General features: G+C 39.8%; 1 protein-coding gene, 1 long non-coding RNA gene and 1 pseudogene across 7 annotated transcripts; 1 reads left to right on the plus strand and 2 right to left on the minus strand.

Moving 5' to 3' along the window:
• Positions 1-21,886: 21,886 nt before the first annotated feature.
• PAK1 (p21 (RAC1) activated kinase 1) lies at positions 21,887-167,449 on the minus strand. Of its 6 annotated transcripts, none has more exons than XM_036073005.2 (16): positions 105,149-105,341; positions 99,196-99,260; positions 88,995-89,205; positions 71,284-71,384; positions 70,636-70,783; positions 66,910-66,947; positions 54,100-54,216; positions 52,312-52,486; positions 50,193-50,256; positions 46,584-46,632; positions 40,771-40,883; positions 37,039-37,156; positions 31,540-31,639; positions 29,249-29,445; positions 26,044-26,181; positions 21,887-23,233 (listed from the first exon to the last, which is right to left on the minus strand). In XM_036073005.2, the coding sequence occupies exons 3-16, from the start codon at positions 89,182-89,184 to the stop codon at positions 23,147-23,149; spliced, it is 1,635 nt and encodes a 544-aa protein (XP_035928898.1). In that variant the 5' UTR covers positions 89,185-89,205; positions 99,196-99,260; positions 105,149-105,341; the 3' UTR covers positions 21,887-23,146. The 6 variants fall into 6 exon arrangements, with proteins under 6 accessions (XP_035928898.1, XP_035928897.1, XP_035928900.1 ...); XM_036073004.2 differs by having other exon boundaries at positions 99,143-99,260; XM_036073007.2 differs by lacking the exons at positions 99,196-99,260; positions 105,149-105,341 and adding an exon at positions 167,301-167,449.
• On the plus strand, positions 145,052-145,546 carry LOC118523424 (small ribosomal subunit protein eS10 pseudogene; annotated as a pseudogene).
• Positions 167,450-204,090: 36,641 nt separating the features above from the next.
• Positions 204,091-211,413, minus strand: LOC118523429 (uncharacterized). The gene is made up of 4 exons (XR_013442481.1): positions 211,242-211,413; positions 209,182-209,401; positions 208,060-208,181; positions 204,091-206,115 (listed from the first exon to the last, which is right to left on the minus strand). It is a non-coding gene; the product is annotated as an uncharacterized LOC118523429 (long non-coding RNA).
• Positions 211,414-225,758: the final 14,345 nt, after the last annotated feature.

A 225,758-nucleotide genomic window follows, 5' to 3' on the forward strand; every position in this document is an offset into this window, starting at 1 on the left:
AGCATCCAATTAGATAATATATACATACTATAGAAATGATACAAATGTGTTTTTTCAACTGTAATATGCTCTTGAAATAATTTGAGATCTTAAGAGGCATGGGTGAGATATGTGAAAAATATAATCATTGACTAATAAGTGACTCAGATATATAGCTGCCTGCCCCATCCCTTTCATTCCTCTCCCATCTGGAATTAGTTAGGGTTAGCCTCAATTTAAATGATGGAATTTTCAGGGTGCCTGGGTGGCTTAGTCGGTTGGGCGACTGCCTTCAGCTCAGGTCATGGTCTCAGGGTCCTGGGATCGAGCCCCGCATCGGGCTCCCTGCTCGGCAGGAAGCCTGCTTCTTCTTTTCCCACTCCCGCTGCTTGTGTTCCCTCTCTCGCTGTCTCTCTCTGTGTCAAATAAATAAATAAAATCTTTAAAAAAAAAAATAAATAAATGATGGAATTTTCAAAATAGCAATGGCTGAAAAAAGACAAGTTTGTTTTTTCTTTTGCTAACAAAAATATTTCAAAAATGTGGTAAGGGGGCACCTGGGTGGCTCAGTCGTTAAGCATCTGCCTTCGGCTCGGGTCATGATCCCAGGGTCCTGGGATCAAGCCCCACATCGGGCTCCCTGCTTAGTGGGAAGCCTGCTTCTCCCTCTCCCACTCCCCCTGCTTGTGTTCCTGCTCTCACTATCTCTCTGTCAAATAAATAAATAAAATCTTAAAAAAAAAAAAAAAATGTAGTATGTGGCTTCACAATGTCATTAAGAACCCAGACATCTTCCATCTTGCTGTTCCTCTGCAGCACAGGGCTTCCTTCTCAGGGTCCAAAATGGCTCCTCGAGCTACATCTATCATTCTAAATTCCAACCAGGAGAAAGGAAGAAGAACTAAGAAGGATGTTCCCCTTACTTTAAGGATACTTACAGAAGTTGAACATGACATTTCACTGACAGGGGTTTTTCTTACTAGAGAAGGAAGGAAGGAAAGAAGGAAGCAAGCAGGAGAGAGAAAGAAAGAAAGAGAGAGAGAAAGGAAGATACAGAGCTATGTCTAGCTGCCACTACTGAATTTTCTCGCCCTACTGTGATAGGACACTTCCAGATAATGTATGGAATTAGGGGCAAAAAAAAAAAAAAGATAACCAAGAACCGAAATTATTTAAAAATAAACAAACAAGAAGTCTTAAAGGGCCTGATCCCAGGCAACAGTCTCTGCCCCTAAAAACTTTCTGTTGTACTCCACTCTGTTTTTCTGTGAAAGGCAGTGTTGTAGTTCAGAGTGCATAGTCTCAATGTACACTTCTGGCAAAAAATGGGAGTAACAGGGACTGGAGTAACCTTCCCAGCTTAAGTGACTAAAAAACTGGGGAAAATATGAAAGAAAAGTTTTCATACAGTGGACAATAGGCAGTGAAGGACAGCAATCCTTGAAAGAGAAGAAACAAAGGAAGTGAGTATTTGTAAAAGCAAATACTTTTATGGTATATGGTATCCCCAATGAAACCCTGGGATTGAGAATGTAGGTGGATCCTGGCAGTATCCCTGAACTGAGCAGACAGAAATGTAAGTTTGGGGAAGGAAAAATACCTCCCTCTGTGTCTTCCCAAGTCTCCAATTGAATAATAATCGGTACATGCTTATGAAGAAATTACCAGATGCTAGAAAAAGAATCACATAAAATAAGGTGGTTAGACAATCTTTAGAGCTCATAAAAGGCTGGGAATAGTTGGTGTTTCCTCCAAAGCAGAAAAACCTTATAATACATGAGGCACTAGGAAGCATACTCAGAAGGGTATTGCTTCAATAGTGGAAAAAAAATTAGGCCTACATTAAAGGTTACTAAGGACTACAGCCTGGCCAAACAAAGCTTAAAAATGAGTTTCAAATTAGTCAAAATGTTTCCAAATAACTTGGCTCTGTTCTGAAACAAAGATCAGAATAAAAAAAAAAAAAATACAAGAAGTAGCCAACAAAACAAAATTCTCAATGCCTAGCATCCAATCAAAAATTACCAGGAACATAAAAAAGTAAGAGAGTGCACCCATATGGAAGAAAAAACTATCAATCAACAACTCAGAAATGTCTCAGATGATAGAATTAGTAGGGAAGGACACCAAACATTTTTACAACTGTATTCAATATGTTGAAGATAGTAGAAGAAAATAAGCATGTTAAGGAGAGACATGGAAGGTATTTTTAAAAGATGTAAACTGAACTTTTAGAGATGAAGGACATAAATGTCTTAGATGAAAAATACACTGCAAGGATTAATAGCAGATTAGACACTACAAAAGAAAGGATTAGAGAACTTGAGAATTTTTTTTTTAAATAAAGAGATCAACTGTGAGCTGCAGAACAACTATAAGCAGTTTAATATAAACATGCCTGGAGTCCCTAAAAGAGGGAGAGAGAGAAAGGGATAAACACAATATTTGAAAAATTAATGGCCAAAATGTTTCCAAATATGATGAAAACTATAAACCTAGAGACCCAAAAAGCACAACAAGCCCCAAGGAAAAGGCACATACAGCAAACTACAAGACACATCATAATCAAGATGCTTAAAAACACTAGTAAAGAGAAAATCTCACCACCAGCCAGAGGAAAGGCATATTACATGTAGAGAAACAAAGATGACTTCTTGACATTTTTTCAACAAAAATAATTTGTTGAAAACAATACAAGCCAAAAGACAGTGGAGCAACATCTTTAAAGAACTGAACAAAACATGTTAAGCTCACCATAAACTGTCTTAAAAAATGAAAGTTCATCAGGGAAACTGGCCTATAGTTTTCTTTTTTACTGGTGTCTGTATCTGGTTTTGGTATCAGGGTCATGCTGGACTCATAGAATGAATTTGGGAGTTTTCATTTTTCTTCTATTTTTTGGAATAGTTTGAGAAGAATAGGTATTAAGTCTTCTCTAAATGTTTGGTAGAGGGAAGCCTGGGTGGCTCAGTCGGTTAGCGTCTGCCTTCGGCTCAGGTCATGATCCCACAGTCTGGGGATTGAGTCTCAAGTCAGTCTCCTTGCTCAGCAGGGAGTCTGCTTCTCCCTCTCCCTCTCTGCCCCTCCCCCTGCTCGTGTTTTCTCTTTCTCTCTCTCTCTCTCACTCACTCTCTCAAATAAAAAATTGGTTTTATTTATTCGAGAGAGAGAGCGAGCATACAAGCAAGGCAGATTAAGCAGACGCTCAATCAACTGAGCCACACAGGTGCCCCAATAAAAATCTTAAAAAAAAATTTTTTTTTAATGAAAGTGAAATAAAGACCTTTCAGATATTCAAAACTAGAAGAATTAATCACCAGCTGACTTACACTACAAGAAATGTTAAGATCATTCAATATGAAGGAAAAAGGTACCAGGTGGAAATGCACATTTACATAAAGAAATGAGGTGCACCAGAAATATTAAATATATGGGTGGATATAAAATAATGTTTTTCTTATTTATAAAATTATTTCAGAAGATAATTGACTGAAGCAAAAACAGTAACAATGAATACTGCAGCCTATAACAATTATAAAAGTAAAATGTATGACAACAATAGTTCAAAGGCCAGGAGCAGGAAAATGAAAGTGTAGTGTTATTCAGTTCTCATATGATATATTAAGTGGTATAATATAACTTGAAAGTAGACTCTGATAAGTTAAAGATGTATACTGTACACCACAAAGTAACCTCTGGGAAAACGTGTATGTATATAATAAGCCAACAAAGAAAATAAAATGAAATCATAAATATTATTCAATCAAAAAGAAAGCAAGAAAAAAGTGAAAAAGGAACACAGGAGAACAAATAGAAAGCAAATAGTAAATCAAATTTAAACTTAAATATACCAGTAATTCCTTTAAATATAAACAGTCTAAATGTTCCAAGTTTAAAAACACATTAAAAATTGTCTAAGTGGATTAAAATAACAAAGCCCAACAATATGCTCTTTACAAGAATTTGGTTTGTTGTTACAGAAGGTAAAAGAATGGAAAAATTAGTGTCCGTTACCAGGACAATGCCATATACCAATCAAAGATGAAACCTGAGTCACATGTAACAATAAGCATTTACTGCTCATACTCTGCTGATCTAGACTGGCCTCAGCTAGTAAGACTGGGGTGACCTGGCTCTGCTCCATGGGTGGCTCAACCAGGTTGGCCTGAGTATATTCTCATGGTGGTGGAAGTTGTCCAAAAGAGTAAGTCATAACATGCAAATCCATCTCAAGGCTCTGCTTCAAAGGATGTCTTCAAGTCTAAGTCAGAAGCAGAGTAAGTCAACTCATGATAGGAGGGCAATAAAAGTTACAAGGCAGAAAGAGTGTGAAGCCAAATGATACAATCTACCTCACTAGTTACCAGCAGATCAAAAGACCTTGCTTTGTGCTTGAGGCAAAAAGCATTAGTAAAGACAAAGAAGGACATTTCATAATGATGCAAAATGACTCAAAAAATAATTTTCGATTTATAGGCACCCAATCACATGGCTTCTACAGAAGAAACAGACAAATCCACAATCATGGTGGGAGATTCAGCATACTTCTCTCAATAAATGATATAATAAGCAGACAAAAAAGTCTAAAAGGATACAGAAGATTTTAACAACTCGATTAACAAACTAATCTTAATTAACATTTATAGAACACTCTATTCAATGATTGCAGAATGTACATTCTTTTCAATTGCAACATTTATCGAAAGTTATATATTGAACCACGCAACTGGTTTTAATAAACTTATAAGAATTGAAATCTTAAGAGTATATTTTCTGACTACAGTGCCGTTCAGCTAGAAATCAGTAAGAAAAAGGTAACTACAAAAATACACATTGGGAACTATATAAAAACTATATAAAAACCCATGGGTCTAAGGAAAATAATCACAATGGAAATGTGAAAACGTCTGAATTGGCTGATGAGGAAACTGTGATGAAACTACATGAATTTGGTGTGAGCAGCTGCAAATATTGGTACATCCAAGAACAAAAACTTTGTGACTGGAATGGTGGTAAACTACTTGAATACTGAATAAAAGGCCGCATTTTAACGAGAATCATTACCACAACAATTTCCCACGTACCTACACATCCTTGAAGTTCAATAATATTTAGGGAAAGATAATAAACAGAGTTTCCCTTCCAAACCTCCAGCAGCCTGCCGAAATCTCCACCTGGATTTCTCACAGACATCTCAAAATTAATATATCCCAAACTGAACCCCTGCCTTCCCCTCCCAAACCTACTCCTTCTGAAGTCTGTCGCATCTCAGCAAAGGGCACCACCGTGCACCCGGTGCTTGAGTCAAACACCAGGGTGTGCTTGCCAGGATTGAGAAACTAGAGCAAGAATTACGCTCCGTCCATGAATAACTCGGAAACTGGGCAAGAAGCAACATTTTCACACGCTCAACACAGGCAGCGTTGGGCTGTGACCGCCGAGAGGGGAGAAACCAACGAGCCGAGCCCTTCACACCTGTAGGGACGTACGGACCAGACGACCGCAGGCCAGCCCTGGACGCCAGCCAAGCCACTGGGCCTGCCCGGCTTGATGCCCCTGTCGCCCACCGACCGGCAAAGGGACAGGCGGAAGCGCTTCGGTCTCAGCTTCCTCGCCTGAGCACAGGGTTAATGGCAGCTCCCGGTTCACCACACCTAGTGAGCCGCCTGGGTACACGTGCCTCAGGTCTGGCTGCCAACTTGATAATATTTATGCAGCCTCCTACTCCTGGAGATGCTTAAGCGGGGGAAGCAGAGAGCTGGACACGTTACTTACGACGACTTCAAGGCCTCAAAGGCAAACGCGAATTCCCCACTGGAGAAGACCAGCGTCTCTCAAGATGGTCGCCTGGTCCAACGAGGCGGCGGCGGCGGCCGCCGCGCGGGGGGCGTGGCCAGGGGCGTGGCCTGCGGCGCTCCATCCGGCCGCGAGGCTGAGTTGCAGGTGGACCCTCAAGCTTAGCTCAGGGCACCGCGTCTTAAATGTGTATTTTAAGGTGTACTCTCTTTAGTTTGCTTCTTATAAAAGTAATTTCAGCATAAGCTTAGTTCTCGCTAATCATTTAGTTCGGGCATTAGCTTTTTTGTAGCCGAGTTATTTATAGATTATCTCATTTTTTACTATTTTTTTCTTGTCTTTTTTTTGCCCCCCCCCAACCTACTTCAACAATGGGCCTTAGTTTTGTTTGTTTAATCTTTGATTCCTCCGGCTATTTCTGTAGCTCTGACCTCACTTCTGAGCTCTTAGACCATTATATCCAGTTGCCTGCTCGTCCTCTTTATCTGAATTGTCCCGCTGTTCAGACACCTCAAACTCAGTATACCCTACGCTGAATTATTTCCCGTCAAAACGGCTCCACTTCCTGTGGCTCCAAATTGTCAAATGGCAAGACCTCAAACCAAAGCTCCATTCTTGACTCCTCCCTTTCCTTTGCAGCGTCCCTCCCCGCTCCTGGCCTCACACTTCCTGTCCATTTCTGCTAGTGCTTCCCTTGTGGTATCTCAATGCCCACTAGGCCCCTAACCATCTCAGTAGGTACCAGCGGCTTAGTACTGCTGTGGTAACGGCTAAGATAGTTACTTCAATAGGCTCCCAAAGAATCTCGCTACTTCCACTTTACCGTTTCCCAAATTTACCTTTTTTTTTTTTTTCCCCAAAGATGTTATTTGTCAGAGAGAGAAAGCACGCGCACACAGCGCAGGGGCACAAAGCAGGGGGAGCGGCAGGCAGAGGGAGAAGCCGGCTCCCCGCTGAGCAAGGAGCCCCATGCGGGGCTCCATCCCAGAACCTGGGGATCATGACCTGAGCAGAAGGCAGATGCTAAACCGACTGAGCTGCTCCCCAAATTTACCTTTCAAAGAGCAGCTAGTGATCTTTTAAAAATGCAAGTCTCACCATGTTTAAAATTCATTCCTAAGGTAAAGCTCAAGACCCTTAAATTGGATCCTGCCTTTCTCTCCAGCTTCTTTCCCCCTGTTCTCCTTCACCCCTGCTCATATTGAAACTCCTGCAAAACCAAACCTCTTGTACTACTGCCCTACACCATTATGTATCTTTATTCATGATGTCCCTACAGTCAGGCTTTCCCACTTCCCACCCCTAACTTTTACCTGACTTACTCTTTTTGTTGGTGTAAGACTCAGGTCAGGAAGCCTTCTTTGATCATCACAACCTGTTCCTTACCACCAGGCTCAGTTAAGTACTTCCTCCTCTTGTCCTATATGTCTGTCCAAGTTAACTTCTTACTACTATATTAGCCGCATTGATTATAATTACTTATTTTGTTTTGCTGAGGTTTCAATTTCTGCTTCCCTCTTCTAATTTTAATCTACTTGAAGGTGAGACCATACCTCATACCTCATCACTTATTCCCAGTGCTTACTATAAAGCTTGGCACAGTTGGTCACATAAATAGAAGCTACAGATCCATCAACCTTTAAGCTGAGTAAGACAGGCTGCATTTTTTTTTTTTTTGCCCTGACCTAGCTGATGTCCCTAGAGTATACCTCCAATAACAAGTTGGGAGGGCTTGACCAGAATAAAGAATGGTAGCTTGGATCAGGATGGTAATAGTGTAGAGTAGAAAAGTAGTTTGATCCTTTAATGTTTACCCTCTTCCTCCTAAGTTCCATTCTGGGACCCTAGCTTAATCCTTGACATAGCACTACTAAACTGGTTGGCACCCACTGAGATTAGGTAACAATCAAGGGATTAAGCAATTTTTTTGTGTGATCTGAAGATTTTCTGAAACTCCATTCTGACTTCTTTAGAGACCTTTTTCTTTTATCAATAGAGAATGAACAAAGCTGTGGAGGTTGGACCCATGTTTGAGCAAATACAGGCCTGATTCTGTCACTGGTTTTAAAGCAGAAGTGAGACAAAACTAAAGCATGCAAAACAGAGTATAAAAAGGGTACCAAACAACTTATCAAATAAGTTACAACATTCTTATTTCAAAGAACAAAAGTATTCAATTAATCTCTGTGGGGGGCTTCAAATTTACCAGTTAAAAATCAGAAATGATAGTAAACTGAGGGATATGATGTGGCTTTAAGAAACCACAGATTCCCATCAATATCTGAGGGACATTTTTTTCCTGGCTTTGTTATCCCAACAGAACGGACTCAATTTTATAGACTCATTTTTCATCTAATTAAATTGTTCTTTTGCAATGAATATTGTTCAAAGTCTGGTAGCCTTGTCTGATCTTAGACAAAAAGTGTGAACTCAAAAGAGATTGTGTTGGAGGAACTCAATTCTGTTTTTTTAAGATTTTCAAAACTGCAAACTGAAGGTTTGCTCATCATTTTTTCAGAACTCTACCTTTTCTTCGTAGTGTAGTGGCTCTTAGTCCAATAGTTTCCATAAGGAATAAGCTGACCTGAGATAAAGTTCTTTCTCATGATTGTTGTCACACTATGGTTTTACAGAGATTGCTGCTAAAAACAATGTAAGAGAGTTTGCAGATTGCTGTAGTCCATAAAGCCAACTTCATATATTTTGCAAACATGCATTCACACACACACACACACACACACACACACACGTGCATGTGCATTTAAAACATCCAGCAATAGCTATTCCAGCATTTTTGTAGCTTTCCTATTATTGTAAGAGCAATTTTATCACTCACTGTTTGGACTAAAGAATGAGTAAACAATCAAATGTTGTTTTGAGTACTCATTATATAAATCAGCAAAATGATAAAACTGACACAAATAAAAGGATAAACTGGAGACCTGTGGCAACATACACCTAAGTGGTCTAATGCAGCCTCCGATTTCTCTCTTGGCAGCATGCCAGGGCTTGAGTCCAGACTCTGGTCAACTGTACAACAGTGTATCAAGCCCAAAGCTTGGACATTATCTTTGCTAAATGCATATAGCACTCCTGTTTTAACAAGTGTCCTTTTTATTAAAAGTAATGAATCTCCTCTTAAGTAAAAGATCATTGAAATTAGTACTTTTGCTTTTAATACACCTATAATGAAGAAATATTGAACTACAAATCTGAAAGAGATATTAAATACTAATATTAGGGCTTAGCAATTTGTAAGGGAAATTAGCAATTCGGTAGGGAAAAAAGGGGGGCCCTGGGCTTTTAAACAGGGCATCCTCAAGCAGCTTCAAATGGACAAAAGTTTTTATCAATGTTTGATTTATCTTTTGGTTCTATAACCAGAAACCAGTTATTGGCTAAGATGCTTAAGCAAACCTAGACTCCTAGTTATTATAAAACCTTCATTTTGGTGCCAGTAAAAGAGTCTCCTGACAAACCAGGTAATTTCAAACATTGTAAAACGGGACTGAATGTGCTGGGTGTCAGGGATTGTGTTAAATGCTTTATATACATTATTTTGTTTGCTTGGAATCTTAAGGTAGATACTATTTTTTTAAATTTCAAGTTTCTATTTAAATTCTAGTTGGTTAACGTATATGGTAAAATTGGTTTCAGGTGTAGAATTTAGTGATTCATCACGTACATATAACACCTAGTGCTCTTCATAACAAGTGCCTTCCTTAATACCCATCACCCATTTAGCCCATCCTCTGCCCACCTCCCTCCATCAACCCTCTGTTTGTTCTCTATAGTTAAGAGTCTCTTATGGTTTACTTCCCTCTCCTTTTATTTTCCTTTCCCATATGTTCATCTGTTTTGTTTCTTAAATTCCACATATGAGTGAAATCGTATGATATTTGTCTTTCTCTGATTGACTTATTTTGTTTAGCATAATACTCTCTAGCTCCAGCCACGTCAGTGCAAATGGCAAGATTTCATTCTTTTTGATGGCTGAAAAATGTTCCATTGTGTATATATACCACATCTTCTTTATCCATTCATCTGTCTGTGGACATCTGGGCTCTTTCCATATTTTGGCTATTGTAGATGCTGCTGCTATAAATATTGGGGTGCATGTGCCCCTTTGAATCAGTATTTTTGTATCCTTTGGGTAAATACCTAGTAATGCGATTGCTGGGTCATAGGGTAATTCTATTTTTAACTATTTGAGGAAACTCCATACTGTTTTCCAGGGTGGCTGTACCACTTTGCATTCCCACCAACAGTATAAGAGGGTTCCCCTTTCTCCACATCCTCACCAACATCTGTTGTTTCCTGTGTTTTTAATTTTAGCCATTCTGATAGGGATGAGATGGTATCTCATCATGATTTTGACTTGTATTTCCCTGATGATAAGTGATGTTGAGCATCTTTTCATGTGTCTATTAACCATTTGGATGTCTTCTTTGGAGAAATGTCTGTTCATGTCTTGTGTCCATTTCTTAACTGGATTATTTATTTTGGGGATGTTGAGTTTGATAAGTTCTTTATAGATTTTGGATACTAACCCTTTATCAGATATATCATTTGCAAATATCTTCTCCCATTCTGAAGTGTTAGTTTTGTTGATTGTTTCCTTTGCTGTGCAGAAGCTTTTTATCTTGATGAAGTCCCAGGCGATGTGTCTAGTAAGAAGTTGCTGTGGCCAAGGTCAAAAAGGTTGCTGCCTGTGTTCTCCTCTAGGATTTTGATGGATTCCTGTCTCACATTTAGGTCTTTCATCCATTTTAATTTATTTTTGTGTGTGGTGTGAGAAAGTAGTTCAGTTTCATTCTTCTGCATGTGGCTGCCCAGTTTTCCCAACACCATTTTTTTCCATTGGATATTCTTTCCTGCTTTGTTGAAGATTAGTTAATTATATAGTTGTGGGTCCATTTCTGGATTTTCTGTTCTGTTCCATTGATCTATATGTCTGTTTTTGTGCCAGTACCATACTGTCTTGATTACTACAACTTTGTAATATAGCTTGAAGTCTGGAATTGTGATACCTCCAGCTTTGGTTTTCTGTTTCAGGATTGCTTTGGCTATTCAGGATCTTTTCTGGTTCCATACAAATTTTAGGATTGTTTGTTCTAGCTCTGTGAAAAATGCTGTTGATGTTTTGATAGGGATTGCATTGAATGTGTAGATTGCTTTGGGTAGTATAATATTTTAACAATATTTGTTCTTCCACTCCATGAGCATGGCATATTTTTCCATTTCATTGTGTCCTCTTCAACTTCTTTTATAAGTGTTCTATAGTTTTCAGAGTATAGATCTTTCACCTCTTTGGTTAGGTTTATTCCTAGGTATCTTATAGTTTTTGGTGCAATTGTAAATGGGATCGATCCCTTGATTTCTCTTTCTGCTGCTTTATTATTGGTGTATAGAAATACAACAGATTTCTCTATGTTGATTTTATATTATCCTACAACTTTGCTGAATTCATGTATCAGTTCTAGCAATTTTTTGGTGGAGTCTTTCACGTTTTCTACATAGAGTATCATGTCTTCTGCAAATAGTGAAAGAGTCACTTCTTCTTTGCCAATTTGGATGCCTTTTATTTCTTTTTGTTGTTCTGATTGCTGAGGCTGGGACTTCCAGTACTATGTTAAATAACAGTGGTGAGAGTGGACACCTCTGTCTTGTTCCTGACCATAGAGGAAAAGCTCAGTTTTTCCCCATTGAGGATGATATTGGCTGTGGGTCTTTCATATATGGCCTTTATGATGTGGAGGTATTTTCCATCTATCCCTACTTTGTTGAGGGTTTTTATCAAGAAGGGCTGCTGTATTTTGTCAAATGCTTTTTCTGCATCTACTGATAAGATCTCATGGTTCTTGTCCTTTCTTTTATTAACGTGGCGTATCACATTGATTGATTTGTGACTATTGAACCACCCCTGCAGCCCAGGAATAAATCCCACTTGATCGTGGTGAATAATTCTTTTAATGTACTGTTGGATTTGGTTTGTTAGTATCTTGTTGAAAATTTTTACATCCGTGTTGATCAGGAATATTGGCCTGTAATTCTCTTTTTTAGTGGGGTTTTTGGTTTTGGAATCAAGGTAATGCTGGCTTCATAGAATGAGTTTGGAAGTTTTCCTTCCATTTCTATTTTTTTGGAACAGTTTGAGAAGAACAGGTATTAACTCTCCTTTAAATGTCTGGTAGAATTCCCCTGGAAAGCCATCTGGCCTGGACTTCTGTTTGTCCAGGGAGATTTTTGATTACCGATCCAATTTCTTTGCTGTTTATAGGTCTGTTCAAATTTCCTATTTCTTCCTGTTTCAATTTTGGTAGTTTGTATGTTTCTAGGAATTTATCCACTTCTTCCAGATTGCCCAATTTGTTGGCATATAATTTTTCATAATAGTCTCTTATAATTATTTGTATTGCTGTGGTGTTGGTTGTGATCTTTCCTCTTTCATTTGTGATTTTATTTATTTGGGTCCTTACTCTTTTCTTTTTTATAAGTCTGGCTAGGGGTTTATCAATTTTATTAATTCTTTCAAAGAGCCAGCTCTTAGTTTCGTTGATCTGTTCTACTGGGGGTTTGTTTGTTTGTTTGTTTCTATATCATTTATTTCTGCTCTAATCTTTATTATTTTCTTTCTTCTGCTGACTTTAGGCTTTTTTTGGCTTTATTTCCTTTTCTAACTCCTTTAGGTGTAAGGTTAGGTTGTGTATTTGAGACTTTTCTTGCTTCTTGAGATAGGCCTGTATTACTATATACTTCCCTCTTAGGACCGCCTTTGCTGCATCATAAAGGCTTTGGACTGTCGTGTTTTCATTTTCATTTGCTTCCATGTATTTTTTTAAAATTTCTTCTTTAATTTCCTGGTTAACCCATTCATTGTTTAGGAGGATGTTCTTTAGCCTCCATGTATTTGTGCTCTTTCCAAATCTTTAATTGTGGAAATTTGAGGAAAAAATTTTTTTGTTTTTTATTATGACTTCAAGTTTCATAGTGTTGTGGTCTGAAAATATGCATGGTATGATCTCAGTCTTTTTGTACTTGTTAAGGGATGATTTGTGACCCAGGATGGTATCTGTTCTGAAGAATGTCCCATGTACACTTGAAAAGAATGTGTATTCTGCTCTTTAGGATGAAATGCTCGGAATATATCTGTTAAATCCATCTGGGCCAGTGTGTCATTCAAAGCCATTGTTTCCTTGTCGATCTTCTGTTTAGATGATCTATCCATTGCTATGAGTGGGGTATTAAAGTCCCCTACTATTATTGTATTATTATCAATGAGTTTCTTTAAGTTTGTTATTAATCGATCTATATATTTGGCTGCTCCCACACAGGTGGCTTAAATATTTACAATTGTTAGCTCTTCTTATTGGATAGACCCCTTAATTATAATATAGTGCCCTTCTTCATCTCTTGTTACAATCTTTGGCTTAAAATCAGTTTGTCTGGGGTGCCTGGGTGGCTCAGTCGTTTAAGTGTCTCCCTTCGGATCAGGTCATGATCCCGGGGTCCTGGGATCAAGTCCCACATTGGGCTCCCTGATCAGAGGGACCCTGCTTCTCCCTCTCCCTCTGCCTCCCACTCCCCCTACTTATGCACTCTCTCTCTATCAAATAAATGAATAAAATATAAAAAAAAATCTAGTTTGTCTGGAAAAAGTATGGCCACTCTGTTTTTCTTTTGATGTCTATTAGCATGATAAATTGTCCTCCATCCCCTCACTTTCAACCTGGAGGTGTCTTTAGGTCTAAAATGAGTCTCTTGTAAGCAGCATATAGTTATGTCTTGGTTTTTTTTGTTTTTTTTTTTTTAGTCCGTTCTGTCTTTTGATTGGAGCATTTAGTCCATTTACATTCAGAGTAATTATTGATAGATAAGAATTTAGTGCCATTGTATTACCTGTAAAGTTGCTGTCTGGAGATTTTCTCTGTTCCTTTCTAGTCTTTGTTGCTTTTGGTGTTTCTTTCTCACTCAAAGGGTCCCCTTTAATATTTTTGGCGGGGCTGGTTTAGTGGTCATGAACTCCTTTAATTTTTGTTTGTCTGGGAAACTCTTCATCTTTCCTTCCATTCTGAATGACAGCCTTGCTGGATAAAGTATTCTTGGCTGCATATTTCTCCCCTTCAGCACATTGAATAAATCATGTCATTGCCTTCTGGCCTGCCAGGTCTCTGTGGAGAGATCTACTGCTCACCTGATTTGTCTTTCCTTATAGGTTAGGGAAGGTAGATACCTTATTGTACTCACTTTACAGATCTAGAAACTGAGGCTCAGACAGGCTAAGTAGCTTTTCCAAGGTCATGCGTACCAGTGACAGAGCCAAAAATTAAATACAGCCCATTTGACTCCAATTACACTATTTTGTTTCCCCTAGACCTCTGCTGTCCAATAAGATAGCTACTAACCATATATGGCTATTTGGAATTAAATTAATAAAAATTAAAATGTGAAGTCAGTTCCTCAGTCACTAACCACATTTCAAGTGCTTAACAGCTACATGTAGCTAGTGGCCACCATACTGGACAATGCAAGTATAGAATCCATTATTGTAGGAAGTTTATTGGATAATGCTGGTCTAGAGCCCCCAGTAACTGGCATGCCTTCTGCCTTTCTGATAATGGAAATTATACACATTACCTTGTTACTTTAACTTCCAAGAAGTTCAATTCAAAATTTTAAGCTCAAGTATAGCAATACTTTAGCCCTGGTAACCAACGTGTTTGTGCTCACCTTTTCCTGGGTCCTGATTTTCTATCTGTATTTATTAATTTTTGTTTCATTGAAAATGTTATTGTTGCAAGTATTCTTAAATCATTTGTTGAAAAGGCAGAATATAAATATAAATAAACAAAAAAAAGGACATATGCTCTGATTTTTCATGACCTCCATGTGTATAAGGTGCAGAATAGGATTCATGAACCAGCTATATGCTGTCTGTAAGAAACTCACTTCCAATAAAACAATGTAGGCAGGATGAAGGTAAACGGATGGAAAAAGTTCTATCATGCAAACATTAATCAAAGGAATGCAGAAGAGGCTGCATTGATATCAGATAAATTAAATTTCAGAGCAAAGATAATTACTAGAAACACAGAAAGACATTATACAATGATAAAAGGGTCAGTCCACCAAAAAGAGATAGCAGTCCTAAATATGTATGCAGGAGACAACAGAATTGCAACATATGTGAATGAAAAACTAATAGAAATGAAAGGAGAAATAAACCCACAATAAAAGTTCAAGTCTTCAACACCTATCCTTCCACAATTCATAGGAAAATTAGACTGAAAATCAGCAGGTATTTAGAAGATTTCAACAACATCGAGCAACAGGATCTAATTGATATTTATAGAACATTCTGCCCAACAACATCATTATACATTATACATTCTGAATTTCAAATGCTTATTTCCATAACATATACAAAATAGACCATATTCTGGGCATTAAAACAAACCTCAGCAAATTTTAAAGGATTTAAATCATACAGAGTATGTTCTGTGATACACTAGAATCAAACCAGAAATCATAACTGAAAGATAACATGAAAATCTACACATATTTGGAAACTAAACAACCCCCTTCTAAATAATCTATGGGTCAAAGAGCAAGTCTCCAGGTAAATTTTAAAAATACACTGCAAGTGTATAAATACATTAAAAAAATACATGTAAAATTTTTGGGTCAGACCTAAGGCTGTGCTGAAAGGGAAATTTACAGCACTAAATATATAAATTAGAAAAGAGGAAGTCTCAAATCAGAGCATATAAGTTCCTACCTCGGGAACTTAGAAAAAGAAGGGCAAAATGAACCCAAAGCCAGCAGAGAGAAGGAAATTATTATAAAGAGGAAGTGGGAGCAGGAGGGAAGTGGGTGTGATTGTCAAAGAGCAGCATAAGGAATCATTGTGGGGATGGAAATGTTCTGCATCTTTATTAATGTCAATATTCTGGTTGTGATAGTGTACTATGGTTTTGCGAGGGGGTACCATTGGAGGAACCTGGGTAAAGAGTATGTGGGCTATCTCTCTATTATTTCTCACTTTGCATGTATATCTACAATGATCTCAGAATAGAAAGTTAAAATTTTTTTAATTTTTTAAAATTTAAATTCAATTTATTAACATATAATGTATTATTGGTTTCAGAGGTAGAGGTCAGTGATTCATCAATCTTTTATAATACCCAGTGCTTACATCAGGTATCCTCCTTAATGCCCATCACCCAGTTACCCCATCCCCTGAACACCTCTCCCCTCCAGCAACCCTGTTTGTTTTCTATGGTTAAGAGTCTCTTATGGTTTGTCTCCCTTTCTGTTTTCCTCGTTTCATTTTTTTCTTCTCTTCCCCTATGATCCTCTGTTTTGTTTCTTAAATTCCACATATGAGTGGGATCATATGATAATTGTCTTTCTCTGATGACTTATTTCGCTTAGTATAATACCCTCTAGTTCCATTCATGTCGTTGCAAATGGCAAGATTTCATTTTTTTGATGGCTGAGTATTCCAGTGTGTGTGTGTGTGTGTATGTGTGTGTGTGTATTTGTGTGTGTATGTGTGTATATTTATATACACATACATACATACCACATCTTCTTTATCCATTCATCTGTTGATGGACATCTGGGCTCTTTCCATAGTTTGGCTACTGTGGACATTGCTGCTATAAACATCGGGGTGCATGTACCCCTTCGGATCACTACATTTGTATCTTTGCGGTAAATACCCAGTAGTGCAATTGCTGGGTCGTAGGGTAGCTCTATTTTCAACTTTTTGAGAAACCTCCATACTGTTTTCCAGAGTGGCTGCACCAGCTTGCATTCCCACCAACAGTGTAAGAAGGTTCCCAGAAAGTTTAATTTTAAAAAGACAACCAACGAAAAGATTTTATAACACAAAAATGAGAAAGAAAAATTATCCAGCACACACAAAGAATTTCAACAGAAAATATTTAAAAGATGACAAAAAAGAAAAAAATGAGGGAAAGATTTGAAAAAACACTTCACAAAAGACTAAAAACACAATGAAATGCACTATACACACAGACTGGTTACAATGAAGTAGTTGACAATATTAAATGTTAGCAAGGATTGGCTGGGCAATGTGAGCAAGGTTGAGCAATGTGTATGAACTCCCACATTAGTGGGGGATGTCAATTTGTATAACTCCTTTGGAAAACTTGTAGGTATTAAAAAGTTGAAGATATATATGCCCTGTGATCCAACAATTCCACACCTAGGATATCTAGTAGATAAATTTGTGCTTATGCAGCATTGCTTGCCATTGTCCCAAACAGCAAATAACCCAAATGCTTAGCAACAGAAGAATGAATAAATAATGTCAGCATACTCATACAGCTGAATAACATGGAGCAAAGCCAAATGACCACACAGAACACATACCAGGCCTTTAGAATAGCATTTATTGGAGGAAACCAGTAAGTATAGAAGCAGCAGCAGGTTTGGAAGTCCCCTGTTGCTCATTCCATTTGAAGTCAGCACACAGGAATGAGACCCTGATCCTTGCATGAATGTGACTGTGTAGTATCTCCTACTCATCTCCCTTCCTCATGACTACCAGTGAGGAAGATTGTTTCTTCACAGAGGTAGAGGTCTGAAAAGCCATAGAATAGCTGGCCTGATGAGGGTTATGATCCAATAGCTGCATGACATGGCAGAACCATGGCTTCCAGCTCTGTTCCACCACTTCATTCATACATACATATCAAACATACAGAAGAGAATGCACAGGCTGTCTTCTGTCAAGACCAGGGACAAAAAACCATGTCTTGGTATGGCAGAGAAGTGATCTGATCAGCATTCTTCTAGAATGATTTCTCTAAGCATTTGGCTGTAGCTAGTTTCCATGGAGCTCAAAGGCCAACTCCTTTCCTGGGAGGCCAGCCAGTAGAGAATATTGGGCAAGTTAACCCTTATTTCTCAACCACAATAGTTCTTCACCTCCACTCTCTATGTGGCCTCTATACATCATACCCCATTACATCAGTAATATATGCCATTACAATCCATAGGCAACTCTGGAGAATGGTTAATACAACAACTAGGCAGTAGTTCTCAAACTTGAGCGTTTCAGAATCATCTGGAGGACTTATCTGCAGATTTCAGATCCATGAAGGACCCTGAGAACTTGCATTTCTGAAGAGTTCTCCTATCATGCTAACGCTGCTTGTATAGGAACCACACTTTGAAAATCACTGGAATAGGGCAAGCCTATTGAATAGCTGTTCCCTAAACCAGGGGCTGAAGGAGCTCAGACTCAGACAAGAAAAAGGGGTACCAGATTGGGATACACTAAATAACCCTACTGCCTTTTCCCATATGCAGAATTCTGATTATTCTACTTGCCACTAATCATGATCCATAAACAATAGGAATTGTTGATTAGGGCACAGAAAGCCCTTTGGCTATAGGATTATGAAGATCAGTTTTGTAGTCTAAATCCACTTTGGTTAAAATAACAACAATAATAAATGAAAATAAAACTACCCCGGCTAAGGAGTCCAGGCTAATCTGCTGGACAGTTAGAGTGATCTCATTAGCTATTTAGCCTAGCTTAACTGCTAGATTTCCTATTGTTGTCTTCAGCTTCAATTATCCCCACTCAGGAATAAGACTACAGTGTCCTCTCTCCTCACTACCTGCTGGCAGGTTTTCTCCTCTACATCTAGGCCAGGTGGTGGCTATGGGGGGGCCTGAGAATCCCAGAAAACATCAAATAGCTGGATTATCACCTCAGGGTTATAGGTCATGGTTACTGGAGGCAAACAGGTGAAGGCCATTTGACCACACAGGAAAACAGCCTAGGCAGAACATATTCTCCAGTCCAGAGTTGTGTGTGTATGTGTGTGTGCTCGCCCACACATTGTATTGGAGTTAAGGCCAATATTCATAGTCACAGGGCTTGAATAAAGCCTAACCAAGGCCTATAGGATTACTCCCAAGCCTTTTCCAATGACCAAGAATTCTGTGTCATCCCAACAAGTAGAGGAAGAGCTAGACATGGAACCTAAGAGTCCATTATGGATAGTTTTATAGGCAGGTAGTGGGTAGTGTGATTCAGTGGAGTAGGATAGGAAACTCATAGTAGGTAAATGTTAGAAAACACTGGAGTGCTTCCAGCTGTCCCTTGCTGCATCTGGTAACTGATGACTGATCCAGCATTGTGACAGATTAGCCAAGGACCCATGGTAAGACATGCCTAGAAGAACGGGATAGCCTGGGTGATGGTTCTCTTGAAGGGACCCAAGTAGAAGAAGATAGGATGTACTTCCTCCAAATGTCTCCCGTGGTGTTGGGTATACCCTTATTTCTGGTGAAAGGCTTCTTCTGAAAAGATCTATAACATCTGACCCAGCACAATTACCTTACCCCATCACCACCGATCTCCTTCCTCCATGGTTCCACAGTAGCTGCACTGCACTTACTTATACCCAAGGGTGAGGACACCTTGCATGGTGCCTACGTAGCACTTATACAGTAACATCAAATGCAGGATAAAGGTATTAGTGTGACTTCAGTTGAATTGGTCACCACCAGCCAGCCTCATGGCTCTAGCAGTGCCTTCAGGTTGGTATCTGCCTAGTCTTGATACAGTGTATTGTTCAGACTTCCAACTGCCAAAGAGAATCAGGATAGGAGAAAAGGTACAGAGGTATGGAAAGGAATGCCTGGGTTCAGGTCCCTGCACTACAATTATACTACTCCAGTTATTTCCCCATCCCCTAATTCCTGTGTCCTTAACAGATGGCTGAGAGCAGATAGCCCCTTCCAGAATATGCTGGGCAGAACTCTAAGATGATCCCTGCTATGATCTGAATATATTTCCCCCTCCTTCAAATTCATATGTTGAAATCCTAATGCTCAAAGTGATGGTATAAAGATGGGGAGGTTTGGAGGTACTTAGGTCATGAAAGTGGAGCCCTCATGAATTGGATTAGTGCTTTTAGAAAAGAGAGCCCATAGAACCCCCTAATCCTTTCTGCCATGTGAGGACACAGCAAGAAATTAGCAGTCTGCAACCTGGAAGAGGGCCTTCACCAGGACCTGACCACGCTGACACCATGATTTTGGACATCACAGCCTCTAGAACTGTGGGAAATAAATTTCTGTTGTTTATAAGCCATCCAGTCTATTGTATTTTGTTAATAGCAGCCCAAATGGACTGAGCCCTCCAAGATGCCCAGGCTTTGGTGTACGTAACTTCTCCATTTTTCCAAAAAAACAGTTATCTAAGTACTGGGGTGAAGGGGTTTTGCAGATGTAATTAAGTTCCCAATTAGTTGACCTTAAGACAGGTTGATTATCTAACTAAGCCTGACCTAATCACAGGAGCCCTTCAAGAGCAGAGTTTTCTCTGGCTGTTGCCAAAGTGAAAGAGAGATGTGCTCTGGCTAATCTGGAATAAAGCAAACATTCATTTTGTGAATTGCCTGTGAGGGCCGGGGTGGGGTGGGGCAAAAAACCATTGGCAGCCTCTAGTTGCTGAGAGTGGTCCTTGGCTGACAGCTGGAAAGAAAATGAGGACCTCAGTCCTACAACCACAAGGAAATGAATTCTGCCAACAACTAGTGAGCCTGAAAGAGGACTTCAAGGCCCTGATGAACTATAGCCCTGGCCAATATCTTAATTTCAGCCTCATGAGACTCTGAGCAGAATATCCAGCCATGCTGTGCTCAGACATTTGACCTATAGAAACTGTGAGATAATTTATGTTGTGTTAAGCCACACTTGTGGTAATTTGTGATGTAGCAATAGGTAACTAACACATGGGATAGATATGTACAGTACTCATAGAATAAGTAAGCAGCAATTGTCTATGAGTAGAGAGTTTCAGAGTTCTCTTGCCTCCACACTCCGCAGACAATAAAAGGCATGGAAATATGCTGCGTTAGGCTGGCTGGGCAGGAAAAATGTTCCGATATCTGAGTAGATGCATAGATATCCCAGTAGTAAACAGTCATCCCTATAATGCTTAAACAGACTGTTGGAAAGTTCACAGGAGAGGCAATGCTTCTGTTTTAATGCCCACCTATCAGAAAATTCCAAGATTCTAAGATTCCAGAGGGATAGGCAGCTAAGAATTCCTCAGGCCTCATCAGACCAACCAGTTTACCACTGCAATCTAAAGTGAGGACGTGTAACATTCCTGTCTTCTGATGGGCTATACCATCATCTAACATTCCTTCTATGTTACATGTAAGCAATGCCGTTGTCCTTGTCCTTTCAGTAACTGCATGCAAGATCTCCTGTACCTTTGTATTTTTTTTCCGTAAGACAAGATTGGGGGTCACCAACCTTTTCACTTTTGCCCCCTGGATCTAAAGGTCATAACCACATAGCACTGTAAAAGGTGTCAGCTCACTTAGTCCCTGCTGGAGTTATCTCCTTCACCTGGAGGTGGGGATGGAGTGTGTGATGGTTAACTTTCTGTGTCAATTTCACCGGGCCATGGGATGCCCAGTATCTGGTTAAACATTCTTTCTGGGTGTGGGTGGGGGGCGGGGGTAGGGGGGAAATGCGTGTTTCCAGAAGAGATTAGCATATGAATTGGTGGACAGAGTAAAGCAGATGACCCTGCTTGGGTGGGCATCATCAAATTAACTGAAGGCCTGAATAGAACAAAAAGGTGGAGTGCGTTGCTGGCCCATCAATCTTCTGCCCTGGGTGCTCCTGGTTCTTACACATCAGACTTTGACTGGAATCTACACCACTGGCCCTCTGGCTCTCAGGCCTTTGAACTACACCGCTGGCCTTCCTGGGCTCCAACCTGTAGATGTAGATCATGGGACTTCTCAGTTTCCATACTCGCCTGAGCCAATACCTTATAATATATAACCATTTTTGGCCCTTTTCTCTTAGTTTATAATTAAAAGTGTTAAGAAAAAGAATACACACTGAAGTACATAGTGGTAAAGGGGCATCTCACTGCAACTTAATCTCAAATCGTTCAGGAAGAAAAAATTATATATATATTTTTATTTTATATATATGTGTGTATATATATATATTTAAGTTTCCTTAAGTTTGAAATTATTTCAAAATGAAAAATTAGAAAAGAAAGGGGAGAAGGAAAAGAAGAGAGGCATACTCCAAGTAGAATATTTTCATCTCCTTTTATTGAAGGAAATAAAACTTGTGCTGCAAGAGGCAGTGGTACCTCAGAGCATGACAAGGTAGCCAATGGGACTGACATGACAAGCCACAATGCTGGCCAGGGGTCCTATTGTAGAGGGAGGACCAAAACCACAAAGACAGCAGGAGGTAGCAAACATCCCCAACACCCAGTGCAAGCATTTCCATTTGCAGAGAGCTTGGCCATGCATTGTAAAAACAGGGTCCCCTCACAGCTGGCAGAGTATCTTATCAGGTCGCCGAATCCATTCAAAGCTAACACGTAGTTTCAGAGTTGGGAGATCCTTCCCTCTGACCCAAAGACTCAGGCCATCAGAAGATCTTTCAGCTCCTTATCCCAGATGGAAAAAGAGGCTGAGTTCTTGAAACAACACATAGGTACAGTTGGACACATGCTGATACCCAACTTTGTTCTAAAAGCAGCTAAATTTTTTTCCCTGACTTCTCACACTGCTCTTACCCAGCATGTGCCCTAGGAAACCTCTCAAAAAGTTCTAAACAAAGACAGAATTGGGGCAGCAGCCTAGGGGATGTAGGGAGTCAAAAGCTGCTACATAGCCAAGACCATTTCACAAGAAATAGCATGGGGAACACTACTGGGTGAAGATCCTCCCAAATAGCTGCTAGAAGCACACACAAAGAAAAAACATGGTAGCTTTCTCTCCCATATCAAGATCAGCTGCGCCAAAGCCATGGTCCAGGAAGATGAGCCATTTCATGTCCCTGGCAAATTATCAACGCTCACAGCACTCCTCATGCTGTTCCAATTTTCAAGTACAATAGGAGTTTGGGCAGTTCAGCCTCGGAAAAGCAAGCTCTAAAGAAATCTCAACTGATTACAAATTGATAATGTTATAAAGCCAAAAATTTATAGAGTCAAGAACTGACTGGCAGGTGTAAGATTGGGGTAGAGGGAGAAGATTTTGCTGTGTAGAAATAGGAGTCCAAGGGTTTATTCCTATAAGCCCTTGATCATAAACTACCCTCACAACCACAAATTGGGAGGAAATTCCTTATTTAGAAATGGCCATCATCTGATTAGTCAGTTGCAGTTCTCTTCAATGCTGGACACATGGTTTTCAAGGATCAAAGTCAGGAGAGCGCTAGACCAGGAAATGGGAGGACCAAGGCAAGGAAGAGAGGGCATCAGGGGTTGGAATTTCTAAAATAAGCATTTATTTCACAGAAGTCTTGGCACAATGAGGCTGGGGTAAGCATGGTTTTAGTGATTGTTCTTGGTTGCCTCCTTTGCTGCAGCAATCAGTGGAGTGAGGCTGGAGAGGGGCTTGGCAATCTTCAGGAACTGATGCTAGAAAGGAAAAAAAGCAAAGACACATGACTATTTACCATTCTTCCTCAGTAACCATCATAAGATGTTAAGGGCATCCATATTTGCACAAGGTGCTGCCTGGAAAGCTTCAGATCATCCCCAAGTTGAAGAACATCTTTAAAAGATAACCATTTTGGAAAACTGTTTGGCACTATCTACTTACAACTTAAACACACATCTATGCTATATCCCAGCATTTCCACTTGTAGGTATATTTCCAAGAGAAGTAAGTTTGTGTATCCACCAAAAGACACAAACAAGAACGTTCATAGCAGTTTTACTTAACAATAGTCATAACTAAAAGAACCCAAATGTCTAAGAGAATGAAAGAATGAATAATGTTATATTTTATAATACTATACAGAAAATTACACAGCAATTTAAAAGAATGAATGATTGATACACTGACAACAGGATGAATCCCACAGACATTATGTTGAGTGAAAGAAGCCAGACACAGGGGATTTCATATCGTATGATTCCACTTTATATTAGGTAAAACTAAACTATGGTGATAATCAGAATAATAATTATCTCTGAGGGAAAGTATTGACTGATCATGACCCAGTGGTATATTGCAATACTGCAGTTCAGGAGCACTGACCTAGGAATTTATTGTTCTATCTTTGAATTCAATAAAGCCTTCAATAGCTTGGTCCTTTCCCAAATCACTGTCACTGGGCTATACTTTGGGCCACACCCACAACTATTAAAGAAGATCATTTTGGAGAAAACACTGTATGAAAACTGCATCTACATTTTCAGCAAGACTGTTATGGAGAACAATTCTTTATGTAACTCAGAGCCTCTTAACTAAAAATGATTTTTCTTACATTTAGTAGTAAAAAGGCTTTGTGTCTTGAGGATGTGATGTTTTTCCATTTGATAAGAAATATAGGAACTATCACATTTCTTTTTCTGTCCTGGCCACCAGGAAACTGAGAACCAAATTTGATGTTTAAACAAAACTAACTCAGATGATTAGCATATTTGATCCTTCTGCCATCCTTAATGAGTCCTTTTTACTAATCATATTGTATACTGTATAGGCACATACACATTTAGGCATATATACACCTTTTCATTGCTGGAAGTTGCTTCATCTTCTTTTTGGACAGAGATAGGATATAAAAAGGCACTGAAGACAAGAAGTTACCATGAAAAAAATAAAAGACCTTGGCTAAATCATGAAGATACAAATTTCAACATAATACCCCATGTATTTTTATCCATGTATGTGTTCTCACAGGAGAAAGAGATGTGAAGCTTTTGTGATTTAAGATTCCAAAAGTCATAGTTTTGAATATTTACAATGTACAGTAAAAGTTAAAGAGCCATTGTTATAAAATCACAGGTTTTTACAACTCCCCTCTGAGTTGAGAAAGCAGCATGATCCAATACCGATCTGGGAGGCTTCAGTTTCCTTCTCTGTATAATGAACAAAGTATAATAGATAAGCCCTAAAGCCCTTCCAGTTTTAGCACTCTCTGAGACAAAAGAGCAGTAGCCAAGAGCATACACACTTGAGAGCCAAGCAGACATAGGTTAAAACCCTGGGTCTACCACATATTAGCTATATAATCATGGAAAAGTTACTAAACACTTGAAACCTCACTTGCTCACCTATAAAAATGGGAATAATAGAACCTATAAATCACAGGGTTGTTATAAAGAATAGACGAAAAGAACATATAAAGCACTTAGTGCCTATAGTGTGGCAAAGATTCAATATAATGCATTTATTGTTTCTTATGGTATCAGGAAGAAAACTCTAGAGGGCACTAATCTTTCAATAATTATAATTTGGTACCTAATTAACAATATCTTCACCAATCACAGGCTTAAAGTAGAATTTGAACATTTTTCCATGTCTAGGGTTTCCAGAGCAAACCTCATATGGAAGGCAAAAGGATCCTATATGGTACTGCCTGTTATAAGGGGTTTTCAGTTGCAAAGGATCCGAGATACTAATGGGTTCCATTTGGGAGAGCCGAAATCTCATATCTAACAGACCAGTGCTCTGTAAATCCATAACCCTGGTTACAAAGAGATGCTAAATATGTTCTAGAGGGTAGCATTTCAAGGAAGGTAAATACTTTAAGCAATTTCATTCAATTCAATGAATATTTTCCGAATACCTTTTCCAAGTCAGGTCCTAGGTATAAGAGGAGACCAAGAAATTAAAAAGATAGAAGTTACAATTTAGTGGGAAAGAGAGGGTTGTTCATAACTAACTTTAACGCAGGAGGTCTGGCCTGCCTTGCTCAGTTGCTCTTGGTCCTCATAATAAAGAAGTAACTGTGCATGCCTACAGATTAATCACCACCATAAAGTTTAATGTGATACTTATGTGGTAGCCTGCTAAAAGCAGTTTTTGCAACCATATGAAATAATTATGTAATTTCAGGATTAAACAGGTGGAAGTATAAAAGCTTGGCAAACCTTCCACTCCAGGCTTCCCCACAATTGGCAGAATCTCACTCTAATTCAGGCAAAACAAAAGAAGTGCTGATGAAAGTTACAGGCAAAGTTCAGCAGAAGCTCAGAAAGTAGATTTTTAAGCTGAGCCTATGAATGTGTACAGAGTTTTAACAGACTGAGGAATAGCCTCAGGGAATAACATGAACAAAGGCCCAGAGATGAAGGAGGTTAGGGAACTAGGAATATAAATTGAGTGTGGGAAGTTGTAGGTGAGAAGCCTAGTAGTGCTTCACAGACAAAAATGAAGCAAAAAAGGCTTGGTTTAGTTATCCCTTGAATTCAGAGCTTCCCTGCATAGGGACAATTACCTGCAGCAGCTCTTTAGCTGAACCTCTCTTCTCCACATCCATCTCAAGACAGCGGTTCAGAAAGTCCCGGAAGAAAGCTGACAGCTTCTCTGGGTTCTGAAGCTCTGGGGTCCCATTGGTGGCAATGAGGTACAAGGCCTGGCAATACAAATGGAGAATCACCTTAGGCTCTAGCTGGAGTTCTCTCTTAGTGCCCAGACCTGCCCTCTAGAAATATGGTTAGCTGCTTTATGCCTCCAGGACACAAAGAGGCAGCTTTGGTATACTGGAAAGAATATGACCTAAGGATCAGATTTAACATTTAAAGGCCATGTGACCATGTGCAAGCCAGTGACCTCCCAAATTCCTCATCTGGAAAATAGGGATGACAAGGGTGCCTATCTCACATGTCTGTAAAAACCAAGATAGTATATTGGAAAGCACTTTATAAACTTATGAAATGTGTTCCAGACCCATGGGTTGATTATTATTCTTGATTATGTATCTAAAGGGTTTATTACTCACTTAGCCTGATGATGAGTTAAACATCTATCTGCCCATTTGCTGGAGGAAATTACTCCTGATGCCCTCACCTTAATCACCTAAGAACTGATTTCTTCTAGCAAGAGAGGAATATAAAAAGCAAGTGTTCTGTAAAGCAACAATCTGTTTCCTTGTTGCCTCCCCTGGTCCCCTAACATGAGCCATCTTATGGGATAGGTTAAAAAAAAAAAAAGTCCTGGGGCGCCTGGGTGGCTCAGTCATTAAGCGTCTGCCTTGGGCTTGGGTCATGATCCTGGGGTCCTTGGATCGAGCCCCCACATTGGGCTCCCTGCTCAGTGGGAAGCCTGCTTCTCCCTCTCCCACTCCCCCTGCTTGTGTTCCCTCTCTCACTGTGTCTCTCTCTGTCAAATAAAGAAAATCTTTTTAAAAAAAAAAAGTTATTTTCAAGCACTCAGAACTTTAATTCACAAAGTATTAAAGTATTTACACAAATACTATCTCATTTAATGACCACAATAAATCTGGATAATAGGCTAGGCAAGAATTATCATCCCCATTTCACAGATAAAGTCCAGAAACATAAAGACATATGCCTGGGATCAAGCTATGCATGTGAATTTATGTCCTCTGACTCTAATCCCAGTCTTATTTCCATCCACACCATACTGATCATCATCTTCAAGGCCACTGTAAGATGGGGGAAGATGAGTGGTATGTGGAATCAGAGGGCAAAGCTGGGACCTTCAGGCAGTTTCGGCTGGTACACTGAAGCACTTTCCAGTAATCAGCTATCCAGGAGGTAACCAGTTAAGATGAGATGACCACCTATCAACGACAACACACACATATTTCCTGCACTGGATGGGAGGTTGAGAAATGAGAAAATAAAAGCAATCAGACTAATTCTCTTATTTGCCCATGACCAAAATTACCAACCTACTTGCATTTGTATTCATACACTCTGCTTTTCCTCTTTTTTTACAATGGATAAATTGTCCATCTTCTAATCTAATACTCTTTCAATACTTGATCCAACCCCTCTCATCTACTTAAGGACAGCACTCCAACAGATGTCACTTCTCTCTTGTACATGACCACATTCCTCCTTTCCACTACATCATTCCTATCAGCACACAAACATGCTAAAATAATATCTTAAAAAAAAAAAAAACAACCAAAGTCCTCCCTCAACTCCACTTCAGGTTCCTACTCCATTTTTCTGTTCCCTTAAGAGCAAAACTGCTTAAAGAACAACAACTCCTTTCACATGCCATCTCAACTTCTTCTCCCATTCTGGTAGATTTCCTCTAATCAGGCTTTCATTTCATTACCATAAACTCCACATTGGCAAATCTAATGTTTATTTCTCAATCTTATCTCATACGATCTATCAGTGACATCTGACACAGTGGTCCATCCTCCTTCTCCAAACACTTTGTTGTCTTGGCCTCCAGGACACACTTCTCTCAGTTCTCCTCCTACTTGGAAGGCCACTCCTTGGTCTAATTTGCTAGTTCCTCCAACCTGTAAGCGTGAGAGTACCCCAGGGCTCAGTACTCAAACCTTACTCCCTAGGTGAGTGATCACATCAACCATCTAGTTCCAATGCTTTAAATAAACCAACTATATACTACCTCCTGATAAATTCATATTTATAGCCCTGACCTCTTACCCTTGAACTCCAGACTCATACGCCCAACTCTATTCAGTATCTCCACTTGGATATCTAATAAACATTTCAAATCACCACATTCAAAACCAACTCTATTATCCCATTTTACTTGCCCTTCAACCTTCTCAGTAAATGGCAAATGAACTTTTTCAGCAATTAGGGCCCAAAATCTTATAGGTATTGTTGATTCATCTTTCTCTGATATCCATTTCATCTTGTCAGCAGTATGTTCAAGGTATTTCCTGAGTCTAACCACTCTTCATTACTACTGCCACCAATATAGTCCAAGCCACCACTCTTACCTGAACAATTTTAACAGTATTTCAATCTGTTTTCTATAACAGCAGTCAAAATGGTTGGTTAATATTTATAACATAAATTAAGTCATACTACTACTCAGCTCAAAATCCTCTGATGGCTTCCAATCTCTTACAGAATAAAAGCCAAGTTCTCACAATGGTCACAAGGTCTTACCTGATTCGGCTCCCTGCTAGTTCTCTGACCTTGTCTACTCATCTCCACCCTGCTCACTCACTTAGTGACACTGATCTCTTTGGTCTTCTCAGGATACAACGAGTTGTGTTCTCAAATCAAGTCCTTTGTATACTTGATACCTGGGAAACTCTTGCATCAGATTAATCTCATGGCTTGCTCCTTTCTTCAGATTTCTGCTCAAATAACTTAGAACAGAGGACTTCCTTCTCTACTCTAAATAAAAGAGCACACTTCTCCCTCCTTCCCCATTGCTCTCTTAAGCCCCTTACTCAGCTTTTTCTCACAGCACTTACCTTCTGTTACTATATATTAATTTTTTTCATCACCATTAGAATAGTTTCTTTTACATTAGAGGAACTCAAAAAATTGTTGAATAAATGATTGAGTGACTGCTAATATCTTTTTTTGAGCATTTATACTTTAAACCCAACAGTGCCAAGTTTTATCCAGAAAAGACAAATCCAGGTTGGAAACTGTAGGGAACCGCCTGAGTCCCATTTCCTGGGACTAAAGACAATAGCCCGAACATCTTAAAATGGGACTAGTAACACTCACTCTCAGAGGATTTTCATTGAGGTATGGGGGCTCCCCTTCAATCATTTCGATGGCCATGATGCCCAGGGACCAGATGTCAACCTTGGGTCCATAGGCCTTCCGCGTCACAACCTCTGGTGCCATCCAGTATGGAGTTCCCACCATGGTGCTCCGTTTGCTCTGCTCTGGGGTGATCTGGGCACAGAATCCAAAATCGGCTAGAAAAAGAAAAGAAAAGAAGGAATGGACTTATATTCAGGGTATTCCCTCCATATGTACTGACTATGGTGCCTATCCCCAGGTGTCAAGCTCTGCCTGGCTCCCAGCCACTGCAATCCCTTGTCATTCCACAGCTAGAATCACATGACTGCTACTTTCACGACTGGCTCTTAGCCTGTCCTCTATTTAACCTTTTGAAAAGAAGCAGGAGGCCAAAAGAAACATCATTTCTGGCCCCCTACCGCTCCTCAAACCAGAAGAACTAGGCATTAAAGTCCAAGCTGCCCATTTTGGCCTTGACTACTTGCCCCGCTTCTGCTTTCTTCTTAAAAACCATTCCCATGCCTCAGAATCTGGCAGTCTAGGTCCTTGCTTTATTTCCTGGGCATGAGTCCCTGACTTAAACCCTAATCACCTACGAGTAGGCATGGCCCTGCTTTTATCAGTTTCTTACCCTGTGTCCCCAGACAAAGACTGCTAACAATCTTCCCACAGCTGCCCGTCTACCTGTAACACACCTGTTTGTCTGGACTACTGGTCCTTACACTTTTGAACAAGATGTTCTGCTTACAGGTCATTCACATTAAATTGCAATTATATGTTTATTTAAATTATGAGGCCTTTGATAGGAAGGACTATGTCTTCTTACTCATTTTTTTTAATCCCAGACGGCCCAAGTATAATACACATTTGATAAAAGTTTGCTGAATGAATCAAAGAAATTACACTAAACTCTATTTTCTAATTATGTATTTTATGACTCCACTACTAGACTGAGAGCTACTTGAAGAATGGCAAAAGTATCCTTGTGCCCATCATAGCACATAGGAGGCATTCAGTAAATTCTTTTTGGCTAAACGTATAAATGAATGGAAAAAAAAAGAAATGAAACCTTGTATAGTGCTGAGTAATATAAAGAGCCTGCATATCCCAGGAAATACAGATATACCTCATTTTATCACACTTTGCTTTGTCGCACATCACAGATATTACGATTTTTACAAATTGAAGGTTTGTGGCAACTCTGTGATGAGCAAGTCTATCAGTGCCATTTTTCCAACAGCTTCCACTTCATGTCTCTGTGTTACATTTTGGTAATTCTCGTAATATTTCTAAATTTTTATTATTATTATATTTGTAATGGTGATCTGTGACCAGTGATCTTTGATGTTACTAATGTAATTGTTTTGGGACACCACGAACTGTACCCATATAGGATGGTGAATTTAAGTTGAAAAATGTGTATGTTCTGACTGCAGACATGGTGAAAATAACATAAGAACTAGAATTACAAGTGGAGCTTGAAGACATGACTGAACTGCCGTAATCTCATGATAAAACTTGAATAGACGAGGAGTGGGTTCTTATGGATGAGCAAAGAAAGTGGTTTCTTGAGAAGGAATCTACTCCTGGTGAAGGAGAAGGAATCTACTCCTGGTGAAGATGCTGTGAAAATGGTTGAAATGACACAGAGGATTTAAAATATTACATAAACTTAGTTGATAAAGCAGTAGCAGAGTTTGAGAGGATTGACCCCCATTTTGAAAGCAGTTCTCCTGTGGGTAAAATGTTATCAAACAGCATTGCATACTACAGAGAAATCATTTGTGAAATGGAAGACAGGTGATGCAGCAAGCCTCATTACTGTTTTATTTTAAGAAATTGCCACAGCCACCAAAGCCTTCCGCAACCACTACCTGATGAGTCAGCAGCCATCAACACTGAGGCAAGACCCTCCACCAGCACAAAGATTATGACTCACTGAAAGCTCAGATAATGATTAGCATTTTTTAGCAATAAAGTATTTTTTAATTAAGGTACGTACATTTTTTTAGACATAATGCTATTACACACTTAATCGACTATAGTACAGTGTAAACATAACTTTTATATGCACTGGGAAAAATTCATTTGATTTGCTTTATTGCAATGTTTGTTTTACTGCAGTGGCCTGGAACCGAACCCACAGTATCTCCAAGGTGAGCCTGTAAGTAAAGACCCTATGCTGAGTCTTGTAGCTACTATTATGTGATTAACCTCCCCCTAGGAGACAGGGTCCCAACAGGAAGAGAAGTATCATCACTCCTACTCACTTAGCTTGACAGAGCCATCCATTCCCAACAGGATGTTGTCGCTCTTGATGTCTCTGTGAATGACCTGGTTCGAATGCAGAAACTCCAAAGCCTGCAGGCACTATTGAAATGGATGGGCAAAGAGAGAGAGAAAGGACTTATAATATGAAGACTTACAGAAAATCAACTAATCCGACCTCCTCATTTTGTGACAAAGAAAATGAGGTCCCAGTGAGTGAAAGAACTAGTTCCAAATCTGTGGCAGAGGCAGGTCTACTGACTAGTCTCCTATCTCCTGGCTAAGCACTCTTCTAACTTGGTGCTGCTTTATGCCTTTCATATAATAAACCTTATTATAATACACCTTACAGTAGTTTTCTTACAGGAGTTCCTCCTATGTATTTTGGAGTTTTTTACCAAACATCAGATCCTTAACAAAGAACCTGAGGCCCAAGCAAAACTACTGAGGAGAAATGGAAATGATTTTATAAAGATAAAACTGGAGGAAAGTGACAAAGAGTCATATCTGAGACATATGGAAGTGATATTAGAAACAGTGAAGTTAGGAGAAATATTTTTGGTGAGGAGATAATTTGTACTGTTTTGGGTATGTTCAATTTTATATACCTACAAACATTTGCAGACAAATGTTCAGTAGAGTCTTAAGTTCTATACAGAGATCTGGACTTAAGTATTTATGAATCATTTTTGATTGGTGATTTTCTTTAAGTTATCGGAATGGTTGGAACTGGCAAATGTTATAGAAGAGGAGAAAGAAAAGTACCTTGGAAAACACCTATAATTAGCAGGCAGAATGAGTAACATAGAGACTGAATGGAACAATGAAGATGCTTGGTTCTTCCACTACCTAACTAACAATATCATTCTAAACAAATCACTTACTCTCTCTAGGCTACTGTTTTCCCATCTGTAAAATGTGGGGATTAGAAAAGATAATCTCAGGTTTGCTACTAAATCTACTAGTTTAAGTCCATAACCCAAAGCTAAAATTTTAGAAGCTTCTACCAACTAAAAAACACAAAAGATGCAAACCAACTGGAAAATACTATTTAAATGTTCTCAAATTAATACTCCACTTTTTAAGAACATTCCAATGGCTAAATTAAGAACAAACCAATATTCAAAAGCAGCTTTTCCCTGAAAAAGTAAGAGTTGCTTTCCTTAGGAAGCTGGAGAGACCCTGGCCTCTGGGTGCCAAAAATTATGATAAAAAAATGATTTTAAGAAATTAGAACCCTCATACATTGTTTGTGGGAATATAAAATGGTACAGCCACTTTGGAAAACAGTTTGGTCATTTCTCAAACAAGCACAGAGTTTCTATATGACCAGAAGTTCCACTCCTAGGCATATACCCAAGAGAAATGAAAACAGATACCCAACTAAAAATTTGTACAAGTACATAGCATTGTTCATAATAACCAAAAAGTAGAAATGACCCAAATGTCCATCAACTGATGAATGATAAATAAATGCAATATTATCTGTTAATAAAAAGAATGAAATACTAATGTATACTTTAACATGGATGAACTTTCAAAACATTATACTAAGGAAAAGAAGCCAGTCACAAACAAGCATATATCATATGATTCCACTTATCAGAAATGTCCAGAACAAGTAAATCTATAGAGACAGAAAATAGGTTAGTGGTTGCACAGGGTTGAAAAGGCCAAGAAGTGAGGTGGGTGGGGCAGTGCCTACTAATGGGTAAGGAGTTTTTTGGGGGGGTGATGAAAATGTTCTAAAACTGATTATGGTGATGGTTGTACAACTCAATATACCAAAAAACCATTAAATTATATACCTTAAATGGGTGAATTATATGATTTGCCTAAGTACACATATGCAAGTATCCTCAACCAGTGAAAGCCAGATCCTGGAGTGAGTGAAAAATATTTTAGATATTACTGCCGTTTGTGGCTTTCCAAAGGGCCACAGTACATAAAGAGATATGCAGTATATCTATGGTATTAATACTTCATGGGGGGAATGTGATTAGGAAAAAATGTGTTAAAAGCCTCCTTAGGGGAGAGATAATAAAAAAAAAAATTGAAAAACACTGCATTAGCAGTACAGCAAAGTAGACATAGCTCCTAAGAGTCCTGGGCCTGTGTTAATTCCATTAACCTATGTGGGTATGTTCTAGATCCCAGGGGTTTTTTGTTTTGTTTTGTTTAAGATTTTATTTATTTATTTGACAGAGAGAGACACAGCAAGAGAGGGAACACAAGCAGGGAGAGTGGGAGAGGAAGAAGCAGGCTTCCTACCGAGCAGGGAGCCTGATGCGGGGCTCGATCCCAGAACCCTGGGATCATGACCTGAGCCGAAGGCAGTGGCTTAATGACTGAGCCTCCCAGGGACCCTGATCCCAGGGTTTTTAATGCAAAGGTGATCATATTTTCTAGGATGAAATTGACTTCATATGATTTTATTTTTTCTAATATTGATTAAATACACAACTCCATTATTTCATCTGAATGCCTCCAGATCTTACATCATCAAACCCCAATCATACTATCAAACTTAACCCCATAATATTCTGAACCTAATCTACTCTTTCTCTAACTCTCAGACTTTTCTATTATTGGGCTATTGGAAAGTTCCAGTCTCTTACCAGCAAAACACCCAATATTCTCAACTGCCCTGAATCATCCCTTCATCTTCTTGTTCTAATAAAAATAGGGCTGGGGTGCCTGGGTGGCTCAGTTGGTTGAGCATCTGACTCCGGATCTCAGGATCCCAATGGGTGTGGAGCCTACTTAAAAAAATATATATGGCTATCCACAGCAGTCAGATAACAAAAAGAAATAAAAGGAATCCAAATCAGCAAGGAAGAGATCAAACTTTCACTATTTGCAGATGACATGATACTCTATAAAGAAAACCCAAAGACCCCACCAAAAGTTGTTAGAACTGATACATGAATTCAATAAAGTTGCAGGATACAAAATCAACATACAGAAATCTGTTGCATTTCTATCTACTAAAAATGAAGCAGAAAGAGAAATTAAGGAATCCCATTTACAATTCCACCAAAATCCCTAAGATACCTAGGAATAAACTTAACCAAGAGGTGAAAGACCTGAACTCTGAAAACTATAATACACTGATGAAAGAAATTGAAGATGACACAAAGAAATGGAAATATATTCTATGCTCATGGATTGGAATCATAAATACTGTTAAAATGTCTGTACTACCCAAAGCAATCTACACATTCAATGCAATCCCTATCAAAATACTGATAGCATTTTTCACAGAGCTAGAACAAACAACCCTAAAATTTGTATGGAACCACAAAAGACTCCTAATAGCCAAAGCAACCTTGAAAAAGAAAAGCAAAGCTGAAGGCATCACAATTCCAGATTTCAAGTTATATAACAAACATGTAGTAATCAAAACAGTATGGTACTGGCACAAAAAACAGATACATAGATCATGGAACAGAACAGAAAATCCAGAAATGAACCCACAACTATATGGTCAATTGATCTTCAATAAAGTAGGAAAGAATATCCAAAGGAAAAAAAGACAGTCTCTTCAAAAAATGGTGTTGGGAAAACTGGACAACATGCAGATGGATGAAAGTGGACCACTTTCTTACACCTTACATAATAAATTCAAAATTGATTAAAGACCTAAATGTGAGACATGAATCCTAAAAATCCTAGAGGAGAACATAGGCAGTAACCTCTTTGGTATCAGCCATAGCAACTTCTTACTAGATATGTCTCCTGAGGCAAGGGAAACAAAAGCAAAAATAAACCCTGGGACTTCATCAAAATCAGAAGCTCTGCACAGCGAAAGAAACAATCAACAAAACTAAAAGAGAACCTATGAAATGGGAGAAGATATTTGCAAATGACATATTTGACAGTATCCAAAATATATAAAGAACTTCTAAAACTCAACACCCAAAAAACAATCCAACTAAAACACGGACAGAAGACATGAGTAGACATTTTTCCCAAGAAGACAAAAGGATGGCCAACAGACACATGAAAAGATGTTCAACATCATTGATCATAAAGGAATTACAAATCAAAACTACAATGAGATATCACCCCACCCCTATTAGAATGGCTAAAATCAACAACACAAGAAATAACAGGTATTGACGAGGATGTGGAGAAAGGGAAACCCTCTTGCACTGTTGGTGAGAATGCAAACTGGCCTGGCTACTCTGGAAAACAGTATGGAGTTTCCTCAAAAAGTTAAAAATAGAACTACCCTACGATCCAGCAATTGCACTACTAGATATTTACCCAAAGGATACAAAAATACTAATTCAAAGGGATACATGCACCCTGATGTTTTTAGCAGCATTATCTACAATAGTCAAATTATGGAAAGAGCCCAAGTGTCCACCAACTAATGAATGGACAGAGAAGAGGTGGTATGTATAATGTATATACATACATACACACAATGGAATACTACTCAGCTATAAAAAACAATGAAACTTCACCATTTGCAACGACGTGGATTGAGCTAGAGAATATTATGCTAAGCGAAATAAATCAGTCAGAGAAAGACAAATACCATATGATTTCAATCCTTTGTGGAATTTAAGAAACAAAACAGACAAGAAAAGGGAAAAAAAAGAAAGAGACCAACCATGAAATAGACTCTTAACTATAGAGAATGAACTGATGGTTACCAGAGGGGAGGTGGGTGGGAGAATGGGTTAAACAGGGGATGGGGATTAAGGAATGCACTTGCTGTGATGAGCATTGAGTGATGTATGGAAATACTGAATCATTATATTGAACACCTGAAACTAATATTACACTGTATGTTAACTGACTGGAATTTAGTTTAAAACTTTTTAAAAATGTGGCTATCCCCTGAGGACATTACTTCTCACAGAGGCTTTGTAAAGAGGTTTTTTTCCCATTATACCAGCATATTACAGACCTTAGACATTCAATAGCAATGAGGAGAAAAGAGCATACCTACTTGTGTTTAATTTTCTATTTCTTTTGCCTGAAAATATTTTACCCTAGATTTTTGCATGACTTGCTTTTATGTATATTCAGATCTTTATTCAAACCTATGGCAAAACCATCCCTGACTACTCTAAAATAGTACCTCCTCTGTCACTACTTTCTTACTGTTTTATTTCCTTCACAGCACATGAAGAAAATAGAAAAGTAAAATAAAATTATGATTAAAATATATATCCATATAAAAGAGAAAAATATTACAAAGTATTTATAGCAGTCACCTTTAAGATTGAAAGAGTGACTTTACATATACATGTAATATCTGATTTTTCTACAATGGGTATATCCTTTTATAATCAGAATAAAGTTATCTTTAAAGAACAGATCATAGTGATAGAAATTTCAAAACAGATAAACAGAATAATGGGAGAGTTCAGCTACTTTCTTCCACCTCCAATGCCCAGGCTGAGATCCCATCAGGTGCAGAACTTTTGAGAGACATTGATATGAAGGCCACTTCCTGCTCAAGGCTAGTTGGCCATTGGCCTTACCTCACGGCAGACAGCTGCAATCTGGCCTTCATCCATGCAAGTTTCTGTCACGACATCTGTCAAAGAACCTCCAGCCAGGTATTCCATGACAACCCACAGCTCATCTCCCACGAGGTAACTGTAGGAGTACAGATAAAGGGTAAGAAGGAACAGAGTACATTGAGCCATAGCACTGGGTTTCAAAGGCTAGGCATATACACAGAGTGAACCTGCATCTCCAACAGCTGTGGAAAAGTCTAGGGTTCTTTACTCTGGGGAGAAGCAGAATCTGGGGGACAGAAATACTAACTTGATTACCTCTTAAGGATTCTCCTGGAGAAAACAAAGTAGACTGTTCTGTGAAGCCCCAAATGGCAGAACTAAGATCACTAGGTTGAAGATATAATAAAATTATATTTCATCACAACACAAAGTAATGCTTCTCAAAATTAGGCACAATTCCCACACCTCTAGAAGCATCAAGGCAGAGAGCACACAAACATTTGACAAAGGTGGGATTTGGAATCCATGTTTCCAACATTAGGGAAAGGCACTAAACGTCCTTGAGAGTTCTACTAAATCTGAGCTCCATGAGAGCAAATACTGGGTCTTGTTCAAGACTCTCTATATGTTAAAAAAAAAAAAAAGAAGAAGAAGATAGCAGGAGGGGAAGAATGAAGGGGGGGAAATCGGAGGGGGAGACGAACCATGAGAGACTATGAACTCTGAAAAACAAACTGAGGGTTCTAGAGGGGAGGGGGTTGGGGGGATGGGTTAGCCTGGTGATGGGTATTAAGGAGGGCACGTTCTGCATGGAGCACTGGGTGTTATATGCAAACAATGAATCATGGAACACTACATCAAAAACTAATGATGTAATGTATGGTGATTAACATAATAATAAAAAAATTTTTTAAAAGAATAAGTAAAAAATAAAAGGAAAACTGAAAAAAAAAAAAAGACTCTATCCCCAGAGTCCAACATAATAGATGCCAATATTCACTGAGTAAATCAATGAGGAAAATAAAAGATAATTGATTGTAAATATTAAATGAAATAATGGCTGTAAAAGCCATTTAAAAGCTATAAAGTATTATACACATAGTCATTATGCTGGCAAGATCTCCATTTTGAGCGTCTCTGATTCTAGGAATGAAATGAATTCAAGCTGCAGAGCCAAAGCCTCTTCTGGTAAGCCAAGGACTGACATTTAGTACAGTCTCCCTGCAGAGATTAGGGAGACATGAGTTAGAACCAATTGTATCACTCAGGGACTGGATCACTCAGTCCTATTGTGTGATAAATAAAAAAATCACTTAGCCTGTCTGGTCAGTTTCTTTAGCTACAGAGTAAGAAATGAAAAGAAGAATAGCCCAGAGCCCTACAGACTCTTCTGCTAGCTTCAGACAAAGAACTTATAATGGACTGGCTTGAGCTGTGTGGTATGGCATCTTATTGTCATCCTGATATTGGGACTACTGTTGGGCAGATGGAGAGACTGTTAAAAAAAAATGGCCTCCAGCGAAGGGTAAGATTTGAATCCTATTCTCTTGATTCTGAACCTAGTACTCTTTCAGTCGATTCTATATTCTTTGTAACTAAAAGTCTTGTAGTTTTTTTAATTTCCAGGAAGAATATATATGACAGATTAGGGTGTTCTTCAACAATCTCTTTTGAGAGATTATAAGGACTTGGACCAAAAGATAATTTAGGACTGGGTAAAAAGCCCTCCAATGGCATGAGCCTATTTCTTCCCTGACAAAGAATGCACATTATGTCTTCTTACCCAGCACATCAAGGAGATATCTGTGAGCTTGGACTGATCGGGGGAAGAAATATGAGGGTCCAAGAGACTATCTCCGGACACTGACAAAGCAGAGCCTCTTTACCTGGGCCCAACATGTCACTGTCAAAGCTAAGACAATGCACAACCAGATTCAGGTTGTCCCAAAAACTCGGTGGCTCTACACTGTGCCAAGGTACCTTCAAAAATCGTATCTCAAGTTAAAGCCTCAGAGCATCACATATTTGGAGAAGAACAAATATGGATGGAGTTCTCTTCTGGGACAACTCACAAAAAACAAAGATTCTAAATTACAATACCTTCATTTAATGCTCAGGGTAAGGGTACCCACTTCTGCCCCCCCACAGGAGCTCCTAGATATTTTTTTTTTCCCATACCAGACTAGGAGTTATTTGAGGGCAGGGACTGAGCCTTATTTTCTTCTGGTTTCACAGTACAAGCCTCTGGAAACACCAGCAAAGATTCGATTGATAAACAAATTTATAAATCTAATTTTATTCCCAGAACACAAATTCCTTCAACAACATGGTCATGCATTTTGTTTAGACACCTCCAGTGATAAGAGACTCATTTTTTTAATGAGACTCATATTTTTTTAATGCCCATACCCTTATTGTGCAGCTTTCATTTTTCCTTATCCTGAGCCAAAAACTGGTACCCTTATAGCCTTCAGTAGTTTGTCCAAGCTATCTTCTCTATATAGTAAGTTCTTCAAAGAGATGGGAAGGTGAATAATAACTTCCAGAGGATTTTTCAGAGCCAGTCATGATCCCGGTCATAGAGAGACAATCATCCCCCAGGAAGGAAGAAGGCTGTATTCGCTATACTTATCAACATTGTGTGTTGGGAAGGTCAAAGTCCAACTCCTTTCCTCTTTAAAGAAACTGAAGCTTACCAATGTTTTAGATGCAAAACAAGAAATCTGGCAGAATCTGGCAGAAACGAAATATAGTTGGCAATGCAGCGTAGATAATAAAGGAATTAAGAGTCCAAGACTTAGTCCAATATCACCTCCACTGGTGATGTCTCTGAAACAGGCAAGAAGCTCACTTTCTTTTTTCATATATAGGAGAAAAGAACATGATATGATGGAAAGGGCATGGATGCTGGTGCTAGGAATATTCAAATCCAAAACCCTCATTTGCTACTTACTGGCTTACTGGTCTTGGACGAGTTATTAACTTCTATGAACCTCAGTTTCTTCATCAGTAAAATACAGATAATAAACCCTACCTCACAATGAGATACTGTTCATGAAAGTGTTTGGTGCAAAGTAAAGCATAACACAAATGTTAGCTGCAACCACTATTATGTTGAAGAACAGAATTCTCATGAGCTGGAATAATGGATGGAAATAATCAAAATGGGATTTAATGATGGTTACTAAAAAGTTCTACATTACCAGTTTAAGGCAAAAATAAAAAAAGGGATCAGAGATTTTAATTGACTACAAACTTACTAGGGGTCAACAATGAAACAGGCTTCCTAAAAATAAAACAGTGAATGAAATCATTAGGTTGTGTAGAGTTTAGAACAAAAGAGAAGTCTTACTCTTTCCATACTGGCCAAACCTCAAATGAAACTACTGACTGTCAAATTTTAAGAGATTAAGACAAACTAGAAGTTATTCAGGAGGGTTAGCAGGAAAAGGAAAGACCTGAGATGTAAAATGATTTAAAGACCTACATGTCGGACTCTGGCAGATGGGCTGAAGGGCCTCTCCAAGGCAGAACAAACAGTTCTAGGATCAGCTGTTAGAAGCTACAGGGTGGTAGGGTTCACCTAACTCAGAAGGACTGCACAGCAATCAGAAGTGTCCAACAGGAATCAGGGTTGGAGGCAGAGAGCCAAGCATCATAGAAGATTCTCAAGTGGAGGCAGTTCAGCCTAGCGCCACCATCCATCAGTTCCAAAGGCTGATCTCTGTGACAGGACCTATCACTCCATACCTGTCCAAGTAGTTCACAATATTTGGGTTCTTGTTTTCCCTCATGACCAGGATCTCATTAATAATTAGCTCTTTCTTCGGCTGCTGCTGAAGGTTCATCTGCTTAATGGCCACCTGAAATCAGAGTATATTCAGTGTGCAACCAGTCACTCAACATTTACTGAGCAACAACTTAGTACCAGACCTTAAACACCAAGGAGACAGAGATGAATAAAATACAGTCTTAGCCCTTGCAGAATTCACATTAAACCAATATACTCAGTATGAGGTTCCCAGACCAGCAGCATCAACATCATTTAGCAACTAGCTGGAAATTAAAATTTTTAAGTCCCATCCAGACATACTGGATCAGAAACTATTTTAATAAACGATTCAGATGATTCTGACATGCATCAAAGTTTGAGGATCAAACTTTCTACTAATAAAATATTTATATGTGAAAAATACCTTTAAAAAATCACAATATAAAAGAGGTATGCTGTTGGGGGGGACCTGGGTGGCTCGGTCTGTTAAGTGTCTGACTCTGGATTTCGGCTCAGGTCATGATCTCAGGGTCGTGAGATCAAGCCCTGCATCAGGCTCCACACTCATTCATAGCTATTGAAAAGGACTCCTGGTATCCAGCCACCACCTCTATGTTATCCTCTGCCTGCCAGTCATCTCTCTTGCTGCTTCCAACAGTGACCTCTTTGAGGTTCATAAACCCTTTCCCATCCTCTAGGATGGCCAGACGTGTGGAGCCTGCTTAAGGTTCTCTCTCTCTCCCTCTCCCTCTCTGCCCCTCTGCTCCCCTGCTAGTGCTCTCTCTCTCAAAAAAAAAAAAAAAAAAAGAAAAGAAAAGAAAAAAAGTGGTATGTTATAACAAAAGTCCATACAAAGCGCTGTAGAAACACAAAACAGAGCAAGAATTCTTTCAATCTGGCAAGGGTTAGAGAGGCTTCAAAAAGGGGGAGAGGACTTTTTGATCTTGCTGTGGAAAGATGAGTCAGAATTGACCACATTGAGAGAGAAGAGAAAAGGGGGACGAGATCCCTAATACTTACGTATCAAAAAGAACTTTATAGGCTTTTTGTCTATAGAAATAAATGAATTCCCAAAGCACTTTTGCATCCATTTCTTCTATGTGTCATGTACTAGGTAAGGTATTCTCAGATTTATTTTATTTAATCCTCAGAGACACCCCATGAGTTAACTATTACTATTGACTCCTTTTGACAGAGAAGGAAAGCATGGTTCAGAGAGGATATGTGACTTGCATACACAGCTATTCAGTAGCAAAGTTATGATTAGAACCCTCAAAAGTGATGTCAATTTATTCTGTACACATGGCCAGATTAATCTTCCCCACAGTACACATCTGATAACACTCTCCCCTGCTCAAAATCATAAATGGCTTCTGTTTGCCTAGAGATGCTCCTCAGCCCAACATTCAAAGTTCTCATGATTTTCCTTCCCACTGTATTCCTTCACATACTCTGTGATCTGATCTCTCCACTTGGAGGACCTTGCATCCTTTTCACATGTTCAAAACCTATTTATATTTTGTGTCAGGCCAAAAGAAACCTCATTCTCTAAACCAGATAGGCTTTTTCTCTTCTTTAAGGCCTCATAAGATCATACTTATACCTCTCTTAGGGAACTTACCACATACTACCTCCATGATGATTAGTTAGAGTGTTTATCTCTAGAAGCTTGAGAGCTCATTTGAAAACTCAGAACCCCTGGTGCCAAGCACAGGACCTGACACACAGTGGTTGCTGAACAAATGTTTGTGGAAATGAAGAGAGAAAGAGAGAATTCAGTGGGTTGATAAGTACCTTGTTTTTAAATCATAAATAGTATCAGCAAGAGGCTACTCTATTCCATAGGAGAACTTCTATTATTTGTTAAACATTTATTCCCTAGAGATATTTTCTTTTTCCTGCTTAACAGAAAAGAACATGAACACCTAACAGAATAAGTAAATCAGTCTTTCCAGAAGCAGCAAGAAGTGTTAAAAAAATGAATAACCCACATTTTTATGGGGAAAAAAACCCATGGCTCTTATTTCTTAAGTATAGGCAGTCTTCTGCAGAGATCCAGTTCATCAGTAAGAATAGAAATGATTCTTTTAAACACTTTTACTACTTCTATTCCTTATCTCAAGTTAGAAAAATTTGCTTTGGAGGGGTGTCTCCTATCAGGTTAGGCTTCTGGTCTGGCTGTAGCTTTCTATAATGTTTGGTTATTAGCTTTTTCTTTTTTTTTTTTTTTTAATGTTTTTTATTTATTTATTCATGAAAGTCAGAGAGAGAGAGAGAGGCAGAGGCAGAGGGAGAAGCAGGCTCCCCGCCTAGCAGGGAGCCCGATGTGGGACTCGATCCCAGAACCCTGGGATCATCACCTGAGCCAAAGGCAGACACTTAACCATCTAAGCCACCCAGGCGCCCCAATTATTAGCTTTTTCTAATGTCTGAAGAGTAACACATTGATCTAAAGATATATTACATTAAGTATAGTGAGCCCTTATAACATATATTAAGATCTGGAGGCAAAGGAATGCCTTTGGAGTTCGTCTGGCCATCCTAGAGGATGGGAAAGGGTTTATGAACCTCAAAGAGGTCACTGTTGGAAGCAGCAAGAGAGATGACTGGCAGGCAGAGGATAACACAGAGGTGGTGGCTGGATACCAGGAGTCCTTTTCAATAGCTATCCACTAACCATGGGCTAGGCTAAATGTCCTTCACCCAATCAGTCCCTTTTAGGCCAGCAGATAGCATTCCTATAACAGAAAAAGAACTGGGTTTGAGTGCTGAGGACCTAAGCTCTGGGGCTATCACTTACTGACCTTGACCAATCAAAAGCTCTCTGTGCCTTGGTCTCTCCATCAATACACCAAGGATAATAATCCCAACCCTGGTTCCCCTCTTTGCAGGATTGTTTTGAGGACTAAATAGGAGATAGTGGCCAATGTGTTACTCAAATATAAGTAAAAATTTTAAATAATAAAGGAAGACAACAATAAAAATGCAAATTGTAGTAATAACTGCATTTGAGGAATATCCGGTACTGAGCAGCAAGAATGACAACATCAACAGGAACAACAACAAAAACTAACCACCATTCCACCAATACTGTTTATTCAATGCTTACCCTGTGCCAGGTGCTATGTTAGGTACTCTAGTTATGTTATCTCAGTAAAAAGCTAACAACAACCCTCCAAGTAAAAATCATTACCTGTATTTTCAGGTAAGGGAATTGAAACTAAGACTTACAAGAAAATTGCCCAACATCATAATCAATGCCCTCAGGTCCATATGACTCCAAAGTCTCTTCCACTCTATTCTTTCTATTAAACACATTCCCTCTAAAAATGGGTTTGAAAAGTAATTGTGTAACTGGGAGACTTCCTGGCACTAACATGCTAAGCTTCCTATATGTGACAGACAATAGTTCTGCTCTTCCCAGTGGATACCCCCCAATAAGCACTCACTCACAAAGACTGAGAGCATCTCGCCAGCTCCACTAAATATTTATACTCCCTGGGGCAGGAAATGAGGCCTTCCTGACCACACTGCATTAGCCACACTAATGGACTTGCTTCCATTCATAGTTTTGTAACCACAAGGCAGGCATATAGTGAAGTCAAGTTTTTGTTTCCTATGGCCAAGTTCTCACACATGCAGGCTCCAGGCCTTTCCAGGAACTGCCCATCACCAGCGTGTCTCCCATCAAGGGCTGTAGGGCCCCAGAGGCCAGAAACATGACAAAGGACCTAGAACCTAGTCTCAGCTCTGCTGTGGACTTGCAGTCTGGAGAGTGCAGGTTTAGGCTTTAGAATCAAGATTCTAACCCAGTCCTTGCTAACTGCTGGTAGCATAAACCTGCAAAAGTTATTTAAACTCCCTGAGCCTCAAATTTCTAATCAGTAAAAAGGAAATAATATTACCTACCTCCCAGGGTTCTTCTTAGGATCGGTATAACCACCTCTTTTCTATCTCTAGATAGAAAAGCCTCCAATTCACCATGTTTAAAACTGGCACAACGATACCATCCTTCCTTACTCACCATTACTTTAATGCAGGTTCCCATCCTCCAATCTGTTCTCCACACTACAAGACTTTTACATGTACCCAATGGAAAGTGTGGTCTCTAACACTTATATATGATTTTATTGTCTGCGTGCCTGCACAGGACTCAGTATTTCACATAGTTCTTAGCACAAAGTGTGGCATAAGACATATCTTCAGCAATTGCTTTATGGAACAAATAAAAACTAATAAATATGTTATTTTCTATGTAATAAAAACTTTAATTCTTAAAGTTTACGATGTATTTTCACATGCATTTCTTTACTGAATTCTTTCAACACTTTCAGTAGGTAGATGTTATCATGCACATTTTATAAATAAATAAAATTCAGGCTCAGAGAAGTCAAATGACTTGCTCAAAATTACTTAAACATCTACCAAACAGTAAACATCTAGGTTGCTGAATTCTCATCTCAAAGCACAATGCAGAAATCTTTAATCACAATAATTACCCTCAACAGAGCCTCAATATTTGGTTTAGATGCTTGTAAAAGACTCACAAGAGCAAGGTGAAATATGTGCTATCCCTATTAACCATGCCTTCTCCAGTATACCAGGAGGTTTCAACCACCAAACATATACAAGCAGGTCCTAGCAGCCTCGCTCCGAGGAGCCCGACTCTAAGACTGGAACAGAAGGTCTCTCTCACAACCTCTGAGTCCCAGTATTCTATGAACTAAGAACTTCCTTAGGCAGCTCCCATCCACAGCACACCCGCCAACAATCCTGCTCTGCAACCAAGAGTAGAATGCAAGAAAACCTCAAGTACTCTATATTCCCTTTACGGCTTCCTTTTGCTGAAGATCTTGGGTCAGCAGGCCTTAGCAAAGAAGTCAGAGCTCTCTCAGCTTAATGAAATGAAAGAGACAAAGAGGTGCCTCCAAATGAGGACTTCAATGTCAACTGGAATCCTGGGCACAGAGTAATGGAAGGACCACTAGATTAGGAGTCAAGAGACATGTGTTTAAATCTCTTCTACATCAGGAGTGCCTGGGTGGCTCAGTCAATTGAACGTCCAACTCTTGATTTCAGCTCAGGTCATGATCTCAGGGTTGTGGGATTGAGCCCTGCATAGGGTTCCACACTTGGTGCAGAGTCTACTTGGGATTCTCTCTCTTCCTCTCCCTCCACCCCTCCCCCCTGCTCACTTGCTCACTCTAAATAAATAAATCTTTAAAGACAAAAAAGTTAAATCTCTTCCACATCAGATTTCTCTAACAAATACCAAACTTATATACACAATAGCCCACTAGGCAGTTCCACAAGAAGGTCTCTCAGGCAGTATCCAACTTCTTTAAACCTACACCTCCACCTTTTTACTTTCTCCTTGACCAGGATCACTCAATTGTGAGTCATTCTCACATTCAGTCACTCACCAAAAAATCTCAAATCTATCTAAGTACCTCTCAAATCCAGCCACTTCCCCCCATTCATACTATGCTACCACCTTAGTCCAAACCATCATCTCTCACCTAGAATTACACAATAACCTCCTGACTCACCTGTTCCAAGCTTATCTCCTCCAATCTGTTCTCCACACTGTAGCCACAGAGACTTTTTCCAAAATCTGTAAATCTCATCATGTTACTACTCTGTTTAGTTCTAGTCTGCTATAGTAAGAAACTAGAAGTATTCCTATTGAGCTAAGAAGGACTAAAAATTAACCAAAAATAAATAAATAAATAATAATAATAATAATAAAACGGTAGGACTGAAGGAGCAATAGTTGGTGGTTAATACTCACCTCCTGTCCTGTGGCCACATCCATTGCAGTGTACACAGTGCCTGAAGCACTGAACAACAGGTGAGAGAGAGAGAAAGACAAAAAACATAGGTATTAAATGAAGTGACATCTGTCAAATGCAGCTTTACATACAATCTGGCAATGCAAGTGTTAATAACAACAGCAGCAAAAATAATCCTCCCCAACACCCCCTCCTCTATTCTCATGTGTGAGAGGCAGTATGTGGTAGAAAGAGAATGCAGGCTCTAGTGGCCAACACCCAAGTTCCAATCTGAAACATCTGCCTAGTACCGACTAGCTATATGACCTTGAACAAGTTAATTTCTCTGAGCTTCACTTTCCTCATCGGTAAAGATAAGAGATAAGACAATTTAAATCAATTAGTTCATAAAGCACTTAGCCAAGTGCCTAGAATATAAAATAGGTCTTCAATATATGCTAGTTTCCTGCTCTTGCTTCCTCTCCTCTTCTCCATCACCCTTGACAGGTTCCTTTACCCCTTATGGCCTCAAACTTCATCTGTAAACCTCGGTAAGATAAGATCTATAGTTTTCAACCAGGGGTGAGGAGTGAGGGAAAAGGGGCCCAAGGGAAATTTGCAGAATGAGGTGAGGGGATGGCTTATATTTTTAGCAAAAAGAGGTATGGACTTCTGGGGTAACAGTAATGATCTGTTTCTTAATGTAGGTACTGGTTACATGGGTGTGTTCATTTTCTAAAAATTCACTGAGTTGTACACTTATGTGTGTTATAGTCAACTATATTTTACATTAAAAAACTATAACTAAAAAACTAGAAAAATAATCTCATGGTGCCTTTCCTGCTTTTATACTATGGACCTTTAGAACAGTATTTTCAAACATTTATCATATAAGAGGATATGAGTTTTATTTTGCAGTTTATATTGTAAAATAGGTTATTTTTCATTTTTTCAAACACAAAATATTAAATGTTTTTTCCAACACATATGCTCCCAGAAAATCTGATATAATTTTTATCCCATCTCCAAGGTAAAAACAATCTCACTATACATATATGTGTATATGTATAATATACATACATACACACACATATACACACTCACACATACAAACAGAGAGAAAGAGAGTAAGAGGAAGGGAGGCAGAGAAATACTATGAATAATGGCAGGAAAGCAATCATGTCCATTCTAAATATCTGAAAACTTCACTTTATAATCATGAACCCTGTATATTTGTAGGTGAGTGATATACAACAATATTTGTAATTGTACATGTCATACATCAGATATATTATGTACAATTTGAAGAAATTTTAAAGTCTACGTTATTACCAAAATGCATTCTAGGCAAGCCCTGAGATTATGCTATCCAGAGAAGTCAGGTCAATTTAGGGAGAAAAGTCACTTGTAAGTATGCCTTGAGGCTAGAAATTATGGTCACCAGCTTCCACACCACCACTCTTTAGTTGGAAGCCTACCTACCACGCCAGGAAATTGTGATCATAATATATGGGCTATAAGAATTGGATTATTTGTATTGGCAGTTACCTTCCCATTGCCTGTCATTCTATCTTTAGCCATTTTCTGTCATAAAGCTGGTGTCTATCTTCCTACACCCATCCTCCCCCATCCTACCAGAAGCATCATTCTTAAAGGGCAAATATGCCCAGGCCCCAGGGGACTGGACATTTTGGGACTATGTCTCCATGATTACAGAGGTCTAGAAGTCAGGCCCACTAGTTAATACTTGATTATTTCTACCTTGAAAAGACATATGAATTCCAGGTCCAAAAAAAAAAAAGAAACTTCAGGTCTTAAAGGGGGAAAAAAGCAAACAAAAATTATAATAGTACCAATTCCTCATATTTGTGTGGCATTTCTTTAACTTGTTTTTTAAGTAGGCTCCATGCCCAACATGGGGCCTGAACTCACGACCCTGAGATCAAAACTTGCATGCTCTACTGACTGAGCCAGCCAGATACCCTGGCATTTATATTTTAAAATCATGGAAAGGGGAAACATCAGCATAGGTGCTTAATAAATATTTCATTCCTCCCTTAGCACTAACAGAACTGTCAAGTAAGCAAGGAAAAAAACATTTTGCAGATGTTGCTTATTTATGGGCCACATACATCTGAATGAAAAAAAAAAAGGTCAGAAGTTCTGGAGGTGAAAGGCTCTGAGTCCACAACCTCTCCCTGAAATTTATGGATGAAGAAACTGAAGTCCAGAAATGGGACCTGACGTGCCCATACTTGTCTGTGTACCTTTCTGCTACATTCTTAGTATCTCAATGTAATTACTAAAGGAAATGCCATCCCAGATTATTTTGAGGCAAGCAAAATAATTTCTCTTCAAGGTGTTAACTACCTTATACCAGTTCAGACTCACAAAAGCATGTCTAGTAGGAAAAGTACTGGACCAGGAAAAGATAAGATCCACTCATGTCCAGGGTGATTTCAAGGATTAAATTAAACAACAGATGCAAATAACAGATGTAAGCTGTAGAATGCTGTACAAATATATCATTATATAATGCAATGCTTTATCTTATTTTTGAATATTCTTGGATGCACAAGAAAGAAAACTGAAACAGAAAACTTCAAAGACTTCATTAGCAACAATGCTTTCATGAAATTAACACTGAGAGCTTTCTACAAATCAGGTACTTTTTTTCCAGTTTCTTTTTAATTTTAGCTACTTGGGTAGGTCTGCAGAAATCTTATTATTTTGCTTTTTTATACAGAGGTATAACTTAACTAAAGTAATCTGCACAAATCTTAAAGTGTACAACTTGATGATTTTTCAATATGTACACACCCATGTGTTCACCACTAAGATCACCCCCAAAGGTTCCTTATGCTCCTTCCCAATTCACATGCCCTTCCCAGACATGACCATTATTCTGCATAAATTAGTTTTGCCTATTCTTGAACTTCATATAAACAAAATCATACAGTTTCTGCTCTTTTATATCTGGCTTCTTTTGCTCAAAATAATGGCCAGTTTTAAGACTTATCAAAGTATATTATAATTTTGTGTTTGACAGTCTCTTTCCATAAACATGAGGTCTTTGAAGACAAAGTTTGTGTCAGATTCATAGCTGTATTCATACTGCCTAGCACATAAACAGGAACTCGGTTAAGATCTGCTGAGTTCAGTACACTGAGGGCAGCATGCAAGATGCAGAGAAGAAATCAGAGAACAGACATGAATCCTGGCATCCACCTAGAAAAACAGGTCCCATTACACTAGGAGAAGGGTCTGCAGTTTGGAGCCTTCCATCTCATATTAGTGCTGGTACGTCTCAGTGCCAGGTAAACAGGGTTAATCTGAAAAAGCAGAGCTGTAATTTGGGAAGCAGGTTTTGTGCTAAGAAAATAAATGGTTTTTGCATTCTCACTGAAGGGTTATTTTTAGCAACATGACCAGCTAATGGCACATCTCTCATACTAAGCATAATTCTGCCAAACCTGAAGTCAGCCTAACATAACACCTTCAAATGGGTGAGGGATGAGGTAGAGAAAGAACAAGGTTTATGAGAGGCAATACAAAAGCAAAATCATATATACAAACATACACAATTTTTAAGTCATTTCTCTAGGGAAAGAAAATGCCCCCCTACTAACCCTTGTCCAATCTTCTCAAACCGCGTATATTTCTTCTTAGGATCGCCCACACTCACTATGCTCCCTTTGAAAGAAACAGAGACCATGAATCATTTTTTCCCAGATCAAGATACAAAATAGGCCCCATATTCCCCCAAATCCTGCAGCTGGCAAGGATTAAAGAACTACCTCCAATGCCCAAAGCCATACTAAGCAGGTCCTTAGCTTTTACCTGTAAGTTCCAACCAAAAGTTTCAACTCCTTACTGCTTTTATTCACAGTTCATTCATTTTTAAATTCATTCACTCAATAAACACTTAATCATTTAATATGCTCGCTTACTATGTACAAGCCCTATGTTGAATACTAAGAATAAAGGGATAGATGAGACACAGTTAAAATAGTCCCTGCTCTCAAGAAGCTCAGTCTCATGGAGGAGACATGAAAGTTCCATGAAAATACAATTGCTGCAATACAGAAAGAGGCATAAAATACAGACTGGAAAGGCTTCAGAAAGGAAGTGATATCTGGACTGATTTTTATAGGTAAGTAGGAGTTAGCCAGAAAGTCAGAGAAGAGGTTACAGCAGGCAGTAATTCAAGTGCAAAGATAGAGAGGTGTGAGGGAGGTTGGGTTTCACAACTTATATTGTAGAAATGGTGAAACTGAGGCCCACAGAAGAAAATACTTCCCCCCAAGGTCACACATCAAACTGGTGTCAGAGCTAAGATTAGGAGTTTGGTTTTCAGTCTCCCAGTCCAGTGTGCTCTCCCTAACACCAATTACTAAGATTTGATACTTTTCACATATATCTCATCTGATTTATAAGTAAGAGAGGTATTAACATCCCTATTTAAAAGATAAGCAAAAGGAGGCCTAGAGAACAGTACAAAATTGCCCAAGACCCGTCAGTGGCAGGGCTGGGGTTTCAACCCAAGTGCCCTTAACTCTCAGGCCAGTCTGCTTTTCATAATTCTATGTTCTAAGTATGATTGCTTTAAAACAAATCTGGTTCAGAGAAAAATACTATATATAGGAGTAAACAGATGGCTAGGTAAGTGGCTTTTACTTCATCATTTCATAAGGGCTCTGGGCAAGGGCAACTTTTAAAAGAGTGAAATTTTCTAAAAAATCAAACAAGAATCATCAGGAAGAAATTGAGAGCTGCTAAGCTAAAGAACCAGAAACCTAGGCTTTTGAGAGCAGTGCTAGTTTGTGGATTTGGCCAAAACAGTCACATCAAATCTCCTTTAGAAGTAAATAGGTACAAAGGATAAATGAAAGGTCACATCAAATTTTTCCAAGCCCAAAGGTCAATGTAGTCCCTCCTTCTAATATGAATTCTCTTGCAGTTTACTGAAACACAGAAACAAGGTACTCTAATATACCCCACTTCTGGCCACTAAAGAAAGCAAAATGGAAGTTTCCACCTGAGAGCAAGAGGCAGCATGCTCTAATTACAGGAGCACAAGTTGGGCTCTGACCCCAGCCCTGTCACTTTCTGGCTGTGTGATCTTGGGCAGGGTATTTAGCATTCCTGAGCCTCAAATACCTTAACTGCAAGAAATGAAGATTATAATGTCTGTCTTCACAGGGTTAATATGAGCAATAAAGGAACCAAAAAAAAAAAAATCAAGAAAATACCCTGCTTGTCATTTGGTACACAGTACAGGCTCACAAAATGTTAGTTTCTCTTCCCTCTTTCCCTACAACCAAGATGGCAGACCAGTCTTTTCCTAAGTCAATGGCAAGCATCAGTAATCACAGCAATCTTTCCTACCAGGTATGGGCAAGGCCTCAGTCTTTCTCAACACAACATTCCAGACTATTCACTAGATAAAAGCTATTTTTCATCTCCATAACCCATGCCTAAGGTTGAGCGATGCCTAGCCCTCGAAGTATGCTATCCACTCTCCTCAATTCCCATCCTAACGTGATATCCAATCGTGGCTGCTGAGACAGAGGAGGTGGGTGCAGGGGTAAGGTGAGAAGCACACCTTATGTGGCTAGGGTATCAAGCATAGTCAGCCAGCCACATAGACCAAGCCTAGGGTCAGGATCCTTTTAGCAATGTTTTTCCATTTTTGTGCTCATTCAGTCACATACAAAAGGAAAGTTCAGAAAGCTACAAAGTGCTTACGTAATTTCTCCAAGATCTCCTCATCAGACATTTTAGGCTTCTTCTTCTGCTTCTCAGTATTCCGGGTCAGAGCATCTGGTGGAGTGGTATTATTCTCAGTAGGTGAAATAGGAGATGTAGCCGCATCCCGAGTTGGAGTAACAGGAAGCGGTTCTATCACAGACCGTGTGTATACCTGTATTGTTGGTGCAAGAATTTGGCAAGGCCAATCTTTGTTAGCACACGAGACACTCGGGAGCCTCTTACACATGTATGTGTTAGAATATCCACAGAAGAACAAATCCCAATAAACTCATCCCTTCTCCTAGGTCAAAATCTATGTTCCTCCTCCTCTGTGCCCAGGCCCATTCTCTGTGGGTGGAATGGCCTTCCTTGTTCTCACTATACACAACATAAATTAGGAATTAACAAGGTCTTTTTAGGGCATCTGGGTGGCTCAGTTGTTAAGTGTCTGCCTTCGGCTCAGGTCATGATCCCAGGGTCCTGGGATCGGGTCCCATGTCGGGCTCCCTGCTCCGCGGGAAGCCTGCTTCCTCTCCCACTCCCCCTGCTTGTGTTCCCTCTCTCGCTGTGTCTCTCTCTGTCAAATAAATGAAATCTTAATAAATAAATAAATAAATAAATAAAACAAAATGCAAAACAATGTCTTTTTAGAAAGGAATGCCATGAAGATCAAATTTATTAATTCATTTTTCACTCAGTATTTATTGTCTTTCTGATACCTGCCAAGAACTAAGCACTACCAATTCATGTATATTTCTTCTATTTTTGAGAAGTTCATGGTTTAAAAGAACATGCTTGCAAACTGAAAAAAGGCCGTATCAATGTGAGCTATCTTGGCAACTCCCCAATTTTGAAGCTCATTTTCGTTAAGGTGACTTTGTGACCTATAGAAAGGGTGATTCCACAGATCCTGTTTGTAAGTTCTCATCCTAAACGGTCATCTAAACCCCTTGAATTTCCCCACAGTATCTCCTATAGTCAGTCAACCAACTTCTGCTTGAATACCTCCCTGAATGCTCTACTCCAAAGGCACCTTTTTTTGTATTATCACAGAGTTTAAGCCCTAAATCATTCTTCCATTATAAAGCTCTTGTCATATAAAAAGTCCAAACAGAGAAACACTAATATAGTATCATTTGATGATAGGTCAGTGTTCAGTGATGCTAAATCAAGTAAAAGCCATGAGGACCAGACTGTACAAAGTGAGGACAGAAGGACTGTGGCTATTCTGAGATGCAAAAACCTCAGAGGAAGTTAAATAAAAATCACTGCCAATACCCAGCATCAAAACGCACTCCTGATGTCCAGCATATTAATAGCACTAATGTATTTATAAATTCCTTTGGGTCTTTCAGTATCATCAATGATTTTCTAAGAGGTAGAATGCTACACATTTAACAGGGAAGAAAAGATCCGCAGCAGGCTAATTTGTCGCTTCCCAGGAGACCAGAATAATTTATGTTAGTCCTGCACTAAGTAACATTAATTCTGTATATCTTCCTGTCTTTGGAGAACAGGCTAAGTAAACTAGGGCCGAGTTAGCAGAAACACCAATTATCTAGGATACTTCGGGACTATCTGCAAACCAGTGACAAATATACCATTTCTTGTCTTTAATCACACAGAAAGTACTTTTCAGTCAAGGTGGTTCCGTGATTTCACCAGCTCCAAAATCCAAGGATCCCTACCAGAGTATTAAATAAACCTCTAGGCCTCAGCACCAACCCCTCCCACCCCTGCAAGCTCTAATAAATCCCAAAGCTATCCACATCCCCACAGACTCACAGATTTTGTGTGCTCTGGGCGTGGAGCAATCACTGGAGGTGGGGTAGCATCATCATCATCATCTTCATCTTCCGAAACTGGTGGCACTGCAGGGGTCTCAGACACCGTCTTCACATTCTGTACAGCAGAGAAAAGCCAGTTTCATCAGGTCCAGCTTGACATGACGCTTAAGCTACCAGGATCGCCAATCCCCAGAAGAAATCTCATCCTGACACCCCTCCTCAAACCCACATCATCCTCTAAACTCTCCACCTTTGTGTACCAGTCCCAGGAACTTGGTCAGCTTCCCTCTCTTCTTTTAGCCTCTACTATCCACTCAGTCCCTTGGGGGCTTCCTTCTCCTACCAACAGCCTAGTTGTGAACTGGGAAGCAAGCTTACAGATTCTCTATTTGCCTTCCCTAGTCCAAACTCTGAAGACAAACTCACAGTTCTTTCTTATTCATTGAATTTCACTCTCCACACTTAACAGGTAATAAAGTACAAAATGTGGTAAAGTGATTAAAAGTTCGAAATTTTACAAAGTTTATCATTATAATTCCTTACTTCTTTCCGATATGGTAAATGGAGTCCAGACAGGCTTTTGCCTCTCCTTTTCCTTTCCTTACCAAAACCTACTGGACCCATTATGTCATCAGGTACCCTTGCCTCAACCTGAAGATACAGAATATCAGGAGCCCCTTGCCTCAAGAGGACAGTGAGTTTCTCCCCAGACTGGATGCTATACATTTCACTAAGCTTTTGCCCTGAGAATGAACCTACCACTACTAATTGAATCCGCTATAATCTCAGCAACTTGATTTCTCTATGCAAACTGTAACAAACCTGGGCCAAGAGCGGCAGGTTTTAGGGCAGGTCCACTCAAAAAAATATCATACCATTACTGTTTACCACACAGATTCAAGAGCCAGAGTAGCTCCAAAACATGAGATTTCTGACAGAGATTAAATGATTACAGCATAGGACGAGAGAGGCAATAGGAATCTTTTAATATATATTGGCATAATTCAACTGTTTTAGATATTTTCAGAGCACCCATTTTTGTGCTCAGTAAGATACTGTGATGGATACTGTTGACAGAGGTACAAAGATGAAAAAGATGGTCCTTGTCCTAAAGCAGCTCATTGTCTGGTATGGGAGACAGAGAGAGGGTGAACTCCCCTCCTGCCTGCCTTTGGGGGCCTCTGGAGAGAGGAAAGTCAGAAGTCAGAATGACAGTAGCTTAGTGAGGGAACTTACCTAGTGGAATACTAGACAAGAACTCCCGTTGGGGAGACTGGTATTTACCACATTTGACATACTAAGAAAAGGAAAACTGGCAATCTTATAGATTCTAACAGGATCACTGGTGCAGGGCATAACTTAAAAACTGCCAGTGCCAGCTGTATGTAAGCAACTAGCTTTGGTGACCACGGGCACTTAGTCTATCCTCTTGGTCTCAAGTTCCATCAGTTGAGGAATGTGGAGGAAGAGGAGTGGTATAATTTGAGGGGTGACCTTAATTAAGTCACTTCCAGTTCTAAAATCCAGTAGAGGTCTTTCCCTGTCAAAGTACATATTTTGGTATTTTTCTGCTCTAATTTCTTTTCTCCCCACTATTCCACCCAACAAAATTTAACTAAAAAACCCAAAATGGGAACAAAGTTACTCAGCAGCCTCTTCATAATCAGGTGGCCCTGGGGCTCCCCAATGTACACTGTAAACAGTTTAACAGGTATGTTTGCTTCCTAAAACTCTGCAGAAAAGGGGATTTCATCACTTTCCACTGCAACACCTTTTGTTTTCCACAGGTGAGGGCTTTGAGTGGTAATATTAACAACTACTAGAATCAAGAGATATAAGATTTTATCCCATATTTTTACTTCTTATCCTTGTGTCCTTAGGCAAAGCTGTCCTACCCTAAGCCACAAGTTTCTCATCTATAAAATGGGGATAATGACACCTCAGAGGGCCAATGAAGGATGAAATGAAGTGATGTGGGCATAAATACACTTTGTAAATAAGTGCTAAGGAGCTAGAAAGATGCAAGGAATCAATTAAGTTATCATTATGTCTAATAACCATAAACCTCTTTTTAAAAGCCAGTGACTTCAACTCATGTATTCATTCACTGTGTACCAGGCTCTATTCTAGCCTCTGAGGCTATACTAAAGAACAAAATAGATACAGTCCCTGATCCTGTGCTTGCATTTTAGAAGAAAATACAGTCAAAATTAATTACCAAAGTGCCAGGTAGTAATAAGATTTACACATGAGAGTAGTAATTGGTTAGGAGTGGGTAAATATTACTTTAGATAGAGTAGTCATGGAAAAGGGCTCTCTAATGAGAAGTCATATAAGCAGTGGCCTGAAGGAATTGAGAGAGCAAGCCATGGGACTCTCTGAGAAAAGAATATTCATGGCAGGTGGAAGAAGTACAAAGATCCTGAGATGCAAACATGCTTGGTGTGTTCCAATACTTCTGGGAGGCCTACTTATGTTGCTAAGAAACACTGATGATATAAAAACTGCTGAACTCTGGATAAAAGCAGTAGGAACCTCTGACTTCTGGCCCAGAGCTGCTTCCGTCCATCCCACCCCAGCTCTGTCAGAGTGCGGGTTCTTCCAGGATAAGGCAGGCTCTAACGACATCATCCAAGAGGGCTCACTTTCATCTGGAGCAGTGGGCAATGCCCAGGTCTAGTGGTGCTGTCAGTGGAAATGACCTCCCAGAGGGGTTTGCAAAAGAGGCCAACTGCTCAGATCTGCTAGCCTGAGAATGTAGTTCTGGATAGGGCAAACAAATTTCTGGCTGGGGCTGTTCAAAGGCACAGCAGACACAAGAGAGGCCTCTCACTAGTCTTACAAGCTTAGCTGTGTGCATATACATTAAAGATTCAAAAGAGCCAAGCAGAAAGTAAAAGCCAAAACAGACCTCAAAGAGATCTCAATAATTAACAGAATTAGAATAAAAATTAGCAAAGTCACAGAAAATTTGAACAATACTATCAATCAATTCAACCTAACTGACATATACAGGACATTCTACCCAAGATCTGCAGAAGACACATTCTTTTTAACCACATACAGATCATTCTTCAGGACGGACCATATGCTAGGCCACAAAATACATCATAATAAATTTAAAAGGATTAAAAACACATAAAATGTATTCTTTGACACCATGGAATTAAATTAGAGGTCAACAACAGGAAAGACATTTCTACAAAGACATAAACAAATGGCCAATAAACACATGAAAAGACGCTCAACATCATTACCCATTGAGAAACGCAAACCAAAACCACAATGAGATACCACTTCACGCCCACTAAAATGGCTATAATCAAACAACAGAGAATAACAAATGTGGGGGAAGATACAGAGAAATTGGAACCCTCCAAATAGCTTGTAGGAGTGCAAAATGGTGCAGCCACGGTGGAAAACAGCCTGGCAGTTCCTCAAAAGGTTAAACACAGAGCTACCATATGACCTGGCAATTCCACTCCTGGGTATATACCCAAGAGAAGTGAAAATATACAGCCACACAAAATTCATACATGAATGAGCATTATTTATAGCCAAAAAGTAGAAACAACCGAAATGCCCATCAACTGATGAATGGATTAAAAACATAGTATATCAGGAGTGCCTGGGTGGTTCAGACAGTTAAGCATCTGACTTCAGCTCAGGTCATGATCCCGGGGTCCTGGGATTAAGCCCTGTGCTGGGCTCCCTGCTCAGCAGGGAGTCTGCTTCTCCCTCTCCCTCTACCTGCCCCCCAACCCCCACTCATGCTCTTGCTTTTTCTCTGTCTCAAATGAATAAATTAAAAATCTTTTTTAAAAATGTAGTATATCGGGTGCCTGGGTGGCTCAGTCGTTAAGCGTCTGCCTTCGGCTCAGGTCATGATCCCAGGGTCCTGGGATCGAGCCCCACATCGGGCTCCCTGCTCAGCCAGGAGCCTGCTTCTCCCTCTCCCACTCCCCTGCTTGTGTTCCCTCTCTTGTGGTGTCTCTCTCTGTCAAATAAATAAATAAAATCTTTAAAAAAAAAATGTAGTATATCGATACAATGGAATATTATTAGGATATAAAAAGGAATCAAGTACTGATACATGTTACAACATGGATGAACCTTGCAAACTTTATGCTAAGCAAAAAACTAGACACATGTTGCATGAACATTTATATAAAATGTCTAGAAGGACAAATTTGAACAGACAGAAAGAAGATGCAGTGGTTTTCTAGGGCTGGGCATGGGAGTTTGAATGAACTGTTAAAGGAAACAAGGGAACTTTTCAAGGTGATGAGAATGCTCTAAAAGTAGACTGTGGTGATGGCTGAACAAGTCTAAACATTTAATAAAACCACTGCATTGTATCCTTTGGATAAATATGTAGGTATACAAACATCGTGATGTACATGTACACCAAAGTTTACAGCAGCACATGTACACCAAAGTTTATAGCAGCAATGTCCAAAATATGAAAGAGCCCAGATGTCCACTGACGGATGGGTAAAGAAGATGTGGTATACATATACAATGGAATATTACTCAGCCATCAAAAAGAATGAAATCTTGCAGTTTGCAACGACAGCAAGATGGAACTAGAGAGTATTATGCTAAGTGAAATAAGTCAGCCAGAGAAAGAAATATACTGTATAATTTCATTCATACATGGAATTTAAGAAACAAAACAGATGAACATAGGAGAAGGGAAGGAAAAATAAAATAAGATGAAAACAGAAAGGGATACAAACCATGAGAGATTCTTAACTATAGGAAACAAACTGAGGGTTGCTGGAGGGGAGATGGGCGGGGGGCTGGGGTGACCGGCATTAAGGAGGGCACGTGAGGTAATGAGCACTGGGTACTCTAGGCAACTTATGAATCACGAAATTCTACCCCTGAAACTAATAAAATACAGTATATGTTAACTAAATTGAATTTAATTAAAAAAAAAACCCACTGCATTGTATAATCAGTATGGGTGAATTTCATGGTATGTAAATAATGCCTCAATAAAGCTGCTTATAAAAATTTTAAATTATATGTAAAATAAGTAGGTTCTCATTATAAATTTTAAATAATCTAGAAATATAAGGAGTTAAAAGTGAACAGTCCACAGGAACAAATGCTTGGTAAAGATGGCAAATTGAACATAGGCATCTACATCTTGAAATCTCACTAGAACTATAATAAAGAAACGGTCTTTTCAAGGAATTAAACCCCAAAGAATGCGGAGAACAGCAGAGAAGGCAAGAGCAGTAAAAAAAAAAAAAAAAAAAGAGCCAATGACGGATGAGCAGTAACTGATTCAAGGAGGCTTAATTCAAAGCTGAAAACCAATCCATTTATCTATGCAGCAGAATCCTCAAAAGGCACAGGAACTGGTAGCACCATATACTTCTGAAACTGGAGATGAAGTGCAGGGGAAAGGGAGAGTCCTAAAGGCAGATTCAGTGACAGTTATGTAAGATGCAGTTAGATCCCTAAATCTCTTCCCCTACTCTACACCACCGTGCGGTTGCCCTCCCCATCCCTAGCAGAAAACTGGAGGTCTAGTCTCTGGAAGGTAAAACACATCATTTCTGGATTAGGGATGTTAGGCACAGTAAAATATAAGAGTATCATATTAAAAACAGGGTAATTAAGAGAATATACTGAATGCTGAGACACCCACCCTTCTTCCCTTCCTAGGCTCCTAGAATACTAGGAGTCAAACTCTTATTCTCAATGCAGAAGATTAGAAGATCCTTCTCTGGATCTCACCAGCCTAAGTTCTAAAGATAAAATACAGGAGGTTTCACCAAATGGTCCAAGCTGAATTATTCTATAGTGATACAAACAAAATACTAGATTATAGCAATGACTGCACAACTCTAAAAATTTATTAAATTACTTTTAAAAGCATACATTTTACAACTGTATACTTACAATTCAATGCCACAACCAATGAGCTTAAACTTCTATTAAGGACTTTAGTAACCCAATCATAAATATGGGCATGTCCCCAAGGATTACCAAATATCCATGGGATACCTCTAATATAAAAGGAGGAAACCAAAATGAATGGGGAAAAAGGACACCTGGAAAAAACAAACTAGACAGGGAGAAGAAAACATTAAAAAAAAAAAAAAGCCTATCATTCATTGCAGGGATATGCACAGATACCAATTCTGGAAACAAGAATAGGATACCCTAATTTTTTAAAAAGTGAAAATAAAAGAGCTCTTGGAAATTCAGCATGAAAACAGAAATTAAAAATTCAATAGACAGGGGCGCCTGGGTGGCTCAGTCGTTAAGCATCTGCCTTCGGCTCAGGTCATGATCCCAGGGTCCTGGATTGAGCCCTGCATCAGGCTCCCTGCTCAGCGGGAAGCCTGCTTCTCCCTCTCCCAATCCCCCTGCTTGTGTTCCCTCTCGTGCTGGGTCTCTCTCTGTCAAAATAAATAAATAAAATCTTTAAAAAAAAAATTCAATAGACAGATTGAAAGATGAAGTTGGGGAAGTCTCCCAAAAGCAGAACAAAAATCAAGGCAAGAGAAATAGTGAAAATATAAGAAAAATGGAGAAATCAGCCCAGGAGGTCCAAAATCTAAATAACAGGAGTTCCAGAAAGAGGAAGCAAAGAAATCATCAGAGAAATAAGTCAAGCAAATTTCCTAGAACTGAAGGCTTGAATTTCCAAGGTTTAAAGAGTCCACAAATCCCCTTGCAAAATAAATAGATGAATATAAGGATATAAATATGAAATTTCAAAGCCATGGTGACAAAAGATGCCACAAGCTTTTCAGGTGAAAAAAAAAATAGGTCAGATACAAAGAAGCAGGAATAAAATAACTTCAGACATCAATAGCCAAAGCTGAATGCTAGATGACAAAAGTGCAATATTTTCCAAATACTGATGGAAAATTGTTTTCAATCTAGAACTCCAGACTCAGCCAAAGAATCAATCAAATCTGAGGGCAGAACAGACATGCTCCATTTCAAGACTTGGAAGGCATTAAAATATTTACTCCCCATTTACTTTCTCAAAGCTACTGGAAGATGAGCTCCACCAAACTGCAAAACTAAACCAAAAATGAGGAAGGCACAACACAAAGAAAACAGCAGCGCCAACACAGAAATGCAAAGGGATCGGCAAGACAATGGTTAAGAGAGATCCCAGAACAACAACTGTTAATTACAAGCATTCTAATCCTATTTGACTTTTTCATCTAATACTTGGGTAAAAATAATTTTAAGGGAATATTTTTAATCACCATCAACTCGCCTAATGGATAATTACTGCTATTATTTGTTAGCCTGTCAGAGATTATCTGTGGGTGGTCCATCTGTATCTTTGTATGTCTTCATTTTGACCTCATGCATTCTTGAATGTTAGTTTGATGAGGCACAGAATTCTTGGTTCTAAATAATTTTTCTCATACCTCTGAAGATACTGCTCCTTTGCCCACTATTGCTAATGAGGAACATTAGGTGTATATTCTCTTTGAAAGGTCTGAAGATCTTTCTCTTTATCTTTGGGTCTCTGCAGTTACCTGACTTGATAACCGGTATGCCCTTTCATCTGAAGAGTCATGCTTTTCTTTAACTGAGGGATTTTTCTTCTATTATTCCTTTGATTATTTTTTCCACTTTAGTGCCCCAGTTCTCTAATTCTTTTTGAATCTCCTTAAGTAAACCCCTGTGTCCCTTATTCCCCTATTTTCCCACTGTTTTTATATTTTGTGTCATATTATTCACTCTTACATGCATTTTTTAATCCTTCCGAATTTATTTCTTTAATCACATTTTTCATTTCTAAGAAATCTTTTTCATCCTCTGGTCTAATTGCAGTTTTGTTTTTGTGGATGCAACATCACATAAAGCCACTGTGAATATATCATATATTTTTAAAGGGGTGCCTGGGTGGCTCAGTCGTTAAGCATCTGCCTTTGGCTTGGGTCATGATCCCAGGGTCCTGGGAACGAGCCTGGCGTCAGGCTCCCTGCTCAGCAGGAAGCCTGCTTCTCCCTCTCCCACTCCCCCTGCTTGTACTCCCTCGCTGTCTCTCTGTGTCAAATAAATAAATAAAATCTTTAAAAAAAAATTCTTTGAATTATCTATTTGCTCTGGGGTCAATTTTACTTTTTTTATCTGATTCTTCTCTTTAATGCTTATCTAAATACTTGAGGATCCTGGGCTATCCATTCATACTTCTAAGTGAAGAACTAGATTCATTAGTAGTATATAAGTAGCATGAGCTTCTTCTGCAGTTGTGTCTGTTTCTCCACTGTCCCCTCTTTGAATGGGAGGTCTAATGAAGTCTATATGTGAGTTATGGAGTCTGTATGTGGTTGATTGCAGGCATCACTTTAGGGCGTGTTGACATAGAAGAACATGTAGGGTTGAGATTCCTTTCCTTCCAGTTATCAAAAGTATGAGAAATTTACTCTTGGGATGGAGAAATTTAATGTATTTTCTTCCACTGCAGACCTACTCTTCCTTTTCTCTTTCTTCATACCTGTTGTAGAGATCTGTAGTTAACTCAGGTTCTGCTCTGCTTCTCTCTCAAGCACCTATACCCACAGCACGAGTTCTCAAGTAGGCAGTTTACTTTCTTTAGAAAATTATCTAGCTTAAGCTTAGAATCAAAATTCTGCTACCTTTTGCTCACTGTAAGATGAAGACTGCCCTTGCTGTCTCAAATGCAAAATTTTAAATAATTCACCCCTGAAGATGATCCAGGACTCCTTTCTGCTTATTACATACTCTCTCAGCTACTCTCATCTTCCCAGGAGTTTTCTCTTCCACATATTTTAAGCTGTGGTTTCTTCTGTTCTCATCAATCTGATCTTTGCTTTATATCTTCTATGAATTTCTGACAATGGTTTATTTATGTCCTGTTTTTGTTTCGGACCACTGCTTTGTATTTTTTTTAATAGATCTTTTCTGAAATTAAGAAATTTGGGATAGCAAGAGAGATAGAGACATGAATTCATTCTAGTACCCTGATCCAATTTCCAGAGGAATCTTTCTAAAATGTGAGTTTAGACTAAAATGTGTGAGTTTGTTTCTCCACTGTTCCCTCTCCTGAGCTGTATCAATCTCCTATATAAAAGATTTCCTTAGCTCCAGCACACAGTTCTAGGTCTTTGGCTTGACATGATGGATCCTTAACTTGGCTTTTATTCATGGTATCTCAGACAAGAAAGCATTTCCCTTTTATCTGCCTGGTATCATTACCTGTGTTTACCTGACAAGATATTATGAATCCCTGTTTACATGTTCTGATTCCTCACTAAATTGTTAAATCAAGAGCAAAGACCTTACCAGTCCCTGACTCCCCAACACTCAAAGAACCTATCACATAACAGCTGTTCGTTTTATAAATGAGAATTCAGGCACTAAAATCCTGTAGAATCTGAGAGCCAGACCTCAAACCAATAAGCCATAAGTAACAGAATTTTAGTGCTAGAAGGAATCTTAAAGACCATGTTTTTTAAATGAACAAATCATTAGGACTAACAACTCTGAAAACTTCCCTGCACTACCAGGCAGAATAAATCACTCTATCAAATATGACCCCCATCACACATTATTCATACCTCTCTTGCAGCCCTCATTCCTCTAGTCTGCTGTTAATTTTTTTCCTCAAGGACTAAGATAGTGCATATTCATTTTTGTTTCACCAACACCTGGGTACAAAGAAGGTGCTAGGTAAGTATTTATAGTATGAATCAATAAATGAATGCTTAGGAATATGGAATTTTGTACTAGTTTCTACTCCTAATTTATTCAAGGGTAGAGAGCAAGTCACTTAATCTCTGAATCTCAATTTCTTAATCTGTGTTATGGGAATAACAATCCCATCCAATTATTTCACAAATCAAGTACGATGATCTGTACGAAAGCAATATGGAAAATAATGATATGCTACCACAATGCAAACCATAATCCCCCAGGTAAAACTAGTAAGGAAATATAGAATACTGAACCACAGGGGAAAATGTTATGAATTAGGGGATAAAATGTCCTTGATAGCCTGAGTGGTTTTAACTGTAGATACTAAACCAGGTTTTTACCAAGCAGGTGTTATCCTCTCTGCCATATGGCATGAGCCCCAGGGCTCCTCCTCCTCATGAACGAACAACATAGCTATGGCTTTACTGTAGTCTCCTTTATAACACCTCTCTAACATCATCTTTCTCAGTTCCCTGCCACAGTGAAAAGTATCCTGGACTGGGCTCAGAAGACCCTAGTTCTAATCTGGTTCTGCCACCATCACTAATTATGAGTCTTCAAGAAAGTCTGTTTTCTACCTGTGAAATGGGAATGGATAATGCTTTCTTCACAAGGTAACTATGAGGACTAACCATACTAACCATAAATAGTTATTAGCATGGTGCCTGGCATACACTGACACCTCAATAAATGATAGCTGTCACTCCTGTAAAAGCATAAACACATTGAGCCACAAAGCACAGCTCAGCTTTGTTTAGACTCCTTCTTCAATAATTTACTGTTCAATAATGGGGAGAAACTCCCAAAGATCGGAACACTTACAAATTCTTTTCCCTCCTTTAATTACATCTCTTTCATTTGATGAAAGAATGAACCAGGGGAAAGCAATGCAGACTGGGAACCAGATACCTATTGCCATTAACCCATCTCTATTTCAGTGTTATTATCCCTAAAACAAGGATAATAACCCACCTCATTAAACTCCTGTGAGGATTAAAAGACATAGCGAATAAGAAAGGACTCAGTATGTTACAAAGGCCCTGGACATGTGAACATTTTTTATGATTGATAGGATGTAAATGACTCAAAGTAAACCAATCCCTATGGCTGGAAGCATGGATTAAAGTATTCTGATGGCGACTCAGTATTGTGTTAGAACTTACCATTCCCCTGTTTAAAATTCTTTAATAGCTTCTCATTACCTTTAAGATAAGGATAAAACTTCTACATGATCTGACCTGCCACCATTCCTCCTCATCACCCACCTCTCGTCCATTCACACTTCACATTCCAATCATAACAAGCTACTTGCAGTTCCCTATAAAAGCATACCTTGTGAACCTCCTTGTCTTTGCACATGCTATTTATTTTCTCTTTGTCTCGAATATCCTCATTTCTCCTTAATTCTTGCCCTAGATAACAAACTCCTCAACTCAGACTCTACCATCAAGAAGTTTTCTCTTATACATCCAACCTTTTATTCAGTAAATGGTTATCTGCCAGATGCCATGGATACAGCAATTAACAAATCAGACATAGCCCCTGGCTTCATGAAGCTTTAGCACACTCTACTGTAACCGCCTGTGCCTTCATGTTGCTCATAAGACTGGGAGACTCTTAGGAGTTGGGACAATGTCTGATTCATTTCTATATTGTCATTTCTCCATACAGGACCTGGCATAGAGTGGGGGTTCTGTAAAAATTTAATAAATCAATATGACAAAACCACGTTTGTACAAGAGAAAGCATCAGGTGTAAAGAAAGAATTGCAGTATTCTCTTATACATATCAGAACTTACTATTTAAAAGACCCTTTCAAACACCAACATCTCATTTTATCTGCTCTGAAAAAGGGAATTTGTAAGTTGAGAGGGCAGAGACCTTTGCGGTCATCTAGCTTTTTAAATTTTAATTCCAGTATAGGTAACATACAGTGTTCTATTAGTTCTAGGTGTACAATACAGTGATGGAGCAACGCTATGCATCACACAGTGCTCATCACAAGTGCCCTCCTTAATCCCCATCCCCTGTTTCACCCATCCTCCACCCACCTCCCCTCTGGTAACCATCAGTTTGTTCTCTATAGTTAAGAGACCTTGGTTTCTCTCTTTTTTTCCTTTGTTCATTTGTTTTGTTTCTTAAATGCCACACACAAGTGAAATCATATGGTATTTGTCTTTGTCTGACTTATTTCACTTAGCATGATACTTTCTAGCACCACCCATGTTGTGGCAAGTGGCAAGATTTTATTCTTTTTTATAGCTGAATAATATTCCATTATATATAAATATAGAACATATATTTAAAAAAATATATACACACACACACACACACCCCCCACTTCTTTATCAATTCATCTATCAATGGACCCTTGGGCGGCTTCCATAATTTGGCTATTGTAAATAATGCTGCTATAAACATAGGGGTGCATATATCCTTTTGAATTCATGTTTTTGTATTCTTTGGGTAAATACCCAGCAATGGAATTACTGGATCGTAGGGCAGTTCTATTTTTAAAGTTTTGAGGATGGGGTAATCTAGCTTTACTTTCCAGCCAATTCATCAGTGATTCCTATACTACGCGTTCAAGTGACAGGGCATTCACTACAGTGTCATAGAACAGAATGAATGACCTTAAATGAACAGAATCTGCTCCCTTCAACAACTAGTCCTAATTCTGGTTTTGTAGACCCTACCAACAAAAAAGAGGGAATTCTCTTCTAAATTCGGGTATTTGAAGACATGTCCAGGTAAGGGAAAGTGTATCATCCTATTTTATTGATAAAAAAACTAAAGTTCAGAAAAGCAAATTGGCTTGCCCAAGGTTCAAAGCTACAAATGAAAACCTGAGTCTAGATGTCAGTTCTGGTTCCAAGGTTAGGATATCTGGAACACTAAAAAATTAAATCCAGAAGGGATACCTACTGTTTATTAAGTCCAATTCCTTTACTGTATAGATAAGAACTATGAGGGCCGGCGGGTGGGGGGCATGAAGTGACCAAGATGAGTGTCTCCCAGTCCAGGCTCTCCATCTACCACACTGTCCTGATCCCTAACTACCTGGCCTGCCTGTATCAAAATAAAGAAAATAAAGACTTACCAAAGTGTTAGAAGAATTATAATCCTCAGCTGATTTATCTGCAAAGGGAAAAAGACATGGGACTCAGTCAGTAAATAATTACAATTAATCCATTCTTGAGAGCTAAGGAAGCCTATCCAGTCAAGCACTTGCCAGGCTCAAAGAATAATAGTAATATTACTGGTACTATGGGCCTGACACCACACTAAAGCACATTATACACATTACCTCCTTTAATCCTCACTACAGCTCTGAATACTATTATTATGTCTACTTTTATAGATTTGGAAACTGAGGTTCAGAAAAGTTAAGTAATTTGCCCAGGGTACACACAGGTTAAACAGGGGTCAACATTTGAATCCTAGTCTAATCCTAAATACTATGATAGAACTGTATCCACATCATCAACTACATCATCATCAGGTCTCAATGGTCAAGGAAATTTCTTCTCCCTAAGAGAAAGGGAAAGAATTCATGTCGTGAGCTATCCATGACAAATCATGACCAGCTTGTGGCTTCAGCTTTTAAAAAAGGATCCACGTCTATTTCCTACAGGGAAAGAAAATTTCAGGTTTAGGAAAAGAGAAGCATTAATCATGTCAAGTCTAACTTAAGGCAGGGTCTTATTTCTTTTTTTTTTTTTTTTTAAAGATTTTATTTATTTATTTATTTGAGAGAGAGAGAGAGAGAGAGAGAGAAACAGCATGAGAGGGGATAGGGTCAGAGGGAGAAGCAGGCTCCCTGCCGAGCTGGGAGCCCGATGTGGGACTCGATCCTAGGACTCCGGGATCATGACCTGAGCCGAAGGCAGTCGCTTAACCAACTGAGCCACCCAGGCGCCCCCAGGCAGGGTCTTATTTCTAAGAATAGATTCAAACTTCCTCAATGAGGCAATTATCACATTTCATTGATTTTGAAATATAAATTTTTTCACATTAACATCTCTGAAAGAGAGATGTGTCCTACAATCAAAGGCATTTCATGGTTTAATTGGCAACTTTTTCTTCTTTAGTGGTATATAAAATAATGGTGCAGCTTACAATTAATGATATATTTAATAAAATATGAAACACAGACTCAATGGAGATCTTAGCAAGAAAATAAGTTTAAAAGCCAAATACCATGTTTGGTTTTACACTTTAATTTTACAGACCTAAGAAGAAGCTGACTTCAACACCAATGGAATTAAGGAGGAGAAATGTATTCTACCAAATCCAACATATTCCTCCCCAAGAACCAAGTCCAGAGAATGTCCAAGATCCCAATTCCATCATATAAGAAAGTGTCAGGTACAGCTTCTTTGATCCTATGACAAATCATGAACCCACAAGCTGTGACAATATATTCTTTAAAAAAACCCTGAGGGGCGCCTGGGTGGCTCAGTTGGTTAAGCGACTGCCTTCGGCTCGGGTCATGATCCTGGAGTCCCGGGATCGAGTCTGCTTCTCCCTCTGATCCTTCCCCCTCTCATGCTCTCTCTCTCTCTGTCTCATTCTCTCTCAAATAAATAAATAAAATCTTTAAAAAAATTAAAAAAAAATAAAAAAAAATAAAAAAAATAAAAAAACCCTGAATCGCCAACTGTACCCTGGAGAAATTAATTCAGGATATACTTTAAACATAATTCCATCACATATCAGTTGATTCACCCTGAGTAAGTCACTCAGTTTCTCTAAGCCTAATTAATTTCTCCAAGTCTGTGAAATGGGGATAATAGTCCTTGCTATACCAACCCCCCAACGCTGTCATGAGGATCAATGAGATAATTCATGTGCAAGCATACAAACTGAGGTAGTATTCTCAGAATCAATAGTATGAGAAGAAGGGAAACAGGAAAAGGAGAGAGATGGCATGAAAAATAAACTGTGCCAGGGGTGCCTGGGTGGCTCAGTCGGTTAAGCGTCTGCCTTCGGCTCAGGTCCTGATACCAGGATCCTGCAATTGAGCCCCGTGTCAGATGACTCCCTGCTCAGAGGGAAGTCTGCTTCTCCCTCTCCCTCTGCTTCCCTCTCCCTCTGCCTCCCTCTCCTTCTGTCTGCCGCTCCCCTTGCTTGTGCACACTCTTGCTCTCTCTCTGTCAAATAAATAACATCTTTTTAAAAAATAAATTAAATAAAAATAAATTGTGCCAAATATACAATTTTGCCTGGAATTAGCCCTGGACTTCAACTTCTAAAAAACTAAAAATTCTGCACTTGCGTGTGCACACACACACATATACACATGTGCACAGCTTTATACACACAGAAGGAGATGTATAAACACACATCTATACATTCTACACATATACAGTGTTATTCATATATGCATGCACAGATGATCATATATACCTTTATCTTAATGTGTGTATCTATACACAGGTTAATTCATGAATACTTAAGTGGACTTTAATTCCAAACATATGCAAACCCACAGAGCTGTGCTTCCATATACATATCTGGTACTTGTACACATCTACACACATGTACACATAAACAGAGATTCTTCCAAAGACTTCGCTGCTGAGGTTTTCAAAGCCAGCTTCTAATCGGACGTCCATGACAAATGTCTTAAAACACAAGCTCTAATCTCCTGACTAGAAAACTCTCCCACCCAACACCCCTCAACCCCAATTCCTCCTTGGCACCCAGTCTCTCAATGGGAGAAGTGAGGCAGAGCCAGAGGGGCCAGGCGTGAGGAAGGAAATACTGCTGGGAACATGCATGACCCTCTCCTGGGTACCACCACAGCAGCATGGGCTAAGCTGCAGTTTGTCATTCTCACCATCTGTGCCCTTTGATACAAGCCAGATACTTGCTGGGGAAAGCATCCTTCAAAATTAGCTAATTCATCCTGGTTCTCACCTTCTCCAACAATATTGCTCTTTGAAAGAGACAGCATGAATACTGGAAAGAGCACCAGACTTGGAGTTAAGAGACCAGCTCTGCCACCAATTAAGCCATATTAGAAAGGCCTTTTTTGGCTTTAGTGTTTGTAAAACAAGGGGGAATGGGAGCAGTATATACTGAGGATATGTCTTGCTCTAACATTCTAAGATGCCACTATAAAAGGCAAGTTTCTAGAAATGTAGGCCTTCTGATTACTTATCTTGGAAAAGAAAAATCTCCCTGCTATGGAAGGAGGTGCTCCAAATAGAGTTACTAGAAGCAAGTAGTAAACTCAAAAGGTGCTGGTCTGGGAATTAGGAGACATGGATTCTAATCCCAATTCTGCCATTAAAAGCAGTCTGAAAAACACAGCCCATTACAGAGAGGGTACATCTAAAGTACATTTATTATTAGTGGCTTGTTTTACATTTGACTGATAAAAATTAATTCCTTGAGGAAGAACTTAGGCTTACCTACTTAAAAGATACACATCAAATGTGTTATTAAATAACTTAATGATATTAAAATTAAAAATGATAATGATAGCTACATTTCCATGGTGCTGTTTTACAACCTATAAAGAACTTTCATATCAATGAGTTCATTTATTCTTCACTACAATCTCTTGAGACAGGAATTATTATCCCCATTTTGAGGCTCAATATGTATGTGTCATGCTACTTTTTAAAAATGTGCAGTTTCAGAGCAAAGACCCATCACTTTGGCTCTCAAATTCCAAAATCCCACCTTAAAGTACCATCCCCACTCTTTCCAATACTTTTCTTCCCTTACCCCACACCAACAGGCACGTGGAGCTTTTCCACCCAGACTAAAACCCCCCCTTTTTTCCCCTAGACTGCTCTGAATTCAATCCCCATACCTGTAAAGCTCATGTACTTCTGGCTGTTGGAGGTCTTCTTTGAGTTATAAAATTCCAATACATCCAGAACAGCCTGTGGGTTTTTCTTCTGCTCTGACTTAGTGATATTTGATGTCTGAAGCAGGCGAGCCCATTGCTCTGGCATCCCCTATAAGAGAGACATACAATGTTATCAGGAAGGCACAGTCAAAGGAGATCCTGAAGGAGAAACTCTGATACCTGCTGGCAGTTAAAGACAGGTTTAGTCATTCTTTCTCTCTATACCCTCAGAGCTCTATACAAGCCTTTTTTATAGTACCTATCTCATTATATTAGTCATTTCTTGAGGTGTTTGCTCTTTCACTAAGCTATTCCTCCTTCAGAACAGGAACCATGTATGATTTGTCTCTATATTATCAGTGTCCCGTGCAAAGCCTACTGCCAAGGAGCCACTTAACAGAGGTCTAGTTAAGGAATGCAGATCCAAAGCCTTCTCTGGTACAGTTTTGGAGGTGAAGAAAATGTCCCTCTCATGAATGTAAGAAGACAGCAATGAGGGTCTCAGGCTAAGACAGAGGCATCAGGAATACCAAGGGGAAAAAAATGAATCTAACAGTGCATAGTCAGAGCTCTCAAAGACCAAAGGCCCTTCTGTGACCCAGGACTTACTGTAAACTCCCCTGTGACAGCATCAAAACCAACATGAATTGTATGCTCAAAATCTGAAGGAAGAGAAATCTCTGGCCGTTCCTTCTCCTTCTTTTTATTTGCTGCAAGAGAAACAGGGAAAAGGAAATCAAAAACAAGGACATTACATTTTTTGGCTCATTGAACTCTTCGTTGAGCTGTGGGTTGAGCTTTTGGCTAAGCCCTAGCACCTAAGGCTAAGGGCTGTCTACTTCACAGAAGTATTGACAAGCCAAATGCCAGAGACTTAGATTGGAATAAGTGCTCAAAGCATGATTAAAGAACTTAAATCTTTTGTTGAATTAAAGTAAGGGAGGGAAAGAAAGAATATTCCTCAGAGTTTAAAGTCCTGGCTCTACCACTAATGAGCCATTTGATCTAGGGTGAGTCACTTCCTTTTTCTGAACCCTGGTTTCCCCATCTACAAAAAAGAGAAGGCTCGGGTGGGTAAATGGTCTCTAAAGATCCTTCCAGCTCTGACATCCTACATTATATGAGTTTCTATGACCTACATCCTACTGGTTTGGTATTTGATTATGGACTGCTTTACGGTTCTCTAAATTTAGAGAATTTTAGATCTGGATGTTATTTTAATAATATAAATCACTAATATTTTGTCAGATGCTTGCCAGACAATGGTTCTAGTTCTATACATGTATGAATTCACTTTGCCTCATGGCAACCTTATCAGTTAGATACTATCTTCCTTATTTTGCAGGTAAAGAAACTGAAGCATAGAGATTAAGCTATTTGTTCAAGATCACGTGGTTAGTAACTGGCAGCATCCAGACACAAACCCAGGCAGTCTGGCCAGAGCCTGAGCTCAAAGCCACTATGCTACACTGCCCCCCAGGCTAGGACCTTAAAGGATCATTCAGACCAAATACTTGTAAATTCAGACAAATACTCTCCCATCAAGGGTCTTGAGTAAAATAGATGTTCACTAAGGTCCTGCTTCCCGGCAGAAAAAGTTTCATTTAAGGAATTGTAGTGCTAAAGTAAAGTACTCTTTTTTTTTTTTAAAGATTTTATTTATTTATTTGAGAGAGAGAGAATGAGAGAGAGAGAGCACATGAGAGGGGGGAGGGTTAGAGGGAGAAGCAGACTCCCTGCCAAGCAGGGAGCCCGATGCGGGACTCAATCCAGGGACTCCAGGATCATGACCTGAGCCGAAGGCAGTCGCTTAACCATAAAGTAAAGTACCCTTGTCAGGGGTTCAATTATGTCCCCCAAAATTCATATGTCCTAACTCCAAGTAGCTCAGAACGTGACCTTATTTGGAAATAGGGTCATTGCAGATATAATTAGTTATGATTAGGTTGTACTGGAGCAGGGTGCACCCCTAATCCAGTTAAGACTGGTGTCCTTATAGGGCGCCTGGGTGGCTCAGTTGGTTAAGCGACTGCCTTCGGCTCAGGTCATGATCCTGGAGTCCCGGGATCGAGTCCCGCATCGGGCTCCCTGCTCGGCAGGGAGTCTGCTTCTCCCTCTGACCCTCCTCCCTCTCATGCTCTCTGTCTCTCATTCTCTCTCTCTCAAATAAATAAATAAATAAATCTTTAAAAAAAAAAAAAAAAAGACTGGTGTCCTTATAAAAATAAGAAATTTGGAGACAGATGCACACAAGGAGAATACCATATGAAGATGAAGAAAGATGTCAGAGTGATGCTTCTTCAAGTCTAGAAACACCAAAGATCGCCAGCAAACCACCAGAAGCTAAGGAAGAGACATGGAACAGATTTCATCCTTCACAAGAAAACAACCCTGCAGACCACTTCATCTTGGAATTCTAGCCTCCAGAACTGAAACAATAAATTTCTGTTGTTTAAGCCGCCTAGCTTGTGGTATTTAGTTAAAGAAGCTCTATAAATATAACCCTCTTCCAGCTTAAAGGAGTTTCAAGGTCTTGGTATCAAGCGAGACCTCAGCAGGCATCTGCAAATGCAATCCCACTGAAACAGGCTTAAATACCTTCCAAGGCTCAGCCAGATAATCTTCCTTCCTAAATGGGGACCTACAAAGCCCAGATTTTAAACATCTGTAGAAACCCTCCTTATTTCTCCACCCAAGGCTCCTCCTCCTTCAATGTTCTAGGGAGGAGGCCATCTGGTCTAAACTCCCAGGGAACTCCTACACACACCTGGGGGAAGTGGGGTCAGAGGCTAACTGCAAAAGCTACTATTTATTGAGCTCTTACCATGTGCCAGCATGTGCTATGAATTTTATATGTATCATATCACCAAATACTCATACAACCCTGCAAAACAAATATTAACATCTGCATTTTATAGGTAAGGAAACATAAGTATTTCTTTTTAATAATTTGCTTGATCATTCCCAAGTTTCAGTGACAAGTCTATCCTAAAAGTATTAGACATTGGCCATCTAGGCTCACAGGCCTGAAAGGCAAGACCACAATATCCCCTCTTTAAGGCAAGTCATCAAGGAAAGCCCAGGAGCCCTAAGTCTCTGGTCTTCCCCAATAAATGGTGCTGGGAAGACTGGACAGCTATGTTCTTTCATAAAAGAATGAAACTGGACCACTTCTAACCCCATACACAAAAATAAACTCAAAATGGATTAGACCTAAATGTAAGAGCTGAAACTACAAAAATCCTAGAAGACAGCACAGGCAGCAATTTCTCTGACACTGGCTGTAGAAGGTTTTCCAACATTTTCCCTTGTCTCCTAAGGAAGGGAAACAAAAGCACAAATAAACTATCAGGATTACAGCAAAATAAAAAGCTTTTGTACAGCAAAGAAAACCATCAACAAAAAGGTAACCTACTGAATAGGAGAAGATATTTGCAAATGATATATCCAATAAGACGTTAACATCTAAAACATACAAAGAACTTATACAACTCAACACCAAAAATAACCAATCTGATTAAAAAATGGGCAGAGGATGCAAATAGTCATTTTCCCAAAGAAGACATCCAGATGGCCAAAAGACATATGAAAAAATACTCAACATCACTAATCATTAGGGAAATGCAAATCAAAACCACAATGAGATATCACCTCATACCCATCAGAATGGCTAAAATAAAAAACACAAGAAATAACAAGTGTTGGGGGGATGTGGAGGAAAAGGAAACCTCGTACACTGTTGGTGGGAATGTAAATTGGTACAGCAATGTGGAAAACAGTAAAGAGGTTCCTTAAAAGAAATTATCATATGATCCAGTAATCCCACTACTGGGTATTTACCTAAAGAAAACAAAAACACTAATTTGCATAGATACATGCACCCCTATATTTATTAGCATTATTTACAACAGCCAAGATATGGAAGCAGCCTAATTGTCCATTGATAGACAAATAGATAAGGAAGACGTGGGTGTTTACATACATACACACACACACACACACACACACAGAGGAATACTTGAAGCCATAAAAAAGGGATGAGATAGTACCATTTGCGACAACACGGATGGATTAGAGGATATTATGCTAAGTGAAATAAGTCAGTCTGGAAAAGACAGATACCATATGATTCCACTCATATGTGGAATCTAAAAAAAAATGAATACACAAACAAACAAAAAGCAGAATCAAACCTATAATTAAAAAAAGAACAAACTGATGGTTGCCCGTCAGGGGGGTGGGGATGAGTAATATGGGTGAAGGGGAGTGGGAGATCCAGGCTTCTGGTTACGGAATGAATAAGTCACAGCGTAAGGAATACAGTCAGTGGTATTGTAACAGCGCCACACGGTGACAGATGGTAGCTATACTTGTGGTGAACACAGCATAACGTATAAACTTGTTGAATCACTATGTTGTACACCTGAAACTAAAGTAATGTGTGTCAACTATGCTCCAATAAAAATAAAATTCTTTTCAAGTACAGGCTGTGGACTAAAAGAGACCCCAAAATCCATAGTTATGGCCCCAATGTTCAAGAAGAGCTGGACTGCATATATATGATCCACTTGTACTGCCTTTCCCAGTTGACTTGTCTGAGCCTCACTACGAGACCGAATATTCCTATAGGGCAAAGAAAGTACGAGATACCTTACAGCACTTTATAACAGATTTACATTTCATAATAATCACCTTCATTTGTATCATGCTCTAATGCTTACAAAGCACTCTCACATATATTACTTCACTAGAGCCTCAAAACAACTGTGTGATGAGCAGGGCAGTGGTTATGCTGCCTATTTGAGAGAAGAAGAAACAGGGGTTCTAAGAAGTTAAATAACCTGCACAAGGTCACAGAGCAAGTTAGAAGCAGATCTGCAACCAGAACTGAGGTCTTCAGACTCCCAGCCCCAAGGCCTTCCTATTCTGTTGTTCTGCCTCTTGTGGACTACTGCTGCTCATGATTATGTGATCTCTCCTCTTTCTCCCCATCTCTCTTCCATTCAGTCCACAGGTTACTAATGGCTTCCTATTCTATATAGTGATCAAATTTATCCACTTCCCCATTTTCATTGCCACCACCCTATTTCAGGCATTGTTATCTCTGGCCTTGGATCATTCTAACAGTAACTTGTCACCTGCATTCTGCTCCCCTCCAATGCAGACAGCAGCCAGGGTGATCCATAACCTTGCTATTCAAAGCAGCATCAGCACAACTTGGGAGACCATTAGAAATGTAGGATCTCAAGCTCCAACCCAGACCTACTGAATTAGAGTCTGAATTTTAATGAGATCCCAAATGATTCATATGCATATAAAAGTTTGAGAATCAAGAGAATGAGAAGACAAACCACAAGTAAAAAGAAAATATTTGCAAAAGATATATCTGATAAAGGATTATTATCCAAAATATATGAAGAATTCTTAAAACTCAACAAGAAGAAGATAAACAATCTGATTAATAAAATGTACCACCCTGGTACAAGATGTTAACAGTGGGGAAGGTTGTACGTATGTGGGGGCAGGAGGTATACAGGTATACAAGGGGTACTGTGTGCCTTCTACTCGATTTTGCTGTGAACCTAAAACTGCTCTAATTTTTTTTAAGTTTCTGAAGCTCTCTTCTACAAACTTGTACCTCTTCCTAACCTCCTGCTACTCATGTCTACCAGCTACACTGAACCAGTTATGTCACCAAACATAATGAGCTCTTTTACACCTCTTCACATTTTCTCAAGCTACACCCTTTGCTTATGAATCCTGCCCTGCCCTTTCCTTTCCCTTGCTACCTCAGCCTTTAATTTACCCTTTTCGGGGGTCAGCTTAAAGGCCATCTCTTCTCTGAAGTCCTCCTTGATCTCGAGGTTGGGCAGTCCTTCACCCTCTCCTCTGTTCCCACAGCACCATTATAGTAATTGCCTATTTTATGGGTTTACCTTCCAACCAGACTGAATCCCAAGTGCAGGGGCCATGTCCAAGTCATCATGGATCCCCAACAGCTAGCACACACCTGGCACAAAACAGCGAATGAAGAAAGGAACAAATGACCAAATACCTAACTCGACCTGGCAAGGGTCTAAGGAATCTGTCAAAGACAGGCAAATTCCCTCCAGGACAGGAATAAATGTTTCATTTTTACAAGGTCTGACCTGACTTTTCACAATCCTTGTTACCTAGCTACCTCAGTCCTGTTTGAAAACCCTGCTCTGTGGGAGCTCAGCACACTGGCCAAAAGAAATTCTGAAGTCCTAATGCCTCCACAGACCCAGGATAATCCTGATGAAAGGCAGCAAAATGGGGGGTGGGGTGGGAGAGGAGGAGGGAAGAAGCAAGAAGGTCTAGAGTCCAGGCCAATTTTGCCCCTATACACCCATATAGCCCAGGTTCTTGGCTTTCTCATCTCAACAATGGAGAGAATGGACTAGACAATTATAAGGACCCTTCCAGTTCCTACATTCCATGAGTCTATGATAACAGAAAGATGAATACTCTCAAAGCTCTGTAGCTAGATTCTTCCTGACATGGCACCGCACAGTTTTTAATAGATACTCCATTCACATCATCTCATATAATCACCACAATCCTGAGAGGCACCACAAATCCTATTTGTAGATTAGGAAATTGAAGCACAGACTTGCCTATAGTTATTGAAGTGACTGAAATTCAAAAGGTGTGGCTTCAAAGCCAAGGCCCTTTACATTCTACTGTTTTACCTCCCATAAGAATTTCAAGTTAAGTCAAGAAAACATACTTTAGTAAAATAAGGAAAGGAAATAACATTGAATAAGAACTTACCATGTGTAAGATACATAACATATATTATTTTCCTTAATTCTTAAAATCCTAGGAGATAGATTATTACTACTGTCATTTTACAGATGAGGAAACTAAAAAAACAAAAAACCATTAAATAATTTGCTCAAGCTCACGTAGCTAGTAAGAGCTGAGATTTGAACCCAGGTCTGATTCCAAAGTTTCCTTCCTCAGTGTCTTACTGAGAACTATTTGCTTACATGCCAACTGCTAAGGTTTAAGTTATTTATGCACTTGGCAATTTCCCTTCCAGAAGCAGCTGCTTTTAGAAAGGGAAGGCCAAGGGGCGCCTGGGTGGCTCAGTCGTTAAGCGTCTGCCTTCGGCTCAGGTCATGATCTCAGGGTCCTGGGATCGAGCCCCACATCGGGCTCCCTGCGCTGCGGGAAGCCTGCTTCTCCCTCTCCCACTCCCCCTGCTTATGTTCCTTCTCTCGCTATCTCTCTCTGTCAAATAAATAAAATCTTTAAAAAAAAAAAAAAAAAAAAAGAAAGGGAAGGCCAAGACTTTACCAGGGCCCAAATTAAGCACTCATTTATGACATAAGTCCATCTGTCTTACTCATAGCTAGAATGCATGGGACATGGTACAGGACTTTGGAATTGCTTACTATTCCTAAATTTCCTCTGATCTAGTCACTTAAAAGATTGTAGGGAAGAACAAATATGTTATTTTTATGTTTTATTTAGATTTTTGTTTTATACTTATGTATCTTCTATTTTTATATATTATTTCTAATTTATGTTATTAATATACTATATAATATACCATCATAGGCATGGAATGTCAATACAAAAGAAACTCCAGTAATGGAGACACAGAAAGAGAGTGGCTCAGAGGATGAGTAGTCTATAGAAAAGAGCGTCAAGGAAATGAAATCAATTACCACATGAACATACAGAGTAATGCTAAAGTTGGCTTCCACAGGTTTACTCTTTGCCCCATAACCTTTGCATATACCTCCCATATTACCACCTCCAAGTTTTTGCTCACTTTTTCTTCTCCTTGCTTTAGAATGCTCTTCCTCCCAGTCTCCCTGTCAAACTCTTAGTCATCTTTTAAAGACTGCTCTAGGTCCCACTTCTCTTCCTGACCTTTCCTCCCTCTGTTAATTCCCAAGACACTGAGTCTGCCATACCACCATGCATTTAGTCACTTCCTGTCTTGTATGATTCCTTGCTATTTTAAAGACTTACCTCTTTACTTAAAATGTCAGCTTCTAGAGGACCATAATCATGGCTTGTAATTATGATTGTTCAACTTCCAAATCTTCCATTGAGGACCCAACACAGAATACGTTATTCAAGAACACACCAAAAATATTAAGAAGTAACCTTAGAGACTGTTATCCTACTCCCTGAAGAGGACTTGAGAAGTAAATTGACTCGACCTGCATCACAGAGCACATGGAGGTAAGACTCAGTTCACCTGATCAAATCTTTTATCCTTTGTGATATCCCCTGATGCCTACCGACTGATTTGAATGGAAGCAACTACTGACTGAAATAACAGTTTAACATAGACCAGAAATGGACTATAAGAAGAGGAAAGGCTTGGCTGAAGTGAAAGAGGAGGGAAGTACAAGGGTGAGGGGGAAAAAACCTAGCTGACAGGATTTATCCCAAGTGCTGTGCAATTTAGGCTGAGTACTCACTGGCTGGGGACCACCAGCAGGAAACAGGATACCTGAGGCAGGAAAGCAGGATGGAACTGGAGAAGTCAAGGAGTCACAGAGCCACCACTCACCTCCCTCACATGTGTATAGTCCTTCACAAAGCCTTTTCACATTCACTGCCTCATTGGTTCCTTAAAACAACTCCAAGAACTAGACAGCATGGATCATCCCCATTTCACAGCTGAGAAGACTGAAGTCAGGGAATTAAAAGAAATCTGTTCTGGACTAGGAGAGGAAGATGGATCCAGTATTCTCTTTGCCATTAATCCACTTTATGGCCGTGCAAAAGTTACCTTCTTCTTCTGAGTTCAAGTCTTCAATCTGTAAAGTAGGTCACTGATCCATGTTCAGGTACAGATAAAAGGAGGTAAAAAAATCACCTTTCTGGAGAAGATAATACGTAAAAGAACTCATGAAAGATAAACAGGAGTGGGTCAGGCAGAGACAGAGAAGGACATTCCAGAGGGAAACAGAATAAACAAAGGCCCAGAAAACAGTGATCTTTGTCCCAGCTTTCCACCTGCCCAGCAAGTCAACCAAATTTAATAAACTCTTATTAGAGATGTACTCCAAGCTTGGGACTGAGAGGAGATACAATGGAGAAAATAAAGCAAATTCAGGATACTGGTAGGCCCATATCTCAAGGCCACAAACATCAGGCTGCCTGGGACAACTGCTGCTGCTAGCAAATTTTTTTATGGTGACTAGCAAGTATGAGTCTAGAGGAATTTGATGAAAACCTATGTCTGCACAAAAACTTGTAAGTGAATGTCTATAGCATCATAGCAACATTAATCAAAAGACTCAAAAAGCAAATGTCCCTCAACTGATGGACAGATGAATAAAATAAAAATATGGTACATCCATACAACAAAATATTATTCAGCTGTAAAAAGAAATGAAGCCCTGATCCACGCTACAACATGGATGAACCTTAAAAACATTATGCTGAATGCAAGAAGCCAGTCCCAAAAGGCCATATATTATATGATTCTATTTATATAAAATGTCCAGAAAAGTCAAATCCACAGACAGAAAGTAGATAAGTGGTTGCCAGGGACTGGGAGAAGAAGGAAATATGGTGACATACAGGGTTTCTTTTTAGGGCGGTGAAAATGTACTGGAATTAGAGCACGGTGACGGCTGTACAATCTTATCACCATACTAAAAACCACTGAACTGTACACTTTGAGATGGTGAACTGTATGTGAATTATATCTCAATTTTTTCAACCAAGTAAATGTAATTTACCATATTAAAATAAAGGAGAAAATGTATATAATTCAATTAATGCGGAAAAAGCATTTGTTAAAATTTTATATCCAATTGTGATTAAAACCTCTTAGCAAACTAGGATTACAAGGGAATTTACTTAATCTAATAAAAGCTAATTACCAAAAAACACTAGAGCCAACATCATACTTAATGGTTGAAATGTTGACAGTTTTTCCTCTGAGATTACAAATAAGATAAGGATGTCACTTCTATTTATCATAATCCTGAAGGTATTAACCAGTGAAACTAGGAAAGAAAAAGAAGCACAGGGAGAAGGATTAGAAAGGAAGAAACAAAACTATCACAATTTACAGATAATATGATTGTGTATACAAACATAGAAAAATTCAAATAGGAGAAAAATCTTCATAACTGAGGACAGGTAAAGATTCCAAAAACAGAACAGAAAGCATTGGAAAGGAAATAATAAATTTGACTATATTAAATTCTGTCAAAGATACCATTAAGCGCATAAATGAAGATACCTGCAATATATATAACTGGCAAAAAGCTTATATCTAGATAAGAACTCCTGTAAATCAATAAAAAAAATTTTCTTACATGAGCAAAAGACTTGACCAGGCACTTCACAAAAAAGTACACCCAGATGGCCAATTAACATGAAAAGCTGCTCAACCTCATTAAAGACGGACAATACTAAGTGGTGACCAAAAATTGAAGTAAGTGCAACTCTTATGCATTGCTGGTGGGAATATATATTGAACAACTATGTGTTTGAACTTTGAATTTTTGGTATTATCAACCAAAGTTTAACACAAGTATCTGCATGATCCAGCTATTTCGCTATGTATATGTACCCAACAGAAATGTGTGAACACATTGGGGCGCCTGGGTGGCTCAGTTGGTTAAGCGACTGCCTTCGGCTCAGGTCATGATCCTGGAGTCCCTGGATCGAGTCCCGCATCGGGCTCCCTGCTCGGCGGGGAGTCTGCTTCTCCCTCTGACCCTCCCCCCTCTCATGTGCTCTCTCTCATTCTCTCTCAAATAAATAAATAAAATCTTTAAAAAAAAAAAAAAAAAAAAAAAAAGAAATGTGTGAACACATGTATAAAGACATGCACTAGAAGGGTCAGAAAATATTACTCATAACAGTCTATCTCTGAAACACCTTATGTTCATCAATAGTATAGTGGAAAATATTCCTAGTAGAGAATATTATACAGCAATGAAAACAAGCTAAGCTATATGTAAAAATACAGATAAATCTTATAAACAATGTTAATCAAACAAAGGCAAAGAAAAGAATATATGCTGTTTGATTGTATGTATAGTAAGTTAAAAAGCAGACAAACTCATTTATGAGCTAATCTTTGGGAAGGAGAGAGATGTTAGTGCCTGGAAGGGGAAATGTAGGGAGCTTCTAGGGCACTTGCTGTATCCTTTTTTTGGTCACGTGAGTGGCCACATAGGTGCAGTCAATGCGTAACTGAACCGTACACTTCTGAAATGTGCATTTTTCAATATAAAGGTGTAAAAGTGCAGTGGAGGAACCTACAAGAACCTTGGTTCATGAGCCACATATGACTTTACAGAGTATTTATCCAATTTTTTCCATTTTAAAGATGAGAAAGCCCAGAGAAGTTCAGGGAGTAGTTCAAGGCCACACAACAAATACATGAGAACACTGCAATAGGAACAAACCCCAAACAGATTATTTTATAATGTTACTTCCTTAGAAAATCTTGAACACATAGTTGGTTGCCAAGCCCAACTCCTAATATCATATGTACATCAATGCTTCCACCCCTGTTGACAACAACTATGTAAATGAATTAGAGAACACAGAGGAAGAGAAAGAGGGAAAGAAAGGGAAAAGGAAGAGGATTAGAGTAAGAAAGAAATGAAGAGTATCTAAGAGATTTGGAGTTTTAAGAGGCTTACCCTTTTGGCCTCAGTTTCAAATATATTATTTGTCCAGAAATCCAGGCCCATATCCAGAGCTTAGAATCCTGCTTCTGACAGATACCACACAGAACTCTTGGGAACTTCTTGGGAAACCTGTTCTTGGGTCTGTTTAGTGCACAAAATAACTTAATCTGGCCTTCCCATTAGCCCTATCTAAACCAAAGGAAATACAAGCCTATATGTAGGAAGAGAAAGGTAGTTTACCCCAGAATCATTCTTTAATTCTATCTTCGAGGAACCCTGTCAAGAGCTGCTATTTTGTAAATCTCGTTAACAACTCTTAAGTGTTAATCACAGATTCCAAAAGAAAACCACAACTGCAAGCTACAATAGCCACCAAAATTTCTACCAACTCTTAACAAGGCTGCAGTTTGCGTAACATTTTTCACATCTTTAGTCTTATAATCCTTTCAGCAATTTTATGAGATAAATAGTACTGTGTATCCATACTACAGATAAGAGAACTGAAGCCAAGAAAGGTAAAGCACCTTAACCAAAGGTCACAAAGTCAGGGATGGGCAATGGTGATAACTTCAAGTGCTTGAACTCCAACATGGCTTCTTTTGTATGTACTGTGCCTTCCCCATATTGCAGACTACATGAATATGCCAGTGAGTGATAGAATGGATGTCATTAAAAGCAAATTTGTTTTAAAGTATGTTAAAAGAAACAACCAAATCAATTCTACTAAAGGCATCAGTCTGAACATCTCTCGGATGGGAGCCCTCAAACACTATATGGTGTCTGAGGATTTAGAAGAGTGAGAGGATACAGTCCAGAAGTCAAGAGACAATGATTCAAATTCAGACTCCATGCACTACAACTATGCAGCATGTGACCTTGGGCAAGTTGCTGACCTGCTAAACCTAAGAGTATCAGTGTTGTACAGTGGAATTAGAGTTTCAGTCCCCACTCGGCCACTCCCTAACTAGATGACCTTGGGAAAGTTAGTTAATCACTGTGAACCTCAGTTTACTGTCTAATAAGTGAAATATTTATCTACCTGAAAGGGCTGGTATATTTCACAAACATCAAAGTTCCTAATATACTGTGTGGTAATTAATAGGCATTCAACAAATAGTAGCTGGGTTATTGTTGTTACTATTTTATGGTTATTACTATTGTGTAATTACTATTTGTTATTATTATTACTATTTTTATTATTGTTATTAATTTGAGGACCAACTAAGGTAAAGAAAATGTACACGTTTTATAAGCTAAAAGCTTTACAAACATGAGTTATCATTAATATAAGAAAGTTTCAGAGTAAGATTTCCCAACCCACTCACTAAGAGAAACTATGAGAAGAAAGAAGAAAGAATCATTCTGACGTCATGTAACTAGAGATCACAAGCTTGAAGAAACAAAGTGGAAAAAGAAGCCTACAACCTCACCCATCCTAACTTTAACCCTATCTTTGGTCTAGTCCATTTGGCTTTCTGATAGCATGGGAAATGAGGCTGACACTGCCAAATCCTATGGGCAGTACAGCCATCCGTGTTTCAGCACAAATCATTGGCCTTACTTATTTTTTTAAAAGATTTATTTTTAAAAAGTACCTCTCATTGGTTCAGCCGAGCTAATCTGAGCCCAAGGCAGTAAAACACTCCAAACTTGGGAGAGATAAACACTGACGTAGTCCAGTTTTAAAATTAACTTGCTAAACTCTTCCCAAGCCTGGAGAATTCCACTTTGGTTGTGAAAATTCAGCCAGAAAAAGATTCCAAACTAAATGCTGTGGGACTTATTAGAATAAACCAAAGGCTCCAGATCCTAACCTCAGGTACCAGGCTTTCCCACATAAAATTCTGCAACCCATTGCCACATATTACAGGCCTTCAGCTATAGCTTCTTCGATTTATTTATGCATTCCTCCAGGCACACACTGAAGCTGTGCTGGAGGTCAGCATTAGGTAATGCCCACAGACATCCTAACCATTGCCAGCTCAAATCTCAACCACTACCGCAGGCCACAAAGACTCTTCTTTCTCGTTTCCCAAATCTCTTTAGAGACCTAAAACTATCCCTTCGGTAATTTTGGCTCCCAAAGTCTGGGTAGGACCTAGGCATCTGTTATTTTTTAAAAGCACCATGAGTGAGTCAGATGTGTAATCTGGGTTGAGAACAACTAACAGAGATAGTAGGTTTTGCTGTAACAGATACTTCAGGAAGACTTAGTTCCACACTCATCCCTGCCACTTTCCAGCTGTGAGATCTCGAGCAATTTAACTTTCTCTAAATCTCAGCCTCCTCAACTAAAAATGACTTGTGGGCATCAGATTAAAACAAGAAGTTAGTTTCCCATTAAAAAAAAACAAAAAACAAAAAACCAACCTCGTATTTGTAGTGTTTTACAGTTTAGAAAATGGTTTTGTATCCACTATGTCAAGTGGCAAAAGCCTATTAATGATAGGGGTGATGGGAATTACAATTATTCCCACTTTACAGATGAGGATACTGAGATTAAAATAAATTGCTAAAAGGAAAAGAAATCACAGAATAAATGTCAGAGATAGGACTCAATCTTGGTTCTCTAAGTCCAGTTCTAGACCATTTCTAGGCCAAATACTTTAGTAAGGGCATACCACTTCAAAGACTGCCAACACTGTTTTGTATCCTGCTAAGACTAAGTGAGGCACAAAGCAAAGGTCAACAAATGCTTATCGGTTGAAAGATAATATCAATAAGCATAAAATTAAGCAGAACAAAGGCTCCAAATAAAAGGAAAAAAAACTTCACTTATTTCATTTTGATATATGCATTAATTATAGCCATCTTAAAGCAAACAGGAGAAACCTATGTGCTCACAGCATGCAAAGAAAATCTATAACTAAGGGATTAAAGAGAGGTTACTAAAACTCTACACTTTCTACATCTATACTTTGAATTCACAAAGAAACTGCTTTGATCTTGAGCTATGAGATTTATTTTCAGAAAAGATTTGGCCTAGGATCACTCAGTGAAGGGTGTCCAAGAACCTCTGGGTCTACATACAGCTTTATCACTAATTAAAGTACTTTGCAATGGCCTAGTTTTTTTTCACTAGGTATACAACCCAATCCGACTTCATCTTTATAATATCATTTATATAATTATAGAATTTCAAAACTATAAGAGACCTTATACGTCTACTGGTTTCACTAGTTTTTTAGATGAAGGCACTTAAGTCTACAGAGAAATAACTGACCCAAACTGGACAGCCAATTTATGAGAGAACTAAGACTACAACCCAGATATTCAGACCCCCACCTCCCCGTTCAGTACATAAGATCATCCCTTTAGTTCTCAATAATGTCTAAGGGTTATGCTTCCATCTGCTGTTTTAGACAGGATATAATTCACATACTGTACAATTCATCCATATAGTGCACAATTCAGTGACTTTTTATATATATTCACAGAGCTGGGCAACCATCCCCACAATCAATTTTAGAACATTTTCCGTTTCTTTTTTTCAAGGTTTTCTTTCTTCTTTTTCTTTATTTTTTTTATTATGTTCAGTTAGCCAACATATAGTACCTCCTAAGTTTTTGTTGTAGTGTTCAATGATTCATTAGTTGCGTATAACACCCAGTGCTCATCCCAACACATGCCCTCCTTAATACCCATCACCCTGTTACCCCATCCTCCCAACCCCCTCCCTTCTGTAACCCCCAATTTGGTTCCCAGAGTCCAGAGTCTCTCACGGTTTATCTCTCTCTCTGATTTCTTCCCATTCAGTTTTCTCTCCCTTCCCCTGTGGTCCTCATATTTTCATCACCCCATAAAGAAACTCCATACCCCCGAATCCCATCTACCTCCTCCCACAGCCCTAGGCAACCATGCATCTGCTTTTTGCCTATGGATTTGCCTGGATATTTCATATAAATGGAATCATATAATATGTGGTCCTTTGTGACTGACTTCTTCACTAACCCAATGTTTGCAAAGTTCACCCATGTTGCAGCATGGATCAGAACTTCATTTCTTTTTATTACCAAATAATATTTCTTTGTATGGATATGCCACATTTTACTTATCCATTCATCAGTTGATGGATATCTGGGTAATTTCTACTTTTTGGCTATTATGAATAATGCTGCTATAAACATTCATGTGCAAGTATTATGTGGACATATGTTTCTATTTCTAGGTCACATGGTAACTCTATGCTTAATCTTTTGAGAAACTGCCAGACTTCTCTAAGTGGTTGTACCATTTTACCTTCCCACCAGCAGTGTATGAGGGTTCCAATTTCTCCACATCCTTGTCAACATTTGTTATTATCTTTTTATTACAGCCATCCTAGTGGGTGTGAAGTGACATCTCACTGTGCTTTTGATTTGCAGTTCCCTGATAGCTAATGATTTTGAGCATCTTTTCATGTGTTTATTGGCCATTTGTATATTTTCTTTGGAGAAATGTCTATTCTGATCTTTTACCCATTTTTTTAATTGAGTAATTGAGTTGTCTTTTTATTGTTGAGTTATAATAGCTCTTTATATATTTGTGATACAAGTCCTTATCAGATATATGATTTAAGAAAATTTTCTCCAATTCTGTGGATTATCTTTTTACTTTCTTGGTGGTGTCCTTTGAAGCACAAAAGTTTTTAATTTTGATGCTATCTACGAAGCAGGACTCTTCTTATCTTCCTAGTCAGCAAGAACAATTCCAACTTTTTAATTTTAAGAGTCCTCTTTACTACATGTAGAAACTTGGGCTGAAGACCTACTTACTTACAGAGATTAAAAATTATGGTTGATAAAGCACAATGTTAAAAATAAGCACACACCTAAACTGAGGGATAAACAAAGTGGCTACATACATGGGAGAAGATTCTAGGGCAGAGTAACACCACCTAGATCATAGCCCCTGTATCTAGGAAGTTGGCAGCTACTACGTAAATGAGTTAGCCAAAAAATGAAAACTAAGCAACTTACCCATATCTCTTCCAACTAGACCCCAAAAGAGCTCACTATGAAGGTGGAACAGGGGATAGCATAAGCACACACAAAGATACAAGCCCAAAATAATAAAAATTCTCAATAGTTCTCATTTCAGTTATTCAAGAATCATTTCCTATATGTAATATCACTGCCTATTAGACATCTGTGTCAAGACATCTCAAATGCAAAGTGTCTAAAATTATCTTTTCACCTCAAATGCAATGTGTTTAAAATCTTTCCTGTTCTCTTCAACTACCAACCCTCCTGACTTGTTCCTCTTTCTGTGTTCCTTATTTGGTTAATGATACATCATCTACCATCTTACACTGATCTATAACTATGCAGTTATATTTTTCTGCAATATAGGATATTTTCCGCAATTCACCATTGTGCTTGTTATATCTGGCGTACTATTTCAGAATCCTAATTCTGATTTTATCATATAGTCTACTAGTTATGCCTCCCAGCTTCAATAAAGAAGTAAAGAGAAAGCACATTAAAATGAAGTACCTTCTGTGTGGAAGGTACTTAATTAGGAAATTTGCATGTAATTTTCACACAACAACCCTGTGAAATATTATCCCAGTTTTAGAGATATGAAAATCCCAATCTTTCCTAGAGATAGGAAACTAAAAGTCAAAGGAGTTAACTGACGTATCTAAGGTCAGAGAGCTGGTAAGTGATGAATCCAGGATTTGAACCAGGTCCATCTAAATCAGAAGCTCATGATAACTATTTATAAACAGAAAGCCAATTTCATCAACACGCCACAAGAAAAGGCCCTGCAAGCATGACTGAGAATTTTACCTCATATCAAGAGCCACTTAAATAAATATTTGGGTAGTCAAACAAAAATCATTTATCAATGTGGACACCCAAACCTCTATTTCACTATCTTGTCCATAGGATTTCAGCAACTTTATCAGATACACTGTTAAAATCCTGATTATTTGCGGCACCTGGGTGGCTCAGTCAGTTAAGTGCCTGCCTTCGGCTCAGGTCATGATCTCAGGGTCCTGGGATTGAGCCCTGCATCAGGCTTCCTACTCAGCAGGGAGCCTGCTTCTCCCTCTCCCTTTGCCCCTTTCCCCTGCCAATGCTCTCCCTCTCTCTCTCAAATAAATAAATAAAATCTTTAAAATCCTGATTATTCTTCTAAAAGTTTTATTAATAAAATGAGCCCACCTAGTATGACCTATTCTTAGTAAATTCATACTGAGTCCTGCTTCTTTTTCCCAGCGATTACTTGCCCTTCTTACTGATATTTAATCTCCAAATCTAGATGTGAGATGAGGACATATGAATAAAGAAGAGGCAATCAAGAATCCAGAAAGAAGACATTCCAAAAATGACACTAGCTTGGAAAAAAACATTTCCAAATGAAGCCATTCCAGTATTTCTTATATTTTGTGAGTTCATAAAAGTTTTATAACTTATAAACATATGGCTTCAGATTGTTCAAACTCCAGCAACAGCATAATTATTTTCTTAGAATTCTGCTCAGCAATAGTTAATAAGGTATAAAAATAAGTCTATTTTCTATTTGACTTCAGCTGCCTTAGGAAAGAAAGACAAGGGAAGTATTTAAGGGGGAAAAAGGTATTAAAGGAAAATTAAGTAAAGGAAAAGACAGTCCTTTTACCTAAGCTACCAGAAAAAATTGTTTTAAGTATATAAATGGTGAGAGAGAAATGAAATACTGTACTTTTATCTCCAGGTAAGATGGATCGGTAAAATCGGTCCTTCTTTTTCTTTTCCTCTGGGTTTGGAGGCAGAGGTTTGGAACCGTGGTTTAGGGTTCCAGCATCTTTGCTGCCAGCTCCAATCATAGTGCTGGTGTTTCTCATCGGAGGGGCTGGAGGTTTGTCTTGAATGTCTAGGCCGTTATTTGACATTGTCACCACCACCAGCAGCTACTGGAATCAGAGAGAAGAACATAACTCTTTTATTATTTTCATGCAAAAGGAAATACATGTTGAAAAATTTTAAAGAATCCAAATTATACAACCCATCCTCAAGGGCCCAGCTCAAACCTTTCCACCACATACCGTAACTACCGCCATCTTATTAATACTCAAAGATTTAATACCTACTCTGTGCCAAGCACTGCTGAAAATTCACAAGGTTCTTCTTTTTCTCTACCTAAGACATTGGAGAGCACAGAAAACCACCATGATGTAGTTTAAAAGGTAGAAATTTGGCCCAGCTAAACTAAGTAGTAATCCCAGTGTCACTACTAGCTTTAGAGAAATTCCTTAACTACTTGGGTTCCATTTATTCATTCATTAAATAAAACTGCTAACAGCATTCCACATAGTGACCCTTTCCCAACCTCTAATTTTGTAACCTTAGGAAAATCATGTTCCCTCTCTAGAATGGACTGTATCACTATATCAAGAGTCCATAAAGCTGCCAGTTTTGTTAATAGTTTTATTGGAACACAGCTATTCATTTACATATTGTCTATGGCATCTTTCACATCCCAATGGCAAAGTTGAGTAGTTGCAACAGAGACTATATGCCCACAAACCTAAAATATTTATCTGGTCCCTTACAGGAAAAGTTTGCTGACCTATAACATCTCTCCAGTATCTTCTTCCTCTAAAAATTGATCTTTTTCTAAATACATGATAGTCAATGCGGTAACCATCCTGTCATATACGGTGTTGAATTTACTGGCAATCTCCAATGTTTCTGGTAAAGAGAAGGAATAAAATCTTCAAAAAAGGGAAAAAATTCATATCACATGGTACCAATAGTTTTAATGAAGACAGATGTTATTACTTTAAATAAGTGTCCTTGACAATGGGCAGGCATGTACGTATACAGAATTAATAATATCTCTCATTATTCTTTCAGGTTACAACGGAAATTATATCTTTAGCCATGACTACTTAGAATATAAGCTCCTTTGAGTAAACACAATAGTGCTTTAGAGACTAACGTTTCTAATTAAAAAAAAAAAAATAAACCAATGTAATAATCACCAAGAGCTTTTTAGAAATATAGATGCCGTTTTGACTCCCATAAATTTTGACTTAGTGTAACTAGGTTATGGCCAAAATTCTGTAACATTAAAAATTAGTGATCCCAGTGCCAGCCAGATTTGAATACTACTGCTTTAGATGTCAATTATTTAAATGCTATGAACAAAATCTATTAATCTTTTTTACAATTTTCTAATAAATACAGGACTAAATGGTCCCCTGCATCCATTTTTCCCCTTCAATTCTTCCTCCACATGCCATCAGTGATGTAAAATGCAGCACTCCTCTACTTTAAAATCCATCACTGACATCCCAGAATAAAAGCTAAAGTTCCTTACCAACTAAGCCAACACACCTGGACACAGCCTACACTCAAACTATACCTTGGAAATCTCTGTTCTCTTGATTCGCCAAGTAGTCTCTTACCCCTCCTCCCAATCCCCCAGTGCTTTTTGTCAAGGATTTCTCCCTCTTCTGACTGATAAAAATCTTACTCATCTTTCAGGCCAAATTCAAACTTCACCTTTTGTGTAACTCATCCTAACCTACCTCTGCCAAACCAACTACTCCTTACTTCTCTTTCTGATCAAAAGAAATTAAGTAAGCAAGAAGAATCCTATTAAACTATACTAACTCTCTGGGTGGTGTGCTTTTTACCCATTTTTTCTGGTTTCACTTTGCAGGTTTGCCTTTGCTTTTCTTCCCAGCCCCAACTCAAGTCCCTCAGCTCCCACAAAGGGAATTTCCATGGGCTAAGTTCTCAAGTGTAACTTCCTACTCTGGACTGCAGGTTCCAAAATTATAGTCCCTACAGCCACCTGACAGACTAAGCAGGCCCTTCCTTGCCTCTTAGGTCCTTCAGCCCACAGCTTCATTGAATGTAGCTCCCCTTCAGGACTACAGCCCAAGATTGTGCCAAGAAAGGCTTCACCACCCTTTCTAATACAGGCTTTTCTTCATTTCTCAGTTCTTTCAATCATACTTGGAGAGTTCTCAGGGGTAGACCTCCACTTTCAAAATTATTCCAAATTATCAAAACCTAAAATCTGTTGTTGGAATACAATGCTTGAATCCTCTGTACCATATTCCAGCCTAGGTCATCCAGCCTATGCTTGAAAACTTCCATTTTTAGAGAATCTACAGTCTCAAAAGTCAGCCTGTTCTATCTTCGGTCACTTCATTTAGAGAGTTCTCACTTAATATTAAGTTCTATCTATTTCACACTGCACTGCAATTATTTGTTTATACATTTGCCTCCCCCCCAACACACACACACACACACACACCCTCCTCTGCCAGGCTTAGACTATGAACTCCTCAAGAACAAAGTTCAATCTTACTGATTTCTCAATCCCCAACACCAGGTCTGACACAGACTAATCAATAAAGATTTGTTGAACAAATGAATAAAGAACAAGTAAACAAATAAATGAACAAACACTACGTCTGTTAGTTCTAAATCCTATCTCATAGCTATTCAGAAAAGTCTATTGCTTCTTCCCCAGACTGAAATTTAGATACTTGAAATCATCCTTCAAAACCCCCCAAATCTATTTTCTCATGCTAAACATTGTCAGTATCTTCAACTATACTCACAGAACACAACTTTGTACCTTCCCAATCCTTCCTCTGAACTTACCTGGACTTGATGTTTCTATACTACTTTCCAGTTTCCCTGCAGCCCTCCAACCAGTCCCTTCCTGTGGTTTCTCCACAATTCTTTACTCTCTTTGTACTTCATAGATCCCCTCCTGGTCATTTTGTCCATCTACATTCAGCACAATAACTGGCACATTTTTAAAAACTATGCCATTGTAAACTTTTATAGGAAAACAAGTCCAAAAGATCAATCCTCAGAGGAGAAAGGAAAAACATACTCAACTCTTAAATAAGGAGACCAAACACATCTTAAATCTTCTCACAGTCTGTGCAGGTCAAAGATTTGGGAAGATGACAAGCCAATGCCTTCCGACAGGCTGCAGTATAAAGCTAGGCTCAAAGCCAACGTTTAGAACGATAGTTCAGATGGCACCCCTCTATCCATCCTAGACAACAAACTAATAAAACAGACAGAAGGAAAGACACACTGACCACATTTTACCAATGCTCCAGAGGCTCAGGGAGCCTAATAATTTATGAGCAACTAATTATACTGAAGTATTAATTATGAATCAACTGAATGGCTCTATCATAAATGCAGGATCACTGTGAAGTTTCAAAAAGGCCATCGGTAAGGCAATATAATAAAAAGATGACTGGATCTAAAATCAAGAGATCTGGATTTTTAGGTCCTGGCTCTGCTGTTTACTAGTTATGACTCCAATAAAAGTCCCTTCACCTATGAGCTGCAATTTGTTGTTTCCCACTCTATGGTCACTAGACAGATACTGGTCAAGAGCCAACCAAGGAGTGGAAGTGATTTATGTCCCCTTTGCTGTAAATAGCATAAAGATACACTGCTAGGGCAAAAAGAAGGAAAAGAAAACACTTTTCAAGTAGCCACTATGTATAAGGTACTTTACATACTGAATGAAACTGGACAGGGACTGAGGGAAGGAGTGTGTATACCAGCAGCTACTTCTTTCCACTTTATCACATCTGATGCCACAGCCACTAATATAAAAAGGGCCAAGATAAAGATTTTAAGATACACACCAAAGCCAGAAGCAACCTTTTAGAGGTCACCTAATAATCTGACCCTCTCATATAACGGGTAGGAATACTGAGGTCCAAAACACAAAAAGAAATTGCTTACGATCATACAGCAATTTAAAGGTGGGATTGGAACCCATATCTTCAGACTCTCTGCCAAAGAATTTTCCAAGTATACCTGAGGTAATTCTATCCCCTCTGTACCTTTTCTGACCTGAACTCTGCTACTCTTGATTTAGGTAAGTCAAATCTAGTCAATGGCAAAAATAGAATAATATAAACATGTTTGCCTGGACCTGATTGATATTTACTGTCTTCCATGAGTCTAAGTGCCAAAGAAGATAAATAAATTCTTGGTCCTCAAATCAGCCATGTGAAAGTTATGTACACCTTTTGCTATCATCGCAGGTTCTTCATTTAAGTACAATTCAAATCAATAAATTTTTACTGAGTACTTACATATAAGGTGCCATGGTAGAAATTAGGGACAAAGAGATAAATAAATGAATATGATCTAACTCTAGACATTCTCACAGCCTAGTAAGCAAGATACATAGGATCTAGAAAACCATAATGCCAGGCCAAGTGCTGTAGAGCAGTACAAGTGGTAAAATGTCAGAAGACACAAAAAAGGAAAGATGGTATTGAATTTAGGTGATCAGTGAGGCTTCATAGAAGAGGTGGTGTTAAAAGCAGGAGCTTAAAGAATAAATAAGTCAGACTAGTGGTCTTTGACTTGGACTATTAGAAGCCCCCTAGGAGCTTTTTAAAACACCAGCTGAAGTACATAGGGGGCAGTATACTAATATATGCAACTTACTTTGAAATGTATTTTTAAAAAACAAGATGGATTAATGGATGAACACAGGGATGTGATATAATATGCATGTCCATATATAATTTATAGTGGATGTGATAAAGCAAATATACGAAAATGTTAATGGTAGAAGAATCTAGGTGGTATATATACAGGTATTCACTATAAAATTCTTTCAACTTTGCTGTACTTTTGAAATTTCTCCTAATAAAAAGCTGGGGGAGGGGGGGAACACCATTGCTGCTGAGCTCTGATTTAATTGGTCTAAAATAGGTCCAGGCATTGGTTTAGTACCTAGACCAAAGAAAACAGACAATAAATAAATGGACAATTTTGATGGAGAATGATAACGGCAAATGCATCCTAGACCACAGGAATAGCATGTGTGAGGGTACAGTGTGGTAGAATGCAACACAAAAATGAAAAAGTAGGACACAGCGATCAGAGAGCCTTTTATGTTCTGTAACACATACAGCACTAGTCAGAAAAATGGTCCCTTCTAAGCAGTTCTAGATCCACGCAATGAATGTCTCATGTTAAAAATAGAAGATGACACTTGATTTAACAAGGCTGTGGAGAGATGACAATGAGAAAAGAGGTGTTGCCTGGAGGAGGGCATCAGCTGCCATCTGTCTGCACTGAGGGCTCTGTGATGATGCCTTGAGCTCACACAATGGGAGTTTTGGAGAGTCCTATAAACTGTCTAACAGAGTTACTCAAATTCTAAAAAAGTTTTCCCACAGAACCTCCTGGACTAACTATCTTCACAAATAGCATTTCAGCCATCATTTGGCATTGATAGTTTAATAACAACTAACATTAGAAAACACTTTGGAATTTACAGAAAACTTGGAAATCTACTTGGTTGGTATCATTTTTCTCATTCATGCATGCAAATATTTATTCATCACCTACTATATGCCAGGCTGTGCTAGGCGCTGGGGATAAAACAGTGAGCAAGTCAGAAGAAGCAAAATATCAGAGATACTGCCAGGCACCCAGAGCTAGCAGAGGCAGGGACCTGAAATAAAGTCTGTGTGACTACAGGACCACCTCCTTTTCTACTACACCACGTGTCACTGTTCACTCTAAAGGCAAAGGAATGGACTAGATAACCTTTAACAACCCCTCAGTCCATTATTTAAAATGAAGAAGGGAAAGGAAGGAGAAAAAAATAAAACCTATTCCACATATTAATCACATTTGTCAGTCAACAACTCAAAGCAGCTGAGACTGGCATGACCAACACTCCACCCAGAACTGGGGAGTATTGCATGCCCTTGACACCTGGTTATGAGAATCTGATCTTTAATTAAATTGTGCCAAGAGGTTTTCTTTGGCAGGAACCTGGAATGCTGCAGTCTTGAATTCGCTAAGGGATGTCCTTCTGACACGGCAAAGGCACTCCCGCTATGTAGCCTCCAACCACTTGCTCTGGTTCAGCAGCAAGAAAGCAACCACTGAGGTAGCAGGGAAGAAAACTGGAGGCTGTTTCTGGGTTGTTGGAAAAGCTACTTTAATTTCTGGCCCTGTTTCCTCATATAAAATACAAATAAGACTGTATATAGAGTTACGAGAAATTATTTTTTAGAAGATTTTATTTATTTGAGAGAGAGAAAGTAATGAGAGAGAGAGAACATGAGTGGGGGTAGGGAGAGGGAGAAGCAGACTCCCCACTGAGCAGGGAGCCAGACATGGGGCTGGATCCCAGGACCCCAGGATCATGACCTGAGCTAAAGGCAGACACTTATCTGACTGAGTCACCCAGGCACCCTGGGTTAAGAGAATTTAAAAGCATAAACATATATATACACACATATATATAAAAGCACCTAGCAAGCTGCCTGGCACAAAATAGATGTCCAATAAATATCTGTTCTTATCCCCCACTCATCTTTCCAGTTTCATCTCTACTATTCCTTAAACTTAGTCATTCCAGCTCAATATGCTTTCATGCCCCTGCCTTTGCCCACACTGTTCTCTCTGCCTAAGATGTCCCAACTTGTCTGCCAAACAAACTCCTACTCATTCTTCAATACCCAGTTTGATTCACTTTCTCTATGAAACCTTCACAGAAGCCCCCCTATTTCTATCTTTTCCCAAAAATTTAATAGCAGTTTATACATATTTCTATGCAACAGTGTCCATATTTCATATCAACCCCACCAGACCATGAACAAGTCAAGGGACGAAACTGAGTCTGATTAATCTCTACGTCTCCAAGTCCCACCCAGCACAGACCCAGCATACACTAGGTAACTAGCAAAGGTTCACTGACTAAGGCAGCCTGGTTTACAGAAAAAGACAAAAAAAAAAAAAGGAGCTAGAAGGATCCTGAAAAATCAGCCAGTTTCAAACCTTTATTTTATAGCTGGGAACCTGAAACCCACAGGAGTATGAAATTTACCTAAGATCAGTCAATGAAATAGTGAGGACATGATGAGACTCTGATTATTCTGATTCTCTTAAAAACACTCTTTCTACACTAATTATAATTTGAGACAGAATGAACAAAGGTCTGTACCTGGAATTAGAGAGTATGGGAGGCAGAGAAGTAAAATGGAAAAGGCAGAGAGATTTGGGGTCCAAGACTTAAGCTAGCCCTGTACCTTCACCCTCCTCTACCCTGCCCAATCACACCTACACATCTTCCTCACTTCTACCACCCTTGCAGATAGCCACTAGAGTTACTTGCAGAAACCAGTACCACAGCTCTTATAATCGTCTCCCCACCATATTGGGAAATTCCTGACCTGCAGCCCCAATTAAGCTATTCCCAACAATTAAGGGAAAAAATCAAATTTAAGCCATTAGACTTCCCAATGGATGCCCTGAACCAAGAAAATCATCACTAAAACCTGAGGCCCATACAATCTGAGAGCTGAAAGGAACCTATAAGGCCATCTGGTTCAACCACCCAAGAAACACTGGAATCTACTCAGCTGTCTCCTGGATGGACGACCTTCTAGTCAATCTGTGCCTGAATATATCCTGTGATTTTCCCACAGTGCCCCTACCCCATGCTGTCTCAAAGGAACATTTTCTATTGGAAGTGTTAAGAACCACAGCTTGAAAATGGACTGCTCTCTCTCCTCTAAAAGATACTCAGGACTAAGTCAATCAAGCTTCCAGTGTTCATTTACTTCAGTCATCCTCAGTCACCCAAAATCTTGTCCCCCAACCTTTTCTGTATGCCCTCTAACCTCATCAAATTCTTCACCCCCTTCCTGACTCTGGATCCCTTTCACTATTTCCTCTGGATCTTCCCATTTGTCATAAGCTAACTCCCCTTGCCTCCTTTTCTTAAAAGGAACCTGGCTATCACCTGAAGAAGAGATTTCTCCAGCAGCCCTCTCAACTGGAAGCTATTTTCTCTCTCATACTCAACCTATCAGTGCTGTCCTTAATTTTCAGGGCTATTTCCAAACCATTCCTTTCTTCTTCTTGTAAAAACCTCTTTCCTTTGCGTAGCCTCCAATGGTTGCTATCACACTTCCTTGCTGCCTAAGACCCACTTTCTGGTCACCTCACTCAAAGACTTTAGTTCCTAGATCAATCTCTTCTGTACCCTCCAGTTATCATTATAGGTGACCTCTATACCCTTCCAACAATGATGACCCTTCCAACACTCTGGCCATTTCAATTGCTGACCTCCAGTCCAAGTTGGCCAATACTCCCATGATCACACCCTGGACCTTATCACCAAAATGTGTATCAACTCCAGTATCTGGAATGAATCCTATATACTCCAACACAACCTCCTATCCATGCAGCTCACTTGCTCAAGAACTTCTACTACAATTCCTAGACTTCATTTTGAGCTCTAATCCACTATCCATTAGTACCTCCTGCCTTCACTTCTCTTTTTCCTTAACCATAGTCCATCAAAAAATCACTCAAACATCATAACCCATCAATCCTCTAAAACTCAACAACAAAAAACCAAACAACTCAATTCAAAAATGGCCAAAGGACTTGAATAGACATTTCTTCAAAGATGTATGAATGGCCAATAAGCACATGAAAAAATGTTCCATTAGGGAAATGCAAGTCAAAACTACAATGAGATAACACCTTGCACCATTACGATGGCTACTATCAAAAAAAGAGAAACCAAGAAGTGTTGGTGAGGATGTGGAGAAACTGGAACCCTGCACATTGTTGGTGGGAATGTAAGATGGTGCAGCCGCTGTGGGAAACAGTATAGCAGTTCCTCAAAAAATTAAAAATAGAATTACCATATGGTGCAGCAATTCCACTTCTGGATATATACACAAAAATATTGAAAACAGGGTCTCAAAGAGATATTTGCACACCCATGTCCATAACAGCATTATTCACAACAGCTAAAATGTGGAAGCAATACAAGTATTCATTGACAGATGAATAAATAAGCAAAATGTAGTATACACATACAATCAAATATTACTCAGAAAAGGACAGAAATTTTGTAATATGCTACAACATGGATGAACCTTGAGAACATTATGCTAAGACAAATACCATATGATTCCACTAATATGAGGTACTTAGAGTAGTCAAAATCATAAAGACAAAAAGTAAAATGGTGGCTGCCAGGGGATGGTGGCATGGGAGAATGGGGAGTTATTTAATAGGCACAGAGTTTCAGCTTTATAAGATGAAGAGTTATAAGATGAATGGTGCTGATGGTTGCATACTAATGTTAAAGTATTTAATGCCACTAACCCATACATTTAAATAGTTAAGATGATAAGTTTTATGTTATGCATATTTTACCACAATAAAAAAAAAAGTAAGGGGAATTAGAATTTACTATCCAATAGATACACTACAATGTGCTGAAAGTTCACAATGATATCACAGTTATATTACCACAGGAGCCTGTTAATGCTAGGGTAGAGGCCAATGAACTGAGACTTAAGATATTAATTACAAGCAATGGATAACTGATTCTCAGTAAAATTTGTAGGATGATAAGACAGTTTATAACAGGCTTTCACTGTACATGTATACTTTATTTTTTTAAAAGATTTTATTTATTTATTTGACAGAGAGAGAGAGAGCACAAGCAGGGGGAGGGGGAGAGGGAGAAGCAGGCTCCCCGCCAAGCAGGGAGCCCGACTCGACTCGGGGCTCGATCCCAGGACCCCAGGACAATGACCCGAGCCGAAGGCAGACGCTTAACAACTGAGCCACCCAGGCGCCCCTGTACATGTATACTTTAAACAAATCTGATTAATCTAAACAAATCTTATTTAAAAAAAAACAAAACACACAAACAAAACAATCAACCCCCTTGTCTTCTCTCCCTTTCCAAAATGTAACTGGCAAAATCCCAGCTTTGGGATAGTTGAACTCTAACTCTCTCCCAACTGTCTCTGTACTGAAGTAGCTGAATGTCCTAAAGAACATTACCTGATTGACTGCTTTCACTTGAAAATTATGAATACCTTTCTGCAAATGATTACCTTGCCTCAAATGGGCATTCAATTAGGCTTCCCATTCACGGCTTCCCCTTCGCTGATGAACTCGCCTGTGAGAAAACAGAAATCTTTGCTGAACTCCATCTTCCCACTCCCAAATCTATATGCCTCCCTGCACCTGCGCCACCCATTTACAATGAAGGAGGTGTTCCTACTCCCATCAAAAGCCATTCCCTCTTCTCCCTCACTTGCACTCCCTCTCACCTGGAATGATCTCTTTCAGCTACATTAATCAACCAACCAATCAATCAATCTCTCTCCCCCACTCTCTCTCCCTCTCTCTTTTAGATATATTCAGTCATTCAACATATATTTATTGAGCATCTACAATGTACCAGTACTAATCTAGCTGAATAAAACAAAGTCCCTGTGTTTGTGGATTTTATGGACTAGTAAGAGAAGCAAAGAGAAGCAAAGAAATAAGCAAATATACAATGTCAAGTCCATAATGAAAATTAAAGAGTAGTACATGTGACTATGGGGGGGGAGGGGAAGCCAGGGATGGGTGGTATATAAGACAAGATGATCAGGACAGGCTTCTCTGAGGAAGAGACACTTAAGACCTGAATGAAATGAGACAACTAACCATAGTAATATCTGGAAGCATTTTAAGCAGAGGGAGCAATAAGTACAAATATCCTAGATGAGAATATTCTTGGGCATGTAGAATAGCAAAAAGGACAGCAAGACAAAAGTTTAGTGAACAAGGAGAAACATGGTAGAAAACTAAAATTAGCCAGAGGTCAGATTATATAGGACTTTACATGCCACAATAAGTTTGGATTTTGTATCAAGCATGAGAAGACACTGAAGAATTTTGAGTAGTGATCTATGTTTTAAATAGACCACTCTGGCTGCAGAAAACAGACTGCAGGGGAGCAAAGGAAAAGTGAAGAGACCGTTAAGAAACTCGTACAATAATCCAGGTGGGAACTGACGGTGGTTTGACTGGGCTGCAGTAGGTATACAGTAGTACAGCCAGGTGGGAACTGACGGTGGTTTGACTGGGCTGCAGTAGGTATACAGTAGTACAGCCAGGTGGGAACTGACGGTGGTTTGACTGGGCTGCAGTAGGTATACAGTAGTACAGCAAAGGTAGACATTTTGAAGGTAGAGCCAAATGGCTTATTTAGAAATTGGATGTACAGTGTGAGGGAAAAGAAAATGAAGATGATCTCTAAATTTCTGGCCTGATCTGTGAATACTGAGTGAATATAAACATGCTATAGTGTCTCCTATTCAAAGACACACATACACCCCTCCCGTGACACCAATATCTTCCTCAAAACACATTTCTTTGTTTCCCTTCATAGCACGCTTCTCAGAAGAATTGTCTATTTACACTTTCTCCACTTCCTCCCCCTCTGTTCACCAAGTAACACCCTGTATTTCACCAAAAGTAGTCTTGTCAAGGTTACCAACCATCTCCATGTTGCCAAATCAAATGGTTACTATTCTGTCCTCACCTTCCTCAATCACTCTGCAGCATTCACCTGGCTTTCCTTCTATCTTTCTGTGTACTCCTATCTCCTTTGCAGACTCTTCCTAGCTATCCTTGACATGTCCAAGGTTAAAAACCTCCTTTCCTCATATGCTACAATCTTGTCTAGATGATCTCATCCATTCCTATAGCTTTACTTATTACCTATATGTTGATGATGCCCAAGTTTCTACCTTTAGCCCAAAAACTCTCTTTCAGACTAATCCATCTGTTAGACAATTCTGCCCGCATTTATTGTAAGTATCTAGACCTAAAACGAACAAATGAAACTCTTGATTTTCACAGCAACTATCATGAATTATATTTGCTTATTTATTATACATCTCCAGCAATAAACAGTAAGCTTCACAATGACACAACTAAGTCTTTTGAGTTTACCAGTGTATACCTAGCAACGAAACAGGGCTCAGCAACAGTAGACACCAAGATTTACTAGACCCTGTCTCTAGCCTCAAAACAGTCACATACTAATGGGATAGGCAGATTCATAAACCACAATGACGGTATGACATGGTACGTGCCACTGTGAATGGTGAGAGGAAGAACACGAGTGTTTCATGAATCCCAAAGAGGGGCCCTTAATAGCCTAGGAGTCAAGGAAAACTTTCTTAAGAAGATAATTTAAGAGGTTTTTTTTTTTTTGTAAGAATAGCTATTAAGTGCCTACTAAATATATTTTTATATAATTATTTTTAAGCTTTATAATAACTCTTCCAAGTAGTTGTAAATACATTCCATTTTATATATGAAGTTTAGAAAGATTAAAAACCAAGCAGCTAGTAGGTGGTGGAACCAAAATTTGAACTGAGGTCAGTATGCTTTTAAATCCCTCCCCCTTGCTCCTTTTCTTCTTCTTTTTTTTTTCTTTGCTATATCACAAGGTACCACCAAAAATAATATCTGTTATACTTGCCACCTACTATTTGTTTGACCTAAAAGAAATCACTATACCTCTTGAACTCAGTTTTTAGCATGGGGTTCAATTACCAGTCTCTAAATCATCCTTGTTCTAACTCCCTCCTTTTCCTTTGTTATTAAGGATTGAGGCTCGTTTTAAATTGATCAGTGAGCAACCCTAGGCATTTTTTTTTTTAATTATTAAATATATTTTTTAAATTTTTTTAAAATTTTATTTATTTGACAGAGAGAGACATAGCGAGAGAGGGAACACAAGCAAGGGGAGTGGGAGAGGGAGAAGCAGGCTTCCTGCTTAGCAGGGAGTCCAATGCAGGGCTCGATCCCAGGACCCTGGGATCATGACCTGAGCCTAAGGCAGATGCTTAATGACTGAGCCACCCAGGCGCCCCTAATTTTATTTATTTGAGAGAGACAGAGAGCAAGAGCAAGGAGGAGAGGCAAAGGGAGAAGGAGACTCCCCACTGAGCAGGGAGTCCCATGCAGGCTCGGTTGGATCCCAGGACCCTGGGATCATGACCTGAACCCAAGGCAGCCACTTAACCAACTGAGCCACCCAGGCGCCCCCTAGGCATTTCTTTTACGCTAAAGCATCTGAGCATTTTTCACAGCTGCAAATGTATTCAGGAACAACCACAGTAACATCTGTAGAGCACTTCACAGTTTACAAATTAGTTTCACACATTCATTATTTCATTTGATCTTCATCAACCCTATGAGGTGTTAAATCCCTATTTTACAGAGGCCAATGGAAGTGAAATGCCTAGCCTAGCACCATCTGGACTCTACAGCCTACCAGAAATTGAATTTAAGAAAATAAAGGGGAGTGGAAAAGGACGAAGAGAGTAAATGACTTATAGAGGAAGCTCACCCAAGCGGCCTAGAGCCAGGAGAAATTAACAGGGACCAAGTCAGTTTCCCTTCCAAGGTAATGAGTGTTTGGCCATGGCACAGTGACCTACCACATGGAACTGCTCTTTTTTCATCTCAGTAATACCTTGAGTCCAGCCCCACAGACAGATGAAAAATATAAGAAAACTCTCTGTACACTATATGCATACACAGGGTCAGAAGAGAACATGGCGTAAGAGAACAGATCCCACCTTTAGAGAAGACTTGAATTTAGGTCCCAGCTCTGCCACTGACTTGCTGATTAAAAAGTTTCCTCCTTCTGTGTTATCACAGCCCCTTGTGCTTCTATCACATATACTTAACATATAAGGTTACAGATGCCCATACTCCTTGACTTGCAATGGAAGGTAGCAACTGAGTCCAATTTCCATCTTTGTATCCTCAGCACCTGGCACCATAACTAACATAGAACAGGTGATCCAGAGAATGTGTGATGATGGATGTCATATTCAATGCTTTTTGTATACATGTGCATTCCACATAACAGTCTAGAAAGTGAGTGCCAGGAAAACAGCAATTTGTCTTCTTATCTCTGCTTCTCCTCTCACTCTCCCACTTTGAGGACACTGCTCAAGAAAAGTTAGTTGAGTAGAAACAAACCCATCCAAAAAGCCAGGCTTCGGAGGGAAAGAAATTAATCTATACGGTCCTCTTTCCTAGACTGTAGTCTTTCCCACCACACCTACCTCTACTCCCAAATAACCCCTATCTTGCCCATCCACCCTCTTCTTCAAAAGATCCCTCCACCTTCTCTCCCTCTACCCCATCCCTACTATCCCCTCTTCTTCCATAGGCTCACAAGTCACCTCTTTTCCTCCAGGTAAGCAACACTTCAAAGCTGCCATAGAGTTTTTGTTCCTATCACTTGTCTCACAAAAGACAGTCTGGGCCTCTGCCCAGCTTACTCTTCTCTCACTCTAGTCTTCAAGCTCTCCACTTCTCATTTTGCTTACTCCTTACTGTCCTCCACTGCCTCCTCCCCTCTGCGAAGGAAGTGGGGGTCAAATCCTGGAAGAAAGATTGCTTATTGACAGGCCCAAAGCAAGACACAGAGGAAGTAAGGAAAGAGACTGGCACTTGGGGAAGACAGAATTTGTAGATGAAAGCTCAAAGTAAGGGAGTTAGGTAGGAAACACAGCGTTTGGACCTCACAAACACCACAACAAAGGTCCCTACAAACCTATTAATAATGAGAAAGCTTAACCAACAATTCTATTTCCTGTATTTCTTTTTTAAGATTTTATTTTTAAGTAATCTCTACACCTAACACAGGGCTCAAACTTACAACCCCAAGATCACGAGTCCCATGCTCCACCGACTGAGCCAGCCAGGCGCCCCTTAACCAACAATTCTAAAAGGAAAAGAGAAGAAAGCCTAACCAAGAGGAGAAGGACCCAAGAGAGGGAAGGAAAAACTAACTATGGAGGGAAAAGGATAAGAAAGGGAAGTATGAGGAGAGCAGGAAGAAGGAAGAAAGTGGAGGGTGGGAGAAAAGATGGGTAAGGGAAAAGGAAAAATGATCAGGAGTAAGAAGTAGAAAAATGGGGAGAAGAAGACAAAGAGGGGAATCACAGAAAAACTCTGGGGAGGAAGGAGATCAAAATAACCAAGGTAGGTTAGTATAAGGCCTAACATGTGTTTCTTGGTCCCAGATGATCAAGAAGGAAAGAATTATAGTGAGTAAGACATTACACAGCCCCCAAGGTCTGTCATTAACTAGGCTGAGTAAGGAGGGGGCTCCAGAGAAGATAGCCTAGTTTAAAGCAGCTTTACACCCAAGTATCAAATCATTGGCCAGTTCAGAGAAAAATCATTAACATGCCTTGACCTGTTTCTTTCCAACCCCAACTCCCTACACTCAACACCAAAATAATCAGCATTTTCAACCTCTGCCTTGTCCATTAAGTGTCTGGGTCCTCAGCAGACCAGCAAGATGCCATCCAAAAGGCTGCTGGAGGACAGGATACAAAGGTCTGCTTCTCAAGTTCCCCTGTCTCCTACATTATTGAGGGGAACATCTCTGCAGCCCATTCTAGGGCTTTAACCAGCTCACCTTTCCAAAAGGCCGTTTGATAGTCTGGGGAAGCCAGAGTTACAAACAGAATGTCAAGCTCCTCGATGCACAGATAAGGAAACTGAGGCCCACAGAGGCTGCCTGAACGGCACCAGCTTCCTTAGGTCTCCTATCTCCTGGTTTACTCCACCTCTTAACAGGTCACTTATAATATAATGCCCCTCCCCAGCACCCAAGAGAAAACCCCCCATGGTCCCAGCAGGCCGGCAGCTAAGCCAAGGCAGAGGAAAGCATCACCCTAACCCCCAAGCAAAAGGGTGTTAGCAAATGAGAAGGGCTCCTGAGACACAGCAGTTCCCCCAAAAACCAGCTTCTCCTTCACAACCTTCCCTAGCCAGAGCTCTGATTCCAGGTGCTGGCCTAGCCCTAGGCCGGCTCATCTGAGGGCTCAGCCCCTTCTCTCACTTAGGGTCTCTTTAAGGAAAGACCCTAAATCCACCGGACAGCGCGGCACCACTCCCCGGAAGCCGGCGGAGACCCCTCCCCCTCCCCAGCAGCGCCCAACTGGGCGCGCCCCAGGGTGGGCCCAGTATTACCTGGTGGGGGGAGCTGGCCCCGGCATCTCTGGCGACTGTTTTTGTCGCAGAGCCGCACCTCTCTCGCCCAGCCAGCCGCACAACGCCCCGGCTCCACCCGCGCCGCTCTACTCAGCTGGGGCCGAGCTCCCAGCAGCTCAGCCGCCCCAGCTCCCGCTCCCGGTGCAGCACGCTCCCGCCCTCGCAGGGCGCAGCAAAGGCGCAGCTTCGGGGTTGGCGAAGCAGAAGGGGCGGGGGAAGAAGGGAGGGAAGGAGGCGGGAGGAAACCGCGCTTCTCCTTTCCCCGAAGCTCTGAGGGCGGGGAGACTACTACCTTCGCACCCTCTCAGCTATTCTCCCCCACCTAGTCTCCAGCAGGAGGTAATTTCTCACTGGGGCCAGGCATTCCAGGGCCTGTCAGAGTCCTCGGTGAGCCCCAGAGTCAAGGAAGAGAACCAGACCCCCTCTGTGCCTTAGTTTCTGCAGCTGTCTGGACTCCAGGGCAACTCAGGTCAAACCCAGGATTTTATCAGTTTAGCCTTCAGGTAAAAAGATGCACCCACCCCTCCACCCCACCAACAAAGGTGTCTAACGTCCTAGGGAAAACTCTAGGTGGGCACTTATAGCTGCTTCTAAGCAAAGAACGCCCAGCAGCAGCTACCATTTAAGTGCTATTGTGTCCCAGGTGTTTTACGAAATGTTATGATATCTCTCTCACCACAACCTTATGAAGTAGGCTCTCTACCAAATCACATGTCAAAACTGAGGTCCAGGAAGAATGTGGTTTCATACAATAAGTATTTCTTAAGCACATACTGTGAATCAGGCATTATAATGAGCCCAGAGCTGAACAACACATTACAGGACATTCACCAACCCTGGCCCAGACCCCCTAAATCCCACTAGTGCCCCCTCAATAATTTAACAACAACAACAAAAAATCCCACCTTCATACATATCCAAATGCTCCCTAAGAAATAATATTGTCCCACCAACTTCCCCTCTACACCCTGCTCTTGAGACATATGGCAGGAGTCAGATTATGCAAGGTCTCTTCCAGGTCAGAGCTAGGAGTTTGGGTTTTGTTTTAAGTTTTAACAATCGAAAGGCTTTGGAAGATTTTAAGCAGAATGACAAGATCTAATTTACATCTTAACAGGATCACTAACTGCTGAATGGAGAATAAAGGGGAGAATGGTGGAAAACAAGAAAACAAGTTAGTAGATTCTTACAGAACTCCAGGCAAGAGAAGATGGTAATGATTTAGACTAATATATTGGAAGATGAGCCAAAACAAAACAAGCATATTCTAAAGATACAGCTCAAAAGCAGCAGCAGCAGAACTTGGTGAAAGACAGAATGTAATGGGTGAACGAGGGCAGTAACTTTCCCAAGACCACACAGCTGGAAAATGGCCAAGTTGTCCCAACTTTGATCTGACTCCTAAAGTTATGCTGTTTCTCTCTGCCATGTTAGTCATCTGCCATACTCCTGTCCCTGCTGCCAGCAAAGAGCAGGTAACCAGCATTATGCCTGATCAATGATTTAAGTGTGCTAGAGGGAAATTTTATGGTGTTTATCCATTTCTCCATTTCTCCTGCCGGATGTCTCCACCTCCATTCAATGTGCCCAAATCATTTAATTGTAGAAGGATGTAAGGGAAGAACTCCAATGAGGACAGAAAGAACTCTTCTGTTAAGTATCTTTCATCTTTCCCAGACCCTGAGTACCCATGCTAGTCCAATTACAAGAAGTCCCAAATTTGGTGGAGGAGACAGGGAATTTCTTAAAGACATCCACATTATAGAGAGAATTGGTCAATAACACAGAGTAGGGGACCTGCTGCACTATTAGAACTCAGCTTCAAAGTAGTTTTAGGATGTTCTTTTGACCCTACACCCTTCTCTCAACTTATACAGAATGGATGAAAGGCAGAAACAGTCCTCTGCCTTGGACATAGTTTTTCAAAGTAACCATCAATAATCATAGCATCTGATCTTACCCAACTTTCCACCTCATCCAGCATCCCCCCCTCTTACAGATGGTTTTCCACATTCTGCTGAAATACATGTAGGAACAGAGAGCTCCCTTGGAAATAGACAATGCTTCCTAACATTCAGCCAGGTGCTTCTCTGTAAACTTCCAATTCTGCCTCCTGGAGCACTCAGAAAGCATCCTTCAAGGCAAATATTAAAGGCTTTCGGGTACGTCTTATGGTAATCTATCAAGCCCCTGCACTTTTTCTCTTCTCCAGGATAGATACTCCCAGTTCTATTAATCACCTGGTCATTCAATAACTACTGAAGCACCTTGTATAACCCACCAGGGATGGACACATCAATGAACAGGACCACACCTTCAAGGAGTTTACAGTTTTAGTATGATGGTTTTCAACTCTCCCTTTGTATCAAAATACCTGGGAAATGTTAAAAATATATACTGAAGTCCTAGCACAGATTTTGACTCAGTTGGTCTGAAATGTGGCATAGGCAATATATCTTTATGGATATAACTATAGCTATATGGATATCCATCCATACAGAGGACTAACATTACCTGATTTCAAGCTACAGTGATCAAGGCAGTATGGTATTGGCAAAAGGATAGACAAATAGATCATTGAAACAGAACAGAGAGTCTGAAATAGACCTATACAAATACAGTCAACTGATCTCCAACAAAGAGCAAAGTAAATTTAATGAAGAAAGAGTAGTCTTTTCAATAAACGGTGCTACAATAACAAGACATGCAAAAAAAATTGGTCTGGACACAGACTTTTCACTTTACACAAAAATTAACTCAAGATGTATCACAGACATAAATGTAAACTGAAAAACTATAAAATGTATATAAGATAACATAGGAGATCTAGATGACCTTAGTTAGGTTATGACTTTTTAGATACAACAGCAAAATCACGATCCATAGAAGAACAAGTTGGTAAATTGAACTTCATTAAAATGTAGAACTTCTGTTCTGCAAAAGATACTATTAAGAGAATGAAAAGACAAGTCATAGACTTGAGAAAATGTTGGCAAAATACATATCTGATAAAGAACTTGTATCCAAACAACAGATGTTGGCAAGGATGCAGAGAAAGGGGAACCCTCTTACACTGCTGGTGGGAATGCAAGCTGGTGCAGCCACTCTGGAAAACAGTATGGAGGTTCCTCAAAAAGTTAAAAATAGAACTACCCTATGACAGAAATTGTACTACTAGGTATTTACCCAAAGGATACAAAAATACAGATTCGAAGGGATACATGCACCTTTATAGCAGCATTATCAACAATAGCCAAACTACGGAAAGAGCCCAAATGTCCATCAACTGACGAATGGGTAAAGAAGATGTGGTGTGTATATATGTGTATGTGTGTGTATTTGCATATGTATATGTGTGTATATGTATATGTATATATACACACACACACACATACACGATGGACTATTCCTCAGCCACCAAAAAGATTGAAATCTTGCCATTTGCAATGAGGTGGATGGAGCCACAGTGTATTATGCTAAGCAAAATAAGTCAGAGAAAGACAAATACCATATGATTTCACTCATATGTGGAATTTAAGAAACAAAACAGATGAACATATGAGAAGGAAAAAAAGAGAGACAGGGAAGCAAACCATAAAAGACTCTTAACTATAGAGAACAACCTGAGGGTTGACAGAGGGAGGTGGGTAGGGGATGGGCCAAATGGGTGATGGGTATTAAGGAGGGCACTTGTTATGATGAGCACTGAGTGTTATTTGTAAGTGATGAATCACTAAATTCTACTTCTGAAACCAATATTACACAATGTGTTAACTAACCAGAATTTAAATAAAAATTTGAAGCAAACAAACAAAAAAAGAACTTGTATCCAAAATGTACAAAGAACTCTTAAATCTCAACAGCAAGAAAACAAACAACTCAATCAAAAAATGGACAAAAGATCTGAAAGACATCAAACCAAAAAAGATATGGAGAATATGAAGAGATAATCAATATCATATGTCATTAGGGATAATAATGAAGTACAACTACATACCTATTAGAATGGCTAAAATCCAAAATACTGATAACACCAAATGTGGGTGAGTATATGCAGCAGAATTCTCATTCACTGCTGATGGGAATGCTAAACGGTACAGCCACTTTGGGAGACAGTTTGGCAGTTTCTTATAAAGCTAAATATAGGTTTAATATAATCCAGCAATTGCACTCCTAGGTATTTATTCAAGTGCATTGAAAATTTATGTCCACACAAAATCCTACCCACAAATATTTATTGCAGCCTTATTTATAATTGCCAAAATATGTAAGCAACCAAGATATCTTTCAATAGATGAATGAGTAAACAAACATCCATACAATGGTGTGCTATTCAGCAATAAAAAGAAATGATACTTTTCCACTTAGGGTTTTTCTGTGTCTTTTGTGGTTTGATAGTTCAAGTAAAGAGCTAGTCTGAAAAGTATGATATTCTGGAAAATGCAAAACTATAGAAGCAGCAAAAATATCTGTGGTTGTGAGGAGTTCAGAAGTGGGGTAGAGTAAGGATGAAGAGGTGGAACATAGGGCATTTTAAGGCAGTGAAACTATTCTATATGATACTATATGGTGGATATATAACGTTATGTATGTCAAAACCCACAGAACTGTACAACACAAAGAGTGAACCCTAATATAAACTATGGACTTCAGTTAGTAATAATGTGTCAATATTGGTTCATCAATTGTACCACACTAATGTAGGATGTTGGTAATTGACAAAGTGCAAGGGGGAGTGGTAGAGAGAGAGTATATGGGAGCTCTTTGGACTTTCTGGTCAATTTTTCTCTAAGCCTAAAACTGCTCTAAAAATAAAATGTATTAAAATAAAAGAAAAAATAAAAGTATCGAGCAAAACAAAGGACATACAAGATAAAGTTCATTTTATTTTTTACTAGATTCATTAGACATAAAATTATTCTGTCAAATTGCTATAAAAGTTTCTAAACGCTTTCAATTTTTATGCTTACTTCATTGTAGATTGAGAACAGTTCAGAATCTACTTTGAGTAGTGGTGATCTAGGGCACCTTCCACTAAACATAGTCCTGTTTGCCATGACCCTCTTACTACCTGGTACCCTATGGGGAACATGACACTCTTAAGTGCAGTCTGTCCCCTTCAGAACATAGTTGAACTATTATCTCCTCTAACTCTACTTACTTCCAGTAATTTAGTCTGAAGTTGCATTAGTTTTTAGCCACTGCAATGTCTTTGGCTGACATTGAGCTTAGGCAGCCAAAACCACCATTTTTTGTAAGAATAGCATCATGCTAGTTCTCCTCCAGCCTGCCCATATGTTGCCATTTCTTTGAGACTTAAAATGTAGAACTCCTCTGTCATCCTTAAATTTCATCTTGTTGGCTTCAACCCATCTTTGCAAGCTCTCTTGCTTGCTCTCTCTCTGCCATCTAGCATTGTACTTTTCCCTTCCAGTCTTTATCACCTGCAAATCCAATAAATATGCTATCTCTTCAAACATTTATCAAACATCTACCATGTACCCTCGCCCACATTAGGCCTCAGGGATTAAAGACAACCTAGAAATGGTCTATGTCTCCACTAATCACCACTAACAATGGAGGCTAGCATATATAAAACTAAAAAGTCCCACACTAGAAAATTGAATAAACAAAATAAATAAGGTAGAAGAAACAATAAAACATTAACATACAATATAAGGCAGGACCACTAGCATCTTCAGCAGGAAAGATCAAATTCAGGTATGTTCTATTCTAGATTTCAGTTCTCTCAAAACCAGATGCTGGTTTGGTTATAAAAGCCTGACTAGCTGTCTCACTCCTAGAGAGCCTCTTTCAATTGTGGGTGCTATTACAGGAAGCCTGGCTAAGCTTGGCTCCCTCCCTCCCTTCTAAAACACAAGACTCATGAAAATGAGGCATACTGGTGAGAAGCCAGCATTCCATTTATTACTAAGAGCTAATAATCAAGGAAGCTTTATTACCGAGGGCTAATAATCAAACTTATAATCAAGGAAGAAACTATTAGCTAAAGAAATGAAAAAGCAGAACCAAATGAGGGAGAAGTTACTTCAGAGAAAAAACTGTATATTCAAAGAAAGAAATTAAATCTTAGAGATACCAAATAACTTGCCTAAGTTTACACAAGTTAGCAGTTAACTTGTTTTAAGTGCAATTACTCCTTGCTGTTATATAGTCCTTTGGTTTACAAAGTAAATAATTCACAAGTTATCCTTCTGAGCCATGGACGCTGACCAGTAATGTTTTATCTGTGTAGTCACCTTAGGCTTGACCAGGCCCTTTTAGGTTACTCACCTGGCTTGTATAGGCATATGAGTTTGCAACCCCGGATAACCCCGGATAACACTATATAAAGGCTAATGATTGGTAATAATTAGCAAATTTCATTTAGACACTATGGGTTTCAACCTAATGGCTTATGTATAGTGATTATAGTGCCCATAGGATTTGAAAAAGATTGTTTTTATTTGATTATTTTGCAACTGCAAGTAATTTTTAAGAACAATACATTTACTGTATGAGAATTAAATCTTCCCATATCACGAGTTAAACGTGTCACTGATAGATTTAACAAGTCATACCATTCTTTCCTGTAATCAGATGGCAGGGCCAGTTGCCTATAAACGACTATGAAATGAGGTGAAGTATAAAATAAATAAATAATAATAGCTTACAAAAATACTTCAAGAAAAGAAATAAGCAATGGTGGGATGGATATGGAAAAAGGGGCAAAACTATTCAGCAGCAATTCAAAGCAGGTAAATCAAAATGTACTTGAAGTTCAAACAAGGCCAAAAAAAGTACAGAGAAGGGAGACATTAATTACATTTGTAGAGATGAGGGAAGTTTTGTAGAGGAGACAGTATTTGGGCTGGGAATTGAAGAAGTAGAATTTTTATACATAGAGGTATTGAAGATGGGGGATAAGGGTAGAGAATTCCCTTAAGGGAACCAGAAAAGCAAAGACTCAAAAGAGGAAAAAGTATGCACTCTGTTTAGCAAAGAGTAGTCTAGTCATTCAAGGAAATAGCAAATAATCTCATCATTCATTCATTATTTACTGAATATGTTCTACATACCAGACACAGTGCTAGTGTTGAGGGATGCAAACATGAGGAAACTTACTTCTTACTTTCAAGAAGCAAAGCATTTTAAGGAGGAGGAGGAGGAGGAATAGGTGGAGGAGGAGGAGGAGGAAGAGGAGGAAGAGGTGGAGTAGGAGGAGGTGGAGGTGGAGGAGGAGGAGGAAGAGGAGGAGGAAGAGGTGGAGGAGGAGGAAGAGGTGGAGGAGGAGGACTAAAAGGAGGAGGAGGAGGAGGAAGAGGAGGAGGAGGAAGAGGAGGAGGTGGAAGAGGAGGAGGAGAAAGGAGGAGGAGGTGGAGGAGGAGGAGGTGGAGGAGGAGGAAGAGGTGGAGGAGGAGGAGTAAAAGGAGGAGGAGGAGGAAGAGGAGGAGGAGGAGGAGGAAGAGGAGGAGGAGGAAGAGGAGGAGGAGGAGAAAGGAGGAGGAGGAGGTGGAGGAGGAGGAGGTGGAGGAGGAGGAGGTGGAGGAGGAGGAGGTGGAGGAGGAGGAGGTGGAGGAGGAGGAGAAGGAGGTGGAGGAGGAGGAGGTGGAGGAGGAGGAGGTGGAGGAGGAGGAGAAGCAGCAGCAGCAGCAGCAGCAACACATTTTTAAATACAACAGAAAACAAAGCTGTGTCACTGACAGATTTAACAAGTCCAAATTTGTTCCTTCTTCAGTTGCCCCCGTCAGCAAATAGCAATTCAACTCTTTCAGTTACTTAGCCAAAAATGTGATTCATCTTTGACTCTACTTTTTCTATCACCTCTACACCGAATCCAACACAAAGCACAACACACTGATGACCCAATTCAATGAGGAAATGACCGCCATTACTTCTGATCATCAGATGCTAAAATGGGTAGCACTGCCACTTCCGACAGGGCAAACCTCAGTGCAAGAGCCACTAGCATCAATAGCACTTCAGCACCAGAGACTCACACTTGCAGGCTGATGCTACTGCCTCTGCCGCCAAAGGCAGAGAGCCGGCTCCCCATTACTTTCTCTCTCATGTCATTAAGTCCTAAATCCAAGTGTGGTGTTGGTGAAAGCTAGGTCACTGACTGTGTTCCGGAAGCAGGGCAGTATGAAAAACAACTGTCTAAGATACATTTTTATCTCCTTTAGGGGATAGCATCTTTGCCCCCAGAAAGACTCATAAATTGGAGAACACAAAATGCTGTACAGTAAAACAAATGATACCTATTTATTTCAGTTATCTGTTGCTTATACTTTTTCTTCCCATATATAAATTTTTATTTTTTTTAAGATTTATTTATTTATTTATTTGACAGAGAGAGACACAGCGAGAGAGGGAACACAAGCAGGGGGAGTGGGAGAGGGAGAAGCAGGCTTCCCACAGAGCAGGGAGCCCGATGTGGGGCTCGATCCCAGGACCCCGGGATCATGACTTGAGTCGAAGGCAGACACTTAATGACTGAGCCACCCAGGCGCCCCTATAAATTATTTTTTAAAAAATACAGCCTATCACCACCAATCATGAGGGAAATGCAAATCAAAATCACAATGAGATATCACCTCACAGCTGTTAGAATGACTGTTATCAGAAAGACAAAAAATAATAAAATAACAAGTGTTGCTGTGGATGTGGCGAAAAGGCAACCCTTGTGCACTGCTGGTGGGCATGGAAAGTAGTATAGCCACTATGGAAAACAGTATGAATGTTCTTCAAAAAACTGAAAATAGAACTACTATATGATCCAGCAATTCCACTTCTGGTATTTATACAAAGAAAGTAAAAACATGCATTTGAAAAGATGTATGTCCCCCTGCAACATGTTCAGTGAAGCATTATTTACAATAGTCAAGATACGGAAAAATCTAAGTGTCCACTGAAAGATGAATGGATAAAGAAAATGTGATGCATACATACAACAGAATACTCTTCAGCCATAAAAAAAGAATGAGGGGCACCTGGGTGGCTCAGTCGTTAAGCGTCTGCCTTCGGCTCAGATCATGATCCCAGGGTCCTGGGATCGAGCCCCACATCGGGCTCCCTGCTCAGCGGGAAGCCTGCTTCTCCCTCTCCCACTCCCCCTGCTTGTGTTCCCTCTCTCGCTGTCTCTCTCTCTGTCAAATAAATAAATAAAATCTTTAAAATAAATAAATAAATAAATAAATAAATAAATAAATAAAAATTTAAAAAGAATGAAATCTTGCCATTTGCAACAACATGGATGGACCTCAAGGTCGTTATACTAAGTGAAATGTCACACAGAGAAAAACAAATACATATGATCTCACTTATGTGTGGAATCTTAAAAAAAAAAAGCTCATAAATACATAGAACAGATTGGTGGTTGCCAGGTGGGGGGTGGGGGTTGGTGAAAAAGGTAAAGGGAGTCAAAAGGCACAAACTTCTATCTATAAAATAAATAAGTCCTGGGGATGTAATGTACAACATGCTGATTATAGTTAATAATACTGTATTGCATATTTGAAAGTTGCTAAGAGTGTAAATCTTAAAAGTCCTCATGGAAAGAAAAAAAAGAAAAATTTTGTAACTATGTATGGTGACAGATGTTAACTAGACTTACAGTGGTGAACATTTCACAATGTATATGAATATGGACTCATTATGTTGTATACCTGAAACTAACAGAAAGTTCTATGTCAATTATACCCTAATTTTTAAAAAATGGTAGAGGAAAAATATAAATAAAAAAAAAATACTCCAGCCTTATGTATTGTCACTAATCCTAACAAACAAAATACTCTTACCATTTCCCCCAGAAAAGGACCAACATCCCAGCATTGAATTCTAAGGAATTTCTCTCTTATTTGTTGAGTGCTTTAAGTACCAGGTACTACTCTAAGCCTCCTTGCCTTTGTTCATGCTGCTACCTCTGATTGGAACAGCCTTATCTCTCATTATCCCCCTTTGTTTCCTGGCAAACTTTTAATCTTCAGGTGTTAACTTCTAACTTGCCATCTCTGCTGTGGTCCTGCCCAAAGGCTTGAGTAAGTCCTCCTCCTTTAGAATCTTAGAGCACCTCATGAAAACTTACTGCAGGTGTCTTTTATCTCCAGCCAGAAGTCCTTTGGTTAGAGAATGTTTCATTCATTTCTGTTTCCTCAGTACCCAATCGAAGCCTCCCACATAGACAGTTCTTAATAATTATATCTACTGAATCAAAAGAAATCTAAAAAATAAAAATGTATCTTTTGGCCCAGGCACACAACTGCTCTCTGTCTTACTCTGATCCCATTTATACCCCAGGATACATGCTTGTTAAATATAGCTCTTAAATATTTAAAACTATAGCAACACAAGTGGCTTTTTAAAAAAAAATTATTATAAATAAATTCTTTATAAACCCAAAAACAGTTTGAAGGTCCATTGTGTTAACAAAGCAGAAGACATTTTAACAGGCATATCCCCATTTTAAGAACTCATAGACTCAAAACACTTTAGACACAGCTTTTTTTTTTAATGAGCTCTCAATCTTTCTTGCCACTAAAATCTTTCTTCTTACATTAATTAAGCTTAGATTCCAGCTGTGGTGCTCCACTAGGTCAGCAAGGTATTAGAAAAGAAGCACCTCCTGTAAGATATGACAGTCTCTAACATTTATGCAGTTTATTATAATCAACAAAGCCCCGTCATACCCATTGTCCAATTTAATTCTTACATAAAATCCTGTGAGATTGCTCCTCCCTCACAAGCAAAGCCCAGTCCCAAACCATCTCTCCTGGACCACTAGCACTAACAGTGCCACTCTCACCACCCACCACACACACGCACTTGCTATGGCTCTTCTCACTTATACAGATGACCTATTCTCCATAGTGAAGTGTGAGCAGCTTGAGGGAAGGCGCCAGGCCTAGCACAGTGTACAGCACAGTAAATGCTCGAGAACGACTGAATAAACAAACCAAAGTGAGTTAGGCAGAATAGTTAGCATATTTGTTTTAAAACAGAAACTGGGATGATTTTCCCAAATTCTCCTAGCGAAGACTATCATCAGGGTATTCTTGACTTTCAGTTCAGGACAATTTTTACCACAATGCCCTCCCCCAGGACCGGTCAGTGTACAAAGGGAGTCCTTCCTGAACTAAGACCGAAATCCTGATCCTTGGACAAGCCATTTTTCTGAGCATCAGTTTCCTCATTTTTCAAGCGAGAAAATCATACTGTCTTTCCCTCTCTGAACATACTGTGAAAATTATGTAAGATGATGTCAAAGTGGCTTGAGATGTGTGAAATGATATACTAAGCCAGAGACAATACTTAGGGTGATGACTCCCACTGTTAGCAACAAAGTCAAAATCAGAGTCTGCCCTAGAAGAATCACATTTATCCTAACAGTTCTAAAAAAACGGCTTTATTATCCTCATTTTACATATGACAAAAATGAGACACAGAGAATTTACAATTGCCAAAGACTGCAAACCTAGTAAATATTACAGCTGGAATTAGAAGTCAGTTCTGTCACAACCTAAAGAGCTTCCCATGATGCTTCCCCAACATTATAGAACTAAAGCCTTATTCTCCTTTAATTTCAGTTACCACTAGGCAGATGGAACAGTGCTAATCTAGAGTTAAGAGCATTCCATTGTCTCTCAGGCCAAATCAAACTAAGAGTTAGCCTTGAAGGTAAGTATAAGTACCTTATAGGTAAGCTTGACTGCAATTCCTGTGGTGTCCTGCCTCAGTAGGATGAGCTAAAAATTGAACATGTATGTTAGAAAATATTTCAACCTCAATTTTGAAATTATTTTAACTAGACTAAAAATCTGACAGGAAAGGCAAAAGTGAACAATTTTTTTTTATCATTCATTGTTATGATTATAAAACATGACAAGGAGCCTAGGCTTTGAAATGAGTTCAAACTTAGAAAAGCCTGGACAAAGGCCTAGAGGAGGGAATAAGTAGAACAAAAGAGGACAGGGCACCTGGGTGGCTCAGTCGGTTAAGCGTCTGCCGTCAGCTCAGGTCATGATCCCGGAGTTCCAGGGACTGAGCCCTGAGTCAGGCTCCCTGCTCAGTGGGGAGTCTGCTTCTCCCTCTGCCCCTCCCCATGCTCCTGTTCACTCTCTCTCTCAAATAAATAAATAAAATCCTAAAAAAAAAAAGAAAAAAAGAACAAGAGAGGACCAAGATGTGACAATAGCTAGAGTAAGTGGGCTTGACAGTGAGACCTATGAAAATACAGTCCACTATCCTTTTCTTCCTCCTAGCCACCTGCATATCCCGCAAGGAACCTAATCTGTGATGCTTCTTTTCTCCCTTCCAGCACATGAACAATACAGATTAATTAAGTCATTCAGAAAGTTTAAAACCTTCCTTTGCTGACACCTGAGACTAAATTCCTCTCCAAAGACAGATTTAATGGTAGACAGGCTGTCAGAAGACACATGTTGTCATTACACTGTCCTTCTTATAGTCTGGGGAAGGGCTTTTTTGGTAGAGTCGTGTAGCGGCCATTACTTGCAGCCTCAAATACTCATATACCTGTAGCCATCAATTCTTTTATTTGGGATTAGAGTGTAGAGAAATTTTTGTAAAGGATATATTTGGAATTCACCAAAAAAAGGGGAGCAGTGTGAATATTTCATTTTCTCAGAAAGAACTCTGGCATAGAGCAGGCATCTGACCCAGGAGTACCACAGCCCAAATGCTTTCATGAAGTCAGAGCCTCTTGGACCTCAACAGGGCCTGTAAAAAGACTTCGGATGAAAACAACAGACTCACAACTCAGAAGTCACTCCCTCAACAAGTTCTATCAGCCTTCCCTGACAGTCTACAAGATGCAATGCCATGTGTTGGGGCATGCAAGGAGCAGCCAATGAATCAGGGGCAACAGATAAGAGTTAATCATGGGGGCGCCTGGGTGGCTCAGTCGTTAAGCGTCTGCCTTCAGCTCAGGTCATGATCCCAGGGTCCTGGGATCGAGCCCTGCGTCAGGCTCCCTGCTCCGCGGGAAGCCTGCTTCTCCCTCTCCCACTCCCCCTGCTTGTGTTCCCTCTCTCGCTGTGTCTCTCTCTGTCAAATAAATAAATAAAATCTTTTAAAAAAAAAAAAAAGAGTTAATCATGAAAACAGGAAGAATGAAGTAAGTACTCCATAAGAAGTAGAAAAAAAGGATTGATATTGACTATGGACGTCAGAGAGACTTCACCAGGTGACCTTCTCCCTTTATGGATGCCCTCTTCACTGTACTGTACTCAGACTCTGACAACCCACACCAGACATACAAACACACCAAGGAATTTTACCATACAGGAAAGAAATGAGTTGGCTAAGCCAGGTAGATGAGAAGGCAAAGGCAAAAACTTGGAAGAGTACACGCATGGGGCACATCTAAGGAATGGCCATTGACCATGGTTTGGGTGCAGGATGCACGGAGGAATTAATAAGAAACAAGGCAGGAAAGGCACGTTTGGGTCAGATTCCGGAAGGTCTTGAATGCCAGTCTAAGGAACTTGAAATGCATTCTACAAGCATGGGGAAATATTATAATTTTTTTAAGCAGAACAGTGGCATGATTTGACCTATATTTTAGAAAGATCACTCTAGCAGAAGTGTGAAAGGTAAGGGAAAATTAGAAGTAGTACGACTGTTAGGAAGCTACTATGTTATAAAAGCCCTGTTAAAAGATGATAAGGGCACTGCAACATCATGATCAGAGCCTAAGCAGGGTGAGGAGGGTCTACAGTGGGGAAAGGGGTGGGGGAGACGCAGGCTGGTAAGGAGAATCAGAGCCCAAGCAAGGTGAGAAGGGCATCCATGCACGGAGCAGGGAGATGGACTGGTGTGGAATATAAGAGTCTAAGTACAGTGAGGAGGGCATCCATATGAGGGCAAGGGAGCAGGGTACAGCATGTCAGAACCCAAGCTGAAGAAGTGAAGAAGAAATCTCCATGACAGAGCAGCCTGGTCTAGGTTGTTGAACCCACACAGGATAAGGAGAGCGTCCATACAGTGGGGAGAGCCTGTAATGGAGAGTTGGAATCTTAGTTCCTCACTATGTCTCCTGAGAGGGCCTGGGAGCAGCACCAGCCCAACAGAAATAAGCATACCTAGCAGCCAGATTTTGTCTTCTAAATACCACTTAACACTAAAAGAAACCAAGGCTCCTTGGTGAAATGGCTTCTTTCCAGGGCTGGGGTAGAGAAAGCACAGGATGAGCCTAGAATATCTTCTTGGGCCAGAAAGAAAAGGAGTGGTCAAGGAAGGGACATGTGAAAAGTATACAAAAGCCAATGAATGGGGCTCCTACTGGCCAAATCAGAGAGAACTAGAGAATCAAAATAAATAAAATAGCAATAGCATATTACCTAACTGAATAAAATAGGAAGCCATGAGTCCATGCAGATACAAATAATTAAATATATAGAGAGTTTGGCACAGAAAAGGATATTTACACAGTTTCATAGTACCTCCCTACAAAATGTTTATTAATTATGAAGGAGAAAAGAGTACCTTTCAGTAGAGAAGTCTAAAAGATACCATCTTAAGCAAGTTACCAAACTGAACACCAACAGTAATGAGATAATGGCAGCAAAATATAATAGAATATGGACTTTGGAATTAGATCTAGTTTCGATTCTTGACTCTGCCACCTTGACCTGGTTATTTAACTTTTTTGAACTAGAATTTCCTCACCTGTCAAATGGGGATAAAGTTTTTATTATAAATTGTTGGAGAAATAAGGTTTAAAGCACCTATCAAAAGTGCCATAAAGAGCAGGCGTTTAAAATGTACCTATCTAGGGGTGCCTGGGTGGCTCAGTCGTTAAGCGTCTGCCTTCAGCTCAGGTCATGATCCCAGGGTCTTGGGATCGAGCCCCACATCGGGCTCCCTGCTCCACGGGAAGCCTGCTTCTCCCTCTCCCACTCCCCCTGCTTGTGTTCCCTCTCTCACTGTGTCTCTCTCTGTCAAATAAATAAATGAAATCTTTAAAAAAAATTAAAAATAAAATAAAATGTACCTATCTTTTAGCTACATTTGCTATATTATGTGTAACATTTTGCTATTATTTGCATTATTATTTACAATAATAATTTGTATTATTATTTATATTTGCATTATTTGCTACATTATTTACATTACTTTTTTATTTTTATTTACATTATTTTTGCTATATTATTTGCAAATCTACCTTTTGCAAATAACTAATGTGTATACACAGTTTTATATGCATCTACAATATCATTTATGCCCCATAACAACCCTGAGAGATTACGTAATGATAGTGGTACTCTTTTTTCAATTTGACAGATGAGGCAACTGAAACAAGAATAGAATGAGTTAATGTGCCCAATCTTAACAGTAAGTTAAATGTACAGCTGAGCCTAAAACACATACTCCAAACTCCCTCTCCAGTGGCCTTTCCTTCTCATGGAGTTTGTGCTGCTGAAGGAAATGGCCCTTCTCACGGATTATTCCCTTTCACCAGAATGTGGAATAATATGAAAAGAAATCATCTCTCTGAGATGGGAGCGTGATTAAGGCCAACTAAAAAAAAAAAAAAAGCAAAACATCTTTCTTCCACTCAGAACCAGAATAGGGTGAGTCACCTAATACCTATCCACTTAGAACTTATCAAAACAGCAAACTCTTCAGAAGGACCTAAGTGAAGGAAGCCCCACAAAAGGCAAGTAATTTCACAACATGCTATAACTAGAGGGACTCTTACATACCACTAAGTCCAACTTTCCCATGTATACATGGTGAATCTGAGACCTGGAGAAGGGAAAGGACATATCTGAAGAAAAAAAGAGTTATAATATGCCAACGCTACAATCACTGAGTGGCCTGAAAATAAGGTCATTGTACAGTTCATTTGGTAACTATCATACATCAACACAAGATGCTGTCTTTATCATATTCCTGTGTTTTCAACTGTAAACCAGTGTATTTTTCGTCTCCACAATTACCGTGAATGGCCCCAACATCTTAGTCATGTGTGTATTCCCATAGGCTTTGTAAGCAGTTGGTGCCCAAAAATTACTTCTCATAAAACACAATATGATCAATGGTGCAGAAGGTTGGTTTAATGTCCAAAAATAAATAAATAAATACATCAATACACCATATTAACAGAGTAAAAAGCAAAAGCTGTAAGATCATCTCTACTGACACACAAAAAGCATTTTACAAACACTAATACCCTTTCATGATGAAACAGTCAAGAAACCAATAATAGAAGGAAACTTCCTTACCTTGATAAAGGGCATCTACCAAAAAACCCCACACCTAATATCATACTTAAATTGGTAAATTTGAATGCTTTCTTCCTAAAATCAGGAACAAGACAAGGATATCTGCTTTTGCCACCTTTATTTAACATTGTATTGGAGGTTCTAGCCAGAACAATTAGGCAAGGAAAAATAAATAAATAAAAGCAATAAGATTAGAAAAGTACAACTATTTCTATTTGAGATGACATGATCTTGTATATAGAAAATCCTGAGGAATCCACACATACACAGACATAAACACACACAACTATTAGAATTAATAAATGAGTTCAACCAGGTTGCAGGATATAAGAGCAATACAAAAATCAATTATATTTCCATACGTGAACAATGAACAATCCAAAAGCTGAAAATTTTGTTTTAAATTCCATTTACAATAGCATCAAAAAGAATAAAAGAAGTGCAAGATTTGTACAACCTTGAAAAAGAACAAAGTTGAAAGACTCACACTTCCCAATTTCAAAACTTACTACCAAGCTGCAGTAATGAACACAATGTGGTACTGGCATAAAAACAGAGATACAGATCAATGAAACAGAACTGAGAGTCCAGGATATAGATATAACTCTTATATCTACAGCCAAATGATTCTGACAAAGTGCCAAGACAATTCAATGAGAAAAGAATAGTCTTTTCAACAAGTCGTGCTGGGACAACTGGATATCCACCTGAAAAAGTATGAAGTTGGACTACTACCTCACAATATATACAAAAAAGTAATTCAAAATGGTACCTACATCTAGATGTAAAAGCTGAAACTACAAAACACTTACAAGAAAACCTAAGTGTAGATATTTATGACCTGGGACTAGGCAATTATTTGTCCAATATGGCACCAAAAGAAAAACTAAATAAATTGGACTACATCAAAATTTAAAACGTTTGTGCATCAAGAAAGTGAAAAGAAAATCCACAGGAGAAAATATTTATAAATCATATATCTGATAAGGAACTGCAAGAATATATAAAGAACTCTTACAATACAGGCATACCTTATTTTTTTTTTTCTTTAGTCGAAGTCTCTTTATTTTTTTATGTTTATTTTATTTTACTTTATTTTATTTATTTTTTAAAATTTTATTATGTTATGTTAGTCACCATACATCATTAGTTTTTGATGTAGTGATCCACGATCCATTATTTTCGTATAACACCCAGTGCTCCATGCATTACGTGCCCTCCTTAATACCCATCACTGGGATAACCCATCCCGCCACCCCCCTCCCCTCTAAAACCCTGTTTGTTTCTCAGAGTCCATAGTCTCTCATGGTTCATCCCTCCCTCCAATTTCCCCCCCTTCATTTTTCCCTTCCTTCTCTTAATGTCCTCCATACTATTCCTTTTTGGGTGCTGAGTTTGAGAAGTTCTTTATAGATCTTGGATACCAGCCCTTTCTCTGTAATATCATTTGCAAATATCTTCTCCCATTCTGTGGGTTACTCCTTTGTTTTGTTGACTGTTTCCTTTGCTATGCAGAAGCTTTTTATCTTGATGAAGTCCCAAAAGTTCATTGTTGCTTTTGTTTCACTAGCTTTGGGAGATGTATCTTTTTTTTTTTTTATTGTTATGTTAATCCCCATACATTACATCATTAGTTTTAGATATAGTGTTCCATGATTCATTGTTTGTCAGGCATACCTTATTTTATTGCACCTCACAGACACTGCATTTTTTACAAATTAAAGATCTGTGGCAATGCTGCAGTGAACAAGTCTACTAGTGCCATTTTTCCAACAGCATTTGCTCATTTTGTGTCTCTGTGTCACATTTTGATAATTCTCACAATATTTCAAATTTTTTCCTTATTATATTTATTCTGATGATCTGTGATCAGTGATCTTTGATGTTCCTATTGTCATTGTTGTGAGGCACCACAAACCATGCCCGTATAAGATGGTGAACTTAATCGATCAATGTTGTATGCGTTATGACCACTCCACCAACCAGCTGTTTTCCCATTTCTCTCCCTCTCCTTGGGCCTCCCTATTCCCTAAGACACAACAATATTGAAATTAGGTCAACTAATAACCCTACAATGGCCTCTAAGTGTTCAAATGAAAGGAAATTTCCATGTCTCTCACTCTTAATCAAAAGCTACACATGACTAAGCTTAGTGAGGAAGGCATGTTGAAAGCCAAGATAGGCTGAAAGCTAAGCCTCTTGTGCCAAAGAGTTAGCCGAGGTGTGAATGCAAAAGAAAAGTCCTTGAAGGAATCAAAAGTGCTACTCCAGAACATGCAAATGATAAGAAAGTGAAACAGCCTTATTGCTGATATGGAGAAAATTTGAGTGGTCTGGATAGAAGATCAAACCAGTCATAACTATGCCTTAAGCAAAAGCTTAATCCAGAAAAAAGTCCTAACTCTCTTCAATTCTGCGAAGACTGAGAGATGGTGAAGAAGCTGCAGAAGAAAAGTGTGAAGCTAGCAGAGGTTGGTTGATGAGGTTTAAGGAGAAAAGCTGCCTCCATAACATAAAAGTACAAGGTGAAGCAGCAAGTGCTGATGTAGAAGTGGCAGCAAGTTATCCAGATCTAGCTAAGATCATTCATGAAGGTGGCTACCCTCAACAACAGATGTTCAATATAGAAAAAACAGCCTTCTATTGGAAAAAGATGCCTCTAGAACTTCCATAGCTAGAGAGGAGATGTCAGTGTCTGGCTTCAAAGCTTCAAAGGACAGGATGACCCTCTTGTTAGGGGCTAATGTAACCGGTGACTTTAAGTTGAAGCCAGTGCTCATTTACCATTCCAAAAATCCTAGGGCCTTGAAGAATTATGCTACATCTACCCTGCCTGCGCTCTATAAATGGAACAACAAAGCCTGGATGAGACCCCATCTGTTTACAACAAGGTTTACTGAATTTTTTAAGCCCACTACTGAGACTAACTACTCAGAAAAAAAGGATTCCTTTCAAAATATAACTGCTTGGGGCACCTGAGTGGCTCAGTTAAGCATCTGCCTTCAGCTCAGGTCATGATCCCAGGGTCCTGGGATGGAACCCTGTGTCAGGCTCCTTGCTCAGCAAAGAGTCTGCTTCTCCCTCTCCCCCTACCCCTCCCCTCCAATCATGTTTTTCTCTCTCTCAAATAAATAAATAAAATATTTAAAATACATAAATATATTATAAATTTATATATATTATATATTTTTAAAAAATACATTACATATATCTATAAAATATATATATATAACATATATATACACACACACATATATATATATATATATATAAAACTGCTCATTAAAAAAAAAAACTGTTCATTGACAATGTACCTGGTCACCCAAGATGGAGATGTACAATGAGATGAATCTATTCTTTTTTTTTTTTTTTTAAAGATTTTATTTATTTATTTGACAGAGAGAGACACAGCGAGAGAGGGAACACAAGCAGGGGGAGTGGGAGAGGGAGAAGCAGGCTTCCCGCTGAGCAGAGAGCCTGATGTGGGGCTCAATCCCAGGACCCTGGGATCATGACCTGAGCCGAAGGCAGACGCTTAACGACTGAGCCACCCAGGCGCCTCCGAGATGAATGTTTTCATGCTCACCAATACAACATCCATTCTGTAGCACATAAATCAAGGAGTCATTTCGACTTTCAAGTCTCATTATTTAAGAAATACATTTGATAAGGCTGCCATAGATACTGATTCTTCTGATAAATCTGGGCAAAGAAACCTGAAAACCTGCTGGAAAGGATTCACCATTCTAAATGCCATTAAGAACATTCATGATTCATGGGAAGAGGTCAAAATATCAATATTAACAGGAGTTTGGAAGAAGCTGATTCGAACCCTAATAGATGACTGTGAGGGGTTCAAGACTTGAGTGGAGGGAGTAATTGCAGATGTGGAAACAACAAGAGAACTTGAATGAGAAGTGGAGCCTGAAGACATGACTGAATTGCTGCAATCTCATGATAAAACTTGAATGGATGAGCAAAGAAGGTATTTCTTGAGATAGAATCTACTCCTGGTGAAGATACTGTGAAGACTGTTGAAATGACGCAAAGACTTAGAATATTACATAAACTTAGTTGATAAAGATGTAGCAGGGTTTGAGAGGATTGACTCCAATTTTGAAAGCAGTTCTTCGGAGGGTAAAATACTGTCAAACAGCATTGCATCCTACAGAGAAATCATTCGTGAAAAAAGAATCAATCAATGCAGCAAAATTCATTGTCTTATTTTAAGAAATTGCCACAGCCACCCCAGCCTTCAGCAACCACCACCCTGATGAGTGAGCCATCAACACTGAGGCAAGACCCTCCACCAGCACAAAGATTACAACTCACTGAAAGCTCAGATGATGGTTAGCATTTTTAGTAATATTTATTTTAAGTAGGCTCCATGCCCAGGACAAAGCCCAATGTGGGACTCAAACTCACGACCATAAGATCAAGACCTGAAGGGAATCTGGGTGGCTCAGTCGGTTAAAACATCTCCCTTTGGCTCAGGTTATAATCCCAGGGTCCTGGGATCAAGCCCCGTGTCACGGCAGGGAGTCTGCTTCTCCCTCTCCCTTTGCCCCTCCCCCTGCTCCTGCTTGCTCTCTCTAATTAAAAAAAAAAAAAAAAGATCAAGACGAGCTGAGATCAAGAGTCAGATACTCAACCGACTGAGCCACCCAGGTACCCCATAAAGAATTTTTTTACGTTTTTTATTTATTTAAGTAATCTCTACACCCAACGTGGGGCTCAAACTCACGACCTCAAGATCAAGAGTCACACACTCTTCTGACTGAGCCAGCCAGGTGCCCCTGTAATAAAGTATTTTTTAATTAAGGTATGTATATTGCTTTTTTTAGACACAATGCTATTACACACTTAATAGACTACAGTATAATGTAAACATAACTTTTATATGCACTGGAAAACCAAAAGATTCATTTGACTCACTTTATTGCAAATATTCTTTACTGTAGTGCTCTGGGACCAAACCCACAGTATCTTCAAGGTATATCTATAAGAGTGTTGGTGGTGTAGTAGTGAACATAGCTGCCTTCCAAGTATGTCTATAATAGTAAAAAGACAACCAATTTAATAATGGACAAAGGATCTGAATAAACATTTGTCCAAAGATATACAAATGGTCAAAAAACACATCAACATCATTAGTCATTAGGGAAATTCAAATCAAAATTATAATTAGATACCATTTCACACCCATTAGGATGCCTATAATAAAAAAGACACATAATGACAAATTTTGGTGAGGATGTGGAGAAATTGGAACCACCATACATCGCCACAGAAATGTAAAATGGTGCAGTTCTTTTGGAAAAAAGTTTGGCATTTCTTCAAAGGTTAAACAGAGTTAACATATGATCCAGCAATTCCACTCCTAGATATATATTTAAAATAAATGAAAATATACATCCACACAGAAACTGTACGTAAATGTTCACAGCAACATTATTCATAACAGCAAAAAGGGAGAAACAACCCAAATGTCCATCAAATGTGAAAGAATACGTAAAATGTCTTTTTACGTATGTAAAATGTATAATATGTATAAAAATACATACGTATTTGTACGTATGTAAAATGTATAATACAATGGAGTATTATTTCGTGAAAAAACTCACCAAATATTGTTCAGCAATAAAAAGAAATGATACCTATTACAACATGGATAAACCTTAAAAACAAACTGAGTGAAAGAAATAAGATACAAAAGACCACATATTGTAGGATTCCATTTACATGAAATGTCCAAAATAGGCAAATCAAATCTATAGAGACAGAAAAATAGATTAGTAGTTTCCTAGGGCTAGGGTGATGAGGATAGAGAAGAATGGCAAGTAACTGCTAATGGCTATAGGGTTTCTTTTAGGAAGATAACCTGGATTGGAGTGATGACTACACAATCCCATGAATACACTAAAAAGCACTGAATTGTACACCTTAAGTAGGTGAATTTATGGTATGTTAATTGAATCTCAGTAAAGCTGTTACACACACACACACACACACACACACACACACACACACTTCAGTAAAATGGCAAGAGCACCCACTGGTCTTAAGAGTCAGACCTAAGTTCAAATCCTGGTTCTACTACTCACTACCTGAATGACCATGACTTCTCACTGAATCTATTTTCTTTATTTGTAAGATTAGGATAATAATAATAATCACTACCTTTGCAAAATGGCTGGGAAATAAGGTAAGAAAATAGACGCGAAAGCGCTTTGCATACAGCTGATTTCCTAAAATACTTATTTTCTCTTGATAAACATTTCTTGTCACTAGACCAAAATAATCTTACTGATCAAAATAATTGAAACAAGGAGAGAAGGACACTTTTCTCATTTCATTTAAGTAGCTCTGTGGCTTTTTCCCACAAGCTAAAAGAAAAATAAACAGACCTGACTCCCAGACCAGTGCTCCTTCCGTGGAGCTAACTTAGATAACCTTGCGAGCACTTTCTCTTTCCCTTCCCTAATTCTTCTATGCTTCTCCCTCTCCCTCTCCCTATTCCTCCTTCCCAGGTTTGGATCTGTTTCTTTTCTAGTATCATCAGAAGTGAGAGACAGGGACAACCTTTCTCCCCACCCTTCCAGTTACCTACCTTTAGAAGGACCTGCCCTCTTGAGCTCCAGTATGCGCTTTCGACCAGAAGCCAAGAACTCTTCTTATTTACTTTTTTTTTTAACAGGGGCCAAGCTGAGCTGCTTTGGTCACCTCTCTCTGCTCTCTCCCGAGGTTAGGCAGGCATTCTGCCTGAAAGCATAACTTGGGCCAGACAACCTGGAGCAATTTCCTTTTCCCTGTCTATGGGAATGAACTAGCCTTAAGGAGGGGCCATAGGCAAGTTTTAACAGCTTATGTTGGACTTTCTTCCCAGGAAGTGGTTTCGAAGAGAAAAAAGACCATGGGTATCTTGGTGAGAAAAAACATGGAAAAAGAATATGTAAGAGAAAAAGACTATCGATGGCTTTAACAGAGTATTCAGCTGCATACAGGACATGTCAAACATTTCCCAGATCTAATTCCTACCAGTACTTCGAGGACAAATGCTTGCCTCCTCAAAAAAAGCCTCCCATGACCACTTCAGCCCAAGAAAATATTAAGCAAGTACTCATTATGTGTTGGTCACTATAGTAACTTTATCTCATTTAATCTTCACAACCTGAGGTCATTATTATCCGCATTTCGGAGATGAAGAAACTGGTAAGAGAGGTTAAGTAACCTGCCTTACTGCCTTAGCCAATAAGTAGCAGAGCTGCAATTTATCCCCAGATCTTTCAGACAGCAGAAAACTAAGCTCTCAACTAATTTACTAAATTGTTTCTCAAGACAATTTCCCCCTTCTTTGAACCTATATTATATTTACTGTCTGTATCACATATTAAGCAATTAATTTCAGGCTCTCTTGTCTTAGTTACATGTGCATTAGATTTGTTCCAGACCCTGTGCTAGCGCCTATGAATAAAAGATATAAATAGCAGGCAGTCTCTTCTCTAAGGCAGGGCTTCTCAAACTGGAGACATGGTATATATGCACATACACATGTGTGTGCATGCACACACACACAATCTATAAATATAAAACTAAAACACAAGTTTCACAAAACAGTCCTTGCTCTTTCTATATAGCATGTATTCTGATTTTTTTTTTCTGGCGTATTCTGTTTGACTTTTTAAAAATGCTGGTCCAACGTACTATGTTAAATCAACAATCCAGGGGTTATGACTTACACAGTTGGAAAAAAACACTGCCCTTGAGAGCTCCCAGGTTAAAAGGGGAGATAAGACATTAGTAAGAGTAAAAATAATGACAATAACAGTAGCCAACATTTCAGGAACTCTTATTGTGTGTCTAGCATTCTAATAAGCACTTTACGTGAATTATTTGGATCCAAAACCCAACCCAGGTGCCTGTTTAAATCCAATGTCCATATTCTTTTGACCACACCACACTGCCTATGCAGCATGAGAACTATAATGAGGAACATTTCCATGAGGATATGAGGGTGGGGGAAGGGAACAGTCAGGAAACTTCACAAAAGTGAAGGTTTCTGAGTGTGTCTTGAAGTATAAATTTTAAAGAATTTGGCACATGAACTCCTATAGGTGCTCTATAAATATCTGTGGATAGAACCCTTTACCTTCTCTTGTGATACTGAAAAATAGCATGTTATTTTTAGACAGAAATCTACGAAATTTTTAACTGATGCTGTCTCTCCTAATAGAAATCTCAAGGTACACCTGCCACATGGCACTTTAAAAAAAAGTTTTAGAGTTTGGTAACAGTTTCTCTGGAAGAACTGTCTATGGAATGACACCCAGTATTGGCTACCAGGAGACCAGGGTCTTAATGCCAGAATTTATGTGTGTCTTTGGGCAGATGACTTTACCTCTCTGGGACTCAGTTACTAATCTGTAAAATGATAAAAACAGGCCATATGACCACTAAGGTTCTTTCTAGTACTAATAAATTCTAATAATAAATTCTAGTGATTCTACTGCTAATAAATCCAGCAAGTCCATGAAAAAGAATAAATAATTTTAATAAAACCCACTGACCCACAAAGACATGAGGATGAATTTGAGGTTCTAGAACTGAGCTCCTGGGTCTCTGTCTTGCCTGATACCCTTAGCTGGATGTGGGATGAATACACACCCAAAGACTTAACATACACTATTTCATCACCAGAACCTAAGTTTCTTCATGTAAGAGGCTGGTGATTAGAAGCCACATAGGAGTAGATTTTAGTTTTAAGGGCCAAAATGTCGAACCACGAAAATGACTGTCTCTAGCAATAGAGAGCTCTCCATCATGGAAATATGCAAGCAGATATTATAGAAATATTTGGGAGGAACTTTGCAGAAGAAATTCAAACATGGGGTAAAAGCTGTGTTAGATGTCCTTACAAGGAACTTTCAGTCCTAAAATTCTACAATTCTCTCTTCACACAACAACAGAAAGAATAGCCTTTAGCATACGTTGGAGGGGAAAAAATACCCAAAAAGTTTCCTGAACTTTTCCACTCTCCTTCCCTCTTTCTTTCCATATTTCGATTCCAGCACACTATGTCATTCACAGCCAGAGACATCTGTCTGCTCTTCTCAGGATTTGTTTTTAATTTATGAAGAGGATGGATGGGTTTAGTCATCAAGGAAAGAGCCACTAAGTATATCTTCAGGGCCCAGGTCCACACCAGCGAATACCTCTCAGAAGAATGGGACATTACAAGATTGGTTCTACCCAGCAGTATCCAAACTCAAGTGGCCATTGATTTCTCAGGGCACATAGATTAATGGCCCTCAAAGCATAAAGTTAGGAACCTACTGTGGATACCTATGCCAGCCCCAGCCACCCAGACTAGTTGAAGACACTCCTGTAACTGGAGAATGAGGTATTGTAAATTGAGTCCCTGCTGCCTCTACTGGGTGATCTTGGACCATTCATTGCTTCACTTTGAGCCTGAATAATTCCAATTATAAAATGTACCAATTGTAAAATGAATAAATAAGATGATCCGTAAGACTTTTTCCAGTACTGATATTGTTACTCTAATATAAAATAGTATTCTTATAATTTAATTAGCATCTATCCTAAATTCTCAAAAACATAAGTACAAAAATAATAGTAAACACTTAACACCTAATGAACACGTATTTTGGCAGATGCAGTACTTTGCATGCTTACTTCCTTTCATCTTCACAGCAATCCTATTTTATATATGAGGAAACAAACTGAGAAAGATTAAGAAATTTGCCCAAGTTCACAAAGGTGAGTAGGAGAGCCAGAGCTTCACCTAGACCAACTGATTCTAAGTCCAGTCCTCTTTCTGCTCAACTATTCATTTCCAGGCTTCTACCTCAAAAAGAATATTACCTGGAAAGTAAGAGAACAGAGAGTAAAGAGGGCTAAAACCTAACTTCAACCAGCTGGCAATGGTCTGCTTTCTACAGCCAATAGAGAAATAACAAAAAGTAGTGGAGCCACCAAAAGAAAAGAACCCTCCTAAGCTGCTGGAAGCAAGATTCATTTGAAATTCCTCCCACCTCTACCTTCTCTCTCCATTAGTCTCCAAAAGATAGATGGGCTTGGGGACCAATAATAGGCCAGAGAAAGTGTGTTTACATCTAAATAATCCAAAGGAGACAGAGGCCAACTTATAGGACCAGTCCTTCTCACCTGCTGCTGATTTACCCAGTTACCTCCTCTCCCAGGAAGCCTGTTGCATGACCTCTGCCTCTCCAAGGAAGGCCTTCATTCATTCCTCCAGATCTGGATCCTAATTCCAGAAGAAGCTATACCATCTTAAAGACAGGAGACATAGCCAGCAGCAACGAATGCCCACCTCTCCCTCTGCTGGCTTAAAGGAAAAATCTAAGGAGGAAAGGGTGAGAAAAACATCTAGGTTTCTTAGGAGACATCTAGGTCCGCTGCTCTGCTGTTCTATCTGTAGAAGTGTAGAAAGGATAGTACGCCAACACCCCTCAGGCTACTGCTCACCCAGTGACATCAGAAAAACCAACCCTTTTCTTTACATGGAGAAGTCTTTTGAAATCACTCAACCCAATGGTTTCCAAGCTTTTCTAAAAGTCTCTTGAACTCTTTTTTTCCCATCAAATCTTACAGAAACACCAATATCTAAACAGATAAATGTAGTGCTGCTCTGGCTGAAAAGGAGGTGGGGAAGTTCCACTTCCTCAGCCTCTTCCCACTTCCCAGTCTCACCACAATAGCCTGTGAAGTTGCACTTCAAAACCCTGAGACTCTATTTAACACCTCCTTGTTTTACTTAAAGAAACTACGGTCCAGAGGGAGAACATGACTTTGTCAAGATCACACAGTCAGTTAGTGCCAAAGCTGCAACTCAAATTCAGACGTACTGACTTAAATGGCAGTCAATTTCCCATCTCATCACACTATTCCTTTGAGATGATCACATGAAAATGAATGTGAGGGCGCCTGGGTGGCTCAGTCGTTAAGCGTCTGCCTTCGGCTCAGGTCATGATCCCAGGGTCCTGGGATCGAGTCCCACATCGGGCTCCCTGCTCGGCAAGAAGCCTGCTTCTCCCTCTCCCATTCCCCCTGCTTGTGTTCCTGCTCTCGCTATCTCTCTCTCTGTCAAATAAATAAATAAAATCTTTAAAAAAAAAAAAAAGAAAAAGAAAATGAATGTGAAAGGCGTTTTAAAAGCACTAAGTGCTGGAGGCTTGCATAGTTCCTTCAGCTAATTTTCTCTACAGGTAAAAGAATCAAAATGCTCAGATTTCCAAGGTTAATTTCACCAGATGAAACTCAGGGGCAAAGAATTCCTCTCATGTTCCCCAACTCCTCAATAAAGTGTCTATTTGTAAGAATAGGCATGATTATGTTACCAACTTAGAAAGACTGATAGTAAATAAATAAGACTCAGGAGGCTTCTGCAGGACTCCCTGCTCCCTGTGTCCTGAGAAACCATCCCTTAAAGACATATGGGAATTTACCTGATATCCACCATGCCTGGAACATGGACTAGAATCTACACCTGTGTATTAAATAAAATTAACTTTTTAGGGACACCAGGGTGGCACAGTTGGTTGAGCGTCTGACTCTTGGTTTCAGCTCAGGTCGTGATCTCAGGGTCCTGAGGATCCAGCCCTGTGTCAGGCTCTGCACTCAGCACAGAGACTGCTTGGGGTTCTTTCCCTCTGCCCCTCCCACTCGTGCTTTCTCTCACGCGTGTGCGCTCTCAAAAATAAATTAATTTAAAAAAATTTTTAAATAAAGTTAACTCCTTAATAAATTATGTGTATAGCCTGGGCCTCAAAGTTTCTCTACAGCTATGGTAGCCAGCCTCGAAGACAATATCCAATGGTCCCTGCCTCCTGGTATTTGCACCTTTGTGTACCCTTTCCCACCTAGTAGAAGGGTTGGTCTGTGTAACCAAAAGAATACAGAGTGATGGTATGTCATTTCTGAAATTAAGATTATAAAAGACACTACAGCTTCTGTTTTGGCTCTTTTCTCTCTCAGATCATTCACTGTGGGGAAGCCAGCTGCCATGTTGTGAGCTGCCCAATGGAGAGGCCACGTGGCAAGGAACTGAAGTCGTCAGCCTGCCAACAGCCAGCAAAAAACTGAAGCTGGCCAATAACCAGATGAGTGAGTATGGAAGGGGATCCACCAGGCCCAGTTGAGCCTCTAGATGATTGTAGCCCTGGGCAACAGCTCCCCTGTAATCTCAGCTGAGATACTGAGCCAGAAACACCCAGCTTGGCCACTCTAAAATTCCTCACCCTCAGAAACTGTGTAAGATAATAAATGTTTATTTTTTAAGCTGCTAAATTTTGCAGGCAATTTATTTAAGCAACAGTACATAACTAATACAACCAAGAAACTAAGGCTTCTGGGTTTACATCCGAAAGCCCATTATGAAACCAAAAGTCCAGCTGAAACAAAACCTAAGGCCTCTAGGGTTGGGGCTTCCCCTTAAACAGTAACTCTCTGCATTGCTTACTCATAAGGTAACCAGCTGAAAGTCACTTCATCTCTCTTAGCTGTGGTTTCCTTATTGAACATATAGGGATATTTCCCTTGCAGATTATGGTGAGGATTAAATGAGAACAGCTCATAAAAGCATCTTTAAAACTGTAAAACTATACAAATTAAAGTTGTTATAATAAAGACTTTGGAAGGTACCCCACCAAGCACACCCCCAACAGCCATCAAAAGGAAGATGACTCTGTTGAGTGAAGTCACATGGAGTAGTTTCTTTTTTACCATTGATCCGACTGTATCAAAGGTATTTCCCTCTATCACTGCCCCTCATAATAACAAAAAGTAACAATTACCAATGCTTGGTATTACATACCAAATATAGTGCTAAGGGCTTTCACATTATTTTCTCATTTACGACTCCATTTAACATACAAGGAAACAGAAACTTAGAGAGGTTAAAATGATTTGGTTAGTAATGGAGCCAGAATTGAACTTCACATCCATGCAACTCCAAAGACCATGTTCTTTCCACGAAACCAACATGCTGCTTACTATACCTAGGAGCCTGAAAGTATCCAATACAAAGGCATTCAGATACAACTTAAAAGAACTGAAAAAATGAAAGAGAAAGGAAGAAAGATCACCTTTCAAGTTAATGGGGAAATAAAAAGATTCAAGAGATGTGGACTTTGGTCCTATCCATGGCACCAAGCAGCTGTAACACCTTGGGCAAGTTATCTATTAGTGAAAAATTTAAAAACCCTCATATTTACATAGTACTTCGGAATCTACAAAGCATTCTGAAGTATCTGCAAATATTTGATTGTCACAGCAAACCTTGAAGGTAGTTTTAATTCTCTCCATTTTACAAATGAGAAAGCTGAGACTCAGAAAGTTATTTTGAGCTATTAAACAGCTGGTACATGCTAGAGATAATACACCTAGATTTCTTTATTCTCAGAGGTACCTGAGACTCAACAGTTTTAGGGAATGTCCAAAGGTCACAGCAAGGACAAGAGTCCAGTTTCCTTGACAGATGTTGGCAAGGATGCGGAGAAAGGGGAACCCTCCTGCACTGTTGGTAGAAATGCAAGCTGGTGCAGCCACTCTGGAAAACAGTACGGAGGCTCCTCAAAAAGTTGAAAATAGAGCTACCCTACAACCCAGCAATTGCACTACTGGGTATTTACCCCAGATATACAAATGTAGTGATCCGAAGGGGCATGTGCACCTCAATGTTTATAGCAGCAATGTCCACAATAGCCAAACTATGGAAAGAGCGTAGATGTCCATCAACAGATGAATGGATAAAGAAGATGTAGTATATTGTGGAATATTATGCAGCCATCAAAAAGATGAAATCTTGCCATTTGCAACGACATGGATGGAACTAGAGGGTATTATGCTAAGTGAAATAAGTTAATCAGAGAAAGACAAGTATCATATGATCTTACTGACATGAGGAATTTGAGAAACAAGACAGAGGATCATAGGGAAAGGGAGGGAAAAATGAAACAAGATGAAACCAGACAGGGAGACAACCATAAGAGACTCTTAATCTCAGGAAACAAACTGAGGGTTGCTGGAGTGGAGGGGGGTGGGAGGGATGGAGTGGCTGGATGATGGACATTGGGGAGGGTATGTACTTTGGTGAGCACTGTGAATTGTATAAGACTAATGAGTCACAGACCTGTACCCCTGAAACAAATAATACATTTTATGTTAATTTTTAAAAAAAGATAATTAAAAAAAAAAAAAGAACACCGTTTCCTTCTTACTCCCCTAACCCAGTGCTACAACCAGGTATACAAACCTGGAGAGCTTTTTAAAAACACTGATGCCTGAACCCCATACCTACCTTTACCCCCCAAATTTAATTTATTTGGTCCTGCCTGGGTGGAATCTAAGTATCAACATAATTTTAAGCTTTCTAGGAATGGCCACACTTGAGAACTACTGCCCTAATCCCAAGAGTCACAGATTAAGAAATGTCATGATTCAACCTTATTTTCTTATTCCTTGAGTGAAGCCATCTATTTTTTTTTTTTGTAAATTCATCACATTTACAAAGAAAAAGATCTTCTATTATTACAAATGACTGTGTAAGTTAAAATAATTTAATTTTTGTTACCTAAGAGTAAATTTTTATGCAATATGCAATCAACATCTTACTGGTCAAGACTGGATATGTGGCATGCATTAATAAAATTGCCCATAATAGTATACTGTGAACAAAAATAACTAAGAAAATTGAAGTAATCCTGTTTCTCTAAATATCCCTGCTTGAGGATCTCAGAACTCCTTGGTTCTACCAAGATGAATTTACCTGGAGTGTCCTCTTATGAGGGTTTGGATATTGTACAGACTTGTTTCATAATATCTCCACTTCTCTCCGCTAATTCAACTCTTACCTGACCAAGTTCTTTCCTTAACCCCCAAACCTATGGTTATGGGTTTGAGCTGTGTCTCCCAAAATAAGATATGTCAAAGTCCTAAACCCTAGTATCTCAGAATGTGATTTTATTTGAAAATAGTTTTTAGAAAGGTAATTAAGTTAAAATGAAGTTATTAGGGTGGGCCTTAATGCAATATGACTTGGGTCCTTCTAAGAAAGAGAAATTTGGAAACAAATTTCCAAATTCCAGCTAGGCTGTTCTGGCCTGTGCTTACTAAGAAGTTCTCACACACACACACACACACACACACACACACACACACACACACACACACCTATGAAAAGACACAGAGAGAAGATGTCCATCTACAAGCCAAGGAACACCTGAGGCTACCAGAAGCTAGGACAAGGGCCTGGAACAGATCCTTCCCTCACACCTTCAAAGGGAGCATGGCCCTACTAACGGCTTGATTTTGGACTTGTGGCCTCCAGAACTGTGAGACTATAATTTTCTGTTGTTCTAAGTCAACTAGTTTGTGGTACTTTGTTACAGGAGGTCTAGGAAACTAATTATCTGCCTTTCTCTAAACTCTTAAGTTTGTACCCAGTTTATTTGGTAGAACTGTTCAATTTTTTAGCATATACATCCTACTGTCCTAATGAAATCAAAGCCTTTCGGGGGCAGGAACACCATTCATCTACCAATCTTAGGGAGAGACTGATCTCAGAAAAAGTATTCAGGAAACATTTGCTCACTTGATCACTTTCTGGAAAATGTTCAACAACCACTACTGTTGTTTTAGAATTTAACAACCAGAAAATCACTTCTCCTACTTCCATAATTCTGTTACACAGGAATTAGCTTTTTTTTAAAAAAAGATTTTATTTATTTATTTGACAGCAAGAACAAGAGCACAAGCAGGGTGGAGGGGTAGAGGGAGAGGGAGAATCAGACTCCTCACTGAGCAGGGAGCCCAACACGGGGCTCAATCCCAGGACCCTGGGATTATGACCTGAGCCAAAGTCAGACACTTAACTGACTAAGCCACCCAGGTGCCCCCGGAATTATCTATTTTTAAATCAACATTCTTCTTCATGAGTTTTTGGTATATATAATATCATTTACTCTCTGGTACCCATAAGTGAAAAACTCACAATATCATATAATCTTATACTGTTTGGGACTGAGAGAGAGCTTACAGACCATCTAGTGCAAACCTAACGTGGTGTTTTCCTCAATGCATACATACCATTTCTCTTTTGTTTTTTTAATTTTTTTTAAGATTTTATTTTTAAGTAATCTCTCCAGCCAACACAGGGCTCGACCTCACAACCCTGAGATCAAGAGTCACATGCTCCACTGACTGAGCCAGCCAGGCACCCTGCTCTCTCTTTTATGATAAATGCTACATTCTCCCTTGTCCATTGTATTAGTTACTGGCTTACAGGGCTCCTTCTCACCATGCCACCTCCCATTAGGCTATACACATATCAGGGGTTGAGAGTCTCTCATTCATCCCCATTGCTTATCATGGTTCATAGTACATGCTCAATCAACAGTTCCTATTGTTTTCTCTTTCTTTGCCACTAGTCCATGAGCTTCTCCAAGACAGGAACTGGATCTTACTTACCTTTGTATACCTAGAGTCTAGCACAGCAAGTAGCATAAAATAAATACAATAATATTTGTTGTTGATGCAATAAAAATGTTTCACTCACTATTTCTGTGCTAGGCTGTTCTAGCCTATGAAATTACTAAGAAGTTTAGATGCCCAACAATCAACAAGCAAAAAGTATCAAGTCAAAAAAGAACCAACTTTTAGTCCAAAAGGAAAAATATATTGGCAAGTTACTTTGAGTTAAATGTTGAGGTATCTTAAATAGGTTAGGTCCTCAAGACCCCACAGCTGCCTGGGACGCCAGAAACTAGAGATTCCAAACAGTTCTGTCTCAGAAATTCACTCAGGTAGCTCTCAAAAGAGCAGACATAATTTTCTGCTTAACTGACATACGTCCATTAACAGCACCCAAACCTCAAACAGACTAAGAACAACAGCCTGGCCAAGCATCTTGTCTCCACTGGTATAAAGAGAAGTCCAAGCCAGCATCAGAAAAACACTAATTCAGACTTCCAAAAAACTTCTCAGTTCCTAATAGGCTCCAGTGACTTCCTAAAGGAGTCCTTTAGGTTGTGTTGAAGCCCAGAGAAAGAGCAGAGCAACCCTAAAAAGACCTCACACATTTTCAAATTAGTGAAGCTCAGTGGAAGCTCAACAGCAGCTCATTCTTCCAACTTGAATGTCACCTCCACTCTGGAGCCTTCATTGCCTCTTCTTCCCCCTTCCCACTCCTTGCTTAGATAATACTTGGTACATCTCTCTATTATACATTCATCACTGAATGTTATAATAATTTTAGTGTCTTTCTTTCCCGTTAAAGCAGACACACAATAATCACAGCTGCAAAAAGCAAAAAGCTGTTCTTTCCCATGCTAAGACCTCAGGTATCCTGGCTTGTCCTAATCCCAGGAGAAAAAGGAAAAAGGGTGAATGTTTTAAAATGGCTGCCTATTTACCATGTACTAAGAGCCATGGATTTGTATACTGTGATTGCTCTTTTTTTTAATTTAAATTCAATTAGCCAACATATAGTACAATATTAGCTTCAGATGTAGTGTTCTATAATTTATCAGTTGCATATAACACCCAGTGCTTTTCACCCAATTACCGCATCCCCCCCCCAACCTCCTCTCCAGCAACCCTCAGTTTGTTTCCTATAGTTAAGAGTCTCTAATGGTTTTTCTCCCTCTCTGATGACTTCCCATTTGGTTTTCCCTCCCTTCCCCTATGATCCTCTGTGCTGTTTCTTATATTCCACATATGAGTGAAACCATATGATAATTGTCTTCCTCTGATTGACTTATTTCATTCAGCACAACACCCTCCAGTTCCATCCACGTCGATGTAAATGGTAAGTATTCTTTTTTAAAGTATCATGCTCTGGTCAGTATAGTAGGCAGATACACACAGACTTCAGAACACCCAGTCCTGTTTGTTTGAATCCTAGGCCTTAATCATCCTGAACAAGGGGCTAGACATTAGCATTAAAGGACCAGTGCTCTTCAGGAATCAGGAAAATTTCATACTCCTTAGAATAGTAAGGAACTTAGAGGTCGCCAAGGCCTAGTTCCTCCTTTTACAGAGGGAAACTGAGGCCCAAAAAGGGGAAAGGATTTGGTCAAGGTCCCATAGTCTGCTAAAACCAAACTCATGTTTTGATTACTAGTTCAGTACAATTTCTAATGTATCTTTTCTCTTAAAAAAAAAAATTCCAGGGGTACCTGGGTAGCTCAGTCAGTTAAGTGTCTGACTTTGGCTCAGGTCACGATCTTGGGGTCCTGGGATGGAGCCCAGCATCAGGCTCCCTGCTTAGCAGGGAGTCTGCTTGTTCCTCTCCCTCTGCCCCTCCCCACACTTGTGCTCTCTCTCTCCCCCTAATAAATAAATAAAATCTTAAAAAAAAAATAAAAATAAAAATAAATTCCAGGGGCACCTAGATGGTGCAGTCGGTTAAGTGTCCGACTCTTAGTTTTGGCTCAGGTCATGATCTCGGGGTTGTGAGATCCAGCCCCCCATCAGGCTCTGTGCTCAGCAGAGAGTCTGCTTGGGATTCTCCCTCCCTCTCCCTCTGCCCCTCCCTCTCGTGAGCATGCTCGCTCTCTCTAAAAATAAATCTTTAAAAAAATTCCAATCTCAAAAATGAGGATTTAGGGAGGTATTTTGTCCAAGGTCATATACCTAGTAGATGATGAAGTCAAAATCTAAACCTAGGACATCTCCTGGGAAGGCCCAGCCTCTAACTCTCCCTTACTTTCATGGTGAAGTTTTTGCAACTCCAGATATAAATGCAACTTCATTTTCTTTACCTTTAACTTCCTTTGAAGTTTGCTTCTAGTTAAATTTGCCAGATTAAAAACACATTAACATATGTTCCTACCTAAAATCACACTAAAATGATAGTAAAAGTGGGGCACCTAGGTGGCTCAGTCATTAAGTGTCTGCCTTCGGCTCAGGTCGTGATCCCGGGGTCCTGGGATCGAGCCCCGCATCGGGCTCCCTGCTCCACGGGAAGCCTGCTTCTCCCTCTCCCACTCCCCCTGCTTGTGTTCCCTCTCTCACTGTGTCTCTTTCAGTCAAATAAATAAATAAAATCTCTAAAAAAAAAAAATGATAGTAAAAGTAAAAAACTCAACAAGGAAGAGAATGGGTAGCAGACATCAAAAGATGACAGATTTCAACAAATTTTTAGAGTATACATAGTGAATGGAGGATTTGTGACCTAAAAAAAGAAAGGCAAAAGAAGATGTAATTTACAGCACAGTATGGTCCCTGGACAAGAGAGAGATGTGTGGTATCTGGACTACAGGATCACATCCCCTAGAAAGAATCACTGGATTAAAACACCTAAAAGAAAAGGCCTAGGAAGTATAAATCATTTGCCCCAAATCACATAAGGCTAACAAGAGTTTGAACCACGGTCTTCTCATTTTTGTTACCTTTCTGTAATGCATTTGCTATTAGTCAACTTAAGAAAAGACAGAACGACTCAATAGCCCATGTCACAAAACAAGGAGACAGAAGTGTTTCCCAATGTCTACCATTTGGCCTCCTTTACCAACTCCATAAAAGTCCTTTGTGTTTAGGTTCTCCCTGGTAAGAGCTTAGGCTATTCAAACAGTTGGAGTAAGAACCCCATATTCCAATTCATATTCCAATTGTCTGATTCTACAGTTCTTTTTTTTTTTTTTTTTTTTTAAAGATTTTATTTATTTATTTGAGACAGAATGAGAGAGAGAGAGAGAGCACATGAGAGGGGGGAGGGTCAGAGGGAGAAGCAGGCTCCCTGCCGAGCAGGGAGCCCGATGCGGGACTCGATCCAGGGACTCCAGGATCATGACCTGAGCCGAAGGCAGTCGCTTAACCAACTGAGCCACCCAGGCGCCCCTGATTCTACAGTTCTGAAAAAGTAGGTTAACAGCACCTGACAAAATATGACAAAGCTTAGAAGCAAAAGATCTCAGAAGCACTGTTTCAGGTCAAAGTTGAGCTCATCCACATTACCCATGATAGTGCGAGAGAAGCAGTTTTCATCCCTTTTTAGAACAGAACATGCCCTAAGGTAGGTGTTGTTACATCTGCTAACCAGTTAAAACAGATTCATTTGTAAGTGCCAAATTATAGGACTGCCTACAGTACCGATTAAGGCATTAACAACTCCAGACCATTTCTTAATACACAGCAATTATGTGAGTGCCACCGCTATTTGCACCTTACTCTCATTTGAACTCTTATCCATCACTGCATTAAACACATCTGCATACTCACTTTGTGGTTTTCTGATGTGCACAGAAAGAATACTGAATTAGGAGTCAGAAGAATAGTTCTAAACACAGATCAAGCTTTGAAGTCAGCAAACAGGTTTGAAACCCAGTCCTCTGAATTACCAGCTGTGAGAGCATAAACAGATCACTAATCTCTGGCCCTCAATTACTTCATCTGTAAAATGGGCCTAATACTACATGAGAGACCTGTTGTAAGGACTAAGTGAGAGTATATGGCAACTTGCACAGCAGTAGGGCACTGAACAAATGTTAGTTGCCTCTTTTGTTGACCACCTCCTATATGACAGGTACTTTCAACATTGGAAGGGCTGGCTGAGGAAGTGTTTAGGGAGAGGAAGAATAGATGAACAAGTAAAATTACAATACAATACAGTACAAAAAAGTACAATACAATAAATGCTACCATAGCTATTGGAATAAAGTATCACATAAACACTGAAAAAAAGGATATTCTGTCTGGAACAGAAGGAGAGTGTCAGGGAAGGTATCAGAGACAGATATTTTAACTGGGCCTTGAAAGTTGTTGAGCAGAAGTACAGGAAGCAAAGAAAAACATGTTACACAAAAGAAACTATGAGAAACAACTTAGGGAGACATGAAAGAGGTATATATGGCTTATCTAAGCAACAGTGAAAAAACTTGAGAGAAGTGAATGAGTTATACAGAATGAGAAAATTAGCATAAGAGCCTACCCATAGGAATTTTTTGTGGAGAGAAAAGTGGTATGAGAAGCAAGGAGAGGTAGTCATCTTAGAAACTCATGAAGAAAATATTTACTAAAAAAGAAAAGAAACAAAATCACCACTGTGATTATAAAGGATTGTAATATGGAAAAGAGCTTGAATTTACATTGTGATTATAAAGGATTGTAATATGGAAAAGAGCTTGTATGACCCAAGGGTCAGACTTACAAGGGTAGATGGAAATTAAAGAGTGACATAAAAATGGCCCAGGGATATTAATCACATACAGAGTGGAGTGTTTGGAATTTAAAAGGAAATATCCCTTCTTTAAGTGGTGAAATTAGCCCAGAGAACTCAAAGAAGACAATTCTTATCTACTGGTTAAGGAGCCCAGGCTTTCTCTTCCTCTTTGGGGACAGGACTTGACTTGATGGTCTTTTGATGCAACCAGGTTTGAGGAAGGTATTTCAGCCACTTCCTGAGGCTTTACACAATTCAATTCAACCTCAAAAGGGAACGCTAGCCCACACAAAAACAGCCTAAAAAAGAAAACTAAACTAAAGCAGGTAACTGACTTTAGAGGAAACTAGGCACGGGGCTTAAAGAGAGAGGGGTCATAGGGCTGCAGAACAACACAGGCATCAATTATGTGTTACTTCATTAATGGAGGAGTGCACTTGCTGGGATGAGCACCTGGTGATGTATGGAACTGCTGAATCACTATATTGCACACCTGAAACTAATGTTACACTGTATGTTAACTGAACTTTAAATAAAAACTTCAAAAAATGTAAATAAAATTTTCTATTTTTTCCTTTGCAATAGGAATACACAGATTTGAATCAGACAAGACCTCTGCCTTCAAGGAGTTCCCATTCTAGTAAGGTAGAAGACATGGCAATCAGTGATTATCTTTGAGTCATAAAGACCTGGATTCAAATCCTAAGTCTACCCTTTACTAGGTAAAGCAAGTCATTTCCTTTATCTAAACTCTATATTCCTTATCTGTGAAATTGAGGGCATCAGCCTAATTCAAAGGATTACTAAGCATTTGGTGAAATAATGTATTCAAAGCACCCAGAAGAATGTCTGATCTGTAGTATGCATGATTAGTATGTATTTACTGAATTAATGGCTTATATGAGAGTATTCTTTTGGGGGAGGAAGAAGGAGGGAATCTATTAGCATTTCCCATAGCTGTCCCATAATCCTGGAACTTCTGAGGAAATGCTGTTTGCCTGACCATGCAGATTTTATGTTCTCTAGCTCTTGTGTATTAGAACCACCAACCCCATCCCAGGATTAAAAACCAGAAAGATGAACCCAGCAGGTGCCACACAATGACTAGGAATGAAGGAAATAGTCGTCTGGCCTGACCAAGGTAGTAAAGGGAAGCTGGCAGTAGAGCAAAGCTTAAAAAACCCAAGACCCAAAATTTCACAAATCCATCAGGCTAAAGACTATAAAAGCCTGATTAAATATAAATATAAATATCTCAGCAAAGTGGAGCTTGGATAAGATATTAGGGGCCACCAGGTATTTATGGACCTCTATGGGCCACAGTACTTCTCCATTTCAGGTAGTCATTCTTTCAATAAAAATATATTACATATCTACTGTAGGTCAGGTGTTTGGGGCAACAGAGGACTTAGACATGGTCCCAACACTTTGAGACATTTATGTCAGAGACTGAGATCACTATGAGAAAAGGTTTCACCACAAACATTCTGACATACAGATATTCAGTGGCCTGCAGTCAGTGGTGATGAAAAGTAGCATTACTTTTCCCATTTCCATTCTCCCTTCTGAGTTTCCCAGCCACCAAATTTCCTCTACCTTTTCTTCAATCAATTCACCACATTTAATGCCTGCCATCTCTACAGGCCCTTCACTGGACAGAAGAAAGAGCCTAACCATGGGCCACTAGCGTTTAGAACAGAAACCTGACTAACTGTAAAGCTCATACCTTACCCATCCCACCTACAGCCTCTGAATCAAACTTTACAAAATAGTCTTAAAGCCACAGAAGAATGAGTTCTGCTACATCTACTTTAAGTCTTTAGAGGAACAGTTCTAAGAAGATAGAACTAAGTCTTCTGAGAGGATCTCACATACTGAATACCTATTATGTACGAGGCACCATTTTGAATGCTTTACATACACTAATGTCCTCAAAACAGCTCTCTGCAAGGGAGTTAGTATTGTCCCAATTTTACAAAGGAAAAGCTGTGTTCACAGAAACTAAGTGACTTGCCCAAAAATCACAGTCAATAGGTGATAAAGCTGAAATCCATAGGTGAATTGGCCATGTTCACTTTAATTTTCCTTTTTTCCACTGCATCTCACATTTTATCCTAATGATAATCCTGTAAGGCAGGTAAAAGAAATATCAGTATTATCCCATTTTACAAATGAGGAAGCTCATACTCGAGGAAGTGATACTACTTTCTCAGGAACAAGTCAGTAAGTGGCAGAGCCATGGTTCATACCCAGATCTTTTCTACTACTCCACATTTCCTCCTACACTGTGTCCTGCAGAGGCGTGTGGTGGAAATGTACTTAACAGAGAGTCCAACATGCTGAGATGTGGTCCTGACTCTATAACTAACTTATTGTATAACATTGAGTGAGTTGCTTTCCTTTCCAGCCCCAGCCCCGTATGTAGCAGCTGCTGAGATGTTGATGACCAAAAAGAACGCTACTGTCACTTATGAACTCCTTTTCAAGGAGGGAGTGATGGTGGTCAAAAAGGATGTCCACATGCCTAACACCCTGAGCTGGCAGACAAGAATGTACCCAATCTTCATATTGTCAAGGCCATGCAGTCTCTCGAATCATGAGGCTACATAAAGGAATACATTGCCTAGAGACATTTCTACTGGAACCTTACCAACAAGGGTATCCAATATCTCTGTGATTACCTCCACCTGCCCCCTGAGATTGTGCCTGCCACTCTGCACCACAGCAGTCTTGAGACTGAAAGGCCACAGTCCAAAGGTCTGAAGGGAGAGCCACCTGCAAGACTCACACAGGGGAAGCTGACAGAGACACCTACAGACAAAGTGCTGTGTCCCTTGGTGCTGACAAGAAAGTTGGGGCTGGGGCTGGGTCAGCAACTGAATTCCAGTTTGAGGTGGATTTGGTCGTGGATATGGTCAGTCACCTCAGTAAAGCTGGAAAAGATTGTTTTGTGTTGAATAAATCTGTAGCCAGAAAAAAAAGTTTTTTAAAATATTGAGTGAGTTACTTTTCTTCTCTCAGCTCCATTTTCTCATTCATAAAATAAAGGTGTTGAACTGGATAACCCTTAGGTTGCCCTTCAGCAGGCAACGTAGGTTTTAATTAGTACCAACAAGTCTATGAGAAGTTTCTCTGATTTCCTTGCACCCAGTAGTAACTTTCTAAAAGAAACAAACATTAAATGTTATTTGTAGTATAGATAAGGTGAGAAGTGCTCAGCACCAGAGTAAACATTGTTCATTTGATTTCATTCCTTCCTTCCTCAAACACTCTAGATATAAACATAGAAAAGACCACAAGCCACCTAATAATGCAGCATTGGTACACCCAGTAACTAGCAAATCTAATAGCATGCCAAGTATGTCTAGAAGTGAAGAGCAATGTCCATGGTGGGCCCTTCTTTCCACTGCTGGATCCACAACACTTCTACTCACTAGGTAATCTTTTTTCCTAGGTTGGGACATCAGCTCTGTTTCATTTTCAACAGACCAGGCTTATGACTTTAACTAAATCCCATTAGATATAAACAATTTACAAGAGACTTTTGACTAATATATAGGGGAAAAAATGAAATTTAACCCCATATATAAGTTCTTCCATGCCAGGAAATAAGAAAAGGGCAAGAAGCAGGATACAGGACTGGACAAATCACTTCCCTGTCTTAGTTTCTTATATAAAGTAAAGGAGAGAGTCCAAATCAATCCTAAACACCTTTCCCACTGTAACCTATTAGAAATTTATAAAAATCCTATATTTAGAAAATGTGACATATGTAAAAAACAAAAAGTAGTAGGAAGAGACCATAGTGTTACAAATAAAATGACCTCACAGAAGAAAATAAAAAGGAATCAGTTATTCTGCCAAGGCAGAACGTAAAATATATATGGTCACATCACCCTGAGTACATATTAGTTATAAGAGCAAAAAGAAATCTCTATATCCCTGCGACAGCTGAAGTAAACAATTCACATGAAAAGAAAAGAAAAGAAAAAAAAAAAAGAAACGAAAAGAAAAGAAAAACGAAGGCAGAGGCAGAAACCATTGCTCATGAAATTAAATCAGAGCTCATCTAAATATGATCAAGGACCTGAGACCCGAAACAATTACTAAGAACCAGGGAATTCTTAGGAAGAAAGATGGTCCTAAGGGAGCACACTTCCCCTTGTCCTCAGAATAAAGTTCATATTATTTTGGCCAAGCATTTTCAGTAAATATTTATTTATTAATTTGCTAAATAATGAACCTCCACATACATTCGTTCATTTAACTCTTTCAACACTTTAGTAATTATACTTCTTATTTTACAGAAGAGGAGTCTGAAGCTTAAAGAAGTATACAGACCAGGATAAGAACCCAATCTGTGACTCCAAGTTCAATGTACTATCTACCTCATCCCTATTATAATCTATCTCCTTCACTTGCACAGTTCCCTTACGCATACATTACCTGGTTTTATATCTCACAACAACCTTGTGAGGTAGACATTCACGATTCCTCATTTACAGACCCCTACCCACCTTTACAATTTTGAAATGGATGCTATTGGCTGCCTACCTAGCATTCATTCTCTTCTTCCTCCTTCCTAATAGACCCCTGATTCTCATCCAGTACTCATCCTTCAGCAGCTTATGTTACTAAGGCATTTCTCAAATTTTAGCATGTTGTCAGAGTCATGATTACCTGAAGTGCTTATAAAAAAATAGATTCCTAGGCCCCATGCCCAGAGTTTTTGATTCAGTGGGTCTGGTACGCCCTGAGAATCTGCATTTTCAAAAAGTTCCCAAGTGACTACACTTTGGAAACCACTATCCTAACTGAGGTAATGCTGACCCTAAACCTAGCTCCAGAGGTAGCTTTTTTTTTAAGATTTTATTTATTTATTTATTTGTCAGAGGGAGAGAGGAAGAGAAAGAACACAAGCAGAGGGAGTAGCAGGCAGAGGGAGAAGCAGGCTCTCCGCTGAGCAAGGAGCCCAATGTGGGACTCTAGATCCCTGGACCTGGGGATTATGACCTGAGCCAAAGGCAGGCACTTAAACAACTGAGCCACCCAGGCATCCCAGCCAGAGGTAGGTCTTGATTCTACATTTAAACCATAGTATTCAAACCATTCTCTTTGACAGTCATTAGTTCAAGAACTCAGGCTTAACCAATTAGTTTCTGGTAGTCTCTGAAATTCTCATAGTTCAGGGATGGGCAAGTGCCTAAGTTGATCCAACTGGACTAAAGAATTTTTTTCCCCATTTTGGGAGATGAAGTCAGTGTCCATCTCTCTTTCTCTGCCTCTCTCCCTATCTCCCTCCCTCCCCTTCCCCTTCCTCTCTGTCTCTACATATCTCTCTCATCCATTGGTTAACAAAACAGACTTACCTCCTCGACTGTTCCTATCAGCCACCATGATGAAAGCCAGCTTGGAGAATATATATACACACACGCATTTCTCAGACTCCCTTCTAAGCGTGATTTAGGTTTTGCTAATCAGATGCTCTCACACTAGATACTGACTTGGAATGAAATTAGATAAGTGGAAAGACTGGACACAGGACATCCCTCTTGGAGCAAACTGCACAGAGGCAGCACGGTTCTAGATCCAGCAGTTGTGGCAACAACTTCCTGATTCTGCAGCTTCAAGACCATGGCAAAGACAGTGGCATCCTTGACAGCTCAGTTCTCCAGTGCAGTTTGAGGATTTTTTCCTGGAAACTCAGCCTGGGTCCTTTTCTTCTACTTTCCCAAAGGCTCTTTAATCTCTCTGGCACCCTCTAATAAAGCATTTTTCCTTGAACCTGCTAGAGTGGATTCTGTTACTTGCCCCTGTTAATAAGAAACCTGACCAATAAACTGCCCTACAGTAAAGATAACATTTATTATTTACTATTATGTTCTCTTAACAGCTGACCCTTTCCTTCCTTGTCTTTGCAGCAACTCTTTCCTCAGTCCGCAATGTCTTCCCTCAAAATCATCCCATTTGCAAAAGCTATCCACTTCTTCCATAAAGAGATTTACATACAAAGGAATTAATCACAAAAGAAAGGAAGTAAATAGACATGACAGAGGAGACTAAGCCCTAAAGAAAGAGCAGTGTGACATCTGGCAGAGAAGGGGCAAGGAGGAAGGAGAGGGTATTTCATGTGTAAAGAACATTCACAAGGGCATTAAAGTGCCTCTTGCCACCAAGGCCTGACCCTATGAATTCACAACTTCTTAGAGTTGGAAATGATGCCACAGCATATACTGGTGTTTGCTCAATAAATTAGTACTGAATACGAGTGATTTTTAGAGTCAGTTGTCAGGAATTACTAAGCCTTAATAACTGTCTATAAAAAAAAAGCTATACTAGGAGCCACAAGGAAATTCCCATAGTGAGATCACAGTCTCCTACCCATGAAGATTTATAATGTAGAAACAAAGATAACTGAAAAGATCAAGGACACAATACAAATAATATAAAGACAAGTGCAATTCATATAAACAACTACAAAGAAAAAAAGATTCAAGTCTTTGGAGTATCTAAAAGTAGGTATTTTGGGGCGCCTGGGTGGCTCAGTTGGTTAAGCGTCTGCCTTCAGCTCAGGTCACAATCCTAGGGTCCTGGGATGAGTCCCACATCGGGCCCCCTGCTCAGTGGGGAGCCTGCTTCTCCCTCTCCCGTTCCCCCTGCTTGTGCGTGTTCTCTCTCTGTCAAATAAATAAAACATTTAAATTAAAAAAATAAATAAAACTAAAAGTAGGTGTTTTTCAGAGAAGATTTTCCCTAAGAGAATTCATTAATTCATTAAATATTTACTAAGCAACTACTATGCGCTAAAAACTACTCTAGGTGCTGAGAATACAGGGAAGCAAGCAGACAAAATCCTTGCTTTCACAAGGTTCAGATTCTAGCTGAAGGAGAAATAGGAACAAAGGTTTCAAGGACAGAGCTGTAAATTAAAGCACTGGTCATTAGGCTCGTTTTAGCTTCCTTATGCTGTAATAATAATAATTAGGCAACAGTTGCTGAACACTTATTATGTGCCCGAATCTGCTAAGTGCTTTACGATTATTGCCTCATGTAATCCCAGTAACAAACCTGTGAAGCAGGTACTGTTATTAGTACCATTTTAAGGATAAGGAAACTAAAACTACAGAGGTTAAGCAACTCTCCCCAGATCACAGTCAGGAAGAGGCAGGGCCACAAGATTCAAAGTCAGGTCAGTGGCAGGGGTTTTAAATGTTGCATAAAATGGAGAAGGGACAACATTACATTTACATGAGACAGATCTTTACTAAAATGGGAGGCCAGGAATTATTAATTTGGCATGAGCTTTATCATCTCTGGGTTGTTTTTTTTTCCTTATCCCATAAAATGAGGGATTACATTCCCTAAACTATGGTCACTTCCAGCTTGTTTCCATCATTTCAAAAATAATGCGAAAAGGTATTCAGGTGCCTAGTCCAATTGTTGTTAGAGAAAAGGTACTTTGAAGGTTGACCCTATCTGGTTCTTATTCACCAGCTGGGACCATGTGCTTCCACACTTTTTATTAAGGGTCACATTAGCATTATATTAATTGGTATAAACAGCTGCAGCACCTCCAGCAGATAGGAGACTGGAGACACAGAGAACAAAGGGAGAGGCAGGAAAGCAATGATTGGCTGACCTGGATCCGTCTAGGTCAGGCCTGGCATTTGGTCCCTCTGCATTTCTAAGTTCTCATGAATGTGGATGCTGAGGCAGCAGCCCAAAGCCTTCCTCATTTCCATCTCAATCTCCAGGAAGAATTACAATGAGAACAAGAGCTATTGAGGCAGAGAACAGACTGTGAATATTAAAGTACACACCAGGCAAGAGCCGGCAAAAGAAATGAGAGGTTTTCCTTTTGGACCTAACAAAGTGTAACAGTCAAACCCTATTCACTCACCTACCATACACACTCTGCACCAAACAATACCTTTTCAAAGAGCTTTTCCAAACCCTTCAATTATTATTTACTTCTTCCTATCCCCTATGCATTTATGAGGTATCTCTTAAGTACCAGACTCTGAGCTAGGCACCATAGGAATATAATGAATAAAGCACAATCCGCAACCTTGGGGAACTAAATCTAATGGAGAAACAAGTACATACAGTGGGATTCTTACTGAGTATAAGTGATATCAAAAAATGCCATTTAAGTTAACTGATGAGAGATCAAAATTTCCTAGTAAATTTTTTTTAAAAAATTGATTGGGACTTGGGGCACCTGGGTGGCTCAGTCGTTAAGCATCTGCCTTCAGCTCAGGTCATGATCCCAGGGTCCTGGGATCGAGCCCCACATGGGGCTCTCCGCTCAGTGAGAAGCCTGCTTCTCTCTCTCTCCCACTCCCCCTGCTTGTGTTTCCTCTCTCACTGTCTCTCTCTCTGTCAAATAAATAAATAAAAAATAAAATCTTTAAAAAAAAAAAAATGCCATTTAAGTTAACTGATGAGAGATCAAAATTTCCTAGTAAATTTTTTTTAAAAAATTGACTGGGACTTGGGGCACCTGGGTGGCTCAGTCGTTAAGCGCCTGCCTTCGCGGCTCAGGTCATGATCCCAGGGTACTGGGATGGAGCCCTGCATCAGGATCCCTGCTCAGCGGGAAGCCTACTTCTCCCTCTCCACCCCCCTGCTTGTGTTCCCTCCCTCGCTGTGTCTCTCTCTGTCAAATAAATAAATAAAATCTTTAAAAACAATTGATTGGGCCTTTAATTTATCAAGATAAACGTAAAACAAATTTTTCTAATTCTTAATATTTAAAAAAAATTTAAGTTGTAATTGCCTATAAGGTAATTCTTAAACCAAAGAACATCTGTCACTTCACATTTGGCTTTCAAAACATGTTGATAAGAGGATCAATTTTGTAAAAATATTCAAGAGCTTCACCAATCTTTCCCAAGGGTCTCTTTTAATCCTTTGTTACTCAAATCATTGTCCTCTGAATCTCCTATTATGTCATTACTCGTGTTAATTTCCCCTTCAATTTTAAACTGATCTAACTCTACCTAATCCTCATTTGTCAATGATTTTTTTGTGTGTGATTCAAGCCATTCTCCAATATTGCCTTATTTCAAATTCATAAAAGTCTTCATGTTTTGCGGAATTGTGGTTTTTTTCTTTTTTTTTGGTCAGTTTCCATTTTAGAATCTATTTGTTAATTATCCTACCATTAGAAAGGCACTTATTGAGAAAGAGAGGTGAAGAGGACAGAGTCCAACAGAGAGCAAAGAGGGATGCTTGAGTGGGGATTAATTTTATAAGTGATCAGTTCCTATGGATAACAAATGAACTTCTAATTATAGTGCAAAGGACAGAAAGAATGCTACGGACATTCAAAAAAGCTTAATAAATAGTTGAGTAGATAAGTAAATTGTTATTCAATCATTCAACAAGGGGGTGCCAGGGTGGCTCAGTCATTAAGCATCTGCCTTCGGCTCAGGTCATGATCCCAGGGTTCTGGGATCAAGCCCCTCATCGGGCTCTCTGCTCGGCGGGAAGCCTGCTTCTCCCTCTCCCACTCCCCCTGCTTGTGTTCCCTCTCTCGCTGTGTTTCTCTCTGTCAAATAAATAAATAAAATCTTAAAAAAAAAAAAATCATTCAACAAGGATTAATTGACAGCCTACTACATGCCACACACTGCTCAAGATGCTGAGTACATAGTAAGGAATGAAAAAAAGTACCACCCTGTTTTAGTCCATTCAGGCTGCTATAACAGAATACCCTAGACTGGGTGGCTTACAAAAAACAGAAATTTGTTTCTTACAGTTCTGGAGGCTGGGCAGTTCAAGATCAAAGCACCAAAAAATTCAGTGTCTGGTGAGAACTCTCTTCCTGGCTCATCGATGCTGCCTTCTCACTGTGTCCTTGCATAGCAAAAGGGGCAAGGGAGCTCTGTGGTCTCTTTTATGAGAACACTAATCCCATTCATGAGGGTCCCATCCTCATGACCTAATCACCCTAGAGACCCCACATCCCCACTCATCACATTGGGCATTGAGATTTTTTTTTTTTTTTTTAAAGATTTTTTATTTATTTATCTGAGAGAGAGAATGGGAGACAGAGAGCATGAGAGGGGGAGGATCAGAGGGAGAAGCAGACTCCCCGCTGAGCAGGGAGTCCGATGCGGGACTCGATCCCGGGACTCCAGGATCATGACCTGAGCCGAAGGCAGTTGCTTAACCAACTGAGCCACCCAGGCGCCCGGGCATTGAGATTTAACATATAAATTTGGGAAAGACATAAACATTCAGTGTGCAGCACACCCTCAAGGAATTTGTAATCATGCGTGGGTAGATGAGGCCTGGAAGACTCCATGGAAGACAAGGCATCCAAGCTGGATCTTGAAGAATGAAGCGTTTTAATAGCAGAGAGGGAAAAGATATTCTAGGCTGAGGAAATAGAATGATATGACATATGAAAGTGAATGAAACTTAAAGTCTTTTTAGAGAGATGGAGTAGGGTCAGGAGAAATAAGGCTGAAAAAGTAGGTGGGGTCAAATTATAAAGTTTCCTGAAAAACTCAGTTTACACATTATCTTACAAGTAATGGGGACACAGTGATTACTTTTGAGCAGAACAGTAACAGGATCAGAAACATTATTCCAGGCAGAATAATGAATGAATAAGAAGGCAGAAAGACTGGTGGCCAGGACACTAGTAATGAGGTAGTTAAAAGCCTAGAGAAAAGATGATTATGGTCTAAACTAAGCAGAGGAGACAGAAAAATAAAAACAAATTTGAAAAAATTGCAGAGATAAAACTGCCAAGGCTTAATAATCCTTGATAATGTGAGCACATTCATTCAGCAAATATTTACAACACTTACTATGTTCCACACACTGTGCTAGGTGTTGAGGTACAGTGGTGGACAAAAGAGATGCAATCTTTGATTCCATGAAACTGGAAGTCTAGACATACAACAAACAGTCAAGTAAGTATAGAATTACAGATCATTAGAAATGCCATTACAGAAAATAACAAAGTACTGTGAGAGGATAATGGGGAGGGGGGGGGTCTTCTTTAGATTAGACAGGTTCAGGCTCACACTTGTTTTCTAAAAGAAACGAAAAGGGGGGAGAGAGAAACCAGAATTGTGAAGAAGCCAGAATTGGGGAAAAACATACAAGGGGAGAACAGGTAATGAAGACCTTGAGGCAAGAAAGATTTTCTCAAACTTTGCAGAACAGGAAAAAAAAATGCCAATCACTCTGAAGCACAGCCAGTGCTGTGGACAGTGGCACAAGATGAAGTTAGAGAAACAAAAACAAGGACCGGGTCTCTCAGAACCTTACAAATCAAATTTAAGATTTTATATTTTCTCCTAAATAAAACAAAAAGCCTTTACAGGTTTTAAGCAAAGAGTTCATTTAAAAGATGACTATAGTAGTCTAGGGTAGAGATAGTGGTAACATGGATTAGAGAGGTGACAACAGACATGGAGAGAGGTAGATGGATTCAAGAAATACATAGGAAATAAAATTGATAAGATTGGGGGTGGAGTACACGTTAAGGATAGGAGAGAAGGAGGTATCAGGGGTGAATCTTAAATTTGTGATTTGAGCTACTAGGGAAACAAAGATGCCACTAAGACAGGGGTAAGTGAGGGAGGACTGAGTTTGTGGGAAAAGATCAAGAACGCAGTTTTAGAGCACATTAAGTAGGAAATGTAAGACCTCAAAGTGGAAATATCAAGTGGGTAAGTGGATATATGGGTCTAGAGTTAAGAGGAGAGGTTTAGGCCAGGGATATCTGGAAAAATATGGGAGTTGCCAGCATATATATGGTATTCAAAGGCAGGATAATGAATGAGATCAAGTAGAAAGAATCTGGCTTATTATAAGAGAGGATCTCACCCTTAAGGAATTCCAACATTAAAAATAAACTAAATAAAATCAAGATAGAAAAAGGACACAAAATTAACTGAAGAATGATCAGAGCAAGGAGGCAAATGAAGAAAGTAATATGACAGAAAGCAAAAGAATATTTTAAAAAGAGAGTAACCAAAAAGGTAAATAGATCCAGTACGATGAGAATGAAAAGGAAATACCATGACTGCTAACATAACAAAATGAAAGACATCCAGGCATTAAGAGCCCCTGATGAAAGAACACACTGATACCTAGAAAGTGGTCATGTAAAACAAACAAAAAAACAAAGAAAAGAAAAACCTGAATCTGAATTAGCCTCCAGATACTAATTTACATGTAATATACAGGACCGAGGAACTTGTTAAACTATAAAAGGGAGATGCAAAATCCAGACGGTGGGAAACTCTACAGAACAATGTGGTCTCTTCAACAAATGAACTGAAAGGGAGGAGAAAGAGATTGAGAGGAACTCTAGAGATTAAAAGAAACAGAAAAGACCTATCAACCAATCTCTCTGTGTAGTCCTTATCTGGATTCTGCTTCAAACTGTTAAAGAAGAGAAAAAGTATGACATTTGAATCACAACTGAATATTTTTATGACATCAAGGGATTACTGAGTATTGGTTTTTGGTTGCTTTTTTTTTAAGTAGATTTGGCACCACGGAGGTCATTATAGGCCTTGGTAAGAGTGGTTGTGATGAGGTGGTAAGGGTAGAAGCAGACTGGAGTAAGCTTTCAGGTAAATAGGAGGTAAGAAACTGGAAGCAGAACTTGTAAACAGCTATTTAAGGAAGAGTGGCTTTGAAAGAGAGCAAAGACAGGGTTTTAGCTGGAGGCTGACACAGGATCTCAGGAGGGCTTTTGTTTGGTAGGGAAGGGGAAAATTGTTGTCATTTAAATAGAACACTTGAATGCTACTTATGATAACTCAATAGAAAGTAAAATGTAAAGAGGCAGTGAAGTGAAGTTTCTAAGATGGGACCATGGGAAGTAATCTAAAAGCACGTGAAGGAGCAGGCCTTTCCTTGGAAGAGAAACCGGCAAAGGCAAAAATGGGTGCAAATCCAAGTAGATTCTTAGATTCAGTAGTAGGAATATGAAGCTTCTATTTTATCTGTGATATGGGAAGCAAAGTAGGGTAGGGAGTTTGGGGGTGAGGGGAGAGAAGAGACCCAGAGGAAAGCATGACAGGTGGAGATTGAAGGGAGAATTGAAGATAACCCTGAATTCCAGAGCCAAAAACACAGGGGGAAAAAAACGAGGTTTTTGGAAATAGAAAATGAGTCAATTGAATAGATTAATTCCTGAAGAAATCATTAAAAGAAAGACTGTAGTGGTATTTTCTGTTTGCAAATATTAAATCCTGTCAAGCACCCATTTGGTCTTTATATCCCTTCACCCAGTAATCCTACCTAGGGGAATTTATTCTTTAAAAAAAAAAATATATATTTTAAAGGAAAAAGCTATATGTAGTGTTATAGATAAAATTACAGTATGATTTATAACAGGAAAAGAAAACCCAAATGATTGTGATGGCTAGTTTTATGTGACAACTTGGCTAGGCTACAGTGCCCAGTTACCTAATTAAATCTAGGTAATAATCTAGGTACTTCTGTGAAGGTATTTTGTAGATGTATTAAACATTTACAAGTCAACTGACATTAAATAAAGGGGATTATTCTTCCTAATCTAATGGTAGGCTTCATCCAATCAGGCTGAATGACCTCAAGAGCAAAACTGAGGTTTCCCACAAACGAAGAATTCTACTCTGTTTCTCTAATAGAACACTGACTGATAACAATGGTTTTAGGCAAATTATGGAATATCATCTAAAAATTTTATAATGAGCACAAAGAAATAACATGGGGAAATACTTATAAGTCAAGAAAAAAAGGCAAACAACAAATTTAGGTCTACATTGTGATTACAACTATGTAAACATGTATGTTTATATGTAAGAAAAAAAACACAAGTGTTTATTCATTAGAGTAATGGAATCCTGGCTGAATTTTAAATTTATGAATAGTGTTACAAAATAGTCTGTGAAACAGAGCTCTGTTATTTTTAATGGAAGAAAGTTAGTAACATTATTGTTAAGCCTTATTAAAATTATGTAGCACTTTAAAGAAACTCCTAATAATCTAAAAGGAAACCACCAATTTTGGAAATGTTGTCTTGGATATTATAAAAAGAATGGACCCTCTGGAAGGTAAATATGCCTACAAGGGCCTCAATCTAATGCCATTTTTCAGTAACATAGAATTCTTCAAATCAAATAAAATGAAGAAAAACCCAGAATGGCAAAGAAGCCAGTGATCAACTGGATCAGCTTAAGAATTTCCCACATCCTTAACTAGCTAGCTAGCTAGCATCAGGGCATGCATCCAACTTTGACTCAGATCAGTTATTTGTACTGGGTAGCTAAATATTTAGCACACTAAGGTTTCTTCTCTCCTTCCCTCTCCCAACACCAGGCACTGAAAGGATTCTTTATGAACTTGAGAAAAACCAAATGCTCTCAGTAAAGAAGTTATATGGACCTCAGTTTGATGCTGGCTCCACTTTCATTCTTTCAAACAAAACATATTTATTGAGTGACTACTATATGCTAGGAATTGTGAATATAATGGTGAGCAGAAAAAGATAATTTTTATTTTAAGGAAAAGGGTACTATATTAAAATTCATTCTCTTTAGGATGCCATGCCTTAAAGAGAAGTAATTCTCTAGAGCTTAGGGTCTGATAGGGCAGACAGAGATTACTCAAATAATGCCATAGTGTAATGGGTAAGAGTATGGTTCAATGTAAATAAATAATGATACAAATGCTGAAGTGTTTAAGAGTGAAGTGCACTGGTGTCTGCAACTTATTTGGAATGGATTCAAAATAAGATGGATTGATGAATGGATTAAGGGATGGATAGATATTCAAATACAGCAAAACATTACAAAATCTAAATAATGAGTATACGGGTGTTCGCTGCACATACTTCCCTCCTAATACTTTATTATAATTTTTAAACATACAAAAAAGTTGAAAGAAGTGTACCATGAAACAGTTTCAAGAGGAGTCAACCTACAGAAAGGATTTTTTGTGTGATGAAAATTTCAGTCTTTGACAAAGAGTTGTACTTAGATATTATAGATACCAAGAGGCAGTCTCAAAACCACTTAGTCAGTTTACCCATCAATATTCATTTGCTTGTGTTAGCTGACAGTGATAGAGAACATTCTACACTCAAGATACTAAGCTAAATGCTGGCACGATACTGGTGGGGAGTGGCCCTCAGGCACTAATTGTCTCTGTCTATAAAATCAGATTTAATAATCCCCTCTCAGTCTCTCAGAATTAAACAGGATACTGCATAGGGTAGCATTTTGAAAGACTCTTCCTACCACCCCAACTTTATTAAGTTCCATTCACTCTTGTTCCATGTGCACCAGCCATAATGGCTTTTTTTTTTTTAGTTCCTATGTTGAGCTAAATCAGAGCTGTCTAACAGAAATATAATATGAGCCATTAATACGAGCCACATATGTAATCTTAAATTTCCTAGTAGCTTTGTTTTTAAAAGCTAAAAAAAAAAAGCAGGTGAAATTATAAATTAACCCAATTTATCCAAAATGTTAACATTTCAATATATAGTAAACATAAAAAAATGTTGCATTACATACATTCTTTTTTCAGTACTAAACCTTCAAAATCTAGTACATGTTTTATATTTATAGCACATCTGTATTTGAACCAGCCAAATTTCAAGTGTTCAGTAGCCATATTGTCTAGTAGTTACCATCTTGAGCATGATAGCTCTAAACTTTTAGCTACTTTCAGAGTCTTTGTGCATTTAAAATGTTCCCTCTGCATGACATGTTCTACACCCTATTCTCTGAATGACTAATACCTATTTATCTTGCATATCTTAGTTTAAAAGCATCATCTCTTCAATGCGGCCTTCCCTTTCATCATTCCAAAATTCTCTACCTTAGTCCTTTATCTCTTTTGTAGGACTTATCAAAACCTGCAACTATTTATTTATACATTTAATGCTTTTCTTTGTCTTCCCCTCTGGAATGTAAGCTTTATAAGAGCAAGGAAAAGGATCATTTCTGTATTGTTTATAATTGTACCCAATTGTACCACAATGATTGGCACATAGGAAGCAACCAATAAGTATTTGTAGACTAATTAAGGAATTGATAAACAAATGCACTGTAGAGACATACTGTGTTTGTATGCAAATGAAAGTATGTGTATTTTGCCATTCCCAACTAGCCTGGGACCTTTACAAAACAGTCAACTTCCGACAATTCTCTGGCAAGCAGCAATAGTTAGAAACATGATTTTGGGGACACCTGCGTGGCTCAGTCAGTTAAGCATCCAACTCTTGATTTTGGCTCAGGTCATGATCTCAGGGTCGTGATATCGATCCCCGATCCCCAAGTGGGGCTCTGCGCTGAGCGTGGAGCCTGCTTAAGATTCTCTCTCTCCCTCTGCTCTACCCCCACCCCACCCCAACCCTCCACCCCGCTTGCTCATGCACGCGCATGCGTTCTCTCTCTCTCAAAAAAAAAAAAAAAAGAAAGAAAGAAAAAAACATGATTTTTGGAAAGAGAACAAGTTGTAAATAGCTTTACCATTCCCCAAGGAACCAGGAATTTTTTAGAAGTCAAGGGAAAATGAAGGAAGTGCCACTGGTCAAAGAAACATCCAAGTGATCAGGAGCCAACTAGATTTGGAGACAGATGATATGCATTAAAGACTGCAATTTCCAAACTCATGGCCATGTTTTTATGGACAAGCCCTTAACTTCTCTCCATCTATAAAAATATGATGCCTTAAAGACAGAATTAAATTAAGTGAGATTATATATGAAAGTGTTTTGAAAATAGTAAAGCCTAAATATATATTGTCTCTAGGCTGCTCAGGAAATTGGACTTTCAAAAGTCTATCATCATGAATTTTTCCCCTTTGTTCACCTGGTTTGTTTTATTTTGCAGATTATAAATAGATAACTTCTTAAACTAATCAAGCAAAATCTATCCTGATAGCAAATAAAAATCTCAGACTCAGGACTGATAACTCCAGATGGGAAAATAATCTTAAATGGAAGATAATCTTATAAAAATAGTAATTCTCTAACAGGTGATGGGGGACTAAGAGTCCCTCCACTATATCAGGTCCCACTGTACCCATTTCCTGACCTCTAGGCCACTGAGAATTGTTTCCGTACTAAAACACTGTTACTGATGGACTATGTCCTAGTGTATTACAGAACAAGGGTGAAGGCAGAGAGGAGGAGGCATGAAGGTAAAAAATCACTGTCACAAAATATTTGAGCTGGGGAAGTTAGGATCAGATTTAATGCATCTATAAAACAGCTAAGGAAAACTGAGGCTCAGAGTGGTTAAGTGATTTGCCAATGTCACACAGTAATAATCATAAAAAAGTCTTCAAATCCCAGCTTGATCTTTCTGCTCCTAAATTTCCTCATCTAAAAAATGAATATAAAGCAGCATACCTCTTACAGGATTATTTTGAGGAGTAGAGGGAAAAATCAAATGTAAAGTACTTGGTACCATGAAAGTCCTTGGTAAAAGGTCAGTTGTAATGAGGCTGATGATGTTGATTTGTTCTCCATCTCATTTTTCCCCAATGAACAATGACGTTGGGGGAAGCAGGTGGCTGGGAAACAGGGAGATCACCAACCCAAACTCATTTCTTAAAAACATTAAAAAATAGATGAAATGATACTATTGGTTACATTTCCACAATAAAAGGTTTGTTGGGTTTTTTTTTTTCTTTTTTCTTTTATTCCTCTGTATTCTCAAGAGCCTAAAGGCCCTGGCTTCAAATCATAGCTGTGCTGCTGTATAGCCTCAATTCAATTAACCTCTGTTTCCTATTCTGTAATATGGAGATAAAACAATACCTGTCCTAACTAATCCACAGAGTTGTTGAAAGAATAAAGTGAGACAATATTAGTGAAAATATTTTGTACACTAGAGGCCCTTCACCATCCAGGCCTTGCTTCCTCTCTGCTCTTACCACTCCCCACCTTGTACCCTACCCTTTAAGTGTACTAAAATACTCAGAGTTCCCCAAACATGCTCTCAAGCCTGCCAGCCCTCATGCTGCTCTCTTCCAGGAAGGTGCTTCCTCTCTCCTCTCTTCCCACCCCTCCCCAACTGTGCTTGGTTAACCCCTGTTCGTCTCTCAGAACAAAACTTAGCTGTCACTTGCATTAAGAAGGCTTGCCAGACCACCCTCATTTCAGGTGGAGTAGATGCCTTTCCTCTGTCTTTACATAGCATGAGCCTGTATCTCCACATGTCATTTTTGTCTCAATATAATTGTCTATGGACATGTCTGTTTCTCAACTATAAGCTTAAGGGTAGGGACCAGATATGATTCAGCTACTTCTTCAGAGCCCCTGACAATGCCTGATGCTTAATATGTGTTTAGCAAATGAAACTTAAATGACAATTAAAACATTAGTTTTCATATGGTAGTTACCTAAGACTTTTATGCAAAATATTATAATATAAAGCAATACTCAATCTTGGCTGCATATCAAAATCACCTATAAACCTTCAAAAATAGAAATTCCAAGAGATTTTGATTAGACCTTAGAGCCCAGGCAACAGTATTCCTTTTTTTTTACATCTTCACAAGTAGTTCAGATGCATAGCCAAAATTCAAAACCACTGCTACAAACAATTGAAGTCATTAAATTATAACAATTCTACCCAACATCTACATAGCTTAACATCCTACAATTCATTTTCACATATATTAGTTTTTTAATCCAGTATCATTAACATACAGTGTTATATTAGTTTCAGGTGCACAATATTCATTTTCACATATATTATTAATTGAATCTTCACAACTCTGTGAGTTAGGTGTTATTTCTATTTTCCAAACTAAGAAATAGATATTTAAATAAGTGTCCAAATAGGTCTTTGCCTAACTTCAAATTTAATGCTCTCCCTTCTATATCTATCTCCTTCCCTAGAAAGTGACAGGTAATATTGCAGCAACATACCAAGTACATGCAGACAAGGGTTCAAATGAGAAAGACATGGATCCCAGCTTCTTGGGAATCAGGGAGAGAATAAGAAAAGCTAGGCCTTGAAGATATAGGCAGGCAGAGGAGGGTGGAAGCCACACATATTGTCACCGTCATTTATCATCCCAAAAGAGTCAAAAGGCAGATCCTGTAAAGGAAAAAAATGTTCTTACCAGCCTCACTTGGTACTTAAATAGTCTGCAAGGGACACTGGAGAGGTGTGGAAGTGGAAAAGTGGAGGAAGAAAGTCCCAAACACAAGAGTGAACTTACCAATGCTGCATGCAAATTACCTCACCCTGACTCCATGGAGTAAGAGCCAAGACATAATGGACTTGTTATAACTAAGACTTAGATCAACTTTAGAGAATTAATACCAAACAAAATCATATTAATGAGGGATCAATGAGCTTCTGGTTCTTTCTAGGATTATTATCACACTATTCTTAGAGAGGGGATAATCTGGAGGATCCTAGCACATAGATCATTTCCCCCATCTCAAAGACTAGAAGGATAGAATGGTGGAGGAAGTTACCTATGAAAGATAAAGCTTAATACAAGAGTAGAAAAATGTATGACATGATGTTAATAAATTTATGACGGCAAAGGGAAATGAATATTCAGGCAGTGGTGACTCAGAACGCTGGATTAAGTCTGATCTCTCAGCTTCAGTGGTAAAATGTTATCTTGTGAGTCTGTACTATCATGACCATGTGACATAGTTTTACCAGCAATTATTTTTTTGTAGTTCAAACTCTGGACTTCAGTCAGAATTTTCTTAGGGGGAAAAGGCTAAAGGGATTAGGAAGCAATCTAAAAGGACATTTCTAGTGCTCCAAAGTTTAGTTTGATAGTTTAAAAGGCAATATGATATAGTGGCAAAAGTGAAGTACTACACTGAGATTCAAAAATGTAGTTCTAAACCAATATTTAGTCATTTGCTAATGATGTGCCTTTGAGCAAACCAAGACTTCTATAATCCAGTCTCCTACCTCGTAAAATGGAAATACCTATCTCATGGGGCTGTTGTGAAGACTAAACAAAAAACACCAGGGAAAGATGTTATTCTTTTCCCTGTATGAATGATAAATGTAAATGCATGTAAAACTCTCTTCACCAGTCTTTCTGTGCACAAAAAAAGAGAGCAGGCTAAATGAAGAAAAAAATTTATTTTAACTCTCACAGCAATATACTTGTAAAACATTCCTATATTGTCTCCTCTACACAGAAAAATTAAAGCAGCCTGGGTAATGAACATAACTCATAATTGCTGGTATCAGGTGAATATGAACTGGAATGGAGGTCTACCACTTACTTTCAGCAAAATCTTGAACAGGTTCTTGTTGCCGGTTTGAGCCTCAACCTCCTTATCCATTAAACAGAGATACCAGTAATCATCTTAAATGCTTATTTTGAAGATTGGAGAAAACAACTCACATAATGTCTGGTACATAACAGGTGTTCAATAAAGTTTACCACCACCTAACAACCGCTAACAAATTACACTCTCCAAAGTTTCCTTTATATTCAGTATTTTATTAAGTTGCTTTGTAACCTTATAAGCTAGTCATAGCAACTGTTACTATCCCCATCTTACAGTTGGACAAAAGGAACAGAGATAAAAATACTTCCATAAGGTCATACAGTAATAAGAGACCAAATTAAGTTTCCCTGACCATTCCTCCCACCCCAAATTACAACATTAGTCCTTAGGAATTAAAATGACATCTATGAAATAGTATATGCTTTTGAAAACCTTAAGCTTCTCTCTTTACAAAAATAAAAGTTTTTTCCCCCTACTTTCTGGTTATGGTTTAGAAAGATAAAAAAAAGTGGGGGGAGGGGAGAAAAATTCATTAAAACCAGCCACAACGGAATTGAGCATTGTCTCAAATTAGCAACTATTGATTCCATCTTGATTTTTCTTTTCACTTTCCCCAACAAAGCCATTGATCTCTTAATTAAAATTTTTTAAAGATCTGCTTATCAAAATACTTATTTGATAAACTATTCCTTAACTGAGAAAAAAAATTAGAAAGACAAATTTGTCCCGTCTTCATGAGTATACATCACTTTTTTACCCCTCTATTTCATCATTTCAGCACCAGAGCACTTATCATACCATATTGTAATATCTTTAACACCTTGAGGACTTGAACCGCATCCTATGCATACCTGAACATCCTGTCCCAGCAAGGGGACTTGCACTTGGTAGAGAAAGACTCAGTAAGTGTTTATAAATAAATGAACAAATGAAGCCAATCTCTCAGAGGGAAGTTAGGAAAGGAGAAAACTAGATATGGTATCTTAGGGCCAATAGGAAAGTGAAAGAAACAAAATATTTTAAGAGCTTCATAAGGAAGAGAAACCTTTGTGTGGAGTCAAACGGGGCCCTTGTATGGCTTTAAGTATCACTAGAGAAAGACAAAAACCACAGAAGATCCGGAAGAGACAGTTTCAAGTCAAAAGACTCAAAAGTTAGGGCACTTATTTAGATCTGCAAAACCAGGTTGCAAATTCCCAAGAAACAATCCTAGCCTAAGATATTTCAACAGCAGTTTTCAGGTAAAAGAACTCTAGCTGAAAAATACTGCAGGCTTTGGTGGAGAAGGACAGATGTAAAACAGAAGAAAAGCTCAGTCTAAAACAAATCCCCCCAAACGTTAGAATCCACTTGGATCTGCATATTGGAGTATGGTTCCTCTTCATTCTGAGAACTATTCTTAAATAAAATCCCAGTATAACAGCTGGCTGTAAACAGGACTAAATCCTCTTATATTTTTCATTCAACAAATATTTGAGAGCCTGCTATATGCAGTCACTGCTCTAGGCATCGGGAATAGGGTAGCAAACAAAACAGACAATATGCTCTCAGGAAGCTTTCAATCTAGTGGCAAAAGATACATGACTGACAGATGGGATGGAATGGCAGGCAGTAAGTGCTAAAGAAGAAAAAGAAGGGAGGGAGAGAGCAAGAGTACAGAAGGAAAGAGTGGGAGGGAGCTGGCAAGGAGCTGGTCTTATCAAAAACAGATCTTTTAACCCAGTGGTTTTCAAACTTTAGCAAGTGTCAGAATCACCTGGAGGGCTTGTTAAAGCAGAGGTTTGGGGGCCCCATCCCCAGTTTTTCATCTGTAGGTCCAGGATGGGAAGAGTAATTTGCAATTCTATCAAATTCCCAGATTATGTTGATGCTGTTGGTGTAGGGACGGCACTTGGAGCTAATTGTTCTAACCCAACAGATTAGGAAGCCTCTATCCCATAGGTCTTGATTTACTTCTTTATATATTCATTCATTTCAAAAATATATTCAGTGCCAAGAACTCTGCTAGTCACTAAAATTAAACAGATCCTGCCCTCAAGAAATTTACAGGCTAGGGCGCCTGGGTGGCTCAGTTGGTTAAGCGACTGCCTTCAGCTCAGGTCATGATCCTGGAGTCCCGGGATCCAGTCCCGCATCGGGCTCCCTGCTCAGTGGGGAGTCTGCTTCTCCCTCTGACCCTCTCCCCTCTCATGCTCTCTCTCTCAAATAAATAAATAAAATCTTAAAAAAAAAAAAAAAAGAAATTCACAGGCTAATGTGGGGGGGGGGGGACTCAAATAATTGCAATAGAGTACTATAGAGAGCTCTGAGACTGGTATGTACATGAGCCAGAGGATGGAAAAGCAACCAGTTCTATGGAAGTAATAAGAGTGACTTAGGGATTGCTTCCCAGAGGTCCAACAAGCACTTCTCCACAGGCATATAGTGGGTGGGAAGCCAGCATTTCCAATGAGAAAAATAGCACCAGGCAAAAGCAGAGATGAGAAAAAGTATGGCAGAGGAGTTATAGAAAGTGAGGCTGCAAAGGTAAGCAGTAATCTGATCTCTGAGAGCTTCTCATTCATGTTAAAGAGTTTAAAATTTTATCTTTAGGCAATGACTAGTTGGGAGTAGGGAGAAATGATGTGATCAGGTATAATTTTACAAAGATCTCTCTGGACACATAGGGCCCTTCTTTCACAAAGCATTAGTTTCTCCAAGCCTACACAGCCTCCTAACGTGTGCTTAGTAAATGTATATTTAATTGAACTGAACAAGCTTTCCGTCAAGTGCTATCTTATGGATGAGAGGCAGGCCACCACCTTCCTCACAAGACTCACTTTGGCCAGGACAAGACTTGTAAAACAGGTCCAGCAGCCTCAATTATTGCACATTACTCCTTGTACAACTGGAGTCCCCCCAGAGATTAGGGCAGGCCTTCATTGTTTACATGTCTACTCACCCACTAGACTTTGAGCTCTCTGAAAACAGAATGTCTTAATAGACTCTGAATGCCCATAGCCCTAGCAGGAGACCCAAAACATAGTAGCTCCAGATCCAGTAATGTTGGGTAAACTAATGACTGAGCAAGCAAATTTACCAATAAACCCATGAGATCATATAGTTAAGGATATGGATAAGCTTCAGGGTCCATGTCCCCAAACCCCTTCTGAGAAGTAGAGTCTCCAGTTGAGGCAAGGTGGATTTCATATACACTTGATAAAGGATTTCCCAAATAGGAACAAAAAAATGTTACAAGTGCCATAAAAATCCTGCCAGGTTTCTGGGGGCCCCAATGAGAAGTAAGTTTTGCCTGAAAGGAGTTTGAAGGCAGATGCCAGCAAAGACCCGGGGGGGGGGTGGGTAGGGGAATGAGGCGAGTGGCGGGATTATTCAGCGGACTCTTCAAAGCTGAGTGCGTGCTGGATACCTGCCGATTTCTAGGGCTTAAAAAGTCCTGGAATTTTAAGGCTGGGAGTGACCTGCTCAAGGTCACAAAGTAAGTAGGTGAAGTCACAAGGTAAGACCAATGAGGCATCTATATACTGTTGAGTCCTGTTTTCTCCTGACAGACACAGTAGGCAAAATGAAAGATTATTCTCAGGAACAAGTTTTAAAATATGGGCTAGACTAGTGAATTGAATTTTTATTGGTAACCATAGTACTAACCCTTCCCTCACCTTTCAGTTCTGGGGAAAAAGTGTAAGACAGTTATCCAAGCAGTTTAACAAACAAGCAGCACTTTGCTCCCAACACACATAAATACCAAAACTTCTAAAGCCTTCTTCCAAAATACCCGCAGTAATGTTTGCTGCTGAAACACTCAAGACAGTAAAGGCCATAATAATCACGTCTTTCGAAATGGAGTATTGAACATAAAGTAACTGTCAGTCTCCTTTCCTTGTTTGTTTCTAACTCCACAAGTCAGGGTATTCCCGGGGTGGGGGAGGGGCTGCATAAGTCAAGCTCCATCCAGCCGTATTTTTCAAGGAAGTGAACCCTAGAGGTGAGTCCCCCCGGCCTGAACAGGAGGGACTTTTGCCATGCAGAATGAATCGACGCCGCTTTGCTAGGCTTCCCGGTGGCCCGCCAGGCTTAGCGCCGGAGCACCGCAAAGTTCGCAAGGGAGGCGGCTCCCAGCCCCAGACCTGTCGGGTCTCCCGGCCCCTCCCCCGCTCCGGCCCTCCCCCGGGCTCCCCCCGGGTCTCCAGCTTCTGAGACCGCCGGCCTCGCCGGGCAGTGCACAGGGGGCCTTTGTTGGTCCGCCAAGAGCCGCCGGCCGCGCCGGGCGGCGCCCCGCCTCACCTTACCTGGCGCCCCCTCCCGCCTACCCTGCCCGGCCGCAGGGAATGAATGGGCCCCGGCCCCCAACCCGCGCCGCCCCCACCCCCGCGCCACAACCCCGCAGCCTGCGACGCCAGGGCGGCCGCGCGGGAGGCCGGCTCTCACCTTCCGCGCTCGCTCGGCTCGACTCCGCTCCTCCTCCTCCTCCTCCTCCTCCACCCGGGTGGCGGCGGTCGAGCCGGGGAGTGAGCGCGCGGGTGTGCGCGAGGGGCCGCTTCACTTTCTCCCTCCCGCCGCCGCCGCCGCCGCGCTCGGCGCCTCCCCCACCCTGCTCTTGCCGGGGAGTCCCCTCAGGACGGGCTGGGGGGCGGGGGTCAGCGACAGCCAGGGGGCCGCAGGCAGTTCGGCGACGCGGGAGAAGGGGATGCTGTGAGGGGCGAGAATGTGAGGGGATTCGGGCGGCCTCTGGGGAACGAGGTGGGGAGACAGAGTTCTTTGAGGAGATCTTGAGAGCGCGGGGCCCCGTGAAAGAGGGGAAAGAGTCTGAGGGGAAAGCGTCTGGGAAGTAGGACCGCAGAGCCGGTGAGGGAGACGGCGGGGAGGCGCGAGGGACGAGCGCAGTGGGAGGGAGCGTTGTGGGGGGAAGCCGTGAGGGGCGTCTACAGTGCCGCCGGCACCTAGGGCTACAGCTGCAGCCGCGGCCCGGCCGCCTCCCCCGCCCTCCCGCCCGCAGCCGCGCTATTGTACGCCGCGGGGCCTGGCCCGACCGCCTCTCCCACCGGCCCCCGCCCCCTCCCCCGCGAGGCAGCGGCGCCCGCCGAGCCCGGCCCGCCCCGCCTCCCGCAGGTGGGAGGGGGCGGGGAGGGCTGCCCGACCCACGTGAGGAGGCCAACCCAGGCGTGGGGGAGGGCGAGCGCCTGGGATGACGTCATCGGCGCATGACGCCAGAGGCTGGGGAATCACCCGGCTGCCGCGTGATGTCATTGCGCCCGCGTCTTTCCTCCCCGTGCACTCTCTTCGGCTGTAGGCACCTTTGCGCGGCCTTTCCCTGGGAAGGTTTTGGGACGATTTTGGGGGGCGTTAGTGGTGTGTGTAGTATAGCGTCCAAAAGGACGGCTAACCCCTTGGCCTGGTGGTCCTCTTCAGGTTAAAAAGCACCACCGCTTTTCTGCTAGCTTTCATTGCCAAGAGCTAAATTTGAATACCCCATCTCCTGTGACCTCAAAGTCAGACAATTATTATACTGTTTCTTTTCTTTGTGGGTAGAGGTGCGAGGCGGGAGACCCAGAAAGGATAATGGATGTTTGAACTATCGTGAACTGATAGAATGGTTTTCCTTTCCCATTTTTCTCCTACCACGGAGACTACGTTCAACCCAAACCTTTCCCCTGAGCTCAGACTGTGTATTTCCTAATACCTCCTGGACAGCATCACTTGCATACCCCACTGTACCTCAAATTCCATATGTCCAGAACTGAAACAACATTAGTGACAAGGGGTCTGGAATCAGATTGCCTTGCTTCAATTCCCAGGTGCGCTAACTTTAGTGATAGGACCTTAACATTTCTAAGCCACAATTTCTGCATAATCAATAGTACTTGTGTATCCTTAACTCCATCTCTCTATGCCTATTTTACCATAATAGAAAATACAACCTATTACCATTTCCCCCAAATTTACTAATGTTACTTGCTGGTCTCAGTGAATGGACTGCCATCACCCGATCCGCTATGCCAGAAACCTGGACATAGCCCCCATTCTTACTCCGCCATCACCCTTACCAAGTTGGTCATCAACTTTAGGAGACTATATAGAGTCTCCTAAATATTTCTCAAGTCCTTGCCCTTCTCTTCACTTACCGTCACCTGGACAATTGGAGCAGCTTTCAGTCTCCGAATTCAATTCTTTCTTGCTGGTGACCAGAGAAGTCTTTTAAAACCACAAATCTGATGATGCTTTCCCCTGTTTAAAGACTCTGAAAGGCTTTTGTTGCTTTCAGGATGAAGTCCAGACTCCTTAACTTGGCACTGTACAACTGTTGTGCTTATAGCAGCCTTTCTAGCTTCCTCTCACGTGGAATATCTTTTGTTCCAGCCACACTGAAATGCTACTTAATGTTCTTTGAGTGCACATTTCTTCATATCTCTGAGCTCTTATATCTTTATCTCACTGGCCAACACCTACCCATTCATTCTGCAAAGCCCAGCTCAGATGTCATGTTCATTTATTCATTCAACTAATATTTCTTAAGTTTCCTGGAACCTTCACAATATGTTGTAAGTGTTGTAATCCTACAACACTTCCATGCCTTTTGTGGCAGGTAGCAAGTCTAGTAACTGTATTTGTGTATCTAACTTCCTAAGCTCCTTGAGAGCAAGTCACATTCCTATCCATATCCTTATTCCCAGTACCTAGAACAGTGCCTGATACACAGTAAGAATAAATATGTTATAAAAATGCATTTAATAGGGGCGCCTGGGTGGCTTAGTCATTGAGCGTCTACCTTCGGCTCAGGTCATGATCCCAGGGTCCTGGGATCAAGCCCCATGTCAGGCTCCCTGCTCCGCGGGAAGCCTGCTTCTCCCACTCCCACTCCCCCTGCTTGTGCTCCCTCTCTCGCTGTCTCTTTGTGTCAAATAAATAAATAAAATCTTTAAAAAAAATGTATTAAATAAATGCTTACATAGTGCTTACTATGTGCCAGACACTGTTCTAAGCACTGCCTCCTTTAAACCTCCAATAACCCTATGAGATAGACTACTGGTATCTCCCCATTTTATTGATGAGGAAACTGAGGTGCAGAGGGGTTAATTTAACCCAAGGTCATAATCTAGCAAACTAATTCTAATCTAAACTGTTTTTGCTTGGTCTCTGGTGGACAAAATAATGGCTCCCTAAAGATGTTCATACTCTAATCCCAAGAACCTATAAATATTTTACCTTCCACGACAAAAGAGATTTTTGTGATTAAGGATCTTGAGATGAGGAGGTTATTCTGGATTATCCGGGGGAGATTCAATGTAATCACAAGGATCCTTAAAAGTGAAAGGGGGGAGGAGTGTGGAAAAGGGAAACAGAAGACTGAGGAAGAGGTCAGATGTGAGATGTGATTCAATGTGAGAAGCACTCTACTCACCCTTTGAATACAGAGGAAGAGAGCTACCAGCTAAAGAATAAAACTCCAAAAGTGGGAAAAGGCAAGAAAACGGATCCTTCCTCAGAATCTCCAGAAAGGAACAGAGTCCTGCTGACACTTTGATTTTAGTCCAGTGATACCCATTTCAGACTTCTGAACCACAGAACTGTAAAATAATGAGTGTGTGTTGTTTTAAACCACTACATTTGTGATAGTTTGTTGCAGCAGCAATAGGAAACATACAGTGTCAAATCAAGGGCAACTGCAGGTGCCTGGGTGGCTCGGTCACTTAAGCGTGACTGCAGCTCAGGTGGTGATCTCAGGGTCCCAGGATCAAGCCCCAAGTCAGGCTCCACACTCAGCACGGAGTCTGCTTCTTCCTCTCCCTCTGCCCCACTGCCCCCCATTATCTCACGCGTGCTCTCTCTCTCAAATAAATAAATAAAATCTTTAAAAAAAAAAAATCAAGGGTGAGGGTGACTGCTGCAGGCTAACAATTGGAGGGGGCTACTTGCTAGCAGTACAAGGTTCTTACTTGCATCTACCCAAATGTCTCCATCCCAGGCCTCAGGGTCGCACTCTCTGCCTACAAGAACCCTGACGTTAGCATAAGAGAACATTCAAGGGATCACTGCCACCCTAACTATTATATTCTGAGCCTGATTTTCAGCAGTCTGCTCCCCAGGTGCAGAAGAGGGTTCTTTAAAAATCTTCCATGGGGGTGCCTGGGTGGCTCAGTCCCCTAAGCATCTGCCTTCGGCTCAGGTCATGATTCCAGGGTCCTGGGATCGAGCCCCACATTAGGCTTCCTGTTCAGTGGGGAGTCTGCTTCTCCCTCTCTGGCTCCCCCTGCTTGTTCTCTCTCTCTCTCTCTCTCTCTCCCTCTCTCAAATAAATAAAATTTTAAAAATAAATAAAAATAAAAATCTTCCATAGAGGTCTTCTGGAGTTCATACCATGTCCTGAATTGATGGGTGGATGACCTGACCCTGAAATTCCCTTTCTTCAAGGTTTTTTTTTTTACCTGATTTTTATGTATGTATGTATTTATTTACTTTTTTATTTAAGGGGGGGAGGGACAGAGAAAGAGGAGAGAGAATCTTAAGCAGGCTTCACGCCCAGCACAGAGCCCAATGTGGGCTTGATCTCACAATCCTGAGATCATGACCTGAGCCAAAATCAAGAGTCGACACTTAACCAACTGAGCCACTCAGGCACCCCAAGGCTTTTTTTTAGATAAACTTTTTTTTTCGTAAACTCTATGCCCAACATGGGGCTTGCACTCACAACCCCGAGATCAAGAGTCACATGCTCACCCGACTGAGTAAGCCACGTGCCCCTTTCTATAAGACTTTCAAGATAGTTAATAAAATCCAGCCAACTCCTTGAAATTATAATTAGCATTGCTCCATACCCCATAATTAGCATACCCCATGCAAGAACTAGACCATGCATTCTCAATCAGGGCCAATATCTCCCCCAAAGAAGTGAAAATTTGGTTTGTTTTTTTAAGTTTTTATTTAAATTCCACTTAGTTAATATACAGTGTGATACTAGTTTCAGGTGTACAATTTAATAATTCGATGTGAAAATTTGCTCTAAGGTAGGAAAAGAATGGATATCTTAGATATTGCAATGGTTTATGGCCTCCAAAGATCAACCCTATTTGACAAAATCTTATTCCTTAGTATTAATATCTCTGGCTAAGGATACTTTATTTGTATTGAGCTATAATTGACATATAACATTATATTAGTTTTAGGTATACAACATAGTGATTTGATACGGGTACATATTGTAAAGTAATTGCCACCGCCTAAGTTTCGTTAACATCCATTACCACATATAGTTATAAATATTTTTCTTGTGATGAGAACTTTTAAGATCTACTCTCTTAGTAACTTTCAAATATACAAAACACTATTGTTAACTATGGTCACCATGCTATACATTACATCCTCAGGACTTTATTTTGTAACTGTAAGTTTGTATCTTTTGACCACCTTTACCCCTTTTGCACACTCTCCCACCCAGGATTCTTTTCACTTAATTTTTCTCCTTAGGAGGGTGATTTTTTTTTTAATGTTGAGAATCCCTGTACTAGAGCTACTGCATAATCTAATGTACTTCTTCCATTTGTTCTTCCAATCCACCACAGGGGAAGAGCTGAGCTGTGACAGCATAGAATAGCAGGGGCTATCACCAACTATTGAGTCCTTGTTGCCATCTGATCAGCGAGTAATTCCGTTCCATAATTCTATCCTGAGAGTGCTCACTTTGGGGTCACTCCTGGTACCATCTACCCAAGTTTAGGTTTCCCAAAAACCAGAGCCTGAGATAAATACTTGGGTGCAGGCAGTTTATTTGGGAGGTGACCCTAGGAAACAGGAATGAAGGAAAAAGGAAAGCCAATGTAGAGTGTGTTATTTAGGGTCTCACTTCTGCCAGAGCCTCAGAGACGCACTCAGAATCCCTCCCAGAATAAGCCACCTGAAAGACGGGAGCTTTCCTCCTAAGGCTTCCATCTCTCATTGGGTGAGGATTGTCCCCAGGGCTTTTGACCCCCCTGGACTCTGTGGCTTTGCTTGCTGGTCTAGCAAGCAAATACAGATATTGGAGAAGATTCTGAGGCAGAATAAGGAAAGATGTGAGGTATACACTTGAGGTGACACACGAGCAGCAGGAGGAGAGTTGGAACGGTCCACCACAATTGTGGATGAAATCAGAGGTGGACTAAGGAAATGTGACAAGTACCAGAGACGTTTACTGGCAAACTAAGCAGGTTTCATTTATAGATCACATTATCGGGGCACCTGGGTGGCTCAGTCATTAAGCGTCTGCCCTCAGCTCAGGTCATGATCCCAGGGTCCTGGGATCGAGCCCCGCATCGGGCTCCCTGCTCCGCGGGAAGCCTGCTTCTCCCTCTCCCACTTCCCCTGCTTGTGTTCCCTCTCTCGCTGTGTCTCTCTCTGTCAAATAAATAAAATCTTAAAAAAAAAAAAAGATCACATTATCAAATCAACTTTAGGAGACAATGCCAAACCTATTTTCCAAAATAATTAAATCAGTTTACATTCCCATCAGCAGTGCATGAGTGTTTCAGTCATCCCACCTCCCCACCAATACTTGATGCTATCAATCTTTGTTATTTCAATCATTCAAATGGGTGTGTAGTGATATTGCAGTGTTATTTTAATTTGCATTCTTTTGGTTACTAATGAGGTTGAAAACCTGTTGATAAGTTTGTTGGTCATTTGGATATCTTCTTTTGTGAAGTACCAGTTCAGATTTTTTGCTTTTTTTTTTTTAAGTTTATTTATTTATTTTTTTAGTAATCTACACCTACCGTGGGGTCGAACTCACCACCCCAAGATCCAGAGTCGCACATTCTTCCCACTGAGTCAGCCAGGCACCCCATTTTGCTAAATTTTTTTAAAGATTTTATTTATTTATTTTGAGAGAGAGAGAGAGAAAGAGCACACAAGTGGAGAGAGGAGCAGACAGAGAGCGAGAGAGCGTCCCAAGCAGACTCCCCACTGAGAGCAGAGCCTGATAGAGGGCCATAGGACTCAATCTCAGGACCCCAAGATCATGACCTGAGCTGAAATCAAGAGTCAGATACTTAATTGACTGAGTTACCCAGGCACCCCCCCATTTTGTTCAATTTTTAAAATCAACTTTATCGAGGTATAACTTTCATGTAATAAAAATACACTTATTTTAAGTGTTTACCTTGATGATTTATGACAAATGTATATCCCTTGTTACCACCACCACACCCCTTCTGACCCAGGAATTTCCTTGTGCCCCTTTTCAGTCAATCCCTACCCCCATGGCAATCAATGTTCTGCTTACTATTACTATAAATTAATTTTGCCTGTTCTAGAATTTCGTATAAATGGAATCATGCAGTATGTACTTTTTTGTGCTGGTTTTTAATTCAGCATAATGTTTTTGAGATCATCCATACTGTTTCATGTGTCAGTCAGTACTTTCTTTTTATTGCTGAGTATAAATATGCTATGATTTGTTTATCCATTCAACTGTTGATGGACATTTCAAGTTTGGGGCTATTATAAATAAAGCTACTAGGATCATTCATATACAAGTCTTTGTGTGGATATATGTTTTCATTTCTCTTGGGTGTGAAATGCATGGGTTGCAGGGTAAGCATATATTTAACTCTATAAGAATTGTTAAACTGTTGAGTGCTTGACTGGCTCAGTCAGAAGAACATTCGACTCTCGATCTTGGGGTCGTGAGTTTAAGCCTGAAGTTGGGTGTAGAGATTACTTAAATATAAATAAATAAAGAATTGCTATACTGTTTTCTAAAATGGTTGTACCATTCAGTGTCTTTTTGACATGTCCCCATCATTCTCTGAGCACTTCCTTGATTTTTGGTCCAAGATGTTCTAGGCTCTTCTTGTAGTGTCTTTGACCCAAAATCCTCAAATCAGGCTTTTCTCCAAAGAGTTCTGATTCCTTTCATTGAAAAATTGTATTTAGAAACCGAGATGTAAGCACTAGATGAGGTCATTACTATGGACTGTCACTGTTCCTTGGCGCTCTCAGTGTATATAAGACTCCAAGTAGGGGGGCCTGGCTGGCTCCACCAGTAGAGCATGCGACTCTTGACCATGGGGTTGTGAGTTCGAGCCCCACGTTAGGTGTAGTAATTACTTAAAAATAAAATATTTTTTTAAAAAAGACTCCAAGGAGACTCACTCTCACTCTCCTTCTGGCCTTTAAAAAGCATACCGCCATGAGCTCTACAGCAAAAGGGAAAGGAATTCTGCCAACAACTTGAGGGGGCTTGGAAGCCACTGATAATAAAGGAACCCACCAACACAACGATTGGAGACTTGTGAGACCCTGACAAAGGACCTATCTAAGTCATTTTCAGACTCCTGACCCACAGAAGCTGTATTTTTTTAAGTCAGTAAGTTTGTGGTCATTGGTTACTGAGCAATAGAAAACAGAGACAAGAGGGGTGGGAGAGAAGGCTCCACCAGTTGGCGGCGCTCGTGAGAGCCTGGGAAGGCAGGACTGAGGCAGAGAGCATTTTCCCGTTGCCCTGGCTGTTGCTGCTGGGGAGAACAGTTATGGAGACCGGATTTTTCTGCAGCTGTATCTCAGTGGCCAGCCACTAACTTTGTGGGTGACGAGAGGTCATTGTCATGAGACATGATAGCAGCAGCAGCCCTCGGTTGCAGCTCTGGTGTGTATTCTTGAACATCAGTACTTCATTTGGTGGGTTTCTGATGCCTCTAATTGTGTGAGAGGTGGCAGCTCCACTGGCAAGTCCGTTTGGCAGTGTTGTTCTGGTAGTGATTCCAGCCTACAACTCAATTCTCCTAAATTTGCAACAACCTTTTAAGTACCTCATGTCTCTTTAAATCTTCTTCTACTTAGAATAGCTAGAGTTCATTTCTGTTTCCTTCACCTAAAGCTTAACAGATACACCCGCCTTTGCTTGAGCTAGCTTAAAAGGCTTCCTCTTTCTTGTGGCCAAGTGATTCTGTCTAAGATAACAATGGAGACATCAAGAGTTGACTATTACCACAAAGGGTGGGAAACTGAGGAGTTCAATGAAGCAGAATGAGGGCTAATTCATTCAACCAACACATTTTTCTCATCCTCTGCCCTGTGTCAGGCCCTAGAAATAGAGATGGGTCACGAACACCTCTGCCCTCAAAGAGCTCCAAAGCTAGCTGGGAAGACAAAGGCATATATGAGTAAATCACAGTACTACACTTTATGACCCATAAAAGGAATTAATTAAATACAGTGGGAGCCCAGAGAAGACAGAGGCAATAATTCTGCCTCTCCAGGGGTATTAGGAGATTACATCTGAGGTGGGTCTTCTAGGATGAGTGAGCTTAAAAAGAAGGAAGAGAAAAGGATCCATTACCCACAAGCCTTGTTGGACACAGTGAGTCAGTCACTTTGAAGGCATCGTTCCATTTAACCCTCACAACATCCCCAAAGCTAGGTATTATTATCTCGTTTTTACAAATAAGGAAGCTGGGCCTCAGTGAGGTTAATAATTTGATGATGTCCAACAACTGGATGTAAAGGAAACAAGCTCATAGGATCCATTCTAGATAGTATAAGCATAAAAACACTTACCTCAGGGTGTGAAATTGCTTGAGCAATCATTGGAAGTGCTCAAAGTAAAGACTCCAGGCTGGGCTTTCAGGAGTGACTCCCCAAGTCCTACTAGTGGGAGCAGCAGGGGAGCGGTGGTCCTAGCACACTAGGAAAGCTTCTTTTAAGGCTGCTGGCTCTAAGGGCGCCTGGGTGGCTCAGTTGGTTAAGCGACTGCCTTCGGCTCAGGTCATGATCCTGGAGTCCCTGGATCGAGTCCCGCATCGGGCTCCCTGCTCGGCAGGGAGTCTGCTTCTCCCTCTGACCCTCCCCCCTCTCATGTGCTTGCTCTCTCATTCTCTCTCTCTCAAATAAATAAATAAAAAAAAATCTTTAAAAAAAAAAAAAAAAAAAAAAAGGCTGCTGGCTCTAGAACCCCGCCATCTCCGCTACATTTCACACCAGCATAAACAGTTACTGGGTGCCCTGCCCCTCTCCCAGCTTAACTCAGTTCCAAACTCAGGTCCTGCAAGAGTACATCTGATTCGTGGACACTAACTAGCTGGAAACAAGTCTGGAAAAAGGGATTTGTTTTTCCCACCTCCAGTACAGGGAGACATACCAGAAGGCAGCTGGACTGGATGTTGAGTGAGCCAATACATCATTTCCGCCGCATTCAGTTTGATGGGCTTAGGAATATTCACTCAACAATGATTGATTATGCCTAGCATGTGTGGAAATGGACACTCTCATACACTACTGGTGGAAGTGTAAGGTACTTTGACAGCATCTAATAATATTAAAAGCATGTATCCACTCTGAGCCAGCTTTTAGGAATCTAGCCTACCAAGAAAAAAATAGCACAAATACATGAAGTTCAAGAATGTGCATTGTACATTGTGGCTACATAAATTTGGAAACAACTTAAATATCCATCAATATTGGACTAATTAAATAACTAAATGATACATTCACACAGCAGAATACTATGCAGGCATTAAAAGGAGTTAAATGGATCTCTCTATGCATTGGCCTGAAAAGATGTCCTTCATATGTTGTTGAGTGCAAAACAAAACAATGACCAAAAAAAAAAAAAAAAAAAAAAAACTGAGTTGCAACTACTGTAGTTTATATAACATAATCTCATTTTTTGTTTTTTTTTTAAATGGAGGTAGCAGATATGTCAGTATAAGCATAGGAAAAATTGTTGATAGTGTTTACTCTCAGGGATTGGAAGGGTGAAGGTAGGCAGACTTTCATATGCTTTACTTACATAATTTTTAAAAGCTAGATATTATGGGTAAGATTTGCTTTTCTTGGTTGTAATTTCCAGTATTTTCAGAATATATATATATATATATGTATGTATATATATATATAGTGTGTGTGTGTGTGTGTGTGTGCCTTTTAAACCATTTTTAAGGATAACCTAATATACATTTTTAAATCAGAAATAGATAAAAAGTGAACTGAGTGGTTTGAACCCAGAACGAGTCCCAGTGGCCACTGAACAGGCTCTCCAGTAGGCAGGGCAGAAAGCTTCATGCTCAGACCCAACTCACACTGCAGGGTCAGTGTGAGTTGATCCTGCTTGACTCTGTCCTGAGAGTGGAGGGACAAGCCATGAGGCAGGAACTGCGTAAGCATCTGCAAGTCCAGGGAGGGAAAGGTGTGCCTAGGCTCTTATCTCTTCATATAGATGAATCTGCCATGAGGGCCTACTGTGGGCCAGGCATAGTGTTAGGCACTAGAATTATGAAGATAAATAATATAATCATTGTTCTCAAAATGTTTATTGTCCAAAGAACAATAATATCAATGAAAATTCATATCTGCAATCATAACATTTTTGTAGATCTAGATAGCCCTTAACAATTGACGAAACACTTCTCTTCCTTCCACTTGATTCTCTCAACAGCTCTGTGAGGGAGCCAGGGCACAAGTCATGTCCCCATTTTACAGATGAGGAAACCAAGGTCCAGAGGGAAAGTGACTTAGTCCAAGTGCGTATACCAACTGCATTTTACCAACTGTTTTCACAACCATTAATTCATTCACTGGGGGCACAGCTGGGCCTAGGAGAGGGGCTTGGGGGAGCAGTGCCAGGCTCAGGTCCTGTGTGTGCTGCATTCTATCCTGTGATGCATTCCCTTCAGCTGCTTGATCCCAGAATTCCATCCAACTCAGCAATGCGTAGGGGCCAGTTCTGTTCTGTTCCAAAGGGTGAGGTTGTTCAGTACATCAGTATGGGGAGAACAAAAGGATCTCTACCTTGCTCTGTCCTCTGACTCTTAGACCTACTGTCCTGTGTTATTTTGCATTTTCTGATTTTGCACTAGAGTTCACATTATTGTATGCAAATGTTTTGTTTTGTTTTTCACAAGAATATTAATCTCCATAATGGCAAAAATGCATCATTCTTAGGTATCTTCTAAGAGTATGTCTCTCCCATTTTTCAACTGCTACCTTCAATAAGGAATACAACTAACATATTAACAGAAACAAGTTTCATGCAACAGTACATATCCTTAGCCTGTGCAATGTACCCTGATATTTTCCATTATATGCTATATAATTTCACTTTTTACAAGTCTCCTAAATGCAATAGGATCCTGGATTGAATCCTGGAGCAGAAAAAGCACATGAGTGGAAAAACAGGTAAAATCTAAATAAAAGCTATAGTTTAGTTAATAATATTGTACCAATGTTAATCTCTTAGTTTTGGCTCATGTACAATGGCTACGTATGATGTTAACATTAAGGGAAGCTTGAATGAAGAATATGCAGGAACTTTCTGAAGTATCTTTGCAGCTTATCTGTGAATCTGAAATTATTCAAAAGAAAAAGTTTACTTAAAAAAACAAACCAGGGGGAATAAGGTGGCAAAATGGATGAAGGGAGTCAAAAGGTCGAAAGTCCAGTTATAAAATAAAGAAGTCAGAGGGATATAATGCGCACTATAGGATTATATAGTTAATAATACTATATTACATAGTTGAAAGTTGTTAAGAGAGTAAATCTTAAAAGTCTTCATCACACAAAAAAAGAAATTTTTGTAACTATGTATGGATACGGGTGTTAACTAGACTTACTGTGGTGATCATTGCACAATATATACAAACATTGAATCATTATGTTGTACACCTGAAACTAATATAATGTTATATGTCAATTATACCTCAATAAAAAATAAATAAACCTAGATAAACATGGAGGGGAAAAGCCCCAAATTTTCTAGTCTTAACCATTGAAACTGATTTCATGACCTGCTAATGGGTTGCAATTCATACTGTGAGTGTTCTAGGTGTTTGCTGTCTTTTTGAATAATGCTGATAAGAGTGGTTGTGGGGATGCCCCTTATCACTCCCTCTCTGACTCCCACCTCCCCTGCGGGGCTGCGGATAACCTCTCTCCCTGCCCTTGGCCTTCTCTGTCTTGTCTTACTCTCCAGTTTTTCTATATGGCCTGTCTTTGAAGGGATCTCCTTGCCTGAATCATCTGTGGGCCTTCAAAGAGATACATGATACGTATTTGTTAAATGGATGCCTAAAGGAATAACTGTGTTTCAATACCCTGGTTCCTGGATTTTTCTGCCACTTCAAATTGTAGGAGATATTTGTTTATATATGGAAATCTAGTAGAAAGTCTTTTCTGAAAGCCTTATGTGAAATAAAGTTTCCCAACGCTGGCAGAAAATCTTTCTTGGCAAAAACCTTCATTACCATCTTGGAGACTTCCAGTCACAAAGGAAGAACAGCTTCTATGAAAAAGTTTTAAAATTTTTATACCCATTCACTACTTTAAAAAAAAAACATAATAAAAATGGAGGAAAATAAAAATGAATATCTAAAAGATCACCTCTAAACCCACCGTGAGTAACCACTGTTGACATTATAATACATAACCCCTTTTGTATCTATACACATGTAAATAAACATAAATGTTTTTTAAATAAATGGTCGTATTATTCATAGAATTTTAGAGGTGTCTCCTCAGGCTGTTCCCTCATCTTGGCACGCATTTCCTCCTTTTTGTTCTTCTCCTCAATATTTCCTGCTCATCTATCTAGATTCAACACATGATTCCACCTCTGGAAAGCCTTTTCTGCCCTCTTGGTCTCCCTCTACCCTGGATAGATTAGGTATTACCTCTTGGGTTTTCTAATGAAACTTTGGTTATCTCTTTATTACACTTTGTGTCTGAATGAGCTTTTTACATGTCTGTCGGTCCTAACAGTCCTAACAGTTAGGGAGCTTCTTGATGGCAGGGATCATTCCCAGAGCGAGTTTTGTTGAATGGCTATAAGGATGGGTGGAGGGAGGAGGAATGGACAGCTGAATGAATGATGCAGGGAAAGAGACAGTCTCCTGATTTTCATCTGCTGTGGAGAGCATCCTTAGCCTTTTGGCCCTGCAGCTTCAGCCTCAACTGTGCTGCCATGGAAGAGTCACTGGTAGAGGCATATGGATGATGCCATGCACTCAAATGACTGTCATCTCTATGGGGAAACTCCCTAAATCCCATGGATAATCCAGGCATAGTCCTGGATTCTGGCCCCTCATTCACTGGAGAGGCAGCAGACCTGCTCAGCCATCCTGAAAACCCAGATCTTAGTCTCAGTTCTGCATCAGGAGACCCAGATTTCCATCTCAGTCCTGTGACACACTTGCGATGCATGGCCTTGGACAAGCTACTCCCCCGCTGCAGGTCGCAGTTTTCTCATTGTGCGACATGAGGATTCCATTAGGCGGTTTCTAATTCTCCTTTCAGCACTCACCCTTGATGGCCTCACGATATACTTACTATTCATCTCACTCAGAGAAGAGGCAGGATAGCAGCAGTGAACATTGCCCACATTTCCTAAACTGTGCTCACCGCCACTAACTCACCAAGTGCCCTTGGACAAATCTCTTTGCTTCCCAGGACCTCAGAGTCCTCGTCTGGAGAGTGAAGATTGGGCCAGCTCTTACACACTATGAATTTATGTTCACAGTGCACCCTTTGGAAGCTGTCTAATCCAAAGAGAATATTCCACTTCAAGATGAGTATTTAGAATATCTGAGAATATAATAAGATTGCATTAGCTGATGTTCTCTGTGTTCTCAAAGACCACCATCTTACACTGAAATAGATGTTTTAGCTTTTACCAAAATCACTCTGATTTGAGGCATAGCAGTTCCCAAACTCATTGCAAAAGTTACCACCACAACACACTGGTTTACAGAGCTACCAAAAAAATAAGGAAATGGCAAACATCAATGCTGCAATGCCTAAGTTCTCAGACGCTTGAGAACTTTTCACCTTTTATTCATAAAATGACACAATTTAGAGTTCTCTAAAGGTCATAACTCACTGTCAATATTACTCTAACACCAAGTTTGAGGCTACTTTTCCATTAGAAAAACGATAGTTATTACATTAAGTATAATGGATATTATTGGCCACCGATATGAAATTTCAGTAATGAGCAAGAATTTGGAAAAGCATCTTCTCTCATATAGCAAAGGATGGATATATACATATAAAGAACAGGAAAAAGGCAAGAATGAAACACACTAAAACGTTCACAGTACATGAAAATATGCTGAATATCATTAACCATATAGAAATGCAAGTTAAAACCATGATGAAATACACTATATACTTTTTAGAATGTAAAATACTAAAAAGACTGACCAAATCAAGTGTTGACAAGAATTTCAGAGATGGGACTCTCACACATTAACAAGTGGTAATAGAAAATGTATACTAAATTGGAAAACAGTTTATTATAAAACAGTTTGTAAGTGTCTTTAAAAGCTAAATATATACCAGGTGCCTGGGTGGCTCAGTCGGTTAAGCATCTGCCTTCAGCCTCAGGTCATGATTCCAGGGTCCTGGGATCAAGTCCCGCATCGGGCTCCCTGCTCAGCCGGGAGTCTGCTTCTCCCTCTGCCCCTCCCCCCCACTCGTGGTTGCATGTGCTCTGTCTCTCACATAAATAAATAAATAATATATATTTTTAAAAGTTAAATATATACCTACCTACCATATAAGCTAATCATTCCAACCTTGATAGTTACTGGAGAGAAAGCATATAAAAGTATATATCCATAGAAAGTCTTGTACGTGAATATTCATAGCAGCTTTACTTGTAATAGTCAGAAACTGGAGGCAAATTTTGGGAGTGAAGGGTATCTTGGCTGGGGCAATGACTCCACAGGTGTAGACATATGTCAAAACTTATCAAATTGTTCATCGACAAGTGAACGGATAGACAAATTGAGGTGTATCCAGCCAAGGGAACACTACCCAGCAATAAAAATGAATGAACAATTAATGATTCTCAGCATAATTATGCTGAGTGAAAGAAGTCAGACAAAAAAGGATATGCAGTATATGTTTCCATTGATAGAAAATTCTAGAAAATGAGAACTAATCTATAGCGACAGAAAGGTGGTTGCCTGGGATGGGAGAAAGAATGGGAAGGAGGGATGACAAAGGGCATGGAAAACTTGGGGAGTGATGGATATGTTTATGATCCTGATGGTGACAATGGCTGTATGTAGCTATTATATACATATATATATATGCCATACCTACCAACTGTACATTTTAAATAAGTTTATTTCAAATAATAAACTATTAATAAGATTATAAACTATTAAATATGATTAATATAATATAAATATATATTATATTTATTATGTTTTTATATTTATATTGCAGAAATATCAATAATAAAGGGGTCTATCCAGCTAGAAGATCTAACAGTTGTAGGGCGCCTGGGTGGCTCAGTCAGTTAAGTGTCTGCCTTCAGCTCAGGTCATGATCCCAGGGTCCTGGGATCGAGTCCCGCATCGGGCTCCCTGCTCAGCGGGAAACCTGCTTCTCCCTCTCCCACTCCCCCTGCTTGTGTTCCCTCTCTCGCTGTGTCTCTCTCTGTCAAATAAATAAATAAAATCTTTAAAAAAAAAAAAGAAGAAGATCTAACAGTTGTAAATATTTATGCCCCCAACATGGGAACACCCAAATATAATAAACAATTAATAACAAACATAAAGGAACTGATTGATAATAATACAATAATAGTAGGGGACTTTAACACCCCACTTACATCAATGGACAGATCATCTAAGCAGAAAATCAACAAGGAAATAATGGCTTTGAATAACACAGTGGACCAAATGGACTTAACAGATATATTCAGAGCATTTCATCCTAAAGCAGCAGCATACACATTTGTTTCAAGTGCACATAGATATTCTTCAGAATAGATCACATACTAGGTCACAAATTGGGTCTCAAAAAGACTGAGATCATACCATGCATACTTTCCTACCACAATACTATGAAACTTGAAGTCAACCACCAGAAAAAAAAATTGGAAAGACCACAAATACATGGAGGTTAAAGAACATCCTACTAAAGAATGAGTGGGTCAAGAAGAAAATCAAAGAAGAAATTTAAAAATACATGGAAACAAATGAAAATAAAACACTATGGCCCAAAACCTTTGGGATGAAGCAAAAGCAGTTATAAGAGGAAAGTAAATAGCAATACAGGTCTACCTAAAGAAACGAAGAAAATCTCAAATAAACAACCTAACCTTATGCCTAGAGGAGCTAGAAAAAGAACAAAAAACGAAGCTTACAACCTGCACAAAAAGGGAAGGAATAAAGATAAGAGCAGAAATAAATGATACAGAAACTAAAAAAATAAGAGAACAGATCAATGAATCCAGGAGCTGTTTCTTTGAAAAAAATTAATAAAATTGATAACCCCCTACCCAGATTTATCAAAAAGAAAAGAGAAAGGACCCAAATAAATAAAATCACAAGTGAGAGAGGAGAAATAACCAACACTACAGAAATACAATTATAAGAGAATATTATGAAAAATTACATGCCAACGAATTGGACAAACTAGAAGAAATGAATAAAATCCTAGAAACATATAAACTACCAAAACCGAAACAGGAAGAAATAGAAAACTTGAACAGACCAATAACCAGCAAAGAAATTGAATCAGTAATTAAAAATCTCCCAACAAACAAAAGTCCAGGGCCAGATGGCTTCCCAGGGGAATTTTACCAAACATTTAAAGAAGAGTTAATACCTATTCTTTTTTTTTCCTTCCAAGATTTTATTTAAATTCAAGTTATCTAACATATACAGTAATATTGGTTTCAGGAGTAGCATTCAGTGATTCATACATACAACACCCAGTGCTCATCACAAGTGCCTTCCTTAATGCCCATCACCCATTTAGCCCATCCCCCCACCCACCTCCCTTCCTATTCTTCTCAAACTATTCCAAATAATAGAAATGAAAGGAAAACTTCAAAATTCATTCTGTGAGGCCAACATTACCCTGATATCAAAACCAGATGAAGACTCCACTAAAAAAGAGAATGACGGGGCGCCTGGGTGGCTCAGTTGGTTAACAGTCTGCCTTCGGCTCAGGTCATGATCTCAGGGTCCGGAGATCAAGTCCAGCATCGAGCTCCCTGCTCAGTAAGGAGTCTGCCTCTCCCTCTCCCTCTGTCTGCCCCCCTCCCCCGCTCTTGCTGTCTCTCTCTCTCTCTCTCTCAAATAAAGAAATAAAATCTTTTTAAAAAGAGAGATGATCACAGCTTTGGAATATAGCTTGAAGTCAGGCATTGTGATGCCCCCAGCTTTGGTTTTCTTTTTCAACATTCCCCTGGCGATTCGGGGTCTTTTCTGGTTCCATACAGATTTTAGGATTGTTTGTTCCAGCTCTGTGAAAAATGTTGATGGTATTTTGATAGGGATTGCATTGAATGTGTAGATTGCTTTCACTCATATGTGGAACATACGAAATAGTGCAGAGAACAATAGGCGTGGGAGGGGTACTGAATGGGAAGAAATCAGAGAGGGAGACAAACCATATGAGACTCTTGACTCTGGGAAACAAACTGAGGGTTGTGGAAAGGGAGATGGGTGGGGGATGGGGTAACTGGGTGATGGGCATTAAGGAGGGCATGTGATGTGATGAGCACAGGGTGTTATACTGAACTGATGAATCATTGAACATCAAAAACCAATTGAATTTAAATAAAATAAATAAAGTACAAAAAAATAAAATAAAATAAAAAATAAAAATAAAAGAGAGAACGACAAGCCAATATTCCTGATGAACATGGATGCAAAAAAAATCTCAATAAAATACTAGCAAATCTAATCCAACAGCACATGAAAAGTGCGATTCACCACAATCCCACCACGATGAAGTGGGATTTATTCCTGGGCTGCAAACAAAGTACAACATCCATTCATGACAAAAATCCTCAACAAAGTAGGGTTAGAAGGAACATATCTCAACATAATAAAGGACATATACGAAAAACCTACAACTAAGATCATCCTCAATGTGGACAAACTGAGAGCTTTTCCTCTACAGTCAGGAAAAAGACAGGGATGTCCACTCTCACCACTGTTATTTAGCATAGTTCTGGAAGTCCTAGCTTCAGCAATCAGGCAGCAAAAAGAAAGAAAATGCAGCCAAATCGGCAAGGAAGAAGTCAAACTTTCATTATTTGCAGATGACACGATACTCTATATAGAAAACCCAAAAGACTCTACCAAAACACTGCTAGAACTGAAACACAAATTCAGTAAAGTTGCAGGATACAAAATCAACGTACATTTCTATTGCATTTCTATACACCAATAATGAAGCAGCAGAAAGAGAAACCATATACAATTGCACCAAAAACCATAAGATACCTAAGAATAACCTAAACAAAGAAGTAAAAGATCTGTGCTCTGAAAACGATAGAACACTTATGAAAGAAATTGAGGAAGATGCAAAGAAATGGAAAAACATTCCATGCTCATGGATTGGAAGAACAAATGCTGTTAAAATGTCTATATTACCCAAAGCAATCTACAAATTTAATGCAATCCCTATTAAAATACTACCAGCATTTTTCACAGAGCTAGAACAAACAATCTTAAAATTTGTATGGAACCACAAACGTCCCTGAATAGCCAAAGCAATCCTGAAAAAGAAAACCAAAGCTGGAGGCATCACAATTCCGAACTTCAAGCTCTATTACAAAGCTGTGGTGATCAAGACAGTATGGCACTGGCACAGAAACACGCATATAGATCAATGGGATAGAATAGAGAACCCAAAAATGGACCCACAACTATATGATCAACTAATTTTTTTTAAGAGTTATTTATTTTAGAGAGAGAGAGCATGAGCGGGGGGGAGGGCGGGGGGGAGGGCAAAGGGAGAGAGAGAGAATCCTCAAGCAGACTCTCCACTGAGCACAGAGCCCGATTCGGGACTCCATCCCAGGACCTTGAGATCATGACCTGAGCTAAGATCAAGAGTCAGCTGCTTGACTGACTGAACCACCCAGGTGCCCCAGGTTAACTTATCTTTGACAAAGCAGAAAGAATATCCAATGGAAAAAAGACAATCTCTTCAACAAATGTTGGGAAAACATGACAGCAACAGGCAGAGGAATGAAACTAGACCACTTTCTTCCACCACACACAAAAACAAATTCAAAATAGATTAAAGAAATTGAAAAATGTGAAATATATATATTTCAATATATATTTTTTTCAATACATATAGTGGAATATTACTCAGCCATCAAAAATGGTGAAATCTTGAATCTTGCCATTTGCAATGACATGGATGAAACTAGAGGGTATTATTGCTCAGTGAAATAAATCAGCCAGAGAAAGACAAATACCATATGATTTCACTCATTTGTGGAATTTAAGAAACAAAACAAATGAACATGGAGGGGGAAAGAGAGGTAAACCAGGAAACTCTTAACTATAGAGAACAAACTGAGGGTTCCTGGAGGGGAAGCAGGCAGGGGGATGGGCTAGATGGGTGATGGGGATCAAGGAGAGCACATGTGATGAGCACTGGGTGTTGTATGGAAGTGTTAAATCACTAAATTCTACTCCTGAAACTAATATTGCACTGTATGTTAACTAGCTGGAATTTAAATAAAAACTTGGGGAGGGAAATAAATAAATAAATAACTTCATTTCAAATAATAAACTATTAATAAAATTATAAACTATTAAATATACTGATTAATATAATATAAATATATTTATTATTATATACTTATATTGCAGAAATATCAAGATCAATAAATATATAAATAAAACATAATGATGTCATAAATGTAATAAAATATTAAGTTTAAAATAAACTGAGTTTATTTTATTATTAACTTTGATTTTAAAACAAGACAAAGGAAATAAGAAACTCAACCATTTTCAGTGCTCATTAGTGAGGAAAATACAATAGTTTTTTATATAGTATATAAAAATATTTTATATATTTTTGTGGAGGGGCCACTCTCCAGGGCAGCTGGTCCTGGGTCCACACTGCTTCCTAAAACTTTGAGTTGATATGTGCCACTACCACCACCACACACACACACACACACATGCACACACACACGCACACACACATGCACACACACACGCACACACACGCACGCACGCACACATGCGCACACACAACACTGGATCTTCTGGCATTTTTGGCTTCTACAGAAAGAATGGTTGCATCCTAGTTATTCCTGCCCCCTTGACTTTCTCTTGCACTCACCTGGCAAACCCACCATCCCGCATCCAGCCTCTGCTTCTGCACCTGGCTCTGGGAGTGAGTGGAAGGACTCTGAACACATGTGTGAAAGAGAGGAAGCTCTGCCCCGAGTGAGGGACAGAAGTTTGCTCCCTTGGAAAAACTAGTTGTAATCAGTTCATGAAAGTGAAAACCTTGGAACAGGCTCCTATCATAAAGATGAATGTATGTAACTCAGATTCAGCTCGGGTCCCTCCTCCTCCGAAGTACTGAGACAAAATTGGCTTGGACTCCTCTTGTCTCCAATTCCATATCTTGTGGAAATCCAAAGCCCTCCTCAAGATGTCAATTCTTTTCCAGAGATGCTCTGGTACCATAACCTGGCCTCTGGACTGCTGGCTCCACACCCCTTCCTCTGTTCTACGGTGTATGGATTCAGATGCAAACCTCTTCCGTTTCAGCCCCAACTGTTCTGACATCATCTGGTATACTGCAACTCAATTCTAACGCTAAGCACCCAGACTCATCGGCGGACCCCACCGGTTTAAGGACATGGTCCCCACCAAGACTGTAGCAAGTGTGGTCCCAGGCCACCTATATGTTGACCAACCAGCTACAAATCCAGAGGGTTCTCACAAACCCCCTCAGGTTCTATAATTCACTAGAATGACTCACAGAGCTGAGGATAGCACTATTCTTACAATTATAGCTTTTTGTTTGTTTTGTTTTATAATTATAGTTTTATTAAAAGGGCTACAAATCAGACCAGCCAAATAAAGAGACACTCAGGATGAGGTCTGGGAGGGTCCTGAACACACAAGTTCTGTACCCTCTCCCCATGGAATGAGAGTACCTCATCATCCCAAAAATGTGTTCACCAACCAGGAACCTCTGCTGAGTTTTGGTGTCCAGAGTTGTATTGGTGTTTCATTGTTTAGGCATGACTGGTTAAATCAGGACCATGTGATTGAACTCAGTCTTCAACCTCTCTCCCCTCCCTGGAGGCTGGGCTGGTTCAAAGCCCCAGCCTCCTAATCAGAGGATGGTCTTTCTGTTGACCCGTCTCATTCCTCCATCTAGCGTCCCACCATGAGTCCCTTCACTAGCATAAACTCAGGAGTGATCCAAGGGACTCATGAATAATAAAGACACTTTTATCAATCAGGAAATTCCAAGGGTTTTAGAAGCTTTGTGCCAGGAACCTGGAAATTACTTTTCAGAACTTCCAAATGACTTGAGCAGGGGGGACCCCACCCTATTCCAGTGATTCAAACAAGTGACCAAGCCCAAATAATCGGTACATTCCATCTCCCTGGCCAGACGGCCATTCAGTGATAGGCTTATGGGAATTCTTGGTGAGTGAAGGACTCTTGCCCTTCGGATCACTGAGCTGGTAGAAAGAAAGGCCAGCCTAGCAATGCTGGTGCCCACTTTTGCCACCATATATGAAGAGCCTGCTTGAGAACGAATCACAACAAAGGAAAACAAAATCAAGAGATGGAGAAAGAATTCAAACATAGATGACAAAGTTTCAGTCCCTGAATCCAACCATGTCTAACTAGATACCTGGGTGTTTTTTCTTATGCCAGATTGAGTGAAATTTCTCAATTGAGCCAATTTGCAATTGCAACTGTGCTGAGCAATACCTTGTTTCTTTCTCCCCCTTTTCACAAACAATAAACCAAATTCCTCTCTTTGCTTCATGCAAAGCAGCTTCCCCTCTTGGAGCTGGGCATCTGCTGACATCTGTGCCTGCTGGGCATCTCCAAGTGTTTCCACAAAGACAGTTTCCTCCATATGAGACATATTGGTGCCAACCACTAAGATAAACATTTTTTTCCACTTTGTTACAAAAATATTTATGTAATCAAGATTGTACTGTATGTACAGTTTTCTTATTCTGCTTTTTAAAATTTTCAATCAACAGATATTTATTTAAAAACTGTACGCTAGTCATAGACCAGGTACCTAATATTCTTGAGAATTTTCCTGGGTCATTAAAAAAAGACTTTGCAAGTGTCATTTATTTTTAACTAGCACAGAATATACAATCATACAGATAAGGATTTTTTTAAGCCTTCTTTTTTTTTTTTTTTTTTTTAGCAGTTTTAGGTTCACAGCAAGATTGAGGGAAAAATACAGAGATTTCCCATACTCTCCCTGCCCGCCCCCCTTATAGTTTTAAAACTAAACCTTTATTGTAGAACATTTAGCTTGTTTCCAAATTTTATGAATAATGGTAGACACCTAATGCCACCTAAATCTGTCATCATTTCCTTAGGATAGATTCTCAGAAGTAGAATTTCCAGAAGAACTTCATATTTTACATCCCCCCCCCCCAAAAAAAGGCAGAAAAGAATTTACCAGTCGCCGCTGTAGTAGACTCTGTCCCTCCTGACCCCACATAGCCTGGAGAGATGTGGCCTAAAGTGCTTCCAGATAGCAGAAGAATCACGCTCCTTCCGGGGCGGGGGGGCTTCCTGCTCCCTCTGAGTGTCCCTCCTCAGCTGTCCTTCGGGGCCGCTGACTGACCAGCAGCTGCCCCATCCACCATGCGGCAGGCAGCCTGTCAACCCCAGAGATCTCTGGAGATCTCACAGGACACATATTGTTTGCAGGGATTGCTTGAAAAGAATGGCTTTGAAGGCAAGCCTGAAAGAGAGATGCCAACACAAGAAAGTCAGGGCGAAACGTGACCCAATTTTATTTTTTAAGGCTCTTTTTTTTCTACTTTTAAAAGTTTTCTTTAATGAGCATGTGTGATTTATAATGGAAAAGAAATTAATTTATTGAGAAAAACAGCAACAGAAGAGTTTCTGCAATTTGGTTTGGGGCTGGAGATAATCTTCTGGTTCCTGGAAAACAGCTGTAGTTATCTGGTTTGGTAATGCCTCCCACAAATCCCTGGCTGACTCAGACAAACACATCCGTGCGTTAGTCACCCGAAGGACGGGCTGATTCCCGCGGAGGCCACCACAAAGGGCAGTTGGTGACTGTCTTCAGACCTGGAAGAGGGTTCTACACTGTGACGTGTAAAACTACGGGGTGGATCTAAAACCAGTCTGTGCAAGCCTCCAAAATACGGATTTTTGACTCATTGCCAGAACTCTCTAGCTGTCAGAGTTGTCCAAAGATAAAACCAGCTGTCCAGAAGGTGGTGACCTCTCCATCCCATGAAGTGTTAGAGCACACGCTAGAAGCCAGCTGTCTCGGGTGCGGTGGCGGGAAGCCAAGTTCAAGACCGGAGAGTGCTCCTCAAACTTTTTGGTCTTTACACTCTTAAAAATTATTGAGGATCCTAAAGAACAGTGTCTATACAGATTCTATCAATATCTACCATATTAGAAATTAAAACTGAGAAATTTAAAAATATTAATTTATTTTAAAATAATCTTTGTTCATTATCATTAAGAGCATATTTGTATTTAAAAAATGACCATATTTTCTCAAACAAAAACATTTAGTAAAAAGAACAGCATCACTTATATTTTTATTATTTCTTTACTATATAGAGTAATAGAACACAGATAGACTCCTATCTGCTTCCATATTTAACTTGTTGCAATACGTTCTTCTGGCTGAAGAATAATGAAGAAAACCCATCCTCCGATATGTAGTTGAGAAAGGGAGGAGTATTTTAATTGCTTTTTTCAGATAAGTGGATATTTTTCTTTGATACTACACCAAAACTTGACTAGTGGGAGTTTCTTAAAGGTTAGTTGCATTGTGGAATCTGAAACCACATCAATGAACTTTTAATACTCCCTACACTCATGTGAAGATGATACTGATGGAGGCAAATAACACCTTAGCATTATTATGAAACTAGTTTTGACTTCACAGACACCCTGATGGGTCTTGGGAGCCGCCACCGGCTCCCAGATCGCACTTGAGAATTGCTGAAGCAGGGGCTTGAAGTAAGAGACTATCGCCGTTCATTCAATGCGCACACATGTCCTGGGCACCCGCTGTGGTAAGCACCTGGGATACAACTATGACAGAGACACAGTCCCTACACCCAAAGAGATCACAACTTAATAATAATAAGATGAAACACCTACTGAGTGCTTACCCTGATCCAGGTTCTGCATCACGTATTCTACATACATTATTTCCAACAACTTTATGAAGGGAAAGTACCTATTTCTACAGATGTAGAAACCGAAGCTCGGAGAAGTTATTTACCTTACATTGGCTCACACAGCCTGGTGAAGCCAGGATTTACAGCCAAAGTTAGAACAGCGAGGCTAACTTGCTTCTCTATACATTAAAAAAAATTTTTTTTATCATGGTAAAAGATACGGAACATAGAATGTAGCATTTTAAACGTTTTTAAGTGTACATTTCAGCGGCATTAAGTACATTCATGATGTTGTGCAAACATCACTGCCCCCGTCTCCACAACTTTTTCATCATCCCAACCAGAAACTCCGAATCCATTCTCCCTGTCCCTCGGCTCCAGCAACCTGTATTCTACTTTCTGTCTCTGTGAATCTGTCTATTCTAGGTACTTCATAGAAGTGGAATCACAATATTTGTCCTTTTGTGTCTGGCTTATTCTACTTAGCATGATGTTTTCAAGGTTCATCCATGATGTAGCATCTATTTGTCCTTCATTCCTTTTCTTTTTAAAGATTTTATTTATTGGGGCACCTGGGTGGCTCAGTCGTTAAGTGTCTGCCTTCGGCTCAGGTCATGGTCCCAGGGTCCTGGGATCGAGCCCCGCATCGGGCTCCCCGCTCGGCGGGAAGCCTGCTTCTCCCTCTTCCACTTCCCCTGCTTGTGTTCCCTCTCTCACTGTGTCTCTCTCTGTCAAATAAATAAATAAAATCTTTAAAAAAAAAAAAGATTTTATTTATTTATTTGAGACAGCGAGCACAAGCAGGGGGAGCTGCAGGCAGAGAGAGAAGCAGGCTCCCCGCTCAGCAGGGAGCCCGATCCCGAGCCAACCCACTGAGCCACCCAGGTGCCCCTGTCCTTCAGTCCTTTTAAAGACTGGATAATATCCCATTATGTGTATAGACCACATTTTGCTTATCCATTCTTCTGTTGATGGATGCTACTCAGTAAATTTTATTTTTTTTATTTTTATTTTTTTTAAAGATTTTATTTATTTATTTGACAGAGAGAGACCAGCGAGAGAGGGAGCACAAGCAGGGGGAGTGGGAGAAGAAGGCTCCCCACAGAGCAGGGAGCCCGATGCGGGACTCGATCCCAGGACCCTGGGATCATGACCTGAGCCAAAGGCAGATGCCTAACGACTGAGCCACCCAGGCGCCCCTACTCAGTACATTTTAAATAAACAATTATAATGCGCTGTGATAGAAGTACACACAGGTTCCAAGAGGAAGAAGCAGAGGAGGAGGAACCAATCTAGCTCAGGGTGGGACGGCCAGGGACTGGTGCTGGTGCAAAGGCATGAAGGATTGATGGGAGACCTCCAGCAAAAAGATAGCAAGGGAGGAACTCCCATACCAAGGCCCGGAGGTTTGGGAGAGATATAACCCGCAGGACTGAGGCCGATTTGTGTGAAGAGGGGCAAGAGGTGAGGCTAGAGATATCCCAGCAATGACATTACAGAGCATTTAAGACAGATGGGTGCTGTGCAGAGGCTCTTGGCTGTTTTAACTTATTTAAATATTACAGCAACCCTATGAGAAAACCAGCTCTTCTTGAGTATATACTGAGGGTCAGGCACTGTTCTCACTGCCCTGTGTGCACAGCTTTAATCCCACAGCAACGTTGAGACTGGTACTATTATCGTTCCCATTTTAGAGATAGGAAAGTAAGGCATGCATGGAGAAGATAAAAAAAAAAAATTGCCCAATGTCATGCTAATAAGCTGGAATTTTAACCCAGGTTTTAGCAGCCTTGCTTATCACCTGACAGCTGAGGACATGAGGACAAGGTATGGAATTTAGACTTTCACCTGTCAGGGCCACTGGGCAGGTTTAGGCAGAAAGCAACTGGTTCTGATTTGCATTTTATAATCATTCTAGCTGCTGTCTAGAAAATGGTAAGCAGGAATAGGACGGGAGGCAGAGAGACCAGTAGGAAGCCAGATGAGAAAGGACGAGAATAGGGCAGGGCAGTGGAATTACAGACAAATGGGAGATTTCAAGAGATACTCAGGACACAGAAGAGTCAGCCAAGGGCGATTTATGGGAGAGGGGTCAGGGATTTCCTGCCAGGTTTCTGAGAGGATGACAGTGCAAATCATGAAGATGGGGGATACATGCGAGGAACAGGTTTAGGGTTGGAAAGAATCAGGGGGTGAAGATAATGAGATAATCTGGGACAGATTGAGTCTCTGGTACATCTGGGGAGAGATGTCTCGCCATGTAAGATCCATGAAAGCAAAGATCTTTGTCTCTTCCATTCACTGATGTAGCCCCCTGCCAAGAACAGTACATGGCACAAGAAGACAGCAGTATGTAGTTGTTGAGTGAGAGGGTGTGGGTCAAGAGAGGAAAGCTGTGGCCTAGAGAGGTCAGGAAATCATGATGGGAGCGGGAGCTAGAGATGGTCGACAGCATATAGAGTAGGGAGAGTTATAAGGGCAAACTCTGGGTATGCTAACACTTAAAAGATGGGCAGAGAAAAGGCAACTGATCCCTAGAGAGACTGAGGAGTGGCCAGATAGGGGGAGAAACTAAGAAAAGAGGGGGACGTCAACTGCCATGTCAGACTTCGCAGCTTAGCATTGTTTAAGCTTGATACATAATGCAAGCAACCAACATTTGAACAGTGCTCTCCAGCTTATAACAAATTCTTCTTTTCCTTTTTAATTTCAATCCAATATACCTTCTACTAAATTTTTTATTGAGGTCAGAAGTACTTTGTTATAAGGTTGTGATCATCTTAAGTGTATTTCAGGATGAATGTTTGCATCTGTGTGTATCTGTGTAACCTCCATCTGGATCACAAGAGAGAAATGCTCCAACACTCACTCAAACATCTCCTTCACACGCCTTCTCACTACTCCCCTCCCCATCAGAGACAAGCATTTCTATAACCTTCCATCAGTTCATGCACTCCTTTCAGTTCTTAAATTTCATATAAATGGAATAATACAGTATGTATTATTTTGTGTCTGGCTTCTTTCACTCAGTGTAATATTGGTGAGATTCGTCCATGATATTTTGAGTTTCAGTATTTTGTTCTTATGCGTTCCCAAAAATAGAATTATCCTTGAGGATAATAATTTCTATCTCTAAGGGCTCCTATGGAAATTAAACCTGATTGTGCCCGATAGCCACCCTACAAAATGAATGTCTATTGATTACCTGGCTTTGGTTCAACACCAAAACAATTTAATCACCATAGAGGAATCACTATTCCGTTTTTGCACAATTTGGTGACATTTTGGAGGGGAGTAAGGAAACAGTGGTGTGCTGGTAAACCTGTTTTCTGGGGGGGGTGTGATTCCTGATTTGTAACCTTTGCCGATTTTTATGGTATAATACTCCCACTGTGGCTGATACCAAGCTACCCATGGTTTAACAACTGGCTGGCAACATTCCTGGACATTTCACATTCAGCTCTCCAACATTGCCATGACCAATGAATGATTCAGACTCTGAAGCTCAGACCAGCTCAGAATCTTGTTCAAGTTTTCACACCTGGAACATGGGGTTTTAAGACCAGCCTTTCCTGGCTCTAATTGTCTATGCTTTCCGCCCCCTCTGGAAGGTATTCTTTAAAAATGAGCTGGCATCTGCTGACTCCAAAATTCATAATTTTATTAGTAATCTACTAAGTGAATCATCCAATACTAAAATGTGATATTCATAAACAAAAATTGGGCTGTTACTAAGGTTTATTAAAGACTCTAAATTCGGGTCACCTGAGTGGCTCAGTTGGTTAAGTGTCTGCCTTCAGCTCAGGTCATGATCCCAGGGTCCTAGGATCGAGCCCTGCATCGGGCTCCCTGCTCGGCCAGGAGCCTGCTTCTCCCTCTCCCACTCCCCCTGCTTGTGTGCTCTCTCTCTCTCTCTCTCTGTGTCAAATAAATGAATATAATATTTTTTTTTAAAAAGACTCTAGGGGCGCCTGGGTGGCTCAGTCGTTAAGCGTCTGCCTTCGGCTCAGGTCATGATCCCAGGGTCCTGGGATTGAGCCCCGCATCGGGCTCTCTGCTCAGCGGGAAGCCTGCTTCTCCCTCTCCCACTCCGCCTACTTGTGTTCCCTCTCTTGCTGTGTCTCTCTCTGTCAAATAAATAAATAAAATCTTAAAAAAAAAATAAATAAAAAATAAAATAAAAATAAAATAAAAGACTCTAAATTCAGTATTCCACTAAGAAGTCTAGCTGCCAGGCCAACCTTTGCAACCCCGATTAGCCTCCTGCTGCTCATTCGCCCACCCAGGTGGCTGGAATGCTCTTAATCTGAGTAACGGACCCTCTGTTATCAGACTATGCAATCTTCACAGTGTTGTCTTGAATTTGTTGTGATTTTCAGAGGCCAATAGTCTTCCTCTTTAAAGTTACTGTTATTTAGCTTCCCCTTTTTTGTTAAGGTTAAGTGTTGTAGAACATGTAGTAACACGTATTTGCCCCAGCAGCATTTTTGTCCTAACATTTTCTAATAACCAGACTCTAAGACATGTGTGCATCATGATTCAGTCATGACTCATCCATAACCTCATTGCCAAAGCCGTTGTAAATTTCTTCTCTTAAATGTTGTGTTTGCACTCATGCTTTTGTGGTGTGGCTGGCTGTTAAGTGGTGCTGCTTGAACAATTTGCAACACGCTCTCAATATAAATGCAATTAAATCACTGAATTATCATTAATGTTACAAGGCATTGTTTATAATACAAAATTATATGACCATACATGTTCTCCCATATGGAAATAATAAATGTAAATCCAATTATACATACACCTGTGTAACAGGTGAGAATGAAAGAAATGGGGAAGGTTATTGAGGCTTCGGAACAAGTTCCACATACCACAGAGGGAGGTAATAAGCTAGAGCTGAAGGTGCAGATTTTGGAATCAAAATGGTTCGAATACACCCTAGCTGTGTGATATCATGCAAGATACTTCTCTCTATCTCAGTCTTCTTGTGTCTAAATGAAGCAAATGCTAACTACTACATAAAGATATTTTAAATACTAAAGGTACAAAAACAGACACATAGACCAATGGAACAAGATCAAGAGCCCAGAAATAAAAAACTCGTGCATATACAGTCAACTAATATTTGACAAGGAAGCCCAGAATACTCAATAGGGAAAGGATAGTCTTTCAATAATTGGAGTTGAGAAAACTGGATATTCACTTGTAAAACAATGAAATTGCACACCTATCTTTGCACCACTCACAAAAATCAACTCGAAATGGACCTAAAGACTTAAATGTAAGACCTGAAACCATAAAACTCCTAGAGGAAACATGTGGCAACTGCTCCTTGGATTGGTCTTGGCAACAGTTTTTCAGATATGATATCAAAAGCACAAGCAACATAAGCAAAAACAAAGTGAGGCTACATCAAACTAAAAAGTTTCTGCAGCAAAAGAAATGATTGACAAAATGAAAAAGCAACCTATGGAATAGGAGAAAATATTTGCAAGCCATACATCAGATAAGGGGTTAATATCTAACTTATATAAGGAACTCAAACAATTCAATAGCAAAAAGACTAAAAATCCAATTTATAAATGGGCAGAGGACCTGAACAGACATTCTTTTAAAGAATACATACAAATGGCCAACAGATACATGAAAAGATGCTCAACATCACGAATCATCAGGGAAATGCAAATCAAAACCACAATGAGATATCATCTTACATCTATTAAATTGGTCTATTATCATAAACACAAGAGATAACAAGTGTTATCAAAGCTATGGAGAGGGGGCCTAGGTGGCTCAGTTGGTTAAGCATCCGACTCTTGATTTCAGTTCAGGTCATGATCTCAGGGTCATGAGAATGATCCCCAGACCCCCACTCTGCCCTGAGTGCAGAGCCCACTTGAGATTCTCTCTCTTCCTTTCCCTCTGCCCGCCCCCACTCTCACTCTCTCTCTCTCTAAATAAATAAATAAAATCTTTTTTTAAAAAAGATGTGGCAAAAAGGGAACCTTTGTGCACTGTTGATGGGAATATAAATTTGTACAGCCATAATGGAAAACAGAATGGAGGTTCCTCAAAAAATTAAAAATAGAACTATCATATGATCCAAAAAGCCTACTTTTGGTGAAGAAAATAAAATCACTATCTTAAAGAGATATCCTCACCCTAATGTTCATTGCAGCATTATTCACAATAGCCAAGATATAGAAACAACCTAATTGTCTGTCAATAGATGAATGGATAAAGAAAATGTGATATATATATATATATTATTCAGCCATAAAAAGAAAGAAATCCTGCCATTTGCAACATGGATGGACCTTGAGGGTATTATGCTAAGTGAAATAAATCAGAAAAAGAAATACTGCATGTTCTCACTTACATGTGGAATCTAGTAAAAGCTGAACTCAGAAACAGAGTAGAATGGTGGTTGCCAGGGGCTTAGGTTGGGGGAAATGGGGAATTATCAGTCAAAGGGTAAAAAAATTTTTTTTTTTTATTTAATGAGATAATGCTATGCCTGGAATAAAGTAAATGGTATGTATTATTATTCTTCCTCTGTGGTCTCCTCTCAAGTAAAATCATGGACCTCCCTTCCTATTGCTTCTCCAAGATTTCACCAGATACACAAATATTGTTTGGCAGATTGACTATACAATCTGTCATGCAACCAAGATAAACCTTTGCTAGAAAATCTGAGTAGAATTCATTCTACTTTAATAACTGGACACTCTGTGGACTCGGTTATCTCCTCACCCCAAATCCAGAACTTAAAGTTCCTTCCTACTCTTTTTTAGTGGATAGATGCACTATACACTAGAAATAATTGACACAGGGTTAACTCTCCAAATAAGCATTTTTTCTTAAAGATTTCATTTATTTATTTGACAGAGAGAGACACAGCGAGAGAGGGAACACAAGCAGGGGGAGTGGGAGAGGGAGAAGCAGGCTTCCTGCAGAGCAGGGAGCCCCATGCGGGGCTCGATCCCAGGACCCTGGGATCATGACCCGAGCCAAAGGCAGACGCTTAACGACTGAGCCACCCAGGCGCCCCTCCAAATAAGCATGTTTTAAGAGAGAGTTGTAGCTTCAGGAAAGAACAAAGATGAGTAGTATTGGATCTAAGAAATGATTGTTGAGGTCCATAGAGGCTCTGGAATAGAGTGATTAAGAGTGAGGGTCATGGGGGTATAGTGGTGGTTACCAGGAATTGGGAGGTGGGGGGGGAAAGGGGAAGATATTGTTCAAAGGGTACAAACTCTTCGTATACATATTATATCATATACTTGAATGTTACTAAGAGGGTAGATCTCCAATGTTCTCACCACAAAAAAGAAAGGGTAACTATAGGATAACTATAGTGAATGTTAGTTATTACTAGGTCTGTTCTCAGCACTAGGTCACAGTGAGGAATAAGATAAACAGGTTCTTGCATTAAAGAGCATAACTTGGGGCGCCTGGGTGGCTCAGTCAGTTAAGCATCTGCCTTTGGCTCAGGTCATGATCCTGGGGTCCTGGGATCCAGACTGGTGTCAAGCTCCCTGCTCAGTGGGGATCCTACTTCTCCCTCTGCCTCTGCCCCTACTCGTGTTTTCTCTCTCTCTCTCAGATAAATAAAAAAAAGTTAAAAAAATAATAAAGAGCATAACTTCTAAGTAAGGGATGTACCAGATTTCTTGCTTGTTCTCCAGATCCACTCCCCACCCCTCTCCACCCTGCTCTGTGTCTCCGGAGGTGACTGTGTAACTACATCGGCGGGTTCCCTTGTCTGGTTTCTGGTTCTCTCCCTGGCAGGTGTTACCCATATCCCTCTGTCAAAGGCCACAACTCCTGTAGGTAGCCCACTCCAGGTTCAGGCAACGGATCCCTCTCTCTCTCTTTCAAGCTTGTTACTGGTCATGATCTCGCAGTTGTGGGATCAAGCCCTGCATCAGGCTCCAAGCTCAGCGTGGAGTCTGCTTCAGATTCTCTCTCCGTCTTACTCTCTGCCCCTCCCCCTGCTTGCCCTCTCTCTCTCAAATAAATAAAATCTTTAAAAAAATACTGAATTGCATATTTAGAAGTTGCTAAGAGAGTAGATCTTAAAAGTCATCACAAGAAAAAAACTATTTTTGTAACAATGGAAGGTGACAGATGTTAACTAGACTTGCTGTGGCGATCATTTCCCAACATATACAAATATCAGATCATTGTTGTACACCTGAAACTAATAAAATGTTATATGTCAATTATACCCAACAACAATAAAAAAAATAGTAAAGGATAAACAGCAGACATTATTATTAGTTTCTTGAAGATTCTTCAGAAGTAGCCCAGGCCTAGATGCACATTTTCAATTTTGGAGTCATTAACATATAGACTATTCAAATCACGAGACTGGCTAACCAACACCCCCCAAGAAGATAGTGTTAATGAAGTGCTCACTATGTGAGGCACTCTTCTAAGTCCTTTACAAATATTACCTCACACCATCCTTACAATAACCCCCATGACACCATTATTATCTTAACCCCCATCTTACAGTAACTTCCCTCAGGTCCTGCCGAGACTAAGTGCTGGAGCTGTGCTTGGAACCAGAGCAATCTGACTCTAATGCCTGCCATTTTGCTTTCCCGTGAAGCTCATGGACCTGGAGTGCAATGGCCCTTCACTTGCACAGGCCCCTTCTGAGACTGGGAGAGCTGTGGCCATGTGGTTGCTTCACCATATGTTTTTGAAATTTTGCAAAGGCAAAATCATTTCACCACAAACAAAACCACTTTTTTTTTTTTTTTAAGATTTTATTTATTTATTTGACAGAGAGAGACAGCGAAAGCAGGAACACAAGCAGGGGGAGTGGGAGAGGGAGAAGCAGGCCTCCAGCGGAGCAGGGAGCCCGACGCGGGGCTCGATCCCAGGACCCTGGGATCATGACCTGAGCCGAAGGCAGACGCTTAATGACTGAGCCACCCAGGCGCCCCCAAAACCACTTTTTCTTTCCATTGCAACTACTCCTCATGGCGGGTGGTGGTGGAAAGGTCACAGACATTTTTGGGACCCTGCGAAAGGCAAGTTGAGTTGGGGATAACTTTAGTTTTGGTTTAGTTGGATACAGGTATGTGGTTCACAATCACTTTCACATATAGGTATTATTAGTCGTTCCCGTGTAGGAATCGCTTCCAAGAGTATTCTCACTGCCCTCCGGCAGCAGTTCCCACATCACGACAGTGCAGAGACAGCAGTATTCATCCATATTCAGTATGAACGCATCCGTGGTGCCCAGCACATGTATGTGGGTGGTGCAGGAGAAACAACAATAGATCCTGAAGTTAGTCTGTGGACAGTTCTTCCAGTTATCAGATGTGTGAGATTATAAGGGGGAGGATATGGTTCTCATTGGCAGCTAATCAAAAAAGAAGTTCTCTCGTCAGTAGTATACTCAATATATATTTACTTTTTCTTTTTTGATGGAAGTCATATAAAATAGAATTTATTTTATTTATTTTTAAAGATTTATTTATTTATTTGAGAGAGTGCATGAGCAGAGGGAGAGGGAGAGGCAGAGGGAGAAGCAGAAGCAGACTCCACGCAGAGCGGGGAGCCGGATGCGGGACTCGATCCCAGGCTCCTGAGATCATGACCTGAGCCAAAGGCAGACGCTTAATGGACTGAGCCACCCAGGTTCACCAACTCAGAAGTTCTGTGAATCTTGTAGTTCAAGAGCTTTTATAACCCAATCTCCAGTCCCCCTCATTTTGCTGGAAGTCAGAGGGTGGAGAGGAATGTTCCCACCTTCTACTTTTCCATTTGGTTTTTTTGGTGACCAGCCCCCATTCTGAAGCTATTAAGGGGCCTCATTCTGAGTCATCTCATTAGCATAAACCAAGTGTGGTTGAGAGGGGCTCAGAAAGAACAACAAAAGACATTCCTCTCACTCAGGAAATTCCAACAGTTTTAGGAGCTCAGTACCGGGAACTAGTGACAAAGACCAAACATATATTATAAAACAGTCTGTATGGAGTTGTATACACATCCAAATCAGGACTCTAATTTCTCACTTATTTTACTGAAACCTTTAGAAACATCTTTCCAGATTTCAGTTGAAAATTATGTATTAGAGTTTTATCAACTTTTTGAATAAACTTTTTCCACTTGGTTTGTGTTCAGGCTTCTCTTCCAAGTTTTTGAAAATAAATTTTAGAATCCTGAAATGTTTTGTATCTGTATTGCAAGATTTGAACGACTTTATGATGGGTAGACTCTCTCACTATATTTTGACTCTTTATAGAAAAATCCACATTGGGGGGCACCTGGGTGGCTCAGTCTCTTAAGCATCTGACTCTTTTTTTTTTTTTTTAAGATTTTATTTATTTATTTGACAGAGAGAGACACAGCGAGAGAGGGAACACAAGCAGGGGGAGTGGGAGAGGGAGAAGCAGGCTTCCCGCTGAGCAGGAAGCCCGATGGAGGGCTCAATCCCAGGACCCCGGGATCACGACCTGAGCCGAAGGCAGACACTTAACGACTGAGCCACCCAGGTGCCCCTCTTTTTTTTTTTAATAATTTTTTTATTATGTTATGTTAGTCACCATACAGTACATCATTAGTTTTTGATGTAGTGTTCTATGATTCACTGTTGGTGTATAACACCTAGTGCTCCATGCAATACGTGCCCTCTTTAATACCCATCACCTGGCTAACCTACCCCCCTACCCCCCCTCCCAAACCCTCAGTTTGATTCCCAAAGTCCATAATCTCTCATGGTTCGTCTCCCCCTCTGATTCCCCCCGCCGCCCTTCATTTTTCCCATCCTTCTCCTAATGTCCTCCATGCTATTCCTTATGTTCCACAAATAAGTGAAACCATATGATAATTGTCTTTCTCTGTTTCACTTTATTCACTTAGCATAATCTCCTCCAGTTCCATCCACATTGCATCTGACTCTTGATTTTGGCTCAGGTCATGATCTCAAGGTTGTGAGATTGAGCCCCTCATGGGGCTCCTCACTCAGCATAGGGTCTGCTTGGGATTCTCTCTCTCCTTCTGCCCCTCCTTCCACTTTCTAATTAAATAAACAACCAAACAAACAAACAAATAAATAAAATTTTTAAGAAAATTTTTAAGAAAAAGAAAAATCCACATTGGTATATGTGTTTAAACTACTCCAACCACAAACAACACAAAAATGAAACAACTGTTATAATTAAAACCATTTTATTAATATCTTCATAGACAACAGAGCATCCACAAAATAAAACAAGATGTTATGAAGGAGTAAAAAAAAAAATCTTGGAAGTTAAAAATATAATTGCCAAAATTTCAATGAAGGGTTATAAAATGGTAAAAGAAATCTTCCATAAAATAAGGGGAAAAAACCTGAGTAACATGTGAGACAAAAATAGGAAGTCTACCATCTGACTAACAGGAGATCCAGAAAAAGAACAGAAATGGCAAGAATAAATTTGACGGAGGACTAATAGAATAAGTACTTGGAGCTGAAGGACAGCAGTCCTCAACTTAGAAAGTTCACAGAAGCCTAGCATGATGAGGGACCCAAGGTCTTCAGGCAGACAGATCATTGTGAAGTAGTAGGACCACAGGGACAGAGAGGAAAAGCAGGCCACCTGCAAACGATGCCACCTGACTGACAAAATTTGTCATGACAAATACTGGACACTGGAAAACTGTTAACGGTGCTCTCCAAATTCGGAGGGAATCTGACTTTACAATTGCACAATTTGAATAGAAAAGAGAAAATCACTGAGAATAATGGAACATCCATGTATCCTTCACTCAGATATGGTAACATTTTTTCATTTTTGCTTCAGAAAATAAGTAAGAAATAGAGTACCCCATACCCTCCGGCCACTATTCTCACAAATCAGGTGTGTATCTTCCAGCATATGTTTTCACACTTTTACTACCAGTATGTGCAGCTATAAACACTAAATAATGTGAGTCCTGTGTTTGAAAGGTGTCTGAATTGAATTCTTACAGCATATATCCTTCTGCAGCTTGTTTGCCGCCTTCTGGGTTCTATCCACAAGCAATGTAGCTCACTGCTAGGGGCACATGCAAGTTTTATGGGACCTGAAAAGAATATTGTACTCACGTTGGCAACACATACACTAAGAAGATAGATATTAAGTTATGAAAGCAAAATTATATATAACAGTAAATTTTTATTTAGAATGAGAAAAGAAATCACAACACATCACAACTTTTAAAAAGCAGGAAGTTCCTCAAAAAGTTAAAAATAGAACTATCCTACAATCCAGCAATTGCACTACTAGCTATTTACCCAAAGGATACAAAAATACAGATTCAAAAAAAAAAAAAAAAAATACAGATTCAAAGGGGTACATGCACCCCGATGTTTATAGCAGCATTATCAACAATAGCCAAACTATGCAGAGAGTACAAGTGTCCATCAGCTGATGAATGGATAAAGATGTAGGATGGATAGATAGATAGATGATAGATAGATAGATAATGGAATATTACTCAGCCATCAAAAGGAATGAAAGCTTGCCATTTGCAACAACGTGGATGGAGCTAGAGTGTATTATGCTAAGTGAAATAAGTCAGTCAGGGAAAGACAAATACTATATGATTTCACTCATACGTGGAATTTAAAGAAAAGAAAGAAAACAGATGAACATATGGGAAAGGGGCAAAGAAAAAAAGGAGAGAAGGAAACAAGCCATAAGTGGATCTTAACAATAGAGAACAAACTGAGGGTTGATGGAGGGAGGTGACTGGAGGATGGGCTAGATGGATGATGGGTATTGAGGAGGGCACTTATTGTGATGAGCACTGGGTATTGTATGTAAGTGATGAATCACTGAATTCTACTCCAGAAACCAATATCGCACTGTATGTTAACTAACAAAATTTAAATTAAAAAATAAAAGCTGACAGCCAAAGAAATGCAAAACTTTTACTAATTCACTGAGTGGCACACCTCTATATACTTTTTTCCCTATGACTTCAGTTGCTTACTTTTTGATAGCCTCTTCATAGGATAATGATTTTGTAATATCATTTTCAAAAGAGAGAAGAGAAAGATAATTCAGTTCCCATGGTTGACCAGAATTCGTTCTTTGTAGCTAATAGCTTAGAAAAGTTCCTTTTTGCTTCATAGATCACTTTAGGTGATGTCACATAAACTACTAGGATTGTTGTCAACTTTAGGAAAGCCTCTATTTTGCACTCTGAGTTTTTCTTTTTCATAGCAACCTGTTCTTATTTTGCAGATGCAACATCTTTTATGAGCATACTAATTAGATGATCCTTTTAAATGTGTTTATTCAGTTTTTTGGTTTGTTCTGCTGAGTTATCTTGGCTTCCTCTGGTGTTATTACTTTTTTCTGTCAGTTTTTCTTGTCCTTTATGTCTTACTTAAATGTCTGGCCATCTTTTTTTTATTTAAATTCAATTTAGTTGACATATAGTGTATTATTAATTTCAGAGGTAGAACTTACTGATTCTTCAGTTGCATATAACACCCAGTGCTCATTCCATCAAGTGCCCTCCTTAATGCCCATCACCAGTTATCCCATCCCCCCCTGCCCCCCATCTGGCCATCTTTGATGGTGTACACATGCCCAAGAATGAGAGGACAGGAGAGCTGCTTGAGACTACTGTGTAGGAAGGCTGAGAGCTGTGCTTTATAACATGCAGGGGAGAAAGAGCCATTCTGTTTGGAAATCCTAAAGACCAGACACAGAGGAGAATCCTCATTCATTCCATTCCTTTAGAATAAACCACCAACTTTCTTGCACAGCTTGGGGAGGATCCTGGAAGCCAGGCTCTCTGCACACAGGGATGGGATGGGAGAGTTGAGTAAGGGTTCAGCTCTGTAGCTCACTGCTATCATGAGGGTAGTGGTGGCAAAAACACTGAGAACACCAGCGTAAACAACTCCATGACTATTTTGATTCTTATGGCTTTCACGGTTACCCTTTGGAGAGGTCTATTTTGCCATCTTCCTTTCAGCAAGCGAAGGTAAATCTCAGGAAGAGCTGTATCTCTGGAATTTTGCTTGAGGGCTGGTCAGTGTCCTAAGCCACAAGGCCCTTCCTCTTCCATAAGCTCACAGCTCAGAAAACACTTCTCAATGCTCATCTTAAGAATGTGAGCAAGGCAAAAAAAAAAAAAAAAAAGGAATGTGAGCAAGGCGCAAAGATGTGATGAATACCAATGCCACATTTTTAATTTTTGAAAACTGGGTCAGTCACAGATCTGAATAGCACTGAAACACAGCTGCTTTCAATTTTTTTTTTCTGACAACACGGTCTAATTATAAACTGCAAGAACAACTAAGTCAGAAGTGTGCGTTTGATTACAATACGAGCAGGTGGATTTTGCGTTAACTGTACGTTTCCAGTTCAGAGTGGAGGTTGTCTCCAGTTTGACTTAGAAACACAGAGTCCTAAATCCATAGAGTTTGCAATTTGCAATATGCATAACATGGCGGGGTTACCATGTTACATGACACCATCCCAACAGGGAGGCAAGGCCAAACCTGGTTCTGTTCGTCTCAGTTTCACAGGGGCAAGGGTTTCCCTCCAGGATGCCATCACCTCTCCAGGAGTCCACATCCCTTCACCCCATTTTCTGGGGCTTACAAGAGTCAATGTTGCCAACATGTGAAGGGGCAGACGGGGAAAGAAAACTTGTCAAGGCCTCCAAGGCAAAAGCACTCACTCCAAACCAGATGCTCAGGGACCAGCCCAATTCTGCAGGCGGTGGATGGTGCACTCCAGACGGCAGCACGAGGGACAGCTGGTCCCCACAGCAGCTCCCACCTCACGGTTCCTCTTCCCTCCACTTCTCCCCAGCCACCTCCCCTGCATTTCAGATTTCCCCACATCTTCCTCTTCTGTGGTCCACAGTGACTGCCACCCCCACTCTCTTCTCCTCCGACTTCAGCCTGTGGCCATGGATGTGGTCTCTGTGAGCAGGAAAACCAGCAAGGCTGCAGATCAAACTTTCTGTCTGGAGCAGTGTTTCTAGCATTGGGAGGTGGGTGACTCACGACGACCATACAGGCCAGGAGTGGGGATGGGAGCTACCATGAGGGATGAAATGAACAGGTTTGATGATCTTAGTGGTACTATAGGGCATGGGGAGGGATTTTGCTTTGAGATTTCCTGCTTGTGTCAACTTTTTGGATCAACTGGCCCACTTCTAGCTCAGAAAGAGGGCCTCCTGCTACGTCTGCTATTACTAGCTGCATTTCCTCGGGCACCTGTGAGTGTCCACACTGCCCCAGGTGTGTGTCTTTAGTTCTGTTCCTTTCATCACTCCAGGAAGGTAGGCACTTGTATCTGCGTGCTATAAAGAAACACACTGAGGCTCCCAGAGGCTGATTACCTCACTCAAGACAGCCCTGAAAGCTAAGTAATGGAATAAGTATTTGATTATTAGTCATGTCTTCTGGTAAACTAGGAAGAGACCACGTGCAAGGTCAGACCAATGGGCTGTCCAGACTAGAGTCTTTTTGACAATAGCACAAAGAAAGCATTGAAGAACGCCTGCTTGCACTTCCTTAGCTCACATGTTAGATGCGTGCCCACTACATTCCTACCTACTTATATTCACCTACTAGGAAACTAACGTGAATTAGATATTGACTATATGCCAAGCACTGTGCTGGACACTTGACGCTTCATCTCATTTGCTTCTTATTACCCTCTTCTGAAATAAGAATTGTTACTCTCATTTTTCTGATGAAGAAATTGATGCTCAGAGTCATCATGTAACCGTTCTGAGGTCAAAGAGCCAGTGAATGGTAGAGCCATGACTTGAACTCATCGTGACAAGATTCCAGAGCCCGCTCCATGTGGCTTCCAGGAATCGAAACCCGTTTCTCTTGCAGCCATTCCAATGGCCCCTTTAAGAATCAGGACAAATCATTTTGTGCTGAAGTATAAGAAAGTTGTATCTGGAAAGGTTCTGTGCTGATGCCCTCTGGGCCTTCAGGATGAGCTATTCAAATGCTAACTGAAAACTTGGATGACATAATGGTGTCAGGGTCTAAAAATGTCTAGAAAACTTTCCACTTACATTTGTGAAAATCTGCTTCAGCTCGCTACAGGGCAAGTGAAACCAAAAGCAGGCAGTCATGGGCTAGTCTGCAGTTTCTTGTGGGAGGGGGCTCTCTCATTCACCCGTTCTGTAGCCCCAGCCTAGAACCAAGCACATCGCAATTATTGCCATTTGTTGAGTACCTGTTATGGGCCAGGTAACTTTACAAGCCTCATCTCACTTAATCTCCATGACAGACCTGCAAGGTAGATCATTTCACTGATGCAGACTCCTAAGGCTCAGAGAAATTAAGCAACTTGCCACTAATGAGTAACCCACTGGTACAACACAGGCTACCAGAGAAGGCTTCTTAGAAGGTCAACCTGGAGGATGCATTTGAAGGAGGGAAAGATGAGAAAGACCTAATTAGCAGCAACAAGAACAGTCATAGAGATAGGAAAGAGCATGGTCTTGCTCACACCTAATTCAATAGCAATTTGGGGGGGTACACGGTTCTCAAGTCTTTCCAAAGCATTCGACTTAGTTTCCATAGAAATAATAGTTCAACTTTTTACACTCATATTTCACAGGTTTACACTCATTTAATTAAATTATACCACATGTGCCTAGAAAAATTGAGTTTGCTAGCAAACAGCATTGACTCCTGATAAACATCTAACTCCATTGATGTGGTTATTTACCTTCCTCGTGCCATATTTTTCTTGCTTGTAAATGGCGCTGTTATAAGGATTTAGGTAGTTGATCTATCTAAAAAGCTTGGTAAGCACTCAAATGTTTGAGTGCAGTAATACACAAGTGTGCCTTAGCTGGTAACTTTTCCAGAAGTTAATCCTCTGAGTTGGTTCCATGAAAGTACATGAGAGCTTCTCCTATATTGGGGGTGGTTTTACTAGACAAAGATGCCTGTTACGGATCATAGAAAATCTCCCACCAAAACACCCCTTTTATTGCCTGGTCTTCTAATTAAATGTGCACTTGGTCCTCAGGATATCTGACACATACCTTATCCAAGAGCCTTAGTCACATGTTCGGCCTGAGGGCAGGAAGTAAAACAAAAGCAACTTTCTCCTCCTTCAACATTTGAGTGGCTGCCACAAAAATAAAAAAATAACCTTCTTATTCTCCCAAAAGAACACTTACCATGAGCTTCTTAATCTCTCCTGGAGCACAGCAGATATATTCTCAGGAGTGTCAGGTTGCAAGGTATACACAAATTGCAAGAGTACCGCTGGGAACAAAATATGGCGTACTCTCTGATGTTAGAGGACTCCCAGGGTTGATCTCCTCTCCCAGTCACTGGCAGCCAGTCACCAGCCTCCTAGATGTTACACCTCTCATGGAAAAGCTGGAAGGTAAGGTCCTCGAGAGAAATGTGACAGAAAGAGCAAAGTCTTTAGAGGTAGACATGACTGGACCAAATCACACTTTGCCACTTAGCTGTGTGATCTGGGCAAGTCACTTAACTTCTCTGAGCCTCAGTTCCCTCAACTATACAATAAATCATCTTTGCTGCATCAAATCCTTCAAAAGACTTCATGTGTTAAGGCCGAAATGCACCTAGCACATGACTGGGTACAGAGGAAGCATTTAATGAATGGCAGCCATTAGAATTGATTATTCTCCAAAATAGCTCCTACACTGACCCTTAGGGATAATGAGGCTCTAGAATGTAGTGGCTAAAAGCCAGGCTACCCTGGTTTAAATCCCAGATCTTCTGTTCCTGAACTGGGTAAACTTGGGCAATTTCCTTAACCTCTCTGTGCCTCATTTTCCCTATCTCAAAAATGAAAAAAGTAACAGGACCTATCTCAAAGAATTGTAAGAATTAAATAAGTTGGTATATGCAACATGTTTAAAACAGTGCTTGGAACTGTTAAGTACTATTTCATCTACTACATTACTACTGTATCATAACTGTCTCTTTAACTATGAACACCTTGAAACAAAGGTTGTCTTTCCTTTCTGTATCTCCAGGGTGTCAAAATGACTGCAACAGCTTAATACATGTTAATGGAATGAACTGAAGCATGTCACATGCCATGCAAATCAAGAATTTCCCTAGAAATGACATTAACACAATCCAAACTAACTGGGGGAGGGGGGGAGGAGGAGGCAATTTACTGTGGCTCATATTTATTTATTTTTTAAGATTCTATTTTTAAGTAATCGCTACACCCAACATGGGGCTCGAACTTACAACCCCGAGATCAAGAGTTGCACACTCTACCACTGAGCCAGCCAGGCACCCCTGTTGCTCATATTTAAATTCTCCAAGACTGAATCTTACTTCAGGCACAGTTGAAACCAAATGTAGAAGGGAAGCAGCAGCCCTACCCAAACATAGATTTCTCCAAAGGAAAGAATTTTCTATTATAAGGAGGAGGTGAAAGAGATAATGGGCAGGCAAAAATGCTAGATGCCCTGACATGGGCCAAAAGATGGTTATCAACATCGTTAGTCCTTGACCATTCCAGACAATAAGAATCTGTCCAGTTTTAGTAGGTCTTTTAGGGAAAATATCATAATCTAAGTAGCATAACTGTTCCAGATTTTAACTTCCTCACATGAGGTTCTTCCTTGAATCTAATCTAATCCAAATTCCTTGAGCTTCTATTCAAGATGTTTTTCTTCTTGTTTGTTCCACTGTAGAAATTAAAAAGCAGCGAGGCAAATACTTTATTCTATAATTCAGTCTGAAGACATTTTGAGTAAGAATGACTTCATCAATATGGTGCTACCTGGAGCGGTGTGGCAAGAAGCTGAGTCCAGTGGGAAAGAAAACTGATCCACTGATACTTTTGGCTGGCCCCAGGTTCTGGAATGGAGAGTGGGTGCTGTGATTGCATCCCTAATTCTTATAATCCTCATCTAAAAAAAAAGTTTCTTTTTTCCTCACCCAGCACCCTTATTCAAACAGGACAGGCACAGAGGAAGTGTCAGGAGAGGGGGGATGAAGGGCAAGCTGTACAGAATCAACACACTTGTTAAGTTCTTCCGAGTTCCACTTAAATCTTGAGATGTACTTACAGGACCAAAAATTATTCCCCAGTGGATCAGCAAAGATATCAAGTGTGATTTTTTTTTTTTTTTTTTTGATGCAAAAGAACATTGCAAACTGCTCCGTACTCTGCTTAGATTTGCTGAGGTGCCACCTCAGGTGCTCGCAAAAAGGAGATATGAGAAAGAATTGTCACACCTACCAGCAGCCCTTCCTTCCACCGAGGTCACATCATGCGAGGTGTGATCACTGACGTCAGATGTGCTGGCACTGCCCAGGGCACAATGACAAACATAGCAAGTCAGTCTGTTTTGTAATAACTTTTTCCATGTCTTTCCATCTATAAGAATCGAGTTGAACTGATTTCTATTTTGCTTGTCTCCATTGATCCTTTTTACTATGGAAAATTTCAAAAAAAACACAAAAAACGAAATTAGAAGAGTAGTATAAAAAATACCCATTACCCAGATTCAGCAGCATTAGGATTTGACCACACCGCCTTCATCCATCCCTCTCCTTTTGTGCATAGTGTTTTAAAGCAAATCCCAGACCTCATGTTATTTTGTCTCTAGATATTTCATTTTGCATCTCTAAAATAGATAAATATTTTCTTACATAACCATGCTGCCAGGAACATGCCTAGCTACAGTAACAATTCCTTGATATCATCTAATTCTTAGACCATTTTCATAGTTCCCTGATATCTAAGAAATATCTTTGTTATCGTTGGTTCATTAAAATCAGGATCCAGATGAGGTCCATGCATTGCATTTGATGGTTATGTCTTTTGAGTGTTTTAAAATTTAGAATTGTCCCTCCTCACTTCACCCCACCTTTTATTTCTTCATGCCCTTGACATGTTGATTAAGCTAGTTCAGTGGTGCTATAGAATATCTCATATTCTGGGTTTATCCATTTACGTCCTTGGTGGTCTCACTTAAACCTGAGCCTCCATTTATTTCATGTGAAGTGGAGGTTAGTTCTAAAAGCCTTATTGGCTTCAGGTTCTTTTTCTTTCCTAAGGGAGCATCTCAAGAAGCACATGTGCTGTCTCTTACTGAAGATTGATCTGTGGATTCCGGTGATGTCAGCCAGATCTCTCCATGGTAACATTCTCATAAGCTTTTCATCTAATGCTTTCATTTGCCTTAATCAGTTATATCATTAGGATGGCAAAATGGTGATTTTTCTAATTCCGTCATTCCTTCCACTGTCATTAGCTGGGAATTCTCTGTAAAGAACTCTTCCTCATCAATAGCCCCAGTAGGGCTATTTGGACACCCTGAAATGCAGATTGAATTGGAAAGGCAGCATAATGCTTACTCATTTGCCTTAAATTGCCCTTTTTCAGAGTAAGGCTCGTGACCTAGTTACCACCAATGGCATCCAATGAGTTTGTTCAATTGTTTCTTTTGCCATCTCATGATGCCTCCTCCCCCCATGAACTCAGTAGGCTTTCATATATTCTTTGTATTTCAATAAAATTCAATCACTACCTTTTTGGTTTCTTAAATTATCCCATTCTTGGTCAACTGGAGCCCTGTCATTGGGCTCTTGTGTCCTTTCGCTATAACCCACCCATCTTTGATCACGTAATAGTTTTTGACTCAGCGGGATGTTCCAGCCTCATCCTGTACAGGTACTGTCCCAGACTTGGAAGCAGCCACCCAAGAAGTCCTGGTTCCTTCAAACGGGAAATGTCCCTTAGGGACCGCAATCTAGGCACTAGAGGTTGCCCACTGCCCATGGGTTTTTAATACTTCTAGGCCCTTCTGAAAAGTACAGAAACAGGAGATATTTTTGGAAAAAAAAAAAAACATATTTCAAATATCAAATTTGTAATATTTCTACTATTATTTCTAGTTATTTCTAATACTATATTTATAATTCAAATTTAATGTTAATATTTATATTAATGCCTTTGATTTCACATTTTTCTTCTCTTACATTGAAAATCTTGATTCCTAACATTAACATAGTTACTTATTACTATATGCAACACTGTATAAAAAATAGTTTCAAAATACTAACACAGAGCACCTGGTGGCTCAGTCAGTTAAGCAGCTGCCTTTGGCTCAGATCATGATCCTGGGGTCCTGGGATCCAGCCCAGCATCAAGCTCCTTGCTCAGTGGGGAGTCTGCTTCTCCCTCTCCCCTGCTGCCCACCCTGCTTGTGCTCTGTCAAATAAGTAAAATCTTAAAAAAAAAATACTAACACAAAGACTGCTACTAGCAATGTAACTATTGAATGAAGTGTTAGATTTCTTTGCCCTTAAAATATATACCACAATGTACATACAACAAATATACTATATTGTAATATCACTTGAAATCACTTGAAATAATTTTCTCTGTGCAGCTACATCATTAACTTGATATACAGTTAGGTTCATTGTTTTCCATTTGTTTTAAAATTATAGGAATTGTCATTTTAAATTAAATTTAATGTTTTAATGTTAAATTAACATTTAATTATAAACATAACATAAATGTTAAATGTTAAAACATTAAATTAAATTTAATGTTTTAAATGTGTAAAACACATTTATATGATTCCAATGTAAAAAAAAAAACATAACAGTTGTATTTGCAGAATCTCTTTTCCATCTTTGTCTCCTCCACGCTATGTTGAATTACATGAAATTGCCAATAATTAACCATTTTACCAGCAAAAATGGTAATTTCTATGGAGAGCCATATATATATATATCTCCCCACCCTTTCTTACAGAAAAGATAACTACTATATGTATTAACTACAATATATATTAACTACTATATATATTATTCTCCATTTTGTTTTTTCACTTACTTATGTTCTAGAGATCATTCCTCCACCTTTGTTTTCAGCTGCATTATCTTCCATGCGTGTATGGATGTACCAAAAGTTTTATTCAGTCAAACCTCTATTACTGGACATTTGAATAGTTCCAATCATTTGTTATTAAAAATAATGCCTCCATGAATAATAACCTTGTATGTCATTTCATCTTTTAACCCAGTCCATATTTTTTTATAATTAGATTTTATTTTTGTAAATTTGTACAAATACAGTGCAAGTTCTTTTTTTTTTTTTTTTTTTTTAGGGGGGATGGGTAGAGGGAGAAGGAGTGAGAGAATCTTAAGCAGGCTCCATACTCGGTGCAGAGCCTGACCTGGGGCTTGATCTCACAACCCTGAAATCATGGCCTGAGCTGAAATCAAGAGTCAGTCACTTAACCGACTGAGCTACCCAGGTGTCCCCTACCCAGTCCATATTTTAATCAGTAGGTGTAAGGCCACCCTATCTCAAAGAGACCACCCCCATCATACCTAGCTTAAGTCATTCATTCTGGTGGACATTTGTCCTGGTCTTTGGTACCCAGCACCTTTTGAATACCCTTTTGATGTTAGCAGGATTTTCCCTTTTGAGTTCCACCAAGTTAGAAGGCAGAATGGTCATTCCCCTCCTGCTCCTTTTCAGCAAGGACACAGGCACGTGCCTTGTACTCCTCTGGTCAGATGCACTTAGGTGGGACTCCGGTGAGAAAGGGGGCTGGCAAGGGGAGAAGACTGAAGAGTGCGCTCCTCTCGCTGGTGAGGGTGACAGCAGAGCTGTGTGCTGGGGCGACTGGGTGGTCTGTAAGGCTGAGTTCCTGACGTAGAAGAGGCTTGATGCCTTTGGCAGCAGCGCTGGCAGTCACACCGAGCTCCCGGCAGCTGGCAGTTGCTGAGTGGTGATGGGCCAGAGGCCTGTTTTCTCATTAGGCCAGTTGTGTCCCATAGTTCTGGGTGATTTTCTTGGAAGCTTAGCCCCAAGATTGTTTCCTCCAGTCTTTGCGACAATTCTACAAGCTACCCAATATTCTTTGAATAAACCCTTTTCTGCTTAATCTGTCAGCATCAGCTTCTGCCACTTGTAGCCAGGAAATAATTTATGCAGCAGATGCTGGGAGTCAAGGTGTAAGTTTTAAGTCCCACAGGGGCCTGACCGTCCTCTGACTTGCCCTTTTACCTCTCTTCCTTCATCCTAAGAATGCTTGTGAGTTCTAGGAGAGAAGGGACTGTGGCATATTTAAAAGAACTAGGTCAGTAGGGGCCCAGGAGCTCTTCTGCAGGAAACCCCTTTGAAAATCATCAGTCATAAGTAGAGGGTGTTTTCCTGATTGCTGGAGGGGAAGAAGAGATGGTAGGGATGAAGTCAGCAGAGACCCAGCATAGCTCCTGAGGTCCACGGGGCAGAAGGATGCCGAGACCAACAGATAGAACAGAGGGACTAAATGTAAAGATTTCACCCTCACCCCTAAGGCTTCTCAAGTGAATAATTGGGGCAGGAGATCCTGAGGAAAAAACGTAACTTTCAGATAATCTGGAAGATGGGATCTAGAGAATCAGGACTTCGGGTAATCTTGTGAGTGGACCCATCTGGACCCAGTGGCAGGCTAGACCAGGCCACAGGTACTAAGGCTACAAACTTGTTATCTCTCAAAAATGGCAATTATCCCCCCAGCTTATCATTTGTCCTTCCATTTTGTGTTTGTTGACCAAGAAATTCTTGGTATATATTTAATTCTATTGATATTTTTCTTTGTGATATCTTACAGTTTTTCTGTTTAAATAACATTTTCCCATTCCAAAAATACATTCAACATTATATTCTCTTGAATTCAGTTGGGTGTATGGTGTGATCACCTTGCACTCAATGCTTGGATAAAGCTGGCAGGCTAAAAACAACCAGGTAACATTAGACATACTTCACAAATTCAAAGAATGTTTTGCAATAATGGGATACAATTCTTTACCTCAAAAATTGTCAGGCGTTAGAAAAAAAAACAATGAAGGTGAGCGTGAAGGAAAATGGCATCCTTAGAAGTGTTGTTTTCCACTTACCATTCTGTTCAAGAGCCTAAAGTTAAACAAATAGCAAGCAAGGTGAAAGAAAGAAAGGGAGAAAGAAAGAAAGGGAGACGAAAGAAGAAAGAAAGAAAGAAAGAAAGAAAGAAAGAAAGAAAGAAAGAAAGAAAGAAAGAAAGAAAGAAAGGGAGACGAAAGAAAGAAAGAAAGAAAGAAAGAAAAGAAAAAAGAGAAAGAAAGAAAGAGAAAGAAAGAAAGAAAGAAAGAAAGAAAGAAAGAAAGAAAGAAAGAAAGAAAGAAAGAAAAGGAAGGAAGGGTGGGAGAGAGGGAAGAGACAGAGGGGAAGGGGAAGGGAAGGAGGGAGGGAGAAAGAGAAAGGAAGGGAGGGAGGGAGGAAGAAAGGAAAAGAGGGAACCTGTTGATTGAAGAAGACTTAGGAAACACCACTTGATACAAACGTGGATCTTGTGCAGATGATGATTCCAATAAGCCAACTTAAAAGAGACGATTGGAATTTGAACACTGTGTATTTGATGGCAATAAAGAATAATTATTTGGGGGGTGCCTGGGTGGCTGAGTCGGTTAAGCATCCGACTCTTGATTTCAGCTGAGGTCATGATCTCAGAGTCATGAGGATCGAGTCCTGAGGGCTCTGTGCTCAGCACAGAGTCTGCTTGAGACTTTCTCTCCCTCTCCCTCTGCCCATCTCCCCCCACCCAGCCTCTTTCTCAAATAAGTAAATAAATATTTTAAAAGAAAGAATAAATAATTTGGGGGCGCCTGGGTGGCTCAGACGTTTAAGCGTCTGCCTTCAGCTCTGGTCGTGATCCCAGGGTCCTGGGATCGAGCCCCGCATCGGGCTCCCTGCTCAGCAGGGAACCTGCTTCTCCCTCTCCCTTTGCCTGCTTCTTCCCCTGCTTGTACACACTCTCTGTCAAAAATAAAAAATCTTAAAAAAAAAAAAAAGAATAAATAATTTGTTGGCTGTAATAATTGTGGACATATTTTTTTTAAGATTTTATTTATTTATTTGACACAGAGAGACACGGTGAAAGAGGGAACACAAGCAGGGGGTGTGGGAGAGGGAGAAGCAGGCTTCCCGCGGAGCAGGGAGCCCGATGTGGGGCTCAATCCCAGGACCCTGGGATCATGACCTGAGCCGAAGGCAGACGCTTAACAACTGAGCCACCCAGGCGCCCCTGTGGATATGTTTTTAAACAAGTTCTTATCTTTTAGAGACAAATATGAAAAGATATGATGTCTGGGATTTACTTCAAAACAATGCAATGGTGGGGGAGAGACAAGGATATAAATGAGATGAGACTGGCTATGAGTTAATTGTTGACGTTGGGTGATGGGTACATAAGGGTGCATTATACTAACTACTTTTCCATAGATTAATATTTGAATTTTCCCATGGTAAAAATTTTTAAAAAGAGATGAAAAAAATATATATATATAGTGGCAATGACGTGGCAGTAGGAATTGCTAAATATTCCAAGATAGGTGGTGAAGCTCCAGTTTCTCAGGGTGGCACATTCGGGGCAGATCACGGCCTCACCTAAGCTGGCTGCACCTTGCCGGTGTGCATGGGATTTCACAAGCAGCAAATCTTTACTGAGAGCCTTCTGGTGTGTCAAACCCAATGAGAAAGATTCTTCTGCTGGGATGCAGAAAGAGATGTGCAGTGTACCAGTTTATAGAAATAGTATAATGAAATAATCACTCACACAAAAAGTCCCTAAAGGTTCATCTAAAATCAACATGTATCATTTGTGTAGTTTTTAAAATACACTTTTATTAAGAACAGAACAAAATCTGACCATATCACATTGTTGTTTAAAACGATCCACGAATCTTTTTTTTTTTAAGATTTTATTTATTTATTTATTTATTTGAGAGAGAGAGAGAGAGAAACAGCATGAGAGGGAAGAGGGTCAGAGGGAGAAGCAAGTTCCCCGCTGAGCCGGGAGCCTGATGTGGGACTCGATCCCAGGATTCCCAGATCATGACCTGAGCTGAAGGCAGTCGCTTAACCAACTGAGCCACCCAGGCACCCGATCCACAAATCTTCTAATTGTCATCAGGACAAAGCTCCTTAGCCAGCCTACCTCACATCCAGACCCTGCCTCCTTCCCCAAGCCCCATCTCCTGCCCCTCATCCCCACACACTTTCAACTCCAGTCACAGGAAAGGACTTGTAGTTCCCAGAACATGCCTCTCAGAGTTGATGTTCTCTTCGGCGTTTCAGCCATTCATTCAATAGCATTCATCTGTACTGGGCCTTGCATCATGCTCTGTCTCATCACTTCATGGACTGTCCTTTTCCCTCATCAGTCATTCTTCCAGCCTCTCTTACTTTTCATGTTCTCTGAGAAATCATCTTTGAACCACTCAAGCTGAAAGAGGTGCCCCTCTTCTGTATTCTTTGTATACGGGGAGCAGCAGGGAAAGCATGGGGACATGTCTTATTTCTCCCACTTTGCCCTGAGGGCAGAGATGGAATGCTGTTTAAGCATAGTGTGTGGCTTAAGACTTGAGTCATATTAGAAAACCAATAAACACTTGTTGAATAAATGAGCAAATGAACGACTGAAGCTTCCCCATTAGCATGTAAACCCACAAGGGCAAGGATTTTTGTTGTTTTGTTCTGCTTTATCCTTAGCACCCAGGACAGTACCTGGCACATTAAATATTTGTTGAAATAATGAAAGGTACTTGTCAAAGAAAAATCAAGGCGATGTTGATATTAAAACTCATGTGCAAACTGGCTACTTGCTGTGGTCAGCCTGTCTGTGGATGGGCAGCAGACTTTGATCCTGGGCTAAAAAAGAAATTAAAGACAAAAAGTGCTTTGGAGGTCAAATACAAATCCATATTTTATTGAGTAAATAACCTGGATCTTAAAACTCTCCCTAAGCTCAAGAGAGACCAGAACATTTACTTATTTGTTTTTACATGCACTATTTTAGAAATCACTATACTAAGTGTTGATTTGACTTCACCTAAAAAGAAAAAGTTAAGATTTTTGGAACTGAAGTAGATTCTCATTTGACACAGGTCATTTTCTATGTGTCCATGTTGCCTGTGGATCTAGAGAAACATATGCAGCAATGGGGCCACACATGGTTTCCTACACCAGGAACAGCCAGAACCCTAGGAAATCATGAATGACATCACCCTTATTGATCTAATTTCTAAAAGACAATGGAATAATTTCTTCTTGCCCAAACCTTACTACAGTGGTTTGGACCAGCAATTCCATAGCGGGGTGAGGGGAGGGCTGCACCGACAAAGGACAATTGTTGACCTCCCCACAGCAGCAGGATGGTTTACAAAGTGATCTTTCTTAGGAGTTCTGCCTGGGACTATTGTACACATGACAGGTGCTCTTACGTAAGTAAGGCCGAGTTGGATTCCATTTGGATTTCTTTTCTTCTTAAAACCGTCTTTCTCTGGACTTGTCCTCTCTAAGTCACTAGAACAACAGAAGGGAAAAGTGAGATCTTGAACTTCCTGGGGAATCGAGGCAGGATTTCCTTCCTCTTTCTTTACTCATCCACCTTTTCATGGCTGCCATCCGCTGGGACCTCTTTTGAGAGGAGCTTTTATTCCCTACTTTCTTTCAGGCTTCTGCCTCACATAATCTTCACTGGCTTTTCACAAAGAAAACTAGGACTCCCATTTATTTTATCCAATCCACCGCTACATTCAGCCTTGAAAACAGCATGCAGCGCATTATCCTCACGGGAACAAATAGCAGAATGGAGCCCGACTATTTTCCATGAGGCTGGTTTTTGTTAATCAAACACATTTATTCTCTGAAACATTTTCAGTGCCTGTTGAGAAATAAGTGGTACCAGAAAGGACAGTATCTCTCAGCATGCAACTTAGAAATGTATAGACAATAGGTCTTAATGTGAAAATAAGTCAATAACTTGTGGAGGGACAGTAGGACAGTAGGACCATTTTATGTATGATCAAGATGGATACACTATGGGTACCCTTGACCTAACAGTTCTGCTGTAGGATTCTAGCTCACAGGAACACTCATGCCTGGAAGCAAAGGCATATGAATGGCATTACTTATTGAAATATATATATTTATATATACAGAGCCATATGAACTGACAAAAAGAGACACACTGTATATTGCAATGTGGAAAAAATTCATTGCAGAACAATATGTAATATATGATTCCACTTTTGTTTAAATAATCCACACCATATGTATATGGATGTATGTCCTTTTATATATTTACAGATATAAAGAAGAAGTCTGGAAAGATAACCAACAACAAACTGTTAATGGTGGTTCCTTCCTCTGGAGAGTGAAATCGGGGGAATTTCACTTTTTACTTCATCAGCTTTGGTATTATTTTAATTTATTTTTAGAAAACAATAAGGGAAATAAATAACTGAATTAATACAAGGTAGTTAACACATATAAAGTGCTTATTCTTAGCTGGGCAAGTGCTGGACACTTTATATATCATCTTACTTGTTCCTCCAACTTTCCGAAGTAGGTAATATTATCCCCGTTTACAGATGAGAAAACAGATTCTGAGAAGTGAGTAACTTGCCCAAGGTAACAGGGCTACTAAGTAGCAGATCTGGGATTCGAACCCAGGGCTTTCTGACTTCAAGGCCCAAAATATTCCCATTGGTCCAACAATGCCATTTCGTGTGATATAGTCCAGCTCAGTAGATGGGCTTATTAACACTGCCACATGGCTGCTGAATGTTAAGTTTATTCTTTAATATACAAAAGGGGAAGGAATAGTATAATGAATCCATGTGCTCATTATCATCCAGAGACAACAATTACTAATATTGTGTGTGATTGTTTCATCTACTCCCAACACATACTTTTTACTTTTTAGGAAGCCTTTTAATGCCAATTCAAGACATCATATCATCTCCCCATAAATACTTCAATCTCTAAAAATAAGAACTTAAAAAAAACTCATAATGGTGTGATATCATTTTCACACAAAAAGATAACAATCATTCCTTAATATTATTAAAACCCAATTCATGTAAATTTTCCCAGATTATCTCAAATATATCCTTTTGTGGTTATTCAAATTCACGTCTCTTAAATCTTTGTCTCCTTAAATCTATAATTTCTCCCTTCCTTTTTCTTCATATGACTTACATATTACAGAAACTAAGTCATTCGTCTGGTAGAATTTCCCATCTTCTTGATTTGATTTCTTATATCTTTATGGTGTCATTTAACATGCTTCTCTAACCCTTATATTTCTCACAAACTGGTGATTAGAGACATTAAATTCAGGTTCAATTCTTTTGGCAAGACTTTTTCTTAAGTGGTGATGTATACTTCCTACTGCATTTTATCAGGAGGCAACTAGGGTCTGGCTGTCCCATTTTTAGTAATGCTAAGGTTGAACACTGAGTTCCAGGGATGCCAGCCTGATCCTCACTGACCTTCCACCTAATAGTGTTAGCAGCCATCGATGGTTTTTGCCTAGATCCATTTTTTCATTAGGGGCTTAGGGTCACTTAAAATTCTGTAAGACTTAGGGATATTTTTCAAAGATTTATTTATTTATTTGAGAGAGAGAGCGAGAGCGAGAGAGCATGAGTGGGAGGGGTAGAGGGAGAAGAAGAGGAAGAAAGAATCTCAAGCCAACTCCACGCTAAGCGCAGAGCCAACATGGAGTTTGATCTCATGACCCTGAGATCACGACCTGAGTGGAAACCAAGAGTCAGACACTTAACCAACTGTGCCACCCAGGTGCCCCTAAGACTTAGGTATTTTTTAACAAACATCCTAAGATAGCAATACTATGTCTTAGTTTTGGGGCAAGATATTAAAAAAAAAAATCTTCCTTTATCTACTACCCCTCATGGGTTTTTCTTTTGTTTCTGCAAAAGTAATTGAGTTTTTATTGTGTTTTATTTGAGCTTTTATGAGTAATTGTGTTTTGTTTTCCTGAGACCATCAGTATTCTGAAAACTTCTAAGCCCCATGTGGGACCATTTTGCTACTTAGGTTGACATTTTTATTAACCTGTTATTCGGAATTTTTATCTATGCTTCAATTCCTAAATAATTCATAAAAAAGTAAAAAGAAACGGATCTCCCATTCTTCTGTGACAAATATCACAGTAAGCCAGCTAACCTCGGAGGCTCTGAGTCATTTTCAATTTCATGCCCAGGATAAAGGTGGTTTCTGTCAGTGATCCCAAGGCCATTCTTATTCATTTCACATTTATTGTAGCTTCTGTCCTGTTCTGAGGCTAAAGAGAGGAAAGGACGAGGCCCTGTCCTCCAAGGGTTCACAATCTCCTACACCAATAAAATAGGGAAATGTCCCAAAGGTTCTTGGGGTACAGGGAAGAGGCACCCCCAACTATGGAATCAGGGAAAGTTTCTTAAAGGAGATGTTGAGTTTTAGAGGATGAGTGGAAAGTAACTAGGCGAAGGACATTCCAGGAAAAGAAAACCCATCCAAAGCATGGAGGCAGGAAAGAATAGGCCCTTTCAGAGCACTGCACATGGTTTTGTATGGCTGGAGAGTAAGCTTTATAGGGGTGGCTGTGGCGGGGAGGGGCAGGGGCAGGGCACGAGCGCCTTGTCTGCCATACTAAAGAGTTAGGATGTCCTTGAAGGATTTTAAGCAGAAGACTGACAGGATCTAATTTATGTTGTATATTTTTTCCTCAACAGATTTTTTTTCTTTTTTCTCTATTGAAGTCAAATTCACATAACATAAAATTAATCATTTTAAAGTGAACAATGCAGCGGCATTTGGCACATTCACAGTGTTGTACAACTATTACCTCCGTCTAGCTCTAAAACACTTTCATCGCCCCAAAAGGAAACCCATACCCATTAAGCGGGCACTCCTGATTTCCCCCTCTCCCCAGCCCTGGCAACCAACCACCAGTCAGCTTTCTACTTCTGTGGATTTACAGTAATATGGATAGAGTAATATGGATTCATTACAGAAGAATCGGAATATAGATGAGCAAAAGAGGAAAATAAGTATGTCTCATAATCTTAGCATACCATCATAGTTAACTTCTGTATGCTGTGATCCTTCTAAGCAGTTTTTTTCTGTGTTTCCCCACCCCTATCCTCCATGTCCTTTACAGGGCCCTCCAACCTTCTGGAGTACCCCAACTCTTGAGATATAAAAGAATTCTGCTCAAACCCCTATCCTATGTATAGTCCCTCCCAATATCTCTCAGGGTTCTGGGGGGTTTTGAAGATGGAGGCAGGGGTGTCCTCCCTTTAGCCACCTCTAGCTCTGATTTTCTGCCTTGATCCCTACCCTTCATTTACCTCCTGGGCACACTGCCTCTTCTACACTTCCCCAACTCCTTCTCTCCCCAAAATATGGCCTAAACAAGGTGGTGTGTTAGCAAATACTTAAAAAAAAGATTTGGGGGCAACAGAGGATGGCTTACATTGAAGCACGACTCAGAGACAACTTGAAACTGAGTTTCAGAGACGAGTTCTAAGAGTCCAGTAGTCATTCTCATTGGCTGTCTCTCCACCTGGAGCTACAACAGCATTAGCTGCAGGCTTCCCTCCCTCCCTATCTTTTCCATTTTTTAAATTGAATCTCCTCTAACTCATTTCCAATTCCCATTCCCTTTTGCACAAGGCAATTCAAGGTTCCTTTTGCTTTGCTCCAAACTGCAAAGCAATTCTAAACTATTCTGCTAAGTCAAAATGGTCCCTCCCTATGAGAACTCTAGTGCTAGGTTGTCCAACTCATAACTTTCCCCCTACTGGCTGCATTTCCATTATTCTTTCTTATTTTAAATATCTTTCCTTAAATATTTTTTGTTCCTCTTCTCCTACATCTTTTTTTTTTTTTTTAAAGATTTTATTTGTTTATTTGACAGAGAGAGACACAGCGAGAGAGGGAACACAAGTAGGGGGAGTGGGAGAGGGAGAAGCAAGCTTCCTGCGGAGCAGGGAGCCCGATGCGGGGCTCGATCCCAGGACCCTGGGATCATGACCTGAGCTGAAGGCAGACGCTTTATGACTGAGCCACCCAGGTGCCCCTCTACATCTTTTTTTAAAAAATTTATTTATTTATTTGTGTGAGAGAGAGCGCACATGCAAGCAGGGGGAGGGGCAGAGGGGGAGAGAGAAGCAGACTCCCCACTAAGCATGGAGCCGGAAGTGGGGCTCAATCACATGACCCTAAGATCAGAATCTAAGCCAAAATCAAGTGTCCAACACTTAACTGACTGAGCCACCCAGGCCCCCTTCTACATATTTTGAAATGGTTGCACACATCCCCTATTTTGGACACTTACGTGGTTTCCAATGCTTTATTATTATAGACAGTTCCATGTTATATAGTAAAGATTATTAAGGGTATGTATATCCTTATTATACATATGGATATATGTCCTCAATTACTTCTTTGTTGTACATTCCCAGTCGTAGCATTGCTAAAGAGTAAATCCTATCTACTGGCTTTTATATATACCCTCTAGAAGAACTGTATGAGTGGATATACCCAATAATGTTTGAAAGTGCCTGAATCTATTAACCCTTGTTAATAGTGCATATATTTATTATTTTTTTCTTTGTGGTTTTAATTTACATTTCTTTGACTTATAGCGGAGTTGAACTTTTTTGCTTATTAGCCATTTGAAGTTTTTTTGTGTGTGTGTAAAATACTTTTTCTGGTCAACTGTATAGTTTCATTTTTCATTTATTGATTTGGAGGGTCTTTGAATGTTAAGGATATAAGCCTTTGGTTAAGGGTATTTCCTACAATATCATTTCTTTTAACTTAGTTTATGATGAATTTTGCAGTATAAAAGATTCACCTTTTTATACAACCACATCTATCATCCTTTATGAGCTCTGTTTTTAGTTTCATATTTAGAAAGTCATTCCTTACTCCAAAGTTTTGTTGATATTCACCTGTATTTTCTTCTTCTTACAATTCTTAATCCTTCTGGAATTTATCTTTGTGCACTATGTGAGTTTGGGTTTATTTTTCATCGTGATACAGTTACCTTAACACTCCCCACTGATAGGAAGCACAGGCTTTTTTATGTACACAATTCTTCTATGTACTTAAGATATATTTCTGAACTGTGCTTTTTACCTAGTAATGTTTTTATTATCGTATCTTGCTGGTTCATCTTAATATCTGGTAGGAAAAGGCTTTTGGGGTACTATTCTTCCTAAAGATGTGCTTGACTTTCTTTTTGCCTTTTTTCTTTTTTCTTTCTCTTTTGTTTTTGTTCAAAACATTTACTTTGCACCTTATACAGGACACCCCGAAGTTTGCATCATGACTTGAGAGTTACCCCTGGGATCTACAGGCAGTATGTCCATCTCAACAGCATGATTCTGGGAGTTGGGGAGTCATGCAAACACAGGCAGGACTTTCGAGGGAGAAAGGGTGCAGAGCAGGCATGTACTTCAATCCTTTCTTAAGGAAAAGGCAGTAGAGCATTCTGAGTCACTGAAAACTGGTGCAAAAGTTTTGCAAAATAAACTTTAAATAGATTCCTTTCACATTCTAAAAAAAAAGTTCTAGCTATTTTTATTGAGGTTTTGTTAAATTTATAGGCTTCGCCTGAGGAAAATTAATATCTTTACAATATTAAATCTTCCAACACAGTAATGTAGAATGTCTCTCCTTTTATTCAAATCTCCTTATAGATTCTGTGGTAAGGTTTGTAGATATGCACATTTATCATTAAGTTTATTACTAGGCACTTTTTTTTTATTACCATGATATATGGGTTCTTCATTTCTATTTTCTTTCTTAGCTAATTCTTGCTGATATACATTAATTTTTAAATATTTGTCATAATTGCCAAACTTTCTGAACTCTTGTTAGTTCTAACAGTTTTTCAAGCAACCATACAGTCTT

This window comes from Halichoerus grypus, chromosome 11 (genome assembly GCF_964656455.1).
Source record: "Halichoerus grypus chromosome 11, mHalGry1.hap1.1, whole genome shotgun sequence".
NCBI lineage: Eukaryota > Metazoa > Chordata > Mammalia > Carnivora > Phocidae > Halichoerus > Halichoerus grypus.

What these genes read in the sequence shown, in the direction of transcription:
- PAK1 (XM_036073007.2), bottom strand. Translation starts at nt 89,184, where the DNA reads ATGTCAAATAACGGCCTAGACATTCAAGACAAACCTCCAGCCCCTCCG. An exon ending in CATCTTACCTGGAGATAAAA is followed by an intron (nt 71,385 to 88,994) that starts GTACAGTATTTC and finishes TTTCTCTTGCAG; the next exon opens with CAAATAAAAAGAAGGAGAAG. An exon ending in TCAATGAAAATCCTCTGAGA is followed by an intron (nt 26,182 to 29,248) that starts GTGAGTGTTACT and finishes TTGTATTGCCAG; the next exon opens with GCCTTGTACCTCATTGCCAC.